We start from the raw sequence: 288358 nt of genomic DNA on the forward strand, positions 1-288358 counted from the left end.
ATGCAATTCTTACAGGATGTACAAAAGAACATTTTAATGTTAATTTCGATATATATTTATTAATATGGATTGAATTGGGAATACCCGAAATGAGTACCAACGGCGTTTTGTCATTTTTATTGTGTTATTGGTAGGATTTTGATAGCGTGTTACGTCTGTGTATCTTGTGCTACATTTTCGTCTTGTTTACTCGTTTCGGTACGCTGTGGATATAAAAAATCTTTTATGCCGGATTCTGTCCTTTGTTAAGTCTATGTAACTTCGTACCAGGGTACGAGTTAAATTAATGTACACTCTGCATTTTCAAAACTGCAGAATCATATTTCCAGTGTTGAGATGGCTTTGTGCGCACGCAACGAAAGCCACTAAATTTAAAAAATGAAAAATAATAATATTTTACTTGTTCCTTCAGATTAGTTCTCTCTCGATGAATATAGTAATTTTCCCTCAGAGGGGGAACTAACTCCCACCGTTATTTAGTTTGTGTGCTTTCATGTATTTTATCCCCATAGGTAGCTTACTTGTGCCAATAGTGGTCCAGAATTGTGGTTCCATGGCCTTTCCCACACTGTGAAGTCTTCACAACGTGGGAAAAGCTATGAAATAGTGAAACCATCCTAAATCACTACCGCGAAAGTACTCTTGACTTTCTTTCGGGCTTTATGTTTGTGAGTTCTCCCTCGACGTAGTGGACGCCAGCCACTTGACGTCGAGGCATCCCATATTGCGCCTCTAATCTACAGCGGATGTTACTGGACCCACTTCCACAAGCATAAAATTTTTTAATGCTGTATTGTGAGTTTCCATTCGAGATATCTTCCATAAACTGGACGAACACGGTCCAACTACAATGGTGACGTGACGATTGCATACGGCGCGAGGATTAATGACGTAAGTGAACTGCCATCACGATTTTAATTAACCTAAAAAATAGTTTCTTCACAAATTCGTAGTGTTTAGCGTTTGGGTGCAAGTTGCTATGAGTGTATTTAGGAATTGTCACTTTTTATTTGAAGTTCTTGTGGCTGTGTACTGAATTTTATATATTTGAAGGTTATTGGTGTTATTGAAGTGGTAGTGTCAAGGAGAAAATGTCTAATAAGTTATTCGGTCCATCCATCTAATTTTCAACATTCTTCTGGAGCACCACATTTCAAAAACTTCTATTCTCTTCTTGTCTGAACTGATTATCGTCCACCTTTCGCTTCTGTACAATGCTACATTCCAGACACACGCCTGCAAAAAGGCTTCTTATCACCTGAATTTATATTTCTTGCTTACAAATTTCGCTTTTTCATAAATGTCTATTAATTGTCTGAATTTTATATCCTCTCTAATTCTCCCATCACCAGTTATTTTACTCTCCTAAAAGTAAATGTCAACTACAGTTTCTCTTTTTTTTCTGGTCCTTAGTCTCCTGACCTGTTTTTGCAGTCCGCCACGAGGATCTCACAGTATCACTTAAACCAAACACCCTCAATTATTTATTGGATGTATTCCAATCTCTGTCCTCCACTACAGTTTTTACCCTCTACAGCTCCCTCAGATTTCATGAACGATATTCTTTGATGTATTAACACATTTTCTAGCATCCTGTCTTTTCTTTTGTCAATGTTTTCCACATGTTCCTCACCTTGTCGATTCTGCGGAGAACCTCGTCATTTCTTATCTTATCAGTTTACCTGTTTTCATCATTCTTCTATAACACCACATCTCAAAAGCTTCGACTCCCATTTTTTTGGTTCACCCATAGTCTATGATTCACTTCTGTGCAATACTGTGCTTCTGACATACATTCTATGACGTTTCTTCCTCAGATTAAGGCCGATGTTCGGTATCCGTAGACTTCTTTTGGTCAGAAATGCCCTCTTGGCTTTTTGTATCCCCCTTCATTTGCTCGGATTGTATTATTTTGCTTCCAAGGTAGAAAAATCCCTTAATTTGGCATTCTTCGTTGTGCACAATTTTGAGATTCATTTAATCTCATTTCTGTTCTCCTTTTTACTTTCGTCTTTCTTCTTTTTACTCTTAATCCGTAGTGCACGGTCATTAGACAGTTAATTCCATTCAACAGGTCTTGCAATCCTTGCACGCTTCCACTGAGGATGGCAATGTCGTCAGCGAATCTTATCACTGATACCCTTTGACACGGAATTGTAGTCCTATTCCCGAACCTATCTTTTATTACTACCATAATTTCTTCGATGTACTGGCTGAACTTCAGTACCGAAAGATCACATCCCTGTTCGGTACCATTTCTAATCCGAGTACTTCGTTCTTGGTTTTACATACTTATTTTCCCCCTTCGTTCTTGTACATGCTGTACATAATCCCTCTTTGCCTATAGATTCCATTTATTTTTCTGAGAATTTCGAACACCTTGAACCATTTTACATTGTCGAACGCGTTTCTGGTTATTATATGAATGCGTCTTAATTTTTCTTAAGTCTTACTTCCTGGACCAAGCTATAACCTGCACTTTGCGTGTTCCAGGCCTGTGAGGCCCAGGAGAAATTTATTACATTACTTCGTCAGGGATCACCAATTTAGTACTGGAGGGCAGCGTGGAGGGTAAAAATCGTAGAGGGAGACCAAGAGATGAATACACTAAGCAGATTCAGAAGTATGTAGGTTGCAGTAGGTACTGGGAGATGAGGCTTGCACAGGATAGAGTAGCATGAAGAGCTGCATCAAACCAGTCTCAGGACTGAAGACCACAACAACAACTTCGTCAGCACTAGTGACGAAATTAACAAATGAAAAAGATAAGGTGCGATCGCACAAGTAACTACTCTAAACTAATGTGGATATATAGTGGAGGATTCCTGGCGTACTTGCAACTCTGTCACTCCTTCCTACAGTTTTTCAGATAAATTCGGGCTTGCCCGAAAGATCTGCATGTCCTCTTCAGCGTTCGTCATGGGAGATCGTAACATTATGTTCTAACAGAGGCGTGTTTTAATTTTTAGAGACAGTGGGAAGACTACAAACGAGTAGCAGAGGTGTTGCAGCTGAATCCAAAATTCGTTTATTGATCTCAAACACGTGGGAAAAGGCGAGGCGCAAGGTGCGATGCCTCGCGATCAGTTGATAGCAGGTGGCTGGCTTCCGCTAGATCGAATGCAAACTCTAGAACAGAAAGAGTTCTGGACCGAACAAAAGTTATGAGCTCTTTCGCAGGAGTAATTTTGGATGGTTTCATTATTACCGGCGGGTCAAAAAGTGAAAATAATTTTCTTTTTCCTTCCACTGGCTTGATATTTTTAATAAAAGTACTATACTGCAGTTAAAAAATATTGGCAGGAGCAGTTTAGAATTCTCGAGGTTGTGTTTACACCGTGCGACGTTTACCTGTAAACTTAATATATTACTACTCTCTAACGCGATACAGGGTGATTCAGATAAGCTGTTCAGTTCAAATACTTCCGGAAACGTTTGAGATACCGTTGATTTATTTTTGTCAGATGAACTGTATGAGAATCCTCATTAAGTGTCTTTTTTCATACCTATATTAATTATAGAGATATCAGTATCAACTTCGCTTTTCGGAATCGAACGACAGTAATTGGTGCTGATAGTACAGCGCATTCGAACAGCGCAGTACATACAGAGAGGTTATAATTAAACTTCCGCTACCTGACTGGGGTCCCATGAAGAATTCGTGTTCATAGGACAATAAAACTTTGTGGAAACACTTGTAAGGACACGCGGAAAAGTCATAGCGAATAAAAATTTAAGGAACCACATTTTAATTTCCACATGAGAGGGCAACCTGTATTTTTACCATGTTCACGTTCCAGGTTACAAACGCTGCTCCAATTATTTGTATTTACAACAGCCAGAAACCGCAATAGAGACGGCACTACTGTTGCCCGCAACATCTAAGTTGGGATCTTGGCTACCTCTACCGCTATGCTCATCTTCAGCTTCCAATGTGTGTTTGTGTCCCGTTGATAGAACGTGTTCTTCAGGTAACCCACAGCCAGAAATCACACGGGTTCAAATCTGGTGATCTTGTAGGCTACGCAATCTGGAACGATCGGCCAATGATTCGGTTTTCGCCAAATGTGTTACGAAGTAACCGAATGATCTCACGAGCAGTGTGTCGATACTCGCGAAGAGTAGCATCATTATTGCAGTTGTCTCGATAAAACAGCTTTACGAAAAAAGCCCTGCTCACCTTGTCTAGGCCCATTTTGACTGTTTGCAACTGTGACGCACACTCGCCTTTCAACGTTCCGTCGCCCTATCAGGGCCGACTCCTTACGGCAAGTCATGATACTAACACCACTGGTAACGTAAATCCTGCAGCGCACAGTCTGAGCGTCATTCCGATGAAGTTGGGTACGTATACGGTAAACAGTTTTCCGTCTGCACTGGCTCAAGTAGCGGATGTTGTGCTGTCAGTAGCGAAGCAGTAACCGATCTCAGAGACTAAGACATAGTCATTGGATTTCACCTGACATCAAATCCATCAGGGGCATTACAACGCTTCTAAAGCTGCAAAAGTTGACTCTAGTGGTGTGCTTGTGAAGTGGAAATAGAAGGAACCACAGCTAAACCGAGACGAACAGGGATCGCCAAGTATTCCAAAGGGTGCTTGTGAAATCTCGCACCAGATCAACGGAATATATCACTCGTGAGTTCCAAAATGCTACGAGGAGTCCAGCTAATACAATGACTGTGCGGAGGGAGTTAGGCCACACATTTCGGTAGTCAGTGCTACCCTACACATGAGGTCGTGTAAAGAATGACGTCACTAGACAGTAGATGAACGGAAAGGAACGAGGCAATCCGATGAAAGAGTTTGTTTTTGGTGAATGTCTGGAAAATGTTACCTGGCCTCATGTCAATGCCAACAGTGAAGTGCAGAGGACGTTGTGTCACGGTGTGGTTGTGTTTCGTGTTTAGGGAGTGGTCCTCTCATTGCGCGTAAGAAAAGGCTAAAGGCAATGGTTTCTGGACAATAACATTCCTGAAATGAACTGACCTCAAATGAATCTGAATCCAATGGAACTTCTTTCGCATGAATTATAAAACTGACTTCTGTCCAAACCCCAACGTCCAAAATCACTATCGTTTCTGTTTCCGGCTCTTGAGGAAGAATATTCTGCCGTTTTTCCACAGAGTTTCAGATGCCTCACTGAATGTGTCTCCAGACGAGTCCAAGCTGTCACAATGGTGAAATGTGGTCACATCCCGTATTAATATCCCCTTCCAGCTATCTTGATACTTTTGATTAGATAATGTAGTTGTTGGCGTAACAGAGACATAGTTAACCGGTAATCAGTGGATGTGGAAGAACCAACGACGAAGGCAGATATCGTTCTTAGAGCAGTACTGGCAGTATTGGTACACTCTAAAATACGAGGAAACCGTGATGTCGTACTGGCTCTTTTTTAGTAACATTAAAACAGAAGTAAACAAAAAAGATTGTCGTAAGTAGAAACAAAAACCGAAAATACGCTAACGATGTTGTGTATTCTAAGAAGTCAGTAAAGGTGTTGGAAATGGGAACCTTGTTGTCGGGACCTGCTGAAACTGCAGAATAGACATTCAAAATCTGGAAAAAATTATTGATTTCAAAATGTCAGGGATACAAGAATTCAGTAGCGGCAGCCGCCGGGCCGAAGGGACGCGCTACAGAGCAGCGGCAGCACATCTCTGATAAACTGTTAATCAATTTAGTCTTTGTTTTTTGTTCACGCGATTCTGCAAAGAATTGAAATGTACGTGTGTATTTTACTGTGTAGCCTGATGGTTAGAAAATTAATCGTTGTATTTGTTATTGCGTAAGTCTTGTGAATATCCTTGTGTAAGGCGGCTTCCTAGTGTAAATTTTCCCGTCGCCAGAAACTCCGTCTCGCCACGAAGTTTTAATTTTGTGCTAGTAGACAGCACACAGTTTAGATCGGTGCATTCTAGTTTGAATATTTATTTCGTGCAGTAGCTTTTCGGCAAACAGGATTTCTAATAACGGGTATCTGTAAATACATCAACTTCAGTAGAGACATTTATTTCTGTTCAATAGCTTGCGGTCTGAGAGTGCAGTGAGAAATCTACACAGCAACTATTAGTATTACTTTATTCTCCCTTGGTATATTTTCAAACTCAGTAGCGCCATTTTAGACCTTATATATTTTTTATACACAGTTAAAATGGCTAGGGACTCTGCTTGCCGTGAGCGGATACAAGGAGAGTTGGCTGCTGTCCGTAAAGAGCTGGAAGCTGCGTTGGCTACCGTCGACAAGCATCTACCTAATGCTCAAAGTTGTGGTGGCGTCAGGGTGCCAATGACGAGACCTGTGCCACCTTTGGTGCCACTGCCATCTCTTGGTGAGCAGCACGTCGCTGCGACTCCTGATACGCAACATGTGACCGGCCCGTCCTCACTTCAGAGTGGGTGGCAGACAGTGGTGGTTCGCGGGTCACTGGGCGGAAGACGGACGGCCGTGGTGGCCGAGCGGCTCTAGGCACTTCACTTCGGAACCGCGCGACTGCTACGGTCTCAGCTTCGAATCCTGCCTCGGGCATGGATGTGTGTGATGTCCTTAGGTTAGTTAGGTTTAAGTAGCTCTAAGTTCTAGGGGACTGATTACCTCAGATGTTAAGTCCCATAGTGCTCAGAGCCATTTGAAGCATTTGACGGAAGACGAAAGAAGAAGCAGATCGAGCGGCAGGCTCCCTACGTCTTAGCAACAGGTACGAGGTGCTACCCAGTGTTGATGATAACTCTGAGCCAGCACGGGATGCCTCTCCTGTTGGGCCAGCGGTCTTTTTTTCCTGCCCAGTCCGGGCAGGTACAGAGGGTGGGTATGTTACTCTTCGAGAGTTCCAATGTTAGGCGAGTGACGGAGTCCCTCAGGGAGAAAGCTGGAACGGCGGGAAAGAATTCCCGTGTGCATTCGGTATGTTTCCCGGGAGGTCTCACCCGTGATGTGGAGGAGGCCCTGCCGGCGGCTATCGACCGCACTGGGTGCAACTGGGTGCATGTAGTCGCACATGTCGGCACGAATGACGCCTGCCGCTTGGGTTCTGAGGCCATCCTCGGCTCCTTCCGGCGGCTGACTGATTTGGTGAAGGCAACTAGCAACGCATGCGGGGATGCAGGCTAAGCTGTCTATTTGCAGCATCGTACCCAGGGTTGATCGCTGTCCTCTGGTTTGGAGCAGAGTGGAAGGTCTAACCCAGAGGCCCAGACGGCTCTGCGACGGTATCGGATGCGAATTTCTCGACCTCCGCTATCGGGTGCAGAATTGTAGGGTTCCCCTTAATAGGTCAGGCGTACCCTACACGCAGGAAGCGGCTTCTACGGTAGCGGTGTACGTGCGGCGTGTACGTGGGACGTTTTTAGGTTAGAGAATCCCTCCCTTGGGATCAAAGACTATTTGCCTGTTAAATCAGCCACAGCGATCTCAAAGAATCTTGGTTCTCGCAGATTAGAGATAGAAAAAATTAATATGATTTTAGTAAACTGCAGGAGCATCCAAGAAAAGGTCCTAGAATTAGTATCGCTTACTGAAGGTTACAATGCACAGTTAGTATTGGGAACAGAAAGCTGGTTGAAACCAGCCGCCAACGACAACGAAATCCTAAGTTCAGATTGTAATGTGTATTGTAAGGATAGATTACTCGCCAATAGTGGCGGAGTGTTTATTGCAGTAAAAAAATCAGTAATATCTAGCAAGGTTATCACGTATTCCGTATGTGAATTAATCTGAGTGAAACTGAGTACCAAAGGACGGTGAAAAAAGGTGATCAGATGCTTTTATAGACCATCTGGGTCAGGATCTGTAGTTGCAGAGTGCTTCAGACAGAACTTGCAGAATATCATTAGTAATTTTCCTGATCATGCCGTTGTAATAGGGTGTGACTTCAACTTGCCAGGTATAGATTGGGAAGTTTCCGCGATCAAAACTGGTGCCAGAGACAGGGAATCGTGTGGTATTGTTTTGGATGTCTTGTTCCAAAATTACCTTGAGCAGACAGCTAGAGAACCAATTCGCCAGATTCTTGAGTATTGTTCATCTATCTGGGATCTCTATCAGGTAGGACTGATAGAGGAGGTAGAGAAGATCCAACGAAGAGCGGCGCGTTTCGTCACGGGATCGTTTAGGTGGCGAGAGAGCGTTATGGAGATGCTAAACAAACCCCACTGGCAAATGTTACAAGAGAGGCCTTCTGCATCACGGAGAGAAAATTACTATTGAAATTTCACGACAGCACTTTTCAGGAGCGGTCGGACAACATGTTACTTCCCCCCACATATTCCTCGCGCATTGACCACGAGGAGAAAAATCGAGAAATTAGAGCCAATACAGAAGCTTACCGACAATCATTCTTCTCACGCACTATACGCGAGTGAACAAGGTTGGAGAGAATAGGTAGTGGTATCGAAAGTACCCTCCGCCACACACAATTAGGTGGCTTGCGGAGTATGATGTAGATGAAGATGTAGATGTAGACGTAGTATGGATTTTTTAAAGGAACGAGCATGTGAGAGTGTAAATAGAGAACAGAGTGAATGTGTAGATATTCTTGATCAATTTGCAACTGCAGATAGTGAGCAGTCAGTGTAAGCACATGAAGTGAATGAATAGTTGGAGAATGTGCGACACATAAGAAGGAAGATGAAAGGGGAATTTGACACATGGGAGAAACCTAAAATACAGAAGGGATCGCCAGAATTGTGGAAGAGTGAAGACTCAGACATATCACGTCTGGTAGTGTTAGAAGGTTAACAACCATAAATGAACAACATATTAAAGCCATTAATGAAGTGAATACTTGCTGTGCGTATTAGTATGGACCGCAATAAGTCAGAAATGAACTCAGAGAAGTCTAACAACGTGTCTGAGAAATCGGTAACAAGGTCTAACGATGATTCTCTGACAAGAGATATCTGAATTTTCAGTTCAAAACTGGATGCTCAGAAGAAGCCCTTAAAGGATATAATAGAAGCAATAAAGAAGGGAATGAAAGACAGAATGAACATTTTGGGTAAGTGGAAAAAAAGCTGTAAATCGTACCCAGACCAAGGGGCTCAGTTTGTTGATATCTGGACTAACTGAGAGGATAGACAAACTAGAAGAAAAAAATCTAAGTTTAAACCAAACAGGTTAAGAAGGAGCTTGAACTTTATCATGAGAAGAGTGAATCTGTACTCAGATGACAGGAAATACTAAGAAAGAAGTTGAGAAAGGTTTTGAAGAATCGAGGACAAGATTAACAAATCGATCTACTGTCTTGAATTCAGAGAAAGAAGAAAATCAATGGTTATAAAAAGGATAGAAGAGAAAATTGATCAAATGGAAGGGATTCTATGTAGAAAGAATGTGCCAGTCAGTTCTTATGGTATCATGCAATGGTATGGTAGACATGGACAACAAGTTGAAACCAAGGGGAAGTGTATACCCAGTCGTGTTTACAGACAAATGCAGTAGATAGATGCTCACAGATTGCTTGGAGAATCAGAAGGTAAGAAGAGTAGAACAAAGGTTAGTAGGAGACGCAAGAAGATAGGCTGTCAAAGTGTTAGAATGATGTCAAACGGTTGAAGAATTCCTGATGCTTTTAGGAGTAAATACTGGTCTCAGGAAAAGCAAAGTGAATAGATAAGAGACTTTAGGGAACTCTCTCAGTATAGAAGAAATACTAGACAACTTATCAGAGAATACTGTAAGACAGTGTGTAAACTGATGGAACATGTAGATCAGCCAATAGAAGACTATACGACCTGCACAGAAAACTTTAGTGGGAACTTAGGAAACATGTGAGTGTAGCAGACTGTGATGTGAATCAGTTTTTGAGCAATATAAGTGAGGAAGGAAGGTACTATGTGATGAAGTAGAGGAGTAGGAATGAACAGAAATACCGAAGATCGCAATGAGTATGCCACAAGCTCAACAAATACGGGCGATTCAGGTGAAACAGAGGGAATGAATGATAGAAGGAAAAGGGCTATGGTGGTAAAGGACTCATCTGAAGTGGGCATAAGGAACTGGCTCAAAACATTTCAACAAAACAGAATCCCCTTCATTAAACGGTAATCAGAGAAAGTGATGGAAGTAGGGGAGCAAGCGGAAAAGGAAACGTCCCTATCAACAAGAATAGATGAGGGAACAGTCAGAAGAGGTAAGCAACGGGAAAATGAAGAGGAATTAGCAAAAGAGTTTAAAGGATTAACAGAATTTTTTTAATGAGTGTATCCTTATTGGAACGAAAAGGGAGAAATGGAAGAAGAGGAACGTGAAAGGGGAGAGTTAAATGAAGTTATAGAGTAGCAATAGAGGAGTAGCAGAAAAGTAGTAGAAGAGTAGCAGAAGATGGAAGCAGTTTAGAAGGCGAGGTTGAGGAGGAAAATGGCCAAGTAGAAGAAGAAGAGGAATTATTTCCTTAAGGAGAACAGAATACAAATGACAAAAATAAATGTGACCTAGTACTTCATAACTAAGGCTGAGGATAAGGATGTTAGAATTACAAAAGTTTCAGACGGGACGTCTTTTGATAGAGTGAACATCAAACACAATTTATTAAATGAGAAAGATGTTAAGCTCAGAGAGTGATATTAAGCAGCCATTAAGTTATGATTTTTCAGAAGAAGTTTGTTCGAATGGATTGTGAGGAACGGCAGGATCAGAGACATGCCTGTGTCAGTTGTGAACGATGGGAGAAAGAAGAATTCTGTAACCATATCGGGAAGCCGATTTTCTTTCACTTTCAAGTAGGAGAGTTATAAATGGAACATAAATTTCCCGTATTACATCGTCTCACTGTGAATATGATATTCTGTATGGATTGAATGATAAGGAATAAAGTTGAATTTAACTATGAAAAGAACGTTTTAAATGTGAATGGCAATGACGAAATTTATAAAATATAATTTTAGATGATTGTGACAAATGAATTGCTTTTGGGAAAAACTAAACTCAAGTCTATGCCAATGGGTTATAAAGTTGAGGAAGAAAGGGATGGTTCGAGAGATGTGAACGAAAGCTTGCCTTTCGACGATATGAACAACATGAACAACGTAGTTAGGGACTGGATGAGATGATGTAATCGACGTCAGAGGGTGAGGGTAAGTAATAGAAGGAGTTCAAAATTTACACCCGAGGTTTGTATTAGATTAAGTTGTAGTGGATTTATTCATGCTTTTACCCAAATCAAGAAGTGGGTTTTGCCACATTGTTAGTAGTTCTGAATGTTTTTTAGAAACTCATAAAATTGTATTCTCTAAAGAAAGTAAAAGGTACAATAATTATCAGAAAGATGAAGCAGAAGTACTTTCCAAACCTGGGAAGCCAAACGAATAATGACAGCCAATGGATCTCAATTTATATCAAAGTTATGGAAGGAAGGCATGACATGCAGTGATCTAGACATTGCATGTTTCATTTTTCCATCCAACAAGTAATCTTGATGTGCGAGGGAGATAGGTAGACTGTACGTGGGAGAACTTCGTGTTGCACATAGAAGTGGTGCATGACAGTACAAATTTTATATCTAGGTTAACAGTGATGGGACAAAAGGGTCCAGACCTGATACAAGAAAATTTAGATTATGAACAATATGAACCAATGAGCTGCGAAGACAGAAAGAAGCGAGTGGTAACTAATACAGCGGAAAAAATGAAATTACAGTACGGCATTGATAACCAGTGGTCGCCACCTGGGGAAGTTCGACCACAGAGCTGCAAGTCTTTTTAGTTGACGCTACATTTGACGATTTGCGAGTCGATGATGATGAAATGATAATAAGGACAACACAACGGCTAGTCCCCTAGAAGAGAAAACATCCGACCCTCCCGGGAATGGAACCGAGGCTGGCTGCATGGCAGTCAGACGCAGTGACCACTCAGGTAAGTAGGCGGATTAACATGGTGGAGACGGTGTAAAAGAGAAAATATAGATGCAATCAAAGAAGACGTCAGACTCAAGACTGGAGGTTTTGTTCTGGTCACAACACATAAAAAGTCTAAGGAAATTGATGCGAAGGCGTTAAAATTCTCTGACATTTACCAAGTACAGAATGAAATAGATGGTATTCCCCATCTTAAGGCGTATCATCTGGCTCATCCCAAATAAAGGAAAAGTTTTGCAATAAGGAACATCGTACAACTTGGTTCAAATGGCTCTGAGCACTATGGGACTTAACTTCTGAGGTCATCAGTCGCCTAGAACTTAGAACTAATTAAACCTAAGTAACCTAAGGACATCACACATATCCATGCCCGAGGCAGGATTCGAACCTGCGACCGTAGCGGTCACGCGGTTCCAGACTGAAGCGCCTAGAACTGCACGGCCACACCGGCCTGCACATCGTAAAACTGAAAAAGAATATCGTACAATTGAAAAAGTACGCTCCTAGAAGGGACAATGGGAAGGGAAGTGTGGGTGTTCTACTGGGTGTGAGGCAACGTCGAGTATTGGACTGTGGGAAGGCTAAAGAAGCCAAATCTCTATGAAGGAGAAAGGGTAATTAACAAAGGCTATTTGTGCGAATTAAATATCAAAATACAGGTGGCAGGCAGCTTCCCAGAAGGGCTCAGAAGCAGATGATGGAAGAAGTGAGTTCCCGAGAATGTGAGGCAAAGGATCATGGTATATCTTTACAAAAACTTGTCGTAGACGTGAATTACTACAAGAGTTAGTTTTACATTTGAAGCAGAGCTCTGTAGAACTGTTACATAAATGTGTGTAGGGAATAATTAGATCTAGTTACTGAAGTTTAGTAATTGGAAATATGGGTAGAAGTACACAGGAGATTAGTACTTAGGTAAAAGGACTACTCTGGGCAGGTGCATTGACTAATGTTTAAAAAAAATAGGAGAAACCGTAGTGTGGCTTTGTGAGAATTACAGACAGCTTTAACAGTTAATGACATTGTAAGGTGTATTATTAGAATCACTGTTTAGATACTAAATAACAATATTATGGTGATCTTTATGTTAAAAGGTATAATTATTCAAAGGGTAAAAATAATTACAGTAGAATATTATCAATATAAATGATGAAAAAACATAAAATGAACATTTTTGTAGAATTTCGAAGTAGTGCAATGCTGTGTTTGACACTTCTAAAATTACAAGACTAGGTTCACTTCTCTTTTAAGGAGATAAGAGCCATGATGATATATAAGCACTGCAACAATTTACTAAAAATAATGCGAGTAGAATTAAGTATATAAACAGAGTATTTCTTTACTGTATAAATATCGGTTATAATATGTTATTGTTGATACGGAAAGGTGTTAGAAGTCAAATCAAGAAACATTGCAGGTGTCGAAGTAAATCGCTGGAAAGAAAAGAGATTCCCGAGAGAAAATTCGGGGGATTTGTAATGTATCTATGGAAAGTGAATTATAATCCAATGCAAGAGAAATCTCGTCCAATTCTGTGTCACCAGTCACCCGAGACTTTAACGACATTTTCATTCCCATATATGGTCATGGAAATGCCTTCTACAGGCTAGAGAATGTGGAGTAGCTTGATTCGCTGATGCGTCCCCCACCTGAACACTAGTTTCAAATATAGTGTGATCATAAAATAATTTTATTCTATATGTCTTAAATGTAAATGAAAACGAAGTAGTATTATTTTCTACAAGCACTTCACGTAATTATATGACTGTAAGATCATTTTCGTAAAGAGAATATCATTCTAAAACTTAATAACGAAGGTGTAGCTTCGGAAGAGACACGTAACACTATAAAATGCAGCGTTGGTTTTCGACCATAATTGTGTCCTTACGCCGTAACAAGTTTCATCAATGTCGATAAAATCCGTGGGAGTAGACAAGTAATCTATTACAGGCGTGTCACTGCGTTCTACGGGAAAATGTTTTGTACCAGCTCTCTCTCACACAAAAAAGACTGCTGCAGTAAATTTTGTATATATCAAATTAGTGAGGAGCTACACACGATACTTTCGTTTTGTCCACCGTCAAAAACACCGCTTTCCGCGAGACAGCGCACACGCTCCACCGTTTTTGTAAACCGAACGAAAATAATTTGTCTTTGCTGTTCTGTTCAGGCATGTGTCAAAAGAAAAGTGTTTGTCACTCTCACCGGTTAACTTGTAATACTCGTAAAAATTCTCTCTTCACAGTCTACATCTCTGTTAAGTATAAGAGTTCTAAACATAACTGACCATGTACTCGTTAATAGTGTTTAAAGATGCAAGAATTGGAGATCGCAAATGCCGCACGGGTTGCGCAGTGACAGGCTCTATGACACACTAATGAACTAGTTTTATTTGGACCCCTACAGCGAATAAACCTCTGTAAGGCTGCATTCGAATCGCAGAAAGTGCCACCGGCCTATCTGGCATTACGATTTCGCTTAGGATTTAATGACTATTCACAAAGAATTGAGTGTTTGGTACTAAGCACCAACGTAGCGAAAACGAGGAAATAAACTTATCGGCTATGGTCAAAGCAACTCAAGTAGGTAATGGTGACCTTGCAGTATACCAGTGATCCTCCTGACCGATAGACCAGCTACAAGGAGGCTCTGTACTGTTCACGACATACACAAACCACTTGGTAAGTAAGGTTTGTGGCTCTTCTGCTGCTTACAGACGGCGCATTTCATTTGAGGAGATGAAGGACCCTTGCTAAGCTGGAGTAGTAAAACAAATAGACAATATTGAAAACAGAGTTATTCGATTTGTCGCTTATTTGTTTAATAGACGCGAGAATCGCACGGAAATACCAAATAAGCTGAACCAGGAGACTCTCAAAGTTTCGAAACCCCATTCCAGTACGAATCAAGGAACATGTAACTTCCTCAGACTTACATTTCGTAAAATGCACGAATGATAAATTAAAGATATCTAGGGTCATACAGAGAGGTGTACTATCAGTAACTGGATAGGAAGTAGGAAAATGCTCTCCGTCACACGATTAAAAAAACAAATGTATGAGATAAAAAGCCGGCGACAACGGCTGGTAATTTGAAACGAGAAAATTTTTTCTAATCTCACCAAAAACTGCATGTGGAAATCTGATTGGTCAGAGAGATTAAAATAGATAAAAATCATCATCGGGCCACTCCAGTTTTCCAGGTGCTGATCACAAGCCTTTTCCAACTTCTTCTATCCTCGTACAGCACTTCCTTGTCGATCCTTCCCCAAACGAGACCACTTTTGGCGACATTCTTATTAAATACGTCGATCCACCTTCTCCTTGGTCGTCCAACACGTCTTTCCCCATTTATAGTCATTTCAATGGTTTTCTTACCTATCATAGTTTCTTCCACCGGTTTCACGTGTCCATACTATCTTAACCTAGACAGACGGAGTTTGCAGTACACTGCGTTTTACATCTGTATCCATTCTGTTCTTTTCATTCCTTATCTTATCCTTTTATCTTCGCTTCAGCATAGATCTAACAAACTTCGTCGCAGGAGCTTAGATCTCTCTGTCAGGGCACGTGTCTCCAGTGAACACATCAAAATTGGTATATAGTAGGTACTAAAGATTGTTAGGTTTGCCTTGTGTGGTATACACTTGTCCCAAAGGAGGCATCTCAATTGATTGTAAAACTGGGTAGCTGGTTTAGAACTTCATTTCCAGTTAAGTTTTTGCAATCTACCCAGCTGCCCAAACATGGGATATGTTGCTCATTCACAAGGGGTGTTCCATTCACCTGCTACTCGGGCTTTCTCCTTGTCTGCTTACCTTCATGGTTACAATCTTTGATTGATTGACTATCAGAACAAATCTCAAAGTGATTGCTCCATAATCCTGTTTTTCCTGGACTTCATTTGCTTCTCTTCATGTTGCATCATCAGCGACACCATTACTTTAAATTGAGGTCCATACTTCTCCTTTATCCTTGTCATGATGTCGTCCTTCACAGAAATGAAGAGCAGTGGACGCAAGGCACTACCCTGCCGGACTCCACATTTCCCAAACTCTGTATTTCCTATTCGAATACTGTGTCCACTACAGCATCTTCACTCTCTTGCCATGGGTATATGTCTACTCTCTAGACATTACCAGGTTTTGGACTTCGTACACTGTCATAGTTTTCTTTCATGTCTAGAAATACTAGTGTGATGCTTTTATTCTTTCCCAGATTCCTTCGAGTAGCGTTCTTGTTGCAAAGATGGGACCAATTGTACCCCTGTTTCTCCTAAACCCATACTGTTCTATTTCTAGGAGAGATTCATATATCCTTTGACGCTTCTTTTCTATTATTTTCTCAAAAAATTTTAATGCATACTGAAGCAATCTTATATCTCTACAAAATTCGAAGTAGTTCTCTATTAGCCTTTGTTGAATAATTACACTTTTGGTCCAGTCGCTAGGGATCTTGTTCTCTCTCCAGACTGCATTTAACACAGCGCAGAGCCAATGAATTCCATATGTCCCTGCCACATTGATCATATCTGCATTTAATTCATCAGCTCCACTACATTTTCCTTCGCTCATGCTTTTCACAGCTTCCTCTACTTCCAGTCAGCTTAGTGATGGTTCTTCTAAGCCACTTCTGTTATTCACATAATACTCAGTCTGCATTTCACTTTCATTCATGTAGTTGTCCATGTCTCAATTTAAGAGTTTGTTGACGTAATCCCACATTGATGACTTAATATCTATTTTTGAAGTAATAAAGAACAGGAGGAAAGCCCAAGACACCATAAAAGTAATTGAAGGTAAAGATGGTAGGCTAGTCAGGAACATAACAGACATTCTGTGGACATCCACAGACAGAATTGATACTGAAAACTCGCCAATCTTTCTGGAAGCTGTCATTTCAAACGCCCTCTAGGCTAGGATTTCGGCATGTGCAAGACTATGGCTGTTACAGTCTCACATTTTACAGTACCACACAAGGGAATACGGAATTAACGAAGAGTATGTAGATATAGAAACTGAAGTTTGTGAGCTTTCATGTGGTTACATAAAAATGTCTACCTCAAGCAAACGTTGTCAACTAAACCACAGCAGTTGGAGAGTGTCTCCGCAATGCTCTCGCTCTTACTGCATTAAACCGTGACCAAACGCGTAGCCCTTCTTTGAAACTTATCCATCTCTACAATTAATCCAGTTTGGGAAGGATCCTAAACTGAAGACAAATGTCCATCAGTCAGGCAAACGAGTCTTTATTAAGTTACCTTCTCCGGTTATCGATTTCATTTCCTCAGGATTCTCCAGTTAATCGGGGATCTGATTCAGCTACAATCAATTTTTGTGGTTGTTCCATTGTATGTCATTCTGTTCGCATGCTGCTTCATGTTTTACTGCTATAACGCTCCTTGAGGTTGAATGTCAATCGTGTAACCGAACAATAGTGCGCCTTTCGGTACATTTGCACGCAGCATTTTACTTTTGTGACGTTGAGGCTCAACTGGCAGCTACAGTTTCATGAATTAACCCTTTGCGGTTCTGCCTTCATTGTTCCACAACACTTCCGGTTTATGTTCCAGGGATTTCGCATTTTGGTTGTTATGTTAATTGAAAGACAGGATGCTATGCTACCTGAAACAAAAATATATTGGATACTTGCCTCCGATTCATAGGTTTACGGGTGGAAAAAACAAGTGGAATCTAGTAATTTCTTGACAGAACAAATTCTAACAATATAGGCATCACAGAAGAATAAGACTAGAAATACTAATATATTCCTAAGCTAGAATCAACGCAGCAAAACAATTGCTTACCTACTCTGTGAAGCTCATGGAAAACAATTAGGAAGTAGTGTAACAGGACCTTTATCCGGTAATGAATCACGAAAGATCTTATATAAAAGGAAAGAAGTTCATAAATACGTTAAGCATAATGACTCACAAATAATGTCACAATACGTGTACTACCTATGGCGAGACATGGAGTCACCTGTACTTCAGGTTTTTGATGATATTCGGATCTTTGGCTCTTGACACAAATGTATAGTCCACCAACGAACACAGGTGAGCCGGCCGCGGTTGTCTCGCGGTTCTAGGCGCGCAGTCCGGAACCGTGCGACTGCTACGGTCGCAGGTTCGAATCCTGCCTCGGGCATGGATGTGTGTGATGTCCTTAGGTTAGTTACGTTCAAGTAGTTCTAAGTTCTAGTGGACTGATGACCACAGCAGTTGAGTCCCATAGTGCTCAGAGCCATTTTTGAACACAGGTGATGATATGAATATCACAAGTAACCCACGAGTGCATTACGGTGTTGTCTAAGATATCAGTGTACCAAATTTACACAGTTATGTCAGAAATTTTCATTTATATAATTACATTGTTATCCATTTATGAATGTATTATTGTGTCTGAGGAAGACTGAAATAAATTTTTTCTGTTGTGGGTGCTTTTAAAGTGTTCCTGTACTCTTTAAACAGAAATTTAAAACTTCGCAAATACCCATCTTGTCATAAAACGTATGGACGAATATTATATGATGAAGAGATGTAATATTTAAAAGGTTCACTTCGGAGACGACGTTAGTAATTTTGTTTACATGAAAAAGAACATATTTTGATTTTACCTGTATTTGGTTGAAGCCCTGAAGCAAGTACTCAAAACGATAAAGTCTGTGACAAGTGCAGTCGTTGTGTGCTTCATGCTGCTATCTGTAGCTACCAATATTACGTCACCAGAGTATCGAAACTGTGGATTTAGTTAGGGTACTGAGACACATACGGTTTGAAGAGGAGAGACGGCAGCACTTACCTGTTCACAAAATAGATCGTAACATCAGCAAATGTGGCGACCAAGCGTTTCTGTATATGATTTTTTTTTCTTTATTGCCTGTTACTTATACGGAAACTAAGCTACTAATAACTGGGATTTGGTTGATAGCTCCGACCGTCCACCACGAAGTAGTAACGTCTATGTTGAACCATTCCCCACCAGTTTCATAGATGTTACGCAGCTGAACAAATCGGAGCAGACTGTACGCTACGGAAGGATGTAGACTCAATGTTGAACAATCCCTTTACCCATGAAACCTATTTCCCTCTCACTGAACTTCTAACTGGTGTGAGGTAAAGTTTCTACAAATTTTCTGTTACTGGTACCTGCGTTAATAGCTAGACGACGGTGATTTTATTCTCAGATATCAGCACAGATAAAAAATTGTATTCCAGCATTGAGTCTTACTGTTCTGAGACACCTCGGAATTGCATGTGCCGTATGAGTAAGATATCTCGGGGTATCTGTTAACTAGAGGCCCTCGACACGAGTGATTTGCGAGCTTGGTCGTAATACGCCCAGTAATGGGTTTACATGGAATGGAGATCGAAAGTCTCACGCCTTTGCAGTTTAATAAATTCTCTACGACGTTTCAAAAGCTCCGCGAAACGAGAGCTGCACGTTTCAGACATTTTTGACGCAACCGAATGCGGAAGATGCAAATGAAGATACCTCGACTCCCTTAGACATGCGCGAAAAATTCTACGACATCTGCTATTCCAGTGGTATGAGAAAACTTGCATAATCGTAAATACGTCCCACGAGCGAATCACCAACTTCGCGAGCGTTAAAATGAACAGCAAAACCGCACGAGCAGCTATCGAAAACAAGACGCTTAGGTAGGTAGCCGCTTTCACCTCTTAACGGATAGCGCAGGAACAGGTTTGGCTTGCAGCATATGTGTTATGCATTACTGGATCTGGCTTCCCTCCGCCAACGACGCTAATCACTCTGCTTGCAACACCAGCACGCCTTCTTCCTATCTTCGCTCGTGACTGGCTTATGAAATCCACAGAAAAGATTCAGTTTATCAGATTTGACGCAAATCAGTTGAAAGGTACCGCAGCATTAAGGACTGTGAACCCATTCACCTCATTGTCTACAGTTCATACAGCGACAGTTTTTCTCTCGAAACTTATCAACCAACCAACGAACCACATAACAGCTAATCTGACCAGTGCGAAAAGCAGTTATCTTTGCTTTCCTTTTGTCCCCACAGAAAATTCTTTCTAGACTCGCTTCCGGTCACTGAGGGTCGAATACAAATACGACCGTGCTGAGTTTTAAATCTCAGCAGCTGATTGAAGTCATTATGTACGGATTTCAAATCATTTCTCTCGCTGTTTTGTACGAAAGTTAATTCTGTGCTGATTTCTAATAGTTAAGCATTGATTTTTACACTAATATTTTCAGGTCCACACAGTGATCACAGAAGACATTTTCAGTAATCTCTCCCGCATTTTAAAATTTTATTTTTTCCTACTTTAGTACTTACTTTTTAGGATTACCTGCTTGTATGCCTTTGATTATTGCCATTAAACCTTCTTTCTAAAAGAATTTCTTAATAGATATCAAACAATGGAAAATCCAGGATGGAATAATGACAGTGCATGGTGTCATTTCCATGACAACACTAATTGGATTTTCCTGTCGCTTCATATACTGTTACCGTAGTATATGTGTCTCTAAAGTCACTATCAATTCCCATGAAAACGAGATTTATTTTTCCTTTTCTCTGCAGATACTGGTACCTTCGTGCAAGATGTTTTGCACAGAAGAATGGGTTACCATCTTTCGTGCACGGAGACGCGGATTGTCATATGACGACGTCAGAGTGGAATTTACCGGTAAATTCCACAGACCAACCCCATCAAGGGCACACATTCGTCTGCTTGTGAACAAATTGAAACTTACCGCCATTTTGCGTGATGAGGCACGTCATGGACGACAACACGTGTCGGCGGAAACAATGCAGCAGGTTCAAATTTCCAGTGATAGGAGTCCGAAGATATCAACGCGATGCCTCTGTAGGAAGCTGAATATCCTTCGCAACACAGTGTGGAAAATCCTACGTTCCACTCTACGAGAACGTCCTTATCATATTCTGATTCTGCACCATCTTGAGGACGTGGATTGCGCCTGTCGTCGGGCAATGTGTTATGACGTCCTGGAATCTTTAGAGAACGAGAATTTAATGGACAATATTTTATACTCCGATGAAGCCACATTCCACCTTTGTGGGAAAGTGCAAAGATACAACAGCCGAATAGGGGCTTATGAAGAGCCACATGAGGTATCGGAGTGGGAACGTGATACACCGAATGTCAATTTTTTGGTTCAATGTGACAAGAGCAAAACTGTATGGTCCATTTTTCTTTGCCGAAAGGTTGACTGTTGGTACAGGTAACGGTTACCTCAACTTCTTAGAACCGCAGCTTTAGGATGATGTCATATGGGATACGGTTATCTTTCAGCAAGATGGTGCAACTCTACATTTTGCACACACCGTCCGTGATTACCTGAACAGAACCTTTCCAGGGAGGTGTATCGGCAGAGGATCACCTCGGCTGTGGGCTTCCTGTTCACCAGACCTTACTCCTTTAGACTATTTTGCATAGTGGTACATCAAGTCTAAAGTGTACACTTGCAAAGTGAATCATCTGCTTGATCTACGGAATCGTATCAGGGAAGCAGCAGTCCACATTACAGTTGAAATGTTAAGGTCCATATTTCGTTCCACTAGTGAAAGATGGAGTATGTGTTTTGACTTAGACGGTAGTCGTGTAGAAGGGCAGTAGAATATGTGTAAAACTGCACAATAAAATTGGCTTTTCAATCACTGTCTTTCTTCACTGAAATGGATAGTGACTTAAGAGACACCCTGTATTATGAACAGAATAGTTGCTACTCACCATGCAGAGGAGATGCTGAGCCGCAGATAGGCACAACAAAAAGACTGTCAGCAAGTAAGCTTTCGGCCGAAAACGCCTTCATCAGAAGTAGACAACATACACAAACACACTCACGCAAACGCAACTCACACACACATGAACAGATTCTCTGGCCTCAGCATCCAGAGACGGTGTTCATGTATGTGTGAGTTGCGTTTGAATGAGTGGGTGTGTGTGTCTGTGTGTTCATGTTTTCTACTTCTGATGAAGGCCTTTTCGGCCGAAAGCTTAGTAGCTTCAAATGGTTCAAATGGCTCTGAGCACTATGGGACTTAACATCTATGGTCATCAGTCCCATAGAACTTAGAACTACTTAAACCTAACTAACCTAAGGACATCACAAACAACACCCAGTCATCACGAGGCAGAGAAAATCCCTGACCCCGCCGGGAATCGAACCCGGGAACCCGGGCGTGGGAAGCGAGAACGCTACCGCACGACCACGAGCTGCGGACAGCTTAGTAGCTGACACCATTTTTGTTATGCCTATCTGAGACTCAGCATCTCCGCTAAATGGTGAGCAGCAACTATCTTTTTCGTAATATTGCCTTAATGGACATCCATTTGTTACTTACTTCTCCACTTCTTACGCTATTCATACGGTTTGTAAGTATGGGGTGGGCGAAATAAAACAGACTAGGAAAATATTTCATGCACCTTACAATAAGCAACCAGACTTACATCATCTGCCGTAGGTAAGCATCATGTAAGTAGGGTTGTTTATCTTAAGATGCTTGAAATACTTTCCGGGCCAGTTTTGTCTGGCTATGCTGTACTATGACGATCTTTTCGAGAAGAATTTAAGAGTAGAATCACAAAACCTGTTGTCGAATTTTTGACTTTTATGCTGTTGAAGACAGTAATTGCAAAAGCGTTACCAGTGTTTGCTTATGGCAGCGAGACATTGATTTTTCGTATGAAAATCACAAAATAATACTAAGAAATGGAGAACACGTAGAGGTGAAACGATTGTATATAATTGGACAGGTCTGGTGGATGCGTTTATTCCACATTGTAAAGTACTTTGCAAGTCTTGCTAGCAACTTACCTTGAGAATGGCTGAAAGGTTCTCAGCCAAAATATCGGTGCAAGAGTTAACAAAATCCCAGATTCATTCCTGAAAAATAATCGAATAAACCTGGAGGAGCTTTCATCCAGCAGTGGATATTCAGTGGCTGATGACAATGACGAAGAGCCGTGACCTATAGTAGTATGTTCTAAACTTCAGTAGTATCTATTTTTTAGGCTTCCTTATCATACAAGTTTCTCTTCGATACGCCTTATGCGCTCAGTATCTACAATTTCAAACTTATTTTTAATTTCGAAAACTTCCTGACAGATTAAAACCGTCTGCTGGAGAGGGAGCTGAACTCAAACCTTGCCTTTTTATTGTCTACTCGAGATTTGGGTGGAGAGAACTATCTGTATTCGAGAAGGATTAAAACACGCCATAAACTGCAAAAAATAAAAACGAGTGCGAAAGAGAATGATTGTAGACACATCAAAGGCAACTCGTGTTGTGTAATAAACCGGTGCTGACGCATTCACACTGGTGCTCTCGCTCGTAGAACACTGCCGTACTTACCTTGAAATAGGACGAACTGTAATTTCCGACGACCTCTCTCCGTTTTTCGCCAGACGTTTCAAGAAAACAATGCTCCAAACTAAAACGAGAACGCTTCAGAATCAACCTTTCATTCAGTTGCCACAGTTTTTGCACGTCATTCTTAGACCGCAAATGTTTGTAGTTCTCAGTTTGCAATTACTGTAAATGACATTATCACCAATAGACTCCCGCTGACTCTCCGAAACAGACTAAATCCCAACAGTAACCATTATTTCTGTAGCCCACATAACTCATCTTTCCACAAATATTGTTGCACTTATGATGAGATTAGCACTTATTAATCTGTGTATATGCTGATATCGAACCCAAAAATGTGAAAATTACAATATTTGAGTACTTTTTTCGTCTACTTATATTCGCTTTAATAACTGAGAAACAACTTTCTTATTTGGCAGAAACCAACTTCTCAGATGGTTACATCATGTTTCAAAGTTGATGACAGTTTTTATTGCCTGTCAAGAAAAACTGAAACTGCTCCCATTATTACGGAATTGTTTTATGTGACTTATACTTGTGCTACTGTTTTTTGACTTTGAACTGTTTCCTTCTGCTGTGGCAAGTTTCATTAAAATCGATTTATTCAGCAATAGTGGACAAATAGTTTACGGTCTAAGGTGAAAATGATTGAGCTCCTGCGTGACCTCACAGGAAACGAAATGTAAAAGTGTCTCCTAATTTTAATATGACTACCGCTAATTAAACATATTTCGTAAGAACACAAATTTGCCGCATCAGTCTCTTGTATTTTGTGTCAACCACCCCAAGAAGAGCTTTTCAGGAGGAGAGCATAAACACGTCTGTTGCAGACTGGTCGTCCACAGCCACTAAGCTGTTCGTATATTGTGAAATTATTCATAGTTCAACATCAAAAAAAGTCGTGCACTGATACACCACGACAAATAATTCCTTAGTAATGTGGACAGTCTCCCTTTTTTGTTTTTTTATTTAATTTCGTACCTAGAATATTGTTTTTAAATAATATGCGATTCTGTAAAAGTTTCTAGTAATGTAAAGCTGTCTCTTTTCAAAACAATGTCCCGCTACACAAAGTTTTGGAGAATCAGAACGAGCGCTGAATGTTACGAGACTATTGTGAGAAGCACAAGGGAATTACGGTACTATGCTACTACTCGTCACATTCACATTCTTAATAAAATGGAAAGAGAAATTTATATTTTTTCTTATCGTATAAAGAGAATATCCTCCGTTAGATTAGACACAATAGTCACGCGTTACATAGTATCATGGAAGTCTTGCATCATTACTGCATACAAAGCGAATCCTCCTGCATCTCCTGAGAATCGACTGATTATTACCTAGTATCGCGAACGTTAAAATGGTTCTGAGCACTATGGGACTTAACATCTGTGGTCATCATCCCCTAGAACTTAGAACTACTTAAATCTAACTAACCTAAGGACATCACACACATCCATGCCCGAGGCAGGATTCGAACCTGCGACCGTAGCAGTCGCGCGGTTCCGGACTGCGCGCCTAGAACCGCTAGACCACCGCGGCCGGCCGCAAACGTTAGATCGAGAGCCTTTGGAGTGAATGCACATGTTTCAGGGAAATTAAATTTCGATGAATACTACTATATTTACCATTACAACAATATCTGCTGTAAGTGGTAGTCCAACACGAAAATTAGTCACTAACTTCACTTACTGCTTATCAACTAAGTTCAGGCCCTGTGCAGGAGGCTGGGAATTCTGACACTGGCCTCTCACAATATATTTTCTTTAGTGTCGTTTATTGTTAACAAATTCACCTTATTCCCAAGAATTACCAGCACTCACTCAGTTAACACTAGGCTGACATCCAGTCTGCATTGGGATTACACCTGCTTGACTCTTAGGCAGAAAGGGGTACAATATTCTGCTGCATAAATTTTTGATAATCTTGCCACAATAATTTAAAAAAATGCAGTAATCCTCTCATTTTCAAATGTATATTGAAGAATTTCCTCATAGTTCATTCCTTCTATGCTGTAGGGGACGTCTCGGGAAAAATTTAAGCAAATTACTGTGTTAGTGTTGATTACGCTAATATGTAGTCAGAAGCTTGTCCTCCACATAGAGTTCGTGTAACTTTTATTTTGTTTATTGTTAAGTTTTCTGACGAAATTTCATGTACTCACTCGTTCCATAACGACGGAGACTGACTCCTCAGTTTTGTCTCACGGAACTAAACGTGTAAATAAAATCAAATTAAAATAAAAACTTAAACCAAATGGGAACATAGCGAGAAATACCGATTGTCATGTGAAATCACCTCGGTTCTTCATTCATTCGAAGTGTCACGGGATAAGTCCTGTACGAAGCACACTCTGAAGAGCTGCTTGATTCAAAACCCCAAGAAAATCTTTTGACTATCGACATCACATTACAACTCAATGAGAAATTGTCTTGGGAGCCACACCAGCAATTGCTAACTACGTTTCCGGTATCAAATATGGACGCTTTCATGTCTTAATTTTGCTTACTCAGAAACAAAAGAGAGTGGAGTCATTCAAAAGACACTAGCAGCGGAAATTCTCTTCGAATGGAAAAGTGAAGGTGACGATCGTCGTACGTGCAAGAGTGTTGGAGAATGCGATGTTGCAGCTTCTCAGGTTGCGCGCCAGCTACGGCGGGCGACTGCACACGCCGGCGGCTCCGGGCGACCTTGGATCAGTATATTACTGTGCAAGAATATATTCGCTCGCCACAAAGCACGTGCAACCACAGCCTGCTTAGGAATTTCCTCTCCCTGCCATAATTTACCGCGCATTCAAATTTTATAACGTTCCAGACCAGCATGAGGTGTACGCTGGATACCCGCTCAGAAATTTGTATGAGCCTTCGTAACGGATTTGCATGTAACTGGATGACGGCGTATGAATCCGCATGGTTGTATTACGCTGTGATACGTCGAAGGGAGATGGCGTAACGGTTAAGACAATGGACTTGCATTCAGGAAGACCGCGGTTCAATCCCTGGACATTCATGCAGATTTATGTTCTGTGTGTTTTCCTTAACTCGTTGAAAATGATATCGTCCCAGGGAAGAAGTTCTTCTCTAATCTGAAATCCTTCTTTCGTCATGCGTTTTAAGTTTCTCGTTACTGTGTGTGCCAGTTATAGCAGCAAAATCAAATGAAAGAAATCTGTACGTAACTTATCTGGAGACGTACAAATGAGAACTAAGGAACATTAATGAAAATAGGGTCCCAGGAGCCCACGCGACGCGAGTTCTTCATTTGGACGGGCCTGTGGTCAACATACTACTGTTCCCTCCACTATAGTCCAGCTGTCCAAATCAAAGCCGTTCCAACAGCTACTTACTTGTCCTCAAAAGACTAAGTGTTTCCCAGACCACAAGAAAATTCCAGAATGAGATTTTCACTCTGTAGCGGAGTGTGCGCTGATATGAAACTTCCTGGCAGATTAAAACTGTGTGCCGGACCGAGACTAGAACTGGAAACCTTTGCCTTTCGCGGGCAAGTGCTCTACCAACTGAGCTACCCAAGCACGACTCACGCCCCGTCCTCACAGCTTTACTTCTGTCACTACCTCGTCTCCTACCTTCCAAACTTTACAGAAGCTCTCCTGCGAAAGGTCCCGAGTTCGAGTCTCGGTCCGGCACACAGTTTTAATCTGCCAGGAAGTTTCACAAGAAAATTGTTTGCAGTAAAGAGTAGCAAACACACCTGCCGCAAATAGCACCCAATCACAATTATCACTAAGATACACTGACTGGCTTGTGACAACAGACATCATTGTGATGCAAAGACGGTTGAAACTTCAAATACAGATCATGCAACAACGTGCCCGAACTGTATGGTCAGGGAGTCAACTTCTATTTCATATTCCATTCACTTAATAGTTCTACGGTCGTGTATGGCCGACATATAGTCCTCTGGGAATGTGATTTAGAACTCGTAATTGCAGTTCTGTTCTAACATGATACGGCCAATGCGTTCATAATCTAGAAGATTATATCAAGTAGTTCTCATCTGAAATTCCATTTCAATGGCTGCTAAGCGTTTTCTGCCTTCATTTCGAATGAGCCATACTTCACTACGATAACACAAGATTGGTTGTGGTAGAGTCTTGTAAGTTGTTAATCTTAACTGCTTTGCTGGTTGTATTCTTTTGAAAATCTGATTGATTTGTCTGAGTAGCCTATTTTAGTTTCATATTCCGTACGATCATCTTCATAAAAAAATTATATAGTCTAAATCCTTAGAGGAACTGATATGCTCTGTTAATGACCTGTCTAAAGAAATTTTGCTTGTGATGTACATTTTGCCTTGAAGGCCGTGTCTACTTTCCGTTGTTGAGATTACCATAGTACCAACTTTTGCTATACAATTTAGACGGTGAATGAGAAATTGGCAGTTTATGTCAACATTAAAAAAGAGAAACGATCGTCTACATATATCTGAGGTGTTATTTCATTGAAGATAAATATTTCCATGAATTTCTAATCTCCACTGTCTTCCAGTTCCATTGGCTTTCACGTTTGATAGAAGTAGTGATAAAGAGCAACATCGTCCTACTACACAGTTTATTGACTTTCGTTCAGAATGGTCTGTTCCTAATTGTATTTCCTCTGTATTATCTTTTGTGTCTATGGTACCAAAATTTTTAAGATGGCGCGAGAATCAAGTTTACGCAGTGAGAACAAGTGCGAAGATCCCAACAAATATTTAGTCCAATTCAAATCGGGATTCTAAGAAAACCAGTCATAAAACATCAAGTTCTCGTGGTGAAATTACTCCCCATCATACTACGTAATGCGCAAGAGTGTTATTACGTTTTGTAATACGTAGTAATCACACCTACTGCGCCGGCCAGAGGAGCCGTGCGGTTCTAGGCGCAACAGTCTGGAGCCGAGCGACCGCTACAGTCGCAGGTTCGAATCCTGCCTCAGGCATGGATGTTTGTGATGTCCTTAGGTTATGGTTCAAATGGCTCTGAGCACTATGGGACTCAACTGCTGAGGTCATTAGTCCCCTAGAACTTAGAACTAGATAAACCTAACTAACCTAAGGACATTACAAACATCCATGCCCGAGGCAGGATTCGAACCTGCGACCGTAGCGGTCTTGCGGTTCCAGACTGTAGCGCCTTTAACCGCACGGCCACTTCGGCCGGCGTCCTTAGGTTAGTTAGGTTTAATTAGTTCTAAGCTGTAGGCGACTGATGACCTCAGAAGTTAAGTTGCATAGTGCTCAGAGCCATTTGAACCACACCTACAGCTCTTATAGAAACTGTACACATCCATAAAAACAGCACAATGTAAAACATATTTCATGTGTTCAACAGCCCTCTGGTATCGTGCGTTGGGAGAAAAATCGAAATTATATTATTTGGTTTGTGATTAGCTTTTTGTTTATGAAAACCAAGTTCATATAGTAGCACCGCACAGTCACGGCGCTAGGTACAAAAACTGTCAGTCTGTGGAGCTGTTTAGTGTGGATAGGGGGACAATTATTTCTGATTCGTTTCTAATGATATCCTAGTCGCCTGGACGGGGAAACCAAGACTCCCAGCCCTCTCACTACGAAACAGAACAGATGATCTGATTTACTGGTCCAGTTACCTCAACGCGGAGCTGACCATCCTGATGCTGGCATTGGTCTCTTGGGACAGATAATTACGCCGTTCTTGTAGATGACTTCTCTGTTTGATTTGTAGCACAAAGTGTACCAGTATAACAACGCTCTGTGGTCTGTGAATTGCCCATATGACAGACATTCAACAATAAATCGGATGGAGTAAGTCACCTATTAATACTAACAATCGGAGTTATTTAGATGAATACAGGAATAATATTAAGATGTACTTTTCATGCGTATATATTAAATTTATTCCTATTTTTAGTTCCCATTGGTACACACACATATTTGAGAAAGAGAAAGTAATCTTAATTTCTCAAATATCGACAAGACATCTTTGTACTTAAGACTTACTCAAAGTGTGCAAAAATTCAGCTGTTTCTTAAAAGGGTATATTGTTAGATAAGGTATTGCTTAAAAATTCAGATAATTTGTCCCTGAAGGCTTCACATACAATCTTTTGAACGATTCGTTACTTAGCCAGTTAAACTTTTTCTAGAAGACACAAAGTTTGATTAAGAATAAAAACAAGTTACAATGGAAAATGTCTGTCATTTTCAAGTTCACATACTTGTTGTTCAAAGTACTGTACACATATTCTTTTTCCTCAGACATGTCTTTCATAAGATTAAGGCAGAGTTTACTTCAGTTGAGATTGTTAATATGTGCTGTGGTGATCATTGTTAATTCGAAATATTTGAATAGTGAGAGTCTAACAGTCATCTTTCCAATCTAATGAAACAATTTAATAATAGATGCTGCGCGTCCTCTCAGGACAAATCGAAGTTCATTCCGTCGGAGATTTCAGCAAATGCTGCACAAATACTGAACATCAGATTCACATACAGTAAAACATTAGAGAAAACACAGTTTTTCTTAATAGTGTACACACATTCACACAGCCCACAATAAATCTCGCATTACGCGATACTTCAGAACAGTGTCTTTCAACTTACATCACGTCGTCACTCGCTTACTCTCTATACGAATGGCACACAGAAAACAAATATGGCTTCGTCGGCATATGTTTGACCATTAAAGCTACTATAAGACGTATTTAAATGAGTATTTTAAAGATCGTATTCTTTATAGCACATTTAGGTGTTCGTAGTGTCATTTTCTGTGTACTAAATCACGAGTGCAGTATGGTAACCTTTAAAATATTTACATTCCTACAGTGACTACTATCCACTCGGGTATCTGAAAGTTTACGCAAAAGGTAACGGCGACAGTGGGGCGGCGGCGCGCTGCCATTTAGCCCAGTTCGCACAAACGGGTAACGTCCACAGGCGCTGGTAACTGCTCGGATGGGTGCGGAAGGACCCCTCAGACGCTGACGTGCCTCTTCATGTGCAGCGACAGGTGGTCGGAGCGCGAGAAGGCGCGCTCGCACAGCCGGCACTGGAAGGGCCGGTCGCCCGTGTGCTTGCGGTAGTGGCGCGTCAGCTCGTCGGAGCGCGCGAACTTCCAGCCGCAGCCCTTCCAGCCGCACTGGTACGGCTTCTCGCCCGTGTGCGTGCGCAGGTGCGCCTTCAGGTGCGACGACTTGGTGTACGTCTTGCCGCAGCCCGGGTGCGAGCACGTGTGCGTCGTCAGCTTCTTGCGGCCGCAGCTGCGCCGACAGCGCTTCGGCTTGTGGCCGCCGTCGACGGCGGGTTGGAAGGGCTGCGCCGGCTGCTGCTGCTGCGGCGGCGGCGGTGGCGGCGGCGGGGGCGGTGCCTGCGGCTGCGGCTGCGGCTGCGACAGCAGGTCGGCGAGGTTGGGCGACGACGGCGGCGTCATGATCTTGGCGAGCGCCGTGGCGGCCGGCTGCGCCACCAGCGCGCCGGCGGCCAGCGCCTTGCCCAGGTCCTGGTTCTCCGGGCTGGCCGGAGGGGAGATCTGACCGTGGCTGTACGCCACCTGCGCCTGCTGCTGCGCCGGCACGATCGTCATGAGGCCGTTGTAGGAGGTGGCCGGCTGGAACCCCCTGGCCACGTCGCCCAGCCTCAGCACGTCCTGCTCGTCGCTGCCGGCGCTCGCGTCCCCGAAGCACACTGCGCCGTCGTCGGGCTGCTGCTGCTGCGGTTGTGCCGGCGCCGGCGCCGGCGCGGCGTCCTTGCAGTCGCCGCCCTGCGGGTAGAAGTTGTGCTGCTCGGCGGCGTAGTTGATCAGCATGTCCAAGTCGACGAACTCCTCGCCCTGGTAGGCGAGCGGCTCGTCCTCGTCCACGTCCGGGTAGGAGGGGGTGCCGATGGCGGTGGGCGCCGCCTGCGGGGGCGGCGGGGGTGGGGGCGGCGACGGCGGGCCCAGCACCGTCCACGATGCGCACAGGCTCACCGGTGACGCCTGCGGCGCCGCCGGCTGGTTCAGCAGGATGCTCTCGATGTCTTGCCACATCTGCAACACCAATCGACAAGCTCAGCTAACTGCTCATCTCACAGTACTTCACTTCTACGAAGTTTGGAACTTTAATAGTGGCCAATATATACTTAAATAAGAAATAAAAACTTTGATGTTCGCCGATGACATTGTAATTCTGTCAGAGACAGCAAAGGACTTGGAAGAGCAGTTGAACGGAATGGACAGTGACTTGAAAGGAGGGTATAAGATGAACATCAACAAAAGCAAAACGAGGATAATGGAATGTAGTCGAATCAAGTCGGGTGATGCTGAGGGAATTTGATTAGGAAATGAGACACTTAAAGTTGTAAAGGAGTTTTGCTATTTGGGGAGCAAAATAATTGATGATGGTCGAAGTAGAGAGGATATAAAATGTAGACTGGCAATGGCAAGGAAAGCGTTTCTGAAGAAGAGAAATTTGTTAACATCGAGTATCGATTTAAGTATCACGAATTCGTTTCTGAAAGTATTTGTATGGAGTGTAGCCACGTATGGAAGTGAAACGTGGACGATAAATAGTTTAGACAAGATGGTTCAAATGGCTCTGAGCACTATGGGACTCAACTGCTGAGGTCATTAGTCCCCTAGAACTTAGAACTAGTTAAACCTAACTAACCTAAGGACATCACAAACATCCATGCCCGAGGCAGGATTCGAACCTGCGACCGTAGCGGTCTTGCGGTTCCAGACTGCAGCGCCTTTAACCGCACGGCCACTTCGGCCGGCGCAGTTTAGACAAGAAGAGAATAGAAGCTTTCGAAATGTGGTGCTACAGAAGAATGCTGAAGATTAGATGGATCGATCACAGAACTAATGAGGTCTTGAATAGAATTGGGGAGAAGAGGAGTTTGTGGCACAACTTGACTAGAAGAAGGGATCGGTTGGTAGGACATGTTCTGAGGCATCGAGGGATCACAAATTTAGTATTGGAGGGCAGCGTGGAGGGTAAAAATCGTAGAGGGAGACCAAGAGATGTATACACTAAGCAGATTCAGAAGGATATAGGCTGCAGTAGGTACTGGGAGATGAAGAAGCTTGCACAGGATCGAGTAGCATGGAGAGCTGCATCAAACCAGTCTCAGGACTGAAGACCACAACAACAACAACATATATTTACTATTTATACAAAATAAATATCTGTTCCAAAGGTTTACTCTCCTTCAAAGCAGTCACCAGCAATCTTCGTTCGATCAGAAACAGTTAACGTTGTATGCTCATTCGACTACTGTTGAGGAATATGAATATTTGGCTACTGACATGTACTTTGCTGCGAACTGTACCATTCACCTACTTCTAAGGCCATGGGTTGAAAATGGATTTGATGATCCGAAACTATTTACCACAAAGAAATGACTATTATCGCAACTTTGACGACTATTGTAGGTAAATAAAGATTTAATTGCCCCAGTACCTGGTGCTATTCACCATCAGTATGTTGGAACTTTATGAAGTATTTATTTTGTGTAAGTTGTAAATAAATAATGGCCACTATTAAAGTGCAACTCTTTTATTATAATCTGAACATACATTTACGATATTTTATTTCATTTCATCTCTTTCTTCGCATTAAATGGAATTATCTTTACTTTAATATATTGCGTATTTAAAACATTTTTTTCTTTATAGAAGTGTTTCTGAACTTCTTTGCTGTATATATACGGTGTGTTTGGAAATTCCCGTTTCAAACCTCTATACTTGTAGAGGCGAATGAATACATAATGTATTGAATAGGAACACATGTCCGGAAACATACCTTTTCCGTGCTATAGCCGTTTGGCTGGTTCAAATGGCTCTGAGCACTATGGGACTTAACTTCTGAGGTCATCAGTCCCCTAGAACTTAGAACTACTTAAACCTAACTAACCTAAGGACATCACACACAACCATGCCCGAAGCAGGATTCGAACCTGCGACCGTAGCGGTTGCGCGGTTCCAGACTGTAGCGCCTATAACCGCTCGGCCACCCCGGCCGGCTATAGACGTTTGAAAACATGATTGTTGGGTAGGTATGCGACAGGACAGTCACGGTATGGGGTGGTTACGGCGGACCGGCTGATGTCATTTGACGTCTGCCTTCCTCTCTGTCCTGGTTCGAGTCTCATTGACGGGTTTGTGAGTGTTAGAGCAACATAGCTGAGTATACGTTTGCAGAATACACCGACTTCATCCTTCTGAATGGCAAAGCTCACAGTACTGGAAGAGCTGCTCGTGGCCTTTATCAAGATCGTTCTCCACAACTCCGACTACATCGCATACCCTTCTCTCCATAATTACGCAACAGTTCGAGAAAGGGTACCTTCACCGTCAGCAGGCGTGACTGTGGTGATCCACGGAGATTTCGCACACCCGAACTGGAAGAGGCCGTACTGCATCACGTTGAAGAGATACCGTCAACGAGTACACGAGCAATTTCTTTGGCTATTAATGACTGGAACTGTAAAACAAGTGATGTACTGGGTCATGCTTTATCAGTTACTTGTAAAAGTGGTAGCGTTTCCGGACATGTTTTCCAGTTCAGAATATTATCTACTCACTTCCCTGTACAAGTTCTAGAAGTCTGTAACGTGAACTTCCGAACATTCTGTATAATGTTCGTACAAATCGTTGTATAAAATCTCAGACGAAACAGGGCCAACAGCAGTCACGTGAACTAACGAGCTAGCTATAATGTGAGAGGAATGTCTCGCACTTAGTGCGTCAGGAATAGTCAGAATTTAGGTACAGGATAGATCACAGTTACCACTTACCACACAATTCTCTTTACTGCAGTACTGAAGCATATATCTACTGTTCGTTGGGACTACTTTTGGTAGGTAACATATCACCTTCGACTTCGAAAGTATTCCACACGCGCTGATATCTGCACCAATGCCAGTAACACACTTCTGGCTATTAAAACTGTAATATCGTGGAAGCGAAATGCAATCCACGTCAGACTGGCTCGAAGTGTACTACCTGCTAAGATATGGAAATGATTAGTAATTCCGCTCAATTACACAAAGTACGTACTAGTGACGCCACGTACATTCTGCATATAATGAAAGATTACATAGCGGGTTTCTCATTCACAAGTCACATTTCAAGGTGTTTACCTTTTACGTCTTCATTTTTTAATATAATTTCGCAGTATTTCTTTTTATCCTTCTTATAATCACTTTTTGTTCTTGTGTTTTGTATTGAGCCGAAAAATCAGGAAAATTGCTAACGTAATTCTCAGCTTACCAACTTCCGAAAACAGAAATATGTAATGCACAATCTACTGTAAGCAGTAAAAGAGCAGGTTTTGAAATTGTATAACTTCAATAATTGCAAGAGAAAAGACTTGTCATTTGCAAAATACTTCCCAGGTCTCACTATCTCTTCCTCCTAGAAGATAATCGTCATTCCATTATCAACTGCGTTCCCGTTAACAGAAAAACAAATGACGAGTAAACAACAGTTGTGCTCATAGTGCGAAAGAAAAAATAAGGAGCACTTGGTTACGTGGGTGACAATGTCATTTGTCAGTGGAAAGCAGGGTGGGGTTTTATTCCAGGGTAGTGGCATTTTCTTTGTAATATTAAGTGTGACAAATATCGGTCTTTTAGATACTTATAGCCGGAAATTGTTGTGACAGTCAGTTGCCCAGACTCGTGCGTGATCAGCCCGCTTCGGGTAACATGAAGGCCTGCTCCCGCCTTTTAGCAGATAAAACGGACAGACAGCGCTAAAATTGCTTCTTTTGTGTGGTCGAATTACTCTGAGGCCACACTTAGCGTGTGGAATACTTGTTTTGGTTACACACTGTACCCATTACAAATGTTGCGATTATGACTCGTTTAGTCTATCAACGGTTCAAGACTGATGCTTTTGATCCCTGCATAGACTTGTGGACGTATATAGACTCCATTTTTCTTAGTCAAGGAATTGTATTCTCTGAATGACACATTCACATGAAATATTTTCTGTATCAAGAGCGTGGCAGGTTTCTTAGGATTTCATTATTAGTGCGACAATAAAGAATAGGATATTTTCGTACATATCTCTTCAGTTTATTAAATATACTGTGAAACAACTCTCTTGTACTGCAAGCTCTTTGCTTTTCGTATTTTGAGAAGTGATAGTACGGACTAAAATAAGGAAAACGTGTCCAGTAAACGTAGGCTCCAAAGAGCAAACCTTAAGAGTGATGTATGCACTTTAGAGCCCATGCTTACCAGATCTTCTTTCTTGTTTTAGTGCATTCTACCTCCTCCCAAAATACGGGAAGCGAATTGCTTGTATTATAAGATATTCGTTTCAGAGTATAGAAGACATATTGGGAGGTGATAATATAGACAAAATCAAGAAAAATTCACTAATGCTGTAATTAGTCGACGGATATTAATTGACACTGTCTGCGCAAAACGAAGAATAATTCCATCAAACTGCAGCGTTCGGCTTTGTCATCTCTTTTCTTTTAAGGTTGATACGGCTATTTTTCTGATTTAATGCGTTCACAAACGTAATATTTCTAATTTCCCAAGGAATGACATCAGTTAATGTAGCAGACTACTGGAACTTGGAGGATACAATATTTCCCCACAGATATCAATGCTATTAGTTTGACTTGACGCCATGAGCATAAATGACCACAATTTTACTTTGTATTTTTAAGGACATGTACATATTTGGTACGATTTTATAGAACAAGTTTTATTTTTTTAAAGTAAAGAGACTAACAAATTCAAATCTTTGTTAATAAAATGACTGAAACCTGAAACGAATCGAAAGCGAAATTTCACCAGAGCAGTCAGTTCGATCCTCTATGAAAATGTCGGAAAGCCAACCCAATGAGAGACACCTAACGCGGCACACGGTTCTCTAAAAACACAATTCCGTCGTCCTGCAATAGCTAGAGTCGTCAACGTGTTTATCATACCTCCACAAATTAAATATAAATAACATTTTTCGCTGATGTTTAACCCCCAAAAAACACTAAAATTATTGATACTGGGCAAACTGTGGTCTTCGAATTTTTTCTAAAGCTTAGTTATCGGTCTTTTGAAGAAATTCGGTTGAAAAAAACTATTTTCCTTACTTGTTTCATAAAGCATGATGGTCAGCTTATTGAGGTATTTCATTGCTACAGTTGAAACTGACTGGCAGCGTTATTTAGACATGAAGTCTTCTCAGTGAGTCAAATGTCAGCTTAGGGAAAGGCACAGTTGTTAATTTAAGTACCAGCTTAGCGCAAGCAGAGGCTTAGTCTTCTTACCGTTGCATTCTCTGCATTCTCTGTTCTGAATTGAATTACACATGCTAGTAGGAGCAGTCCTTATTTTATAGCCAATCTAAGAAACAGCTGCTAGAGTTGCCGAGTTCGCCAGCTCAAGTTAATGTGGTGAAGCTCCTTCCTCAGGCACCCCATCTCAAATAACTTCCAACGCCACTATTTGGCGACGAGGTGACGTAAAGTCCTTGATCAGACTGCTTTGCTTTTATATACTGGGTGCAATTTCACTACAGTATGTATGCGGCGTAGCGAAAACTTAAATCGCTGTTGATAGAGATCAGTCTGTTGGATGGGGACGCTCAGCATAGAGGCCACTTTAGTACTAGCCTGTTTCATTCTCTCCTTTTTATTCCACACCCATTCGCATCAACACAAACACAACGCAACATTTTACAAGCACTCATCGCAGAGATGCAGATACACATGACAATCCATAATATGTCGTCGACGTAAGAAGGCAATGGCAAATCATGATTATCTGACATCGTCAGTGGAAGCAGGAGGAGATCTACATTTGAGAGTCTAGTATCATTTCGGAACACTTTATTGCCTGTATAGCAAGATTTGGTATTTATACCAGTTTCAGCCAGTTCAACAGTCATTTTCAGCTCTGTAAAGTTTTACAACGAAATACGGATCAATACATCTTATCCAAATCAAAAATGTTGTAATACAGCGTTCTCGCTTCCCACGCCCGGGTTCCCGGGTTCGATTCCCGGCGGGGTCAGGGATTTTCTCTGCCTCGTGATGGCTGGGTGCTGTGTGCTGTCCTTAGGTTAGTTAGGTTTAAGTAGTTCTAAGTTCTAGGGGACTTATGACCACAGCAGTTGAGTCCCATAGTGCTCAGAGCCATTTGAACCATTTTTTTTGTAATACAGCTAAGTAGATTACATAACCTATGCGTTATTATCAACGCTGTTGCGTAACATGTTTGTGTACGACAAGTAAAAAAATAGTAATTAAGGGAACTTATCCAAAGTCTTCATTATCATTACAAACAATGTACTGTGTGTACACACCTAACCATAAACTTGCAACACATTAGACATTACATAGAGTACTGAGCACTCTCATATAGTGCAATAAAACGGCGCAGAATCGCATGCGTAAGATCATCATACACATGGGATTCTGTGAGAGTGGTCCGTATTCTATATAAAGCCTAATAAGTTGCACGTTCTGGGAGTATGGGCAGGTAATGTACATCTAGCACAATGGTGGTAATGTTAATGGTGACTTCGGATCAGTTCCGTAAATTATTGTGTTTTTTACGTGTTGTACACAAACATGCGATCAGTTAATTAACAGCATTGATATTACCATACAGGTTATATATTCTACTTAACTGCATCACAAAATTTTTGGTTTTATATTGAGCCGAAAAATCAGGAAAATTGCTAACGTTATTCTCAGCTTACCAACTTCCGAAAACAGAAATATGTAATGCACAATCTACTGTAAGCAGTAAAAAAGCAGGTTTTGAAACTGCATAGCTTCAATAATCGCAAGAGAAAAGACTTGTCATTTGGAAATGACCTTTATTTCGTTGTAAACGTTTACAGATCTGCAGATGACCATTGAACTGGCTAAAACTAGTATTTTTGTAACAGAATTTGCGAACTAGGCAATAAAGTGTCCTAAAAGGGTGCTAGATTCTCAAATGGCAAATCATTTCCATTGAAACTTTGTCCATTATCGCAATGCAGCATTTTCGCATTGCAGCCATCGCTAATTGTTTGAATATGGATCTGACTCTGAGTTTGACAGTAGACCAGCTGAAATAAAGTGCTAGAGGCCCTCTGCTGTTCTTTATCTTCATAAATGATTTAGGTGACAATCTGACCGGCCTTTGTTGTTGTTGCTGATTTGGGGGGACGGAACCAAACAGCGAGGTTATCAATCGCTTCGGATTAGGGAAGGATGGGAAAGAAGGTGGGACGTGCCTTTCAAAAGAACCAGCCCGCTATTTGCCTGTGGCGGTTTAGAGAAATAACGGAATACATTTATCAGAATGGCCGGACGCGGGTTTAAACTGTCGTTCTCCCGAATGTGAGTCCAGTGTGCCATTGCACCACCTTGCTCGCTCAGCGGTCGTGCTATATTGTTTGCAGATGATTCTGCCATTTATCTTCTGGTAAAGTCATCACATGATCAAAACTATTTGGACGATTTATACAGGTCATCTGTGTGGCTCGAAAAGTGCAAATTGACCCTAAACTATAAAAATTGCGAGATCCTTTACATTAATACCAATAGAATCCGTTAAATTTCGGTTACACGATGTATCACTAAATTTTAAAGATTCTCGATTTAACTAAATACCTAGGGATCACAATTACGAACAACTTAAATTGGAATCATCAGTCAGAAAATCTTGTGGTGAAGGCGAACCAAAGACTGCCTTTTATTGTCAGAAAATTTAAAGACACAATAGATCCACTAAAGATTTGGCCTACATTACGCTTGTCCTTCCTCATATGGAGTACTGCAGCGTAGTTTGGGATCTTTATCGGATAGGATTGACTAAAGATATTGAAAGAGTTAAAAGAAGTATCATTCGATCTGTATTATCACGAAAAAGAAGAAAGAGTATCATGGATATGATACGCGAGTTGGAGTGGCAACGTTTACAACAAAGGCGTTTTTCGTTGCATTGAGACCTTCTGACGAAATTTTAATCACAAACTTTCTCCTCCGAGTGCGAAAATTTTTTTGCCTCCTACTTATATTGGGAGAGATAACCAGTGCGATGAAACAAGAGAAATCAAAGCTCCTACGAAAAAATTCAGGTGTTCGTTTTTCCCAAGTGCTATTAGAGAGTGGAACAGTCGAGAAATAATATGAAAGTGCTTCTATGAACAGTCTGACAACCACTTAAGTGTAAACTGCGGACGTGTCGTGTAGTTATAGGAACTAGGACAAATTGCTTATTCTCTTACAGTTTCCTAACTGTGACTAGAGGTCCAAGAATTTCCTACACAAGGCAGATAGCATTTCCATACACTGCAACACGCTTCAGATATTTTTAGACGACAGTACCCGTTTACGCTGACGAGCTCTCGGAATTTCATGCTAATATTGGTTCAGCGAGCCAGTAACGGAGTGAGTTTCGTGAAACTCGACCTTACGGAGATCCCAAGAACAAGAAGAAAGCCTGTCCTTTTCGGGAGATCATGTTTGGAGCACTAGAATAGCATGACATCAGTCAGGGGCAGATGACGGAAACCGTATCACTTGCCGAAAGAATCGCTCACCTGACCACATCCTGGATGCCACGGCGAGAGCACTTTGCGTATTACTGCTGAAGGCAGACATGTTATGGTCATAACGATTGAATTTGATGCTAATCGTATGTAAATGAACTACCCGTTATCCTTACACGCGAAACAGAAAATAACAAGATGGACAACACTCCGTGACAAATATGGCCAGCAGTGTCTGGCATGCGACACCAACACGCTATTGTCGAGTTCTCGTGAGAGTGTTTTAAATATTTGGATACAGATGTATGCCCATCCTGTGTCGGACATTTTCTGACCATTAACATTTAAAAATACACGAATTCTACTTGTAGCCTAAATGAGATTCATTCGGAAGAATGTCTAGTGTTTCAGTGAATGCAGGCAAACTGTATGGAGTTAATCAATATATTTTACAGTAACGGCTACCTGTTACAATGTTTTGATTTTGCTTGTATACATGTTTCGAGGATAAGAACGTCATCAACGAAGAATTACGATAAAATAAAGACGTGCTGAGGAAAGCCAGGGAAGAAAGACGAGCATTACATGTCCAGCAAATTGGGAAAAGTAACAATTACTGAAAAAAAATTTATTAAATATAACAAAATGTAACGATCGAAAAACATCTAATTCGTATCTTGATTAAAACAATACGGATGTTTCTAGATTCTTTACTAACAGCGTATAAACTGCTTTTCTGAACTTAATGAGAAAAATAAAACGTTTGCATTTAGTCTAGGTACTAGTAGCTAAGCTTCTCGAGAACAGACGAGTTCATTCGCGCGTCGCATAATTCACATGGAGTGATAGTACAAAAATGACCAGAAAAGTTAAAATTGAAATTTCCCTTGTGGTTTTGGAACAGAGTTAAAAGAAGTGGTAAAGGAATGTGTAAGCATCAGAACGAGAGGGAATACATTACATGTCCGGCTGTACTGATCTACGTTTTCCTAAATTATTTTGGCCAAATATCGGTATAGGTTACTACAACAAGACTGTAGCCGATTTATTGACATTTACTGTGTTTTAAGGTTGTGATAATGTGTCAGCGTAACGTCTTTGCTACTTCGCTTACGTGGTCCTTAGTAAACAACAATTGGATATCGAAATCCGTTCCTTTGAGATTATCGTAGGTTACATCGGCAAAATAAAGCTAAAGTGCGTGCATCGATCTCTCTTTTCGAAAACGACCCAACGCTGTAGTGTATAAAAGTTTCTACGTGTCCAAACTATATCACATTTGAGTACAAACTGAAAATTTCAAAGACGTGTACCACCTACATCTTCAGCAGAAAACGGAATGCCGGGATCGTTGTGTGTGCCTTGTATAGCGCCATTTTGGCTTATACAGCTAGCATGATGTCACTTTGTGCACGTGATTCGCATGTGCAAATGCTGTAAATCGGCAATTAAGGAAGTACAGCCCCTAACGGAATTATGGAGCGTAAGTAGAATGCAGGTGTAGAGGCTCCACTCTCTCAATTGTTGATTTCCTACGTTTGTGCATGTGTGAATTCGAAGTACAGAACAAATCATCGAAGGCTAGACTTTCTACTAAAATGTCACCCCGATTTTGTACCAGATTGTCACCGCGAGGAACTATACCGTGTGGCAGAAATGGCATGCGTGTCTGTTTTGTTTCTCTCGTTCCGAAAAGCGTAGAAAGAATTGTGGGGTAGTGCACGCGCAGCTGTCGGTACCGCGGCGCACTTGGAGCGCCCAGCACGAAGGCTGCTCCTCGCAGCCTCGTGCGGCATGTGACCTCATCAAAACGAGGCCAAAACGTGGCCTCGCTCTGCCCATACGATACGCATTCTCTGATTTCTATAGCCTGCCGCCAGCGCAAAAACATCCGAGTAATTTGCTCATACACTCCGTCATTTCCCAATAAAGTATTCACTCAACGATAAAGCGTGTGTTGCAGCAGCAACGCGCAAAAACGGTTAATGTCAGTCTCAGTCATGCATGGAATTTTTCGAACAGCTGCAAAATTGAATCTGTTGCTCGTGGCTATTTACATTTACCGGGACCACAGTCACGGCGTATTTCTTACTCTTGCTAATATGTGTGCTAATGAATCAGAGGCAAAGACCAGATCAGGCAAAGTGCTGACTCAACTGTAAATGGAGAAGGCATGAGGAAGTCTCATCAAAATTATTTTCTTAACTACAAAACCGCGATCCTGGCCGTCGTTTTCGGGATATTACAGAAAATTGATCACCTCATCTGGTTACCAATGAAAACCACGCACGCCAGAACGGTCATCCACAAGCACGAACAGCCTCTCATTGCTTAGCGTCGGGACAGTAGTTAAAGTAGGAAAGCAGAAGTAATCAATTCCCGTACCCCCACTCTACGTACATCGGCCAAGCCAAAGCTACTCTGCTTTTATTTTCGCTCATAATATTCAACTTAATTACTACTGTTCTAATATACTGACAGCAAAGAAGAAGAACTCAGAAGCGAGCATTTTTGATTCACTGATTTTTGGCTTCATTGTCCAGCATACTCACGTACCCGTGTTAGGACGTTAGCTACGTGATGAAAAATGAACGAAGTAAGATCGAGGCTAAACATCACGTCGACGACTACGCCATTACGAACGGAGCACATTATCGAATTAAAGGGAGGACGAATCTGGACGTGTTCTTTCCAAAGGAACAATCTCGAGATCTGTTTTACAAACTTCAGAAAACATAGATCTTGATGACCAGATGTAGAGCTACCACTGCGTCACCCGGCTATGTCGCCCGATGGTATAATAAAGGAAGAGAACATTCAAGAGTTCTTGGGCGAAAATAAGAAGAGAAAGGAAAGAAAAATTTCTGCAACGTTGATGAAGACTCCGAAAAAACTGGGAACATTTTTTCATGTATAATTGCGAATAATATCAAGAACCAGAGCTTATAATGGCATTTAAACGACGTAATGACTTCATAAGTTACTGCAACTCGGTCCTATACCAGGCATCGTCCAACTAGGAATGGTATACTCCTGGCTTTCTACGATCTGTGAAACTGCTCGGGCTGTTAGTTGTAGTGTGAGCTACAATTAAACGTACGACACCAACCACTGCAACACCTGGCGTTTTCACCTAAAAAATGCATTACCAGAGGGGAAAGGCATGCTGAATTAAAGTACACACATCAATAAATATTTTGCATCACCTCATTATTTCAAAATTCATGGCACAGAAAATTAAAATTGGCTACGAGGCATGTGTGTATATTCATCTGCGATGTTTCCAGATAACCAACTGTACCCATTTTCGTGGAAAGGGAACATTTATTACCATCACGATTATGTTCTCCTTTTTAAGAGATATTCGATTATAATAAATGTGTTGATGTTAAGTACAAATGTTCTCCATCGTAGAACAGCGGTGTGGGGGACAGTCCAGCATGAGGGTGGGTGGTTGGGCTAGGAAGATGTGTTGTGACAAGAGCGCAGCCTGTGGGGTGCGGCTGTGTCGCTATATTTTAGACGAACAAGTTGACGTTGGGTCAACCCACCATTTATCCCCTATTGTTTAGTTGACTATACATGCTTTAGTTGGCCTCAAGACGGCAAGCATCGGCATTGGTATGGAGAAAGGCCAGGTGCGGCCAGCAACCGTGAAGGGACAGCTGCTGGGCATTTGATAAAGCGATTTGGAGTGTTCTCCAGAAGTTCGTTGTTCTTCTAGAGGGGTGCAGCCTTTCTGAGAAATATGTTTAACAGGTTGCAAGAAGCGTTATCTTCTTACCTTTTGTCTATCTGTGACTGATTTCCGCAGCCTGGAGACAGTATATCAATGCCGAGAGAAGGATCTCTTTGTGGACCACCACCCGCAAGACAAAACAGGCCTCTATCCATACCTATGGTGAGGAGAGGGAGAGAGGGAGGAATGAGTGTTGGAAGGGGGGGGGGGGGGGGTAAGAGTGCCTCCAAGGTGGTTAGTTCGTGAGCTCTCATCGGGGAGGCCACACATTCAACTAACGCCCCCTCTTCAGTCTTTTGGGACAACGATTCTCCCCAGCACACGTGTTGCATTATGACCCATTCATTATGCGTGATGGTTTTTTACGATAATTTCGAAGTGTAATTAGTACAGTGATGCATTTTTCCATCAGCTGTGTTAGCTCTGACTACCTGAGCTTCAGGGTGATTGTCGAGCAGGTGTCTGTAGCGAATTCCGGAGTCAAACTGCGACAGATACAGTCCTCAGCTGTATGATTACAGGTCATATACTTATTAAACTCGTCTCCTTCTGACACCAGCATCTCATCAGTTTACTATATTTTCCACAAAAAAATAAAATTGTGCCTTACACCCTAGCCTTTTTCCCACCAGTTTCGAATGGTATTGTAAAATTTTGCCCTAGCACGATAATGCATGTTGTATGGCGTCGTAAATTTTTGAGCTATATTGCGATTTTAGATAGTCCTTGTGTAGCGCTATGCATATAGTTGTGTAATTAGGACCAGTCTGTATGATTAATTAGTAATTAGGACCGATCTTTATTTCAGTTTCCCAACCAAAAGAAATAAAGTACACTAACCTAATCCACCAGCATCTGGGCAGTTCCAAGTGTTGGAGGCTACACTTGGGTTTTCCAACCAGCAGGACCAGGGTTCGAATCCTGGAAGAGGCACAGCCGTTTTTATTTTCCACCAGTTCCAAGCGCCTCTGGTGGTATAATTGTGTTGAAGGGGTGCACTTTGGCTTTCTGTTCAGGAGGACCAGGGTTCAAGTCCCAGGAAGGGAGGCGCCATTTTCAGTTTCCCACCAGTTCCTGGGTGGGGGGTAGTGTGGGACGTCAGCACAGCCCTGGGACAAAGTCATTTCCGCCAAAATCCGAAACTCCCGCCAATTTTCGAAATTCCTGCCAGTAGTGTAGGTGGACGAGGGAGAGGGGGAAGGGGTGGGGGGAGGGGGCTGGGAACCACGTGTCGGTTAACGAAAACACATGACGTCCTCTGGGGGTGGGCGTGGGCGTCGCTGGGGCGTAATTAATTCATCAATTTAATTACTTTGCATATCAATTTGATATCAGTTTGATACCAAAAGTGAGATCATGCCCCCAGTACCCTACTACTGTGGCTTACGACGTGGTGCTCACCATGGTCGTCAGGTATTACGATTCACAACATGCAATCGTCTCCTGATAGTTCGATGCTATACATGACGTTCTGTAGCCTTCGAAACTCCGAATTTATATCTGAAGCACTCAGCCCAAGGTTCAAATGGCTCTGAGCACTATGGGACTCAACTGCTGAGGTCATTAGTCCCCTAGAACTTAGAACTAGTTAAACCTAACTAACCTAAGGACATCACAAACATCCATGCCCGAGGCAGGATTCGAACCTGCGACCGTAGCGGTCTTGCGGTTCCAGACTGCAGCGCCTTTAACCGCACGGCCACTTCGGCCGGCAGCCCAAGGTTCCTCGGACTCAACAGGCGTAGATATCGTGCTGTATACCTGACGAACGTGGATGGATTGTGCTCTGTAAGTCCTCAATCTAAGTCTCAATTGGAATAGATTTTATGTCCGCAGTGCATCACTATAACTTCGGTGTACACGTCAACTTTCCTGGTTCATAAGCCTTCTTCACGTAATCGATAATGTGGACGCGGTTACTGGCCGCGATTGTCCTTCGTGACGTGATGGATGTGCACTCTACCGTTACACAGATGTTTCTAACGCGTTCCTACTGGTGCTTTACTACTAACTGAAATGCTACAATCCATTTGAGTGCGTCGCTCTATCCGCAGGTAGCGCTCATGGTAGGTGTGTGTATGTTTACAAACAACATCAGGGATTACCTTCCGATCGTTACACCAACAGTCACAATAGCAACAAACCTGCACGACGTATCAGGGTGATGCAAAACTTTTGTTGATGCGTGCAGAAATCGGCCTGTCACTGGGATGCTCAGAAAATGGATGCAGCAATACAAATAACATCTGTCCCAAACAGCTCACTGAAAAAATAAAACGGAGTTACCAATACACAAATGACACTTTTTGGATGAATATGACTTGTAAACAACTGAACATAAATTAAAGATAGACGAATGTTTGTCTGGTTCTAAAATTATTCCTCGTCCATTCTCTTCTCGAAAGGTGTATGGTATGAAATATGTACTGGGTGTACCAAAAATAATCTTCTGATTTTTAAGAAAATTATTACTATTATGTTATTTGAGATATGTGCTTGAACAACGTACTGTTGGAAAGAGCAAACTCTCGAGTTTTACATGGTTCCCGCTAGGTAGTAGCAGTGTTCGCCCATTTCACTTCTAGTAAAAGTGGTGTCGTGACAACAGAAAAAACGTTTTGTGTTCTATGTTTTGCGAAATGTGGGTGAGTAATAAGTGACTTTCGTACTAGGTATGGTGTGGATTCTCCGACAGCACTGAGCACTAGACGATGGTATGAACAATTCCGAGAAACAGGTTGTTTGTGTAAAGGCCAATCGCGGGCCGTCCCCGAGTGTCTGACACAGAAGTCGAACGCATCCACCATAGTTTGACAAGGAGTCAGCAGAAATCCGTTCGCCGAATAGCTTGACAGCTCAATATGCCCCCGATGTTCGTCTGGCGTATGTTGCTTCGACGTTTACACACGAAACCATACAAAGTTCAGCTACTGTAAGCTCTTCACGAAAGTGACAAACAACAACGTGTGGAATTCTGTAATTTTGTTCTTGGCCAGATAGAGGATGACAGTTTTCTTCCACGCTTAGTGTTTAGTGACGAGGCAACATTCCATTTAAATGGAAGGGTGGACCGTCGTAATGTGACAATATGAAGTAGTACAACATAGGAGGGACTCTCCAAAATGTAACGTGTTTCGTGCAGTTTCACGGGAAAAGGTGTATAGGACATTTTTCTTTGGCGAGAACAGTGTTACAGGAAGCACATATCTAGATATGCTTGAGAACTTTCTTTTGCCGCCTTTGGAGAACGATTCGAACGACTTCATTTGCCAACAGGATGGGGCACCACCACAATGGCATGTGGAAGTGCAGTAAGTTTTAAATCAAGGAATTACGGAACGATGGATCGGTCACCCTAACCAAATGATTCGGCCTTATATTACTGGCCTCCAAGGTCACCGGACCTGACAGTGTGATATTATTTCTTGTGGGGGTTTATAAAAAGCTTTGTTTATGTGCCTCCGTTATCAACAACAATGAATGGACTGAGACATCGCGTAACAGCAACTGTGGAAGCTGTAACTCAAGACATGCTCGCTGCAGTGTGGGAACAATTTGAATACCGCATTGACATACGTCGTGCATCTCAAGGGGACAAGCTGAACAACGTTTTGAGTATTCCATTCATCAAAATAACAAAATGCCTTGTATATGTTTATTAATTTCAGAAAGTGCCAAATCGGATGACTCTTTTGGATACACCCTGTATATTGATGGCAAACCTCTGAATCTTCAATAAAACTAAAATACAACAAAACTGTTGGCCACAAGATATCACATAATTTGTTATGTGCTCATGCTGGGAGGTAGCCACAGCGGAGGTCTAGCTGAATGGGTCCTCACCTGAATAACGCGAGGTATCTCGAGAGAGGTAAGAGATTTTCCAACTGGCGGTGATCCCAGGCTGTGTCGTATTGGGGAGGAAAGGGTATCAACTCGTCGTGCGGCTATCTTGATTTACATTTTCCGTATTTGAACGAAATTACGACACCTATAAACCAGAACGATTTCTTCAACAAAGTACGGCCACTTCCTTCCTCCATAAATGTACTTGTACAACAACTGTTTATGTTCGATTTCTTAGCACCAAAAAGTCGATGGGCGCTAGATTCCGAACTTAGTCCGTGTGGATAGGTAGATCAGTAACAAGTGTGGACAGTGTTACAGATGCCAAATTCCTCCCGCCATAGCTGTCTGGGTGCATTTGTTCTCGTCGTTCGTCGTTCTGCAACACGAACATGCTAAGTAAAGCATTACTGAGTTTAACGCTTTGAGTGCCAGTGGTTTCTGCCTGAAACCATCTTTCTTTCCTTAAGTATCACTGCCTTTCCCATGAAACCACCGACTTTATTCCAAAACAGAGATAGCTAGGGCGACACGGAGGTATTTCTACGAATGTAGTGTATTGTAGCAGTAATTTGCAGTGTTCAAAGCAACAGTCGGTTCCGAGATTGGGCTACGTGATTGTAGGAGATTGTGACACGTGGTTCTTTTTATAGTGATCTTATTGAGGAGGTCATTGGATTGAAAGTAAGTATATCTTAAGTTCTTCTAACGTAAATTTGAGTTTGTACTACTGCTTTTATGAGTGGTTTCGGAAGGAAATCACTGGGGTAGAATGTAATTTTGATATTAGTTTATTAAATTTTAGACTCATTCTTGCTTACTATTTAGGACTGTAATTTGTTGTAGGCATTATGAGTTCATGAAAGCTTCGAGATGTGGGAGTATGTCTAGGAAAACTGCAAAATTGCTGTCAAATATATCTCAAGAAATGATGGATGGTCGAAAACTGTATGTCCCAGTGGTTATAAAGTGTAACCACAACCTTAAAACAATTTATTGTTTACTTTTCACCAATTTTTTCTTGTATTCGTTGCTCACAATGATTATAAATGTCAATTTTGTCAAAAATTTTAAAATTATTTTTTACATCATTGGGACCGCGAGGGTTGAACTAAAGCTTCACTCGACGACTGACTGACTTTGTTAAATCAGGAATAGGGAACTCATTACAGCGAATGTTAAAGTAAACATGTGGAAGCAAAAAAAGCAAAGCTCCGCGTTTTGGCCCAGACGAATCAACAAGGACCGACCTCCTGCCGAGCTATCCCCCGCCAATGGCTTCACTCCGATACGGGATGGAGGGGCATCACCACTCTTCCGGTCGTTATCGGCTTTCTCGGCCTTGGTGCCGCTGTCTCTCACTCAAGTCGCTCCTCAACTAGCATAACGAGGCAGAGAGTAGCCCGTCCCAGTCCTCCCGCCTAGGAAGAGTCAGGCACTGCCGGGAATCGAAGCCGAGTCTCTTACATAGTAGTCAGACACGCTGATCACAAAGCTGGTTAGGCGGACATGTAAAAGTAATGTATAACAGATTCCGTGTATCACATTTAGACCTACGCTGTAATGTGCTAGCACAAGTATCGTAATCTCAATGCAGTAAGCTATCCGGAACAAGATTATTTACTCTCTTCCAATTCCGTGGAAGAATTATGACAGCCTGTCCGCTTCTGCACGCCTGTTATTACAAATATTATCTTTCCCTAGACCACTTACGGCAAATTCCAAGACGTTTCCTTTGTGTAGAACACGTCTCATTTCCTCCCTTATCCTGTCCCAATCTGAGGCGTGCTCCGTTCCTAGTAAACTCATCCTCGATGGGGCTTCACATCCTAATCTTCCTTCATTGTGAACATTGCACGATATGTACGCAGGCGGATCAACATATCCTGAAAGACCATCGTGAAAACGTGTTGTTTGAATTCTAAAATAGTTCTTCTCGTTATTAACAGCAGCTTGAAGATAGCGCTTTCCTTTGCATTTTGTTAAGCACCTTTCCACACTCCTGCGTCGAGAGACCAAAACTTCGACGACTTGCGCAGCACTTCATCGAACTGATACTGATTTATTGTCTTCTGTGATTTCGACTAGGTAATGGGGCTTTGCAGAATACTCATGCCTTATAACGTCTCATCCGGGTAAATCACTTTTTCGTAAACCGGCAGAATTCTCACTATGAGTCGTAGTTCCTGCCTTCTACGCGAATGCACACACAAGCACTCACACACTTCGGGCTGTCGTGAATGCATCATAAATTACAATGTACAGAAGCTGAGGCAACTGGCTTTGTACAAAAATGCACAGAGAAGAATTACAACCGAATTATTGTTCCATTATGTGGCTTTTTATGAGGACTTCAACTCGGTTCGTAATTTAAAGTAGACACCACACGAATTACCCCATGATCCTATTTGAGGTAATGTTTCCCCGATGACCAGTTCTTAACTTCATGCCTAGTATGCCTGTACGTAATAGACAAACTGGCGGGAAAAATCGCAACACCAAGAAGGAGTTGTGCGACATAAACGAAAGCTAGCAGGCGCGTTTCTACAGCTGGAAGGTGATATCTATTCAAATTTTGCCCTAGTCGCTAGTAGCGTCACTACGAGGATGCAAATCAGGTTTGCTTTATATACACGTTGCAACGGTCGTGAGTGTTAATTACCTTTGAAATTCGATGAGGTGAGCTGATGTCAGTCAAGAACGCTCTTAAGGTGAAGATTCCATTATATACATCTCACTGAGTTTGAACGCGGTCGTGTAATAGACTTGGTAGGAATTTTGGCACTGTACATGACTGCTGGCACCGATGATCACGAGAATGTAGAGTCGCCAGAAGACCTGGCTCCGGACGGCCACGTGGCACTACCGAGGGTGAAGACCGTCATGTGCTGCGTGTGGCTCCGATGCATCCTGCTGCATCTGCAACTGCAGAGGCAATCTGAGCAGCAGTTGGCACCACAGTCACGCAGTTAACTGTTACAAATCGGTTACTTCAAGGATAACTCCGATACGGACTACGACAATCTGGTGATTCGACATGTTATACTGTATTTCCATTCACGAACAGCATTCAGGGGGGTATTTTCTAACGGGAAAACGCTCGAAGTAGGCTTACAGATGAAATTAAAACACTATTGTGTGTCTGCCAGTTAGCTATGAGAAAGGAAAGAGTGAAACGCGGTGCTGCCGTCCAGCCGAGCCAGCCAATGGCAAGTAACCACCGACAATGAATTCACCGACCGCACACGGGTAGCTATCAACAGTGCCTTATGTCGTCACTTTATAAGATACTTTGGAGCGGTTTTTAGGATACTGGTGTATTATTTGGTGATCCTCTCCTGTCCGTTGAAATTCCGGCAAAGAAAGTTGATTCCGAGATCGCGAAATATCTTGTATCATTGTATAAAACTTATTGGGTCTTTAGAACTCCCGCAACAAACAAAAGTACTACAATACTGCTCACAGTGTAGCAGTAATGAGTTGGCGACTGTACCAGCTGAAAAGGAATTGATGTCGTTGGGTGCTTTGTTTGTTAATAATTTGACAGAAAATAAACTTAATCCAGCTTAGGAATAAGAAAATGAATGTATTTGCGTTTTAATTTTTACCCTATCAGCTGTGAATTGCAGACTTTCGAAGTAAAATCAGATACAAACTGCTCGCTAAAATATCAGAAACTTCCACGGAAGTAACCGTCACGTTGTTATATAAATGAAAAAGCGTTTACATCCGCGTAAGTCAACTGTGACCACTGAAGATTTACGTCCAAGTTCTCGTTCTATGTACTTCACGTTCTGTGGAACAGGTGTTACGCAAGAATTTAAGGTACGTGAATTATTTACAGTCTCGCAATCGAACAGGCAAAGCGATATGAATGCACGAAAGCCATGCAGTTGAGTGCATGCAAGTTGGGGACTGAAGCTGGAGCGCTTTCTCTAAGTAGGCCGGCGACGGCAAAAATCGTGACTTGGCTCCACTCCAGGAGAGCGCTTTCACTTCAATTTTTCTCTTTTATTTTCACCTCTAGTTCTACTACGTCGTTTGACATTTGCATTTTGGCAATAATTCATTAGGAAAGGAAACACGTGACGATAAGAGCCAAACAGTGGTCACTTTCCATTAAGACAGATTAAGCTAACAATAACTACTGTGGAGAGATAAAATCTGACGTCAGAGCTTGCTATGAGATTTCTCGAGTCCAAATCGCAGTTCGTATGTTCATCGCTGAACAAGGTAGACACAGTAGGGCAGCTTGTTCACAACTTAGGGCAGCGAGAAAAATACGCCAGTCACAAAGTCAGTGCTCAGCCTATTCCAGCTGCGGGTGTGACCAGCATCAAGCAATCCTAGTGTGCGGAAGCACTTTCGTACACTTTATTAACGAAAGGAATTATGTACAAACAAGATTAATGTATATATTTTCCTGGTCTAAAACAGGCATTAACGGATTTCTCTGATGCCAATATCACCACAACTGACAATGACACGCTAAAATACCTTTAAGTCTAGATAATTTAACTTCGTCGTAAAGTCGTAATTGGTGATATAACTGAACGCACAGTCATTGTAGGCGAACATATTATGGCCACGTATTTATACCGTCAGTAAAAACTTCTTTCTACCATATTTTGTGTCAGCTATCTAAAACACAGACAAGGAACCTTATACTGAATTGACATACTTATATACGCTATCAGTGTCCCTCTATGTGTACTTATGAGCGATGCATTTTCCTAAAAATGGATTACTTTTATACTGTAGTGCATCTGTTTTGTCGAGTAGCAGCAAGTACGTGTGGTAAGTTAGTATTGGAAATTTGTGCTAAGTTACTATGGGACCAAATTTCTGAGGTCATCGGTCCCTAGTCTTACACACTACTTAATCTAAATTAAATTAACTTGCGCAAAGGACAACACACACACCCATGCTTGAGGGAGGACTCGAACCACCTAATGAGGGGGCGGAGGAGCGCAAATCTTGGTAAGGCGCCTCAGATCGCGCGGTTACCCGCGCGTCGAAGTACGTGTATTATTATCAGTACTATAATATTGATTTCTGAATATCAAACAGTGGGAAGTCTAGCATACAGTTTCAACAATATGGAAACGATAGGTTGCCACTCATCACATAAAGGAGGCGTTGAGTCGCCTTCACTCCCTGTGGCAATGACTACGCCTGTGTAAGACGTGTGAATATTCTCTTCTGCAGAAGAGCTCTGTCAGAAAGCTGAAAATATTTCTAGTGTTCCTCTTTCGTTGCAACTGTCTATGATTCAGCGCCTTCTTTTCGTGGTGAGAAGCGATCTATTCTTTCCATATTGTTGGAATTCATAAATATTTGTGACTTAGAAATAATAATGCTGCTGTTTTCACCGAGTTTCATTTGAAATTTCCTAGCATAATTTGTGTCAATAATCTAAAAAGAAACACATAGAAAATAATACTGTGTCCTCTTATGTTAGCATGTGTTTCAGTGCCTTCTTCGTACGAAGGTGATTTAAAAGGAGAGTTCATTGTAGGAAGCACAAGTAGCGCTAAATACTTTCTTACACGATACATACTTTGATAGCCTAGTTTGTTTATTCATTATATCCACTGTGAATGTCGAACTGCAGCTGTGATTTATATTCACAACCCTGCTGTATAATTTGCAACCAGTCGCGTTTTTAAATTCTGATTCGAGGTATTTTCTGCGTCATTAACTGGTTTTATAGCCACTGCAGGCTCATCAAGAGATGGAAGTGTTACAGAAACATCACTTACTCAGATAATGTTTCTTTAACACCTCCATCTGCTGATGAATCTGCAGTGGCTTGAGCCGGCCGCGGTGGTCTCGTGGTTCTAGGCGCGCAGTCCGGAACCGCGCGACTGCTACGGTCGCAGGTTCGAATCCTGCCTCGGGCATGGGTGTGTGTGATGTCCTTAGGTTAGTTAGGTTTAAGTAGTTCTAAGTTCTAGGGGACTTATGACCTAAGATGTTGAGTCCCATAGTGCTCAGAGCCATTTGAACCATTTTTTTGCAGTGTCTTGAAAACTAGTTAATGGTACAGGCAATAAATCGTATCAAAATCTAAAACAGCGACAGGTTGCATAATGTAGTCACATAAATCTCAAATTCGTTAATTTATAAATGATGTTACTTGCGTAACTCTAAATTTTCCTATTGCTAGTTCACACTCTCTGCAATAGGCTAAGATCTGATTTTGTCTTTGTTATTTTTTTAATTATGTGTTCCAGCGTCTGCCATACAAGTGAACACTTGTGAACAAGAATTTTCTACTTGTTTTGAAGTCCCGCTCAGCTTACCTGTTCAAAAAGAAAGAATATGGAGATGGTAAAATACTACTACTTTAGTTTCCTAGTGTTTTACTGTGTCTCTTTTCCTGCACTCACTTCTTTGGCCTCACAGAATTTCGGTTAAGAAACCAGACCCTCTTTCTGGAGGATAAAGTTTCAGACCTAGGTCTTGCGTCCAGATTTCCTATGGCTTATCGAAACAGGTTGAGTTGAATACCAGGAGGGCCATTTTGAAAATAGCATGGCCGATTGCCTTCCACATTCCTGTCATATTTCAGCTCCGACACTAATGACCTTGTCGTTGTCTTGATGTTAAAACCTTGTCTTCTTTCTACATAATACGTCTCAAAATTCCGCTACAGACTGAGGTGAGTGATTTCGGACCAGAGTCCTGTGGATCGATTTCGCTATATTCTATGTAGATGGATTTTATTTAAGGTCTCTTTCAATCGCTAAAATCAACTCTGTGCTGAACGTGTCAGCGACAAATGGTGTGCAGCGGCGACTGGCGACCACGAATGCCCGCCAGCATGAGGCGATACTTGACACTGCAGCATGTTCCGCAGGCATTTTCTCAAACCGATAGACATAATGGAGAGCTCGACTTGCTGATACTCCAACAAGAGATCCAGAAATAAAAGCAAAGAACTTGTCACTCTGACATAAACAAGAAACTTAGAGCGGGTGCCCCCAATTAAGATTCCCGAAACTATGCCCGTGGCCAGTGTGACAGCAAATGCGAAACCGAAGAGAAGCTAAACTGATTAGAGCAACATGAAAAGGAACGTCTGAGCGGCGGAAGAGCTCGTTACGTGCGGGGCCGGATCTGGCGGTTTGCAGAGTCACCTCAGATATAGAGCGGAGGCGTAAAAAACGACTGCTGCCTCGGCTGGCCTCAGCACGCCGTTACGTAAGCTCCTCCGGCCGGGGACTCCGTCGCCAATCTCCGGGAGCGAAGGTCGTCATAATCGACAACAATTATCCAGGACGCCGCAGAACAAGATCGATCACGACCCGAGCGCGTCGCCACTACATCGTTCCAGCAACCTCCTGGACAACGCGGACCAAAAAACGATAAACAGTCTCGAGTTCTCCTGCACTGTTGGCTGCACGTAGAACGAGGCTGTGGAGAAGAATTCAGGAGAGTCCCGTTCGCCACACATCTCTCTCTCTCTCTCTCTCTCTCTCTCTCACTCACTCACTCATTTTTCCTGCTCTCTGCTTTTTAGTACCATGCTTTTTCTTTCCTTTTTTCCGACTTTAACGTTTCGTCAGCATCACACTAGCGACCGCGGACAATTTTGTGGAAGGAAATTAAGGTTGGGCAAATAATACTCTCGTCTGAACGAACTCGAGATTTCCCGATACGTCGAAAAGCTCGATACAGCATCAAGTCCTGTTCGAAAAGTCACGTGAAATTTGACACAGGCGGGGCAAGATAAAGCGTTCGCGACAAGCTAAAAAATTGTCACAAGAATAAGCTATAGCTCTGCTTGAGATGTAAGAGTTTCGTAAAACATGAGTGGAAATGGTACTAAATCCTACCAGGTACAAACTTCTGTTGTATTTGAACTGATTTACAATAGCACTTCTCGCAAAAAAAATTATGGCTGCCGTATACAAACATTTACGATGATTTTTACATGAAGCTGACAGTCAAAGGCTTAAGTATCGACCACTAAAAATATTACTCAAGTCTGAACAGAATGCAATGTTTTATTTGTTTATTCGATACTAATAATTTACCAAGTCAATTAGCAAATTGGCATTTCGACCCTTTTCACATAGTGCCACGTGTAAAAGAGTTACCAATATTTTAATCAGTTTTAAAACAGGATGGTAACATTCACATGAAACAAAGAACAAAATTAATTGGGAATTTAATGTTTAATAAACGAAATAAATCATATTAGCAATGGCGATCGCGAGAATAAATAACAGTGACAAGACTCGTTGTGGAGATAGCACCAACAGACGCGACTAGATGGCTGGACGAGCACGAAAATTAGATAGAATCGTTATTGTTATCATTTATTTATTTATTGAAGGCTGAGTTGACATGTGACCTGTAGTCTGTAAGATGTTGCAGTATGTGTTTCACGATTATGTTTATGATTAAGACCTATAATATGTTAATGAAGCCCGAGATTTCTCGATCTGTTACGTCAACTACTCGAGCAGTTTGAGTCGTGCTCAGGTACAACAGTAAAGGGAATGCGGCGTGTCCTTCATGAAATAATTACCACAACATTCGTCCCTAATGGTTTAGGGGGAAAAAAGAACGAGTTTAATTTCCGGGGTTCGCGTTATGGCAGTCGTCTGAAGTGTCGGGACGCACACTTGATGTGTTTCGCTACCATGATCGGCTCCTTCTGGACCTCGGCAACGACACTGGGGAGACATCGTTTACCTCTCACGTTGTTTGGTAACGCATGTGGCTGACGACTGTACTCGAACGGCAGACATGTGAGGCAGATGTAACACGCAAGTGACCTTGGAAGTGACAGAAATCTTGCAAACACAAGTACAACGGAGTTTTAAGTAGATGTTACCGCATTCGTTTGAGGAATTGGCATTTCCTAGTGTCCGAGGACCTGTTGCAATAGAGACGAAACCCCTGAGTAAACCACACGCAGCGTTCACACCAAAAGTTGTATGCGGACTACACGTGAGACTAATGTGTAACTTATACATTGTCAGTAAACAGGTGCGTTGGAGGTAACATTCTCGGCGGTGATTCGTCTAAGGCGGAAAACGAATCTCGCCAGTAGGAATACTGTAATCCGGATACCAGTGGATTCCATGGGAGCTGTCTGAAATCCTGGGGTAACTCGCGCTGGAAATTTGTTAGATCTGGTCAATATGGACCGTATGTCCACACTCGATGTAGGGATGCTTCGGAGAATCACGTCCGCGTACTTCCCGTGGGCACTGGACAAAGGATTTATTACTTATGGCTTGGCCAAGGTGGTCCTCTTCAAAGGTCAGTCCCTCTAACAGGGGCATACCTGCAGGCTAGTTGCAGAGGATGTGTGTGGAGATAACAGTAGGTATATGTAGATTGGACTACGGAGCAAATTATATGATCACCGGCTAACGAAATACTCTCTCTCACACCCTCCCCCCCCCCCCCTCCCCATATATATATATATATATATATATATATATATATATATATATACAGGGTGTTTCAAAAATGACCGGTATATTCGAAACGGCAATAAAAACTAAACCAGCAGCGATAGAAATACACCGTTTGTTGCAATATGCTTGGGACAACAGTACATTTTCAGGCAGACAAACTTTCGAAATTACAGTAGTTACAATTTTCAACAACAGATGGCGCTGCGGTTTGGGAAACTCTATAGTACGATATTTTCCACATATCCACCATGCGTAGCAATAATATGGCGTAGTCTCTGAATGAAATTACCCGAAACCTTTGACAACGTGTCTGGCGGAATGGCTTCACATGCAGATGAGATGTACTGCTTCAGCTGTTCAATTGTTTCTGGATTCTGGCGGTACACCTGGTCTTTCAAGTGTCCCCACAGAAAGAAGTCACAGGGGTTCATGTCTGGCGAATAGGGAGGCCAATCCACGCTGCCTCCTGTATGTTTCGGATAGCCCAAAGCAATCACACGATCATCGAAATATTCATTCAGGAAATTAAAGACGTCGGCCGTGTGATGTGGCCGGGCACCATCTTGCATAAACCACGAGGTGTTCGCAGTGTCGTCTAAGGCAGTTTGTACCGCCACAAATTCACGAAGAATGTCCAGATAGCGTGATGCAGTAATCGTTTCGGATCTGAAAAATGGGCCAATGATTCCTTTGGAAGAAATGGCGGACCAGACCAGTACTTTTTGAGGATGCAGGGACGATGGGACTGCAACATGGGGCTTTTCGGTTCCCCATATGCGCCAGTTCTGTTTATTGACGAAGCCGTCCAGGTAAAAATAAGCTTCGTCAGTAAACCAAATGCTGCCCACATGCATATCGCTGTCATCAATCCTGTGCACTATATTGTTAGCGAATGTGTCTCGTGCAGCAATGGTAGCGGCGCTGAGGGGTTGCCGCGTTTGAATTTTGTATGGATAGAGGTGTAAACTCTGGCGCATGAGACGATACGTGGATGTTGGCGTCATTTGGACCGCAGCTGCAACACGGCGAACGGAAACCCGAGGCCGCTGTTGGATCACCTGCTGCACTAGCTGCGCGTTGCCCTCTGTGGTTGCCGTACGCGGTCGCCCTACCTTTCCAGCACGTTCATCCGTCACGTTCCCAGTCCGTTGAAATTTTTCAAACAGATCCTTTATTGTGTCGCTTTTCGGTCCTTTGGTTACATTAAACCTCCGTTGAAAACTTCGTCTTGTTGCAACAACACTGTGTTCTAGGCGGTGGAATTCCAACACCAGAAAAATCCTCTGTTCTAAGGAATAAACCACGTTGTCTACAGCACACTTGCACGTTGTGAACAGCACACGCTTACAGCAGAAAGACGACGTACAGAATGGCGCACCCACAGACTGCGTTGTCTTCTATATCTTTCACATCACTTGCAGCGCCATCTGTTGTTGAAAATTGTAACTACTGTAATTTCGAAAGTTTGTCCGCCTGAAAATGTACTGTTGTCCCAAGCATATTGCAACAAACGGTGTATTTCTATCGCTGCTCGTTTAGTTTTTATTGCCGTTTCAAATATACCGGTCATTTTTGAAACACCCTGTATATAGGGTGTTACAAAAAGGAACGGCCAAACTTTCAGGAAACATTCCTCACACACGAACAAAGAAAAGATGTTACGTGGACATGTGTCCGGAAACGCTTAATTTCCATGTTAGAGTTCATTTTAGTTTCGTCATTATGTACTGTACTTCCTCGATTCACCGCCATCATTTCATACGGGATACTCTACCTGTGCTGCCAGAACATGTGCCTTTACAAGTATGACACAACATGTGGTTCATGCACGATGGAGCTCCTGCACATTTCAGTCGAAGTGTTCGTACGCTTCTCAACAACAGATTCGGTGACAGATGGATTGGTACAGGCGGACCAATTCCATGGCCTCCACACTCTCCTGGCCTCAACCCTCTTGACTTTCATTTATGGGGGCATTTGAAAGCTTTTGTCTACGCAACCCCGGTACCAAATGTAGAGACTCTTCGTGCTCGTCTTGTGGACGGCTGTGATACAATACGCCACTCTCCAGGGCTGCATCGGCGCATCAGGGATTCCATGCGACGGAGGGTGGATGCATGTATCCTCGCTAACGGAGGACATTTTGAACATTTCCTGTAACAAAGTGTTTGAAGTGATGCTGGTACGTTCTGTTGCTGTGTGTTTCCATTCCATGATTAATGTGATTTGAAGAGAAGTAATAAAATGAGCTGTAACATGGAAAGTAAGCGTTTCCGGACACATGTCCACATAACATACTTTCTTTCTTTGTGTGTCAGGAATGTTTCCTGAAAGTTTGTCCGTACCTTTTTGTAACACCCTATATATATATATATATATATATATATATATATATACTCCTGGAAATTGAAATAAGAACACCGTGAATTCATTGTCCCAGGAAGGGGAAACTTTATTGACACATTCCTGGGGTCAGATACATCACATGATCACACTGACAGAACCACAGGCACATAGACACAGGCAACAGAGCATGCACAATGTCGGCACTAGTACAGTGTATATCCACCTTTCGCAGCAATGCAGGCTGCTATTTTCCCATGGAGACGATCGTAGAGATGCTGGATGTAGTCCTGTGGAACGGCTTGCCATGCCATTTCCACCTGGCGCCTCAGTTGGACCAGCGTTCGTGCTGGACGTGCAGACCGCGTGAGACGACGCTTCATCCAGTCCCAAACATGCTCAATGGGGGACAGATCCGGAGATCTTGCTGGCCAGGGTAGTTGACTTACACCTTCTAGAGCACGTTGGGTGGCACGGGATACATGCGGACGTGCATTGTCCTGTTGGAACAGCAAGTTCCCTTGCCGGTCTAGGAATGGTAGAACGATGGGTTCGATGACGGTTTGGATGTACCGTGCACTATTCAGTGTCCCCTCGACGATCACGAGTGGTGTACGGCCAGTGTAGGAGATCGCTCCCCACACCATGATGCCGGGTGTTGGCCCTGTGTGCCTCGGTCGTATGCAGTCCTGATTGTGGCGCTCACCTGCACGGCGCCAAACACGCATACGACCATCATTGGCACCAAGGCAGAAGCGACTCTCATCGCTGAAGACGACACGTCTCCATTCGTCCCTCCATTCACGCCTGTCGCGACACCACTGGAGGCGGGCTGCACGATGTTGGGGCGTGAGCGGAAGACGGCCTAACGGTGTGCGGGACCGTAGCCCAGCTTCATGGAGACGGTTGCGAATGGTCCTCGCCGATACCCCAGGAGCAACAGTGTCCCTAATTTGCTGGGAAGTGGCGGTGCGGTCCCCTACGGCACTGCGTAGGATCCTACGGTCTTGGCGTGCATCCGTGCGTCGCTGCGGTCCGGTCCCAGGTCGACGGGCACGTGCACCTTCCGCCGACCACTGGCGACAACATCGATGTACTGTGGAGACCTCACGCCCCACGTGTTGAGCAATTCGGCGGTACGTCCACCCGGCCTCCCGCATGCCCACTATACGCCCTCGCTCAAAGTCCGTCAACTGCACATACGGTTCACGTCCACGCTGTCGCGGCATGCTACCAGTGTTAAAGACTGCGATGGAGCTCCGTATGCCACGGCAAACTGGCTGACACTGACGGCGGCGGTGCACAAATGCTGCGCAGCTAGCGCCATTCGACGGCCAACACCGCGGTTCCTGGTGTGTCCGCTGTGCCGTGCGTGTGATCATTGCTTGTACAGCCCTCTCGCAGTGTCCGGAGCAAGTATGGTGGGTCTGACACACCGGTGTCAATGTGTTCTTTTTTCCATTTCCAGGAGTGTATATATATATGACGTGTTGTTTAACGTCCCGTTACGGCTTGTAACGAAGTAGGGCTCTTTGACAATGATAAAATAAAAACTATCGTTCCAAAGATTAGTCAAATTACAACGTACTCTTAGATCTATGAGGTTTTGCCATCTTCTCGCAGAAATTTGTTCTAAGGTTACTATCTCCATACTCCTTGTAAAACCGTCTGACAATTGGAAACAGACGCATAACGTTTTCCTGCCTAAGCTACAATACTGTCCTTTTACAAAAAATGTTTCTTTTTACGATGCAAAAGCGCTATGAAAAGCAGCATAGATGCTGAATTTATCGCCGAACCACGGCTATGAACTCTTGTTTTGGTGATGATGATGATGTTTGGTTTGTAGGGCGATCAACTGCGCGGACATCAGCATCCGTACAAATTCCCAATCTTTACTCAGTCGAGGCTCGTCACTTTCACGAATAATAATGAAATGATGAGGACAACACAGACACCCAGTCCCCGAGCGGAGAAAATCTCCAACCCGGGCGAGATTCGCACCCGGGTGTTTTGGTGACGTTATATCGAATATTAGTTTCAGTGTCCTATGTAGCCAGCAGTTTAGTTCATTATTCCTATTCACTGCTGTCGTCAGAATGATGTTTCTTTTGCAAAAGAATCAGCATCCATAGCTGAGACCACGCTTTCTGTGTGATAACGCACAACTTGGATGTAACCAGTCTAAATGCTCGTGGTGGAAGAAATTTCCTCATCGATATTTATCTGGCCAGAGGAGGGGAGATCACCGTGTGAGCTTGTAGCTCATCAGAACTTATGCTGATGTGATCGACTGAAATATTTCGACATAATGAGGACATGCGACATTGCTGATCGGTTTGTCGGGTGAGTTCGACGTTCCTTCTTCTTTCTCTCCCTCTTCCATTCCTTTCCATCAAGCCCATTACTGCTAGTGCTCGTTATAAAAACCCATCTTCCGGTAACTTCTGTTTATTGTTGTAATTATTATCTACGAATATAAACTGTGTACTTTTTATTTTATTTGAACTACGGTAATTTTTATTTTCTAAATGTAGAATAATATACTTATCGCAATATACTTAATGTAAAATATGTAGAAGGCCTGGTTTGATGTAGGAGAGAGCCTGAAGGTACTAATCTTGCTAAGTTGAATAAAATAAGCAATTTTCTTTTATGTACTCATCATATCAAGAACACAAAACACATTAGACCATTCAAACGCAATTGGTGATACTAAAATGAGTCAAGGAATGAAACCTATTTTAATACGTACTGGACATACCATTCCATACCTCAAAGCCAACAATGCTATAAGACATTACATCGTTGAAGCTGATTTTTTTAAAGTGTTGATATTTCTTTGGTCACAGAAGACTGTTCACTCATGTTTGCGCATAACAATGGGAAACCTCTCTAGCTGCTTCACAGACCACCGAGATTCGAACACATTGTTCATCATTACTAACCTAACTTGTTTACAGCAGTAATATGCAGTAGTGTCCTCAAGCGTCAAATTTAACAATATATAATTGCTTCACCTGGATTTTTGAGCGATGCAAAATACCGTTAGACTACAAGAAGGATGTTGTAGCTCCATTACAAAAGACGGATGGTGATGGCAGTTGCTAGTATCACTTCCACAATGCGTAGTTGTAAAATCTGACGCGAATTATGTACAGAAGTATGTAGTGACTAGTAGAGAGCGAACTGATGGAACATCAAATTGCGTTCCGGACATAAACAGGAACACGTGAGGCAAACTGGCTCTACAACTTATCTTATAAGATTGGTTGAAGAAAGGCAAAATCACATTTATGTAGAAAAGACTTCAACGACGTTGACTTGAATACGCACTTTCAAAATACGACGTTATCAGGGATAAAATGCAGAGAGCAGAAAGTTACCTACAACTACAAAACCCCGACATAAGTTATACGAGTAGAAGAAAATAAAAGGTAGCTGTAACTGAAAATGAGTTGTAAAGGAAACTAAGAAGAAGTTTGGAAAACGAGTTAGAGGTTTGCCAATGACATTGCAATTGTTTCAAGACTTTGAAGGACTTGAAAAATATTTGAACGGAGTAAATAGCGTAGTAAAAAGAGTCTATCAATGAATATAAATAAGACTAAAACGATAATAACAGAATGTAGTCGAATTAAGATGGGTACTGAATCAGCTCAGGAAATGAGACACTGAAAGTAGCAATCGAATTTCGCTGTTTTCGCAAAGAAGTTGTCGACGACTTCAAAAATAAAGGGGATACAAAATGTAGACTGCCAACAGAATGAAAATGTTCCCTGGAAAAGAGAAATATGTTAACATATAACATAGGGTTTTGGTCTAGGAAGCCTTGTCAAAACATGTTTTTTCGGAGTGTAGCCTTAAACGGAACTGAGACGTGGACATTAAGAGTACTGAAGGTAAGAAAATACAATCTTCTCAAGTATGGACCTGCAGAAAATAGTTGAAGATTAGATGGGTAGATCGAATAACTAACGAAGAGGTGTTGAATTTAACTGGGGAGAACAGAGCTTTATGGCGCAACTTGACTAGAATAAGCGAGAGCTTGATACAATATACCCCGAGGCATCAAAGAATAGTTAATTTTGTAATGTACGAAAATGGAAGGGCGGGATTAAAAATGAGGAGGGAAAGGAAGCCTTGAATACGGTTAACAGGTCCAAGTGGGTGTAAATTCCAGTAGTTACGCAGATATGAAAAGATTTACACAACATAGACTAGCGTGGGGAGCTGCATCAAACCGGTCTTCTGAATGATATTCACAACAACAACAATGATTTTGATTTCTTGATATAGTTCTGCCTTCTGCATAACACTGTTTTTTTATCCTTGTTTGTTAGGCAGGACTATTTCAGCGCCTATTTGCGATTCAGTGTCTCTTACATAAATTTTTTAAAAATACAGTAGAGTTTAAATGGTTTTTAAGAATAAATTAGTCTATCACATGTGTATCTAGCTTCGTTGTAGTTGTTCACCTGAATGCGTGTCGGTCATGTTTTAAATTTAGCAAGGTAGCGTTTTTGGTATTTAATTCTATGGCGCCATCTGGCTAGTATAAATATTATTTGATAGACTCTACGAATTTGTAGCATGTCGTCTGCGAAGTAGCGACGAAAAAGTAAAATTTATTGCTGAAAAAAATATTTTTGCAGAACATTCACCAGAGGTAACAAAGTGACTTGTTTTCGTGTGTAAATACTCATTTTCACGCCTTTAACCACTGCACTGTTACTTTTGTTTCGTTAGTAAACATAAAAAAACGAATGAATGAAACATGAGGCAACACACTGCGGGATAACTGTTTCCTCGCTATCCATGTGGCGTGATGTTTTAATATCAGTCGCAGGTAAACAAAAAAATTAAGAAATCGACTATTTCGTTACTTTTTATATCGTGTGCTATTAGTCCACGGAGTCTACGGAAGAATTCCATAGCGTAAAATCTAAAATAAGTTTGACACATGTTGTGGTGGGTAACTGTAGTAAAAACACAGATAAAACGATTTAATAGTGTACTATGTATTATGGGAAATAAGGTGAGATCTACGGATGATTGCATGCAAGTGATACACCATGACTGGATGATAAAACAAAGAAAAACACTGTATACTGCGCAGAGGTCAAAGTTGTAAGAATCAAAATTAGCGTGTCAATTGAAGCTGTCATGGTAGTGACCCCTCAGAAAACCAGTAATCTAATTCTAGGAGCAACGTTAGTCTTTCAAGTACACAGGTTAAACCTCTAGGTCCACGGAGAATTGCTCAACTCCCGCGTTGACAAGAACCGTGTTCTTAGACCTTTTCTGCTGCGGCAGATTCCGGTTGCGCGCAACGAGTGTGAACACGCACTGCCGCTAGGTTTTTCTTAGTTCCAGCCGCCAGCTACCACCCGGGACAATCGCCATCGGCGTTCCGCGCATTCTGACAACCGATCGCATCGCCCTCTGTTTCGGGTCGGCGCAGTTATTTACGACGAACCGCCTGCCACGAAGCCCTCATTAGATTCGGCAGCTGATTTCGTAAATGTACCAGGCCGACTTCCTCTGATACTGAGTTCTCTCGATATCGTCATAGATAGAAACTAATTACAGTTAGAGGTAAACATCAAGAAATAACTAATTTAGTATTGATAGAAATTGTATGTATGTGTGTGTGTTGGAGCTAAAAACTGTAGGAGACCAAGAAATGAATGAAATAAGCAGGTTTAAATGGATGTGGTTTGCAATGGTTGTTCGGAAATCAAGAGGCTTCCAAAGAACAGAGTAGCGTGGAGAGCTGCATCTAACCAGTCTTCGGTCTACGTACCACAACGACAACAACGTGAGTTTTGTAATAGGCTTTTGTTTTCAGCTTCTTTATATTGTTATTTTGTTTCTTTTTTCGATGACGGAGTTTCATACCGCAACATTCCCCCGACGAATCAGAAAAAAATATGTAAAACTATATCCGGCGAAGTTAGTTGTATTACCGAGCGAGACAAGGCAGTGGTTAACATACTGCATTTGCATTCAGGAGGACCACATTCAAATACACACCCGGCCAACCTGATTGATGTTTTCCGTGATCTCCCTGAATCACTTAAGGCAAATGCCAGGATGTTTCCTTTGAAAGGGCACGGCCTATTTCATTCCCTGTCCTTCCTTAATACGAGCTCGTGCTCCGCCTCTAATGACCTCGTTGTTGATGGGTCGGTAAACACTAATCTTCCTTCCTTCTTTCCTTAGTTGTTTAATCGACTGCATGTACAGTATAATACGTATCTTCTTCTCCGTCCTATGTATTCTGTATATGTCCTTAAATATTGTGTCATCTCAACCAAGTTACTCTTCATGTTGTTCTGAATAGAGCGTTGCTATTGCTTCAAATATTGGATCAGTTTACTGATTGCTGTTGTAATATTTCTTGTATGAGCTCACCACTCTTAATTCTTGTGAGGCCATACGATGGTATTATTTTCTTTTTATTCTCTCTCTTAGTGGCTTAATAATATTTGTCATTTCGTATACTACTCCTTTGTTCCCGTGGAAAGGTTTAATCTTTCAGTAGCGCGTGGATATCTTCCGTCTGTGGCTGGCATTGTCTCTATTTTGCCTAATTTATTGATTTCACGTTACATTCACATAACTTTATTTCCAAGTTTTCAGGTCTTTGTTTACCAAAATGTGTAATTTTTTAAGAAAATGAACTGTCGTGTAAATCGTTATTAGAAATCTGCAGGTTTTCACAGACTTGTACTAATTACATTACGGACTTCAGTCAAATTACAAACATTTTTCCCTCAAAATGCAAGTATAAAGATACCAAAATTCACCACATGTGCACCACACACACACACACACACACACACACACACACACACACACAAAAGAACGGGAATCAAGGCTGTGTAATACATTGCCGGAAAGAAAGAGCAACTGCCTTAAGTATAAGGTCATTATATTGACAAGTGCGGTGACAGGTAGTTCATCATTATATAGGAGTATATGATAACAAATTCAGACCAGATGAAACATGCAATAAAGGGTGCCCAAACAGTCGCATCAATATATAGTGTACTCCCTACTCGCACCAACGCAGAAGTGTATTCTCGCATGTAAACGATCACAGTACAGCAATTAATTTCTGAGTTGCAACGAGCTTCTGCCAAGAAGTATCTCATTTCTGTTTACTGCGGGCGTTTCAGTTTAATCTCTTAAATTTCCCTCGTGTTCGTGTATCTAGCAGCCACAGTCCCGCGTTTTAATTACTGTCTGGTCCTTGTGTATATTTCCACCGTGTTTAGCACGGACTGGGACTGTGATTTCTGCGTCCAGATGCGAGCTGGGTTGTTTGTTCACTCTTCACCCACATCACCAGGCGCTGTTAGGTTCGGTCACGTACTTTGGAGCTGTTGCCAGTGGACATCATTGTGGGGGATGTCCAGCACATCCCACGTATCCCCCGATCGGTCCATTACTGTGACGCTCCGGATACTGCCAGTGGTGACCCATCAACTATGATCAACTATGGTCGAGTGGGAGATCGCTTCAGAGTGTGGCAGGCAGCGAAAGACCTTCCGAGGGGCCTATCGAAAGACGTCCCTAGTTGGTCTGACAAAAACAATTGAGGCGCTGTCTACGGCTGATAGAGATCCTGAGCCAGATGCAGTCGCTTTCTCTGTCTCAGAGGAAGTCTTCAGGCCCGAAAGATCTGAGCATTCGCAGAGGGTGGGGTTACTGGTAGTTGGAAGCTCCAATGTTAGGCGTGTAATGTGGTCCCTTAGGGACATAGCTGCCAAGGAGGGGAAGAATTCCAATGTGCAATCTGTGTGCACAAGGCGCGGAGTCATTCCATATGTGTAATGCGTGCTTCTGGATGCCACGAAAATCACAGGGTATAGCCAACAGCAAATGGTGGCTCATGTAGTAAGTAATGATGTTTGTCGCTGTAGATCGAAAGAGATTCTCTCTGGCTTCGGGCGGCTATCTGAATTCGTAACGACTGCTAGTTTTGCTTGTGAGATAAACCTGGAGCTCACGTCTTTGGTATCGTCGGAAAAATGGATTGCAGACCTTTTGTACAGAACCGAGTGGAGGGTCTGAATCAGAAGCTCATACGGTTCTGCGACCGTGTAGGCTGCAGATTCCTCGACTTGGGCCATAAGGTGGTGGCGGTTCTAGTTTTGCTTAGCAGGTCAGGGATTCACTACACATAGAAGGCGGCTACACGGGTAGTGACGGCTGTGCGGAATGGCCTGGACGGCTTTTTATGTTAGAGTGTCCAGAGAAAGTACACAAATGGTTACAGTGTCAATGCGGTTAGGGCACCCACAGATCGAGGGTAGTCGCCACTGTAGCTGTAAATTGTCGTAGCTGTGATGAGAAAGGACCAGAGCTCAAAGCTCTAAGAGAAAGCACTGAAATTCGGATTGTTACAGGTGCGGAAAACCTGACTAAAGCCAGAGATAAATTCAGCTGGTACTTCTGTAAATAACCTAAAAGTGTTCAGGAAGAACAGGTTAAATAGCGGTGATGTGGGAGTGTTTGTTGCTGTTATAAGTAGTGAGTTAGTGTGGGTACACCTTATACTTGACAACAGGAATAAATTAATAATTGGTTCCTGTTACTGACCACCGACTCATATGATTCAGTTACTGAATAGTTCAAATAAAAGTTCATTTCAAATAAGTACCTCATTCGTACAATTACAGTTGGTGGTGACTTCATTCTACCCTCAATATTTTGGCTTAAATACATGTTCAAACTCGGCGGTAGTCATAAAATATCGTCCGAAATCATACTAAATGCTCTCTCAAAAAATTATCTTAAACAATTGGCTCAGGAGTCCCCTCGAAGTGTGAATGGTAGCGAAAACATACTTGATCTCCTGGCAACAAATAATCATGAGTAAATAGGCAGCATCATGACGGATACACGGGTTAGTGACCACAAGGTCGTTGTGGTGGGACTGAACACCGTAACATCTACATCCACTGAAAATAAACGCAAATTATATCTGTTGAAGAAAGCAGATAAAAATTCATTTGACGCCTTCCTATGAGAGAATCTCCACTGCTTCCAAACTAACTATATAAATGTAGAGCAGATGTGGCTTGGATTTACAGAAAAAGTATTGGAGACAGTTGAGAGATTTATACCAAATAAATTAATAAAATATGGTGCTGATCCCCCATGTATCCAAAACAGGTCAGAACATTGTTGCAGAAGCAACGTAAAACGCATGCTGAATTCGAAAGATGACAATATCTCCATGGTTGGCGATGTTTTACTAGAGCTCGAAACTTAGCATGGAGTTAAATCCAACAATCTTTTAATAGCTTCCACAACGAAACTCTGTCTTGAATTCTGGTAGAAAATCCAAAGATAGTCTGGCACGTGTAATCTACACCAGCGACAAGACAAAATCAATACGTCTGTTGCGCGATACCAACAGTAATAGTAACGATGACTGCGCCAATAAAGCAAAGATGTTTAACACAGTTTTCCGAAATTCCTTCACCAAAGAAGACAGAGTAAATATTCCAGAATTCGAATAAAGAATAGCTGCCAACGTGAGTAACTTAGAAGTACTGGTAGATACCGTCGGTGTAGCAAAGCAGCTTCAGTCACTAAATATAGACAAGTATTCCAGACCAGATTGTAAACCAATTACGTTTCTTTCAGAGTCTTGTGACACAATAGCTCCATACTTAGCAATCATATACAATAGTTCGCTGGGCGAAAGATCCGCACCTGGAGAAAGGGAACAGGAGTAACCCGATGAATTACGGGTCCACATCAATGAAGTCGATGTACTGTAGAATTTTGGAACACATATTACATTCGAACATTAAGAATTACCCAGAAAAAACGGTCTATTGACACATAATCAGCACGGATTCAGAAAATATTGTTCTCGTGAAACACAACTATTACATATTTTTAAATTTCCAGAAGGCGTTTGGCAACGTTCCTCACAAGAGACTTCTGCTTAAATTGCGTGTCTGTGGAGTATCGTCTCTGTTGAACAACTGGATTCGTGATTTTATGTCAGAAGTATTTTATGTTGTAGTAATCGACGGAGAGCCATCGACTAAAACAGAAGTGAAATCTGGAGTTCCCCAATGAAATGTTATAGACCCTGTGCAGTTCCTAATATATATAAAAGATTTAGGAGTTAATCTGTGCTGCCCTCTTAAGATGTGTGCAGATGATGCTATCATTTGCCGTCTAGTAAACTCATCAGAAGATAAAAACCAATTGCAAAATGACTTAGAAACGATATCTGTAAGGTGCGATAAGTGGTAGTTGACTGCAAATAAGGAAAAGTATCAGGTCACACAAACAATTTCTGTTACACGATAAATCACACAAATCTAAATAACTAGGAATTAACATTACAAACAACTTAAGATGAAACGATCACATAGATAACGTTGTGGGTACGGCAAACCAAAGACTGCATTTTACTGGCAGAACACTTGGAAGAGACGTCAGGTCTATTAAAGAGACTGCCTGCACAATGCTTGTTCGTCCTCTGGTAGAGCACTGCTGTGCAGTTGGGAATCCTCAGCAGATAGGAGCGAAGGAGGACATCGAAGTAATTAAAAGAAGGGCAACTTGTTTTGTATTGTCCCGAAATAGGGAGAGAGTGTCACAGTTAATAAACGAGTTGGGGTGGCAATAAAAGCGTTTTTCGCTGCCGCGAGATCTTTTCACGAAATTTCAGTCACCAACTTTCTCCTCTGAAAGCGAAAATATTTTATTAACGCCAGCCTATAAAGCAAAAATGATCATCAGAATAAAATAAGAGGAATCACAGCTCGTACCGAAAGATTTAAGTGTTCATTTTTCCGACACGCTGTTCGAGAGTGGAACGGTAGAGAAATAGTCTGAAGGTGATTTGATGAATCATCCCTAGGCACTTAAGCGTGAATTCCAAAGTAGTCATGTAGATGTAGATAAAGGTGGCGAATAGCATCCTGCGATAGACCGTCACAGGCCACTGGCGAGTATTGTTCTTGCAAGCCCTGCGAAACGGGTTAGTTCCCACTTCATCATGTCTCATACGTGTTCAGTCGACTAGAGATATGGTGATCTTGCTGGCCAGGGCGGTTGTTGTGCGCCACGAAGAGCACGTAACATCGCAGCAGTTGTATGTGGACGTGCATTGTCCTTCTGAAAAAGCACATCACCTTCATGACGAATAAATGATAGTGACATTGATATATCAAATAGCCTCTGCAATGTAGCAGGCACTGGTTATTTTACCCTCCAAATATACCAGATATGACGGGGAGTTGTAACTGATTGCCCGCAACACCATGAAGCTTGGGATGTCACCTGTGTGTCGTGGGCGAATAAACTCTGGGATGAACAGCTCACCAGATCCACATCATACACATGTACGTCCGTCTCTCGCATATACACTGAACCTACTCTGATCACGGAAGAGAACAGATCACCATTCCACTCTCCAATCAACTCTTTCTCGACCCCAGCGTAGCCTAGGTTGGCACTGTCGTGGTGTCAGGGGTAGGCTGGCCAGAGGCATTCACAATCTTAATCCTGCTACAGGCATCCGGTTTCCTGTGGTCCCTGATGACACATCAAGTGCAACGTGATCCGGGATTTCGTCCCTGGATGATGTCTGGTCGGCACCACTGCTCGTACATTGGGTCGATCTTGACGTGCGTCTGTACTACGAGGACTACCAGAATCTGGTCTATCGGTGTGCGGGTGTTCTACAGACCACTACTGAAAGCTTCGCCACACCACCGATACATTGCGCCCAAGATGTGCAACACTCACCCGATACGTCCATCCAGGCCCACAACGTGACCCCGTTCTAATGGCTGAAGCTGTTCAGCAGGAGTACGTACTCGTTGGTGCGGCACGATTGTACCCTAGAATGAATGCTGCAAACGCTGTTCACCTCTAAACTTAGCACAATAATTGCCTATAGAAACAAAACATAGGACACAAAACAGGCCTCTTGAGCTCCATCTGATCACTCATAATCATAAAAAATGATTCGCTAACTCTATAGCCCCTCAGTATACATACATTATACTCTGGTGCCACGGTACACACTTCTTGAGGGTGTTACCTTTTCTCCGGCATTGTAATTACCGTGGGTGCTTTAGATGGTAGTGATTTGGGTACTACTGACGCTACTCAACGACCAAACACTGAGAACTGGAGGCGAGCTACACGTCCGCTTACAAGCTTCAGCTTGTGGTTTCTCAATATTGCAAAAGGTTTCCTTGATAGTTACTCTGCTCCTGCAGTACTCCGAATCTTTGTCGGAACAGACAACCGACGTCTGGTGAGCAGCTAAGGATTATTATAGTCCTCCGTATTCAGACGAAAAGTGGAATTTTTATTTAGCTCCTAGGCTGGATCGCTTTGCCTAGTGAAATAGTTATTTTTCGTTCGTCTAAGTAGTATGTTAGCAGTACGTACAATGATCGCCAAGTTTAGGAACTGTCATTTCTGCAGTTTTTCTCTCAGAAACTCTGAACGAAAACTCATTTACTGTGTACCAAACGTTGCTTTAATTACTGATGACGTTAGAATTACAGTTGCAGTTTTTCGGCTTCTCTGTAATTCACTACAGTTTATACAATACACAGGACCCAGGAATCAGCTACCACATAATTCGTTTCAGTTTGCTGAAATGTGATATACCAATTGAAGGGTGACTCTCCCGGTATAAAGGTATCGAAAGAAGATTTTCGCAAATAACAATGGGCAATCAAGAGTGTATTTTGCTTAGCGGTTAAGAGTTGCAACTTCTTTTATATAGGGATACCGAAACAACTACGGGTTAGTTAGATGGAACGCTGTGGAGTTTAAGTACTGTTTCATTTTGCGACATCAGCTGTGCATTTAGTAGTGCGGTAACCGAAAATACGGGCTTCGAAGTTCGCTCTCCTATCCGACGTCGGGTTTTAAATTTCATTAATGTTCACAGCAACGTATACCCGACTGACTAAAGGTTAAAAACACACGAGAACATGCTGAAAAATAATGCCTCCGAGTTTTTTTATGTGAAATCCCTTAAATCTTTTTTGAATGAACCAAACGTTATTAATATTCTACAGCTTTTTTTTTCAAAAAAAATGGTTCAAATGGCTCTGAGCACTATGGGACTTAACATCTATGGTCATCAGTCCCCTAGAACTTAGAACAACTTAAACCTAACTAACCTAAGGACATCACACAACACCCAGTCATCACGAGGCAGAGCTTTTTTTCATGCCTACATACTTATCTCTCAAAATAGTCTTCCTGGCGACGAACACATTTCTCCCAACGAGAGAGCAGTTTGTTAATATCGTCACTGACAATGCGTAACTTTGTTGACGGATCCACAACTTTACCTCTGCTGGCACCGCTTCATCAATATCAAACTGAATTCTTCGAAGGCGCTCATAAATTTCGGAAACAGATGCAAATCGGACAGGGCAAAGTCGGGTATGTATGAAGGATAATGGATGACTGACCCGAGGCACCATATTGTTACAGATTTAGCAGCGCTCGTGTCTCGCCTGGCATTGTCATGCTGAAGGACGAGGTGCTCCATGTGTTTACGAACTCTTCGAATTCGAAACTCGATTACAGCATGCCGTTTCTCACGCACCGACATAGTAACGTTACACACCGCCATGTTACACGCTACAATTCGAAGCCCTCTAGGGGCAGAGGCCTATAAACATACGGGCATGAAGAATGAAGATGTAGAGTGTTCGTAGCGTTTGTTTCATTTAAAAAGCTTTAAGAATTTTTACAGTAAAAATTCGGAGGCATTACTTTTCAGCATGCTCTCGTATCATGCCAGACATCTATAAGTAAAAGTGACCGTACGATAGAGTAACACCCTGATGGAAACAGTGTAAAGGTATTGAAAAGGTCACCAATTCGTTGTTCAAGTGTTATCCATGCTCAAGACGTCAGTTACGCAATGACTGTTCTATGAAGTCGTCACCTACCACCATACAAAATAATCAAGTAAATGTGTTTTCGACAGTTAGTTTCGAAAGCGGATTGGCAAGCCGGAGTATAGACGTGAATCAAAACTATTCTTCCTATATTACTTTTCGGGCTGTTATTATTATCGTTCTGACGAACGATGAAACGTATTAATATTAAAGTTAACAGTAAAAGAAAAGGACAATTAGAGTCGTCGTTAATTTCATCTGCATATACAGCCCGCCTAAACCACACATACACACACACACACACACACACACACACACACACACACACTACACGCACACACACATCCTCTTCATAAATAGCTGCACAATTGTATCTCGTTTGACGCAACTGAAACTCCCCTCCCCGTTCCACGACCTAACCGTCGTTATGAAGGGTAGCGGCCGTCCTTGCCTATTTTACAGGAGAACGAAATCGATTGCGATAATCGGAACACCATGTTTATTAGCATGGAATGCAAAAAGCACACAGGCATAGCAAGCGGAAACCAAAACATCCTTGCTTATTAGGCTCGGGAGAAGGACGCTAACACGAGAAAGGAGAGACTGAAGAAACGATCTCCCATCTGCGTCCTTAATTAATGGTGCAGAAACCGACAATCTCAGATATTCGTCATTGACGGCCACCTACTAAGGGCAACTATATTCAATAAACTTTGCAAGCTAAACAGTGCAACGGTTAAACGTCAGCCAGTTTCCCAGAAAACCTTGTGTCAGATGTGTCTCGCTTAAATCTGATAACAGCGGACGTATTTCGAAAGTGATCGTCCCTGACTCGGCTCGCAGAGCTGGCTGCGCGTGAGATCTCCAGAGAAAGACCATTTGTCTCTGTCACGGACGGCTGTCAGTACCGGAAAATTACAGCACACGCTTGCATGTCTGCGCTAATACAATGGCTGGTTAAAGCACATCTTCGTTTAAGCTTCACTCAGAACATCACCATGGAGATTGGCTCACCTCAACGTTGCAGGTGCATCGTCAAGGAGTGTAGACACGGCCATCACACCTAACTCGACGGGTAGTCACGCCAACTAGCACAGTCCACAGACAACAGCTTTCATTTTGTAAGTGTGCCATGGTGTACAAGAACAACCACTGAACGAAACACAAACAATCGCAAGTCATGTTCGACTTAATTTCTTTCCTAAGTTAAAATATGCTTATGTCGTCCCTGTGAAACTTCAAACGACTATACGGTTCTAGACGCTTCAGTCAGGAACCGCGCGACTGCTACGGTAGCAGGTTCGAATCCTGCCTCGGGCAGTGATGTCCTTAGGCTAGTTAGGTTTCAGTAGTTCTAAGTTCTAGGGGACTGATGACCTCAGATGTTAAGTCCCTTAGTGCTCAGAGCCATATGAACCATTTTCAAACGACTATAGAGACAAAATATTGATGACACAGACAACGTATATTTTATATTCTATGCATTTGCTAGGTATCTGCCAGTAATTCCGGCATTTAAAATATTCTTCAAACACAATTCTGCGAATATTTTTCATACCTTTTGGTTTATACAACGACACTAGTTTCGCTAGCTGATAATCATCTTTTCTTTCCATTTATTTTTCCATTTTTGCTGGTATTGCTGTATTTCATTAGTTAAAGTGTATACGCCTAACGATGGTAGAGCACTTGCCCGCGAAAGCAAAGGTCCCGAGTTCGGTCCGGCACAAACTTTTAATCTGCCAGGAAATTTCATATCAGCGCACACTCCACTGCAGAGTGAAAATCTCATTCTGTGTATGTCCAGAGCTTGCAGAGGAAGATTTGCGTTTCACAGTATCGAAAATGAGTGCGCATTGTTCTTAAGGTATGAATCTTAGAGTCTATGTTCACTCGACATTTTTTCTTGGTTTGGTGTTAGGAATCTGTCTTGACACTCTGTAGAGGGAATTTAGCTACACCCTGTATATCGAAATTTGTGTATTTCTTTTTTGTGTTTATTTCATAAATAAATACTGAAACGTAAGCATCCGAGAAAGCGTCATTGTTTAGCTGAGAATGTTCTCAGTTAATTACAAGTACTTCGTAAAAATAAAATCAGGTGTAACAAAATTCAGCACAGCTATTCAAAGTAAGATAGTCATGTCCACCGGTTTCAGTTCCTTTATTGCATAATAATTCTAGATCAATCTCTGATAAACTCAGAAAACTATCTTTGCCTAGTGACAACAGAAAATTTAGCTGTACTAATATTCGGATTTTTTTCTATCATTTTGTTCTTCAGTAAAACGTACTCTTTAAGTGCAATCTACATTCGACCAATAGATTATTTTAAGGTTTGTAGAAAAAACCACAAGCAACATTTTGTCGTGATTCCCAACACAAATAGGGAGAAATGGCTCTGAGCACTATAGGACTTAACATCTATGGTCATCAGTCCCCTAGAACTTAGAACTACTTAAACCTAACTAACCTAAGGACATCACACAACACCCAGTCATCACGAGGCAGAGAAAATCCCTGATCCCCCCGGGAATCGAACCCGGGAACCCGGGCGCGGGAAGCGAGAACGCTACCGCACGACCACGAGCTGCGGACAAATAGGGAGAATTTATCGTCATGGATATATTTTTATTGTTCAAAGTGCAATATGCCAAATAATGTTTTTCTTACACGAGGTATAACGCGATCTTCTCATAAATAATCAACATTCTAATGCTATTTCTGAATGAGAAACTCGCTGCATAATCTTTCCTTGTATACGGAATATAGCTGACGTTGCTTTCTGTGGTTGCGCTGAAATGCTAATCATTTGCATCTCCAAGCATGTGATACACTTCACGCTAATTTGCCGTTTATTTTATGCCGCCTTCACGGCGTTGCAATTTTAAAAGACAGCGGTGGACACTTCCATATTTCGTAAAAGCTGATCGCCGTTCATACTCCCCACAAGAGTTGCTGTCTTTGTCTGTGAGCGGAATGTCACTTTCAGTTGTGCTTCTGCAGTATACTGTCAATTTTTAAAGAAGCGCTTCCTGCCGATAGAAGAAAATTCAAAGATTTAACAACGTATTTTTTCTCTTCCTGTAGTTGCTCTGACGTTTTCACTTTCTGAGCTTTTTTATTCTGATATTTTTTCCCGAATAAAACCTCTTGATGTATCGACTCGTCCCTGGGTCTGACGCTACAGGAGACTTATGGACCAAAACACTAACGATGCTAATCGTGGGCAAAGATGGAAGTAGGCGAACGGCTACAAGTATAAATCTAGATGGGTGGGCTTGCTGTACACGGAATGCGCTAAATACCCACTGTCCTTCCATCAACAAGTTCGGCGAAGCGAGGATCGGCCTCTGGAGCGTTCCGTATACCGTAATACCTCCCATACAGGTTTATACAGTACATTTTCATAAGAGGTATCGGAAGAACAAGTAATGATATTCCCCTATAAAACCCGAAAAACGCAGGAATACTCCACCTTCTATAACCACACAAAAATCGACACAGGCATATTTCATTTCACGAATTTGAGACCTATAGTTTCATAGATAAGGAAAACGTTTCATTATCAATGACTAAAACGAAATCTAAAGCATTAAAGTAGAATGGTTTAAATGGATGGAATGTACCATTGGTGCATCAAGCGGAAGCTTTACATGAATTCTCGTACACGAATTTCACAAAGTGATAATACTGCAGTGTGTATTGCATTGCGTGTGAAGGGATTCCATTGAGTATGACACTAATAAAAGTTTGAGTTCTGTGACACGTTTGCAGAAGTTCGGAGGCTTCCTTCGTGATATGAAATTACGCAAATGGTGTATTATTGCAGTTTCTATGTCTGAGCTGAGCTTATAGTTGAGTAGTGGTTGTCATCGACGGCTGCGCATATTAAGGAGGCGTTTTATAACGGCTTCTTGAGCTCGCAACGGCGATATTCATATTCAGGCGATCAGTATAAAGAGCGCGCTCGGATTTAAAGGTCAACTAGAAGTGACCTTTGGGACGCGGCCAGCAATCACAGCAGCGCTAGCGCGTGGAATGAGGAAGTTTAGCGAGCTGACACCACACGGAAGACAACACGCACCATTATATTTCCATTAATAACTTACGCATATTCGGTGACAGAATGTTTCCAGGCGACTCCACTTGTGTGTCTTTCGAAGTGAGAACTTCTGTGTCGTAGAAACTACGACGTAGTGCCCTAAGAGGCAAAATACAGAAAAGAGGATGAAAGCTACAAAGAAACTGCACAGCGTAAGTTGGAGTTCTGTTTTTACGAATCATCAGCTACAGACTGCAGACAGGTATAAGATAGAAACTTGTCTCATGGATGTAATCCCTGTTCAGATGTCAATAAATAATTAAATAAGGAAGTTTCACTAAAATTTTAGAACTTACTTGGACTGATACACAGTGTATTACCTTACGGGGCTCCGACAGTTTGATCGCGTTATAGAAAAAAATGGTTCAAATGGCTCTGAGCACTATGGGACTTAACTGCTGAGGTCATCAGTCCCCTAGAACTTAGAACTACTTAAACCTAACTAACCTAAGGACATCACACACATCCATGCCCGAGGCAGGATTCGAACCTGCGACCGTAACGGTCGCGCGGTTCCAGACTGTAGCGCCTAGAACCGCTCGGCCACTCTGGCTGGCCGCGTTATAGAGACTCAACATAACGTTCCATCTACAGCAATACCGAACATAAGAAAACTTGGAGACGTGTGTACACAAATCGTGTGCACTACCAAGTGCTTTGGAGTTTACGTAGATCCGGAAAGAAAAGAAGGGAAAGAAGCCTCTACAGTGAAACACAGGGAGGACGGAACTGTGTAGCGTAATTTTAATCTCAGGTGAAGGAAGAAATTAAAGCAGCAGCACTAAAAACAAATGCTTTGAAACAATCATCGATATTAAGTAGTCAAGAAAGCGCATAATTTCAAATTTTTGAAGCTAAGAATGACAGGAAGGAAACTGAAATTGTACTAATTCTACAAAAAGCGACTGTGAGGAGCATTTTATCTAGCATTTGAAGCAGCAGTGATAAAAGAAAGAGAGAAAACATCGAAGTTAGACACCGAGTAAGGTGGAGCAGACAGTGGGAGGAGCGTAGCTAAGATTCTCATCCGGCCATTTTTCTATAGGTTGCCTAAATCACTTCAAGAGAATGCCGAGATGGTTCCTTCAGAAAGGCCACGGTCGATTTTCTCCCCAACCTTGTCTAGCTGAGCTAATGCTCCGTCTCTAAAGACCACGATGTCAACGAGACCATCAACTCTGCCGGCCGGTGTGGCCGAGCGGTTCTAGGCTAAGGGCAACACACACATCCATGCCCGAGGCAGGATTCGAGCCTGCGACCGTAGCGGTCGCGCGGTCCAGACTGTAGCGCCTAGAACCGCTCGGTCACTCCGGCCGGCCTTGTGTGATGTCCTTAGGTTAGTTAGGTTTAAGTAGCTCTAAGTTCTAGGGGACTGATGACCTCAGAAGTTAAGTTCCATAGTGCTCAGAGCCATTTGAACCATTTGAACCATCAACTCCAAGTCGCCTTCCACCGTGAAGATGACAAACAATAAAAGTAAAAGAAGAAACTGTGACGCCTGAGGAAAGAGAAAACCGGTAATTCCACCTTACCTCCATGAAATGCCTGCAAATCATGCCGATAAATACTACAAATTACCACTCGATACTGAGTAAATAATATGCATTTCTGAGCCAAAATCGTTGTGGATTGTCGTCTTGAATACAGTTGAAGGCAATCTACAGCGGTAACTTTCCAAAAAACCATAGAGGAATTAACTATTAGTTTGTAAACATGCCTGCTATGATTTTGGATACTACATAGTAGTTTCAATAAAGCCAGTGATATTTTATGCTTAATTATCTGTTATAAGGGCCTAATTACGTGGACTTCAGAAGGAATACAGTGCTCATATATTCTAAACATTAGAGTCGCAGTTCTGTTTCATTTATCTTTGTACTATGAACTACACCAATTATGTTGTGAGTTGCAATGTGAATTGTATTCTACAGCCGTCTTATTTTTTATATCCTAAAGTAGCGAATAGTGAAGGTAGGGCTGCTATTCTCTCTTTATAATTCACACCCTCGTTGGCAGAAAATCCTGCAGACGGCTAAGAAGATCCTCACTAGCATATCAGAAGGTAGCAGCTAACAAGATACGTTTCTCTCTCTCTCTCTCTCTCTCTCTCTCTCTCTATCTATCTCTATCTATCTATCTATCTACCCTTCTGTCTGTCCGTCTACTTATCTGTATCTATCTATCTACCTACTTATCAATCAATCTATCTATCTATTTATCTATCTTGTCCACATAGACGAGTACAAAATATGTTGATATACATAGGCAGCTTAGTGTGTGTCAGGGAGAGGTAGTCGGGATCTCTGGCAACACCCGAAATTTAAATCTTTCAGCCACATGTGGACAGAAATCACTCATTCGTGTACCTGAGAAAAATACGAGTACTACTGACAGCCATGGGAATAAAAATCACTGTCATATTAGACATTACTGCGTTTCGTTTCTGATATGACTGTTTCTTTGTTAAAACAAGGTGTCTTTGGCTAAGGATGTACTCCAGTAACGCAGTAGGCCATTATATTTTCGTGGAAAAGCTTTTGAAATTACACTAATTATATTACATTTAAATGGGAAATGTTCCATATCCTTTTTTGACTGAGAGTGAAAGGGGGGCTTGAAAAGAAGACAGCACATAGTTACTGTGTTATTAAAACAGAAGATTTTTTTCTAGTAGACACCACCTTTTCAAATCGCTTTCTTCTCATTTTGTATGTACTTTGTGCTCTCGAGAAAATTAATTGTAAAATAAGTGACACAGCTTCAGAGCTGTCTGAATAAAATAAAACTCCATTGGTATAACGAACGAAAAGAGAATTTTTTCTGAATACACAGTTCCATCATTGCAATTTTGCTACTTACGTAGCAGGAAGGCTTCCTACTTTCGCCTGGTCCCGGCGGAGGTTCGAGTCCTCCCTCGGGCATAGGTGTGTGTGTTTGTCCTTAGGATAATTTAGGTTAAGTAGTGTGTAAGCTTAGGGACTGATGACCTCAGCAGTTAAGTCCCGTAAGATTTCACACACATTTGAACATTTGCTTCCTACTTTCCTGTGGATGCTTACAACGAAGCCGTACAGTTGAAAAACGACATGAATGTCTGGTCTGAACGTAACTTAAGAGTACGACTGTCATCTAACGTCATTTGTTCATCTTTTCCTATTTTTTATCAGTTCCAGTTGAGGAACGAAGGGGCAATATTCGGTCTTTTCGCATCATTTGAAAGATTGCTAGATGTAGGATTCGACGATATGATATATATATTTTTTAAAGTGTCTTTGAACCATCTGAGTTGTGGCTTAATATCGCCCACCAAAATGAGCCCAATACTGCCGCTACGCGTCATTAGGAATATTCATATAGTATGAGTCTATCAGATGCCCAATTACCTTGCAGTTTTTCACCTGTTTTATCTCAGTTTCGTTAGTTTAATATATTGTCGTATTTTTTTCAGTACATAAGGTTCTAAGATTACTACGAATGATAGCAGAAAAAGGCAGACATAGTTCACATCAAATCTGCATGCTGCATACTATACGGTTCGTAATGGAGAATGGGGCACGATGAATGATGAGAAAAGTGTATAGTAGCAAGCTCATCTGTTCAAGACTACATTACAAAAAGTAAAGAATGGGAAAATAAAGTAACTGAAATAGAAAGATAGAAGTTTGGGAAAAAACAGTGTTGACGATATATTTAGATTTAGAAACAGAGCTTATTGATTACTACAGTGATATGGGAAAGAATGTTTTTGAGGTTACGCTGATTAACATAACGCAGTTGGCTGTTCAAATACCTGAAAGGAGCAATACGTAAGTTCGAAAGCAAGCGACATGATGGTCGTAAGTATTTGACTTTATTTTCTAAGAGGAATCCAACATTATGAGTCACAGCTCCTCATAGTCATTCCATGGCTTGTATCTTAGGGTTTCCGGAAGAAAATGTGTTTTTTCTCTGATTTTCCGGAAGGACAAATTAGTTGTTCATAAGATTCCATCCCGACAGCGCGGAAAAATCAAATCGTCACATGAACGTCGGTTGCTGGTCAGTATGTCCCTGCCCTCAATTATACACACATCAAAAAAAGTTTTGCGTCACCCCGGTTCGCAGAACTCCTGAAGATAGACGTTGGTTGAGGATATTTTATCACAGACACAGTCCCTTTCAGATGTAAACAAACCATGCAAGATGTAAACAAACCATGCAAGAGCAGCGCCTATTAGATGGAGGAGGTTCGACAGCCGATCACTGCCAGTCACTCCACCAGGAAGGAGGTACACGGTTCGTGTTGTCTGCAGTTCAACCATGCCTAGATGGTCAATACCGCAGTTCGATCGCGTCCGCATTGTTACTTTGTGCCAGGAAGGGCTCTCGACAAGGGAAGTGTCCAGGCGTCTCCGAGTCAAAAAAAGCTATGTTGTTAGGACATGGAGCAGATACAGAGACACAGGAACTGTCGATGACATGCCTCGCTCAGGCCGCCCAAGGGCTATTACTGCAGTGGACGACAGCTACCTGCAGGTTATGGCTCGGAGGAACCCTGACAGCAACGCCACTATGTTGAATAATGCTTTTCGTGCAGCCACAGGCTGTCGTGTTATGACTCAAACTGTGCGCAAAAGGCTGCATGATGCGCAACTTCACTCCCGACGTCCATGGCGAGGTCCATCTTTGCTACCACGACACCATGCAGCGTGGTAGAGATAGGCATAACAACATGCCGAATGGACCGCTCAGGATTGGCACCACGTTCTCTTCACCGATGAGTGTCGCATATGCCTTCAACCAGACACTCGTTGGAGACGTGTTTGGAGGCAACCCGGTCAGGCTGGACGCCTTAGACGCACTGTCTACATCTACATCTACATCTATACTCCGCGAGCCACCTTACGGTGTGTGGCGGAGGGTACTTATTGTACCACTATCTGATCCCCCCTTCCCTGTTCCATTCACGAATTGTGCGTGGGAAGAACGACTGCTTGTAAGTCTCCGTATTTGCTCTAATTTCTCGGATCTTTTCGTTGTGATCATTACGCGAGATATATGTGGGCGGTAGTAATATGTTGCCCATCTCTTCCCGGAATGTGCTCTCTCGTAATTTCGATAATAAACCTCTCCGTATTGCGTAACGCCTTTCTTGAAGTGTCCGCCACTGGAGCTTGTTCAGCATCTCCGTAACGCTCTCGCGCTGACTAAATGTCCCCATGACGAATCGCGCTGCTTTTCGCTGGATCATGTCTATCTCTTCTATTAATCCAACCTGGTAAGGGTCCCATACTGATGAGCAATACTCAAGAATCGGACGAACAAGCGTTTTGTAAGCTACTTCTTTCGTCGATGAGTCACATTTTCTTAGAATTCTTCCTATGAATCTCAACCTGGCGCCTGCTTTTCCCACTATTTGTTTTATGTGATCATTCCACTTCAGATCGCTCCGGATAGTAACTCCTAAGTATTTTACGGTCGTTACCGCTTCCAATGATTTACCACCTATGGCATAATCGTACTGGAATGGATTTCTGCCCCTATGTATGCGCATTATATTACATTTATCTACGTTTAGGGAAAGCTGCCAGCTGTCGCACCATTCATTAATCCTCTGCAGGTCTTCCTGGAGTACGTACGAGTCTTCTGATGTTGCTACTTTCTTGTAGACAACCGTGTCATCTGCAAATAGCCTCACGGAGCTACCGATGTTGTCAACTAAGTCATTTATGTATATTGTAAACAATAAAGGTCCTATCACGCTTCCTTGCGGTACTCCCGAAATTACCTCTACATCTGCAGATTTTGAACCGTTAAGAATGACATGTTGTGTTCTTTCTTCTAGGAAATCCTGAATCCAATCACAAACCTGGTCCGATATTCCGTAAGCACGTATTTTTTTCACTAAACGTAAGTGCGGAACCGTATCAAATGCCTTCCTGAAGTCCAGGAATACGGCATCAATCTGCTCGCCAGTGTCTACGGCACTGTGAATTTCTTGGGCAAATAGGGCGAGCTGGGTTTCACATGATCTCTGTTTGCGGAATCCATGTTGGTTATGATGAAGGAGATTTGTATTATCTAAGAACGTCATAATACGAGAACACAAAACATGTTCCATTATTCTACAACAGATTGACGTAAGTGAAATAGGCCTATAATTATTCGCATCTGATTTATGACCCTTCTTGAAAATGGGAACGACCTGTGCTTTCTTCCAGTCGCTAGGTACTTTACGTTCTTCCAGAGATCTACGATAAATTGCTGATAGAAAGGGGGCAAGTTCTTTAGCATAATCACTGTAGAATCTTAAGGGTATCTCGTCTGGTCCGGATGCTTTTCCGCTACTAAGTGATAGCAGTTGTTTTTCAATTCCGATATCGTTTATTTCAATATTTTCCATTTTGGCGTCCGTGCGACGGCTGAAGTCAGGGACCGTGTTACGATTTTCCGCAGTGAAACAGTTTCGGAACACTGAATTCAGTATTTCTGCCTTTCTTCGGTCGTCCTCTGTTTCGGTGCCATCGTGGTCAACGAGTGACTGAATAGGGGATTTAGATCCGCTTACCGATTTTACATATGACCAAAACTTTTTAGGGTTCTTGTTTAGATTGTTTGCCAATGTTTTATGTTCGAATTCGTTGAATGCTTCTCTCATTGCTCTCTTTACGCTCTTTTTCGCTTCGTTCAGCTTTTCCTTATCAGCTATGATTCGACTACTCTTAAACCTATGGTGAAGCTTTCTTTGTTTCCGTAGTACCTTTCGTACATGATTGTTATACCACGGTGGATCTTTCCCCTCGCTTTGGACCTTAGTCGGTACGAACTTATCTAAGGCGTACTGGACGATGTTTCTGAATTTTTTCCATTTTTGTTCCACATCCTCTTCCTCAGAAATGAACGTTTGATGGTGGTCACTCAGATATTCTGCGATTTGTGCCCTATCACTCTTGTTAAGCAAATAGATTTTCCTTCCTTTCTTGGCATTTCTTATTACACTTGTAGTCATTGATGCAACCACTGACTTATGATCACTGATACCCTCTTCTACATTCACGGAGTCGAAAAGTTCCGGTCTATTTGTTGCTATGAGGTCTAAAACGTTAGCTTCACGAGTTGGTTCTCTAACTATCTGCTCGAAGTAATTCTCGGACAAGGCAGTCAGGATAATGTCACAAGAGTCTCTGTCCCTGGCTCCAGTTCTGATTGTGTGACTATCCCATTCTATACCTGGTAGATTGAAGTCTCCCCCTATTACAATAGTATGATCACGAAACTTCTTCACGACGTTCTGCAGGTTCTCTCTGAGGCGCTCAACTACTACGGTTGCTGATGCAGGTGGCCTATAGAAGCATCCGACTATCATATCTGACCCACCTTTGATACTTAACTTAACCCAGATTATTTCACATTCGCATTCGCTAATAACTTCACTGGATATTATTGAATTCTTTACTGCTATAAATACTCCTCCACCATTGGCGTTTATCCTATCCTTGCGGTATATATTCCATTCTGTGTCTAGGATTTCGTTACTGTTCACTTCCGGTTTTAACCAACTTTCCGTTCCTAATACTATATGCGCACTATTTCCTTCAATAAGAGATACTAATTCAGGAACCTTGCCCTGGATACTCCTGCAGTTTACCAATATTACGTTAACTTTTCCTGTTTTTGGTCTCTGAGGACGGACGTTCTTTATCAACGATGATAATGTTCTCTCTGGTAAGCCGTCAGGTATTTTATCGTTTCGCCCAAGGGGGGGTCCCTCTAACCTAAAAAACCCCCGTGTGCACGCCACACGTACTCTGCTACCCTAGTAGCTGCTTCCGGTGTGTAGTGCACGCCTGACCTGTCTAGGGGGGCCCTACAGTTCTCCACCCAATAACGGAGGTCGATGAATTTGCAACCATTATAGTCGCAGAGTCGTCTGAGCCTCTGGTTTAGACCCTCCACACGGCTCCAAACCAGAGGACCGCGATCGACTCTGGGCACTATGCTGCAGATATTAAGCTCAGCTTGCACTCCGCGTGCGATGCTGCTGTCGAGCGAGTGCAGCCAAGTGGAGGTTCCCTGCTGTTTTGGGGTGGCATTATGTGGGGCCGACGTACGCCTCTGGTGGTCATGGAAGGCGCCGTAACGGCTGTACGATACGTGAATGCCATCCTCCGATCAATAGCGCAACCATATCGTCAGCATATTGACGAGGCATTCGTCTTCATGGACGACAATTTGCGCCCCCATGGTGCATATCTTGTGAATGACCTCCTTCAGGCTAACGACATCGCTCGACTAGAGTGACCAACATGTTCTCCAGACATGAATCATATCAAACAAGTCTGGGGTAGATTGAAAAGGGCTGTTTATGGACGACGTGACCCACCAGTCACTCTTGAGGGACCTACACCGAATCGCCGTTGAAGAGTGGGACAATCTCGACGAACAGTGTCTTGACTAACTTTTGGATAGTATGCCACGACGAATACAGGCATGCATCAATGCAAGAGGACGTGCTACTGGATATTAGAGGTAGCGGTGTGTACAGCAACCTGGACCACCACCTCTGAAGGCCCAGCTGTATGGTGGTACAACATGCAATGTGTGGTTTGCATGAGCAATAAAAAGGGCGGAAATGATGTTTATGTTGCTCTCTATTCCAATTTTCTGTACAGGATCCGATACTCTCGGAACCCAGGTGATGTAAAACTTTTTTTGATGTGTGTATTTTTTCGCAGAAATAAAAAGATAAGAATCCAGTGGAAGGGGATCCATCGCAAGGTTCCACCAACCAGGATCAATCGGACGTGATTTATTCTGTCAGTGGATAAAACACTTAGCCTCTTTCGTAATACTACAACCAAAGTTTCAGGTATTTTGATTTTAGATGAAACGTGGATATGATAAAATACTAGAAACCTGGAAATGATAAAGTTTGCCTGGTACAGGGTTATTCAGATTTCTTGCTACGGGCTTCTAAGGGTTGTAGAGAGAACTTAGTATTTAGTAGATCAAGTTTTGATATGGAAGAGTGGAGAAAGCTGTGGTCAGTCCCTATTGTAATTATGTCGTGAAATAACACCTTACTCAGACTACAACAACGGCTGCAAAAAATTGGTACGTTCAAAACTAGGAAGGTTGGCTGTGGTGCACCACGGACGCGCTGCACTCTCAACTTTGAAGAAGAGGCCCTTCGTTAGGTACCAGAGAACACGCGGAAAAGTGCTCGAAACACTGCCAGTGTCACGTTCTCCGTGCTCCTACAGCACACAGGTCAGAGCTCACTGTGTCCGCTGTGTGCGCAAGATTTAAAAATGTTCTGATCCCCAAACTGATTCTACATCCACACGGTACATTTCTGAACATGGGTTCCCTATTAAAACTTTGTCTACTAAGTCCCTTCGTAATGCTGGTGTGCTTGCCACAGCGCAGTACCCATAAGCTGCAGCCCTTGATTGTTAATTTTGCCTGATGGCAACATTCAGAACAAAGGTAGACGGATTATGGACTCTGTAAGAAACTACGGAGTTTCGGATTTAATTCAGAATAATGGTTAGCGGTTTTACACTATCACATTTCCTCCCTGGGCCGCAGAACTCATTTCTTCTGCCACGAGGAACCGTACTTCTGCGTTGAGCACCACCACATAAGTTGTTTTCAAAAAATGGTTCAAATGGCTCTGAGCACTATGGGACTTAACATCTGTGGTCATCAGTCCCCTAGAACTTAGAACTACTTAAACCTAACTAACCTAAGGACATCACACGCATCCATGCCCGAGGCAGGATTCGAACCTGCGACCGTAGCAGTAGCGCGGCATAAGTTGTTTTGAGCGATCTGTGTTACAGAGGCGACATTAAAGCTAATTATAGCCAACTTATCCTTGTTTATTTCCACTAAAGTCGATTTCCTCCAACAATGTATTTCAACTATCGGTGATCATAAGTTGTAAAGCACTAGTTAACATGTAACGTAGGTAAGACCTGTATGAATGTGGTTAGCCAAATGAACATCTAAATTTGGACAGGGCATTAGTATTGGTATCGGTTCGTTCTTCAAAACGCATACCCAAGAAAGGGGCCTACGAGCTTAGCACGCCATATCGTCCACGGGGGCAGTGATTAGTGAGGTATAGTGTAGCTAACAACAATCAAGATAGCTTCATCATCGTCAGTGTTCTGTCCAAATGCAGGTTCTTACATGGTATCTTTCCATACTCTACTGTTTTCTGCCATCCTCTTCAGGTCCCCGAAATTTCCGCTTCCCTTTATGTCGTCTATAATCTTGTATCTCCTCCTTCCTCTCAATCTCCTCTCACAAACCGAACCTTCCAAGGAGTCCGATAGTGAGAACTCCCATCTCAACGAATGTCCCATCCACTTTTTCTTCCATTCTCTTACAACCTGCAACAGTCTTCTCCTCTCACCAGCATTCTTTCGTTACTCATTCTTTTCCTCCAGCTTATCCTCTCCATCTGCCTCCACATCCATATCTCAAATGATTCTAGCGTTTTTTTATCCTCTCGTCTCAGTGTCATGTTTCTGCCTCACAGAGTGCCAAACTCTAGGCAAACTACTTGCCAAATCTTTTCCTCCGATCTTTATCCAGTTTGTGACACAATAATGAGAACTTTCTATTGAATGCTTCCTCTAGAGTTTAAAAAGCAATTTCCAGTTTGCACTATCATCAATACTGTCGTATGTCATTCGACGTCGAGCACTGAACGAATTCAGCCGATAATTTATTTCTTCTTTAATTTCCTAATGAGATTCGAATAGGCTGCTAACTGATGTATTCACATTTTACATGTAGAAATAAAGACTTCACATCGCAAAACATTAAATTAAGTCGCTGACTGTGAATTCCTTCCCATCAGCTGTATTGAGTACAGATCTGCTACCAGATAATGACACGAAAATTTGTACCGCACCGGGACTCGAACCCGGATTTCCCTCTTATCACTAGTGGTCGCCTTAATTATTTAGGCTAACCGAGCACGCTCCTCCGATAGACTCAAACATCCACATTTCGCAGAGTCTACATCCTTATATCATGTCAACTAAATCCATTATCTGATGCTCGCAGTGGGTCGGTCGGGGGAGCATGAACGGATAGCCGAAGTGGTTAAGGCGAATGCTCGCAGTAAGTGGGAAATCCGGATTATAGAGCTAATGTCGAGAAATTCGAAGTTGGCGAATTAATTTCTACGTATACCGTACAGCTACGGATCATCAGCAGAATATGTTCTTTCAGAAATGTATTTAAGTAAAGTAACATCTAATTAGCAAAATACGGAATTTTTAAAAGAGTGAGTCTTTAGTTACAGGTCTAGAACATATTTAATCCACTGCGCTAGGTCGTGGAGGTGTGGTTTGGCGGCCATTTCAAGACCACATTTAAAACGATTGTATGATTAAATGCCCTCGTGAGCAACTGATTTATAGATAGCTGGTGTGTTGGCGAAAGAGTACAAGTGTCTCTAGGGCGAACGGAATGGATCTGCATTCTGCATGCCATGAGAGTGCGATGTCGTCACATCTTTTGCTAGATGTCGGTGTAACAATCGAGACCAGAATGGGACAGACGAATTACATCAGAGGAGCTTGATTATGGTAGATCGTGGATATCCGAAGCATGGGACACTCCATGTACGAGGTGGTGCCTGAGCATCTTTATCTAGCGCCAGAGTCAGCTACCGTGAACAATAAATTTATTGTCATAATCGAGTTCCACTGTTTGTTAGCGACCCTCAGTACAACATATCAGTTAGCAATTAATTGTTGGACAACTAGTACTGATGCGCAGCCACACCATCCATTATGAGGTATACAGCCACCACTCACGTTCACACCGCACAGATGATGTATGAGCGCAGGGACACGAGCACTGAACGTTAAAAGCATGGGAAAAAGTTGCCTGGAATGATGGGTCACGCTACACGTTGAAACACACCGATGATAGGATAGGAGCAATGCAATAACCACATGTGTGCGCAGTCCATTTGGGAAAAAAACATCACTCATACATGTAGGGGAATGTTCTCAAGTGGAGGATGTTTAGGCGGGTTAAATTGATATGTCTGTCACCTACAGTCTGATCACATGCGTCCATTACGTTGCACAAGACCTGTATATTTAGTACGACAATGCGCCACACTGAATGGTTTGAGAAACACTTCACGGAAATGTAGGTGCCTATATGGAATAAGCTCGGTGCTACAGAGACAGAGTACATCTAGGATACTCTTCCGACCAAAGTCTGTGAGCTGTGGATGCCAACTCAGCTGTCACAGGCTAAGATGACTTTCGGTATCTCTTGGTATCTAATTTAGTTTCTAGAGTATATAACACAAAACGTTTGCAATAAAAAATACGGCAACCGTCGCCAATGACCTCGATGTGCAAGAGACTTTACAGTCAACTAAAAGCAAAAAACAAACATTCTAGGCATTTAATAGTATACACGCAAAAGTAATCAGTTAAGTAAAACGATTTTACTACATTCACTGTCTGAAGACAATATACTTAACTCGTCCCTCATAATGTTTTTCCTATTAAATGAGTGAGGAGAGTATAATGGCTGCTAGCTGCCGCTCGATCACATTCATTGCAATTGAAGATTAATGATACTTAGCCGTCGAGTACTAATTTCGGTATTCAGTAGGTTGCTTCGGGTTGCTCTTTCTTTCTTCCGCAAACTATTGACATTTTATCGAAGTACAACGCTCTCGAGGCGTCCCACTCAATAACAAACGCGAACGCATTAGCGGCTGAGGCCACGTAGGCACGTCCTTGCGCTCTGATGGCTTCCGGCACGGATCGACTGCCGCGTACCCACTCGCAGCTCACCATTACTTCCTACTCTCTGTAATACCATGACGAAAAATGTTCTACCAACATTAGTGGAGCAGCTTGGTCACAGGCTTGGATAACTTCTCTTAGTGGGAATCGATAAATCGCGTAGCGACTTCCTTCTGCCTTCAGAAAGGTGTCCGACCCGGGCGATCGTGTGTCAGCGAGATACGCGCCGCTTTCACCGCCCCCCCCCCCCCTTCGCTCTCTTTACCCCCACCCCAGCAACTCCCAAGGGCACTGAGCGTTCGGAACACACACTACGCTTCCCGCTTAAGTCCTTGACGGAAGACTGACCTCCCATAAAAACAGCGTTACAGCGTCTAATTACAGAGCGAGACACATTCAACTTGCACCAACTAAACATGCGTATCATTTGTGCCGCAAATCATTTCAAGCGATATAAAATTAGACACTAGCTTTTCATTTTCACCGTTTCGGTTCCGACTACGTCGAACAGAGCGGAGATAGTTGTACGATATGTCAAACACAGTAAGATTTACCACAAACATGGCGTTTAATAACTACACACGCAGATTCGAGGTGATTTGTTTTTCGCGTTAACTACCTCGCAAAGTCGGAGATGAATCGCATTTGCACACTTGAATTTCATTATGCGTTATGCTTCTCAGTTAGAAGAGAGGTTCCTGCGCTAATAATAATATTCACTAAATTTTTTTGTTTATATACATACAAGTCATCACATTCAGTGCCTAGAGGTAAAGGAACGTAGTGAGCGAGCGCTTGCACAAATCTCGTAATTACGCAGTGCTATTATGCGAGAATGAAAGTTTCAGTGTTTACTGTTCGACTTTACTCAATTATTCTGACTTTTTCTTCACAAAGATGGGATTTTTTTTCACTTTTATGGTTTAGAAATTTTTGTGAATATGCTATTCTACCCAAAAACCGTCGCGACATCCTTTCAAATCTGTATTTTCTTTAACTCCTGATTTTTAGTTTCGAAATACATTGACTTTGCATTGTCTCTCCTCATGGCAATCAGACAAGCTAACCACTCACGGTGGTGGACTTCATTATTATTTAAGTACTGGAATATTTGTAAGGGCGATAAATCTAAAATGGTGATTTCTATTGCGTATGAAGTTGTGAAGTTAAGAAGTGAAGCAATTGTGTAGATATATGACAATCAACAAAAGAACTTTCAAATGTCTCCCAGGTTGTCACTATGTCTGAAGCTTTTCTTTATCTTCACGTAGTTACCGACCACGAGAACGAAGTTTCTGAAACAAGAAAAAAGGATTGAAATCCTTAGGATTTAAACCCACAATGAAACGAATCAGATACATCAGATACAAAAACACAATGCTAAGTTTAAATTACGACAAAACAGGATCACGTAAGAACGTGAGCGGCACCTTAAAGGAAAAGAAAAGAAAAAAAGTATTGCGAATTTTTTTAGGATGTTGGAAATCCTTGGTTTGGTCTGTCACTGAGAAAGCTGCTTAATTTGACTACTGAGGCGCTCATTGACTTTGCTGGATTGTACTGGAAATAAAAAACACACAATTTGGTTTTGTATGTACGGATTTGTCGACTTAATGGGGGTAGCCATCCTGATTTACGTTCCACTTAGCTTTCCTACAATTAAAAAGGCGAATGCTATGATGGTTCCCTTCAAGACACCACTGTCTGTTTCCTGTGCCATTCTTACCCTGTCCTAGCTTGCGTTAAACTTGTAGTGCCTTTGTCGATGACAGAACGTCGATAGTAAATCTTTATTCTGTCCTTTCTACTTCAAGATGATGATTTTTCGGTATTTCAAATATTTAGCCGTGTAATTGACCCTCAAGTAAGTCAAAGCTGCGAAGATTAATTAAAAGTAGGCTGGCTTGTGCTACAGACATTTTATGTTAATCTTATCCTTTACGACTGAAACAACCATGACTATGGTAACTGAAATGACTATATTTATAAATATTGCCTTCAGTCGTAAAAGTAATTTTATTTCTTTTTACATCCGAAGACATTTCGGACCCTGCAGCTTCATCTTAAGTCGGTTGACCTACTAGTAGCGCATCCAGGTCACGAAAACGGACGACAACCGGGAAAGTAGCCATGCCACTTCACACCGCATCCAATGACGTCAATGGCGGAGGATGACACGGCGGTCGATCGATACCGATGGGCCCGGCACGGCCTGTGGACAGTGTTCAGAATTCCAGAGATCTCCATCTTGAGGTGATTTGGTACTTTTATATTCTTCACTTCAGAGGAGAAATTGCCACGCCATTCACAGGTTTTATCAGTTCTATCGTACAATAGCGTGTGATGTGGAGGTTTCAGTTGCATTTGTATTGGTGAAGTTACACGAATCCCGATAAACAGTGCAGTCGCATTGTAGCTAGTTAATCAGTGCAGTGTTGGGACGCAAGACATGTAACAGAGATAATCACGGTACTCCAGCTGTCTGTGTTGCTTGATCGCGATCAACACAATTGTTTCTCTTCCATGCCGAGAGTGTTCGAGTGAGTTGTCAAACATCTCCCTAAAACAGCTTCCGTTCTGTGCATTGCATGGCCTTTTCTTACCATCTGTAAGAAACAAAACTTTAATCTTGTGAGTTACTCCATTGCACTCTGGTATTAGCTTCCACACACTGTGTACAGCCGATTGCAGGTAGACATGTTTTTAAAGGCGTTGTCACTGAGATATCAGTTCTTTCTCGGAACTTTATAGACAAACCTTGTATGTCAGTACTCCGTAGGCAATGAATTCGCTTTAAGATATTTACAACACATCATACTTATGTTGCGTGAAAAAATTTTAAGCCAGCTTTCCTTGATTTTCTTCACGCCAATAATTTTACTTCCACTTGTTCACATATTACTGATATCAATTTGCAGTGGGATTTTGGAACATTTACTGTATCCGAACATCATGAAATATGTCGAAGAAAACTAACTATTGACTCACAGCCAGCACGGATTCAGGAAATGTCGTTCTTGTGAAACAAAACTGGCTCTTTATTGACACGAAGTAACGACTGCTATCGACAAATGATCTGAAGTTGATTCCACATTTGACGATTTCCAGAAGGCTATTGACACCGTTCCTAATTAGCGGCTCTCTTTTCTTGCCTAAGGGGTATTATCTCAGTTGTGCAGCTGGACTCACGATTTTACGTCAAAATGGTCACTGTCCGTAGCAACTTACGAGAAGTCATCGAGCTAAACAGCCGTGATATCTGGAGTTCCCCGAGGAAGTGATACAGGCCCTCTGCTATTCTTAATTACATAAACGGTTTACGAAACGATCTAAGCAGCCGTCTTAGACTGTTTGCAAATGATGCTGTCGTTTACGGCCTAGTAAATTCGTTAGAAAATGGGTACGAATTATAAAATTATTTAGGAAAGCTATCTGCATGGTGGGATGAGTGATAATTGACAATAAAATGTTTGAGGTCCTCCATATGAGTAAAAAAAAAAAAGAGAAAGAAAACTGTTAAATTTCGGTTAGTGGTACCTCATACAAATTTAATGGTTGTCGAGTCAGCTAAATACCTAAGAATTACAATTATGAACAACTTAAATTGGAACCATCACATAGAAAATGGTGCGGAGAAGGCGAACCAAAGACTGCGCTCTATTCCGAAACACACTCAGAAGACGCAATGTATCTAGTAAATTGATTGCCTACACTACGCTTGTCCGTTCTCTTTTCGAGTATTGCTGCCCGGTATGGGTTACTTACCAGATATTATTGAGGGAAGACACAAAGTTCAAAGAGCCGCAGCTCGTTTTTTATTTTCGCAAAATAGGGGATAAAGTGTCACGTATATGATAAGTGAGTTTGGGAAGCAATTATTAAAACAAAGATGTTTTTCTTTGTGGAGAGACCTTTTCACGAAATTTTAGTCACCAACTTTCTCCTCCGAATGCGAAAATACCGGGTGATCAAAAAGTTAGTATAAATTCGAAAACTTAATAAACCACGGAATAATGTAGATAGAGAGGTAAAAATTGATACACATGCTTGGAATGACATGGGGTTTTATTAGCACCAAAAAAAAAGTGTTGCTAGACGCGTGAAAGATGTCTTGCGCGCGTCGTTTGGTGATGATCGTGTGCTCAACCGCTACCTGCGTCATGCTTGGCCTCCCAGGTCCCCAGACCTCAGTCCGTGCCATTATTGCTTTGGGGTTACCTGAAGTCGCAAGTGTATCGTGATCGACCGACATCTCTAGGGATGCGAAAGACAACATGCGACGTCAATGCCTCACCATAACTCCGGACATGCTTTACAGTGCTGTTCACAATATTATTCCTCGACTACAGCAATAGTTGAGGAATGATGGTGGACATATGGAGCATTTCCGGTAAAGAACATCATCTTTGCTTTGTCTTACATTGTTATGCTAATTATTTCTATTCTGATCAGATGAAGCGCCATCTGTCGGACATTTTTTTAACTTTTGTATTTTTTTGGTTGTAATAAAAGCCCATGTCATTCTAAGCGTGTGTGTCAATTTGTACCTCTCTATCTACATTATTCCGTGATTTATTCAGTTTTCAAATTTATACTGACTTTTTGATCACCCCGTACTTTGTTGAGTTCTGCCTACATATGGAGGCGTGGCCAGAGTGATGAAGTAAGAGAAATCGGAGCTGGTACGGAAGATTTTCCGTATTCATTTTTCCCAACTACTGTTCGAGACTGAAATGATCGAGAAATATTCTGAATGAGGTTCTGTGAACCCTCTGCCAAGCACGTAAGTGTGGACTGCAGAGTACTCATGTAGATGTAGATGTAGACCTTATTGGAAACAACGGAGAAGTGCAGCCGAACGGATGCTTGTTCCCGTAACTGATCAATTGTTTCTAGAGTAATTGCGTGCACTTCCTCTGTCCGAGTTGATAAAGGAAAATTCAGATGTGAGTAGTTACCAATTACAACGGTAACCGTTCGCTTGACGAAAGATCCGTACCCAAAGACTGGAAAGGTGCACAGGTCACACCAATATTCAAGAAAAGTAGTAGGAGTAATCCACTAAATTACAGGCCCATATCGTTAATGTCGATATTCAGCAGGATTTTAGAATATATATTGTGTTCGAACATAATGAATTACCTCGAAGAAAACGGTCTATTGACACACAGTCTACATGCGTTTAGAAAACATCGTTCCTGTAAACACAACTAACTTTTTATTCACATGAAGTGTTGAGTGCTATTAACAAGGGATTTCAGATCGATTCCGTATTTCTGGATTTGCGGAATTCTTTTGACACTGTACCACACAAGCGGCTTGTAGTGAAGTTGCGTGCTTATGGAATATTGTCTCAGTTATGTGACTCGATTTGTGATTTCCTGTCAGAGAGGTCACAGTTCGTAGTAATTGACGGAAAGTCATCGAGTAAAACAGAAGTGATTTCTGGCGTCTCCCAAGGTAGTGTTATAGGCCCTTTGCTGTTCCTTATCTATATAAACGATTTGGGAGACAATCTGAGCAGTCGTCTTCGGTTGTTTACAGATGACGCTGTCGTTTATCGACTAATAAAGTCATCAGAAGATCAAAACAAACTGCAAAACGATTTAGAAGAAATATCGGAATGGTGCGAAAAGTGGCAGTAGACCCTAAATAACGAGAAGTGTGAGGTCATCCACATGACTGTTAAAAGGAACTCGTTAAACTTCGGTTAAACGATAAATCAGTCTAATCTAAAAGCCGTAAATTCAAGTAAATACCGAGGTATTACAATTACGAACAACTTAAATTGGAAGGAACACATAGAAAATGTTGTGGGGAAGGCTAACCAAAGATTGCGTTTTATTCGCAGGACACTTAGAAAATGTAACAGACCTACTAAGGAGACTGCCTACACTACGCTTGTCCGTCCTCTTTTAGAATACTGCTCCGCGGTGTGGGATCCTTACCAGTTAGGACTGACGGAGTACATCGAAAATATTCAAAGAAAGGCAGCACGTTTTGTATTATCACGAACTATGGGAGAGAGTGTCACAGAAATGATACAGGATTTGGGCTGGAAATCATTAAAAGAAAGGCGTTCTCGTTGCGACGGAATCTTCTCACTAAATTCCGATCACCAACTTCCTCCTCCGAAAGCGAAAATATTTTGTTGACGCCGACCTACATAGGGAGGAACGATCACCAAGATAAAATAAGGGAAATCAGAGCTCGTACGAGAAGATATAGGTGTTAATTCTTTCCGCGAGCTATACGAGATTGGAATAATAGAGAATTGTGAAGGTGGTTCGATGAACCCTCTGCCAGGCACTTAAATGTGGTTTGCAGAATATCCATGTAGATGTAGACGTAGAGTTCCTTGTGACAATCATTTTGAGAATTCTGGAATGTCAATCACTATTCTTCTCCTCTAATGATGTCTTGCCGTGACCCGTGCACTTCACCATCACTTTGGACTGAAGCGTTCTTCGATAAATTTATTCCATCTAACCGCGGTACAACAGCCTACTTTCGTTGAAAGTCAGAGGGACACCCTGATTTTAGGTCACCTAAAACTGGACGTTCGCCGAGACCAGTATCTTATACGTGCTACGGATTAACTCTATTTATTGGCAAAAGCAAACGGCAGTCGGCAGTATCGAATAATCATTGTCATACAACACAAAACCTGTCTGCCACAACATATAGGTTTTCATTATTTCGATAATTATCTGTTCATTCTCTCTTTCTCTCTCTCTCTCTCTCTCTCTCTCTCACACACACACACACACACGTTAAGTTGTTTGAAGAACGGTGGGTCGTGGGGGAGGGGAGGGGAGGGGGGCGTGAGGAAATGAGAGTGGGCGGGAAGGAGGGAAAGAGTATTAACAACCTTCACGATTCAATGTGCCTGGACAAAAAATCGTCACCAGCATAACCTTGAAAGACTGAAAGGCGCACGTGGACGCTCTTCGTTGCGAGCGGTTCACAGCGTGAAATTTGATATCAGGTCTGGGTCGAATTTCCTATACAGGTTTCATCAGCCACAATTCTACATAAGAGAACATTGATGGCTTTGTTTTTGATACACTGAAAAGCTGACGAATCATCTAATTTCAGTCTTCTGTGCTTGCGCTTCTTCACCGTTGCCCGAAAATATGTTTGATGAGGTTAACTGATATATTTATGCTGCGCGAGACATTCTCTTATAAATCTCTCACACTTATTTTGTTGTGTATTGTGGAACTGTCCGCCGTTGTTATCTAAAGAATATCATACGAATTTCTTTCCCGTTGAAATTGTAACAACATGATCCAGAAATCAATACATTTTTCTTTAAAATGCAGTTAATATCGAGATTCACACGATCCGAAAATCTCACACACGATAGCTAGACACAGATGTGAGACAAGTTTCTCTCAAATAAGAGTCCAATCTATGCATAGACAACACATCTTCCGTCGCAACTAAGTTTTCATGTTAATAGTCAATATCTACAAAATTAATAATGCTCTGAAGACGGATTTCACAATAAATAATTCATTAAAATTGCAATGACTAGCTAAGAAAATACTTATTCATGTAATCTTTGGTGTGTATTTTATTAGCTTACCTCTTCGTCGCCAGCAAACCTGATGTAACATCGAATTTTTTTCTGGCACATTTGAGATGACGCTACCAAGGTAAATGGCTGATGATTGGTTAAAGAGAAAACAGCTGCGGTTGTGCTTTTATATGAACGTATCGAATTCCTCTATACAGTGTAATATATCTCATTGTTTCCTATCTTCAGGTAGAAACGCCAGAAAATCAAACAGACTCGATGGCTGCCTAAGCACAAATGGTATATCTTTCGGAGACATCGCGCGAAACCGGTTTCAGCCTGTGCGTGTAAGGAAGACATGTATCAGACTATGGAGTAAGAATTAATGCATTTAATAATATGCGAGAAATTTTACCAATTTGCAGATCTGAATGTCTAGCTGAATTAACTCTATAACGTCAAACGAATAATAAGTTGGACTGGAAAGGGAAAACGTTTCTCAGTTACCACTCAGTACCACGCCGAGCTACTTTGGTTGGAGTCATAAAACGTGTAGTACATTAAAATATAGACAAGTGGTCTAGGACGAGAATTATTTTAGGTGAGAGAGAAATAAGGGAATTTTAATGAAATTTATGTATACAGGATGTAGCAGCAATCTGGCGACGCCATCAAGGAATGAAGATATACAGGTGTACAAAACTTAAGGACTCAAATGACTTTAGCATGATAGGTCACTGCCAAGTAGAACAGTACGATGAAACTTGGAAAATACTTAGAAGAACTGTTTCAGTATGGTACAGTGTTCCTCGGTGTTTTAAGTGTTCCCACATCTCACCATATGAGGGTATATCCAGCAATGATCGTTTTGGTGGTCCACATGTTATCGTGTCGGGATCCACAATTTTGCATCTGTGAATACCGGTCAACTTTACTGTGACACTGTATGCCTTCTCCATGTGCCTCTTTCCAGGGATTTTATTCGACCCCGCCTTCATCTTTATGGATGACTATGCGCGACCACATCGAACTGCGTAGGTGGAAGAGCTCTTGGAACGAGAGGATACTCGGCCAATGAATTGGCCTGTCCGTTCCCCCGACTTAAATCCCATCGAGAACATGTGAGATGTGTGGGGGAAGACATACTGAATCACGTCCATACGCACCAACGACCATCAAGTAATTGTCACCCGCGCTGGTGGAAAAGGCGCGCCCTGCAGCAATAAACCCTTACCAGTCTTGTGACTGCGCGAGAACACGTTGCACAACATGAATTGTCAACCGTGGTGATCACACAGCGTACTGAAACCATGTCCCGCCCTCTGTAATGTACAGGGAACATAACCAATAGCGGTGACATCAGTTCAGTTATTGTCTTTGAACAAATGTCATTTCTGCTCGTCTCATTGAGCATTTCCTCCAGTTACCTTCTGTGCCATTCCATAGCAGTTATTTCTATGTTTGGTACAAGTTTCATCGAGTTACTCTGCGGTGACACATCATGCGAAAATTACTTTTGTCCTTCAGTTATGCACACCAATGTAATTTGCTCATATGTGTCATTTCGAGATCTATAAACATCCTACCTCATTCTTCAGTTTTTAAAAAGTGCTCTTTCGCAGCTCTCATCTCTGTGTATCAACTATTTGAAGCACTGAAGCCGTAACTACTTTTTAATTTCGTACCTGTAAGAATTACGAAGGTATGTAGGTTTCCCTTTCTACCTTTCAAGCATCACATTGTTTAATGATTCTGAAATTCATATTTTAAATCATATTAGTATTGATCATATTCATTTGTGTGTACTTCATTTATGGCCAGATATTCGGCGACTAGAAATTCCGTTCGTCAGCTTTCTTTCCGCAATACAAAAGACAGAAAGTTAACTAGAACGTCTTCATAGGCGGACGAGGACTTGAGCTGAGTCACTGTAAGATCAACAGATGTCAGAAGTACGCATAAATGCTATAGTGTCACGGTTGATGATGGTGTGCTTTACGCCCTTACGGTTCTCAGCGCCTCATACGTAACTATTGGTGACTCCCGCTTCGAATGGGTCTAAGCTCCGCTGTCACTTCGGTGCTGTTGACGAATCGTATAAAATCGGCTGGCAAAGTTTCTCACTCTTTCCCTTCCCCATCGACAACGTTTACACGCAGAACTTGACTACACATGCACTTGCTGCTGTCATGTAGACTAAACCAAAAAACTGAAAATACAACATTCACAAATCGTCAATGAAAGGAAAGTTTATTACAGTTAACAATATGATCTTTTTGCGTGATGATACGTACATGACTGTGCTTTACTTTGTTGGCGAGACGTAAGCACTTTCCTGTAAGTACTAGATTAGACATTTTATGGAGTTAATTTTCTGGTAATTCGTATGTGGAACTGAAATGTAAACTATAAACAGCCAGATAAGAAGTTTATAGAAGCTTTTCAAACGTAGTGTTGCAGATGAATGCTGAAAATTATATGAGTAAATCACATAACTAATAAAGATTTATGTAGTTCATCCACCCGAACAGCCTTGCGTGTTAAAGCGCCGTTTCCGAGACAGGAAGGTGCGCTGGCTCCGCATCGAATCTGCCCGGAGGATTAACGATGAAGGTCGTTGTGCCGATTATTCGGAATGTGCTTTTTAAGTGGTTTCCTACGACCTACTAGGTGAATGCCTGGTTGATACCCAAGTCCCGCCTCAGTTACAAGATTCGCAAGCATTTGGAAAACTTTCGCTCACAGGGGGACCATAACACCCGTCAACTGCGTATTTTCATGAGTCTCAGATAACTTCGTAGAAGGTCCTGTCTTGAATACGTGGCTAGCGGCTTTTTATGCAACGGTCTCTAGTTTCCGAGAAAATCGAAGTTGAAGTTGTAAGCGTACCGTCTATAAACGTAATGTTTGCTCTGTTTCGACTAAGCGAGTGTAGTGCAGTGGCTACGGTTCAGGACTACCGCGCTGGTGGTACGGATTTTCGCAAATTCTATGATGATTACTTTTAGAGGCACGTTAAAATTTTCATGAAAAAATCAGAATGCTGCCTACCTTCTAAAGACTAATAGAGAATCGTTTCGATGGAAAACTCCACAAAAAATGTTTTATTTAAATCTACATCAAATTAGTGCAACTGCTTGCATTGGGATGGCCAACTAAGCGTGGTTCGTACTGAAGGTTTTCGAAGGGCGAACAATCTTATTGAATTTGAACGAACTGCGTTTTCGGGTAACGTTTCTAAAAATAAATCCGTGTGCCTGCAAGGCGTAGCTTTCATTAAATGTGCGTGGTGTTTACGAATTTGTGCTTCGGTTGTTTCTGTGACAAATATCATCCGGAATTCTGTTCTAGCTCTGCACGCGATAGTGACTAAGACGAGTCTATAATCTATTCTGTAACAAACGGAATACACATTTCAAGAAAGTTTGTTGTAATGACTGATTTGTTAGTGAAATTACTAATGCGAATATGATTGTTTTTAAACAGTTTTGCATGTCATATATTAATTCATAATATTCTGAACGATGAAATTGAAAAAGAAATTACACAAGCACAATAAGAAACTCTACCGCCAGCGTGGTAGCAGTGTACCTTAGCGGCTGCGCTATACTCGTTTTGTCGAAACACAATGCATATTAAGGGTACAGTAGGTGGGCATAAAATTTCATCATCGATTTTCTCGTAAACTTGGGTCGTCGCAAGAAAAGCCGCTAACCAGATATTCAGGACAGGTCCCTCTACAACATACCAAAAACCTATCATAATCCGTTATTAACGGGTCTGATAGTACCCTTTTCTGTTACAAACTAATAACACTGCACGCACATACTCCGTCCCGGGTGGGGGGGGGGGGGGGGGGGAGGGGTAACATGCGGCGACAGGAAAAGTATCCGCCACCACCCCCTAAATCAACCATGCCAAATTCGTCAATACCACGTCGACGTTGCATCGATACAGGACGAAGGTACAAGAAACAGAAGAAGAGTAAAGACGTATGTGACATAACTGAAGAGAAAAGAGCTGTGGCACAATAAAGAAACAACATGAATGGAACAGCCTTCAGCTGCGAGTTATCATTATATCTAAAAGAATTTCCCATTTCGCTTATTTTACATACAAATGAAGATTCTTACAATTCGCTCGCTCTTTAGCATTGTGGTAGGGAAAGCAGACAGACATATCGCTGAGGACCAGCGCTAGGCGACGTATTATTATTGCGAAGAAGCACCTTCAACACTTCAAATAAACCAGGTGAATGCATCATACTTTTATTTTTTAATTACCTACACTATGAATCACTAACTAGATGAAATTCTGTAGCCCTGAAGTTTTAACATCACCCGAGAGCTGAGCACGACAGGATGTTTGCTGCTAAAAAGAGACCGACGACGAGACAGAAGGTAAGAGTTTAATTAATTTTCGCCATACCTCACGAGAATAGGAATACTGAGAGGCCAACAACAAGGTAAATGAGAAGCTTCGCGATTCAACTTGACTAAACGGAAGTAACACTTTGATAGGAAACATCTTAAGTCATGTAGAAACGTTAATATGGAAATGGAGAGAATATGGGGAGTAAACATTTTAGAGGGAGACCAAGGCTTGAACACAGTAAGTAGGTTCAGATGGATGCAGGTATCAGTTGTTATCCAGTGATGAAGAGGTTTGAACTACGGGTAGAGAGCTACATCAACTCGGTCTTCAGACCTAAGATTTAGAAAATCTGCGATAAACGCCTGTATCCGTCTAGCGTGCTGCTGAATGAACAAGTACAACAACTGGTTATCGTGACACCATTAATTTAATTCGAACTGTAAGGTAAATACTTTTTCTACGTGATATGTGGCATTATCTGCACACATCCTTTAAATCAAAGACTGTAGAACGTCGAAAATCGCAAAGGATTTCATCAGTAAACCTGCCTGTGCTACCCATTTTAATGGTCTCCTACACATCTTCAAAAAAATGTGCACAACCCACAAAAGTAGATTGGATAAATAAAGCTTTCTACATTATTCTGTAAATGCTAAAAATTTAGATGTTCTACATTTTTTTTATAAATATGAGCCGGCTAGTGTGGCCGAGCGGTTCTAGGCGCTTCAGTCTGGCGCCGCGCGACCGCTACGGTCGGAGGTTCGAATCCTGCCCTAGAACTTGTAACTACTTAAACCTAACTAACCTAAGGACATCACACACATCCATGCCCGAGTCAGGATTCGAACCTGCGACCGTAGCCGTCGCGCGGTTGCAGACTGAAGCGCCTAGAACCGCTCGGCCACACCGGCCGACTTGGATACAACAAACTATCAAAATGCATGACCATAAAGGAGCGTTTCATTTTCTTTATTGACAGCTGGTAGACTACCTATGTTAACTGGAATACCCGCTATGAAATTGTAAAGGCACAAAGGATAAAATACAAGGAGCTGAAGCACGAAGCATGGGCGCCGCCATAAATTTTTCCTATGGGAGGACAGAGCACAAGAATCTAAAATTGACATTTTTTTAAATAAATGAGTTGGTTAGTTTCGAGGCGTATCATGCAACAAGAACTAAATTTTATGGGTGACGCAGAAAACTTATTATATCCCAGGGAATTGACATGTATCATAATTCTGTAATGAACAGAAACTCTGAACTCCAAATTCCAGGAGGCATGGGGACTGGCCCCTCTTATTTCCCCACCCTCTCCATACACCTATGACTGAAAGGTATATTCACGTCTTGTGCAGAAACCAGACTGCAGTTATAAGAATCGAAGAGCATGACAACAGGTTTAGCCTATTCATGACGTTACACAATCTATGCATTGAGTAAGTTCTGATGGAAACCAAGAAGAAATTTGGAAAGGGAACTAAAGTTCAGGGAGAACAAATAGATACTTGCTGGTTTGACGATGACACTGGAAGAGAAGTTGGAGGGAACATATAGCGTCATGAAGAGAGGCTATAGCGTAATATGAACATCAAGAAAAGTAAAATGAGTGTAATGAAGTGTTGTCGAATTAAAACGCGATGCTGAGCTAATTAGACTAGGAAATACGACACTGAAAGTAGTAGGTAAGTTTTGATATTTGGGCAGCAAAATAACTGATGATAGCCGGAGTAGAAGAGATATAAAACTCAGAATGTCTATAGCACGAAAAGCAATTCTGAAAAAGGGGACTCTGTTAACATCTAGCCGGCCGGTGTGGCCGTGCGGTTCTAGGCGCTACAGTCTGGAACCGCGTGACCGCTACGGTCGCAGGTTCCAATCCTGCCTCGGGCATGGATGTGTGTGATGTCCTTAGGATAGTTAGGTTTAAGCAGTTCTAAGTTCTATGGGACTGATGACCTTAGAAGGTAAGTCCCATAGTGCTCAGAGCCATTTGAACCATTTCTGTTAACATCTAACGCAAATTTTGAGTGTTAGAAAGTCTTTTATGAAGGTAAGTACCTGTGGGAGTGTATCGTTGAACGGAAGTGAAACGTGGGTGATAAGCCGTTCGGACAAGAAGTGAACAGAGGCTTTTGAAATGTGGTGCTGCAAAAAATACTTGCGATTAAATGCGTCGACCGAACAACTAAAGAGGAGATACTGAACCTAGTAAGGGAATAGAGGCATTTGTGGAACAGCTTCACTAGAAGAAGGGATCGGTTGACAGGACACACCCTGAGACAAAAGGGAACAGTCTTTTCACTAATAGAGGCAAGTGTGGGGTTAAAAATTATAGAAGAGGACCAAGGCATGGGTATGGTTATCAGTTTCAAATGGATCTCGGTTGCAGTACTCCGAGCTGAAGAGGATTCTAAAGTATAGAGTGTGTGGAGAGCTGCATCAAACTAATCTTCGGACTGAAGACACCAACAACAGGAAAAAATCGTACAAAAAATTACCCCTTCTCGTTTCCTTCACAGTGTACCAATCTGGTACCTGTATAACACTGCCATTGCAACACTACTGCACTCATTTTTTTTTATACTTTGTCAGTGTATCCATTGCGCGTCTTTTTCCACAGTTTCATTTATATAGCTGTGGTAAGTTTGCCGTTGCCTCTATTTTGCGCCGAAGTAGGAGCAAGACGAAACTTAACGGGTACTGAGGGATAGTGTTCACTATCAATGCTGATGGTTTACTCTAATGCCATTCCACGTAGGATTTAAGAAGTTCCAGTTGGACCGCTGCTTGGGTCCGGTCTAAAAGCGCATAACAATACCGAACTGTTAGAGGTTCTGTATATCTCCTCATGCGAATTGCTACATGCTGGTGCGTTGTAAAGCCCTGTGGTGAGGGAGCAGCTGTTACAGGAAGGGTGAGCTCCTAATGCTTGTATACCTGTTGCGGGGTCAAACAGCGGCACGCGCCTCCCCTCGCTCATTCAATTACGTGGCGCGTGTCAGCTACCGGGCTTTTTCAGCTCCACTGCGCACCCTCGACCCTCACGTCAGCAGCTCACTGTTTCCGCTTGCATTCTGGCTACCGACACCCTCGTTCCTGTTGTCGTGGGCTCAATCCGAAGACTGGTTTAATTCAGCTCTCCACATTACCCTAGCCTGTGCTGCACTCCTCATCTTTGCATCCACTGCAACCTACATCCGTGCAAACCTGCTTACTGCATTCATGGTCTCCCTCTGCAATCCTTACCCTCCACACTTACCTCTGTTACTAAACTGACCATTCCTGATTGCCTCAGCAAGTGTCCTGTCAGCCGATCCCTTCTTTTAGTCAAGTTGTGCCATAAATTACGTTTTTTCACAATTCAACTCAGTACTTTTTCATTAGTTCAATTTTCTTCCCATGTAACCTGCAACATTCTTCTGTAACACAACATTTAAAAAGCCTCTGTTCTCTGCTTGTCCAAACTGCTTATCAGCCACGTTTCACTTCCGTACAAACCTACACTCCAGTCACAAAAGACCTCCTAATACTTAAATTTGTATTACATGTTAACGAATTCCTCATTTTCAGAAGTGCTTTTTTTTCAATAGCCAGTCTACATTCTGTATCTTCTCTACTTCGGCCAACATTAGCTATTTTGCTGCCCAAATAGCAAAATATATGTACTACTTTTAGTACCACATTTCCTAGTGTAATAACCTAAGAATTGCCTATTTCAATTTGACTACTCACCATAACGCTTGTTTTACTTTTTTTATGTTCATCTTACACTATAACACTCTTTTAAGACACTATCCCTTCCCTTCAACTGTTCTTCCAATTCCTTTGCCATTCCTGACACAATACCTTCGTCAAACCTGTCAATGTTTATTTGTGCTCCGTGATCTTTAATTCCCTCTCCAAACTTGTCATTGGCTTCCTTGATAGCCTGATGAATGTATAGATTGAATAACAGCGCGGATAGACTACAACCCTACCTCATAACCTTCTCAACTAGTATTTCCATTTCACGCCCTTTGGCACTAGTAATTGGAGTGTGGCTTCTGTACAAGTTGTAACTAACCTTTCGCTTCCTGTAGTTTATCCCTGCTGCCTTCAGAATTCTAATAGTGTATTCTAGTCAACATTTATAAAACCTTTATTTTAATCTACAAAGGCTGTAAATGTAGAAATGAAATGACACAATTTCAGAGTCTTTACTGGCTTCAAACAGATGTGATTTTATGTATATAGCTATGGAATAGCACCTCAGCATCGAACTTAAATGGGGATCCAGCCTGAAATCCAGGTGCAGTAACTTATACAAATGAAATGACACAATTTCAGAGACTATACTGGACTCGTACACATATGCTTTTATGATATACATAAAATCATATCTGTATGAGACCAGTGAAGTCTCTGAAATTGTGTTAGTTCATTTGTATTATTACCTGCACCTGGGTTTCAGGCTGGATCCCCATTTACATTCGATGCCCAGATGCCGTTCAAGAACATGGCGAGCCTCGACATTTGTGTTCGTGTGTAAGGGGGAATTTAAAGTAGACTGAGGCCTCATTGAGAATCTGCCTTGTAAACAGAAGACTTGGGTTCGATTCCAGGCCTTGGTACAAATTTTCACTCGCTTCTTCAGTCTGTATACATAAAATCATATCTATAAACGTAGGTTTGTCCGTCTTTAACCTAACCCCCATATAAGTCGTAGGGGCAGTATTGCCCCGCGTGATCCTAAATTTCTCCAGAACTGATCCATCCTGAGGTCGGCTTCTACCATACTCCTATTTCCACATTTTAAGTAACGGAGCAATTTGCTGTCCGAACGTAAAATTAATAATATTCTAAACGACCTCAGCGGCATCAACTGCTATTTCCTTTACAGTCATACTAGGTAGTGAGTGCACTAGCTACCTGTCAGGACCCAAAGATGTGTTTTTTTTTTAATACTTGACGTTAGATGTGATTAATACCGCAACAGACATCCGATAACGTTATTTCCTTAAATTCCTTCTAGCGAATAAGGAGGTGTTTTCGCCATTCCCTATTCTATGACCCACTGAAATAATGACTTCGATATCGACGAGACATTAGACTGTGAGGCAATTCTGTTCCAACACGTTACGTGGCAGCTTAAGTAGGCTCTCTTGGGCCACACCGCTATGTAGTCTGCTGACTTAACAGCGGCAAATGACGCTTGCTTACAGATTCGACGCACTCTTCGATAATTTTCCTTTTACAGATGGCTCGTCACACAACAAACCAATAGAATGCTATCGCAGCCCATCCAGGTTTCTAATTTCCCAGAATTACAAGCACCTAAAACAAACAAATGTCTGCTAAACACGCGCGGAAACAGTGTGGTGCGGGATCGTATCAGTAAACAGCAGAATTAACCATGCATTCAAAAACAACTATGTTTAGCCGAGTCTGTGGAGTGTGAATCTTGTCCCTACATTTATGTCTGAATCTCATCCCCACGTCTGATTCCCGTATGTAAATGCAACCAAAGAGTTATTAATAAACATCTTCTATTACGCTATGAAAATAGTTCTTGTTGTTTATATGTATCTGACGTAACTTTTGCCAGGCATTAAAGCGTGCTTAAATAATTATGTACGTTATAGCGTGTGATAAGAAAAACGGAATGACAGCTATAAGATGATGCACGACTGTCCGTCCAACATTTTTAATTTGTCTGTTTTTTAGAAAACGTACGAAATCCGTCCCACTGTGGAGAACGTCAAGTATGGCAAGCGCCGTTCAGTGGGAAAGGAATTCAAAATAGCCAACGTAGAAATTACATTAAGTAGCCACAACTGTTTCTTTAGAAGCTTGGTGATTCAGGTCTGCGAGGATGGTTGAAATGGCCAGCGATCATCGCATAAAACACGTAACTGCAGCGAGCGCTCTCTGCGACGGAACTAGTCCTGCACATCACACAGCTGTGACTTAATGCGACAGCTACGAGAATGCGCGTGCAGCATTCACTAGGCGCCCAGAATTACGAGCTAGCTTGGAAGACAGCGTCCTGCGCATGACTCGCGCTTCAGGAAACAATAAAGAAGCGAGTGACATCGAGAGACGCGGCAGTCTAATTAAAAGTTATCTCAGGTCTTCGGCACGCCTCATTTTTTTTTAGATACATCTACTTTGTAAGCTCTAAAATAATGTATTTTAATTTAAAAACAGAATACACATTCCTTTCTGTCTACGCCCCTATGTTTGCTTTCCGATACTCATGAAGCAACCTCACGATTACCGTACATCGATGACACGGTATACCTTATTCTGCAATCATGCCTTTGAACTCTCAACGATCCCCCCAAACTTATTAAATACGCCTCCAGTTCTTTTTATCTTCGTTACCAAAACTTCGACCTCGTAGAACTTCAGGCAGTTATCATACCATAACCCCTCATTTCCGTCCCACGATTTATTCCTAAAAATTTACGCCCACTGCACTGAGCTTACTAAGTCCCAAAATATCTATGTCACTATTCTCTCAGCTTACAAACCATCCTGCAGACAAAATCAAATAATAACTCTTCCGTGGGGGTATATCGTTCAGATTTGTGAAATCGTATTTCGCTCTGTTCTAACTTTCATCATTGTCTCAGGGCTATCCGCTAATTTACAACTTTCAGCTCGGATCCTGTCCCTTGTCTTCACTCCCAACATATCCAATGTAAGGGTAACTTTCACTAAGTCACTCTCCTGGTCCTGCAATCCCGGCGACATCTTTCTCTCTCTTCCACAAGCTGCAGTCCTTTCTTTCCATTCTCTCAGTTATAAATACATAAAGCCACCATTACCTCATTATCCAACACTTCCCTCTCATGTCAACCATCTAACCATCGTAATATCCATTTTAAAGATCTTCTCATCAATCCTACAGTATCCAGCGTCATCTTCGAAACATTGCGACCTCTATACACTCCTGCGATAAAATTTCATACAGACAAAATTAGTGATAATTTTTCATCAACGGTCACAAACACCCCCAGTACCCTTTACGTCTCCAACTACGACCAATAACAACCAAGAAATCGAGATAGTTACCAGATGAGCTAACACTCTTCATATCAACACAGCCATACCACAAATCAGTCTCCTGTCGATACTAACAATCATATATGTTCTGGTTTTTCATTCCCCTATTTTTCACAAATTTTACTGTTTTAAAAAAAACACACACACACACATATATATATATATATATATATATATATATATATATATATATATATATATATATATATATATATATATAGTCCAAGCTTAACAATTTAGTTGCTGCCAGCCGACATCACAAATAGCGAAACAGTAATACAAATAGACACATACGTCCGTGTGGGGTCACCTTCGAAGGGAAATTATGCGCACCACGAGGAAGTGCATCAACCACCCTAGGAACTACCCAACTTTTGTTAAATCTGTTTTTATGCATCTCTCCCACTTCATCATCCTCACTCCATACATAAACTAGTAGCGACAGAATTTCACATACTTATAGTTCAATCATTAACCAAAAAATTTCTTTACCAAGGAACAACGGAAAAATATACATCGACATTCCAACGCAACGCATTAGTTCAACACGCTTGGAAGAAAATTAGTGCAGTAATGTAGCACCCATTTATTAATGGTGACGGCGAGCTGTGCTTCCTATTGACTATAATGTAACTACGTAAAACAGAATGACCACAAACTGAACTGATCCTAAGGAACACATTAAGCATGACTTCACGGGTATATTCACGCCCGTATCCACTGAACTCCATACTCAGTTTGCTTGTGTTTACCATTTCTGAAAAGGAAGGCAAATAAAGTTTACGATTTTCGGTATAGCGGAAATGTCTTATCGTATATAGCCATTACTTTCGGTGAAAACTCAGGTCGCGAGTAAGTGTATTTGCCGTAATTTCTGGGTTTCGTCACAGCATTTACGGAATTGAAGGTAATAACATTCACCGCATTTCCAATCGGATGGAAACAGAGAGAGTGCTTTTTCTTCCCCTTTTTCTTTTGGAAAGCAGCGAGGCGCAGCACGACCGCCGGCCGCTCGTCACGACCTATACAGAATTGGTTCGTTGCGCCACCAGAGATGGCGGCTAACATTTTGCTCAAGGACGGCGGGATCATCGGCCAAGCCATGTAGGTCCACTCTAATTCCCTCTGCACTTCTCTGCCTATTGTATCCCACCTGAAATTCAGCTGAAAGGACAGGCTACGACATATTAACACCCGCAGAGTCACTACTCATGGAAACGAAACGTTAAGTGCCGTGGAAAGTGCCTGATAGGTTTTAACAAGCACGTACGTACAGTTACCAGTAGATGCTCCTACGTCGGATAATCTAGTGGCTTCTGGAACATATCAAGAGTTGTGGCGATTAAGCTGGAAGTTATTTCATGAAGTTCTCAGGTACGTGCACGCTCTCGAATTTCCTCTCTCCTATCATGCGTCCTTACTTCAAACAACAGATTCGCTTTTGTCAGTTTCAATCGAATCGTTAAATAAGTTTTTGGCAATGGATGTGAGATGTACGGTATCGTGTGAGTGGTTCTTAAATGAACCCGGTCAGTCGGCCGGGGTGGCCGAGCGGTTCTAGGCGCTACAGTCTGGAACCGCGCGACCGCTATGGTCGCAGGTTCGAATCCTGCGTCGGGCATGGACGTATGTGATGTCCTTAGGTTAGTTAGGTTTAAGCAGTTGTAAGTTCTAGGGGACTGATGACCTCAGCAGTTAAGTCCCATAGTGCTCAGAGCCATTTGAACCATTTTTTTGAACCCGATCACAATAAACTTATGCTTACATAATACTCCATCCTGTACGTATCATGTAGCAGCAGGTAATATTTTAAAACCCGATACGATTTGCGAACGAGATGATGCAGTTATTCAGACTCAGTACTGCTATTCAAGACGAGCTGAATTCCAATTCAGGGGAGTCTATCCAGATTTAGATTACCGCGGTTTCCCAAAATAGTTTCTGGCGAATACTGGGTATTCCTGATAAAGGTTGCATCTGATTTCGTGGCACACCACTGTGCAGCTGGACTTGTAGTGAACCCCATGTCGCCGGAATGTCAAATCGTAAGGCGTTGTTCGCCCTTTGAGGTATCACCATTGCAATAACAGTTGCCTATGTCACACACAGCTCTGTCGAATTCTTACATAAAATCAAATGTAGGTAAGTTATTTTACCATAAGCATGGCATAAATGGCTCAGCAAACTTAACTGCAACTCATCTAAATAAGAAAAAAAATGATTTGTAAAGCACTTTGTATTATTGAGAAGAGTCGCAAAAATGCTTACTATTAGATGCCATTGATATTTTCTCCCTTTAAGACGTATCAGAAAATGGATTCGCTACAGAGCAATTCCACCGTAGTGAAGTTATTGGTCTACGGTCGATAGAAAATAAATACACGTGAAGTACGTTAGTCGTCATCGTTCGCAGAAAATTACTCGTACTGCACAAGGTCAAGTTACACTTTTTAATGGCGAAAAAATCCAGTAAGCATATTCTCTGACCGTGATGTGATATCTCTAGTTCATCGAACCCTGTCTTTGCTACAGCTATCTGAAAAGTTTGCATCTTCAACTCCAGTAGTAAAAGTAGTTTGTCTTCCAGGAAACTTAAATTGTCAATTCAAGACTTTCCGTTGGTTGGCAACATGTCAGTAGCTCCGAATAATAAGAACATCGGTTGCCACCTGTCATCGTTACATTACATGTAAAATTATTCCATAGCTATACATAGAATGCACCTTTAGTGGCGACTAGATATGAGGATAATGGGGTTCACATTCCGCCAGATAACGGTAATTTATAAGAAAACCAGGAATGTATATAAACGAATATGAAAAGGAAAATCCTCAGATTCTTTACATGCACACTGTAAAACCGCGGCGCTCCTGCACTATCTAAAAAAATGATTCACATGCTAATTATGTGCTATACATAAAATGAAACTAAAATGAAAAGCGCCAACAGCAAGATCAGAAAATTTTCGGGTAACCAACGGTTTTCACCTAAATTACTCAGCAATGACGAAAGATATATTTGGAAAGCCTTTGGAAAACATCGAACTAAAACAAATACGTAACAAAGAAGAAAACGATAAGATGCCTGCTGTTGTCGTTATCTGTCGTAAAAGAGAAAATGAATCTTCATTTCCAAATCACCAAACAAAAATTTCTTCTTCCTTTAAAAATAAAACGTAAAAGACAAAAGCCGAAAAAATATTCATAAGCATGTAGTCTCATGTTTTGGTACTAAGGATCCATCAAGATAACCAAACGCAACAATGAGTATAGATGTGTAGATCTCACGTAAAAATATATAGCAGAGAATGGATTTATAAAAATGGTGGAAAACTATGTCTAGGTAAGCAAAATTAGTGAAAAAATATATAGGAACGTATTTATCTGTCACAATTTCATAGAAGTTGTGAAGCGGAAATTAACATGCCCACGACATGTTACTGATAAGTCGTTTTACGTTGCTTTGAAAACATCATGCGTTTTGTCGTGTTAAACGGGTTCTACGCACTTTGACATTCGGCTTCACAGTTACCTTTTACCCAGCATCAATAAAATGGAATTTTGAATTTCACGGAATCGTAAGAGCAATGAGTTCGAAATAGAGATAACTTAAATCACGACAGGTAATCTATCTTCAGCGTGGCTCTTCTTTGTTATAATTTCTTATATTTGCTTTCATTATCTCCCTTCCTGCTGACTGACAGTCCTCAGTTACAAAATAAGGTACATGGTAAGTGCCCGGCTTGCGAAGCAGCAAAACGCAAAATTATTTGTAAAACACCCGTTCTTTTCAGTTACCTATTCCTTTTTAGCAGTATTCAACACAAAATTAATTGCAGGGCAAGTCTAATAATACAACATAGTTTCAGAGATTTGTAAGCTTATCAGGGGAGCTTTGGCAGCTTCCTTACCGTAGAGTCAAGTTAATCGGAAGGTGCTGGTTTCCATCCCCCGTCGATTTTCGGTTTCGTTCTGTAAACTAACGTAATTTCCTTATCTGGAAACACTTTCTACACCAAGTCGTATTTGTCAGTCTGCTTACGCGTTAAGTCTCAGTTGCAACCGCATGAACTTAGACGCTTCTATTTCAAAGGCGGAGACACGCAAGGGCATTCCAACTCCAAAAGAACCATTCCAGCCACAGTACTGTCGCCTTCAAACCAATCGTCGGATAAATAACTGTTTTAGTCTATAGATGTTACCAGAAATGTGAAAATATTAACCAAAAGAGTGGTGGACAACGTATGAGCGTATAGGGCATACAGAATGTTGTATAACGTTTTACCATTTAGAAATTTTGGTCTGATGATTACTTAACTGTTTTTCTACTAGCAGTGTTTTTCTGTTGAGCGATTCGAACAGGTCTCTCATTAATTTGACAACTGCTCGGCTGATAACGCTTCATGATGTTGAATGTTACGAACGAGTTGTTGTGTACCATTTAAGTCATTACGTGAAAGCAGACTGACAACTGGAGGCCGTTTGTATAATGAGCAAAGAAAACGATATATCAGAAGCATAAATTACAGGGCTCTTGTTCCGTCTCAACTCAAATTCTGAGAACATGTATGCAAATTTCATTGAACATAGTATTTTTTTTCTTTTATTGGTTTTAGTTGCAAGGGGGCAATCTCGTGCAGAAACATCTCGGCCTACTTGTGACCTTCCCCTCGATCGTAGGTATTTGCTGTTTGCGTAGCCTGCACCACTTTTCCTACCTCGCTCAAACGTAGTTAACATGCTGAATACTAAGGCTGAGAACCACCTCAGTTTTTCGTTGTGGCGCTGTAAATGTTAGACTCTGTTCACTAACAAATTAAAAATAGATTTCTGTCACTTTTATAAAAAATTCGAAAATATGAGGATAAAGGTAAGTGTTAGAGTTAGTTTACTCGCTGAGTAACACAGTACAAAAGGAAATGAAGAAGTTGGGTAAATCACAGAACTTGATAAGTTCGCTCTTCCTAGATCCCATTACTTCGTCCGGAGCCGCGCGACTGCTACGGTCGCAGGTTCGAATCCTGCCTCGGGCATGGATGTGTGTGATGTCCTTAGGTTAGTTAGGTTTAAGTAGTTCTAAGTTCTAGGGGACTGATGACCACAGATGTTAAGTCCCATAGCGCTCAGAGCCATTTGAACCATTTGAACCCATTACTTCATGTTTCCCACGATGTGTATTACAAGCCCGCCCTGAGTGGCCGAGCGGTTCTAGGCGCTACAGTCTGGAACCGAGCGACCGCTACGGTCGCAGGTTCGAATCCTGCCTCGGACATGGATGTGTGTAATTTCCTTAGGTTAGTTAGGTTTAAGTAGTTCTAACTTCTAGGGGACTGATGACCTCAGAAGTTAAGTCCCCTAGTGCTCAGAGCCATTTGAACCGAGTGTCAGTTTACAGAGTTCAAAAATTACTATTCAAAAATATGGGTTCCTGCTTGCAGCCGTGATACAGAAAAAAAGCCTTTTTTTTCCTTTAGAAGACGCATTTTCGATCGTATAGACGTCTGAATAAGATATATGAAAATGATACGTTTTTCTTCACTGACAGACGTAAGATGGCATCATTAGTTTCTGCTATGTTCTGTAATTGATCTTGCAATCTATAAGTATGAATATAATGTAAACAACCATATACTTTCATGTTTACAAGTTGTAGTAAGGAAGTGACATGAAAGCAGCTATTTTTAACAAATTTCTGTCCTGATGCTTCAGTCCAAACTTCTAGAATCTGAGATCAGCGCCAACACGTGCCGCTTTGGAGAGCTTCAGATCTTCTTCTGGTATGACACCAACAGTTCTTAGAATGGGGTGGGGTTTCGTACATAGAAATTAACTTCACGCGTTAAGCTCATCTTGATAACCAATAAATAGTAAGGGCCGGGCGATGCTATTAAATGCCCACCCGAGGGTATTAATAACGATTATACGTTTTTCACACTTTATTTACCACACGAGTAATACTGAAATTTATTTTTCAATATACGCATTAGATGTGCGGATGAAAGAATTCTGAAATAAGATGAAACTTCCGACACATAATACTGTATAATTTCGTTTAAAAATGACTGCTCAGTTTCATTCAGTGAAAAATGAGTGTGCTAAACAGTACTGTTCACTCATGCCAAGAAAATAGAGTCGATGAGCGAATAATAAAAGGCGTAAGTTAATGCGGTTCACAGTAGTTCTGTTTATATAAATCACTGCATGTAGCGTAACGAGAACCATCCAAATCAAATGAATGTCCATTGCTTCCATTAACGGTGAATCAACAAATATACGAAATATTCTGAATATAGGGCATACAGTAAGAATATTCTTGATTCAAATAAATACTCCTTGCACAGGAAGTACAGAACACTACTGTTGTCATGAAAATTTGCTGACATATGAACGAGAAATGCCTCCACAACTCATATCTGCTGAGGAATACTCACCTGATACGAAAGGCAATAACTGAAACTGTGTGATGAACGTTTGGCAAATTTTTAAAAGTCTTACGGGAATTACCGAAATCCCTACCTGTCTCATAACCCTGGCTTGGCAAGCACCAGTTTCAAGTTATGTAGTAAGTAGCATCAGCAAAAAACTGAAGCGAGTAAATGAGTTCAACCTTGAGACATTTTATGGGAAATTTCCGTGTAGTTCATGGAGTGAAATTTCTTGTTAGTTGTTTTCGTTTCTAGACGTGTTTATTTCTGTATGTCAAGGTCTCGCTACGGTATAAACAGCCTCCAAACGCCGTTTTCCATTGCTTTGCGCAACACATAATCATTACATAACGTTACCCATTGTACCGGTTGCAGATTTTCACTGACTGTGTTAATGAATGCAATTTACGCTCATGTAGAAAACACAGTTTCGTACTGTTCTGCCCGAGGATAATTTCTGCTGTTGAAACAGTACTTATTTTCGCCCATTCTTTCAAACCTGTGGTGCGCGGAGTAACCACGCGGTCCGAGGTGACTTGTCACGGTCCGAGCGGCTCCTCCCGTCGGAGGTTCGAGTCCTCCCTCGGGCCTGGGTGTGTGTGGTGTCCATAAGTTTAAGTTAGATTAAGTAGTGTGTAGGCTTAGGGACCGATGACCGCAGCAGTTTGGTCCCATAAGACCCTACCACAAATTTCCAAAAAAATTCAAACCTGTAGGTAATAACTGAATGATACAGACTAAAATTTAGTAAATCAACCGAGGAAAATATTTTTCTGTTCGACATTTGTTAGCAAGAAGTGAATAATGTTGTCAAGTGACATGTATACACTGATCAGCAAGACCATTGTCACCACCGACCTACTATCGATATAAACCCGTCCAGGCGATAGCAGCGTCACCTGGCGAGGAATGACTGCTAGTCAGACACACGCACTGTTCATGTAGTATCAGTGAGCGTGCTGTCCGTGTGTAGAATGGAAAAGGCTCGCGATCTATCTGAGTTTGACCGAGGGCAGATTGTGGTAGCCTGGAGGCTCTGCGCGAGCGTTTCGGAAACCGCTGGACTTGTCGGATGCTCGAGGAGTGCTGTGGTGAGTGTCTTCAACACGTGACGAAACCAAGGTGAAACCGTGTAAAGACGTCGTAGGGCGGGCGGCCACCCCTCACTATAGACGTCGGACGTCGTAGGCTGGGCAGATTGATAAAACAGGACAGGAGGCGAACTGTAGTGGAATTAACATTCAGCTTTAATTTTGGGCGGAACTCAAGTGTGTCTGAACAGACAGTGCACCGAACACTTCTAACGATGGGACTGCGCAGGCGACGACCTATGCATGTGCCATTGTTAACACCACTATATCGACAACTACGACTGAAACGTTCACGTGACCATCGGCACTGGACGTTGGGCGCAAATCCATTGCCTTCCAGGGGAACAGCTCCAGCGCGACTGCTACGGTCGCAGGTTCGAATCCTGCCTCGGGCATGGATGTGTGTGACGTCCTTAGGTTAGTTAGGTTTAAGTAGTTCTAAGTTCTAGGGGACTGATGACCACAGATGTTAAGTCCCATAGTGCTCAGAGCCATTTGAACCATTTGGAACAGCTCCTTGGCATCTGTACTGCGAAACGGAGAAAAGCTGGCGGCGACTCCATTATGCTCTGGGGTACATTCACATGGGCGTCCGTGGGTCCAGTGGAGCTCGAGCAAGGCACCATGACGGCCAAGGAGTGTCGTACACAGGTTGCATACCACGTACACATCGTCATGACGATCGTGTTTTCCGGCGGTAGTGCCATTTTTAAACAAGATAATATGCCATGTCACAAGGCCAGGAGTGTGATGGAGTAGTTCGAGGAACACAGTGGCGAGTTCCAATTGATGGGCTGCCCTTACATTCCCCCTCCCGCCCTCCCCCACCTTCCCCCAAAACTCGCCAAATCTGAACCCGATCGAATACATCTGAGATGTGATTGAACGTGGTGTCAGAGCTCGTTGGCCCCCCTCCCCGGAATTTGCTGGAATAAGGTGACTTGTGTGTGCAGATGTGATGCTAACTCCTCCAGAGACCTACCAAGGCCTCACTGCTTCCATGCCACGGCGCGTCGCCGCTCCGCTGTCATCCGTACCACAGATGGAATACCGGCTATTAGGTTGGTGGTCATAATGTTGTGGCTAGTCGGTGTATATTATACAAGAAGCATTTTCGCAGCATATGTATCTGTGAGATCTCAGATATTTTGGGCAATATCCCAGAACGGATTTCACCAAAGCTTCGCATATTTTCGTCGTCGTTTTATTGAATTAAAATCAGCTTTCACGAGATATTCTGGTATCCAACTTGTTTTCCTACACCCAATTTTCTACCAGCGTTCCGCATGAATTCGCGGTGTGTAATTACCTACTAGTATTTAATCGCCGTTACGGACCATTAAGACATTCGCTCAAGCAGTAATCGAAATCAAGAACTTTCCCGTCCACATGTGGATGGTGCCGTATTTTATTATATCGTGTCTGTTTCTTCAGTCTTTGCGACGCTGACAACATTCCGAACTTCATAAAATTTTACAGCATTTTCCTCGATATCCAAAGTCTTCCAAGGGGAATTTTCTGAAGAAAATAGGATATGCTGCTTTCGTATAGTTAATTTAGCAAAATTAATCAAAAACAGAAACCCAATTAAGTCTTACCGAGTCCACAGGTTTAAATAACTGCCCACCATCAAAGCAATGGAGTCGTTTCCATGTGCCGATGCACTATCTCATAGTAATTAATAATACATTCATTTTATAAAACATAATTCTGATGCATTGAATCTCTAACGAATATCTGTTGCATTTGGCTGTACGCCATAAATTAGAATGTATCTGGGATGGTGCAAAGCTGAACTGCTTGGAAATCTGCCAAATAATAATGAGCAGGTAAGTCATAAACGTAGAAAAAAATATTGTACTTTCGACATGATATACTTACAATTTCACAGAATATTATGTCTATCTTCGTTTTATGTAAATGTATTAAGATATTTTATCTCTTGCTCCTTACCGTAGCTAATGTAATAAAATACATCAGTTGCAATCCGTAGATGGTCAACGTTAACTTAGGCAAGTTGAACGATTATGGTGGAAAAAACATCATAGTTGAAATTTGATTGAGATGGTGTGTATGACAGCAATAAACAAGTTCAAATCATTACACTGTAATTCAGTTTATTGGCTTCAATCCCGTACTTCACTGTGATCTGCAAATAAAGGTGTAAGATACTGTCGAATAGTTTAGTCCAATTTGGCTGCCTTTTCTGTGTTTTTAGTAAGAATGAAGCTCCGTGGTGAGTAACAGTTTCTCCCTCGGCCTATATTTCTTTACATAGCCATGCACAAGAACAAACATAACATCGGTCAAGGCGATTCAATGATTAAGACACTGGAATCATATTTGAATGAAGAGGAGCTCAAATTTTTATGTGCGCTGTAAGTTACTTCTGACGAATTATGGACTAGTTCCTTCAGTAAGGCTACGACCTTCCTTCCTGCCTTTATTCACATTAGCACCGTCGACAATTACGTCAACATCGACACTACGTTAAACTCAAACTTTCTTGTTCGCAAACTGCGTATTCCCGACATGTGAAAGTGTGAAGTATCACGACATACACAGTACAAAGCGATGGGTAGAAGGCGACCCCCGTCGACCTTCACATCAACATCTCATACGATTACAACGCGAGACTCCCGCAATATTTCTAACAGTCACAGACTGCCTATTAAAACAAGCTTTTCATTAAATCGGTTACTAGACACGATGTTGATAGGAGGTTGAAGACAACGTCGAATATAATCTGTATATGAATGCATTCACGATCCCAGAGCAGTGTTTCGGGTAACTAGATATTACACTTTCTTTAGTGTACAAATCCAGTTTAATTTTCAACTGTCACGACAAACTAGTAACCACCACAATGGAACAGAGATGAGAATTTCTTTCTTTTATTGGTAACATCGTCCGCCTCCGTAACTCAAAGTGACTGCATGCTACGCGAAGTACCCTGTTTCAATTCCCGATACTACCATGGATCTTTCCTTGGCAGGTTGTCTGGAGAGAGGTTCACTCAGTCTCGTGCGGGCAATTGGGAAATTACCTGAAGGAGGATTAACGGTTTCAGTTCTGGAAAACTGCCACGATGTAACCACGTACGCTGTTAAGGCAAAGAGTGACGGCGTTCAGTCATCAATGACATGCACCCTGAGCGTCATCGCAGATTTCGAGTTTTTCACCGTTCATCTCAGACCAGATTTTTAGGGCCTCCTGGTGGTAAATAAGTAGTTCTTCATCAGCCGTAAAATGTTTGGGTGTAACAGAATTCATTTAGAAACCATCCAGATGGCGAGGAAGAAGATAATCAAAATTTAAATAGGTGTGTGAATATCTAGCCCAATTTCATTGATGCAATACTCTAACAGTTATTAGATACGTAAAAGTAGCGTCTTAAAGCAATGTTTTAACATGCTTGCTGCTCATCGTCTTCAGCCAAAGTACAGGGTACATGCAGGATCATCATAGATTCTATACCGCATTTTTAATTTCCCAAAGGATCACCGAGGCGACCAGTCGCATTTCCTCTAGCGTGTTCTGCCGTTTATTCTCGTTCCTGCTGACATGGAAAGCGCCATGTTCCTAACTCCACTTGTCGTAAGCCTCCTTTACTTTTACTACAGAATGTCCATTGTTTCCGCGGACATTGTTAAATTTTCAAATATTTCATAGCTTCCTCTGAGTGGTAGGAGTGGTAGAATCGGCCACGGGTAAGTCTGATTTTCTTTTCTGGGTTTACGCTTTGGGAAGGTTTTCTTTCACCACTCTGCGTTTTCCCGTCTATCCAGTAGAAGAAATTAAGGAAGGAAATCAGGAAGTCTCGCTCTGCTCGCGAATTCTCTAATAGCACCAAGGTCGGACAGAAATGAGACCGACCGAGAGGAAAGTTCAAAGAAGTCAGTGGAAAAAGAGCCTAACTAAGGCACCATTCAGGAGGCATTCTTCTTGCAATATATCTTAATTAAATGACGGTATGGAATTATTGGCGGGAAACCTCACATCGGGTTGTTCGGCTGCCTCGTGGAAGTCCTTCTATTGGACGCCACTTCGGCAACTTGCACCTCAGTGAATGTGAGATGAAACGATTAGAACACCTGTTTCCGAGAGAAGAAAATCCCTGACTCCGCCGGGAAACGAATCCAGGACCACGCTATCTAGAGGCAACGACCACTAGCACTAGTGCTAAGCCACGAGCAGCGGGCTAGTAAATCAGATGGCATCTGTAGTCTGTCAGAAGGGATAAGAAGGAATGAACGCTTATGAAAGTTAACTCCTGAGAATTTTATAACTTCTCCGTGAAAAATGAAAAGAAAAAACCTCATATTTACACATTACAAATTTTCTGTAGTTTTTGTACTCTCGCAATTTTGAAAATATATACGCGTGATCATTTCTACTACTTCTCATTCTAGTATGTTATTTTACTAGATATACAATAGCTTTTAACCTTGAGATAGAACATAAAACAATAATTGAAAAAAACTGCTGTCGCATGAGTAGAGGCAACTTTTTGCATAAAAATTTCTTTTTGCCGTCTTGCGACATATTCATATCTTCCGAGAAGCTGCACTCGGTTTCTTTGGTGACGAAAGCTTGTTTGCACAACTTAATCACTCTATCAAGATCATCTCACGGTTCTATTGTTTAATATTCTATAGACATAAAAGAAGAGCCGAGAAATCTCCGCTTTAGTTAAAAACCGTTACCCTTTTTATAGCGGCAGTCGGAATGTTTGACGTACGATAGACATCTAAGTAAAGACAGAGGATAAGGTAACATGCCCACGAGCCAAAATATTAGTCACCCCCTTAATACAGCACACTGGTCCCTTTAGAGCGCTATAGATGTTGCAGAACGCCTACGAGGAGTCATGTCAGCGAAGAGAGTGTGTATGCCAAATGGTTATTATGGGATCAATGCGGATGATGCTGTTGTATACAAAGAAGCCATTATGCTAGAAAATTGCAGCGAAATGCAGGAACATCTGCAATGGGCCGACACTTGGTTCAGAGATTGGCAGTTGACGACCCTCAACGGCCGATCGGAGTGGCCGAGCGGTTCTAGGCGCTACAGTCTGGAACCGTGCGACCGCTACGGTCGCAGGTTCGAATCCTGCCTCGGGCATGGATGTGTGTGATGTACTTAGGTTAGTTAGGTTTAAGTAGTTCTAAGTTCTATGGGACTGATGACCTCAGAAGTTAAGTCCCATAGTGCTCAGAGGCATTTTTGACCCTCAACATAAATAAATGTAACGTACTGCGCGTAAATAGGCAAAAATACTAATTATTTTATGATTACGCGATTGCATAACAATCGCTGGAAGCAATCACTTCCATTAAATATCTGTGAGAACGCGTACGGAGCGATTTAAAGTGGAACGACCATATACAACTAACAGCAGGTAATGCAGGTGACAGACTGATTCACTGGAAGAACCCTCAGGAAGATCAGTCCCTAACAAAGGTTGTAGCTCCAAAAGCCTCTTTCGATCAATACCTGAATGTCGCTCATCAGTATGTCATACGTACCAGATACTATTGATAGAGGAAACAAAAAAGTCACATACAAAAATGGTTCAAATGGCTCTGAGCACTATGGGACTTAACTTCTGAGGTCATCGGTCCCCTAGAATTTAGAACTACCTAAACCTAACAAACCTAAGGACATCACACACATCCATGCCCGAGGCAGGATTCGAACCTGCGGCCGTAGTGGTCGCGCGGTTCCTGACTGTAGCGCCTAGAACCGCTCGGCCACTCCGGCCGGCGTCACATACAAGAGCAGCGCTTTCACAGATACACTGGGTAACCGCGAAAAGTGCATGCAACTCCAGTGGCACATGTTATTAGAGAGACATGATTCATCACCGCTTGGTGTCCTGTTAAAATTAAGAGAGCGTTCTTCCCTAGAAAAATCAACCAATGTATTGTTTCCCTCTGTATGTATCTCGCGAAAAGACAGTCAAGATAACATTAGAGTGATTCGAGCTTACACGAAGTCTTACCAACAATAGTTCTCCCTGTGGACCATTCGAGACTAGAAAAAAAGGGGGAATTGATTGTGGTGCACAAACTACCCTCCGTCAGAAACCATAAGATGGTTTGAGAAATATACAATCTGTCACAAAGACACATGGACAACCTTTATGGACAGATTCCTTACACCAAATCAAGAAAAAAAGGGAAGTAAACAAGGGCTCTAAATCGCATACCTTGTTCATCTTCGACGCTATAAAACATACCTCTTCTACTACAAGCTCTTTGATTTCCATATTTTGGGAGGAGGCAGTGTGGACCAAAACAAACAAACACGGTGCAAACAGGCCTTGAAGTCCGAAAGGTACCGACCAGCCGTCGTCTCATCCACAGACCTTAGGCGTCACCGGGTGCGGATACGGAGGGGCATGTGATCAGCACACCGCTGTCCCGGCTGGTGTCAGTTGTCGTGACTCTTGCCGCTACTTCTCAGTCAAGCAGCTTCTCAAATGCCCTCACAAGGGCTGAGTGCACCCCGCTTGCCAACAGCATTAGGCAGACACGGACAGTGACCCATTCTAGTGCTACTAGCCAAGCCCGACAGCACTTAACTTCGGTAATCTGACGGGAACCGCTGTTACCACTGCGGCAAGGCCGTTGGCATTATGGATCAGCACAGAAATGCATTTTTTCTTGTTTTTGTCAATTCTTCCTCCTCCTAAAATATGGAAAGCAACTACCTTGCAGTAGAATAGATCTGAATCATAGAAAGGAAGATAAACAAGTGGTCGTACCTCTTAAGGTATGCATTTTAGAGCCCATATTTACTAGAGAGTTTTTACTTATTTCTATATAAGGAATCTGTTTTTCGGTATTTTTTTATGGGGCATTCTGTATATGTACCGGTTACGAGAACTGTCCGGCATTCCAGGAAGTCACCATTTAATTTATTTTACTTTATGTCCTGTATATGTTTGTGTCATGCCTTGTAATCCACAAATGTATTAAAACTCGACCGGAATTGCTGCTTTCAGTGAATGCGGGTCTATCTCAACCAGTTTATGAGCTAAAACTGTGAAGGGAACTCTATGCAGTGGGCTTTTAGAGTCCCGTGCCATGGAAAAGGCACATTGGTAAACAAAGCTGCACGTCTTCAGTGGGCCAAACAACACGAAAACTGGACAGTGTTAGACCGGAGGCATGTAGCGCGGTCACATGAGTCGCTGTTTCTCGTTCTTTCAGATTTTACAACACGTAGAATACAGCGACAGCATACCCGCCCGGCTAGCCGCGCCGTCTAACTCCCTGCTTTCCAAGCGGGAAGGCGTGCCTGTCCCCGGCCAGAATACGCCTGGCGGATTAGTGTCGAGGTCCGGTGTACCGGCCATCTTGTGAATGGTTTTTAAGGCGGTTTTCCATCTGCCTTGGCGAATTCGGGCTGGTTCCCCTTATTCCGCCTATGTCAGCGATTGATTTCCAAACACTGTCTCCACGTACGAGTACACCATAATTGCTCTACCACCCAAGCATTTGCGTTACACTCGTTGAGACGTTCCAGGGGAAGGGGAGGGGGGCACTGGGTGCGGACCGCAAAACAACTCTGGGTTGATGTAGAGCGGCGGTGGGATGGGTGGACTGCTGTGGCCTGTTGTGGGGGTTGTGAACCACTGAGGGCTACGGCATATCTCGGTCCATAGGCCCCTGGTTCAAGACACAATACACACACACACACACACACAAAGCGACAGCCCATTGAATTACGTAACCCGCACTGTGTGTATGAGGCATCGGTTCTTTCAGTTTCCGGTGCACCAGGAGTTTTGCGAAATGAATTCACATTTTTCGAATCCGGATTGACGTTAGCTGTTTGTGACAAATGAAAATTTGTTACGGACCAGGACGTGAACCCGGATTTCCCGCTTGTCACGTCCCCTATAAAGTCGAGAGTGCACCGCACCGATGGAGCAATAGAGCCAACCCTCTAATTTTGGAACATACCAGTTTCTCGCAGCCGTTGTTGTAGTCGGACGAAGGTGTTATGTGATGGCATAGTTACTAAGAGACTGGCCACGTCGCCCTCTTCTCAGCTTGCCTGTTTACTGTGACGTGAAAGATTTGAAAGTGATCTGATCTTCAAACTTATTATGTATCCAAGTGGTACATTTTTGGACGTGGGTTCAAAAAATGGTTCAAATGGCTCTGAGCACTATGGGACTTAACATCTGAGGTCATCAGTCCCCTATAACTTAGAAGTACTTAAACCTAACTAACCTAAAGACATCATATACATCCATGCCCGAGGCAGGATTCGGAACCTCGGCCGTAGCCGTCGCGTGGTTCCAAACTGAAGCGCCTAGAACCACACGGCCACACCGGCCGGCGGACGTGGGTTCTTTAAGAGAACTTTGTCTAATAAGTCCCCTGTACTACCCCCAGAAGCCTGTAACAGAAATTGTGGATCACCCTGTACATGTGGTTTTATTATGATTGGTTTTGTTTTCGCCACAATTTACCTTATTTTACGGATTATAAGACGCACTTTCTTCTTCGAAAAATTGCCTCCAAAATTCATGTGCGCCCTATACTCGAAATTAATATAAAAATGTCCAATGTTTGATTTAAAATTCCCACCAGTCTTAAAAATGGCCATATTCGATGTCGTGGGAAACATATCTCCATTTAGCGAGACTGGATTCAACTGGCAGCAGCAGTGCAGCGATGCGACGAATCTGAGTTCTGGGGATTAATAAGCTTGCTGACTCTGTCATTCTCCCGCCCCCTCCCCCCCCCCCCCCATCACAAACCCAAAACACTGTCTAGCCTGTTGTGATGCGTCAACGCAGTCCACAGTGCCAGTGAACTTAAATAGAAAGTGTTATCAGTAACAGTACAATATCTTTGTTGGTAACTAGTTTTGTAATGGAAAAAGTAAAAGATATTCATATGACGCGGGCTATAAATTGAAAGTAATAGCATACTCAGAAGAACATGGAAACAGAGCAGTTGAGCGGCATTTCGGCCCTCAGCCAACAAATAAAACCATTCTTGATTGGCGGGCTAGTAAAGAAGAACTGAAAAAAATGAGAAATACTAAACGTGCAAATAGAGGAATGAATATAAAACTCAAGTACACGGTCAAAACGGCACTGGAATTAATACAAACATGATTCAAACACGCGCTCGTAAGCTAGCACCCCAGACTTCAAGGGCGGAGTTGGTCGGTGCTACAGGTTTATGAAGCGTCATGGACTTAGCACGCGAACCACAGAGAATGCCACAAGAATATGAAGAGAAAGTATTATCCTTCCATCGCTTTATTATTCAACTTCGAAATAAAACCAGTATGAAAATAAGCCAAATAGCGAAATGGCCGAAACTATTCTGACATGTGATGTACGGAGTAACAGAACAGTTGCCATAAACGATGCTAAAGCTGTAACTATAAAAACAAGTGGAAATGAAAAAATGCACTATACTGATGTCCTTTCATGTTGTGCTGATTGTAATAAACTTACTCCAATGATTATTTTCAAGCCCAAAACAATTCCAAAACCTTCTGAAATACCTCCAGGTGTTGTTGTTCACGTACATGACACGGTTTGGATGGACTTGGCTGGTATGAAATTACGGATTAACGTAGTGTTGAAAAGAAGACAAGGTGCTTTATTGAAAAAAATGGTTCAAATGGCTCTGAGCACTATGGGACTAAACTTCTGAGGTCATTAGTCCCCTAGAACTTAGAACTACTTAAACCTAACTAACCTAAAGACATCACACACATCCATGCCCGAGGCAGGATTCGAACCTGCGACCGTAGCGGTCTCGCGGTTCCAGACTGCAGCGTCTAGAACCGCACGGCCACTTCGGCCGGCTGCTTTATTGAAGAAGAGTTCTCTTCTTGTACTAGATCAGTTTAGTAGTCATTTGAAAAATTATGTGAAAGGATGACTGAGAAAGGGAAATACAGAACTTGCTGTTATTCTGGGAGGACCTACTTCACAACTGCAACCTCGTGATGTCTCGATAAATATAACATTTACAGTATATATGGCAGAGGAATGGAACAAATGGAAGATGGTTGAAACCCAACAAGAATTCACGTCGAAGGGAGCTTTAAAACGACCTACAATCAAACAAGTGTGCGAGTGGATAAAACAGTCGTAGTCTAGAGTGAGAGAAGAAATTATTGTTAAATCTTTCAAGCAGTGCGGCATAAGTAACGCTGTCGATGGCACTGAAGTTCATCGTGTATATGAAGCCGACAACGATGACGCTGAAGAGGAAGAAGAAGAAAGTTCAGATGACGATTTTCAGGGATTTTAAAGGTCAGTTCGGTTTTATAAACTATTTTTTTAATCTGGCTTTGTAATCTAATAATAAAAATGACAAAAATGTTATATTTTAAAAAAAACTGCTTAAAAATTAAGGTGCATCTTCTAGTCCGTGGCGTCTTATAATCCGTAAAATACGGTAGATGCACCTTTGAAAATGACTAGTGTGACACATCCCTTGATAACTCTTCCATTGGATCCACAACATGAAAAAACCAGAACAGTGACTTACATATCGTAGGCATAGTCTTTCATCAATTAAGGCTGTAAATGGAGGAGTTTTCTTAAATTTTTGTACAGTTCAGGGGTCAATCAGAAATACAGATAGTTAGTGTAGTTAATAATCAAATAATGGCATTCAGAAAATAAAGAAAGATGACGTATATACAACCATTCGAGATGTAAAGTAAGAAAAGGCACTAGAAGATGATGGTTATCCAGCAGAAGTGATTGAAACTAGAGGAAAACTAATGGTACAGTAAGTTGCAAAATTATTTATAGAATACCTGTGGAGGAAGAAAATTCGAAAAAACTGCAATGTTTGCAAAAAAATGGAGGTCAGCAAGAAAAAAAATAATCCTAACGTCATAGAAAATTTTCATTTTAATCACGGAAAGAATCAAACTGGCTTTAGAAGGGTATAACGCACAATTTACCTTTTTGAAGTCTTGCACGGAACTATAAAACGGGGAAATGTGCCCAAATTGCTACTTTTACATTGGTTCATTGATTTAAAGAGCTTTTGCCTCCATTCCAACAAAATCTGTCTTAACACCGTTATGCCACATCAAGGACTCTCTGGAAGGAAGTTTCGTCGTTGACGTCACGGTGACTGATTCACCTGCCTTCACCGCACTTACTCATGATAGAGTTGGTGATTTTGACTTTCTGTTGCTTCTTAATATTTATTTTACTGTTTATTTTACTTTTGACACGCAGCACAAATGCTGTATGAGCACTTAAAATATTTCCCACAACCAGTTTCCGACGAAATAGATGTAATATTTGAAACTGAAATATTAATTAAGTTTTACAATACAGCGAAAATGATAAAGCACACAAGGTGCGAAAATAAAAATATAAATTAACGTCCACAAAATTTTTATGAAAATAATTTAAGAACAGTATGTGCCACTGGTTAACAAAACATTTCTTTTCATTAGGAAAAAAAAAGAAACAAGGTTAACACAAAACAGCGACGTAAGCATGTCTTCTGAATGTTATTAGTTGTACATGTTTTCTCGAGCAAGCAAATTCTATTTTCACGTATGTTTGTAGGGTCAATAAGATCCATTACTACCAGAACTAGTAGCTCAGTGCTAAGACTTTTTGTAACACCGGTGAGCACTTGTAACTACTCTTCCACTGGAAAGTGTTGGACATCGCGGCTCGCTGTTCCGATCAGTGCGAATCCACGTAAAACTGCATTTTCAAATACTGCTGCTTGAATTGCGTTAAATGCTGTCGTCAGTGACCAGACGCATCACAGCTCGTGGATGAATCAATCGCTATCATCGATGTGCATGAAATGCTGCCTCATTCAGGTCGGAATAGGACCACATCTTATACTGTTTGATCACTTCATTGTATGAAAAGCCGGCCGATGTGGCCGAGAGGTTCTAGGCGCTTCAGTCTTGAACCGCGCGACCGCTACGGTCGCAGGTTCGAATCCTGCCTCGGGCATGGATGTGTGTGATGTCCTTAGGTTACTTAGGTTTAAGTAGTTCTAAGTTCTAGGGGACTGATGACCTCAGATATTAAGTCGCATAGTGCTCAGAGCCATTTGAACCATTTTGCATGAAAAAGTAAACAATGCAGCCTTCTTGTTTTGGGCAAACCACGTAGGTCTCCGAGCTTTCCGTGAAGTACGTTCGGGGGGAAATGGAAGAAAGGGCGACGTGGAAGAGACAGGTTCTTGTAGCAGTCTGAAGCGTGAATGTATCGACGTGAGCCGACAGCTACTAGGCACAGCTGCAGACAGAGCAGTAATTAGGATCGTGGCATTGACTGCAGTGTCGCAAGCGGCAGTTGGAACAGATGTCCTCAACAATGGCAGACCACACCCGCCGACTGCTGACCTCGCCAGCACATCCGCCGTGTGATTTATTGTCGCTCATAAAGCGAAAGGCCGACAATCCGAGCAAAATAATCCAGTAGCGCTGCCGATGTGGATTTCAATTAGCGGCGACGATATCCGAGGCGGTGCCTTGCGTGCTCTCACTGGACGCTCTCTCTCCTGCATAAAGATGACATGCGCTCGCTTCCTTTCCCTGTCGGAGGCGCTTTCCGCGCTCCCGTCCAACTACCGATAACAATCTTTTGTAAAGCGCCATCCTTTAGATGCCTAACTAAAATCATCGAAATAACTGGTTAAATCCAAAAAATATCTAGCAAAGAAGTGTCTTATTTTTGACGCAAAATAGTCTATTCGCTCGTCGGTCGAAATTTCGATCGTCAGATTTAAACAGATTTAAATCGCTAGTAACTACGAGACTGATAACGTATATTCAATAGTTGAGCCCACAAAAGAGAGATCATGTCTGTACGTGTTTGACCCCTAGTATTTGCGATGTCCGTGAAGTCATCGTATCAGTGGAGGCTCATGCGTGTAATTGTGACGAATTCGCTTTGAGTAAGGATATAAATTGGTGCAGCGTGGAAAAGTGTTTATCTGGGACATTGAATCGGGTGACGCTGCGGAGAGATTGCGGGGTACTACTAGGACCCAAAGTAAAAGAACAAAAAGATTTACCGGAATATAAGAGAAAATCGACGTTAGATCAATAATTAAAAAATAATGAAAGATTTCGTCTCATATGACTCGTAAATATGTTCGGAATTACAAACAACGCAAGTCGGTGGAAAGTTCGCGTCTAAAGGATTCCAAAAAGCCTAAAAAGTCCAGTGCTGAGCGAATGCGAGAGCTACGGTAACGTCGGAGAAGAAATGAAAAACAGTTACCAATCAGTTTTCTGCAAAGCTATAAACTGCTATAGAGTGGAAATGCGTTTAGCTAGAACGTTGATTCTTGTGTCATCGTGAAGAGCTTGCCGAGCAGTAGAAGGGCCCAAAGTGAGACAATAAAAGTACTCGCCAAAATAAAAGTGAAAAGCGTTAGTAAATTTAAAATTTCAAAATGTTGAAATAAGTCGTCTCATATGCCGCGTAAATATGTTGTGAAGTATAGAAAAGGCCAGTCAGACGAAAGTTCGCGTCGAAGACGAGCCTAAAAATTCAAGTGCTGGGCTAATGCGAATGCTACGGTGGCGTCAAGAAGGAAATGTGAAAACGGCGCAGAGCGATTACATAGCTGGCCCATGGGGCATATCACCACGCAGTAATATACAGAGCCCTCAGAGTAATGTATGCCTGTCGTCTGCTTGTGGCTGTCGTCTTTTTTTTATGAAAGACGCTACCGCTACTGACCTCATCGTCAACTACGAACATCGTTAAACATCCCTCGATACACTTTTTCGATTGCACGAGCCTATAGACCCTTACTACCTGAGACAAACTTGAGATTTGTCTATTCTGTAACCACTATACTACTCTTTGTAACCAATTTAATAAAGGGATTCATAATTAAATTACACATTAATACGAAACACTTGTTATGATTGTCTCCAGACGTTTACACAAAAAAATCTGCGGTGCAGGCCCGAACTGCGTTACAGTAATTTTTTTACCTAGTGGTAAGTCAATTAATCTAATCTACAAGGCCACCCAGAAACACAAATCAAATGTACATTAATTGTTGACGCTAATAACACACTGGTTCTACACTGTTTATCTATGCTATTTGCTCGAAAGTTTGTGCCCTGAATATCCTTGCTGCCATGCAACAGCACATCTACATCTGCAGTTGTGTAACCACACAGCTCAATTCACTGACAGCGGGCAGGTTAGGGTTTAAATTCACGTCGTCGTCGAGACCATTAGAGACGTATCACAAGCTCGGATTGTGGAAGGATGACGAAGGAAATCGGCTATACCCTATCAGAGGAGCCATTCCGGCTTTCGTCTCAAACAATGTAGGGATTTCCGGTAAATCTAAACACACATGCCCGGACGGGGATTTGTATGAGTCCAGTGTATTACCACTGTGCCACATTGCTGTTGACCGTTGTTTGTTATGACTATAAACACCAATCGTGATGTGCTTCCGTTAACACTATATGCTGATGAACCCACATTTAAATGTTGTAGATTCAATAGGACACAACTGTCGATGGCCACAGAACATCCGACGTGGAACAATGGAAACAAATTTCATAGTTCGTATCTCTACGACTGTGCGGCGTGGCATAATCGGTAATGTGTTTATAGATTCTGTTGTTTTTTTGGATGAACGAATGACAGGACACGCCCGCATCTCGTGGTCGTGCGGTAGCGTTCTCGCTTCCCACGCCCGGGTTCCCGGGTTCGATTCCCGGCGGGGTCAGGAATTTTCTCTGCCTCGTGATGGCTGGGTGTTGTGTGCTGTCCTTAGGTTAGTTAGGTTTAAGTAGTTCTAAGTTCTAGGGGACTTATGACCACAGCAGTTGAGTCCCATAGTGCTCAGAGCCATTTGAACCATTTTTGAATGACAGGACAGTTACTTGCAACTTCATGAAAATAAAGGAGTTTCACATATAATGCTCCGTATGCCATACAGAACCTAATGTATTCCCAGAATGATAAAATCTCTCCACATGCGCAAGACTGTATATCTGTGGCACCACATGATACAATCAAGCACAAAATTTGACGATAAATTTCGTAGTGATTACTTATTTCTTCTTGCCTCTGTTGATGGTAGTCTGCCAATGCGCGTAATTTACAGCTGATGTGTATAAATGAAATACGATCTAGACAGTTGTTGCATTGTACAACCTCTTTCAAAATTTACTTTGATTAAAACTAAAAATAATTATGACCGTGCAAATTCGGCATGTATCATTATTCGTGTTTCATTACTTTGCTTCTTGGCTGACATTGTTTTCTTCCTCAATTTGAATTTATTATTGTAAACATAATTTCATGTATTAGATGTCTCAAAACAGTTTTCACATCCACATAAAAACTGCGAAACATTTAGTCCGCCTTTTCATGATGAAATAGCAAAAGCCTGTTCGTAGTTTGATGAATACTGTAAAGATTCCTAAATGTGTACGTCATTCCTAAGTAAAAAGTAAAGTCGTGTCACGTTGTTGACTGGGAGACCCCAAGTGGTAGGTGTAGACCCCTATACAGTCGGAAAGGGTTTCCGCCGCCGCGCACAACTGTCATTTTCGATTAACATGATTCCAAAGCACCATAGTGCCTTCCATTAAAAGTGTATTTTTCATCTTTACTTCTCTTTCTTTTTATTCTGCAATTAAGTATCCAGTCACATGTGATGTCATTAGAAATCATGGTTTTTGATTAGAAATCATGGTTTTCCTCATTTCGAGAATGGTAATACAAGGAGTCGTGTGTTTAAAAAAAGAAGGGTGAGTTTCAGCTGAATAGCAACCACGGATAATGTAAACGATACAACTTCGAACCTTGGCTAGCATCCTATTAAGGCGAAGTCTCACTTTACTCGAAGGTTTTTTCTCTCAGCAACTGCGGCTGACAAAATTGTTTACAGAACGATATATCATAGTCGCCATTTCTGGACTAACCTGAAGAGTAATGAAAAGAAATGCTTCAGCTGATTAATAGCAAACAGTTACCTTACTCAAAAAGACTGATGTTTTCTGACGCCACTCCAAACATCAATGAAGATTTTTAACAGCAAAATATCTGAGCAGACGCGTTCAGTGAATTTATCTGAACTCCCAGAATCTTACATCTACATGTAAAAGTAGTTCTGACTGACTCACATATGATCTTCTCTTCTTCATGTGACGCCATCTAAGCTGGTCAGTGAAGAAGCGCTATAGCCACACGCCTCTAGCCACGTCCGCAGTATTATGTGTAATGACTGTCGCTCCAACTTCGCAAACAAAGGAAAACCAGTTTATTACATGGAAATGTTTAAGATTGATAACACACCAATATCTGTGGCACACTGTACCACACGAGCTTGCCATTCATCCAAGATATACTCAGAATCGTAGTAGTTATCCCACGCCGAGCGGTTAAAGGCGCTACAGTCTGGAACCACAGGGCCGCTACGGTCGCAGGTTCGAATCCTGCCTCGGGCATGAATGTGTGTGATGTCCTTAGGTTAGTTAGGTTTAAGTATTTCTAAGTTCTAGGGGACTTATGACCACAGCAGTTGAGTCCCATAGTGCTCAGAGCCATTTGAAGCCAAGTTATCCCACGCGATTGAATCGATGATTTGAAACCAATATCAACATCGGATACCATAGTATAGTGCAAGGTGGAAGGTATACCAGCCACTTTCAGCCATTCATGTATAGATACAGAGAAGCCTCCGTAGGCGCCTAAATCTCTCTACCTTGTTTTTATGCTCTCCACATGAGATCTGCTATTCAGGTAGTAGTGTTGCTGCATATGCTATATCTAATGTTATTTCTTTGAAATTATCCAGCGTGGTTTTGTAAGAACAACAGCGTCTATCTTCCAGCAACGCTCTTATAAATGTATTTGTAATTTATGATCCTCTGTTGTGTGGACTGCACAGACCTGTTAAATGCCGTAATTCCCCCAACGTCTTCAACTAGGAAGTCTTAATAGACCCGCAACACAAGAGTAACATTGTAGAACAGGTCGCTTTGTAACATCTATGTAGTTCTCCCATAGGAATGCACTGCACCAACACACAGCTATCGAAAAGAAGTCTAATTTTTCTTCGTCTTCCTAAAATTGATTTCAAATGTCCGTTCCATTTCACATCGACCCGTATTTAAAAAAATTGAGCAAATAACGCCTGGTGCAATCCTTTCAATAGATACGGTTTCGGCAGCTTGCGTGTCACTTTCGCAGTTCACTTACAGTTCTCCATGTCGCAAACTTTTTTCGTTAAATTCTGGGAAACGAACGAATTCCAGTCAGCCGACGTTCGAAATATCCGCGCGTTGGTTGCAGCATGGCAGGAAACGCTACTTCCTCGATCTGCTCGCCTGATGGGCACATCGCCAATTGGACGGGCACGGCTTGTGTCTACACAACTGGGCCGTAAGGCTACTTTCACACTGGCGACTAAAGTCCCAGGGTTTCAGGAACTTCGTCGTTCAGTAGCTGAACTTAGCCACTGTTATATCACGCTCTCAATCGTTTGGTCACATGACTGAGACACGCGGATAAGTTTCTGTGACAAGCACTGTGTGCATACGCGAGCCACTTGCGAAATCCATTCTGACGAGAAAGTGTTGCATTTTACTTTGTTACTGAAGAGAATGCGCCAATGAAAATACTGAGTTCATTCAATGTTAACATCTCGAGAAAAATACTGTTATGCGCGTATAAGAAACTGATATTCCACAAGTTTACTGACACGTTCCTCGATTGCTTTTTGTTAACACGGAAGAAGTTGTTCCTTGGTGAACGAGGTGAAGCTGAAATTGGTTCTATTAACTTATAAACAATATAATACATACCATTCTAGTTTTTTCGATACAGTTTATTTTCAAAGTCACGAACAAATTTTTTAAGTGTTCTTTTTCCAGTCATTGCGCTTTCCGATCTTATTGCTATAATTCTACTTCCCGGATGCCGAGTTACGAGACGACGTTCTACTTCAGTAATGACAATTCCGGAAGCTACCGCGTCATTTTTGCCGCACGAAAGTCTTAAAGCAACACACGAACTGCACGTGAGTCAGCAGGAGCACATGCAACGAACAGAGCGCAAGTTGGCCACGAGGCAGCCGGCCGGCGGCCTGCCCCCCACCCTCTGGTCCAGCCGTGCTGAGTGGAAGGTCAAAGCGGCTGACTTGCTGCCCGGTGCGCGTAGCTAAATCGCCGGTGGGTAAGGCCTTACGAGAGCTTTGAAGAACGCGAACCCGCCGCCCGGGAAAGTCGTGCAACCAAATCGCCCGCCTGAAAACAGTTTTAATGTCTCACAACTGTCTCCAACACATTTCGAACGTCTTTTGGTACCACGTGACCTGTAGAAATGCTCTTTTGAATACAGTGCTGGCTTCAAAATACTGGTTTTGTGGCAGCAGTTTCTGTGTTGAATCTTTAAAGATTTACAGATGTTATCAGTATAAGAAAAGGTAGAGGGGGTCGAGGTGTCTTACTCATGGCCCAAGAGATGTTTGCGGCGTTGTGGCCCGTCCGTCGGAGTCTGAGATGTGGCATTACAGCTTTTAGCCAAACTAGACGAGTAAGAACGCCGTCTGCCGTTGAGCCATTTAGCAGTCCTGGCTGACGTGTCAATTCCATCTGTTCACAGACCTGTTCACAGACTCAAATAAACTTTCATAGACGTATCGGTGGCGTATGCTCTTTCATTGTCCTGCATGCAAAAACCCTAGGTATTTTCATGAGTTGCAGTATAATGTTTAGATAACACCTATAAAATTATGTATATTACACCATGAACACCTTGATTGGACGCTCACAAAAATGGTTCAAATGGCTCTGAGCACTATGGGACTTAACTTCTGAGGTCATCAGTCCCCTAGAACTTAGAACTACTTAAACCTAACTAACCTAAGGACATCACACACATCCATGCCCGAGGCAGGATTCGAACCTGCGACCGTAGCGGTCGCGCGGTTCCAGACTGTAGCGCCTAGAACCGCTCGGCCACTCCGGCCGGCGGACGCTAACACGTTGATACTCCACTATTTCGATTCCTACTGGATACGTTGATTAAAATTTCACCCTTACGCGAAATTATTTCCAGTACAGAAAACGGCTAGTCCTGCATATAGAGAATGGTGTGAGTATATTATCTACATCACTACTCACGCAATTCACACCCAAGAGCTTGGCAGAGGGTTCACATAACTACTTTCAGTTTTTATCTCGACCGTTCCAGTCTCGAGCAGCACATTGGGAAAATGAAGACCAAAAACCTTTCCTAGCGACCTGTCGATTGTCTTATTTTATTCCGATTGTAATTTTTCTCTATGTAGCTGGGAGTCAATAAAATATTTTCGCATTCGGAGGAGAAAGTTGGTCATTGCAATATGGTGAAAAGCTCTGACATCAACGAAAACCGCCTTTATTTTGATGATTGTAACAACAGCTTGCAAATCATATCCGTGACACTCTCTCCAATATGTTCCGATAACACAAAACTAGCTGCCCTCCTTTCAACTTTTCGATGCCCTCCGTCATTCTTGTCTGGTAAGAATCCAATACCGCGCAGCAATACTCTAACAGAGGACGGACAAGCGTAGCGTAGGAAACCTCTTTACTAGATTCGTTGCATCTTCTAAGTGTTCTGCCATTAAAACGCAGTCTTTCATTTTTCTTCTCCACAACAATTACTTTGTGATGCTACCAGTTTCAGTTTTTCGTAATTTTAATCCCTAGGTATTTAGTTGAATCGATATCAATTGTTTGTGTCTAAAGTTACTGAACATTTCTAGTCTAGATGGAAACACACTACGCCCGGAGCACAGTTATGCGATGGGAGCATCACACCGGCGGATTGCACAGACATTCAGTGTTAGGTTAATGATTGGAGAAGAGGTGGTGACGAAATTGACTCAGTACAACTTGTGTCAAGGAGAATAGGCACGAATCACCCCAGAAGAAGAAGATCGTAGACTTGTTTTGCCGGCTATGAACAATACACAGATTAAAATGTTCAGTAACTTCAGACACAACCAACTGATTTCGATTCAACTAAATACCTAGCGATTAAAATTACGAACAAGCAGGGGCGACAGGCGGAATATAATCACAAATTGTCGGGACTAGATTATTGGAAACTCGAATGAGATTTCGAGGGGTCACGAGAAGACAGCCATCTGGCACAACTAACATCGACAAATTCAGATTAACGTGCTGACTTCTTGTAGATATGCGATAAGGCAGGAAAAAGAAGAAGAGGAGGACTATTATTTAATTTCAGGTGTTCTTTAGACTGTTTTGCCTTTTCTTAGCATAGCGCCACTTTTACTGACATAACGACAGTTATTGCTGGTGAAAAGATTATTATTCTGGTACTCTGTTTCAGATTTAAGAAACTCTCCGTTACAGAGTTTTACACTCATTAGCTGTTGCATTAGTGAGAGATATACAGTGCCGTGCAGCACCCCCTTTCGAACCGATGACTGTGAGTACGGGCGTTTGGGAGCCATCCTTTCCCGTAACACGCCACAGCTGAAGAAGACTAACTGCAGCGGGATCCAAACGGTAGCGTCCTAGACGTTCTCAAAAGTTCGACTGGCGATGCCACAAACACCGGGAAGAGTTTCTCAGACTATTCTGGCATTATTTGGCACTGAGAGGACTGCATTGTCTGGCCAGCGGTACAGATCGCCTGCGGGCTGGTGTAGGAAACATCTGATCGAACAGGCTTTCACATATTACAGACGACTGGACCCAACTAATCCGATGTCTAAACACGGGAATATCCTCACCCCTGTATCCTACTGGCAAGTGGAATAACTTGCCTCGTGTTGCATCCGACGTATGTGTTTCACCGTGTGCCGAGACCAGTCAGTAGATGCGAAATATTTCCATGCATCGGACGTCAAGTAACGACAGTCCTGCGTAATCTGTGTGCCTTGAGACTTGAGGCAGTTGTTCAGTGATTTACTGCATTGTGATTCGTCTAGCGTTGTTAAAACTCTCAATACTCGAGAGCAACATTCTACTTCCGTCACTGACTCCGGCCTACACACGATACAGCGCGCATGTCTTACCCATCGTAGTCTCGATTGTCACGCCGATGACGAGATATAGCTAACAGTGTCATTCACCGTGCTGATAGAAGGGCTCTCTCTCTTCAACGCAGCAGTTGCCTCAAATTCAGTTTCTCATGAGTATATACCCACCGATTTGTACAGTCATCTCTCTAAATAGGAATCCAACGGGGTACTGTGTGCTACAGTCAACATGAGACGTTCTCATATTTATATTCATAATTCTCTTTCACACAATGTGAATGCATCCAGGATCCTCAGTATCGCATTTTAGAGCATACTTCTACTTACCTCATGACTACCGTTGTTGGCATACTGAAATTCGGGATACATTGCCTAACGTCCTGCACAGTAACACCTCCGCTTAGGCAATTCCATTTGCACTCCCAGCTATCATTTCCATTTGGTATATTTTCAATTTTCTTTGGCATCCGAGCCGATTGCGGCAGGGCCTGCTAGTGAGAATCAATCGACTGTCTACGATACAACTTCGTTTTTTACTTTTTATATTACCAGATACCGTACTTTCATCATAGAACTCAATTACCGTACAAGCGGAAAATCATGTGTGCCATCTGTCTATGAACTGACCCGCCAGGGTAACAGCGCACGTTAGCACGCCACTTCCGGGATTCAGGGAGGTGGTCTGGCACTGTATCGAATCCACCCGGTGGACTAACGACGATGGACGACGAATAACACGAGACGCAGACAGTTAAGGTACACAAATTCCGCCACAGTGAGTAGGAGGGGGGGGGGGCGAGGGGAGGGCTGGTGACAGCATCTGGTCACCCTCTAACAAGAAGAATTGCTAAATTCCATAATTAACATACCGATTCCGTGAATGTACGGGGCAAAGATCAGGAAAAAGAAGACCTCCCTGTGGATTGTGTCAACTTTGTCCTGCATTTATCCATATTTTTACTATTTGCGTTTTGCGTTTATGAAACGGGGATTGGGATCAGCTTAGCATTTGTGTACCCCGGCATGCGTAGAAAACCGCCTTAGAACAATACCATGCTGCTAAACCCAAACGGTTCTTAAGTGGATAAACAGATTCGATGTTAGTCTTCTTCATCTCTTTGTCTCACATTCCAGTGAGCTGAGTGTTAACCTCCTCTCACGTACTACGGCACCTGTAAGTAGTTTTCACATTATTGTCACACAGGCCATTGTTTTGCAATTACCAACAATTTTCTTACTTTCGCTCTTGTGAAAAAGGCAAGCAACGTAACGGGTCAGTCATCGTTCCAAATTTTTATTTTGTTTCAAATACGGTTTTCGGACATTGTCAGATAAAGTCCTGGAATCCAATGTATTAGTCCCTATTTTTCCGGGTTATAACAGCCCTGCAATTTGCTCAAATACTTTTTTAATGTATCTTTTTTTTAGAATTCTTTCTTTCTTACTTGAGTGAAGTTCCCTAAATTTAAAAATTACGATTTGATGTCAATAGCGATAAATAAAACGGTGTCCAAGAGGTAAGCGTAATCGGAGAAAGAGAAAAATGTAATGAGAAAAGACAACAAATCATTGAAAATGGCCGTCACGATTTCTCCACAAAACGGAACTGCAACATCTGTATAGGAAATATATACTACCTGCTCTCAACAGTCACATGATTGTAAAAATAACGAGAAGAAGTGCCTCAGAACCATAATAACCTACTTTCGTTGTATGTATAGTATTATTTTGTGGTGATATTAACAACGAAATCGCCACCAAGACTTCATTTCCACGGTTTGAAGAGACACGGAAACTGTTCGTCGTTGGCTAATACAAGGTCGATCATGAGTAATCACTCTGCAACGGGACTAAAGTCTGACCTTAACGTTTTGTTGAAATCCAATGATGTCGGCAAGACAGGTAGCTGAGAGCCAGTAGGTACCTGACAAGTTGCACTTTTCCCGACAAAATGTGTATCAGAGGCTCAGTGACACTGGTCTATATGCCACACGTTGATTAGTGTGAGTGTCTCGCTCTACGGAGTACAGAAGCGAGTCCATCTACTGCCGAGTGAGCAATGTCGAGACTGGACCATCAATGTATGCACGATCGTGCTACTAGCAGACGTATACAGCTTCCAATTGTACAATGATTCTCGGAGTACGTTGCCCAGAGGAAAAGTGGTAGCTAGCACAACCGTGAAAAGCGGGCGGTTGGGTAACGCTGGCGTCCCGACGTAGAAGGCACCTCCTTGGATGTATTCCACATATTCGTTAGTGGTCCCAGGAATACCATTTCGCCCAGAGGTACAGAGATGAAGTACTGTTATCACATGTGAGACTTTTCAAATGTGCAGTTTGTCCAAACTTCCTCTTCATTGGCGATAATCCAACTCATGGACCGGCCAGAGTGTACTTCACTTCTGAATCCTACGTAACAAGTCTGGGATGCATTAAGGAGAGGAAATGTAGCTCGTCAGCCGCCTCCAGATCTCCAGGCAGCTTTTTCTCAGGTTTCTTAAACCACATCATAGAGAGGGTATAACGACACCAGATGGACTGTGGTGGATCCTTACTCCATTGTGTAACGTTCCTGATACCATGTTTAGGCAAGGAGGGTGGGACATTAGCGTTCAACGTTTCATCGACGACGAGGTCATTAGAGACGAAGAGGAACACAAGCTCGGTTTGGGGAAGGACGGAGAAAGAAACTGACCATGTCAAACGACCATCCTGGTAGTTGTTTGACGAGGTATAGGGAATAAAAGAAAAACCTAAACATGGATGACCAGACGGGGATTTGGAATCGCTTTCTCCAGTTTGCGAATCCAGTGCCTTAGTCACTGAGTTAATTCATTCGGCAAAACGATCGTAAGCGTCAGCTCCACTGCAATCATATTTTAAAGGCAGCATGCTGTCTCACCGGTTCAGGAAGCCTATTCCCGCTTTTCTGCTTAGCTACAGTATAATGTATATCTTGAATCAGAACTAAACCTACGTTTTTCCATTTTCGAACCCGTCAACTTACTCTCTATTGTGCGTATTTCTCAAAATGTAGTGGAGTTTTGGGCTTGAATCGGTCTAACATCTATAAAGGAAGCGGACTGGTAGGATCATAGCAGCAGAAGATATTGCAACTTTAAGCAAAGGCTGTAACACTGCTGGCCTCTTGTGTGCCACAAACAGAGGAACACCCCCAACTTGACCTCATATTTTAAGGAGAAAAAGAGTACGCTTGCAAGATATCGCACCCAGCAATCGAATTCGTCGGAAAATTCGGGCCGGAACTCTGATAGTTCGCAATTATGACCTTCTGAATGTACAGATTTTAAACTTCGCTTCCAACTGTTGTTCGTGACTGGCTCAGCCCCATTGTAGTCGCCTAATATCCGAGTGCGATGTACTGCACAGCAGACTCACAACCAGAGCCCTCCAGTTCGCAGGATGTTGGAGGCGACGCAAGAGGAGGGGTAAGATGGACACATCTGCCCAACGTGTTTTGAAACATTGTCCGAGAACACATGTTATTCCATGAGAAAAATAGGTAAGCAATATGAGTACGTCAACCTCATGCACATACACGTTCAATATTATTTTAAGAATATTCTAGTACTGACATTCTCCAGCTATATATTCACCTAAAAATCAAAATAAATAATCCTAAGCAACTAACGAATTATTATGGAATGAAGTTAATGTTTTTCTATTTTGTCTAAAACTGACATGGTGAGACCGTGGGTGTGTACAATTAATGTAGGTTGAGTCTTACAAAGAAGAAGACAGCAACCAGCCACTATTGCTGGTTGCTGTCTTCTTCTTTGTAAGAATCAACCTACATTAATGTTTTTTTTTTTCATTTTACAATTGAATCATGCCTATTACATTGATAAATGTCGCAAATGTACTACTCTTAACCGTGTCGTCATTAAAATCCTAAGAAAATAAAGCACAGCCGTGATATTAATAGTAAAATTGTGCTAACCTATTTCTTTAATGACACGCTCATTCGCTTCCTTCATTTACACCGTATTTGTGAATCGCAACAGAAAGATGTTCAAAGCTAAGAGATCTCTGGCATAAGCTACAGGTTAGAAACTGCGCACGTTGACAGAATGAACAAAGCATGTTACTAATCTCAAAACAGTATTTCTCGGATCCCTTTCCCCCGCTCCAGCTCGGGCGTTAAGAGTCTGGAAAGGGGAGGGGGGTGGGGGACGCCGTGAGTAACAAACGGTGTACGGTTATGCTCAACAGCTCCACTTTCAGAAGGTTATAACGGCGTACTATCAGAATTATGGCACAAATTTTCGAGCGGGATGGATTGCTAGGGCTGATATCTCACAAGCATGTTATTTTTTTCTTTTTTTTATCCTTAAAACATGAGAAGTTGGTGACGTTTCCTGGTAAGAAGTGACAGGACATAATTGAATTACGACCAATGTCCCTGGCAACGGAACCATATTAAAACACGTTTCGACGTCTCAATAACTGACGCGTGAAGGAGATACACAAAACAGCCCGCTCAACTGCAGTCCCATTATCACTAGAAATGTTAATTGTCCCTAGCGGCAAGCGGAACGCCACAAATTGACAAGAGCTGACTGACAGCACTCGCTCACAGGCATGCCACCCGTACCTCGCCGTCTCCGCAAAAAGAGTCCGATCCGCGACGCTAGCAAAGTGATTGAGAAACCACGACACAAGCTACGTGTCTGGCATGACACAGTTCCTCCAGTAATGGCTTCGAGGATTTAACAGAACCACGGAAAGCCTAAAACGGCGATACGGTGTCGGAGAGTGAACTTCAGCTCCCTAGAATGACCTCGAATATCGGTACAAAGCGAGCCGTGTGATCTGTCACCTCACGAGTAAGAACAGTTCCAATTTCAGTCATGAAAGATTTGTTTCCCAGAAAGCTTTCTGTGCACATCCGCATCATATCGCCTGCTAAACGTTAATTCCGGTAGGAACAACACTTCGGATTCCCTTTCAGACAGTATGTGTTATGTGTACAAAGTGAATGTACACGGGTACTTCGGAAGGTAAGTTACACATGTCGTCTGACACTATGATAAATGCGCAGCAAGAGTGGGACATTGTCAGGAGAGAGTATACGGTCCGAGCTTTCTGCAGACAGCTCTGCGGCGGTATGTATAACCGGTGCTTATGAGCCAAACGTAGTGTCGCGTCCAGCCGTGGCGAAGTGGTGCCAACAATTTCGCCGAGGTATCAGAGACGTGTATGATGCTGATTCAGAAGTTCACACCTTTTACCATTTAATTTCCATATTTTTGGCAAACTGGAAGAGCATAATTGCTCCTCGGCGAAGGAGGAGGAGAGGCGGAACTGAACGATTGGTAGGTAGAACGTCCCGAACGTTATTTATAGATACTTGGAAACTATGTTGAAAAACTGTATGATGGGTCATGTCACTTTGAAATGTAGTGCAGTATTCAGTAAAATTTACTTGGCTTCCAATAATAATGTGTGACTTACTTTTTGAAGTCCCTCGTAAATTTTAAGAGGGAGTCATATCGGAAGACTTACAAGTAAACTAAAAGTTCCAAGAACACAAGAAGAAAATGCATAAGCAGATGAACGTATCAGATTTCGTGTCGTAGTAGGTTTTCGTCTCCGATGACCTCATTGTCTAAGCAAGATTCATGCAAAACAAAAGAAAATAATCTTCAGTAGTTGAGCAATGATAAGTTCCCCAGAGCTTCAACGAAAATTGAAATGCAAACGTAGAGGACTGTAACCTCCACAGGTTTCAAAATGTTCAAGTCCATATGACACGCTTCAGTCCAAGCATATAATGTCACACCAGCATTACGTTAACTCGGCCTATGTGCTGCGCAGCTTGTACTGCACGTCAGATAAAAGCAACTAAACCGGCCACAGGCTATAACAACCACCGTGTTAATTAATAGTCCTACAACCGATGAAAATTGTTTGATTCTTATGTTTCTGAGCATCAGTTAAATTCATTCCATAAAACTTGTGACCTGTGCATAGTATCAATGGAAAAATTGACTGGTATTTTCTGTTTTGAAAACATCACCGTTCATGAACTTTGACCACAGAATAAGGTAATTAAATCAGAAGAGGACTTCATTTTGCTTCCAAAAAAAATAAATCACTTACGTGAAAATGTGGCAGGAGTACACGTATGTGGAACGCGGAAATGTAAGCACAAGAAGACGTACGAGATATTCAGATTACTTAGCTGTTCATATATTCGACATGTCTCGGTCTATAGTCTCAAATTTGTAATACGTATGAAAAGATTGTCTCCATTACATAAAGGCTCGCTTTGGACGGCATGGTGGTTTGCCACGTCTGTTTCAGAAGCGTAATTCCAGAAATTTACGCAAATTCGACCCCGCTAAGAGACAAGTACAACGTAACTATATGAGAGACTGAGTTTATATGCCAGTAGAAGTTCATAGTGCCCTTGATAACGGCATACCAAACGAGCGAGCGCTCCTCTTGGCCGAGATAATCTATTAATGATGTAACATGGACCTATTAATCAAGAACTGAGTCAGTACGAGGTGGCTATAGGGCTATAATGCGGTAACCACTGACTCTATCAACTCTGAGACATTGCACAATATAGAAATGTCACCTTATTGCTCAATTTGAGAAGATGGCTTGCGTCTTCAGATAAAAATTTATCACTAACGAGTTCCAAATCGTTATGTTAAGGTACTAAATTCCCCTGTGGATTTCATGCGCCTTGTAAACGACGACATTTTCCAGGAAGACACCGTGCAATCTCAGGAAGTGAATATCGTTCGTTAGACGGGAAAAGAAGGTTCAGGACTCTTTCCGTGTGTTGCTATGTAGCGCTTAAGCGAAACGTCAATGCAGGGATGCTGCCAGACTGGCTCGCCGCAAGGGAAGTGGCTACTTTTCGTATAACAATGCTGCTGTTACACAGGTATTAAAAAAAATCCAGCTGCATAGGGTATTATTGCTGAATTTTATGCTTTAAAGGCCGCAGATTCAAAAAGGATTCCATAACATCTAATCACAGATATGTTTTTTGAAAAATGTAAAAAAAAATTATAGAAACATTTGTTTATTGTAACAAAGATAGAAAGTCAGTCGTCAGTTCACAAAATCCTTTATTTCGTTCAATTTACCAGTTTAAACAGTTTAAACTGTCATCTTCAGAAGTGAAATAGGTTCCAAACATTGGTAAGCCAACTTCAAAATAAGAACTTCACGATTTTGTCCTCCGTTACAGAATCGGTAACTAGCGTCACATCATAAAAAATAACAGCCATTTTTTTGTAATGTGACTCTATTTATTGAGTCTGTAACGAAGGACATAACCATCCGATCCTTATTTTAACGTTGGCTCACCAATGATCTGAGCCTATTTCACTTCTGAAGGTGACAGTTTAAAATGTTGAAAGCGGTAAAGGTAACGATGTAAATGTTTCTTGTGTAGCAGACGACTGACTTTTTTCATTTCTTGAAATTCTCTGCAGCTGCTGAACTGCAGCCATGAATAAAATCAGTTATTTATTACAATGATCTAAACATGTTATGTTTTCTTGCTACTAATCAAAAAACTGTTTCTAACTTATACAAAATTTTAGGTCTACTCTTTTTTTCTTGTGAAACATTTTCTTCTTCTCCTTGATGCTTCTCCGGACTCGTATCCGAATTCCTTTTCTGATTTCTCGATTGAGTAATCAATTGTAGTCAGCTAACTTATTGATATTCCATCTTCCTTGGTAATGTCTCTCGATATCACTGGCATGCTGGTGAAATCATTCACCCTGTTCTTCAAGTTCTGAAAATAGTCAGTTTGGGAGTGTATGAAATGAACTTTTAGGGCCATCTTGCATCCTTGTGCTTAATACGTTGCCAGAATGAGCTTTACAGTGGTTTTGTTGTCAGAGTGCTTAGGATTTCCCAAAAACTTGTGCGCTAAAGAGTTCCACACTTACTTCTCCTTTTATCCCACTTTTTTCCAAAAAGAAGGAATCAGATAAAAGACTTCTTATGCCTGGGACAGTGAAAACTCACTTGGAACACAGATACCTGAAACAATCCCATCGATTGACATTGGTCTGACAAAGCCCCAATTTAATTTGAAGAGGTGGTAATAAAACTTTCTGTTTGAATCAAGGTCGTATTGACGATGTTTATCTCTCAAGGGGTTTAAAATGTCTCGCGGTGATCAGTCAGTTTTTGTCCAATGCAGCTATCTGGCTCTACTATATCATAAACAGAGAAAGCAAGGATATTTCGTATATAATCTCCATGCTGACCCAATAACGTGGTTAGTATTTTGAATTTTGAAATTTCCACAAATCATTCATTGATGCTCTTGATATTTGACTCGTAGCCAAGTCACTATATATATATATATATTATTGGTGTTTTGCCCTTAAAAAGCGCATTTGGACTGAACTACATGGCCAGTTCCTTTTGCTGCCTTCCTTGCTGCCCAAACTTCCCTCATTCGCTCGCTGTGTTTCTGTTTCCGGTCCTCTGTCCATGCTTCTTGTCGGCTTTGTGTCTTCGGCTTCATCTTGATTGCCTTTTTGGTTGTCCATATTTCTTTCATCTTATGGTTATGATCTTGCTTGCGTTCTTCGGTCCATTTTATGCCTGTTCGTTTGTCACATTGTATCTCATGTAGTTTACTTTTCTTAATGATGTTTCTGAATTTTATTCTGTCGTTTATTGTGTCTGCTGTTATGTTGAGTTGGTTCTGGTCGTTTTCTACCTCTGCCACCCATTTGTTGTTTCTAGTGGTTACCCACTCAAAGATCTGTTTGGTCAGCCGGTGTGATGGCATTCTGTATAGGCGTCCATAGAATTGTAGTCTGCGTTTTCTAATCTTTTCTGTGATTGTCTCCGTATGTTTGTACAGTTCATCTATAGGTTTCTTGATCCATATTCCATTGTTGTTAGTTGCGCCAAATATTTTCCTAAGTATTTTCCGTTCTACTTTTTATAATTGTCTGATACGTGTATGCCCTAGGATTAGTGTGGTCTCTGCTGCATATAGTGACTCGGGGAGCACCACCGTGTCGTAATGGCGTAATTTAGCTTTTTCTGAGATAGACTTCTTGTTGTAATGATTCCACACTACTTTGTATGCCTTGTCCAGTTTAGTCTTTCTTTCTTCGTTTGAGTCTCTGTTATGTCCACTCATTTGTAGTGTTTCACCGAGGTATTTGAAGTTTGTCGTTTTGTAAATCGTGCCATACTTTGTGTTCAGAGATGAGAGTTTCTTTGTGCTCATAAACTGTGTCTTTTCGTAAGAGATCTGTAGTCCAGTTTTGGAAGCGATTTCGTGCAGTTTTTCAATAGCGTCTTTTGTTTCCTTTATACCTTTCGTGACAATCGCCAAATCGTCTGCAAAAGCCAGGCATTTAATCTGTAGGTTTCCTAAGGTTATCCCCTGTTGTGATGTTTCCCATTCTTTTATGATCTTGTCTAACACCAGATTGAAAAGGAGAGGTGAGAGGCCATCGCCTTGTCGGACACCTGTGCGAATTTCAAAGGACTCTGATAGTTCCCCACAGAACTTTACTTTGGAGGTCGTGTTGGTTAAGGTTTGCTCTATGATAGCCCGTGTTTTGTTGTCTACTTTGTATTCTGCTAGAATTTTGAAGAGAGTTTTCCGGTCGGTAGAGTCGTACGCCTTTTTGAAGTCAACAAAGGTAATGATCAGGTTCTGTTTGTGTTGTAAAATCATTTTCAGGTTCCAAATTTGTTCCGCACAAGACCGCCCTTTACGGAAGCCTGCTTGGTATTCCCCAATCAAGTGGTCGGTCTGGCATTCTAGTCTGTTTAGTAAAGCTTTAGAGAGGATCTTGTATGTGACCGGTAGTAGGGATATTCCTCTGTAGTTGTTCGGGTCAGTCTTGTCACCTTTTTTGTGTAGTGGGTGTATCAGGGCAGTTTTCCAGTCGTCAGGAATTTTCATGGTCTTCCAGATGTCCTCCAAGATCCTGTGGATGTCTTTGGTGAGTTCTGGGTCTTGTAACTTCCAGATTTACGCGATGATGCCATCTTCTCCTGGTGCTCTACGATTCTTGAGTGACTTGATTATTTCTTTAACTTCTTCTAGAGTTGGAGGTTCACTATCTGGATTGTATGTGCTCGTTTCTGTCATCATTTCTTCCATAGGGGGGCCGTGTTGAGCAGTTTTTCAAAGTACTTTGCCAGAATGTCACAATTGTTTTTGGTATTGGTTTCTAGGGTTCAATCCGGTCTCCTGAAGCACAAGTTGGGTGGCTGATATCCAGTCATATTTCCTCTGAACCTTCTGTAGAAGTTTCTTGTATTGTTCTTCATGAAGTCCTATTCGATCTCTGTCAGTCGCCGTTTGTCATACTGTCGTTTTTCACAGCGAATGATTTTGCTTGATTCCTTCTGTGTTTTCAAGAAGTTCATCCAATTCTCTTGGGATTTATGGCTACTAAATTTTTCCCATGCACTGATTCGTTGGTCAATAGCTTGGTCACATGTGTGGTTCCACCAACGGTGTTTCCGTGTGCGTGGTGCTTGTACTAGTTTCATGGCCTCTCGGATTCTTCGTGAAAGTTGTGTCCAGTATGTCGTTTTCTCCATTTTCATTTTGTGTAATATTTGTGTCTGGTTTAAAGTACCGTATTCTGGATCTGGTCTAACAATTTTGTTCTTCTGGAGCTTTTTCTTGGGCAAAAGACGAATCCTGATCTGTAGTAGGTGGTGGTCTGAGTCGAAGTAGCCTTTACGGGTATCTATGTTCAAAATTTCTTTTTGTGAGTCTTTCTGGACTATTACGTGGTCGATTTGTAGTTCTTGCTTTCCGCTGGGGAATTTCCATGTGGTAAGTTTTCGTGTTGGTTTCTTGAATTTTGTTGACATAATGGCGAGGTCGTGGCTTTTGCAAAAATCTATCAGATGTTTTCCGTTTTTGTTGGTGTCCTTGTGTGGAGTATGTTTTCCTGTGATATGTCTGTATATCTTTTCTTTTCCGAGTTTAGCGTTGAAGTCTCCCAGTATTATTTTGACTCTATGTGCAGGAATTTTTCTGATAGTTTCTTCCATTGTCGTCCAGAAGTCATCAATTTCGTCCGGGTTTTTCCTGTTGTAGTCATTAGTCGGTGCATGTGCGTTGATTATTGTGTAGGATTTATTGGCTGATTTCACTGTGATGGTGCCGATTCTTTCGTTTGGTGACGAAAAGTCGATTATGCTGTCCGTGATGGACCTGTGTACTGCAAATCCTGTGCCAAAAAGCCTTAGGTTTTTTAGTTGTCTCGATGGTTTTCCTTTGTATATTCTGAAATTCTCCGTGTTGAAATGGTCTTCGTCTGTGAATCGTGTTTCTTGCAGTGCACATATTTTAATTTGAAATTTTTCGAGAGTGTCTGTCAGTTGTTTCATCTTTCCTGTCTTCATCAGTGTGTTCACGTTGAGTGTGCCGATGTAGTGTTTGCGTTTGGTCTTGAGGGAGTTTGAGAAGCTCCGATTCTTCTCATGATGTCCGTGAGCCCCCGGAATCCGATGCTCACGACGATCCCAGTCTATTGACTGGGGCCCGGGGTACTGAGATTTTTCTCGTTGTACCCTCATGATGTTTAGTAGTTGGATGTATGGCATGCTGCCGACTACAACCTGACTTTCCAGATCAGGAGGTTGGTTGAGGCCGCCACTGATATGTGGAGCAGACGCCTTTTGTAGCCGCCCACTGTGGGAACAGACGCTACTAGTAGTTTTGGTCCGCCCCGAGTATTTCATTTCCTCGGTACCGCCTATATCTAGGAGGCATTCCCCTATCCGCCACCTGGGGAGGCGCTCGGTTGCAGGTCTACTAACCGCCCCGGTACTAACCACTCCTCCGCTGTTCAATCGTGTGTATCGGATAGCATCGAATTACGTAGGGGTCCAAAGGGAACGGTGATGGACCTTAGGTACAGAAGAGACTGGAACAGCACATTACGTCCACATGCTAACACCTTTTTATTGGTATTTTTCACTGACGCACATGTACATTACCATGAGGGGTGAGGTACACGTACACACGTGGTTTCCGTTTTCAATTACGGAGTGGAATAGAGTGTGTCCCGACATGTCAGGCCAATAGATGTTCAATGTGGTGGCCATCATTTGCTGCACACAATTGCAATCTCTGGCGTAATGAATGTCGTACACGCCGCAGTACATCTGGTGTAATGTCGCCGCAGGCTGCCACAATACGTTGTTTCACACCCTCTGGGGTTGTAGGCACATCACGGTACACATTCTCCTTTAACGTACCCCACAGAAAGAAGTCCAGAGGTATCATATCAGGAGAACGGGCTGGCCAATTTATGCGTCCTCCACGTCCTATGAAACGCCCGTCGAACATGTACCTCACCCCTCATGGTAATGTACATGTGCGTCAGTGAAAAAGACCAATAAAAAGGTGTTAGCACGTGAACGTAATGTGCTGTTCCAGTCTCTTCTGTACCTAAGGTCCATTACCGTTCCCTTTGGATCCCTACGTAATTCGGTGCTCTCCGATACACACGATCGAACAGCGGAGGAGTGGTACTCAAGCGTCAACTTTAGGTTACAATATCTCCGGATGTAATTAACATTTTACAATGCAACAAACGGCACTGATTACGTATTTGTTTATATGTTCAGATGTGATAACAAAACTAACGTGGTTCCATTTAAAAAAACGTAGGTTTGTGTTAAAAAACATACTTCCGTGCGTTTTTGTATGGTTTGTATTAAACAATTACACTAGCCCCTCTCCTCACGTTCGGTCTGTGGAATCGGTTCGTCAGTATTTGATGTGGTTTACGAAATATATCCAGCGGTAACGTTAGGTGACTCACCCTATATATATATATATATATATATATATATATATATATATATATATATATATATATATATATAGTGACTTGGCTACGAATCAGATACCCATTACAATGGAAATAGAGGTCAACATAAACATCATTTCCGCCCCTTTTATTGCTCATGAAAACAACACATTGCATGTTGTACCACCATACAGCGAGACCTTCAGAGGTGGTGGTCCAGATTGCTGTACAGACCGGTACCTCTAATACCCAGTAGCACGTCTTCTTGCATTGATGCATGCCTGTATTCGTCGTGGCATACTATCCACAAGTTCATCAAGGCACTGTTGGTCCAGGTTATTCCACTCCTCGAAGGCAATTCGGGGTAGATCCCTCAGAGTGGTTGGTGGGTCACGTCGTCCACAAACAGCCCTTTTCAGTCCATCCCAGGCATATTCGAAAGTGTTCATGTTTGGAGAACATGCTGGCCACTCTACTCGAGCAATGTCGTTATCCTGAAAGTAGTCATTCACAAGATGTGCACGATGGGGGCGCGAATTGCCGTCCATAAAGGCGAATGCCTCGCCAATATGCTGCCGATATGACTGCACTACCTGTCGGAGGATGGCATTCATGTATCGTACAGCAGTCACGGCGCCTTCCATGACCACCAGAGGCGTACGTCGGCCCCACATAATGCCACCCCAAAACAGCAGGGAACCTCCACTTGGCTGCACTCGCTCGACAGTGCGTCTAAGGCGTCCAGCCTGACCGGGTTGCCTCCAAACACGTCTCCAACGAGTGTCTGGTTGAAGGCATATGCGACACTCATCGGTGAAGAGAACGTGGTGCCAATCCTGAGCGGTCCATTCGGCATGTTGTTATGCCTATCTCTACCACGCTGCATGGTGTCGTGGTAGCAAAGATGGACCTCGCCATGGGCGTCGGGAGTGAAGTTGCGCATCCTGTATCCTATTGCGCACAGTTTGAATCGTACGATGACGTCCTGCGGCTGCATGAAAAGCATTATTCAAAATAGTGGCGTTGCTGTCAGGGTTCCTCTGAGCCATAATCCGTAGGTAGCGGTCGTCCACTGGAGTAGTAGCCCTTGGGCGGCCTGAGGGACGCGTCTCATCGACAGTTTCTGTCTCTCTGTATCTCCTCCGTGTCCGAACAACTTCGCTTTGTTTCACTCCGAGACGCCTGGACACTTCCCTTGTTGGGAGCCCTCCCTTGGCACAAAGTAACAATGCGGACGCGATCGAACCACGGTATCGATCGTCTAGGCATGGTTGAACTACAGACAACACGATCTGTGTACCTCCTTCCTGGTGAAATGACTGAAACTGATCGGCTGTCTGATCCCCTCCGTCTAATAAGCGCTGCTCATGCATGGTTGTTTACTTCTTTGGGCGGGTTTAATGACATCTCTAAACAGTCAACGGAACTGTGTCTGTGATACAGTATCCACAATGAACGTCTTCCTTCAGGAGTTCTGGGAAACAGGGTGATGCAAAACTTTTTGAGGCTATTTTTCGAAGAATCAATGAATATGCACCATTCTGATGAATCATATTCTACTTCAAAACACGTCATGAGGCCATCAACATCATTACAATAAACCAGATTTCTCCCTTTGGAGAAAAACTGAGTAAATTCTCTCTCTAGATGCCTGTACCACGAAAATAAGATCTCAGACCATAGCAGGTCTTGGTTTCTTAACCTTGATCCTAGCACTCAGCGGCGTGTTTTGAAAGACCTGTCTCTTTCTAGGTCTTTAGCTCACTCTGATATCTGAGGTCCATCGTCGACAGGAAAATCTCAGCTAAATCCGCGTAGGGAAGCTAATGTGTCTGTATTCTCTGACTCACACAGAATGTCACCTTAATTACAAGGTGGATGTGGAATTGGTATCTCAGAGCGATGGGACACTGGTCGAATAGCTGATCAGGGTTTTGGTAAGATATTTTCTTTTAATTTTTTGTATTAAATCCATTCGTATCTACCGAACGTAAGTAACAGCTGCTTGTGTGATTTTTCTGTTCACGTCCTATCATAGAAAAACGAAAATAATTCTTTTTACCCTTAAACAAGAAACAAAGATCTTCCTCGTATATTCTACACACCGTGTGCGGAGTCCATGCTTGCCTTTATCTCCGAGTTTCAGTTTGAAAAGCGCAATATATGGTTCCTTCTGGAAAGGACACGTCCAATTTCATTCTTGAAACTTCCTGGCAGATTAAAACTGTCTGCCAGACCGAGACTCGAACTCGGGACCTTTGCCTTTCGCGGGCAAGTGTTCTACCAACTGAGCTACCCAAACACGACTCACGCGCCGTCTTCACAGCTTTACTTCTGCCAGTACCTCGTCTCCTACCTTCCAAACTCATTCTGGAATTTCATTCTTACCAATCCGATCCCAGGTTGTGCTCCATCTCTGATGACCTCGTTGTCAACGAGACGTTAAATCAAAATCTTCCTTACTTCATGTTTTGTTAGTGGACTTGGTCGACGACCTAGAGAGGCAGCAGACAGTATAAAGTGAGTTTCCCATCAGCAGCATCCAGTAATTGGCTAAGGCAGTGTGCAGCGTGACGGCGCTGAAGGCCGCGGCCGGACCTTGGCTCCACAAAGAGCGCCGGCGACAAGAAACGAAGCGCGCGCTGCGCCGCGCTGCGGTCAAAGCTGGCACTAACACTCCCAAACCTTCCGTCCGGCCGCGCCACCCCCGTATGCTGCGACCCTGGCACGGCAAGTCTAACGAATGCAAGGCACTAGAACTTTACCGCCACAAGCGAAGCGATTCTTCATTTGACAAACCGCTAATGGAAAAAAATTAAAAAAATTGCGGCGGGTGTTGCCGGATCTTATGTATTTCAAAAAGCCTAGCGAGGTACCGATTGGTCCGAAACAACTGGGCACAGGACAGTGAAAATGGAGAGAGAAAGAAAAAGTGACAGCTAACTTTTGTAGTGTATAAGCAGATTCGCAGGTTTATCTGGCTAACGGAAGCAGTGTTCCATTGTTGAACAGAACTTTACTCTGTGTGTGAACAGAAGTCATACTCCCATAATGAAATTAATCTTTCATTCCAGAGCGAAATGTACGACAGTATAAAATTTACTGGAAGATTAAGATCTTTGCATGATCGGCAGTATAAACCAGCTTCTTTCCTCAAGCGACAAATGTTACCAACTGAGCTATCCAGGCACTTCTCACACCCAGAGTCAAAGATTCACTTTTCCGGTTTCCTCTTTCCTAGCTGAGCTCGTGAAAGTGGTGCCGTGGGAGCCGAAGATAAGAGTTACAGCTCTGTTTCGGCACACCATTTTAATCTATCTGCCAATTACATAACAGCTTACTCTACACTTCAAAGTGAAATACTTTTTCTGGAAACAACCCACCAGCTGCGGCAGAGGCATTTTGTCCCAGAAGTGCTTCTCTGGGAAGACACTCAGGTCAAGTTAGGAAAGTAGGAGAATCAGTGCAGGTAGAGTCACGGCGTATAGCGTCCTAGATAGCTCAACTAGTAAAAGAGGCAACTGTTACAGCACAAGTCCCACTTCGGCACACAGGCGGAATATGTTGAGGAGTTTCATTTGCATTTCAACAACGTTCTTTTGTTCTTTTCATGGATTTCCTCCAGTGATATAATATCGGAGTAAATTTTATTACTCCAGTCTGTCAGTCATCTGTAACGGAGCAATAATGCCTTATTACTATTTACTACAAGCTCGTATGAAGAATGATGTGAAACCGGACTTCTGGAAGGCGCTACGAGGTCTTCCACCGATTAAAACAGTTTCTGTGGACGTCATTGTCAGTCTTGTGTCTAGCCATATGTGATCCCCTACTGCTGAACGTACTATGTAGTGAACCTTCTGTCTAGTGGATCTGATCTCTCATGTTTTTGGAATTTTTTTGCTTCATGGTTGTATACCAGGATTTTCCACAGCCTATCCGAGTGATGAAAAACCAAGAACTTAAAAAAAAGTTTCTCAGAAGGTGAAGCAAATTCTGCTTCTGGTGCAGCTTTCAAGTATCCAGTGCTTTTGCTAGTTATATATGATTCGTTCCTGAATTACGTTGTTTCCCAGACGTGGGGTCTGGTATAGTAAAAACGTTATTCTGAAATAATTATTTGTGGTGGATAGTTACGTTCGCGCTTGTGCTGTGATGTAATTTCTCCAATTCTTCCATACTTATGAGAACAGTACAATGTCCCAAAAAGTTTCATGCAAGTCATAGTCCAAATCTGAGTTTTTATTCTTCTTCATTGACAGAACACCAGCGACGACCCGACATTACGGGTCGTGATTATTTACCATTTTATCTTGATTTTACTCTATGTGACGATGACATTTATAACTACACATTTTTTATGTGCTTACTCTGTTAACTTCATGAAGACTGTTCAATCTAAAGATGATCACAATGATTGAAACCGGTAATTGAATACACAAATATATGCGCTCAGAGACTGTTGTGGAATTTACAAAGTTTTATAATATTAGATCGCTGTCACCTTCATAGTGGCTGTGTCACTCCTCATCTTTTTCATACCTCAAGAAATGTTTCAAAAAATTGTTCCAAATCTCTACTACATTCTTCCCTATATAGTGTCACTCTATTCTATTCATCTTGTTTTAAATCTTTTATCCTAATATCTCAGGTTTTATTTGTACGGTGGCTCTGACGCACTACTTTCTCGGTATGTAAGTAATTTACGTAAAACAATGTACTGGTAGCTGCGTGGTCGATGTATGTGGCGCCCGCATGGAGCTCCCGGCTTCAGTCCACTGGACTGCCTTGTGTTCACTCAGCCTCGTGCACAAAAGCGGCGGTTCTGGTTTCGACACACGGCATTAACGGTCTAAACATGTCTCTCTTCGTCTGCCGTCCTATTACTTGCTTACTGTCGCTTCCCCTTCATGAATCTATACAGTCATTTCACCAATTTTCTAGTGTCAGTCATTTTGACACGTAACTGTTAGATGCAATTCCGTCATCATAATAATTTACAATGAAATATCTCTCTCTTTCTTTCTCTGACAAGGAAGTACACGCACATGTGACCATAGAAATGCGTTTTAGGCAGAGTGAAACAGCTGCCGTTTATTCCCCCGTGTCTGACCGTGATGCTTCTTGTTATAATTCAGCCAGAGGATTTATTCCGATACCGCAAACCCTTCCCCGTACAGTTCTCGTTTAAAAGAATAATTTTCTCGTGCACGAGTGATTTTACTTGTTGTTTGGAGAACGTCTTCAAATTTTTAATGTCAATGCTGTGCTGCAGTTATTTACGTTACGACCTGACGTTAGGCTTGCAAGTGCTGTTGTGTGTTACTGGGTTTTTAAACTGAAAGCCTGCTTGTAACTAGAGCAGAGCATTCTTCGTTTAATGCCTTGGTTCATGTATATTAAATTGTTTTACTGAAGAGGGAAGAAGATTTTATTCAGATTATTCAGATTGACTAGAAACAACTGTGTTGTAGGAAAACTGCGGTCAGCTAATTTCGCAGCCCAACAGCGTCTCACTTCTTGAGTAAGGAATAATACATCCAACGAAACCTACTCGCGTTTTGCATCTGTATATCGGTAATAGTGGCTAGGCCTAAGACGCGAAGAGCATTACGTTAAGACATATGAAATATTTTTAGATTGTCATTAATCAATCACGAAAACAAATGGGTGCTAGTATGGAACAATAAACACAATGTTAGCTGTGGCTACAAAAATCTATAAGTAGTTGTACAACACAGGCGATCTTAAGTTTCAAGAACCACGTTAAGGAGACTATTAAGAGAATGAAATCTGTTTAAAAGAATTTAATGTTGGTATATGTTAAATTGACTTTGGAGTCATCTGTCTCTGCACTTCAGTATTAGTATTTTCAGACATGTTTAGATATTCTTATAAATTCAATGTACCTGCTTGTCATCAGGCTCACTCGAAATTATAAGTCAACGTAGAATAGGAATATAGTTATTATGAATAAATAGCGCACATACATCAGCGACACATTTAAAACCCACACGAATTCGCCTGGTGAGATTTGAAACCGTGTCATCCACAATAAAAGGAAGTAATACTATGCTCGAGATCCAGCGTAGAGGAAGGAGACTAGGCAGTTCGATACAAACGTACGCCGTTCATAATTACAACTATTGCGCCACTGATACGGTTTCACGTGGAATCCATAGAAATGCAGCCGGATGTAAGTCGAGCTACTCCGTCTGGAGTTTTCCTAAGGAGCTACAACCGGAATCTCTCTCTCTCCCTCTCTCTCCATCCCTCCCTCTCTCGCGCTCGCACACACACACACACACACACACACACACACACACACATACACACACTAGCACGCGTGCGCCTGTCAACACGTGTTTCAATTATTTAATTGAAAATAACGGAAGAGTCTTTCATTCCTCAATTTAAAACTACCTGAAATTAATGAAGAAAAACTTACTCAGATTTTCACGCACTATTTCAGTGGAGAGCTTTGCAGCATTGATCACAATGAAATTAGACGCCTTACAATATGTAGCCCTCTCTCACAATCTGTGACGAAACGTGGCAGAACGATTACTTAAAAAGATTCAACTTTTCTATTAGACGTTAAGTGTGCGCAGAGAGTTCATTAGGAACATGATGGCACAATAACACAAGTTAGCAAACAAAACTGCTCTACAGAAACGTTCCTACACTGACGTCGCTCCGTTGCTCATAAAGGAAGAATGCACGAGTACAATAATTTGGCAAACTGCGAGAGCTTGCGTGTGTTCGTTAACTTGTGGTTAGCCGCGACTTTACGAAATACTGAGTGCTTGCTAATAATTTAGGAGTACGGAATCTGGATCGCAATATATTACAAACATGGTGCTGCATAAAGTTCTATTGGATTCTCAGTTCTCTTTGGTAGGTGTCTGTATGCGTGGCTTACAGTAAGGTAATGTCGGTTTAGCTCCCAGTATCATTTTGTAATGCCGAATCTATTAGCAGTTGTTCCACCCTCTCTACATCATCATTAACGTCAGAGGTACACAAGCGGTAACAATTCAAATGAATGGGATTTGTGGCGGGATTTACTCACTAAGCTGCATAATTCAGGCCAATCACTACCAAATAAAAGTCTACAAGCGTGCCCGCTAAATTTAGTAACTGCTCCTTAAAATGTCGTAAGCTAGTCAGTACCGGCGGTTCTGTTACCTGAAACGATATTTCTAACACCCATGAGCCTCATAAGCAAGATGTATTGAACTTCAGTAAATTCACAGTGTGTTTGCTCTCTACAGACACATATGCATCTAGAAGTAGCAGACTAAATCTAAGATTTTCATTTGAAGGAATGACCGTGATCTTTACCCTTGTAAAACTCCAGCTTCTTAACGAGAGCCAGCCTTGACTTTTCCTTTAGCATTCTCCCGCGACCTAGTGGGTTTATATTCTTGCATTAATGCGTGTGTAGATCTGGAAAAAACTACCGTTAGAGCTGTAATATAAACTAACAACTTACCGAGACATGGGTAGTGAAGACTACTTTATCTGGGTGTGGGCAGTAGTGTCGTAACCCTTCTCCAATGCACAGCTCACGGGAGGGCTGAACTCTAGCAGACTCGTTTTCTCACCAAGCTCCAAATACGGAATTACATCTCTCCTCTTCATCTTATAATCTTACTGACGCGTCCACGAAGTGTTTTGTTCATCTAACTACATGTCGAACCTTATAGACTTCCAACGATTGATCAACAAAACACCTCGACGGTCATACCTCAGATTACTTCCAGAACTATTACAGTAAAAGGCTAGAAACAAAAGACTGCTTCAGGTTTGTCGTAACGAGACTGAATGCCGTAACACCCCTAATCTAGGAACAATATAATTATTCAAAATGACAGGTAAAAATTCAGTTGACGCCTTCCTGAGAGGCAATCTCCACTCCCACCAAATTAACAATGTAAGTGTAAATTCGCTGTGGCTTGAATTCAAATAAACGGTATTGATGGCAATTGAGAGGTTTATACGAAATAAATTAACAAGCGACGGAGCTGATACAACATTGGTCAGAGAACAAATCGGAACACTATTGCAGAAACAACGAAAAAAGATGTAAATTTAAAAGAAAGCAAAATCCCCAATGTTGGCAATCTTTTACAGAAGCTCGAAATTTAGCGCAGCCGTCAATGCGAGATGCTTATAATAGTTTCCACAATGAAATCTTGTCTCGAAACCTGGTAGAAAATCCGAAGAGGTTCTGGTTGTATGTAAAGTACGCTAGCGGCAGCAGTGGAAATACTAGTGCTGTTAAAGCAGCCATCGAAAGTTATCAAGAACAGCTGCCAACATGAATAATTTAGAAGCGAATATCCTCGGACTGGCGAAGCAACTTAAATCACTTAATAAAAGCAAGTTTTGCGGTCCAGACTGCGTACTAACTAAGTTACTTTCAGAGTATCATGAAGCAATAGGTACTTAACAATCATATACAACCGGTCCCTCGACGAAAGATCCGAACCCAGAGACTGGAAAGTTACCCAGATTACATCGAAATTCAAGAATGGCAATAGAAGTAATCCACTAAATTACAGCTGTTAGCAGCTTTTGTAACTATTATTTCAAACTGCTGTATAAACTTCTTACAGCTTTCACAATAAACATACCGTTTACTGCATTCCTCTATCGATCTTTGTTTTCGAGATATTTAATTTTGAAATCAAGGAGTCCTTTTTGGACACCCTGTAACAATAGATGTATGACGAGAATGGCTCTAGGTACTTTCAGTGCGTATGCTACGAGCAGTGACAGGTTGAGAATTTGGGATGGACGAGAAGCGTCTCCGCACGGCAGAGGCAGTTAAGGCAATCGTTGTATAGAAGCGGAGCATCCGGGTCTAGCACAAATTTTCAACCTTCACCAATGATTTATTTCAATGCCTGTATGCGGCTGAAGTCCTAATTTCTTGTAATATGTCGCGGTGTTGTCTAATGTTAAGCATGTACCAATATAACCTTCAGAAACGATTGTAATTTCGAAAGAGCTTACGTTTTCGATACTACCCGACCTGGCCCTACAAAGCGCATAGTTTCTCGAATTTCCATAAATAGATGAGGGTTGTGATTTGTGGGTCGACATATAATTTTTGGCCGAGGCAGTGGGGACGCGGCGCGTGCTAACATTGCACGGGAGGGATTACTCAGCGGAGCGCTGTAGCGTGACTAATTTGTGATAAGGCGGCTGCGCAGTCGCAGCACGGCGGCGGCGCCGGCGCCAGCAGGGGGTGTGGCCGCGCACGCGCGCCGTGCCTCGCGCTGGCTCCTCCCCGCGGCCCGGAAGCCATGCCCACCCACACCACCCTGCCGACGCCTCACATGTCTCTGCTCTTTACGTTCCAAGTCAGACATTACTGTCCCGACCAGAGGCTGATATAAATTCTCAGTTCGTGCCACAAAATAAGGGAGATTTCATTCTGCCGCACAGAGACAGGGAGAGACACGCATTTAGACCGGGAAAGAGGAACGATGAATCGGGCCGATACTTACTCCGTAATTTGGAAAATGTCGCGGAAGAGTCCACTAATGCTCCTACGCGTTTTTTGCAACTTGCTTTTCAGGCGGAAGATACGTACATACATACGTATACTGACGAGCCAAAACATTATGACCACTCCTCACCAAGATTTTCAATGCCCACTAACGCCGCTGCGGGAACGTGACGCGGTAAGAAAAGTATGTAGGCCGAGCAGTGATGAATGGGAATAATTGTAGTTAAGATACGGGCAGCAAATGGGGAAATATACTCACATAAGCGGTTTTAGTACAGGGTGAATCACCAAATACATGCACCGCAAACATTGCGGAAAGGGAATGCTATTAATTTGCGGTTTTCACAGAATGAATAATACTTAGAAAGGTTATTTTTGTGTAAAAATACATATTTTTAAATGGAACACTGCCTATTGACATTAACAGACTAGAAGTAGGTTAAATTAGAATGTCAGCTGTGTCTGTTGCAGGAGTCTAGTGCAAGTCGTTTACGAGATATCGTATTTTGAAAAATTCCCACACCGACACTTGTTTGTGCCATTCCACCTGCATAGTTCCTAGGTAAGCTGTTATGATTGCTTACAGTGTGGCTGTGCGTTCCTGGAGTGCAGTGCGATTTGCTAGTCAGTTAGTGTGTGACAGTCCATGCAGCAGGTGGCGAGTGGACGATGAGATTTGCCAATGCACAAAACGCCGATATGCTCATGGTATATGGAGAGTGTAGGAAGAATGATGTTCGTTCTTGTACGGTGTATGCGGTAAGACATCCCAACAGAAGTCAACAATCTCGGCAATTATTTATCAGTCTTTTCGACCAGTTACATGAAAGTGGTAATGTAACATCTCGACAGTGTAAAAAAAGTGTGAAATCTTATGGGACTTAACTGCTAAGGTCATCAGTCCCTAAGCTTACACACCACTTAACCTAAATTATCCTAAGGACAAACACATACACCCATGCCCGAGGGAGGACTCGAACTTCCGCCGGGACAGTGTAACATAAGAAAACAAGTGAATATAGAAGAGGGGGAAATTGATGTACTTGCTGCTGTTGCAATTGGTTCAAATGGTTCAAATGGCTCTGAGCACTATGGGACTCAACTGCTGAGGTCATTAGTCCCCTAGAACTTAGAACTAGTTAAACCTAACTAACCTATGGACATCACAAACATCCATGCCCGAGGCGGGATTCGAACCTGTGACCGTAGCGGTCTTGCGGTTCCAGACTGCAGCGCCTTTAACCGCACGGCCACTTCGGCCGGCGCTGTTGCAATTCATCAGCACACTACCTCCAGCTCAATCGCATGAGGAAGTGGCATGCGTCATGCAAGTATCACACGCATTCTCCATCGACACAGGTTCCATCCATATTACATCGCTCTCCATCAAGAGCTGAATGGAAACGATTGTGAGACTCGTGTTAACTTCTGTACGTGGCCATTAAGACAGGACACTCCAGGTGTATCTTGTACCTTGTTTAATGATGAAGCCACATCTACCAACCATGGCAAGGTAAACCGCCGAAACATGCACTACTGACCTGTTGACAATGCCAGTTGGCTTCGTCAGGTGGAACGTCAGCACCCATGTACTGGAAACGTGTAGGGTGGGATAATGAACTATTAGCTCATAGGCCCGTTTTTCATAGACGGAACACTGAACGCGCACAAGTATCGTAGCCTCGTAACAGACCATCCTCCACTGACGTTCCTCTGCAGACTCGGAGAAACCTGTGGTACCAACGTGATGGCTGTCTAGGCCATAGTGCACGAAGTACTACAGCATGTCTTGATGAATTGTTCCCAATTCGTTGGATTGGACGCTGATGACGTGGACCTTGGCCGGTCCGCTCCCCTGATTTGACACCTGTAGGTATATGGAGAGTGTAGGGTAAGCTGAAGGAAGCTGTCTGCAAGGACATACCAACTACATCCGATATGGAACAATGTATTAGAACAACCTGCTCGGAAATCTCAGCTGAAATGCTGGAACGTGTGCAGCAGTCGTTTCGTACCAGACTGGAAGTGTGTATGGTTAATTTTCTCGTTAGTGATATGGATCCACATAACTAGTGTATACAGTTGTGTTGTTCTTTAGTGTGTACTAACACAGGTTTTGCAAAATACGATATCTCGTAAAAGACACGCACTAGAATCCTGCAACAAACACTGACATTCTAATTTACCTTACTTTCAGTCTGTTAATGTCAAGAGATATTGTTCTATTTAAAAAAGCATATGTTTGCACAAAAAATTCGCTTTCTAAGTATTATTACGATCTGTTGATTGACAGTCAATACGAGCCATTGACTACCAATCCATTCTGTGAAAACCACACATCAACAGCACTTTCCATTTCCGATATATTTGCGGTGCACGTTTCAGATGATTTACCTTGTATAGGTCAAACTGTTATTGCCCGGCGGCTGGGAACGAGCATCTCCAAAACGGTGAAGCTGTTCGCGTGCTACTATCGCGAGCTTCTGTGGAAAGTGGTTGAAGGACGACGAGACCACGAACACCCGACAAGGTGTTGGACATCCGGGCCTCATCATAGTATGTACAGCGGAATAGACGGCAATCTGTATCAGATCTGACGACAGAGTACGATGCTGGTGCAGGCACGATTGTTTCGAAGCACACAGTTGAACACACATAGTTGAACAAGAGGCACCGCAACAGACGACCCCTACGTCTTTCGCCGGCCGTTGTGGCCGAGCTCTTGTAGGCGCTTCAGTCCGGATTCGCGCTGCTGCTACGGTCACAGGTTCGAATCCTGCCTCGGTCATGGATGTGTGTGATGTCCTTAGGTTAGTAAGGTTTAAGTAGTTCTAAGTCTAGGAGACTGATTACCTCAGATGTTTAACTCCCATAGTACTCAGAGCCATTTGACCCAACCTACGTGTTTCCATGACGACCCAACGACATCGTCAGTTACGATTGCAGTTGACGTGGGATCATCGGGACTGGACCGTGTATCAATGGAAACGCGTCCCCTGGTTGGATGAGTCACATTTGTTGCTACACCAGGTCAATGGTGGTGTGCAGATGCGCTACCATCCAGACGAACGGCTGCTCGTAACAGATATTGTGCCACGGATGTAGATCCGGAGGCAGTATTATTCTATGGGGGACGTTCACCCCACCTTCCATGGGATCTGTGTTACTAGTCTCATGACCATGACAGCTGTGGACAAAGTGAACATTATTGCGGAGCGCCTGCATCGCTTCATGCCTCATGTCTTCCCCGACGGCAATGGCATCTTCCAGGAAGATAACTGTCGGTGTCACAAGGCCAGAATCGTTGTACAGTGGTATACCGATCATGATAGCGAATTCACGTTGATGTATTGCCTATCAAACTCACATAATCTGAATCCGATGCAACACGTTTGGGACGCTATCGGGCACCAACTCGTCGCTCACAAACCCTAGGTCCGTAATTTGCTGGTGTTCGTGTCCTGTGCGCAGACATCTGGTGCCGCGTACCACCGGAAGACTACCAACAACTTTTCGAATGCATGTCAAGCAGAACAGCTGCTCTGTTGCGTTCCAAACGTGAACCAACACGCTGTTCAACAGGTGGTCATAATGTTTTGGCTTACCACAGTATACCGGGGCAAATAAATCCTTTGGCTTTGGAGAACGAGAAAAGGTTCAATTGGCTCTGAGCACTATGGGACTCAACATCTCGGGTCATCAGTTCCCTAGAACTTAGAACTACTTAAACCTAAGTAGCCTAAGGACATCACATACATCCATGCCCGAGGCAGGATTCGAACCTGCGACCGTAGCGGTCGCGCGGTTCGAGACTGAAGCGCCTAGAACCGCTCGGCCACCAGCGGCCGGCGTTGGAGAACGACAAATGTATGCGAGACGTTTCAATCCAGTTTTATCATTTAGCTTGAATCCTCTCACCCAAATATTTACTTTTTAAATTTCATCGTTAGCTAAAATATATCTTCTGAAGAAAAGTACTTGCAACAGAAGCTCGTTACTATACACTTCACTTTCTTGAAAAACTTATTCGTCATCCTTATATCGGTTGCAGTATTTAACATAATAGTTAACCTATTTTAAATATTGTTAGTAAAATATAACAGCTTAACATAGCTACACTCGTGCACACTGGTTTATTGACGTGTTGCGAGCAGTGGCCAAGAGAAAATCACAGATCTGCTGCCAGCAGAGTTCGGGCTCTGGCGGTAAAGGCTGTTTTGGAAAGCTACGGGGTTCGGTTGCTGATCAGGTAAAAGTTGTAGAATTCCTGAGTGACGGAAGTATCATGCGAGATTGTACTAATAGTATTTACCGAAGAATAACAATGAATAACGGGTGAGACATCCCACCTGCAAGAGAAACGTATTAGAGCTGCTCACACAAACAGGACAAGCTTCACAATTCATAAATCTTAGAGATAGGAATCAGTGACCAAAAGACTAAAAAATCCAAAAGGCATCATTGGTAGGTGGTGTGGAACAAAATGTTAAGAAATATGGAAAGAAGTTTGTGTTTGACAAGTCCGACACGATACGATTAGAAAGTACCCGAGCGGCCGGCATCAAGATTTCTATCTAGGGAACAGCGCATGGAAGATCTCTGACAAGTCATTTGTATGGTACGGTACTTAACACTAGACCAACTTGTACAGTCAGTCGGTAGTTCAGCAGAGGCGAGTACTTGTTAAGTGCTCGCGGAAACTGTGTCAATGCGCACTTTGGAGCACTGATATGCGAGGGTGACAAAACGCCACAATACCGCATATCGTTTTTAATTTCGTTCTGCACGTATCTAGAAGGTGGCAGCGCTTGAAGCGTGGAAGGTAGCCGATACACAGAATTCCTCAAGCAATGGTTAATGATCTGCAGTCAGTTAAAGATGGCAGGTGTACTATGGGTACATACCCGACTAAAACAACGCTATTTTTCTGAGCCGCCAGACTATCCGCAAAGCACGTCCATAGCTCCCATATGGTTAGAATTGTATTTCATAGATATTTGTGTTAAATTGCATAGAAAAATTTGGCGAAGGACAAGAAAAAGTCACAAACAAGGAGCATCCTGGCCGCCTTGATTATACATTGATGTCACATTGTTTCACCGTCAAGAGGTATTTCGCTACCCGCAGAACTTACCGGTCTTGTGGGCTGCAGCAATATAGGCAACCAAATAAACTTATTACATCCATAGTGGTCACTTATTAAATGAAAACATGGTCACAAGAATTCTATGTTACAAGTTTTTAACGCCTCGCCGAACGATGAAATAAATTTTTAAGTTTACAAGGGAGAATGTTGAAACGGGAAATAAATTCCAGGCTGGTACACGTGATTCTGATGTCTCTATACCAGTTTGCTTGTAGAAGGTGACAAGAGCTAGTATTGCTACTATACTGCTCTCCATTGAAATGGTACCACAATGAAGATGGCATGAAACAAAGACCAGATTCGCAAGATGTGTTCTGTATGCTTGGATGTGTAAATGTTTAGCGTTTCAGCGCAAGTGCACAAAGTGAGTAAGAGTGATTCCGCCTACATCTTCTGTATAAGGAAAGATAACACAGACGGTTTTTCGTTCAGAAGTGTCCTTTGAATGGTAGTTGTTTATGATAAGATAGTTTTTGCCTTGTGTAGTACGAACGAGGAACGTCTCCCACCACGTGTCAGACTTCGACATCGGAAGAATCGTGGCCCACCGAGACAGCAGTTCATCGTTCCACGATATTTCTGATCGAGTCGGTCGATATCCTACGACTTTCATATGGAATCGCTGGATTAGAGGAGACCATATTCGACCCCATACAGGATCTCAGCAGCCCCAATACCGCGCGAGAGGACAGACATATTGTTCGCTCTGCCGTGCAGACTCGTGCGTGTCACGAAATGGGCTTGTCAGCAGTAAGACAAATGTCCACACCGAAAGTGCGACGACGTATGGAGAACCAAGGACTGTCACCACGGGGACCATTGTTGTGGCTTTTCCTGACGCACCAACATTGGTTCGCCCAACGACCAAACTTGACACAGTAGCGCCGCTACGTGGCTTTTCTGATGAGTTCCGTTTCAGCGTACAGTATCACGGTGGACGTATCGGCGTGTGGAGGCTCCGAGGAGTCAACAGCTGCTACATTGCATTCGTCATCGTCATTCGGGCTCAGCATCAGACGCGATTGTATGGTGTGACCTTGATTTCACAACACGATCACCTGTTTCACACAGTCGATAATCTAGACGGCAGGCATCGCAGTTCTGGTGTGTTAACGTCGATGAATGTGTCCTATCTTCGATATTTCCTTAGCATTATCTTTCAACAAGATAACGGAAGACCGTATGTTGCCGGTGCAGTCCTGACCTACACTCATATTCAGAAGAACAGAACACCTGGAACGACTAGAGATAGGACGTTCATATTCACAAGATATGTACAGTAGTATGTCCTGCAGAACTGATTAGCATTTGAACCACGTCGGCCCGCGCGTTCAAGGTCAACATCAATATCACGGCGCAACATCACCTACCGGTTAACTGTATCTGTGGCTCTCGTTGTCGCTGTAAAGCGAAGGAAATGGATCAGTGTGACTTGAGCAGACACGCAGAATGCCTCGCAGACGTATGCGCGAACCGTACCGTCAAATCAGTGAGTTTGTGAGTTTGAAACAGGGCGCATTATTGGTATGAGAGAATGTGATGCATCCATCCGGAAAATTGCTGTTTGCGTGAGACGAAGTGTTTCGGCAGTGCAACGGGTGTGTGCAGAATGATTTATGGAAGACCATAGAAGATGACGAGATGGGTCAGGTCGCACCATTCGGACCACCCCCGAGAAGATCGACACCTCATCCGAATAGCAGTGCAGGACAGATTTGCATCCTCCTCATCTCTGGCGCAACAGTGGTACAGTGTAACACATCATACACTATAAGGGTGACAGTACGTAGCCGTTTATTATGGCATGAGTTATGTGCGCATCGCCCACTTCTCCACCTACATTTCACGAATGTGCAGAAACATTCTAGACTGCAGTGGTGTACGGAACGACGTTACTGGGAACGGGAATAGAATCAGATAGTGTTTCCGGACGAATTCAGGTCCTGTTTGTTTGAAAATGACAGTCGCTGTTTGGGTCGCCGTAGTGTGACTGCATTCACACAAGGCATACAGCGCCAACTCAAGACCTTACGGTGTGGGGTGCTATTGGGTACAACCATTAACCAGAGTTGGTGCGTGTCCGGGGCACTGTGACCTGTGTGACCTACGTGAATGCGACATGTAGCGTTTCTGAGCAACTCGCCAGATGGCATTTTCAGCAAGACAATGCACGACCACATGTTGCTGCACGAGCACATGCCTTCTTGGTGTCACTGGATGTCAGCCTTTTTCCCTGGCCCACCACATCACCACACTAGTCGCCAGTCGGAAATGTGTGGGATAATATGGCGAAACGACGGACACAGTGCTTTATCCCAGTGCCAATCACCGCCGTTGAACTTTTGAACCAGGTGAATGCAGCATGGATGGTTGTACCACAGGACGCCATTCGACTATTGGTCTAGCAGACACTTTCGTCAGTTCTCTCATCCACTGAAAACATCTGACCATGGGTTGAAAAGAGACTCTCACGTCTCCATTCGCCAGTCCCTACAACTGGTGAATTGCGGCATACGAGTTGAAGTAGCAAGAAATGACGTACCCATATCTGGCATTCAAGCTGAGTTCACGTAGATGCTCACCCGATTTAGAGCCTTTGTTGCTGTTGGAGGTGGCACTTCTGTGTTCTCTGCGATATGTTGTTCCAGTTCCTTAAGAAAAACGTAATTTTGACAGTTACAAAGCTGTGTATATATATTATATACTTGGATATGATTAATGCCATTGTAAGAGAGGGTTTTTTACTATCCAACGTAATGACTCTAATTTCCACAACCATCTAATTTTGTGTATCGTATCCTCTGGCAGCCTCCTCATGATACCCTAGTTCTTGAACACCAGTTCAAAAGTGAATGTTTTCTACGCAGCTTAAGGTGTTTTCCTGTTAAAAAAGATATCATCTATGAGTTAGTAAGGTAGAGTAAGAAGAGCCCGTCGTGGTTCAATAAATACATTATAAAGTTACTGCGAAAACAGTGACAGGTGAATAGTAAGTGTGAACGGAACAGAAGTAGGAAAAGGAAGATTAATGTTTAACGTCCCGTCGACAGCGAGGTCATTAGAGACGAAGCACAAGCTCGGATCGTTTAAAGTATGGAGAACGAAATCGGAATCGGCCATTCAAAGAAACCGACGCAGAATCCCTCCTGTCAAATGAGAAAAAAATGGTTCAAATGGCTCTGAGCACTATGGGACTTAACATCTATGGTCATCAGTCCCCTCGAACTTAGAACTACTTAAACCTACCTAACCTAAGGACATCACGCAACACCCAGTCATCGCGAGGCAGAGAAAATCCCTGGCCCCGCCGGGAATCGAACCCGGGAACCCAGGGTCAAACGAGAGGAGAACGAAGTCATAGTAAGCTTAACAACATATATGAGACAAATTGTCATGGAATTCTAAAGCAAAATCATTCTTGGTGAGTTCTCAAAATAAGGTCTTCAAAAGCTTTAGTCTTAAGCAAAATCAGCGAATGGGACAATGTTATTTGTTCATATGTTCACTGATTATCATGGCAACTAACAGTATTCGATACAATGAAAAGTGAAATACTCAACTCTGTCTTGCTAAGTTGCTCACCGAAGAAGATCACTGTACAGTTTCTACTTTCGACCGTGGCATAAACACAAAAACGATGGATACAAGAATCAAAGAACGAGAAACTGAAAATCACCTCCCCGATTTCGGTCTAGGAAAGGCTAAAGGACATTTAGCCAGTACCAGTAAATCACCGAATCTTTTAATAATCTAAGTCCTGTGTATAAAATAGATTCAAACTAAATGAGTTAATGCGTTAAATATTTAATGTTAATAAGTATATGAGATATAAAAGTTTAGAAAAGATTTGAAATTATATTTAAAGTTTGTTGGAAATTGCTAAGTTCTCTAATCATCAAACGTTGGATGAGTACAGTCTGGCTAATTTACGCTGTGTTTTAAGCCGAAGCCAGTTTTTCACGCATCTCAATGGTTATGACATCATATCTCCTGAAATTTGTGTCGTACAATTCTATAATTTTGCAGGCAGGTTCTGTTGTATATGTAGATACTGCCCGCAAAATGTGTTGCGAATAGAGTTAGTAGTAAAGAAGCAATAAATTAAATCGTCAAGTATGATGCGGTAGTTTTACTGGATGAACAGCAAAAATATAGTAAGCGACAAACTTTTTCACTTTCATCATTTTGTGGGGGATGCCAGAGAAAAACAGTTTCATAAAGGTTTGAAATTGTTTGCAAAGTGTTTTGCGGTTCACTAAATGCCATTATTCTCAAATACTGAAAGAATAAAATCTGGGTATTTGTGTGTGGCGAGTTCGACTGCTTGAATATACTGCATATACACAGTTTATAGCCGTAATACTTGCTTTTGAGTCAAACCTTTAACACAGAATTACACCTCTTACTTGGCAGATTATAACAACACTTTAAATTTTAAATTCGCCAAATAATTGTGCGAAATATTGAAAATCAATTTTTTTTGCTCCTGGAAGCCATTATGTAGTCAATTTGCAATAACAGTTTAGTGATACAGAAGGGAATGTCATAGAAACTCTCAACAAATACAGTAGGAGACTCCACAAGGAAAGAGTACACTGGTATAACTCGTTACTCGTACACGCAGTCCATAATGAGCGCCAGTGCCCTGTCACGTCTCTACAGTGTCTTCCTAAACTGTGATATTAAACACGCTTGACGGCGATTCATGAGTGAAACCGAGCCCTTAATTCTTAAAATCTCCTATATTATTTGCGTAACAAGATATTACGTGAAGATACAACAGTTCACCATCTCATATTTAGTGTAAAAATTATGTGTTAGCCAAACATTTCAAGCGCTTAGAGTATATACGAAATGTATCCTCAGAAATAAAAATTGTTTGTCTCTTTCTAAATCGACCACGTTGTTCAAGGAAACGACGATGCAACCATGTGATTAATTCTAGTTTTAAAATTACAGCCGGCCGAAGTGGCCGTGCGGTTAAAGGCGCTGCAGTCTGGAACCGCAAGACCGCTACGGTCGCAGGTTCGAATCCTGCCTCGGGCATGGATGTTTGTGATGTCCTTAGGTTAGTTAGGTTTAACTAGTTCTGAGTTCTAGGGGACTAATGACCTCAGCAGTTGAGTCCCATAGTGCTCAGAGCCATTTGAACCAAAATTACAGTAGAAAGAGTGGTGATATCATTATGTAGTGACTATTCCACACAGCGGTATAAACTGATACAGTGAGGGTTGGATGAGAACGTAAGAGAGCTAGATTTCGTTAAGCGTAAAACTGAACTGTTAATATCTAGATTGTCTTCTCCGGCCGTTAAAAGTGATTATGGTTCCTGACGGTCCCTCCTCCGTTGCCTCATTATTTTAAAATATTATTTTTAATATGGAGGGGAGTCATGTCACCTATGAAAACTGGGGGTACAATGAAAATCGGGAAAGGATCTACTACTTAACTGGCCTCTTGGGACTGAATTCCCTCAAAGCCACGTTTACTGAAAAATCTACCTCGTCTCGCTTGTTTTCTGCTCCCTCACTTTCACTAATTATCTTTTGCCCTGAACGTCTTATATTTTCATACTATTGCTGTCCCTCCACCGAGCAGGTGGAAAGGCACTGGGATCGCATTCGGAAATACCAGGGTTTAAATCCATCCTCGTGTGAGCGTTCTACTCACACCAGCGGCAGTATTCGAAACATCAACTCGTTGTTAACCATAAACGAGAGTCACCGTAGGAGACTACCCACACCATCGTAAAAAATATGAACATTTTGTATATTGTTTAGTACATCTGCCCCGACCCCGTAAGCACACCACCGTGACACTCACTCAGTGCAAACAAAAATGAGTTTGACATTATGAAACTTTGGGATTTTTTATATATATTTGTTGTTGCAGAGCCTGTTGCACTGATGAACTGATAGCGGTCTTTTAACAGAGAGTGAGAGGACTCGGAGTGGTAATTAACAATAATATAACAAACTTCAGTGTACTGACTCTCTTTAAATAAATGTTTTTATACCAACATGTTCGTCTTAACATATCTATTATTCTCTGGCAAAAAAGAAGTAAGAAATACACATAGGGCGCTTGAGTAAACCGCAAAGTCGTGCAGTTGATGGAATCGGCGGATCATGTGAACTCTAAATACTAAACGAGGAATAGTATCTCCTAAAAAATGTATTAAATACCCTGCGCGCGTCATATATGCAAAGTTATGCAAGTCTGGTGCTTCAGTGCACATCTGCAGCAACAAAACCGCTGCGTTTCAGAGAGTAATTATAACTAAGGTAACGACACGCAAGGCGCGTGCTTAAGCACAGAATATAACATGTTCATCATTACTTAGAGTATCCTTTGGGGTTCTTAGGGCCCTCAGACCATCAGCATTAACTTTTTACTACGTCAATAAAAGCGAGCGTTTCGGCAGACTCTAATTTGCCCGCGGAGCAGTACGCAGAAGGTCACCGTGTTTTGTGTTGGGTGACGGTCGCAGCTAGGTGAGTTTTTTTGGGGAGTTCTCCGCGTTTATTCAAGGCTAGCACAGTTTGTCTCGTGCTGCCGGCAGTAAACATAATTCAAGCACATAAAATTTAAGCACGAAGCTTTAGAGACAGTTTAATGGTTCTAGCTAACCGGTGAACTTCGGATGATAGCAACGCGAGGATCGGCGAATAATTGGCCCGGATTAATACGAGAGATAACCTCGACCTTCAGTCACAGATAGCAGTAGTTACGTGGTGTTGACACCAATTTATGGCTGGATTAAAGCGCAAGTCTGCACAGGTTTCGAAGCTTGGGAAGCCATGATGGTCAGTGCATTCAAGTGTTAAGTAACGAACTGACGGAAAGGAATCGCCTAGCTATGCCTAGTTAAGGCTTTTTATGTATTTCAGATTCGCAGTCAGCGTCTTCCCTTCTTATATTCAGTACAAGTAATGCAATCCGTTTTATGTTTTTCAGAAAACATTTCTGGACGTCTTCACTAAACTCCTTCCTCAGCTGAAGTAGCAAAGTTGAGAAAAAAAATTAATTTCTTGCAACACAACCATATCATCCATCGAAGTCTGCGTGTATGATCAACGATCACTAAACTCCTTCCTCAGCTGAAGTAGCAAAGTTGAGAAAAAGAATTAATTTCTTGCAACACAACCATATCATCCATCGAAGTCTGCGTGTATGGTTCAAATGGCTCTGAGCACTATGGGACTCAACTGCTGTGGTCATTAGTCCCCTAGAACTTAGAACTACTTAAACCTAACTAACCTAAGGACATCACACACATCCATGCCCGAGGCAGGATTCGAACCTGCGACCGTAGCAGTCACACGGTTCCGGACTGCGCGCCTAGAACCGCGAGACCACCGCGGCCGGCTCTGCGTGTATGACCAACGACTTATTAGTTATTCTGTCATTATTGGTGAGGCCGAAACATAACCAGCCACAACCGACTGGTTTCAACAACCATTTGGCCAGTCCATTTTTTTTTTCGTTCAGTGTTTTTTTTTTTCAGTCAAATGAAAAAGCCCAATGAGACTAGTCTCTGTGGCCACGTCAGCTACATGAATTATTTTCTCTCAGTCTTCGGGTTTCTGTGACTGATTTGATTTACATACTTTATCAGCATTTCCGGTTATAACGCTGCCAAAAAATTTAGAGATAAATAACGTATCTTGTTTCAAGGAGAGTGAATATAAAGTATCTTCGAAATTTATATATTTATTTACTAAAATACGAATTTCTCAAACGACTGGCATTATACTGGATTTTTGTTGTTTTAAAAGGTTAACAATTGGTGATACATTATAAATTTATGTTTAAATGAATGAAAAATTACTTTTTTATTTAAATTTATTGAATTTCCGTTTCTCTCTTCCCGCTGGTTTGCAACAGTTACCGATAATTCTAATTCGGTAAATCCTCGGGTAACATGAACAGAAAACGTACAACATAAAATTCATTTACTTGTTTGGCGACTTAATCACTTACATTTTAAGCATGTACTGTCATCAACTTTTTTTTTAGTTTCTTTAATCAATAGGCTTTAGATTCGCAGAAGTAATCGTTCTTGCAGTTACTATATATCGCACTGAATTTATCTTGAGAGCTCTTTTTGACGAGACATATGATTTCTTAGATTCCTCCGCCACTGAGCGTTTTGGCATTGTGATCCAGATACTGAGTTTACTTTTAAGAAAACGCATATTCGTAAATATGCGCGAAAAACTAATAATAGTTATTTATTTGCACTCAATAAAAATCTACACCGGAACGGCAATAACAGGGACGACAAGCGACAACATATTACAATCAATAATTATGATTTAACAATGGCAAAATGACAGAATGTTTCCGCTCCGAACTGCGTCGACAGTTTCCATTCGGTTGGTTTCACTGACTGATTTCACTCAAAAGAATGAATAATACCATAGATACATAAAACTACAATCTAATGAGCTGATTGTTTTCCAACAACGAGGTAAATCTTTTTCATCCTGTTTTTCCCATTACTAGTCCCAGGTGATCAGATGCACGGATCTGTCGCATGCTCTCTATATGATTTGCAGAGAGCTCTCATAAGCGGTAAGCGTGTGCAATTTCTTATATCGATCAGTTTGATTTTTTTGTTCTTAAGTAATGAATAACAGTGACTCCAAGCAGACAGGACTTTCTCTCGTTCTTACGTAATGAATATGGCAAGGGTTAGTACGTACGTATATAGAGAATAGAAGCTAACGGCTTTGCTTTGTACGTGAGGATTATAATCCTGTGTATCAGAATTATGCAGATAAATTTTGCATCTTGACGTGAAACTGGTCAAATGTAGAGAATACAGAAAGGTGGAAAAAGAATGCAAAAGTCAATAACAGCAGAAAATTTTCAATTTAATGATGTGAGTAATACGTTACCTTGCTGGTTTTAACACGATGCCATGAGCCTGTACAGAAGAGTATCAATATCTAATACATCCGATGTGCTTCTGAGGAAAATACTCATCACTGTCACTAAAATCTTGTTAGATATTTGTAAGCTAAGATTATCTCTCAGGTTGATCCCAAACATTTTCAATAGGCAACAAGCTGTAGCTTGTTTACACCTGTAAGGCAGAAGAGAAAGAGACGTAGACGTGCTGTCTGTAGTAAAGGAGTTGTGTGGGGCTGGAAATAGGAAAGGAAAGATAAATACTTGGCAGAGCTGGATAAATACTTGGAAGAGCTTGTTGGATATACAGCTGAGTAGTCAAAGTTAGCTGCGACAAGTTTCACCAGAATCAAATGGCTCTGAGAACTGTGGAACTTAACATCTGTGGTCATCAGTCCCCTAGAACTTAGAACTACTTAAACCTAACCAACCTAAGGACATTACACACATCCATGCCCGAGGCAGGATTCGAACCTGCGACCGTAGCAGTCGCGTGGTTCCGGACTGAGCGCCTAGAACCGCTAGATCACCGCTGCCGGCTTCACCAGAATCTATCAACTTAGTCACAATGTAGTAGCAGTTTACTATAGACATTCTGCACCCCAATCGAAACCAAAAGACAGAATTTCTGCGTACGCAAACGCAAAACGACATGCAGAAATGTTTACAGTGCTGGAAGGAACAGATGATGACGTGTGTAAACGTAGATGGGTTCAATGCTAAAGGCGACCACCGCTGTTTGAACGTAGTGGTGGGCTCACAAACTTTCTACCTGTGTCTCGTTTCTTTTCTTTTCGACACTGTGCACATCTTTCCGCGTAATACAAGATCACGTATGTCGTAAACTGCTCGTTCACTACCACTAAGTTGCTCGTTTTGCGAAAATTGTCACAGCGGAAGGACATAATAAATGGTGAAGAAAAGTCGCGCTTTAGTACGCCGAGAGTTTTTTCTTATCTCTCTTCCTTTTAGTCTTCGTATGCACACGCGTCTTTCTTTTTACGATTGACTTTTTTATTTATTATTTGTAATCTGTATCTACAATGCAGTAAACTCGAAGTAACGGACTTTTAAACCCCACATCCATGCCTGAGAGGGGACTCACACGCTACCTCAACTCTTTAAGGCAGCAACGTCACCTTGGCCCATGAAGACTGGGTACACATTCCAAACTTTTCTTTCTCTTACTAGCTCGTTCCCTATGTAAAAGCTGATAGTTCATTTCTTTTTTTATCGTCGCAAGTACTTCTGAAAATATGAGAGAAACATCAATACAACAGCTATGTATTTCAAAACTGATATAATATTGACAGAAATCTCTAAAATTAATGCGGATCTCATGTCTGAAAGCTATTTTGTCTTCAGCATCGAGAAAGAAACATAAAGAAAGACAACGTTTGGAAAACGTTCACGAGGGGTTCCCAGAATCCGATCATTATATTTCGAAATCCAGTCTGCTCTTCGCATTGTTCCCTCAAATGATTCTAGAAGCTTATCTCCCTTGGCGCTTTTGGTTATCGCCACTTTATATTAGAAATGACGCATAATTTATCTGCAGGAATAGTATTCTGTTCGGTATCGACGTGATAGCTGGCTAATATCCACATTAACTGACGCGAAAAAGTGGTATCTTTTGCACGAAGCCAAAGACTGATATGCAAAGAAACAAAACACCCGCTAATGAAGAGCGAATAAGTGTGTATAAATGTTATATTTAATTTTCCTTTGCCGATAACAAGCTCGACTTGTGAGTATAAATATTTCAACATATCCATCGATATGAGGAAACCGAACCTATATACTTCCAAATACTGGGGAAATGTATTAGGTCTGCCACATAAGCGCAGCATGTGATGAAATACAGTGTTCCACCTTCCAGTTTTAGTGTGCAAAAGATTTAAACGAGCTGAACGTCGCTCTCTTTTGCTGGACATAGATGAGAGGGTTTGCACTTAGTCAAAGCAGCGATCACAGCGAAGCTGTCACAGAGCAGCAGGAACATAATGCACGTGAAACAAAAATCAGATAGTGGCTGCAGCGGAATGTTTTAAAGTTTAATGGCTTTGCGAAAGTAATAACAGGAGACGACCTTGCAGTAGAACAGGTAACAGACCACTACGGATGGAATTACCGCAACGAGTAATGACAGGGGAGTTGATTCATACAGGAAATCGAAGCCATTACTCATTACGTGACGGCAACCATGCGTGATGATAATCTGCAGCTAGATTCGCATTTCGAAAGACAATGTGTAAAGCGTGGGAGAGTAAGGCACTTGGAGGAACGTGGCGCTCTTTCCGTCATATATCGGTCACTGGTTTTACGGGACTCAAATACATTCCCTTGTCATCCTCTTCACTAGAGGCAGCCTGTCTCCTTTGGACCGAACGAGGTGGCGAAGTGCTTAAAACCTCGCATTCCCTTTCGAAAGGACAGGGGTTCAGTTTCCCGTCCCACCACCTAGATGTAGGTTTTATACGGTTTCTCTAAACGATTTACGTAAATACCGGGATGGTTTCTTTGAGAAAGACACGTGCCCTGTGTCTAATGACCTCGTCGTCGACGCAACATTGTACGCTACTCTTCCTTTCTTCCTTCGCGCCATACAGGTCTGACCTTGTCCACCTTCGCTTTCAAACACGCCATGTCTTTGTGAAGTGCATACAAACTCTTCGTGCCCTGTAAGTAATATTATATGATCTTACAATCTAAGAGAAGCTAAAACAGAGAGAATATTTGATGTCCGCAGCTCGTGGTTGTGCGGTAGCGTTCTCGCTTCCCACGCCCGGGTTCCCGAGTTCGATTCCCGGCGGGGTCAGGGATTTTCTCTGCCTCCTGATGACTGGGTGTTGTGTGTTGTCCTTAGGTTAGTTAGGTTTAAGTAGTTCTAAGTTCTAGGGGACTGATGACCATAGATGTTAAGTCCCATAGTGCTCAGAGCCATTTGAACCATTTTTGAATATTTGATTTACATAAGACGTATAGAATCACGTGGAAGAAACGCAATCATACACCCATATCACGGAATGCAAAACTGATTCCTTAAAACATGGATATTAAGCTTGAAGTGTTATATGGACTGTTACATCTCATGTAGAAAAGAGAGAGAGAGAAATTCTCAGGCAAAATGAAGTCCCAATTTTCCCCACTCATTGCCAATTTCGTACAACTAGTTATTTGAAACAGAAAGACAGCTTCGGGAAATAGGCGTCACACAAACATTATAAACTAAAGAACTAAATTCAGAACTTTAATTGAATATCATCGGTTTATTGAAACGTCAAGCACTAGATCTTAACTCTTAGGACAGAAGAAGATGGAGAGATTTCGAGAGAGAAAGAAAGAAATCACGTCAGTTAATTATCTACCTCCCGGGCAGAACGATGATATGTTGGCTCCTTATAACTTTGTAAATGGCATGCTGTCAGCGATGATATAATTAAAGACGTAGTGTTAATTCAGCTCCTATAGTATAACACCGAGTACAGAAATTTGGAGTAACGTTGTTTAGGGAAAGGACGCGGTATCGGCGGGAGTGGCCTATGGAAATTAGAAGCGATTATGAACGTCGATGAGGAGAGATTCATCTCTGATTACGTGGGTTGGTAGTTCAGTGTTAGTTTATCAGACAGACAGTTAGTTCTGGCAAGGAGGGGGAACTTGAAACTTTTATCTCGATGTAGTATTTCGTGTGTGGAAGATACGCCGTTTCCACATGTTAAGAATTCCACGCTAAAAAGTAGTTTTTCTACAATCTGCTGCATAAGTTGCAACACGAATCAGAGCGATACGATGGCGCAAAGCACTGTGATGTTCAGAACAAAACTCGACATGAACACTGCTTTTTTTAAATGTAGACTAATCACCTTCATTAGCTTGGAATCATATGAAAAAATCTGCAACATGTTCTTAAGATCAAAATCAACCAAATACGATGGTTTAACACTACTCACTATACAATTATTTTCTGGTGCTTCCATCATGAAAGAAATTTAAAGGAGGCCTACTGAAGATGTCTGGACAGGGTCAGAGCGCCTTTCTGTTGGTCGCAAAACGTCTTCTCTGAGAACCATACATTTGACATCGCTCGCCATTTATGTGAGTTTCTCGCCTGGACTGGGCAAACCGGTCACGAGGTGGCCTCGTGGTTCATTCCGGTTCGGCCAGCCTGACATTTTTTTCCGTTTTTCTTTGTAGCGTAACGTCGACGTAGAGATCATTCGAGAAGATGTTATCCAACATCACCTGTCAGCAGACAGAGCGTCATCAATTGTTAATGAACAGTATGGGTAGCTCATACGAGTATTCAGTATTAACTGCTTATAAGATGTATCTGAGACGTTATTATGTGATGCAAATACTTCTGTTTGGAGCCAGGGATAAGTAAGCTTAATAGTGCTCTAGAAGAGCGTGGGAAAGTCACCTAAGATACTACTTGTCTTCGCTATTCTTTCAGAAAGTGTCTGTTTCGCAGTGTAGCCACGTCTACTGAATTCCAGTGATGAGTGACCCTGAATTAAATGTCAGTAGCTCCAGTAAATTTCTAATAACGAACGTCGTCAATGTTATTTATTTAATCGATTTTGTTGTCGCGTCTTCATAAACCATCGAGCAATGTGGCACAAGCCAGATATCCTGTGCTCGTATCTACGAGTGGTGGAATCCAAATCGCCATCTGTGTTATACGGTAATAATTTCAGGCGATTGAAGAAAGTTTCAACAATAATGAGGTAATCGATACTCTTCTCATTTATTCTTCATCTGAGGTAGAACTGCGTCTCCAATAATCTCTACGACTACGGTATGTCAATTTCTAACATTCATTTTAAATATAATAGTCAACGTCTTCAGTTTCAAATATTCGTGCTTTATTGTGCTGCACTGAACATCGTGCTTTAAATTCAAGTTAGATATTTTATTTTATATGAATCGTTAATATGGGATACTAGCACATATTTTCTCTTTGTTATATAATTTACAATTAGTTCCTTATTATTGTTGTCTCCACACATTTCTGTGGGCAAGCTGTCATTACATTTAGTATGTACTTATTATTTATAGGTATTTTTTGATTGTGTTTAATTCTACATATACATACATACTGTGCAAAAAGACATCGAATTTCACGCCAGAGGGTATTTATGATGTGACCACATTATAGGGTCCCTTACCGTTCCAATCACTTATGGAGCGCGCCAAGAATCGCTACTAAATGCCTCACTGCGTGTTTTAAGTTGGCTAGGCTTGTTTTCGCGATCCCTACGGGAGCGATACGAAAGCGGCCGAAGAATATCTCTAGGTTTCATCATTTAATACTAGTTATTGAATCTTAGTAAGTAGACTCCCGCGGGATAATAGGCGTATATCTGCAAGATTGCATTCCTGACATATAAGCGACGTCAGCGCAGTAAATACGGTGACAGCTTGAGCTAACACTTTAAACAACATAATCTGTGCATTCCACCAGCAGGCAGCGTTAAGTAGGGGACGTGAGGGTCTAGTGTGTCAACGTCTGTCACAAATAGCAATGAGGCAGTGTCTAAAATCAAGTGTTCAAGACATTCTCCAGAATGTTTTAAAGAAGAGAAAAGTGTGCGCAAAATTTGTCTTGCACATCTTGACTCCCGAACAAAAACAACAATGCGTTGCCGCCTGCTGCGATTTGATTGAAATGTCCAATGCAGACAGCTGTTTTTTTTTTAAAAAAGTCATTACGGGTAACGATACCCGGTGTTATCAATACAAACCTACCACCAAATGACAAAATGTAGAAATTCACATAAAGGTTCAACGCTTTGACGATATAACCAATATTCAAGCCAAATTGTTACGCAAATTGAACGATGTCCCAAAGAAGGACGTTTCTGATGATTTAAAAGGTTGTATGAACGTTCTGTGCGTTTTACGCACTGGTGTTGGTGCTAGGATGGGATTGGACTGGTAGGGGCGACTATGTAGAACACCTCAAGCATTAAAACCACCAGCTTAACATTTCCCTATTTTTTATTAATCCAGTCGCGAAACTTTTTGGACTGATGGGATACATCCATTTGAACCTGCTTAATATTCACGCCTAGGTCTCCCTCCACAACTTTAACCCCCCCCCCCCCACTTCTCTCCATTACCAAACTGACTTTCACCCGGTGCCTCAGCAAGTGTCCTATCAGACAGATCTCTTCGTTCAGACAAATTGTGGCACGAATTTCTTCGTCTCACCCCTCCCCGACCCCCACTCACAATTAGATTCAGTACCTCCTCATCAGTTATTCGATATACCCGCCTAATCTTCAGAATTCTTATACAGCACTACATTTCGAAATACTTGAAAACACATCAGTTCAACACAGTGGCTGAATTCGTAAGACCGTTTACGTTGTGATGAAAAAATTTCGAAAACTGACATACAACAAACATGTCAATGAGCGGAAATTGCATTAATCACATAGGTACCAGCACTGCAATGAGGGGAAAGGACTTTCTGAAAAGATATTGTTTCTAAAGTTTACAAACTAAATGTCTGTTGCTCACAATTTACTACGAAAAACGTTACTCGCAATACTCATAAGCAACCAAAAACTCTCAAAAGTATATCTTTTATCATGTAAACACAATAAAACTAAGAAATGATTGTTTTTAAACTGGTATATTGTTGCCAGTAATTTCTAAGAAGCACAAATTTAATTTACAGTTGACGATTAGGGCGAATTTTACGCAGCCCTTGCAAATGGTTTACAATACATAATATATCATGATACGCACAAACAGTGTCACAAGCAGAGAAAATTTATGGAAAAAGACATCAACAATAAAATATTAGAATGAAGAATTTCAAATCGACCCTGTAAACCACACACTATCTCACACAAAAGAAAATCCAGAAGTCGGCTAATATACGTAAATATATGTACGAAATACACGTATCTTTTACTTGATTAATTTTGTGATACCTACTGCACTAGAGCGCCAAAGACGAACACTGCACTGTAACTCTATTACAATACAGAAAGAGAAAATCGTGGAACACCAAAACAACCCGTCTTCCGCTTGGAGCAGCTACCAGTGCCTTGACCAGGACAGATTTGTGCAAAATTTAGTGAATATGCCCTGTGCGGCATTGCCCTAAATATATGCTTGTGTGCGGGGGGAAGAACACAGAAGGTGTTTACGGTTATCTTATTGTATGTGTTTCCTGTGACGTTACACTTGTATTTTGCTAACTTTTGGTATAACACAATTACAAACTGTTTCGATCTACGGTTAACTACGTGCGCCTCTAGTGAAGTGATTCGATGTTATGAAGTTCATTTCTCAAATGCTTCAAATGGCTCTGAGCACTGTGGGACTTAACATCTGTGGTCATCAGTCCCCTAGAACTTAGAACTACTTAAACCTAACTAACCTAAGGACATCACACACATCCATGCCCGAGGCAGGATTCGAACCAGCGACAGTAGCGGCCGCGCGGTTCCGGACTGAGCGCCTAGAATCGAGTTCATTTCTCAACGCTAAATACTAATATAACATCGATGAATATTCCATCCATCATCTCTGATACTTTTATCACGCTTGATCATTTTCCTTAGCATTTCTTACGTCTTCTCTGATACGCGATTTTTCACAAATTCTACATATAAGAATCTTATAAAAGGAACGAACTTCTCTACGTTCTCATCTCATTCGACAGCAAAAGAAATGATAGATCTGCTGGGCCTGCAGGGGCCGAAATGCTTAGCAAAGCACAATAAAGCTCTAATATTTACGACTGAGTGGACCACGTAAATTTTTTGTTGAATCTGAAGATGTTTGTTTTGTTTGACAGATATGCTGAATACTTTCAGTTCGTAATGCTTACACAGAATTTTCGCTTATGTGAATGTGCGGCCGTGAGATGCAGCGGCGGCCGCACCCAGGAGCTTTCTCCTCGGATCGGTCGCCTTTCGGATCCCGGCGAGAAACTTGCGCCCGCCTGCCCACCGCTCCGCTCTTACGTAAGCGCTCTCGCTGTAATTACAAGTCTTAGCAGCGATTTGGCCAGCACTGCGACAGATATGACCGTCTAAGCCGTCCCGTCTTCGCTTGCACTGCTCGGAGCGCTAAGCGAGTCGGTTTTCTGAATTTGCTCATGAACTTAATTTTAAGCTGCTTGTCACTCTAAAGGAAAGAATTTTAGGATGTTCCCCAGGCTCCGGTTCTATCAGAACCCCCACTAATATCGAGAGCTATGACACCGAGATACTGCAAGTGGGATCCCATCATCTACAGTTATAGTTACAAAGGCTTTATTTACATTTGCAGCTATCGTTACCGAAGTCACCTTGTCTACATGTGCATCTGTACTTTATCATACAGTCTGCTGAAATGTTCCTTCCATTGCCACTAACCTTTCCCTCTACAGATTCATTCCACACACAGGTGAACATCCCCGACCTCTTTTTCCCGTGTCGCTGATTAGCCTGAGAAGTTACGGAGAGCAGACGGCCAATAAAAAAGTAGTTTCTCCGTAATGGTTTCTACAAAGAAAAATAGCTCTCACACACAAAACTACATTTTAAAAATTAGCTTTACCCTTATGGAAAACAGAAATAGTGCACAGCGCACAAATAGGAGGAAATATCTATTGCTATTCGGTTATTGTATTGTTATAGGAAAGGCACCTACCAACCGGAGATTGATTGGAAGAATTTCTTTTTTGTGCTTGTTATCAGTCTTCTGACTGCATCGATCGAGTCCGCCACAGTTTCGTCCTTTGTGCCAGTCCTATCTCACAATAGTGCTTATACCCGACGCGCTTCAATTATTTGTTGCATATATTTCAAGCTCTGTCTTCTCCAACAATAGTTGCCTTCTAGGACTCACTTTAGTTCCATGCAAGCTACTCCTTTTGCCCTATCATCTTCACCTACGAATGACACAGTTTTTGTCCGTGACCCTTATCAAGTAAGATTAATAAGGGAGATCCAAAAGAAGAGCTGCCCGTTTCGTCGCCATTCCCTTCAGTACTCACGAAAATGTCATGGAGATGCACATCCACCTCAAGTGCAAGACGCTACAAAGGGAGGCGTTATGCATCACGAAGATATTTACCGTTAAAACTCTGAAAACGCAAGTTCCAAAGAGAGTCAAGATACATATTACCTCCTCACTCACATACATCTCGCGAAGCAAAGTTGACTATAAAATCAGAGAAATTCCATCACTAATGAAAGCTTATAGACACCCCTTCCTTCTTAGCACCATTGGTAATGGAACAGTTAAAATGAGAATAGGTAGTGATACACGAAGTGCCATCCACTCGTGGCTTGTGAAGTGGAGACGTTGATTGGTTCTTACCTTCTCGTAGCTAGAGTTCATAGTCACGTAGAATTTTTTAATGCCATTTTGGATACCTTTAAAAGTATTTATTTATAAATCCCACTGATGCAATTTCGACTGTGTGGTCATTATAAAGTGCAATACAATGATCTATGTGAAAGATGATAACATGAAGTACCCAAAATACGGATGTGACAACGACACATGCAGGTGAGATATTTCTTACGTTTTGACTTGGGCTGATGCACAGTCGTGGAGTATTCATTTGATAGTACCCACATAGCAGAAATTGCGATTATAAGTAAGTAATTTTATAGTCATAGGCGACCATGATGTTTAAAAAATTGATTAGATGCGACCTTCCATTTTTATGGGTTCTTCTCTGCGACTTAAGAAAGAGGCTTTTAGGTGTTCCCCATATGCGGTTTGCCTCTTTGTTTTTCGGCAGTGCCCTGAATGATATGTAATATGTGATCTTATTTTAATTTCAGCCGATAAATAATTTTTGGTGCATGTTGTAGTCCAATTTTTAAATGTTACTAGTTCTACTTACGAATTTTTGCAGTATTTTCTTACAGCTATGCGTGCTGTGAATGGTTACTTACTTACTGCAGTCCAGTAAATCGATTACTTAAACAAATTTATGCAGGCCTATAAGTAATAATGACACTGTAAAATTCGTGTGCTAAAATCTTTTCGCCGTACATACGTTTGTTTAGTGATCGGTTTGTTTTTCGAAACAAGTTAAAAATCTGTCATTAAACCTATTTCGACCGAGCGAGGTGGCGCAGTGGTTAGCACACTGGACTCGCATTCGGGAGGACGACGGTTCAATCCCGTCTCCGGCCATCCTGATTTAGGTTTTCCGTGATTTCCCTAAATCGCTTCAGGCAAATGCCGGGATGGATCCTTTGAAAGGGCACGGCCGATTTCCTTCCCCGTCCTTCCCTAACCCTAGCTTGCGCTCCGTCTCTAATGACCTCGTTGTCGACGGGACGATAAACACTAAACCTATTTCGACAAAGTGCAGGGCAAAACTCGTTCAGACTACATGACAATAAAACTTTATCACATGACAAAGAACAACGTGCAGTGTTTATCGTATATGGACCGAATATTGTACAGGGATAAGGGCTTTCACCGATGTCGCAGAATGTCACGATAAGTAACGTCCCATTCGCAGAATGTCTTCTAAGAGACAAGTTCCGTCCACGAGACGGATATCCGCGACGAGTCGCTTCTGTCTGCCATAGCTCAATAGATTAGGGCTTGGACACACTCAAAAAACTGACTAGTAAGTAAATACTGTAGATCTCGGACTCACTCTCAAAATAACCAGGAAGTACGTGAACACAGATTGTGTTTTCAGCAGCAGCTACCACGTTTCTTTCTAATCGTCGCATTTCCTATTGAAGTGAAATGGCCGGCCGCTGTGTCTGAGCGGTTCTAGGCGCTACAGTCATGAACCGCGCGACCACTGCGGTCGCAGGTTGGAATCCTGCCTCGGGCATGGACGTGTGTGATGTCCTTAGGTTAGTTAGGTTTAAGTAGTTCTATGTTCTAGGGGACTGATGACCTCAGAAGTTAAGTCCCATAGTGCTAACAGAAATTTGAACGATTTTTTGAAGTAAATGTATAAACAAGTAAATGTGGCACGTATTGCAGGTTACACAGTAAGTTTTAGAACTGATGGATCTAGAGGATAAGTTTAATATAATAACCATAAAGGGACAATACTAATCCCCAGGAAACGTGTATTCTCAGACGCGACCTGTTTTCCGCCCGCTTTTCGCTATCCTCGTCACTATCTTCATATCGAGAACTCTTAACCCATCAAAATATGTTGCTGCCCTCGTCCTCTGTGTTTTCTCAGCATTCTTTCCCATCATCATTCAAGTGTGAGTTTGCTTAGAAAAATATGAATCCATGGCATGGTGTTTTGAAAATAAACAACGAACCTCATTTTGCCATTAATAAACAAACAGGAAGACCCGTCTTTACCTATGTTTACTTCGGCTTGTTACTAACACATAGGAATAATGTTACACTCAAGAAAGACATTTTTAATCGTACACGCTAAATACATATATTTTCGAATACCGATTGTGTCTACGTAGGATTTGGCCCACGCAAGTCGACCAACAAAAAAAATGGTAGCCTTGATTAAAATATGAAAATGTCTTTCTCGCAATGTTTAAGAGCCGCAAGACAAGTCACACACAAAACATTTATGCTAGCTTAAACAATTTTCCTCTAAAAACCATGAATACTGACTCTTATTGTACGTTCCGGTAAGTCTTTTAATTAAATGAAATTATAACATTAGTTTGAGATCTAGCATCTTTATCTTATTGAAACACATTGACAGATTGACGTTAAATTGCGTTCCATGTAAGTGGAAGGAACGCTGTTAAGTCTCTCGGATAGTATTCCTGAGACGCGGATTTGCAACTATTACAATTACAATTTTCGGACGAAAATACCGGATTGGTTCCACAAAAAGGTCACTGCTGATTCCTTTCTCAACCTTGTCCAGCCCGAATTGGAGCTCCACCTCCGCTGCTCTCGATGTAGGTGAAACCTTAAACTCTAACGTATTATAAGAGGGATAAATTTTACTGATGCATTTCGCCATCGACTCAGTAACACGTCTTCTCTACAACTATCGATTACAATTAAAAAAAATGTCTGTGTAAGAGATTAGCCAAGTTAAGCGTCAGTTTCAGTTGCAGACGATCCATAGTCGTCCTAGAACAGAATTTGCCGCGAACAACTGTGGTAACGTATATGAGACTCGGACGTGTCGCTAACACCCCTGTGACTCAGAACCAGCCAAGCGGCTCCTTTCGTTAAAGGCTACACGTTTTCACAGTTAAGATTCTGCCTGAGCAAAAGGAAGGTGCTTCGCGAAGGGGAAAAACAAGCAAGGTGGGATGCGAGCGGAAAAAGCGTGGCAGGCCGATTGCAGTGGGCCGGGTGAAGGATGGCGGCCGCTCACTATATCAACGGACGAAAGCGCCAACCACTGTCTTCTTTGCGCCAGCAATCGGACACGGCCAATTAGAAATATTTCCGTGCGAGCTAAGAGGGCGAAGCCAACAAAAGGATCCGGCGTGGTTTGCCGGTGGGTGTGGAACGCGACCTTGGCTCGCCGCACTCCAGTTCTCTGCACGCCTTCTGCTGCCGGCTTCGAAAAGCAGAGTAACGGTTCCTTGAGAGCCGCTTTATTTTGTAAATTTTATTTTATCTGTTGGCATTTAGCTTGCGTCATAGAGTTAGTTTATGCGTACAGCCATATACTTGAAGTTTTACATACCTTAGTGCTTTGCAAGGCATGGTCCCCATTTGGTAGGTATGCCTTAGCTTATCCCGAGCATCTTGCCTCTTAGCGAGTAATGGAAACTATTACAGTTCAACATGAATTAAGGACAGCGGCCCAGCTCAATATTTTTCAGACACACATGGATACATTCACGTACGCACCCACCCACCCACCCACCCACACACACACACCCACACACATATATATATATATATATATATATATATATATATATATATATATATATATATATATATATATATATTTCATCAAGCACCTAGTTGTCGGAAACTAATCTCTGAGAATGCGCGGCCGTAGGGAATGAGTTAAACTAATAGTAATTTATTGAAACATCGCTACGCCAAAGTTGTAATGTGGATCCAACATGGTGGCGCCCCGGCACACTTTGCAGAATCAGTACCCGCAGCATTAACCCGTAATTTCGACAAGCGGTGGATCAGCCAGGGAGGACCTGTACCTTGGTCTGTGAGATCACCGGACATCATTCTATTAGATTTCATTTTCTGGGGCTACATGAAAACCGAGGTTTGTGTGTTCTACGCCTGTGGAGGTGGTAGTTACAAGAATTCGTGCAGCGTCCATACACGTACAGAATACGTCCCATATTTTCCTACATGCACGGAATGTGCTACTACGTCCATACTGGCACTTCTCAGAAACTGATGGCACTCGTTTCGAACATTTGTCGTAATACTGATAAGAAGAAGGACTGAAAAAATTTAAAATTGTTTTATTCTTAGTTAGATCCACTGACCTCTTGGGCACTCTGTACTAACTCTACTATGTATTTATGACACCTAGTTCCTTAACAAAGTATATTTGTTATTGTTTCCATCTTTAAATTTGTCAGTTTTGGCACTAAAGTTTTGAACAGACTGTATACTTACGCATATACAAACGTGAAATCTGTTTAATTTTAAATCCTTTAGTATTTCTCTGCATACATAGTATGGCCAAAATAGAGAATAATATTTAAGGTTCTCAGTCATCATGTTAAAAAAGATAAGTTTTTAAAAACATTTAGTATCCGTGTAACGAGACAGTCTCGCATATCACATCAAGGAAAGAAACTTTCATTTCACTTATTATGTGCTGCATTTTACGAATGGCTCATACCATCTTACAAAAAAAATATTCGAAATCCCCCATCTTATGCCTCTCACGGAGCCGTACATGCTCAAATACATTTCGCGCGAAAAGAGATGATGCGCTCACAAAATGAAACAGAAACACACAACTGAGATAGGTGTCAAAATTCAGCGTCTCTCAACTATGAAACTAAGCATCTGCACATGCACAGTGATATGGAATTTTCTGATTTCTAAGTGAGAAACTCGATTCATAACTATAGCTCATTACTTTATGCATATCCTGTATATAATACACGAATATTTCACGAATATAAAGTAAATGCACGTCAGCATTTAAACTGCATGCCATCACGGTGTCTGACGATAATTCAGAGCGTTGTCGAAGTGTATACACCTCTACCATGTTAATTCGACCGTCGGCACGGGAACTCTTCGTTAACACACTTAGCTGCAAGCCGAAAAAGTGATACTAATGCATGGCCTAACACTTAACCACGGAGTCACCGATGTGCAGGTTCTAACAGTGTCATCACAGAAGTGTACACTACTCGTCATCAGCTGAACTGGCTAGACAATCATGATTCAAAGTATTATGGAAATATAAAATACACATGTGACCTACAACATTTATGCTGACGAAATCTGGTTCCGAATTATGTTATACTATCAAAGAGTATATTGGGTAATCTTCATTCCATTATTTTAATTAAACTCAGCTTATTAAGTGCATGTCCTCAGGTCGATACACTAGCCCTTCCATAATGCGTCTACACCTTATTTCTAATAACACCTCATGAGATAGGATGTTTTTAACGAAACGGAAAATGTACTGAGTGTAGCGGTTACATGGCTGCATGATTAGTATAAAAGTAAAAATTTCGAAATTGTGATTCCTAGAGTACGACGCAATACAACACTGCCCTTCTAGAAGATGGACGAGTGCTATTGAGAAACCCTGCCGGATTGTTTGTCAGCTTGCAAAGACTAATTATTTCTTTCTCTTTGTCTTTCTAGTTGCCCTGACACTCTCTTGTGTCACTTGAAAATTTTAAATCCAAACAAAATTGATCCAAATGGTTACCACATTTACTTATTTCCTTTCTTTACGTTTCCTTCGGTAGACCAGAAGTCCATCTACAGATTTGTCTAATTATTGATCACTAAAACATCTTCGCGTTAATTTCTGTGAGTTATTCCCTTGTCTTCGGATAGTCTTATTTTTATAATCATTTAATACTATTACTGAAACCATGTTTTAGTTTATTTCATACTGTTATGGTTCGGTTTGCTGCAGCTCTCAATGCTACTCTTTTTCGTGCAACTCTTTTCGTCTATGCTGAACTACTGCACCCTTAATCCATCTGAACCAATTTACAGTAGGGAAGCCTTGGCCTCCTCCCTCAATTTTACCCTCCACGCTTTCGTCCAGTATCTGTTTAACTATTTCTTGACGCCTCCCATTAATTGATCCCTTCTTTTAGTCGGGTTGTGCCATAAATTAATTTTCCCTTCAACTCGTTTCAGTATCTCTTCATTAGCAATCGTCTACTCATCTAATATTCAGAATCCATCGTTATTCCGACATTTACTATTTATCTTCCGCGTCTCAGCTGCATAAAAGGCTACGCTACGCAAATTACAATGAAATCAGTAGACAAAGAAATTTTTAAAAAATGTTGGCCTGACAGTGAAATGGGAGCGAAAAGTGCGTTTATAAAAAGTAAAATCAGATAGTGGGATTTTCAACGAATTTGTCTTTATCAATTAAATGGATAAATCAGTGAAAAAATGCAGAATTGTTGTCGTCAAACAAAATAACCACAACGCAGGAGAACCACACAAACGACTGTAATGATGAATGCTACGAAACAAGTTAGTTAGTGATGTTGCCAATCGCTTTTTCATACATCAGCTTACCGAAATGATTTGGTTTTTGTGTGAAGCACCTTACATGGCAGTAGTTACAATTACCTTTGTTGATTAAAATAAAGGAACAAGTTATTCAGTTTAACAGTAAACTTACTTGCGGGTGATTTTCAAGACCAGATTAGAATTTGGGATGGGACCACCGATCCTCACAACGAAAATCGGTGAACGAAGAAAGAAGCATTCTACTTGTAACCGTTTCAAAGTGTCTTTTTAGGATTAACCTGCTGCGATCAGAGTCATGCGATTTACCATAACGAAGACCGTTAAAAAGTGTTGTAATCATACAACTCTAGCAATCTAAAAATACACGTTAGTCTATTTACTTACACCCTTTCATTTTCATATCAACCAAATTTTTAATAGGTATTGTGGGACGTGTCGTGCAGGGAAAGATAATCTTACAGCCGGTTTTACAATGGTAATGAATCAGGTTTTCCTACAAAAAAGTAAGAATTTTCGGTGTTTCTGTACAACAAAATATTTGTTACAGTCTATAATAACAGTTACGTACACAAAGCAAAGATCAAGTCTAGAACGATGGTCAGAATATCAGATAGTACGAATTTTGTGCCCTGCTCCGTTACTCCATTTTTGTAGCTTTAAATGTACGAAGCTATTACGCGGGTTGCACCTTAACGATATCCGAAATCACTTGTACTGATGCATCTGATGCACGGAGATAATATCCTCCTTTAATAATGTATGATTTTTACAAAGATTAGTTTGCTTAAGATCATAATTCTAAATTACATAACAGGCGGTTCATATTCTTTCCGACTTCGATCACATTATATCAGCCATTTTGTGTTATGTTACGACAGAATACCTTGTTACTTTATCCAGATGATTTATGATGACTGAATTCGTTGTGGAAATGTCGTAGAGAACAAACCACATGAACGAGCCTGATATTCAAAATGACTGTATGATTATCCTTAATTGTTTACATTTATCAGATGCCAAGTTTGCCAACGAACAAGACAAGCGGAACAAGTATTCAATAGAGTTTTCAATACGAATTTCGAAGCAGACATGCGAAGTGTAAGAAGAGTTAGCCATCAGCAGTCGCCCAAATGGTATACACACAGGTCGGCGAGGTAGTGCCTACTTTAGTGTATAATAAGTAATTTCCCTTTCTGTAAAACTTACAAGGCGCTTCATGGAAATCTATTTACTACCAGCCGGACATAAACGACAGTTTTTCCCTCTTTTGAGGCGTTTTCAGACAGTTGCAGTTTGTCGCAATTTAAATAATTCATACTGACTGCTGCATGGGACTACATGTATAAAAATTATCAGGTCACGGCAGAAAATTTCAGATACTAAAAAGAAATCTGGCCCACTAAAATAAAATTGTTCGAATGTGACCACACGTCCTCTATGTTTCCGCGAAGTTTGTCTTGTATTAATGAAACCTGCTAGCCCTTGTATGCTGGAGAGACAAAATTCGCGTAAGGGTTGGGTTCCTTTTTTTAATTTTTCAATTTTCTTTTCATTGTACATATGGACTTAACACCCTTGTCTATTATAGTTGTGCAGGATCCTAACAAGGAACACCATCATAGGTTGCCCCCTCCACACGGATATATGGAATATATCATACTATAAGCATTACAAATTTCACTCTGATGTAGCTTGACAAGGTCGAAGGGGGTAAAATTAGCTAACCCCTAAAGTACGACATAAAGTACTTACTTAAAAATAAAACCGCCTACGTAGGAAAATAACTTCCCTCAAAGAGTGCCACTGAACCTTCGTGAATCGCTATCATATCTAACAAATCCCACCGTCCGCTTCCATCCCCTTCACTCCTCCTGGCACCACATGTGTTGCTTTTACCTCCTTTAATTTTTATTGTTCTGTAAGGCAGTTGCAGTATTCATATAGAGAGTTACCTACCAGGAGCAGCAATCGGTTTCCTCATCTAGTAGTTCGATATCCTACATCCTTAACATCAAGCTTAACGTTATATATCTTAACAACTGATGCTTTATTTACTGAATTTTCTATTTTCCTTTCTTCTTTTTCATTCCTTTCGCCTAGATTGCTACGTTAGGTCGGTAAGTTTAGGACAGGGAAGAGGGAAAAATACATCATACAACTCTTTGAACAACAGAAATCAACAAAAAGCTATCGATGAATGCTTGTGTTGAGGATTCAGGCTCGAGGAAGCACGCAGAGAGGCCAATTGCGTCGTGTTGCCTATACTATTTTTATGCCTTAAGAATAGATCACGGCAGTTTACTACCAGTTTACTTAGCGCCGCCCCTTCCAAAGTTTGCCAATGATTTAATGAGCGATGTAGAAGAGAAGTACACAGACAACTGTCAGTATCGGCAACAAATTCTCCATACCCGAAATGTGATACTTACTCTACTCTGTATTCTCAAGTCACATCGCATGTGACATAAACATTGTACTTCCACAGCGGAAAGCCGACCGGTATCCGAAACATCACGTTTGATTTCGTGTTCTCTATTTTACATATTTTTCGTAAACCACTCCAGGAAAATTCTCAAGTGATTGCTTAATGAGTCAACAATGTAGTAATCATCATGTAATTCAAATAGACATTGTCCCCATTCTTATTATATTATTCACATTATCGAATTTTTGATCGTATGTGCCTGCCTGCTTCTTTCGAAGTGGCATTGCTTGTTCGTGAAACAGTGAAACACCGTCTTTTCCAACTCTGCCCATTATTAACCTCATTGTAAGTGGTTTCTAATCCATTTAGCTGTAATTTTGAGCCTGTGAACGGAAATCATTAGATTATTTACCGATACATGACCTCGTTGTTTAATTTTGTCATTTTTTTTTTTTTTAATCTCTGCGGGCCAATACTGGAATAGCCCCTTGGACTAGGCCAAGAACTGTACCATCACTCGCCTTCAGGCGGTACTAGTAGTCAATCTTTAATCGCCTCCCTACCAAAATAGAGTTAAACGTCTAAGGCTGTAGAATACGTCTTTGTAATAGTTTTCTTTTAAACGATGATTTAGGTTTGGATAGCAAAAGAAGACTGAAAATTTCCACTGACAGCTCAAGCAAAGATTAGCTTACGAACCATTTAAAATGTTGAAAGTGTTTTTGTCGAATATTTTCGCAAGCAGGCTCCTTTTGCCACCATGGTAATCAATAATAACGGATAAATACGTTTTGTTTCAGTTTCTGTCAACCATAATAGTTTATTACCTGTATGTGTCGTCAAAAATTAATTCTACTGCTTGATAAATTTTATGGAAGATATTCAGCTACTTTATTTCTATTACATCTTATTCAGTTCTTCTTCTCCCTTCAAGTGTTAGACACTATAACTTGTCGCGGCCACAGCTGTTGCTCTCATCTCTTAGTTGGTCGTTCGACGCTCTTTTTCCTTAGTCGTCACTTATGCTGAATGTCAAAAACAATAATTTACGCCCCCAACTAATGGCGCAATGTACATAGAACAGTAAAATTAAGAATAACGGCAGAAAGCTACCATGGGGAAACACTTCTGTCAAATTACGTTCTACGGAATAAGTTTAATTCGTAAAAAAGGATGGTAGATGAAAACCACATTAATTAAGTCGTTATTAATGAGGAGTAAATGCTAAAGCTTTATTAATGAGGAGTAAATGCTAGCGTCGCGAGCAGGGAAATGGCTGGAGCGTGACTGGAGAATTTACAACTGTCATAAAAGTTTCAGAACGTTTTGTAAGCGGAAGTAATTTAGTTGCGAATATTTTCAAGCGAAATATAGACGGCTTCCTAAAACAGCGCACTGTTATTGACTCAGCTGGAGTAGGATAACGTCATTTCTATGTACAACTGAAGGTGATTTAAGAAGTGCCCATTTCATCCATTACGTTCTGAAATAAGATTGTAAAACATAAGATCACGATTGTAAGTAATTTCTTAAAACACGTCCATGACGGAACTGTGTAGAACCAGTTGCTGTAGAGACCTTATTGACACAAACAGCTCTTGCTGTAATCTTGGAAAATATTAATGTTGTTATATTCATTTCGATTTCAATAGTTATTATTAACTATTTCTACTTAACGTTATTATTAACGTAGATAAGAAGTAAAGCTTTCACTAATATGAAAATTGGTCTCTTCACCTTCTAATAGCAAGCATCCTCTTTCATTAAAAAGAATTTCTTTGATTAATTTCGACTTGAAAATCAGCTTGCACCAGCAGTAATGAGATATATGTAGTTTATTGTTCAGTTCTAGCTACAATGCAACTACATATTTATATTTTTTAGAGAATGCATCTTTACTCTGCAGCGGAGTGCGTGCTGTTTTGAAACTTTATGGCTGATAAAAATTGCCTTTCGCGGACAGTGCTTTTACCGGTAACAGCATTTCCCGGGTACAAAAATTAAATTTGTATTTTTTTATTTATACTAATCATTGTATTTAGTGAAAGTCTTGTTGAATCTACATAAATAACCCTTGAACTTATAAGAATTAAGCTCTGCATTGTAAGATTACTATCCAGACTTTTCAGCACACTACCAGCGTCCAATAGGACAGGTAATACTAACTCTAAACCAGTCTCTCAGAATTAGCGAGAATGTTCTACATCTATTTGGAGCTAAAAAAGACAGTTGATATTCTTAAAATTTGTTCAGTTACTACGATAACCCCTTGCATGGCATCGGAGTAATCTCAAGTCAGACGTTCCTAGACAGTGCTCAGTATATGAATAATTACCAATGGCTGAAATAAACTTTAAATAATTACTGAAACTACAGTTTACTGGGTAGAAACTAGCTGGTACAAGAAACGCAGCCAAGCGTTACATATCACTAGTGTCTCCAATATTCGATGACATGTCACTAACAACAGCGGTATGGTTGTTAAAGTTGTACATTTCGTCAAAATTTGTTTGCAAACTGCACCAGGAAAAACCTCACTAGTAGTTCATATATCCCCACCATACACAGAATGCAAGTACTTGTATGGCTTAACCATATTTCCGACTTGGCTTTTAGTAAAACACACCAAAATGATTCCGGTCGCATGACGGTTGTCGTCAGATTACGACCGAATTAGCTTCAAGCGAAAAAATGCTGAAGGAAGCATCACGTCTCTTCAGCGACAGTGTCATTTTCACTTTCTTTGTTTTCGCTTTACCCAGTGGCAAGAATATCTTTACTCTGCACAACGCTTCTAACGACCATACTGTTTAGCGACCGAAAACCACGTTACACAAGGGACTACATGCAATTTGAAACTAAAGGAGACCTATAGTTTCGATAACACTGTCAGTCTAAAGACCATGATAGAGAATACAATCATGTGTAAAGGAAAACCACAAACATTTTATCAGTTTAGTTGAATTTCGGATAAACAATTTATCAGTAGCCTCATTTGGATTTTTTCGTGTGCGCGTAGATCATTGCTAATTGAGTTAGAGCTTAAAATATTGCCGAGTATAGAAAGAATTTTTCTCTTCCGTACTACTAGGTACATGAGATTATATTCGTTTAAGGAGGTTGTGAAGTTTATACACGACACTGACGCTTTTGACAATATTTGTTAATGGTTGAGCGAGAAGTGAACTCATAGTAAAAATTTTGAACACCAAGTATAATTTTGCAGTTATATTTTCTTTGTTGTTTTAATATCAAAAACTGTTTTGCACGTTAGAAACTCTAGCTTAGGTTCGCAGTGTCTGTGGATCTACTACGGGCGCTTGCTACCATTTATACATAGGAAGATATGATTGTGGGAAATTTACTAAAATGTTATTGTGTTAAGGCAAACGTATACTTTAAGCGACCATATGCGATTTTCGCTTCACCGTTGCCCAAAAACAAATAAAACGTTGTTGATCTCATTAAAGCCTGAAGTATAGTTAACGAGTTCAGTAAATGGCATATTTAACGAACGATAACTGAAAAGTATTTACTGTCCAATAGTTTGCACGAAAATACATGTTTCTTAATTTTTTCCTTGAAATCCTTTTCCCTGTACCGATTTGCTAGTCGACCATTTGATATTTCTGTATAATTCAGTGACTATTGTGCTGAGCACAAAGAGAGCGACCACAACAAATATTCGATACACAGAAACAGAAGGATGTTAAAAAACGGATTGTCCACTGTCGCCATCGAAATCAATGCTCTTAAAAATTCAGTTATACTACTTTTAAACGACGAGGCAAATATGTAGCTGTATCATATATTAAAAACAATGAAAATAACCATAGTAACGTTCAGAAGAGCAATCGCAGAACAGCATGCCTAGGCAATACAGGATACTGACAACTAATTGTTTCGTGATGTGAAAAATAATTCTTTACCAGTAACGAAACGATAGTGTTGGCCCACTAGAGATATTTTTGTGCTCATGTAAGAGCGGTATCGGTTTTCCCTAAGCTGGTCCATAATTTTAATCGGGTGATTGACTTTTCCCTTGCAATATTATTAATGGGCAAACTTGGCGGGCGGTGCGCGAGTATTGGGTTTCACGGGGTCGCCCGTACGGTTACCGCTGTCGCTCGCTCCAAATATTCCGGGATCTAGACAAGCGCCGTGCAAGCCCACCGGTTTGACAGTCCCGTAGAACAGAGTACACCGCAGATATGTTGGCAGAGTTTGTCTCTAGAGTTAAAATGATTTCTATATTTGTTCTTTCCTCTTTCTCTGGAGGAATAAAAGTTTCTTCCTCGATGGTGGCAAAATACGATCGCTCTTTCTAGTGGAAACAAACTCGTTACTGCAGAATCGTTTAGGAAGTAGTTCGTTGTACGACATCACAAAAATAGATGCTTATAAGGCGAGATACCGGTCTGATGCGCAAATACATACCCATGTTTTTGTGCTCTGTACGTTGTCCCATCACCTGCGATACTAAAGACTGACGCTAAAAATGGCATCTGGGGATTCAAAGTCTAAATTAAAAATCCTTAAGATTAACAGTGGATTGCTTTTTGTATTAAAGTCTTTGGAACTGGGAATGTTTGTTGCCGACAGTAACTAACAGAGAACGATCAGCGCAGAAGAGTTTTGAGTAACGGTTCAATCGGCTACAGTGTGGCGTGAATGAAGACAAAAGTTGTACTGTGCAGCTTCCGTCTGCAATGAGAGAAAGGTTAAGAAAGTAATTAGCACATCTGCTGCAAGTGTGCATGCTCTCTTTGACGTCACTGTGTCTTGCTGAGGCACGTCTGGTATATGGATTAAACGAGATTACTTATACGCCTTCGTCTATCTTTTGTCAGGCTAAGATTATCACCAGTGTCAGCAGTCAGAAAGTAAAAATGATAACAAAGTCAGTCAGCATTGTTACATCGAAAGCAGAAGGCCAAACTTAACGTTTGTGTCTGGAATCCTCATACGTCCTAAGCCCTCGAAGTTCGTTCTCCACCCGGCAGAGGCAATAAAGAAAAATGATACTGGTAGATTCAAAGTATTAACCGTAAGGAATCAGGGCTCGAAACATTGCCTGTTTCCTTATCGCAAAAGGCGGTGAGACGCACTGATAGCTACGTACGAGTAAGTTTTGCACGAAGTGAGCGCCGCTGCCGGCCATGTGCGGGATCTCATGCCGTGGGTCGCTTACAGCGTGATACGATGGATGACCAAATTATTCTTTCACCATCGTCAGCTGGTAAGCAGTCATATCCCAGGGCTTGAAATCACAAGTGTCTATCACCCGACCAGTTCGGTACACTGTGTTGCACTGACGTAACAGTCGCAGAACAGATACAGACAAAACGGCCGCCTACCGTGGAATCCAACAGGATGGCAACAGTTACCTCCTGCACATTTCACACCCCGCTCACTGCTCTGTTCTCCGTGACAAGCATCCTCGTTTTCAGTGTATACAGCTGTTATTGAACTCTTTTCGATGGGCAATGTATCACTGTAATGTCATACAGAGAATTTCTCGGGGCTCCTACGCTTTAAGCATCTGACGAAATTGTTGTGTCAATGTTGCACTGCGAACTTCCTCTTCTGTCGCATTCTAATCGTACATAACATGCATGTTAATGTCGGAATGGAAGCAGAAAGATTTTTGACACTAGTTGCGGCTGTGTTGTCCTCTTTGAAGCGTCACAACAATGGGCCTAGCGCAGTCTACAGTTTCGGAGGCAACCCACAACACAGACGCAAAACGTAATGTCGAGTTACTCGCACGTCACAGTCGGCATGAGCACCGTCGGCGCACCGAGACTTGCTCCCGCCCACGAGAGCATCCCAAAGCAGCTGACAGCAAGTAAAAGGCGAGTACTCACGTCGTGGAAGATCTCGGGCGACGCGGAAGACATGTTGGCGCGCTCCGCAAGCACGGAGCCAGCGGCCAGCGGCATCAAAACGCGGCCACGCACGCGCACACAGCCGCCTGCTTCACACACCGACAACTGTTCTCATTGGACTACTTTTCCGAATACCTGTAACACAGATCTCCCCTCCCCGACTCCCTCCCCCCACGGCGCCGCTGGCCACTCTCCCCCCACCAGCGCGCCGGTCGGCCACGGCCTCAGCTTGCGTGCAACATAATTATTCTCCGTTACAAAGAGCTCCTTTTTTGTTATTTGCTATGTGTTGTTTCATTGTATTCTTTTCTAACCTTATCCGCGGCCCTTTTTTCGTGCACGGCGTCTTCGCCGCTGTGCCCTCCGCTGCGCCACCTCTCTTCCACTACCCCCTCCCCCTCTGCTATTCTCCTTCTCTCCTTCTCTCCTCCTCTCCCCGTCTTCGCCCCTCGCGACTGCTTTCTCATCGCGTGCATGCGGGGGCGCACGGCGCCACACTAGTAGTACGGTAGTAACATTTGCCCAATCGGTGAAGAGTAGCGCTGGGAACCCGGCCAATGAGCTGTTTTATCGGAGGTAATGCGTCCCTGGGAGCTTAGAACTGTCTTAGAGCGACAGTACGGCATGCAGCTGAACCGGTTCGTGCGAATGCTGCGCACCAGTTTCGAACCCGCGCCCGTCGGCGACATTGCAGTTCTATCCGTCTCGTGCGTGTGCCTGTCTGTACTCCGCTGTCAGGTAGCGTAGTGTACCGTTAGAGGCCAACAGGGTCGACGCGGGGGAGGGGGGGGGGGGAGAGGGGGCAGATATTAACACGGGATACTATAGAAAAGAATAAACAGATTTGACTGAGCTACCGAAATCAAATTATAAGATCTGACTGTTGAGTTGTACGTAATTTTTGTTGATGCAAACGTAAGTCGTCAAATTTCCTGGAGCGTCGCTCACACTTCTTGATGTTACACTGCTGTCACGGTGTTCCCTGTAAATTTACCAAATCCGTTATCACTTTTGTGCGAGACTTCAGTTGACACCACGCTGTTTAACGCATAAAATGCCCGCGGCCCGTGGTTTTGCGGTATCGTTCTCTCTTCACGCGCACTTGGTCCCGGGTTCGATTCCCGGCGGCGTCAGGGATTTTCTCCGCCTCGAGATGACTGGGTGTTGTGTGTCCTTAATCATCATTTCATCCTCATTCACTCGCAATTCGCCGTAATGGCGTTAAAGAACTTGTGAGAGCGGCAGCCGAACCGCCCCACGAGGGGTCTTCCGGCCACCAATGCCATACACTCATTATTATTAACGCATAAAATGTGATTGAAATCAGATGAGATACATGTTATTCATTTGGTGTCACTGAAGTTAAAATTCGCCACTATCGCTTTGGAATTGTAGGCGTATTTATCCAGCGATCAGTGGCGTTGTGGCCAGGGTCTTCAGCTCTTAATAATTATTTTAAAAATTTGGTCGTATATGGGCGTTTCTCGAAATGATTCCATTAGAATTATATACAAAAACCATGTCAAAGTATGAGAAACATCTCAACTGACCACGCGATGTACTAATGGGACGATTGTTGGGATATAACGCTATTGCTATATTATTAGTGCTGCAATCAATGTATGACAAGTATTTTTCTTTTCTGTGCAAGGATTATGCGCTCTATGAAGAATCACGGTAAATGTCATTGCGACCACATACTTACGTCAAAAGTTACCCAGACTCAGTTTCGAAAAAGAAAAAGCACATGTTTGTCGACTAGCAGATCAGACAACTTTTTAATGACACTCAGTTCGAGTTAGTGCAAAAAGGGAGAGGAGAATACAGTATGGCGATCCTTTGAGAATGTTTCGAATGGTTTTTCGGGAAACTTCAAAATTAAAGGAACTTAAAAAAACTTGTAGATGTTCTGCTGAGCCTGTGTGTTTACATAAACATACATATAAAAGATAACAAATTTCCATACTAATAAAGATGCGGAAATGTTTACAAATATCCTGCACCTAGACTCCATTTCATTCAACAATTAGACTAAATCAGGGCACTGATTACGCTGCAGCTTAGAAACATTCACAAAAATTCAACAACACTGAGGCATATAAAATATCACGCTTCAGTGTCGTGCCGACTATGCTGGGAAAACAGACACTAGTTTGAAAAACCATTTCCAAGAACACCTGAATGCCTTTAGACTTAACTCCTTCGAAAAATGAGTTATTGCACAGCATATGCTCGAAGCTTAACACATTATCAACAAGACAGAAATCAATTTGGTAGTCTTACGCAATGCACCCAAGAGTAAGGCCCTAGATCTGTTAGAGCAAATAGAGCAAAAATAAGCCGAATTAATTTACAACTCTGACATGCGATACTGCATAATAACTTTCATCGTTGCTTGTTTCATATTACACTGTATTTGTGAAGGGTTTCAAAGTGTACAAACAAATGTGCACATTGTTTTATGTGATATGCAGTTGCAAAATGGACAAATAAAAGTCTGCTGAAATTGCAGCGTTGAAAATGTTCTTCCTGGACCATGGTAATTTTTTTACTGTTTTTCCTTCTGTCTAATGAATACAGTCACGTCCACAATTGCAATAACTGACAAAACAAAATATACTGGGTGGTTGTAATCAAAGTGCAGACTCACAGAGGTCCAGTGTGTGTATAGCAGCGAAACTTGGTAGATACTCTAATGCGTTAACGCGGAACCAATTTACGCTGGAAAACATAGTTCCAGTTTTGGCCACCAGGTGCAAATCTGGCGCTGTGAATGCAAAAAAGGCGTATAGAAATGTTTCCATGGATTATAAACGGGACATGGGCAGAAAAATTCAAACAAGTGATAAAGGCATTATGCTGAGTTTATTATTAACCGCCTCTAAGACAGTTTGTTCAATATGAGCAATGCAGACGTCGACGCTCCAGATTTGAACCTGGTGGCCACAATTGAAGCGATTTTTCTTTCCAGTGTTAATCGATTCTGTATTAATGCACTGATATATCTATCAAGCTGCGCTGCCATGCGATAATTACAACCCACGCTGGACCTCCGTGAGTGGCTGCAATTATAACCACCGAGTACATGAATATATTTATGACTGATCTGGGGCTATACAGGCTGCGAGATCTAGAGTACAGAGGTGCCAGCTCTGAGAGCAAGAATGGCTCTAACCTGGCTGACCATCCAGCCGAACTGAGCTCGCTTGACAGATGCGGATACTTTATTCCATGTTGCTTAACTCTATGACAAAGTTCATCAGTCGCAGTACCTAGCGAGTGGTGGTGTGCCGGTCCCCCATGCCGCGTGTATCGAAGGGTACGAAAACTGGAGAATTTGCTGGCCAGGACAGGTCGTGAGAGCCTGGGAAACATGCGATCTGTCGTTATACTGTTGAAGCATAACGGCACAGACTTCGAAGATATGACACTACTGTCAGCCTTAACACATCAGAAATACACGGTACAGTCACATTATTGCGACCACCGCCTACGTTCGACGTCGACGTGCAATAACCACTCACAGACTTTCATCTTTGCTTGTTTCATATTATACTGTATTTGTGAAGGGTTTCAAAGTGTACAAACAAATGTGCACATTGTTTTATGTGATATGCAGTTGCAAAATGGACAAATAAAAGTCTGCTGAAATTTCAGCGTTGAAAATGTTCTTCCTGGACCATGGTAATTTTTTTACTGTTTTTCCTTCTGTCTAATGAATACAGTCACGTCCACAATTGCAAAAACTGACAAAACAAAATATACTGGGTGGTTATAATCAAAGTGCAGACTCACAAAGCGAACTGAGCGAACTGTCTGACTTCCAGGGGATGATAGTTGGCTTTCAGGCTAAGGAGAAAGCATTTCCGAAACTGCTAAGTTTTTAAAACTGTTTGCGTGCCGCCAAGGTTAAATTACATCGTGCATGGCAAAATGGCGTTATCCAAAACCGGCACCGAACGAGGCGGTGCAGTGGCTAGCACACTGGACTCGCATTCGGGAGGACGACGGTTCAATCCCCCGTCCGGCCATCCTGATTTAGGTTTTCCATGATTTCCCTAAATCGCTCCAGGCAAATGCCGGGATGGTTCCTTGCAAAGGGCACGGTCGACTTCCTTCCCTGTTCTTCACTAATCCGATGACACCGATGATCTCGCTGTCTGGTCTCCTCCCCCAAACAACCTAACCCAAAACCGGCGCCAAGGCAACTGTGGTTCACCACGGGCCATAGACCACAGGGATGAACGACGGCGGCGGAGATGTGTATGGTGAATAGAAGTGCAACTGTTGAACAACTGACCACCCAGATGAGACCATAGGCTACCAATAATGCCACCTCAACGACAGTTTATCGAACGTTGCTGCGTATGGGCCTCCACAGCAAGCGACTGGTTCATGCACTCTTGCTGACTGTTGTTCATCTGCGTCGAGGACGCACGCGAGTACCGTAACTGGACCTCCACTGAATGGCGAGAGGTGGCCTTTTCAAATGAATCACGCTGTATGCTCCATCGGAGAGATGGCCGTTAGCATATACGGCATGAAACGTCTGAAAGCGAACACTGCACCGTGTATAACGCCTGCTGCCTACATTACCAGGTATGGATACCAGACGTGATGATGTTGTGTAACCAGTGGTACCCCATGCCATGAAGCCAGGAGCTGACCTCATACGACTGTGACGAATGCAATCTACGTTCGTGGTCTTCGGAGTCTACACACTCGGATATGTACGTCGTGATGCTGTACACCCGGGACTCGTCTGAAAATACGACACAGTGCCACTCCTATATCCAGTTAAGCGCACCACTGACGACGAAACTCTCTCTGCTGACCCGTGAAGGTACAGGGTGTTTCAAAAATGACCGGTATATTTGAAACGGCAATAAAAACTAAACGAGCAGCGATAGAAATACACCGTTTGTTGCAATATGCTTGGGACAACAGTATATTTTCAGGCGGACAAACTTTCGAAATTACAGTAGTTACAATTTTCAACAACAGATGGCGCTGCAAGTGATGTGAAAGATATAGAAGACAACGCAGTCTGTGGGTGCGCCATTCTGTACGTCGTCTTTCTGCTGTAAGCGTGTGCTGTTCACAACGTGCAAGTGTGCTGTAGACAACATGGTTTATTCCTTAGAACAGACGATTTTTCTGGTGTTGGAATTCCACCGCCTAGAACACAGCGTTGTTGCAACAAGACGAAGTTTTCAACGGAGGTTTAATCTAACCAAAGGACCGAAAAGCGATACAATAAAGGATCTGTTTGAAAAATTTCAACGGACTGGGAACGTGACGGATGAATGTGCTGGAAAGGTAGGGCGACCGCGTACGGCAACCACAGAGGGCAACGCGCAGCTAGTGCAGCAGGTGATCCAACAGCGGCCTCGGGTTTCCGTTCGCCGTGTTGCAGCTGCGGTCCAAATGACGCCAACGTCCACGTATCGTCTCATGCGCCAGAGTTTACACCTCTATCCATACAAAATTCAAACGCGGCAACCCCTCAGCGCCGCTACCATTGCTGCACGAGAGACATTCGCTAACGATATAGTGCACAGGATTGATGACGGCGATATGCATGTGGGCAGCATTTGGTTTACTGACGAAGCTAATTTTTACCTGGACGGCTTCGTCAATAAACAGAACTGGCGCATATGGGGAACCGAAAAGCCCCATGTTGCAGTCCCATCGTCCCTGCATCCTCAAAAAGTACTGGTTTGGGCCGCCATGTCTTCCAAAGGAATCATTGGCCCATTTTTCAGATCCGAAACGATTACTGCATCACGCTATCTGGACATTCTTCGTGAATTTGTGGCGGTACAAACTGCCTTAGACGACACTGCGAACACCTCGTGGTTTATGCAAGATGGTGCCCGGCCACATCGCACGGCCGACATCTTTAATTTCCTGAATGAATATTTCGATGATCGTGTTATTGCTTTGGGCTATCCGAAACATACAGGAGGCGGCGTGTATTGGCCTCCCTATTCGCCAGACATGAACCCCTGTGACTTCTTTCTATGGGGACACTTGAAAGACCAGGTGTACCGCCAGAATCCAGAAACAATTGAACAGCTGAAGCAGTACATCTCATCTGCATGTGAAGCCATTCCGCCAGACATGTTGTCAAAGGTTTCGGGTAATTTAATTCAGAGACTACGCCATATTATTGCTACGCATGGTGGATATGTGGAAAATATCGTACTATAGAGTTTCCCAGACCGCAGCGCCATCTGTTGTTGAAAATTGTAACTACTGTAATTTCGGAAGTTTGTCTGCCTGAAAATGTACTGTTGTCCCAAGCATATTGCAACAAACGGTGTATTTCTATCGCTGCTCGTTTAGTTTTTATTGCCGTTTCAAATATACCGGTCGTTTTTGAAACACCCTGTAAGTAGCATTAGTAGTCATCGTGAGGACAACTCGTGTCGTTCCGACGTCATCACCCTGTCGCCGTGGATGCTTATCTTGCTGCAAATAAGCGCATTCCCTGTACGATCCTGACGCCTGAGTGAACTATGTGTCTGTTCTTTCATGCGCTAGTCGCGTAGGACCGTTGAGATACTGGATAGCGCTGAGCTCGGCCCTCCTCAAACCTTTGATTCCATAACCGCATGAAAACCGTGGTATACGGACCAACGCAAGCAGCAAGCAGCTGCAGTGTCGATCAGCTGTCAAGATCTGACACTTGATAGTATACGTTTCTCCTCCTTGGTGGAGGTGTAACACGATCTTCTCATAAATAACAATATTTCTGAATAGAATGTTTCCTTGAACAGTGACGAGCCAAAACATCATGACCACCTGCTTAATAGCTCGCTGGTCTATGTTATGCAAATTTTGACGTTTATAGCTGTCAAATTATGGCATCGAATTTTCTTATGAAACTGTATACATTTCTGTGCCATTGAAAAGAGCTTTCAAAGATGACTTCGAGACATAACATGCGTGGAACGAAATGAAATAATAAGATCACCGGACCGCAAACTGGCACACTGCTGTCAGGAGAAGGGGTCCCATATCGCCTGCTCTACTGAACCAAATGAAAGCAAACACGTAATTCAGGTACGGTTCATGTGTTTTCCTGTGCGCTTGCTGCTCACTTGTTTCTGCTCTGTTGTTGAAGCGATCATACAATTTATTCATGAAGTATTTAAACTTTAACAACGTATACGACGTTCTAAAATTGTGTATGGTTTTTATTTATGGCGAATGTTCCCAAACTGTTTGAGCAGCGATACAGTTACACGGTGAAAGGTATCCTGATCATGCCAAGTCCTGTTTTTGTGAATATTATTTTAAAAAATCAAGAAATTATAAATCTGAAGAATAATGCGACAATGAGAAGCAACAGAAACTGGTGAAAGAATTGCAACTAACATTTTAGCAGCGGTAAAATACAGATCATTGAGGTTTGCTAAGGACAATGTAATTCTGTCAGAGACAGCGAAGGACTTGGAAGGGCAGATAAACCTAATGGACAGTGGTTTGAAAGGAGGATGTACGGTGAGCGTCAACAAAAGCAAAACGAGGGTAATGGAATGTAGTCGAATTAAATCAGGTGATTCTGGGCGAGTTGGATTGGGAAATAAGACTCTAAAATAAGTAGATGAGTTTTGGTATTTTGGCAGTAAAATAACCGATTACGGACGAAGAAGAGAGGATATAAAATGTACACTGGCAATGGCCAGAAAAGCGTTGCCGAACAAGAGAAATTTAGTAATGTTGAATATAGATTTAAATGTTAGGAAGTCTTTTCTGAAGGATTTGTCTGGAAGGTAGCCTTTTATGGACGTGAAACGTGAATGATTAACAGTTTAGACATGAAAATAATAGTAGGTTTTGAGATGTGGTGTTACAGAAGAATGCTGAAGATTAGGTGGATACATCATATAACCAATGAGGAGATACTGAAAAGAACTGGGGAGAAAAGAAATTTATGGCATAACTTGAGTAAAAGAGGGGATCACCAGTTTAGTATTGGAGGGAAGCGGAAGGGAACGGGGGGAGGGGGGGGGGGAATTATCGTTGTACAGAGAGACCAAACCAAGAGATAAATATAGTACGCGGGTTCAAAAGGGTGCAGGTTGCAGAGTAGTTATTGGGAGAGGAAGAGGATTGCACAGGGTACAATAGCGCGGAGAGACACATCAAACCATATTTCCGACGGAAGACTACAACAACAACAACACAAATTCCACAAGCCACTACGAGGCAGCTTGAATATGCGACTGGGATCAGCCAAAGTAGCGTTCTGCGAATACTGCATACCAGACGTAGCACTTCTGAACTTGAATCTGAGGGTGAAATTGAAACATGACTACTACCAAAAACCCCGAAGACTCCTGAAGACATGTAATACCTAATAAAATCTATCTATTCTTTCAATTTATCGGCTTTCGGGCCAGTGTCAGATATGACAACGATGCGAAAGTAAGGGCAACACAACACCCAGTCGCCGGACGGAGAAATCTCCGACCCTGCCGGAGGAGTGATTTAAAATGGAATGATCATATAAAGTTGATCTTCGGTAAAGCAGATGCCAGACTGAGATTCATTGGAAGAATCCTAAGGAAATGCAATTCGAAAACAAAGGAAGTAGGTTACAGTACGCTTGTTCGCCCACTGCTTGAATAATGCTCAACAGTGTAGGATCCGCACCAGATAGGGTTGATAGAAGAGATGGTAATCACGAAAGCGTTACGGAGATGATAGATAAACTCAAGTGGAAGACTCTGCAGGAGAGACGCTCAGTAGTTCGGTACGGGCTTTTGTTGAAGTTTCGAGAACATACCTTCACCAAGGAGTCAAGCAGTATATTGCTCCCTCCTACTTATATCTCGCGATGATACCATGAGGATAAAATCAGAGAGATTAGAGCCCACACAGAGGCATACCGACAATCCTTCTTTCCACGAACAATACGAGACTGGAATAGAAGGGAGAACCGATATAGGTACTCAAGGTACCCTACGCCACACACCGTCAGGTGGCTTGCGGAGTATGGATGTAGATGTAGATGTAGAAATCGACCTCGCAGGATAGCATGTATCAATGCTCAAGGTCAACATTTTGAACATTTTATATGAGTCATAACAATAAACATACGAACCGTATCTGATGTACGTTTTTGCTTACATTTGGTACAGTAGGCCAGGCCTCCTCCACTGACAGCATGACAGTGGTTTGCGGCATTGTCAGCTTCTTACAGTTTCATAAAGTTGCACACATGCTATGTCTTTGAAATTCTGTTCGAAGGCTCATTCCAGTGTCATATAAGAAGTATATAGTTCGTTTAAAAAACAGTCGTTGTCGTAATTCGGCATACATAAACGCTAAAATTACTTGTGTACGTCAGAAAATTCTGTACATAGTTCATTTAACTTAGGGAAACGGCATCTCGATTCGTTGACTCTTTTTTGGATATAACTGGAATGGCCTGTTTCAACCGTCTCGGATGTGTGTCCTAAGAGGCGTCAGGCGGATTCTCTCTGGTTTTCGGCAGTTATTTGCAATTTCGTTTTTGTAGTGTCTTTCATGTGACAGGCAGGGTTAACGGTAATTTTGGTTTGATTCCCGCTGGAAACAAAGCGATTTTTTAAGTGAAATTTTAAGTGCCAGTTGGGTAGCGCGCGCCGGCCGAAGTGGCCGCGCGGTTCTGGCGCTGCAGTCTGGAGCCGCGAGACCGCTACGGTCGCAGGTTCGAATTTTGCCTCGGGCATGGATGTGTGTGATGTCCTTAGGTTAGTTAGGTTTAACTAGTTCTAAGTTCTAGGGGACTAATGACCTCAGCAGTTGAGTCCCATAGTGCTCAGAGCCATTTGCCATTTTTTTTTTTTTTTTTTTTTGGGTAGCGCGGTCCCAGATTAGTGTAGTGCGATATACATTTTTTTTCGATATTTATTAACAGGTGCAGCGAACATGAATAATAAGCAGTACTCCAGCAGAGACAGCACCTGTCTGCTGCCGCCACGAGGCAGTCGCTGCAGGAGTACTGTTTACTCGTCGTGTTTTTCTGTCTGTGTGATATCGATAAAACAAAAATATCGCACTAGACCAGTTTGGGACGGCGTTATTGAATGGGCACATAAGCTTCCTCTTTTAAAAACCATTTTATTTGTACTGGAAACAAACTGACTGTTTTCGTTGACATTTGTCGTTACATTCAAGACATATTGAGCATTATTTGTGTGGGCTGCCTCCAGCTACGCATTACAGAAGCGATATAGCAAATATCTGCCCAAACACGAGAGAAAATGCGCCTGATCACTCTTAGGAGAGACACCCTGTATACATCCGCCTCCCCAGACAAGGTCGCTAACAAACACCTTTGCGATGGTGCACGACTAGGCGGTAAGGTGGGCGAATCTTGGTGGTGGAACATCTCCACTTCCATTATTTGACCGGCAAGGAGAGGAGAGGCTGTGGAATAAAGTTCCTGATCACCAACCTTCGCGCCAGTGTTCTGGATTAAATTCCAAAGCTCTCTGCAGTATTTCCTGAAGCGAGATCACGTGACATTGTTTATTGTAATACGTCCGTCAGACGGGCACCTTAAGCTCGGCAGCCCCCTTGATGATATTCGAGAAGAGTAGGCTATGTGCCGGTACCAGGTTTCACCCTCTGTCTACCTTTCTTCTTTACCAACACAAACCCTACTCTATGCTGTACGCCGGCCGAAGTGGCCGTGCGGTTAAAGGCGCTGCAGTCTGGAACCGCAAGACCGCTACGGTCGCAGGTTCGAGTCCTGCCTCGGGCATGGACGTTTGTGATGTCCTTAGGTTAGTTAGGTTTAACTAGTTCTAAGTTCTAGGGGACTAATGTCCTCAGCAGTTGAGTCCCATAGTGCTCAGAGCCATTTGAACCATCTATGCTGTACATGCACCCATCATAGTCATTCACATATGAACACTTGACACTTCATAACAGGTCAGAGAAAGACAACAGCAAACCACTTCTTCTAGGACCCTGCCAAGAGTGGCTATACCGAGCTCCTCTATGTGTACTAGCCTTTTCTCCATGGGTTTGTCTGCATGTATGTTAGATACATATATTGCACACATCTCCTACTGCCCCAACTCTTTGTCCATCTCCTCCTCCGTCTGCTCTGTCCATTTCCTTCTCATTTCTCTCTGAACATCTCCTCCTTCATCCATTCCTTCCCCTCTTCCCTGCTCTGTACTCTGTCCATCTTCTCTGCAGCCCTATCTTTGATTCATCTCCTCCTTGGCCCGTCCCCTCTCTGTCAATCTCCCTATCTACCCCTATCTACCTCCTCCTCTTCTCTCCCTTCCCACTCCTACCTACTCTCTCTCACTCTCCCATCCCTTTCAACTTTCTGTCCACCCATTACTGTCTCCCCTCTCTCTGTTCCCCCTTTCTCCTTATCCATGCCCTCCTGTCTTCCTCTATCAATTCCATCCTCCATCCATCTCAAACTTCCCCCAGCTATGCCATCTTCAAGCAAAGCCCCTGCAAAACAGGTCAATAAAGCATTCTGATACTACTGCCACAACACACATGTTGTGGCAGGCAGCCTACATGTCAGGACTTGAAAACAGTGTTTTTGCCACTAAGATGGTGGCTGCCCTGCAAAGGCAGTCAAGAAGGTGTGTCAATACTATTGCCACAGAACACACCTGCGCGCAGCGAAGCCAGCAGTGAAAAACCATTTTTGCCCGTATTATAAACCCCACATTGCTGACATTCATGAATTTTTCTGTTTGTTTGCCAAGTTTGGTTGAAATTGATTACGGAGTTGAGAGGAAATTACAGATATACAAACGTCTGTACAGTCTGCTTCATATATACAGTGTGTGTTTCCTCTTTTTTAAATTCAAACAACTGAATAACTCGAAAATGATGCAGCAAATAAAAAAAGTGTTCTAGATGAAAAGTTAATGTTAGTAAAATGGACATCTGTCTGTGCTACAACTGACCACCTCCTAATCATCCTGCACATGGGTAAGTCAACTTTGTATTTTCAGATAATTTTAAAACTGGTGCAACCACAGGTAAAATAGTTATGCACGATTGCTTCACAATACACACAATTAACAATTTTTTTTAAATATAGGTGTTAAAATCATTGAGATAAAACTGAATGAGATGTCCAAACACAGCTACAGCAGACCATTGTACATTTCACTCAGTTTCATTTTAATAGTTTTAACACCTGTATTAAAAATAACTGTTCCCTGCACGAACTGTCAAGCAATGCAATCATGTATTTGCATTTTCAAATGGGATCCCCCATTTATATGTATATTGATATTCTACGCCAAAAAATACATACAGTCTACTGAACGACTGTTTCTCATTCATGAGTGACGGTGCTGTAATCGACAAATATCAAATGTGCCTGCTTTTGCAAAAACTAACCAACGCATTTGATCCTACATTTCATTTTCGATGTAAATGTAAACCTTTGTGTTCTAACGGATGCTACTGGTGTTCACATGTTACTTGAGTGTTGCAAACAGTGCAGTACAATACAGTACAGATAATATGGTTACACATTTAAATTTTCGTCAAATAAGCTATCTGTATGGTAACGTAATTTTTTGTCCCCTGGGGGGTTAATTGTGGTGAGTCCCAAAACAATCAGAATGCTTGATTTCGGTGCCCATCCTCGAACCCCGTCATCAGGGCGACTGATTTTGGTCGTGTCCTGTAATGCATCTACTAACAGAATACAAACCACAACCATTGTAATAGATACATATACACCATGTAAACACTCACTTGCTCAACGACATCAAGCACTCAAGTGTTGAGCGGTTAGGGGACTCACCAATATTTAGCGACCCCAATTGTGACAGACAAGGAGATTCACTGACATCAAGCACCCCAGTGGGACTGGAAAACTATTACATCTACGTCGTTATTCCTGGATCGCGCTAAAGCAGCTTGTAAGCAGGCACTGAAACTGCTAATCATATTCCACTGTACATTCAAATTTGCAACACAAAAGTAAATTTCGAACATAAAAATCGATCGTCAGAACTAAAAAGTTTTCATTTACATTGTAAATGAAATGTAAAATCAGATGCTTCAGTTATAATTTGGAAAAATAGAAAAACAGGCGCACATGATATTAGTCGATTGCAGCGCCATCTACCATGTATGGAAAACAATTGCCTGAATAAACTTTACATATTTTTGGTGTAAAATCTACATATGCAATACAAATCGGGTTTGGTTAGAAAATACAACGTAGGCCTTATCCACGCAGTAGGGGTGTTTAGAAGAACTTTTCACCTAGAATATTCTTTCTTATAATGCATCGTTTTCGAAATATTTAGTTGTCTCAAGTTAAAACAAGCACCCTCCTCCTCGCCCTCTCTGTGTTCACCTCTTTCTCTCACTGTCAGTTCACCTCATCCTCCCCCCTCTATCTGTCAGTCTCCTCTTCCATCTCTCTCTGTCTCTTGATCTCCTTGACACCCCCTCTCTGTCCATTTCCTCCATGCCCTCTCTCTGACCAAATATCCTCCCCACCCCCTCTGATCATAACCTTCTCCGACTTTGACTTTCCATCTCCCCCTGCCCCTCTTCCTTTTCCATCTGTCCACCACCCCTCTACATCTTCTGCCCACCTTATACATCTCCCCCTCCTCCTCTCTCTCTCTGACCATTTTCTCCTCCCCCCACCCTCTCTGTCCATCCCATCCTCTATCCATCTCAACCTGATCCCAGCCATGCTCACTGGAACATGAAGCCCTTGCAATACAGTTCAATAAAGAAGGCTGATACTACTCTGAAAACATGCCTGTCCTGCAGGGCAGGCTACACATCAGGGGCTTGAAACTGATTTATTTGCCCCTGGCATACATTACATGCCATCATGCAAAACAGGTCGATAAAGCAGGCTGATAGTACTCTAACACAACACACCTGTCTTGCAGGGTAGCCACACCTCAGGGAATTTGTTGAAGCTAGGAGGCTATTAACCCAACAGTGCTGATGCTCATGAGGCCCACTGTTTCTGTGCCACATTTGGTTGAATTCGATCCAAGTGTGTGTGTGTGTGTGTGAGAGAGAGAGAGAGAGAGAGAGAGAGAGAGAGAGAGAGAGAGAGATAGACAGCATAACGGTTAATCGAATAAAAGGCCAGGGAATGATGTAGCCATGAATATTCACATTAATTATACTTCCAATAATACTCTTAAATATCTCTAAAGTACATTTCAGATTGATTTGGAAGTGCAGTCATTTAAGAACAGTTCTACACAGATGTAGAAATAAGCAAAATTGATGTAAAAGTTTTTTGTGACAGAAGTGCCTGGAGTTTAATCCATAGGTCTCAAAGTGCAATTATTATTAATAAAAAAAGGCACTTCCTGACGAAGACTACTTTCATTCAGCACTTAATGTCCAGATACACTCCTGGAAATTGAAATAAGAACACCGTGAATTCATTGTCCCAGGAAGGGGAAACTTTATTGACACATTCCTGGGGTCAGATACATCACATGATCACACTGACAGAACCACAGGCACATAGACACAGGCAACAGAGCATGCACAATGTCGGCACTAGTACAGTGTATATCCACCTTTCGCAGCAATGCAGGCTGCTATTCTCCCATGGAGACGATCGTAGAGATGCTGGATGTAGTCCTGTGGAACGGCTTGCCATGCCATTTCCACCTGGCGCCTCAGTTGGACCAGCGTTCGTGCTGGACGTGCAGACCGCGTGAGACGACGCTTCATCCAGTCCCAAACATGCTCAATGGGGGACAGATCCGGAGATCTTGCTGGCCAGGGTAGTTGACTTACACCTTCTAGAGCACGTTGGGTGGCACGGGATACATGCGGACGTGCATTGTCCTGTTGGAACAGCAAGTTCCCTTGCCGGTCTAGGAATGGTAGAACGATGGGTTCGATGACGGTTTGGATGTACCGTGCACTATTCAGTGTCCCCTCGACGATCACCAGTGGTGTACGGCCAGTGTAGGAGATCGCTCCCCACACCATGATGCCGGGTGTGGGCCCTGTGTGCCTCGGTCGTATGCAGTCCTGATTGTGGCGCTCACCTGCACGGCGCCAAACACGCATACGACCATCATTGGCACCAAGGCAGAAGCGATTCTCATCGCTGAAGACGACACGTCTCCATTCGTCCCTCCATTCACGCCTGTCGCGACACCACTGGAGGCGGGCTGCACGATGTTGGGGCGTGAGCGGAAGACGGCCTAACGGTGTGCGGGACCGTAGCCCAGCTTCATGGAGACGGTTGCGAATGGTCCTCGCCGATACCCCAGGAGCAACAGTGTCCCTAATTTGCTGGGAAGTGGCGGTGCGGTCCCCTACGGCACTGCGTAGGATCCTACGGTCTTGGCGTGCATCCGTGCGTCGCTGCGGTCCGGTCCCAGGTCGACGGGCACGTGCACCTTCCGCCGACCACTGGCGACAACATCGATGTACTGTGGAGACCTCACGCCCCACGTGTTGAGCAATTCGGCGGTACGTCCACCCGGCCTCCCGCATGCCCACTATACGCCCTCGCTCAAAGTCCGTCAACTGCACATACGGTTCACGTCCACGCTGTCGCGGCATGCTACCAGTGTTAAAGACTGCGATGGAGCTCCGTATGCCACGGCAAACTGGCTGACACTGACGGCGGCGGTGCACAAATGCTGCGCAGCTAGCGCCATTCGACGGCCAACACCGCGGTTCCTGGTGTGTCCGCTGTGCCGTGCGTGTGATCATTGCTTGTACAGCCCTCTCGCAGTGTCCGGAGCAAGTATGGTGGGTCTGACACACCGGTGTCAATGTGTTCTTTTTTCCATTTCCAGGAGTGTATAATAGTTTTCTTAACGGTTTGAGTAGCTGGTAAGTACTTACACGTCTTGTTGCAATATCTTAATTGCAATAAAGGAACAGGTGGCTCGAGAAGTACGTAGAGGTGAAGCAGAACTCCAGTGACAACATTTGGAAAGTTGTTCAGGGATATTTCCCGAATATTTTAATTTAAGGGCACCGTGATCTCTGGCGTCTCGTTACAGAGTAATAATGTAATTACACTTCATTCAGTTTGATGTGACCTTAGACCAACTCTCCATTCGTAAACCTATCCATACTGCTCTAGATCACTATTTACGCACAACTAACGCTTCTGAATCAATGAGTTCGACACAGAACCAAGCAGCACTGAATGCAAGCTTGAGAACAAAGAGAACGTTGGGATTACTGTTGTCTACAGTAAGTACTATGACTGAATGCGACAAGTTTGTTTCCAAACCAGATATACAGCGTATGTCGCTATTAGTTGCACTGTTGTGTAGACAGTTTCAGACAACAGAGATACAAAAATAAATGGGAGTATGAAACCAAACAAAATGCATTTCCTCAGTAGCAAGTCACCGAAGACCACCTGTTCAATTTACTAAAATATTCAGAAATTTTGTCGGTGTGTTGGGGTACATCAACTATACCACACACTGGCAGATACTGTTAGAGCTGCGAAATGTCTCGGTATTTGTTCATTTTCGTGCAGACAGCTGCCTTTCAATCCAACAAACAACCTAGCGAATAACGATGATTTGTGAGAATATTTAATTATACTAGGCTTACAAAATAGCCTTCACTATAACAATGATGTCGTTACATATGGGAAACAAAAGAACACCACTATGACAGATCTACGCAAAGAATGATAAAAATTTGATGTAAAAAGTCAGTGCAATGGACTGTTGTTACCACAATAATCCGTAAAATGTACAAAAAACAGCCGACTTTAATTTGTCACTTATCCACGATATTTCGATAGCTTCAATAGCTACCTTCTTCAGGTGTATCGAGTACATATACATGCACTCTCATCAAACTGTGAACTGAACAAGTCGTGAGCCTCCTTTTATAACGGCTATGGTTTCGCGACGATAACAATGTTGTTCCGTTGTAAGTTTGCTCCAGGGGCACTGATACATGACTTACGACGAATTCTCTGCCAAATAGGGATGCCAAGATTTACTTAAACTTAAAGCCTCCGCTTCTATGGATTATGTGACGCCAAAAGGCGATCATCTCGATTATTACCCTGGCCATGAAGACTGGCTCTACACACGATGCTGGTATTGTTGTATATCATTTTATACACTGTTCTGATCTACATTAGTGTATTCGCTCTAGCATAACTGCATGAATAAGTCAGATAATATTTACTGTGGAGCATACAGTGTGTGGATTCCTGAAATAAGGGAATTTAGGAATTCAAAGAGACGAAACGAATATCTTATATCTAATGCAAAGTAAATGTATAGCTTACTACAACCCACAATGTTTGCAGCAGCTTTCTATTAATATCGAAAAAGTCTACCGAGTGAGCCGGCCAAGTTTAGACAGTGGGCCTAGGAGGAGCGATGTTCAGATCGTCATCAGCAGCAGCTATTCGACATCCATTGCTGGAAAAATGCTTCCTCCAGGCTGCTCTATAGATTACAATCTCCAGTAAAACATATACACCTTTCTCCATCACGTTTCCCGACGTCATCTACCAGTCTTCTATCACGTCATCTTCTGTATTTCTTGGTCTCTGTGGTTTATCTATCATCCATTCGCCCAGCCAGATGTCCTGACCAATCCCATTTCATACGTAACTACGTCTTCCACTTCAGCGTGTTCCTTGGCCCTTTTTTTCCTGTATTTCCTAGTAATCCCTGTCTCAATTGCTCACAGAACGACCATTGATTTTTTAACAGTTTTCTAAATGAAAGTCAAGGTTTCAACATCGAAAGTCAAAGATAATAATATAAAATTATGGTAATCTGTCGTTATTGTTTTTCGCAGCTTAGGAATATGAAATACACTAGTGTACATAACACTTCAATAAGAAAGTAACTTTCGCAATTTTTGTCACTGTCAAGCAACATAGCTCGCTGAAACTGGTACCGTAGATAGAAAAACTGCTACAGAATGGCACACAAGGTATCTGAAATAAATACACATTGAGACGAAACTAAATAATCATGCTGACGTCACAATGATTCTTGATGTTCCCGTGTACATTAAAAAAGGCGGGATATGTTTGTTAGTAAAGTGAGTGATCACCACGGAAGAAAATGCATTCTCTGCAACTTGCCCCGTGCTGGCCACAACGATTGTAAGGAGTTCTTGTGGGAAGGCGTTCCATTCTTCAATGTTAGTACACGTGGACGTGCTGCAATACGTCTTGCCAACGCATCCCACATGTGCTCGAGGGGATTAAGTCTGGGTACGGAAGGTCCAATACATTCGCCGAATATCCCCTAGTTCTAAGAGCTCATCCACCTGCGCTGTTCGGTGTGGTCGCGTATTGTCACAAAAATAGAAAAAGAAAATGGAAACGGGCAAGCACGAGTAGGGCAAGCACTCTGAGGCTTCCGTACAAACTTAATTATATATGTAGACAGTTCATGCACAGATTTTGATGAAAAAATGTGCGAGTATCAACATATGTGACATAAATGACCGTATATTTTGATTACATTGACTTACAATCTTACATTTTTTACACCGCCTAGGGGCCATAGACCTTAGTAGTTTACTTAAATTCAAACTTCATGCCTCTACCCGTTCCTCAGAGGGTCAGCAAATAGCAAAAAATATATTTTATGTGATATAATTACAAATTAACAATAATCCGATTTTATCCTTTACTTGTACTGTAAACCTTGTTTCTTGCCAAACTTCATGATTGTATGAAAACGGGAAATACGCTATAGGTTTTGATGAGTGAGTCTGCAAGTATCAAAATACGTAACATAAATAGCTGTATCTTTTGACTGCAATGACGTAAAAACTTACATTTTTTTGTACCGCCAAGGAACCGTTGATCTTAGTATTTGACATAAACTTCAACTTGATACCTCTACCCGTTCCTGAGCAAATCGGGTCTTCACTGACGGACACATAGACAGACGGACACCAAAGTGATGCTGTAACGGTTCCCTTTTTATCGATTAAGGTACGGAACCCTGAAAATGAAGTCCGAGCTGAGTGCGCCACAGAAAAGACGCACATGGGAAAGGAGTGCGTTGATCGGTGAGAGAACCGTGTTCAAACCTTTGGAAGTCAGTATGACCGTACAACATTATGCCTCCCCACATTATAATACCTGGACCACCAAAACGATCACCTTTGAATGTGTTCCTAGGTGCACTGCGTGTTCCCACCTCTCGTCGTATGAAAGAATCTTCAGCATCGCCAAACATGACCGCTTTAATGGTCCAGATGTTATGGTGTAGGAAGGCATAATGTTGCATGGCCATACTGACTTCCAGATCTTCGAACACAGAATGCCCAACAGTCAACGTTATTGTAAAAACTTTCCTTCCCATGACCGTCTTTTTAGGGATGCATTCGACCCCCACCTTTTTTTCTAATTTTCTTTTTTTTTTTGGGGGGGGGGGGGGGGACAATGCGTGACCGCATCGAACAAGCGAACAGCACTTGTGGAGAAGCTCTTGGAACGAGAGGATATTCGGCGGATGGACTGGCCTGCCTGTTCCCTCGCCATAATAAACCGCATTAAGCACGTGTGGGATGCGTTGGGGAGACGTATTGCAAAAAAATGGTTCAAATGGCTCTGAGCACTATGGGACTTAACACCTGAGGTCATCAGTCCCCCAGACTTAGAACTGCTTAAATCTAACTAACCTCAGGACATCACACGCATCCATGCCGGAGGCAGAATTCGAACCTGCGACCGTAGTAGCAGGGTGGTTCCGGACTGAAGCGTCTAGAACCGCTGGGTCATAGCGGCCGGCGACGTATGCGGGACGTCCACATAAACCGACGACCATCCAACAGTGATCAACCTTACTGATGGAGGAATGGAAAGCATTACCTCAAGAGCTCCTTACCAACCTTGTGATCAGTATGTGCCACCACAACGACCGCCGGTGACTTCAGTGTAATTGAAGCGTGTGCACGAATAATGCTGTATGGTACACGTTGCAGGTTTAGTAAATCGACAAAAATAGTTAATTCTAGAGAATTATTGCAAAATGATAATATAATAGCAGATATTCATTGCCTGTGCATACAGACTGTTGAAAATACTTGGTTGCGCTTTTTAAAAATTTGCTGAGCATTTTTTTCAATAAGTAAGTTTAAAAATAAAAAACGCTGTATAGCAACGGATATACAGCATTATTCCAGATCACTCTGTACTCTACTGTAATGATAAGGTTGCCTAGAATCCAAAAGTTGTAAGTAAGAAAATTATAACAACATGGAAATTAATATTTATTGTAAATTGATTACTTTGGTCTTAAAAAGGTAAGAGAACATGAATTTGCTATCAAGTTGAAGCATCTGTTGTCACTCTGCAGGTTTTCGTAAAAATGCCTGTATTTTGGCTCCATGTATTTCGTCATGTCCAATAGATCGTTTTTCTTCTACTTACGAAGCTTCAGTGCCCCATTGTAGAGCTACCGAAAACTAGGAAGCAACAGAAATTTTTTTACTTCATGTTCACAACTATGTTTCACAATAGTATGTTTTTCCCATGGACGAAGCACGTTTTGATTACCAAACGTGCTTATGCCTCGAACATCGTCACTGCTTAACTTCAACTAGACCACACGAGTGATTTTCAAAGCAGTTGGTGTTTTGAAAACCAGCTCATTGGATCTTATGTCCTTGTAGTCTTCCATCATTATCTCTTGAAAGATCAGTTTTGAAGAATCGATTAAGACCTAAGCAATGACATGCTACAGTTCTGAAGGCGCCATAACTTTCGACACTTTCTTTCTTTTCTGGATCTGTGCGAAGTTCCTGTCACAAGGTAGGAAACTATGACGCGAACATAAAAACTTTTGATGTATTTCCATAAAATACTTGCAGACAGAAATAAAGTGCTAAAACTCTCCAGTTACTGTTCTGTCCGTCACAGCGGTCAGACCATACAATCATTTTGCGTTCCATACCTTCTTCAAGCATCACAAACTTAAGCTGACACAAACTATTTTGCTTGAATCTCTCCAACAAATTTACTGTGTTGTTTCCAGTACCTACGTCATGAACCGTGAAATTATACGATGACGGCTGTCTCTGGCAAAATATCGTGGAATGAGTCAATGTAGTGCTAAGTAAAACCTGTTGTAGGTCAACACATATATCATGTATATTATTGTTCCTTTTGGCCATTTGCTTATCTTTTTTAGCACTTGGTATGCTTTGTCTGCTTTTGCATGGCGCAACTGACTCTCAAGTTCGATGCTGTGCATTTCTATTTCGTCTGAACCTGCGATCATAAACAATCGATACATTCTGCAGAGGTTGAGATCAGGGTACACACATTCCTTTGAGAATTTATTTATTCCTGCTGTAATGGCTCATCTGCTTCGGGAAACTCGAAATTTGTTCCCAAGTCAGAGACCTGTCGTCATTAGATATGGCTTGTGGCTTACTGGCGTGTTTTTCTCGACCATCTTTAGAAGTGGTCAAACCACCTTTTATTTAACGTTGAAGAGTCTGAATTCATTCCTAGATGATGCAGACTATGTCAAGCAATGTTTTCTGACACACTTTTTTTTACTAGACTTTGTATTTGAAAGTAGCTTGTTTCTGTGAGGTATCGTCTGTCTTACCTTCCTTTTGTCTAGCTGGCACGCCTATTTCCATGGATTTTATCAGTTAAATGGACTGCTCGTCTTACGTCAAGGAATTATATTCTTCGTACAGCTTCAACTTAATTTCCACGTTTATGTCTTTGGATCCTTCTTTTGAACACACCTCTGCATTTCATATCTGATCCTGAATCATGCAGTCAATATTACTATCTAATATTCAACTAAATTATCATATTTCACATTCTCTTTTAATAATATTTCAATGCTCAGGATCTGTATTATATTTATTCATCGGTGATAACAACAGAACAGTAGTTAATTTTATTCACGTAACATATAATTACTGTAATGTTTTCAGAAGATGCACATAATATACATCGTTAGATCCATGTACTCTATGGGGCACATACGCCACTGTACAGGACACATATGCTACTCTACAGACATAAACCTTTTTATAAAACCGATACTGCGTTACTCCACTCACCTGCGCTGGCGGCTGTTTCGCAGAAACTACCTTTCCATTTGTTGATTTATGTTTCAATCCAGCATTACGAAGTCTTTTCCTCCTAATATCCTGCCAAATACAGAAGTTAATTTTCCTTTTTCAGGCATTATTTTCACGACGCAAACCACTTGCGATAAACGTCATCTAGCTTCAACGCCACTCGTGTAACGTACAGCATTACAATGAAATGAACACCCTTAGCTGCTTACAGGCGTTGACATACGTCAACGGGGACAGATGAAAATGTGTGCCTCGAGCGGGACTCGAACCCGGGATCTCCTGCTTACATGGCATGCTAAGATGGTCCGAAAGAACAGATACCATCTTAGAATATATATATAGTTCAGGCTCACCGGCCACTTGACCATCTTCTTCTTCTGTGCGAATGCACAAACATTGCCCGAACTCTTACGGGAATCGGCAACGCGCCGCGAGTAATTAGTATAATGGGCGGGGGCACTACGAATGTAGTGCGGGACAATACGTTGAGAATGTGGGTTTGGCGGGAGGCGTGCCAGAAATAAATCCCTGCAGTCGCGCTATTCTCTGTGTCCTCGGTGGCTCAGATGGATAGAGCGTCTGCCATGTAAGCAGGAGATCCCGGGTTCGAGTCCCGATGGGGGCACACATTTTCATCTGTCCCCGTTGACGTATGTTAACGCCTGTAAGCCACTAAGGGTATTCATTTCATTGTAATTTCATTCTAACGATCTGCATGGTCACCGATGGTATCTGTTCTTTCGGACATGTCCGAAAGAACAGATACCATCTTAGAATATATACGTACAGCATTGTTCGCGCTGAGGCGCGAAAACTACGTCTCTCCTCTTGCTGTCTAGTGCTGCCATCGGACGGTCGACAGGTCAACTATTACAGCAGGAGATGCAGACTGCCGTAGACAACATTGTTCTGCAAAATGTGCCGTACAGCGTTATTCGTACGCACGCTTCAATTTCTGTCTTTAAATAAAAGCGTAAGTTCCGTTCGTCTCAATGTCTATTAGTTTGTGTTAAATTCTGTCCTACACTGTGGTAGTTCTGTCTATGTATGGTCGAAGTTCTATCGAACTACGTTATTTGCCATTGAAATATCATGCGACACTTATGTGCGACCTTAGGTTTTGCACACCAGTGTAGTTTTAAAAATATGGATGCATGATGCTTCTCTCAAAATGCGATAAATCACATTCATTCCTGATTCTATAACTTGACTTACAAACCGTCCATTGTACTTTGCACAGGTCTAAAGCCTGCTAGTTCCTTAGCTTGAGTAAAATCTAGTGTTTCTGTTTTCCTTGAAACGTACCGGGGAGGTATATAGTAACGGATTAACGAAGTGAAATTAATTGTGAGCTCAACTAATTTATTACCTTCCAGGCACCACAAGGGGAGTACATAATCAAATGGCTCTGAGCACTATGGGACTTAACTACTGAGGTCATCAGTCCCCTAGAACTTAGAACTACTTAAACCTACCTAACCTAAGGACATCACACACATCCATGCCCGAGGCAGGATTCGAACCTGCGACCGTAGCGGTCACGCGGTTCCAGACTGTAGCGCCTAGAAACGCACGGCCACACCGGCCGGCAGCGAGTACATAATCATAAACTAATTTAATGTCGTGACTACTAGTCTACGAGACTGGTTGTGCACTCTTGCATTATGCCCTAATGAAATATTTTGAATCATTAATGCCCAGTCTAAGGAACATCAGTTAATTAACTGCGAGCACAAATATACGTAAACTATTAAACAAGATGATACAGGAATAGTGCGTTAGGACAAAAAAGTACCCCGACAGTGGTGTAAATATTCAATTTCAATTTTAATTGGTCCAGGCAAAAAATTCATATTTAATGGTAGTCCTTCACAGTTTAATATTATACACAGTGACATAAATATGATTTGAAGTAGCAGTTCAATCAAAGTAAGCAGAGTGTGTACAAGTAACGTTGTATGCCGACTGTATTGTGCAAAGCAGCAGAACGTTAACGTTAAACTTCACTACATGTACCAGTTCACTGAAATCCACGATTAGTGTGCCGAAAAGTAACGCGCCAGAAGTTTTACGTGTAAACTCTTGCAGCTTTATAAATAAAACACTGGATGCCGCCAGGTACCGTTGCGGGAAGGTGACATGGTAAGAAAAGTATGTAAGCCAAGTAGACACCAACGGGGGATCACTTTATCGAAGATATGGGCTGCAAAAGGGGAAATCCATTTAGATAAGCGACTTTGACAAAGGGCAGATTGTTATTACGCAGATCCTGTGAACGAGTATCTCAAGAACGGCAAAGCTGGTTGAATGTTCACGTGCTACTGTCGTGATCATCTACGGAAAGAGGTAGAATGAAACTACCACTAGGCGCTAAATGGTTGGACGTCCACGACTCTCCACAGAACGTGGGGCCCGAAGGCCTCTCTGCTCTGTAAAGTAGGATGTGTGGTGATCTGTGGTATTTCTGCCGAATAACCACAATGGTGGTGCACGTACAAGTGTTTCGGGACACACCGTACATCGTACATCATTGAACATGGAGCTCTGCAGCAGATCACACCTACTTGTTCACATGTTGACCCAATGACGTGCATTGCACTGGGCATGGGACTATCTGGATTCGACCGTCGATCAATGGAAAAGTGTCGGCTCTTCCGCTGAATCACATTTTTGCTACACTAGGTCGCTGGTCATCTCCACAAACGCCGCCATGGAGTCGAGCGGCGGCTCGAAACGTGCAGCGCCCGACAGATGCAGGCTGGTGGGAACTGCAACATGCTGTGGCAGACATTTTCCTGCGCTTACATAGGACCTGTAATATTAACCGAAGACTCGCTGACACCTACGAACCATCTCTTCATGGTTGATGTCCCCGACGTCGATCAAATCTTTCAGCAGTATAATTGTCCGTGTCTCGGAGCCAGAACCGCGCTAAAGTAGTCTGAGAAGTATTCTAGTGAATTCACGGTGATATCTCAGCGACCAAATTCGCCAGATTTAAATCCTATGGTACCCGTCTCGGTCGTCATCCGGCGCCATCATCGCAGCCGCAAATCAGCGGCCTGTTATTTAAGCGAATTACATGATCTGCGCGTAGAAATCTAATGACACACCTATAGAAACCTACCAACGAACCGTCGCACGCCTGATGCGCTGAATCAGTGATGTATTTCGTTCGAAAGACGTAGAAACAAGCTATTAAGCAGATGGTCATAATTTTTTGGCTCATCAGTGTAGGCCTATTAGTTCACAATGAGGACACAGCTTCAAGTAACAAACTGTTGTATTGAAATGACTGCGACCAACCTAGCTGTACCTCTCGCTAACACTTTAACACACACGCAGCTCATAAGTCGCCGAACAACCTTACACCACCAAGAACAGCGACTAAAAGACGCCCATCTGTGCTCTGCGTGCTCTCTGCTCAACTCCCTTTCGTTATCAACTACCTGAGTCAGAAGAGTATCTTCATGACTGACCAACATGTCATGAATACAATTCTGTACACGTTTTAAATATTGTAAATATTTACAACATACATGTCTGAACAATTGCAAGTGAGTATCATTTATTTTTAATTACATATTGCCAAATTACTAATATTCAGCTACGTTTTGTACTCTGCACAAACCAGAATGGCGATTGCTAGTCAACTGTGCATCTTTATTCTTCTCTGCCGGTTCCTCACTACGTGATTCAAACAGATGATTGATACATGAATTTCCTATCAAACAAACTTAAACAGTTAGACAAAGTAGTGTAAATCTTTTGTACAGGACTAATCATTTCGTAGAGCTGTGGAGAATTCTGTTTTGCACTCACTAATAATAATATAATATTTTATTTATGACATATTATTCGTCTGTTTTTAGTATGTTTTAATGTGCTCATTCCGTAGCTGATGTCATTCTCTTTCGGACTGATGCATCGCATATATCTGTAGTTTCTCTGTAATGTTTGTTATCTTTTATAAACAATTCTATACATAATTCTTAATAACGTTGCTAACATTGATTGTGCAGGGGTCATGATACATTTATTGGAATCTTCTCTTCACTACTAATTGAAAACAGTACTCAGGCCACCGCTACACAGTCGCACCTCACAGCTTGCAGAAGCACTTCAAGTATATGGTGTAGCCACCTCACTGCAATTTACCAGCGACATGACACTCAACTCAACCTTCCTTTTTATGATCAATTTACATGTGTGACCTATAGCATGTCATGTCACTTCCTCTACACCAAACGCGGCAGAAGTCTCATCGCGATTACGTAATTCATAAAGACATGATCACAAGAGATAGAATGACATGCAATAATTACTTAACTTGCTCTTGACTAGGTGGATGACTTTAAATTATTTGAATCAGTACATTACACGAAACAGCGCACAATTAAAGCACACACGCCATGACTGACAAAAATTACCAATCCTGCGGCCACGTGTTTGTGACAGCATACGGATGCCTGCGACTGACGCCAATGAAAACCCACATTATAACGTCTTAGAATCCTCCTGGGGCAGAAATCATCTGGCATCACATCATGTAACCCGCGGCAAGCAAACGAACTTACATGTCAAGGAAATACGAATAAATAGAAACATATTTACAGTAACATCAAGCTTTAGAAAAAAATTTCGTGTAATATATAGTACAGGTACAAAAAATGATTACACAACATACACCTGCAATAGATAGTCAACAAAGGGAGACACTGCATACAAGAAATTTATATGTCAGATCGTAAAATTCTAGTATAAGTTTCAGGTACACCTACTTCTCCATCTACACTCCGCAAGCCACATTACGGCTCATGGCGGAGGGTATATTGTGTACCACTGTCACTTCCCCATTTTCCTGTTCAAGTTGCGAATAGTTCACTGGAAGAACAGTTGTTGGTAAGCCTTCGCGTGAGCTAAATCTCTCTGATTTTACCTTCATGGTCTTTTCGTGAGATATACATCTGGAGAAGAAATATATTGGTTGACACTTCTAGAAACAGATCCTCATTGAGTTGTATCAGTAAAGCACATCGTGATACAGATGCCTCTCTTGCATAGTTTGCCACTGGAGTTTTCTGAGCATCTCTGTGATGCTTTCGGACGTACTAAATGAACCTATAATCTTCACCGAGAAAAAGCAGAATAAGATTTGGATTAGAATAAAAAATGTAAAAATATAGGCATTTCAATCTTGTTATAATATAAAGAAAATGGACACAAAAAATACCCTCTTCAAAAGGCTGGAAGCCTTGCACCAAATACCGAATAAACACGCGTAACAGATCAGACTACACGTTTCTTTTGGAGTGATGTTCATTGGTACTGTAGTGTTGGCAGAAGAGCTAACATCGTGTTGCTAGAGGAGGCCGAAATGCACGCGTTTAATTACACGCAGACTGGCGTGAGGTCTGGAACAATTAAAGGAGTTGAGTCTAATAAGAAAAGAACGTAGTTCTTGGAATACTTAACTTTAATCCATAATTGGTGTACATCGCTCTTGACGGTACATGTTTTATAATTTCAATATTAACTGGTAATGGCGCCTTGCTAGGTCGTAGCAAATGACGTAGCTGAAGGCTATGCTAACTATCGTCTCGGCAAATGAGAGCGTAATTGTCTGAACCATTCCTAGCAACGTCGGCTGTACAACTGGGGCGAGTGCAAGGACGTCTCTCTAGACCTGCCATGTGGCGGCGCTCGGTCTGCGATCACTGACAGTGGCGACACGCGGGTCCGACGTATACCAATGGACCGCGGCCGATTTAAAGGCTACCACCTAGCAAGTGTGGTGTCTGGCGGTGACACCACAGGTACCAACACACACACACACACACACACACACACACACACATAAACACACACACACACACAAAGCGAAGTGAACTTGAGAATTGTGATGATGAGCGACTGGCGAACCGTAGTCACTACCGATGGTTTAAATAAGGGTATTCTTAATTCATTCGGTAGATGAATTCAGTCCACAATGGCCCAAAGACGAGATGGTTCATGACTCTGCGCTGACCTCAAAAATGCTAACATCTGTCCTCCGCAAGGACCTTAACAATCGTGGTTCTGTCAGTGACAGTGTTCGCGTGCCACTCGTGGACGTGAATCCAACGTGTGTAGCTGCCACATCAATGGAAGCCTCCTGCCATTTCGGCGGGATTCCGCAGTCGCAACAGTTCTGTTAGCATCATCTCGAATACAAGGCCATACAGCTGTCTGATTATCAAAGAGTGACGTCATGTGCAGAAGGGAAGGGGACGTGCAGGTGTGGAGTGCTGTCTGTGGTTAAACAAGGGCGTTTGTTGATGCTTTAAGTCGTTGTGTTCTTTAATAGTTCCTAGTAGCCTCTGAGGCTTATACTATCTTCAACAAATGAATGTTAATATTTAGAGTAATTAACAAGTTTTGGATTCCTGATTGTGTCAGTAGTTACGACGGAAACAAAACCGTTCACATTTTTAATTTCCTAGCAAATGAAGGTAGGCGTACAAACTGGATATCCGTAATCACGAGGAATAATTTCTGTTTTTAGCAAGTGTTCTGTGGTTATTGGATTCATTTCCAACAAAAGTTAATGCTTAAGTTTGATTTACCACTTTTCTTAATGTCGTAGATTAGCTACTCTCATTTTTTCAAAAGAAAAAATACTGAGGGAAGTACATGCAGTAGGTTTAGAAAACTAACTACGCTAATAAACAAGCCACTGCTTCACAAAACTGCTGTAACTCTCCAAAGCAACGTCAATTATCAGACGTTAAACAGTAAGTGCATTGATTATTGAGAGCAGTATGAGAAATAACAACTATTGATACAACCCTATAACACTCGCCCGTCGAATTCTGGAATCCATAGCGCGGACAAGTGTCAACACTTCAATATTTTACTTAAGAATTACTGATAAATGGAAAATCGCTGAGTGCTGAGATTATCAAACAAGATAAGACTGATTTAAAGAGCCATATTTTAATTACAAGAATTACTTGGAGTTGTGCATTATTTAAGTTACTAGTTTCGTTAATTCCTGTAAGAAGTTAATTCTTTTATTTGGTCACATTTATGCTCACTTAGCTCAAGAGGGGAGAATGGAGAACGCGTGTGTTTTGTGCGTGTACTCACATAACAAAATGGCCTGAAAGATATACAAGATGAATCAGAACTCTACCGAAAAACTGCCAAGGTGGTATTATGGACCAAAACAAGAAAAAGGATTAGTACGTCTATATCTGCATCTATATAGATACTCCGCAAGCCACCGTACGGTGCGTGTACCACTGCTTGTCATTTATCCTCCTGTTCCATTTGCAAACAGAGCGAGGGAAAAACGATTGTCTGTACGTCTCCGAATGAGCCCATATTTCTTGTATCTTATCTTAGTAGTACTTACGCGCAATGTATGTTGGCGCAGTAGAATCGTTTGACAGTCAGCTTCAAATGCCGGTTCTCTAAATTTTCTCAATAGTGTTTATCGAAAATAACCTCGCTTTCCCTCCAGGGATTCCCATCAAAGTTCCCGAAGCATCTCCGTAACCCTGACGTGTTGTTCGAACCTACCGGTAGCAAATCTAGCAGTCCGCCTCTGAATTGCTTCGATGTCTTCCTTCAATCTGATCTGGTATGGGTCCCAAACACTCGAGCAGTACTCAAGAATAGGGCGTATCAGCTTCCTATATGAGGTCTCCTTTACGGGTGAACCACTCTTTTCTAGAATTCTCCCAATAAACAAAAGTCGACCATTTGCATGGGCTGTAAAATGTATACCTAAAGAGTGATGAGCACTTGTCCATCATCGCTGCTGTGTAACACGTTTTCTGTTGAAAAAATTGCTTACAGCGCTTAAGGTAAGAATTTTAGAGTCATTGTCTACTGGGTATTATTTTCTTGTTATGATTCGTACTACCTCCTCCTAAAATATGGAAAGCAAGAGCCTGCTGTAGAAGAGATGCTTTTCACAGTATCGAAGATGAACAATTACTCATAGTTCTTAAGATATGCATTTTAGAGACCATGTTTACTAGATTTTGTTTTTTTACCACCGCGGAACGTTTGTCGTTGGTGGTCTGGTTGACCTGGTATTGTGTGTTTGAAAAACGTTTGATTTTGTGCTGTTACTGTCATGTGTGGTAGCTTGCTGTTCTCAGCTCCTATTAGTCCTACGTAAGCTCCCTGCTGGTGAGCAAAGCGTTTCCTGTGTCAACCCATGTCCTGGGGTTTCGTCGCATATAATGTCAACAGTTATTCTGTTCATTGCATCTTTTCCTATTCTGATAGCTTAGCTGGTAGTTACATGATGCCAGTTTTGAAGTTTGCTTGTGTACCATATTGCTAATTTTGTAAGCTATGTAAATCGGCATATTCTCACTAGGTATCCTATTTGTTCTCATATGTTGTAATGTATCTTGTTTGTGGTTTCATTACTACTGTTTTAGTCTCTGCTTGTGGCATACTGTCAGTGTGTACGCAGAGTTGTTTTGGTTGTTAGCTTTTCGAGGTGACCCGTTAATACTGCAACTTCTCTTTTTTCCTCTTAATACTAGGGAACATGTAGGCTGGCTTCCTCCTTGTATCGGCTACGGCGTTTATGTAGAATTCTAAACAGTTGTTCCCGTATCTTCTTCAGTATTGGCACTATCTGGTGTTAGTACAACCATTTTAGTTGTCTGTGTATTCCTAAGCTGTCTCTCAAAACTTGTACATCCCCATGCAGATATATGATATTTACTCCCAACAGCAAGCGTTAGTAATGTTGTTAGCTGTGAGATGATTTTTTTTTCATCTGAATTGAGAGCTGAATAGCTTTATTGCTATTTTTTTCATTATTTTGCCTTAAGCGCGAATGGTTGACTAGATGGTATGTGCTAGCTGTTGGTCTAATAATAACGTCCTCTACATTGTTTTCGACATGTCATGGTTTACGATTCTCTTGTATTATTCTCTCTTTTTTGTATTTGTCTAAACATTATAATGTGCCCTTGAATTATACACTATCTGATAAAAAGTATCCTGGCACACTTACGTAATGCAGAATTGACAACTAAATGTCACGAGAGGCATACTCGCCGGTATGAAAGGAGGCGGGGAGTATTATGTTGTCAGCAGAGAAACAATAACAGTAAAATCGGTCGGTCAGGACAGCTCATTGACTCCGACGGAAGACTAGTCACTGGATGTCACGTAAGGAACAATCAGTCAGAGACATTTCAACCCTTCTAAAGCTGCCGAAGTCGACTGATAGTGGTGTGACTGAGAAGTGGAAAGCAGAGGAACAACCGTAGCTAAACCAAGACCAGACAGACCTAATGCAATGACGTGTAGGACTGTCCAGTAATGTAGTCATAGGTTGTAAAAATCGTATGAAATCAGCGGGAACAATCACTAGTGAGTTCCAAAGTGCTACCAGCATCGGAAATTAAAACGAATGGTATGCAATGGCCGAGCAGCTATTCATATCCCATACATTCCTGTACCCAATACTATGTCATGCATGAGGTCGTGTAAAGAGCGACGCCAGAGGACAGAACAAGACTGGAAACAAGTGATTTGGAGTGATGACTCACGCCATACTCTGTATAAATCAGATGGTTCAAATGGCTCTGAGCACTATGGGACTTAACATCTATGGTCATCAGTCCCCTAGGACTTAGAACCACTTAAACCTAACTAACCTAAGGACAGCACACAACACCCAGTCATCACGAGGCAGAGAAAATCCCTGACCCCGCCGGGAATCGAACCCGGGAACCCGGGCGTGGGAAGCGAGAACGCTACCGCACGACCACGAGCTGCGGACTAAATCAGATGGGAGGGTATGGGTTTTGCGAATGCCTGGAGAACGTTATCTACCTTCACGTGCAGTGCCAACAGTGAAGTACGGAGGAGATATTGTTACAGTGGGGATGTTTTAGTGCATAAGGTGCGGTCCCCTAGTTGCGCTTAGGAAAATTATACATGCAGAGGGATATTAAAACATTTCACAAAATTGTGTGCTGCGTACAGCAGGGGAACACTTGAGAGACGACGAGTGTTTGTATTAGCATGACAGTGCACCCTGTCATACGGCATCATCTCAGAAGCAGTGCTTTGCAGACAATAACTTTCCTGAAACCGACTGGCTTGCGCCGAGTCCATACATCAACCAAATGGAACATCTTTCGGATGAACTACAATGTCAACTTCGCTCCACAACTCAGAGTCCAACACCACCACCATTCGCAGTTCCGAATATGGACAACGATCAGCTGTTTAATGGAATGACGGCAATGAAAATTTGTGCCAGACGGAGACTGGAACCCGGATTTCCCGCTTATCCCGAGCGATCGCCTTACCGTTTGGCTCTCCGAGCAAGACTCACTGCCAGACCCAAACTTCCACATGTCGTCAATCATGTGTCTACAGCCTGCACTCGTACATCCATTATGTATATTCCCGTACAGGGGAGGTATTTTACTTGAAAGTCGCTTGCCCGGTGTCGGCGGATAAATGCGACACTGTAGTTCGTGTGGTATTCCGAATTACGATGCAAAGTTCCATCGGACATGCATGCATGTTGTTTTAAATAGAGAAATATTCATGCGACCTTGACTTTAGAATGTTTTCAGCAAGTAAAGCAGATCGTTCCTTTTGTCCTCTCAAAATGAGAAAATTGAATCAACATCATCTTCCTTTTGCGAGGACCGCAAAAGAACGGTTTTAACAACGTTCTGCAAGTACCGAGTGCTGGTTAGCGTCCCCTCCAGAAACAGCAAACGTGAGCGAGAGTTGTAGGTCTGGGGTGGGAGGAGTTTATCTTGGAAGAGTGCACTCTACGAGACAGGCAAACGACCATCACTTGGGTGCGGGCAGAATCTGCTTTTAACCCTGAAGATCACGGCGCAACATCCCATCTTCCAACTCATCCTATGATGGCATCATTCGAGCTGCGCACGTTGATGCTGTGGCGTGAGTGGAAGACGGGGTAAAGGTGCCCGTGCCTGTAGTCCCACTGCTAATAACAGGTTCACAACAGTTCGTGTTGACACATCTGGGCTCACAAGCCCTCTTATCTTTGCTGCGGTTGTCTTCATTGCTGCGTGGACGTCTAGAACCTCGTCTATGTGTGTGAGAATGTTAAGGTGACCACTGATATCTGAATCGTGGAGCAACTGAAGCACCACGTCCTCCTTATGTGGCAATTCTCCGAAAAGACAATCCTTCTACTCGGAATGTCACAACTGGACCCCTCTGAACCTCGCTCAGTTGGCTGTAGGTAGCACAAGTGCATCTCCGTGGCATGGTTGCCTGCTTGCTTCACACGTTTGCACCACACTGAGCCTTCTGCCTGCGATGGCACTCTGGTAGCTATGCCATTACGCTATTTGACGGCGGATGATGTTGAAACCATTAGCAGTACATCCAGTATCCGTCAGGTGGCATACGCCGTCATCGGATCAAAATCAACGTCGTCTTTCCAGGTGTACTTTTTTTGTGCCAGTGTATGTTGGTACGTGAGAGACTCTCAGAAAACTGAAAGCACGAATTCGAGGAGTTCGTTCATACATGGAGCACCCTCTCCTGCAGCGTGACAATGCCAGACCACACAAGAGGCCTGCGACATCTTCATGAATCCGAAACTGGGGTTCACTGTCATCGATCATTCTGCACACAGTTACGACTTGGCCCCAACTGATTTTCATCTTTTTTCCAAAACTTAGAGGATACCTTCAAAAAAAATGGTTCAAATGGCTCTGAGCACTATGGGACTCAACTTCTGAGGTCATCAGTCCCCTAGAACTTAGAACTACTTAAACCTAACTAACCTAAGGACATCAGACACATCCATGCCCGAGGCAGGATTCGAACCTGCGACCGTAGCGGTCGCGCGGCTCCAGACTGTAGCGCCTACAACCGCTCGGCCACTCCGGCCGGCAGAGGATACCTTCAAGGACTTCACTTTGATAATGATGAAGTGGTGCAAGTAGCGGTGAGGTTATGGCTCTGTCAACATTCTACAGTGGCGGTATCAATAAACTGGTCTCTCTTTGAGAGAAATGTGTTCGTTGCCAGGGTGACTACGTTGAGACATAAATATGTTCACAAAAAGAATAAAGATTTATAATGTTAATAAGATTTGTTCTTTTTAAGAAGCTTTAAGAGTTTTCACACAAAAAATTCGAAGGCAGTACTTTTCAGCACGCCCGCATAATTATTCATAAGATGATAGAAGTAATCGAACGGATCGTCTGTTCACACTACATCAGACTTTAGGAATGAATATACAGGGTGAATCACCAAAAACTTGCACCGCAAATATTGCGGTAATGGAAAGTGCTGCTGATGTTTCATTTTCGTAGAATAGATTGGTAGTCAGGGATTCGTGTTGTTAGGCAATCAACAGATTCTAATAATGCTCAGAAAGTGTATATTTTGTGCAAACATACACTTTTTAAATGTAACTAAACCTATTGACACTAGCAGTCTGTAAGTAGGGTGTATTAGAATGTCAGTGGTGTTTGTTGCAGGATTCTACTGTGAGTCATTTACAAGATATCGTATTTTGACAAGTTTCCACACCGACACTTGTACAATACCTGTGGTAGTACGTACAAAGAACAACACAAGCACATACAATAATTATACAGATTCTGACCAGTAACGAAACAATTGACCATTATATGTTGATTTCAAAATGACCATCGGCAGCACCAATACACGCTTCCAGTCTGGTGTGGAACGACTGATGCACACGTGCTACCATTTCAGCGGTGATTTTCGCGTAGGCTGCAGTAATAAGTCTTTGTATATCATCGGGTATAGTTGGTATGTCCTTGTAGACAGCGTCTTTCAGCTTTCCCGAAAGAAGAAATGTCTATGGGCGGCGAATGCGGGGAACGGGCCGGCCAAGATACAGGTCCCCTGCATCCAATCCAACGATTTTGAAACAATTCGTATAGACATGCTGTGGTAGTTTGTTCACTATGGGCTGGACAGCCATCATGTTGGCACCACAGGTTCCTCCTAGCCTGCAGAGGGACGTCTTCTAGAATCCGCGGAAGATGGTCTTTTAGGAGGCTGCGATACTTGTGCACGTTCTGTGTTCTGTCTATGATAAACGGGTCTATGAGCTGATGGTTCACTGTCCCACACCACACTTTTACACTCCATGGAAGCTGACGTTTCACCTGACGAAGCCAACTAGTATTATCAACAGACCAATACTGAATGTTTCGGTGGTTTACCTGGCCGTGATTGGTAAATGTGGCTTCATCACTAAACAAGATACATCATACGTCCGAAGTATCCTGCCTTAATGCCCACGTACAGACGTTAACACGATTCTTATAATCGTTTAAATGCAGCTTTTGATGGAGAGAGATGTGACAGGCATGGAGCCTATGTCGATGGAGAATGAATAGCAGGACACTTGCCTGACGCATGCCACTTCCTCGTGCCATTGTGCGGGAGCTAACGTGAGGATCAACTGCAACAGCAGCAAGACCATTAATTTCTCTCTCTTCTATCGTCACTTGTTTCCTTCGGTTACTTTGTCTAGGTGCTACACTATCACTTTCTCGTAACTGGTTGAATAGGTTGATAAATAATTGTTGAGGTGGGTGACGTATATTGGGATATCTCGCCGCATACACGTACAAGAAGGAACAGCATTCTTCCTACACTTTCCGTATACCATAACCGTGTCGGCTTATGCATTGGCAAACCCCATCGCCCACTAACGACCTACCCAATATGAGTAATATTAAAACGTGCTCAGAGTCACCATCCATCTCTGATATCAGCGCTATTAGGTCCACGATGAGCTGCATAACAATAAATATATACAAGGTGTTCGGAAATTCCCGTTACAAGCTTCTAGGACTTGTAGAGGGGAAGGATTACATAATATTTTGAATAGGAATCCATGTCTGGAAACGTACTGTTTCCATTCTACTACGGTTACAATTCAGATGTGTAGCGAGTCCACACCTGCTGAAGGAAAGATAAAAGTCTCATAGTTGATTGTCCTGGAATGCAATAGGACACACAGAGTGACGTGTACTAAGTAAGACGGTTACCTGATGTCACTTAACGTCTGCGTTGCTGTGAGACTCCTGTAGAGACAGTGGAAGGTCTGCTGGCACGAGTTCTGGCCGCTGCTCTGTAGATTGAAGAAACATGCTTCATAGGTTCAATGCGTGTAACAACGAGGGAGATCGTCACATCGAGCAGCTGTTATAATGCATCAGTACTGTTCTGCACGTAGAGTATGCTGCATTTTTTGTTTTGGAATAATGTAAACACATAATGTCAAAATACCAATATTTGTGAACAGGTATCAACATGAGATTCGTGAACTTACACCACTTATTCCCCGAACCGCCCGTTTCTGAGCCAAAAATATCGCTTTAGAATGGGAAGAGTTTCCCATATGAGCATATGACATAAGAGAATGAAATTAACCAAAGTAGACTAATTGTGGTGTCGAACAATCGCTCACATCACATATAGTTCGAGTAGTAAAAATGTCAGTATTAAGTCTTTGAACAAGATCCTGAACACGGGCTTTCCACGACAGCTGACTATCTATCTGAACACCTAGAAATCTGAACTGTTCAGTTTCACTAATCATAAGCCCATTCAGTGAAATTAAAATGTCAGGTTTTGTCGGATTGTGTGTTAGAAACAGTAAACACTGAGTCTTACTGTGATTTAGCATTAGTTTTTTTTTCTACAAGCCATGAACTTAGGTCATGACCTGCACTATTTGAAACCTAGCCAACGTTGCATACAATATCCTTTACTACCAAGCTAGTGTCATCAGCAGACAGAAATATTTTAGAATTACCTATAATACTAGAGGGCATACCATTTATATAAATAAGGAATAGACTGGCCCAACACTGATCCCTGGGGCACCCCCCACTTGACCGTACCCCACTCAGGCCCCACATCACAGCCATTCTCAACATGACCTTTTTCAATCTGTTGCTACAGTAAGAGGTAAACCAATTGTAAGCTACTCCCCGTATTCCATAATGGTCCAACTTCTGGAGCAATATTTTGTGATCAACACTATCAAATGCCTTAGTTAAAACAAAAAATATGCCAGGCGTTCGAAACCTTTAGTTTAACCCATCCGGTACCTCACAGGGAAAAGAGAAAATAGCATTTTCAGTTGTTAAACGACTTCCAAAGCCGAACTGTACATTTGATAGCAAATTGTGTGACATAAAATGGTTAATAATCCTTACATACACAACCTTTTCAATAACTTTATCAAACACTGATGGCATATAAATAGATCTGAAGTTGTCTACATTATGCCTTTCTCCCTTTTTATAAAGCAGCTTTACTACTGAGTGCTTTAATGATGCAGGAAACTGACCATTCCTAAAGGAAAAATTACAAATATGGCTATATACAGAGCTAACATGTGCATCACAGTACTTGAATATTCTGCTAGGCACTCCATAATAACCATGAGAGTCCGTAGTCCTCAGTGATTAAGTTATTGACCCAATCCTCCCCCCCCCCCCCCCCGCCACTCGTCTGTATCACAGAAGATTATTTCAGACATCAATATCGGAAAAGCAGTTTGCCAAGAAAGTTACATGATTTCCTGTAATAACTAAATTTTTAATTAATTCACCAGCAATGCTCAGAAAATGACTGTTTCATATTGTACATAAATCTGATTTATCAGTAACAGAAATATTTTTACTACAAACTGACTTCATATCGTCGACCTTGTGCTGCTGACAAGACACTTCCTTCACAACTGACCATACGGTTTTAATTTTATCCTGTGAATTAGCTATTCTATTTGCATACCACACTCTATTTGCCTTCCTAATAACTTTTTGAAACACCTTACAACACTGTTTGTAATGGACTACTGTAGCCTGATAGTGACTACTTTTACATTTTTTATATAATTCTCGCTTTGTTCTACATGATATCCTTATCCCACTAGTCAGCCACCCAGACTGAATATTACTGCTAGTATCCCATTCAGAACGTTCTAATGGAAAGCAACTCTCAAAGTGCATAAGAAATGTGTTAAGGAAAGCATTAGATTTATCATCTATGTTATTGGCACTATAAACAACCTGCTACTCTTGTTCCTTGACAAGGTTTACAAAGCTCTCTATTGCTGTTGGATTAACTTTCCTACATGGTTTGTAATTATATGTGACGTTTGTTTGGGTACAAAAGCCTTTTAGTGTTAAAATTTTTGCATCGTGATTTGAAACGCCATTCATCCTTTTACTAACAAGATGCCCATCTAGTAATGAAGAATGAATAAAAATATTGTCTATAGCTGTGCTACTGTTCCCCTGCACCCTAGTTGGAAAAAACACAGTCTGCATCAGATCACATGAATTTAGGAGATCTACCAGCATCCTTTTTCTTGCACCATCATGTACAAAATCTATACTGAAGTCACCACATGTCACTAATTTCTGGTACTTCCTGCAAAGTGAATCAAAAACCCTCTGTAGCTTGAGCAGAAATGCTCTGAAGTCAAAGTTAGGCGACCTATAAACAACAACATTTAGAAGTTTAGTTTCACTAAATTCAACTGACCCTGCACAACATTCAAATATCTGTTCAGTGCAGTGCCATGATACGTCTATGGACTCAAATGGAAAACTGTTTTTTACTTACATAGCCACTCCCCCACCCTGCAAGGAACTCCTTGAAAAATAGCCAACTAATCTTTATCCTGGTAAAGGAAGCCTTTGAATTGTCAAATTATTTAAGTGGTGCTCTGGCATACCAATAATTTCAGAGTCATCATCTATAAGCAGTTCACAAACCTTATCTCAAATACCTTTTATATTTTGATAAAATATGCTAATTCCTTCTCTACTTGGAAACATGACGTCCTCTGAAGGTAATCCCTTACTTAGAGGGACTTCCTTTAAGCAGCTATACCTATCAGCTGACTTCAATCCAAAAAAGGTGCAGCTCTAACACCAAACTGTTAACTGCTGTTTAAAACAATCCTCGTATGCTACACAGTGGGATACAGAATATACCACTTGCCACCAAAATGATCTTCCAGGATCAACGAACACGGTGGATTTCAGTAAATAATGACAGTGTACACTTTCCCTAGCATGACTGGAGGCAACATGCTCACCTCTCGTCTTGTGAAGATGTCTGCTAGCCATCATCTTGATCGGTATCTTCTCCACTGGCCGCAGGCTCTAACGTGCATGCAGTAAACAGTGCATAACGAAGCGGCCAGTTCAAAAGAGTTCAGTGCTATTAAAAATTAAATAACGGAATATATGGGCACCACTTGACTTTATTTCTATTTATTTAATCATAAAATCAAGAAAATGATTCTGAGACGCACTCTAGTTCCAGTACTCATTGCAAAGTTTACGGATATTGGTTATATCTATAGCACTATATAAGTCACATCGAAATGCCCACCCAGCTAGCCGCGCGGTCTAACACGCTGCTTTCCGAGCAGGAAGGCGTATCGGTCCCCGGCACGAATCTGCCTGGCGGATCGGTGTCGAGGTGTGGTGTGTCGACCAGCCTGTAGATGGTTTTTAAGGCGGTTTTCCGTCTACCTCGGCGAATGCGGGCTGGTTCCCCTTATTCCGCCTCAGTTACACTATATCGACGATTGCTGCGCAAACACTATCTCAACGTATGCATACACCAACAATAACCCTGGGTTCGGTGTGGGGCGGCGGTGAGGTAGGTGGAGAGCTGTGACCTGTTGTGGGGTTGTGAACCACTGAGGGCTATGGCGGGACCAAGCCTCTCCGTCGTTTCTAGGTCCCCAGTTTAATACACAATACACATTCAACAAAATATTACATCTGATTCTAGAATTAATACGGAATTAACCCGAGCTTGCACCAGTTGTAATTCGAGGCAGTTTTAATAAATTATTCTGTCATCACGCAACGTCACATTTTACACATGTATTCACGTACTACCTCCTCCGAAACGTATCACAGCCTCCGAGTGAGCTGTCTTAACAGCTGGGCGCCTGCCCGCTCAGAGCGCTCTTGTGACTGGTCTGCAATTTTCACCAATGACTGTCAACATTAACTCAATCTTGTATTATTTTTTGTGTAGGCATTGAAAGTCACTGAGATTATTATTATCAAGCTTTCAGTACAAGTAATGTCAGAAGCCCCCCCCATGAACCATGGACCTTGCCGTTGGTGGGGAGGCTTGCGTGCCTCATCGATACAGATAGCCGTACCGTAGGTACAACCACAACGGAGGGGTATCTGTTGAAAGGCCAGACAAACGTGTGGTTCCTGAAGAGGGGCAGCAGCCTTTTCAGTAGCTGCAAGGGCAACAGTCTGGATGATTGACTGATCTGGCCTTGTAACAATAACCAAAACGGCCTTGCTGTGCTGGTACTGCGAACGGCTGAAAGCAAGGGGAAACTACGGCCGTAATTTTTCCCGAGGGCATGCAGCTTTACTGTATGATTAAATGATGATGGCGTCCTCTTGGGTAAAATATTCCGGAGGTAAAATAGTCCCCCATTCGGATCTCCGGGCGGGGACTACTCAAGAGGATGTCGTTATCAGGAGAAAGAAAACTGGCGTTCTACGGATCGGAGCGTGGAATGTCAGGTCCCTTAATCGGGTAGGTAGGTTAGAAAATTTGAAAAGGGAAATGGATAGGTTAAACTTAGATATAGTGGGAATTAGTGAAGTTCGGTGGCAGGAGGAACAAGACTTCTGGTCAGGTGACTACAGGGTTATAAACACAAAGTCAAATAGGGGTAATGCAGGAGTAGGTTTAATAATGAATAGGAAAATAGGAACGCGGGTAAGCTACTACAAACAGCTTAGTGAACGCATTATTGTGGCCAAGATAGATACGAAGCCCACACCTACTACAGTAGTACAAGTTTATATGCCAACTAGCTCTGCAGATGACGAAGAAATTGAAGAAATGTATGATGAAATAAAAGAAATTATTCAGATTGTGAAGGGAGACGAAAATTTAATAGTTATGGGTGACTGGAATTCCAGTGTAGGAAAAGGGAGAGAAGGAAACGTAGTAGGTGAATATGGATTGGGGCTAAGAAATGAAAGAGGAAGCCGCCTGGTAGAATTTTGCACAGAGCACAATTTAATCATAGCTAACACTTGGTTTAAGAATCATGATAGAAGGTTGTATACATGGAAGAACCCTGGAGATACTAAAAGGTATCAGATAGATTATATAATGGTAAGACAGAGATTTAGGAACCAGGTTTTAAATTGTAAGACATTTCCAGGGGCAGATGTGGACTCTGACCACAATCTATTGGTTATGACCTGTAGATTAAAACTGAAGAAACTGCAAAAAGGTGGGAATTTAAGGAGATGGGACCTGGATAAACTGAAAGAACCAGAGGTTGTACAGTGTTTCAGGGAGAGCATAAGGGAACAATTGACAGGAATGGGGGAAAGAAATACAGTAGAAGAAGAATGGGTAGCTTTGAGGGATGAAGTAGTGAAGGCAGCAGAGGATCAAGTAGGTAAAAAGACGAGGGCTAGTAGAAATCCTTGGGTAACAGAAGAAATATTGAATTTAATTGATGAAAGGAGAAAATATAAAAGTGCAGTAAATGAAGCAGGCAAAAAGGAATACAAACGTCTCAAAAATGAGATCGACAGGAAGTGCAAAATGGCTAAGCAGGGATGGCTAGAGGACAAATGTAAGGATGTAGAGGCTTATCTTACTAGGGGTAAGATAGATACTGCCTACAGGAAAATTAAAGAGACCTTTGGAGATAAGAGAACCACTTGTATGAACATCAAGAGCTCAGATGGAAACCCAGTTCTAAGCAAAGAAGGGAAAGCAGAAAGGTGGAAGGAGTATATAGAGGGTCTATACAAGGGCGATGTACTTGAGGACAATATTATGGAAATGGAAGAGGATGTAGATGAAGATGAAATGGGAGATACGATACTGCGTGAAGAGTTTGACAGAGCACTGAAAGACCTGAGTCGAAACAAGGCCCCCGGAGTAGACAACATTCCATTGGAACTACTGACGGCCTTGGGAGAGCCAGTCCTGACAAAACTCTACCATCTGGTGAGCAAGATGTATGAAACAGGCGAAATACCCTCAGACTTCAAGAAGAATATAATAATTCCAATCCCAAAGAAACCAGGTGTTCACAGATGTGAAAATTACCGAAGTATCAGTTTAATAAGTGATGGCTGCAAAATACTAACACGAATTCTTTACAGACGAATGGAAAAACTAGTAGAAGCCGACCTCGGGGAAGATCAGTTTGGATTCCGTAGAAATACTGGGACACGTGAGGCAATACTGACCTTACGACTTATCTTAGAAGAAAGATTAAGGAAAGGCAAACCTACGTTTCTAGCATTTGTAGACTTAGAGAAAGCTTTTGACAATGTTGACTGGAATACTCTCTTTCAAATTCTAAAGGTGGCAGGGGTAAAATACAGGGAGCGAAAGGCTATTTACAAATTGTACAGAAACCAGATGGCAGTTATAAGAGTCGAGGGACATGAAAGGGAAGCAGTGGTTGGGAAGGGAGTAAGACAGGGTTGTAGCCTCTCCCCGATGTTATTCAATCTGTATATTGAGCAAGCAGTAAAGGAAACAAAAGAAAAATTCGGAGTAGGTATTAAAATCCATGGAGAAGAAATAAAAACTTTGAGGTTCGCCGATGACATTGTAATTCTGTCAGAGACAGCAAAGGACTTGGAAGAGCAGTTGAATGGAATGGATGGTGTCTTGAAGGGAGGATATAAGATGAACATCAACAAAAGCAAAACGAGGATAATGGAATGTAGTCGAATTAAGTCGGGTGATGTTGAGGGTATTAGATTAGGAAATGAGACACTTAAAGTAGTAAAGGAGTTTTGCTATTTGGGGAGCAAAATAACTGATGATGGTCGAAGTAGAGAGGATATAAAATGTAGACTGGCAATGGGAAGGAAAGCGTTTCTGAACAAGAGAAATTTGTTAACATCGAGTATAGATTTAAGTGTCAGGAAGTCTTTTCTGAAAGTATTTGTATGGAGTGTAGCCATGTATGGAAGTGAAACATGGACGATAAATAGTTTGGACAAGAAGAGAATAGAAGCTTTCGAAATGTGGTGCTACAGAAGAATGCTGAAGATTAGATGGGTAGATCACATAACTAATGAGGAGATACTGAACAGGATTGGGGAGAAGAGGAGTTTGTGGCACAACTTGACCAGAAGAAGGGATCGGTTGGTAGGACATGTTCTGAGGCATCAAGGGATCACCAATTTAGTATTGGAGGGCAGCGTGGAGGGTAAAAATCGTAGGGGGAGACCAAGAGATGCATACACTAAGCAGATTCAGAAGGATGTAGGTTGCAGTAGGTACTGGGAGATGAAGAAGCTTGCACAGGATAGAGTAGCATGGAGAGCTGCATCAAACCAGTCTCAGGACTGAAGACCACAACAACAACAACAATGTCAGAAGCACATTTAGAGACATATATTAACATCAGTAAATATAATGATGAAAATTATATTCCTTCCCTCCAAGCCTCGCAGGTAAATCCCTGCTGTCTGTATAGGTTCCAGCATGATTCGGCTCTTACTCAACCCACCGTTCTAGCAATCTGAGACCACACGTATTCACGTACTGCCTCCTCCGAAACGCATCACAGCCTCCGAGTGAGCTGTTTTAACAACTGGGCACCTGCCCGCTCAGAGCGCTCTTGTGAGTGGTCTGCAATTTTCACCAATGACTGTCAAAATTAACTTAAATTTGTATTTTTTTCTGTGTGGGCATTGAAAATCACGTGGTGTGACTTGTACGCGTCTCACTACCTTACAGGGACGTGAATCTTCCTACATTGAATGTTACAACGCAACCATAAAATGTACTGAAATGTAGGCATAGCTGCGGCATAAACGACGCAATAGGAAGGATTTTAAAAATATATAATACGGGAAGTTTGTTTCGTCCGCCAGCCAGGATCAGAGCTTTCCTTGACTCAGTTAAAAATGACCTAGGACTGAGAAGTCCAGCATTCAGGAATTTGTGATGCTGGAGCACTGTATAACAGAGGGACACAAAATGATGTACGATGGCACCCAGATAGTTTCGAATGAAATTAAACTGTTAGATGATATAATAAATAGAGACAATTGCTATTATTTACGAAAAATCTCGAATCCCATTTTGTATTAAATGAAAAACAAAAACAAAAGCGGTCTTTGCTTTTCCCACCAGAGGCAAATACTCTGTAACGTTTCATCATATTTATCAGCTTACACCACTGGGCCATTTATTTATTTATTTATTGCTTCCTTTAGACCTACTCTCACTATCTACATGATAGGTCATCTTTGTAATATTTTTTAAGTTGCTACATATTGTAATTGATTGGAAAGTTGTATATCTGCATACTAATAATAATAACAATAATAATAACTCCAATAATATCAGTCATCATTATTATCATCATTATCATTATCATAATAATAATAATAATAATAATAATAATAATAATAATAATGATTAAGTAACAGTGAAAAATATATTACATATCAATAATTTTTGTTAAAAGAATGTAATCTGCATATTAATAATAATAATAATAATAATAATAATAATCAATATTGTTATATGATTATCATGATCATCACAGTACTAATAAAAATAGTTTAAGTAATGGTAAAAAATATATTATGTATCAATAATAATTTTACTTAAAAGCATATATGTATATGTATTGGCTAAAAATAAAACATAAATGTAAACACCACTCACAGATTAGGTCTTACTGCCCTAGCACATTGAGTTATCATAGCAGCTCTGCTGATTGTGATAGAAATGTGTTATTTCACACATCTTACAGTGATTTAAGAAATTACAGTGCTAAATTTTTTAGTTTCATGTGAATGCCAGTATGTCCATTTCACAAGTTATTTGAAATACCCTGAAATGAACTGAATAAAAAGGACTCTGTTTTAAAGGAATCTATCTTGCCACAACAATAGATTTTCGTGAACTATCTGATCAGTAGCTCATTATTTGCTGTTTGCAGTGATATTTACAGTTTTAGTTGTAACTGCAAGGTATACATGTAACTGATTTTTATTTTTTTACTTGAAGCGTACTTTATTATAAACTGAAATTCAGTTTACATATATCTTACAAAAAACGTAAGAAACTTGCCTTATTTGTTTACCTATATTATTTCTTAAACTAATAGTAACACATCTCGTGTACAGTATCAGACCAATTAGCATGGCTTGCTGCAACAGGGGAGGTAGCTATACTTCTTCGGTCTGGAAGTAGGTTTTGAAGTAAACTTCCACATTACATATGACTGAGCAGCAGGTGGTGTGTAGCAGCTCTCCAGGAGTCCTAGTGTGGAACTGTCCATAAGACACTTTTTGTCTAACTGGCAGCGCTGCCAGGTCGGCAGACCTGCTGGCAGAATCTCGTGCTGGCAGAGCTGACACACTGAGGTCGATGCCAGGTGCCAGAAACTCCATTCCGTCCCATGCATTGTGTCTCGCGTCTCTGACAGCAGAGCTGCTGTGACATCCCAGTATCGTTGGGTCCTTAGGAACTGTGAAGACTGTCCAGACATAGAGTAATAGTGTAACTTGTGTAACATAACACTACGTATACTGTGTTCATCATAAGAATAAACCTGATGTAAACATTGTAACGCGTATTCTTCTGAGTTGGCAGGAATCTCATTGTATTTCGTTTCACATGAAGCAGAAGCCAACCTGTCTCAAGTTCGCTTAAGTACGACAACAGGGTTACATTTTATGCTGTGCTTTACGCTCACATCGACTGAGCGATAATACGGGACACAGCTTTATCAGTGCATATAACTTGGACAGCACATGCCAAACAGCTGGCCAACTAAGCTGCAGTGATACAAGCACTTGCAGTTACATCGAAAAAAGAGACGAGCAGATAAAACAAAATAGCTTCGAATATCATTTAATTTTTAACAGAATTCGGCAAAGCTCCAGCAGTTCCACACGCTTCTTAGGGACCCAGACGGAAAGCATAATACGCTCTCCTACTTAGCTAACATAATATCGTAATTAAAAACGAGAGTGACGAAAATTCCTGACTTAAAAACAGGGTGACTTTTCTGCCTACACTATGTATAACTTAAAAGCGTATCGCGGGGATTTCATCACACAGTTAAATATCGAAGCCACTGAAGGTACTGCTTACAGGCATTAGTCTGATACTCTCTGAACTCCTCCCGTATCCGAATACGAGAAATACATTTCCGTACTGGAAGTGTCGTCTGCTACGTTGAATGCAAATCGATTCACAACAGACTCAATCAGTCATCCAGTGCCACATTTTCTCGTCTTTCTTTATGACGTGCCGTTCTGTATCCCACCAGCGTTGAGTAGTGACAAGTGCCAAAGCTTTGAGAATTGGTTCCAATACGTCTGACAGCTTAAATGTCTTGTTTTTTTCTCGTGGCAAATCCCTTAACTTGGCTCAACATTTGCTTGTATTAAGTGGGATGGTGGCAATTGTAGAGATGCAGGGCGTCATGAAAATTATTGTTTTCTGTGTTTCTAAAACGCTTATCACTCTGGCTAGAGTACGACCACATCTGTGTTATAAACAATGGGCACAGCACAAATGAAGAGTATTTGTTTTTATTTTTGTCATAAAAAATTAATTTGTTATGTTTTTGTAATTTAAACAAGCTTTATTAACAGTCTTTTATAAAATATCCGTAAACAAGAATTCATATTTCTATTGAAAAGTGGACTATTGTGTGGAATATACACCACTGGCCATTAAAATTGCTACACCACGAAAATGACGTCCTACAGACGCGAAATTTAACCGACAGGAAGAAGATGCAGTGATATACAAATGATTAGCTTTTCACAGAATTCACACAAGGCTGGCGCCGGTGGCGACACCTACAACTTGCTGACGTGAGGAAAGTTTCCAACCGATTTCTCATACACAAACAGCAGTTGACCGGAGTTTCCTGGTGAAACGTTGTTGTGATGCCTCGTGTAGGGAGGAGAAATGCGTACTATCACGTTTCCGACTTTGATAAAGGTCGGATTGTAGCCTATCGCGATTGCGGTTTATCGTATCGCGACATTGCTGCTCGCTTTGGTCGAGATCCAATGACTGTTAGCAGAATACGGGATCGGTGGGTTCAGGAGGGTAATACGGAACGCCGTGCTGGATCCCAACGGCCTCGTATCACTAGAGGTCGAGATGACAGGCATCTTATCCGCATAGCTGTAACGGATCGTGCAGCCACGTCTCGATCCCTGAGTCAACAGATGAGGACGTTTGCAAGACAACAACCATCTGCACGAACAGTTCGACGACGTTTGCAGCAGCATGGACTATCAGCTCGGAGACCATGGCTGCGGTTACCCTCGACGCTGCATCACAGACAGGAGCGTCTGCGATGGTGTACTCAACGACGAACCTGGGTGCACGAATGGCAAAACGTCGTTTTTTCATATGAATCCAGGTTCTGTTTACAGCATCATGATGGTCACATCCGTGTTTAGCGACATCGCGCTGAACGCACATTGGAAGCGTGTATTCGTCATCGCCATACTGGCGTATCACCCGGCGAGATGGTATTGGGTGCCATTGGTTACACGTCTCGGTCACCTCTTGTTCACATTGACGGCACTTTGAACAGTGGATGTTACATTTCAGATGTGTTACGACCCGTGGCTCTACCCTTCATTCGATCCCTGCGAAACCCTACATTTCAGCAGGATAATGCACGACCGCATGTTGCAGGTCCTGTACGTGCCTTTCTGGATACGGAAAATGTTCGACTGCTGCCCTGGCCAGCACATTCTCCAGATCTCTCACCAATTGAAAACGTCTGGTCATAGTCTGCTTCATAGTTAAAGATTATGATGTTAACTTCTTCACCGTATATGTTTGTGTGTGTGTGTGTGTGTGTGTGTGTGTAACTTATTTTGAATATTTGCTTCACTAACTATTTGATTGCATTCGGGAGGGCGACGGTTCAATCCCGCGTCCGGCCATCCTGATTTAGGATTTCCGTGATTTCCCTAAATCGCTCTAGGCAAATGCCGAGATGGTTCCTTTGAAAGGGCACGGCCGACTTCCTTCCCCGCCCTTCCCTAATCCGAAGAGACCGATGACCTCGCTGTCTGGTCTTCTCCCCGAAACAACCCAACCCCAACCCAACTATTTGATTACCATTGCTGCTTCACAGTTCGATTAAAGAAGCTATCTTTTAACTTGTTCTTAGGACAGATTTAAATATTAAAAACCTTAAATTGCACAGTGCAAAAAATGGCTCTGAGCACTATGGGACTTAACATCTTAGGTCATCAGTCCCCCTAGAACTTAGAACTACTTAAACCTAACTAACCTAAGGACATCACACACATCCATGCCCGAGACAGGATTCGAACCTGCGACCATAGCAGTCCCGCAGTTCCGGACTGCAGCGCCTAGAACCGCATGGCCACTGCGCCTGGCTGCACAATGCATTAATAAGCTTTCTTAATCATAACATGGAAGCTTTCACGGCCGGCGTCTTCATTAATTAAAACTTCTGGGTTGAATTGCCGTGGTCCATATATAAAACTGCTTCTCCTTCCTGACGTTTCGTTGCCTACTGCGGGCAACATCTTCTGAGGTGAGTCGGTGACTGGCTGCTAGGCGTTTCTTTTTTTTTCTTTATTGTGATTTCATTCCCCTGCCCCATATGGGCAGGGGAGGGCTTTCAGCGGCACAATCCGCCGCTCTTCAGCCAAGAGACACGACAACTAAAACAAGAATAAAATGATACATACATAAGGAGATTAAAAAGGGGAACATAAAACAGAGTAAGGGGAGAAAATGGAGGTAAAAAGACATGGACATGTAGACGTTCATGGGGGACAGTCAACAGAAAGTTAAAAAACACAGTTGGCGATTCTTGAAACACAGAGAAGACACTGAATGCAAATGCACAGGTTAAAAGTTGGCCACAGTATTAAAAACACTCCGAAACAACACACTTAAAACCCACTTGGAGCACACACGATGAAGAGTAAAACTACCAGGTGGGACCTGCCGAGGGAAAGGTCAGACAGGATGGAAAAGGAGGGGAGAGCATGGGGCAGCCGAGGAAGCGGCGGGATGAAGAGAGGAGGGGCAACCGTGGGTTCACGAAGAGGCAGGAGACACGTGGGGCGGGAGAGGAAAAGGGAAGACAGGGGAGGAGGGAGCACAGAGACACTGAAAGGAGGCACAAGAGATGGATGGGGAGTAGGAGGGGAAAGCCGCTCAGGAGAAGGGAGGGGGAGGAGAGGGAGCCCTGAGGAGGAGGCAGGAAGAGGTGGTTAGAGTTGGTAGGAAGGGTAGATGTCAGGGCGAAGCTCATCATCCGGGAGGGGTAGATGGTGGAAGTTGTGTTGGGAAAGGAGATGGAGGGTGTGGAGATGGAGAGAGGGAGGGACACAACGGTAAAGGCGCAGCAACTGGTTGGGAGTGGAGAGGAAGGGAGACACCAGGGGGTGAGGGGGATCAAGGGGGCGGACAATATATAGTGTGTGGATGTGTTCAAGGAAAAGGAGAAGGTGGGGGAAGGGGATGAGGTCGTAGAGGATGCACGTGGGGGACGGAAGGCGGATCCGGAAGGCGAGGCGGAGTGCATGGCGTTCGAGGATTTGGAGGGCTTTATAGAACCGGGGAGGGGCGGAAATCCAAGCGATGCTGGCATAACAAAGGATGGGGTGGATCATGGATTTGTAGGTGTGAAGGATGGTGGAAGGATGCAGACCCCACGTCCGGCCGGACAGGAGTTTCAGGAGGCGGAGGCGGTTGTGAGCTTTGTTTTGGATGGTAAGGAGATGGGGAGTCCAGGTGAGGTGGCGGTCGAGTGTGAGGCCAAGGTATTTGAGGGTAGGAGTGAGGTGGATATGACGGCCATAAATGGTGAGGTAGAAATCATGGAGGCGGAAGGAGCGGGTGGTGTGGCCTATGATGATCGCCTGGGTCTTGGAGGGATTAATATGGAGGAACCACTGGTTGCACCAAGCGGTGAATCGGTCAAGGTGGATTTGGAGAGTACGTTGGGACCGTTGAAGGGTAGGATAAAGGGCTAGGAAGGCAGTGTCATCAGAGAACTGGAGAAGATGAACAGGAGGGGGAGGTTTGAGCATATCAGCAGTGTACAGGAGATAGAGGAGAGGGGAAAGGACAGAACCTTGGGGCACGCCGGCAGACGGGTAGAAAGTACGGGAGTTGGAATTGTGGATAGTCACATAGGAGGGACGATGGGAGAGGAAGGAAGCAATGAGACGGACGAAGTTGATGGGGAGAGCATAGGTCTGGAGTTTGAAGAGGAGCCTGGGTTGCCAGACACGGTCATAGGCGTTCTGGAGATCAAGGGAAACAAAGATAGCAGAGTGACGGGAGTTAAGTTGGAGGGAAAGAAGATTGGTAAGGTTAAGGAGCTGGTCGTCGGCAGAGAAGGAAGGCCGGAAGCCACATTGGGTAATAGGAAGGAGGTGGTGCAGGTTAAGGTGGCGGTGAATACGGCGAGAGAGGATGGCCTCAAAGACCTTACTGAACACGGAGGTGAGGCAGATGGGACGATAGGAAGAGGTAGCAGAGGGGGTTTGTTAGGCTTAGGGAACAGCAGGACACGGGAAGTCCTCCACAGGTCAGGGTAAAATCCAGTGGAGAGGAGGACATTGTACAGGGTAGCAAGGAGAGACAGGAAGGATGGAGGGGGTTCCTTGAGGTGACGGTAGGTGACGCCATCATGACCAGGGGCGGTGTTGCGTTTGGAGCGGAGGACGAGTGTGATGTCTTGCGTGGTGATGGGAGTGTTGATGTCTGAGGGGGGTAACCGATCCAAGTACTGGAAGCTAGGAGCGAGCGGGGGGACAGAGGTGTCAGTGTGGTCAAGGACGGTGGGGAAGAGAGAGTAATCAAAATGGGGATCGTCAGGAATGTAGAAGACCTCGGATAGGTGGGAAGCAAAATAGTTAGCCTTACTGAGGTTGTCAGGAAAGGGTCGATCGTCATGGAGGATGGGGTAATGCGGGGTGGGAAGGCTACCAGTAAGGCGGTGGAAGGCTGACCAGTACTTGGAGGAGTTGACAGGGAGGGTGGAGTTGAGGCGTGTGCATGTCTGACGCCAGTCCCGGCGTTTCTTTGCTGTAAGCAGGTTTCAGATATGTCGCTGTAATTGCCGGTGGCGGGTGAGAGTATCCCGTCACGAGTGTGGAGGAAGGAGCGGTAGAGCCTGCAGGATTCACGCAGAAGAGGAACGGCCTGTGGAGGAAGTGTAGGGAGGTGAGGGTGGACGAGTGTTGTAGGGACATGAGCCTCCACAGCGTCAGTGATGGTCTTCTGAAGGAAGGAAGAGGCATGGGTGGTGTCATCAGGGTGGTGGAAAGTGAGGGGGTGGCTTTCGACCTGTAAGGCAATGGATTCCCGGTAGGCATCCCAATTGGCACGGTGGTAGTCATGGACAGACTTTGGAGGGGCAGCTGGGTGGGTGGCTGCAGTGGCGGTACGGGTAGAGGAGATGGTAAGAAGGACAGGGAGATGGTCACTACCGATGAGATCGAGGACATCAATGGCAATGCGACCAAGGAGGTTGGGGGAAGCAAGGATAACATCGGGGGTGGAGTTACTTCCAGGACGGGTGTGCTGTGGGAGAGGAACAAGGTCACCATGGAGGGTGGCAAGGAACTGATGCCACTGCCGAAGGGTGGCAGGGTCACGGCTGTGGATGTTGAGGTCAGCGGCGATCACATAGGTGGAGAAGGTACGGTCAACATGGGAAATGAAGTCAAAGGGGAGAGGAGCTGCGGGGCGGATTTAGATAGTGGCACAGGTGACGGTGAGGGAGGGAAAAAATAGGCTGAGGAGAAGGTGTTCGGTCGGGTCATTGAGGAGGGGTTGTGGCCGGACAGGGAGATGCCTGAGGTGGCCTATAGTGACCCCGCCTTGAGCTAGGGGAAGGGGATTGTCAGTGTGGCGAAGGAGATAAGGGGAGATGCGGACTACATGGTTGGGTTGGAGGAAGGTTTCATTAAGGATGAAGGAGTCAACCTGGTGCTGGGAGAGGGTATGCATGAAGAGGTATTTGTTTGCAGGGAAGGAGCGAATGCTGAGGTAGAGGAGACGATACTGTTGATGCGCCATGAGGTTGGGGGTGGGAAGGGTGCGGGAAGAGGAGAGATGGGCTTAAACGAGGGTGTCTAGGAGGGTGAAGGTAAAGTGGGCCTGGTTGTGGGAGTATGTGGCGTAGGTGTTTAAGTGGAAAACTGAGCGGGCGGCAAGGGAAATCTGCTGGAGTGTGTGGGGGCGCTGGAAGGGGTGGATGTTCTGCACGACGATGGTGAGGATCCGGATGATGTCTTCTGCTGTAGGGGGAGGGCGGAGGGAATTGTTAGGGTGGATGGGTGGGTCAATGGGGCGAACGGGGACAGTGAGTTCAGGGTTGGTGGGAGGGGGCTTGGCTTTGCATTTGGAGGGATAGGTGGGGTGAGGTTCATTGCAGGTGTTGCAGGATGGGGAGGAGGCGAGTTTGGGACACTGTTTGAGGAAGTGGGAGGCTTTACAATGGGGGCAGGTGGGTGGGTTCTTGCAGTTTTGGGTAAGGTGGTCATTGTACAGAAGACAACGCTGGCAGCGGTAGGATCGAGGAGGGGAACGGGACGGGTCAACAGGGTGGCGGCGGTTGAAAATCAGGGCTCCCTGCGTGAGGAGGTGGTCGATGGAGGAGGCGGTCTCTGTAAATATACGCATGAGGAAAGTAGGGCCAGAGGAGTTGTCAATACGGCGGGCAGAGCGGACTTCCAGGGAGGGGTGGGTATTCAGTTCCGCCAACACCTCAGCCTCCGTGACCACAGGGCTGAGTTTTGTGATGATGGCAGTGAGGGTCGGCGGACGACGAGGCGGTTGGAGCAGACGAGGAGAGGAGGAGGTAAGGAATGGGGTGAGGATGCGTGGGGCCCAAAGGTGATACGGGGAAGGCGCCGGAGGAGATCACTATGGAAGGACAGAGAGGGAGACTTGATGAGAACAGAGTCTCTGCGAGGGATAAGTTGGGTGATGGGTGCACTAGGGATGTACTTCCGGATTTCAAGGGTGAGGGCGCGGGCATCCAGGAATTTCGGATCAGGGTTGGCTAGGACAAAGGTATACAGGGAGGGGGCTGGAGAGGAGGGAGGTGGGGTGGTATCCATAGGGGGGTCAGTGGGAGGTGGGGCGGGCAGTGGCTTTTTGGATGAGGGAGTAGAGGAGAGGTTGCCACTGGGTCGTTTGGAAGATTTTTTGGCGGGTGTTGCCTGGGAGGAGGGATGAGGGACTGGATGGATGGGGAGGTGGTGGGAGGCAGGGCCCTCCTGCGAGGCAGTAGCACCGGATGAGAGGGTAGGGCGCTCTGTGGCGGCGACTGTGGCGCGGCGGGCGGAGACTCTGGCAGGGGAAGCAGTGGTAGTCGCAGGGGGGAGAGGGGGAAAGTCGTCTCGGCGGGTGACAGGAGCGGGAGGCGGGTTGGGAGCAGGGGCAGAGGCAGGAGCGGGAGCAGCAGCAGGGGCAGTAGCAGGGGTAGGAGCAGGAGTGACGTACAGGTGGGGATACAGCGATGGAGAGGAGATAGATGGGGAGGAGACTGTGAGTAGGGGAGGTGCATGAGACGGGTGAATCCCAGAGGAAGCACTCCATGACGTTACACTGGGCGCAGGTGAAGGGGAGGTGTAGATGACGGTGGTAGTTGGGGCGTCCATGATTTCAGGCGGCAGCGAACACCGAGAGACGGCGGAAGCGGCGGCGGCAGAAGCGGCGAGCACCGAGAGACGGCGGCAGAAGAAGCGACGAGCACCAAGAGACGGCGACAGCGGCGGCGGCGGCGGCGGCGGCAGAAGAAGCGGCGACCAGGCGGCGGCGGCGGCAGAAGAAGCGGCGAGCACCGAGAGACGGCGAAGAGGCGGCGGCTGCGGCGGCGGCAAGCACCGGGCGGCGGCGAACAGACGACGGCGGCGGCGGCGGCGGAGGCAGGCAGCAGTGACGGCGTGCAAACGAGCAACAACGCGACAGGCACGGTTGGGGCTCTTCCACGTCGAAGATACACCCTGAGAGTAGCCCAGGCAGTGCGAGTCCTCGATGAGGAAGTGAGGGAATCCAACCCTCGAATGCTGCTAGGCGCTGGAGGTCCCGCTTATATAGAGCGCTTAGATGGCGCCACCACTCACCACGTGCTTTCAGATATTACCTCTCTCCACGGACAACGCAGTGGCCGACGGCCTTCCCTTAAAGACGGAGAGCAGCTGCGTTTGCGTAGAGTTGTCAGTGCTAACAGACAATCAACGCTGTGTGAGATAGCCGCAGGAATCAGCGTGGGACGTAGGACGAATGTATCCTCAAGAACAGCGAGGCGAAATTTGGCGTTAATAGGTTATGGCAGCAGATGACAGATGCGAGTGCCTTTGTTAACAGCACGATATCGCCTGCAGCGCCTCTCCTGGGCTAGAGAGCAAATCGTTTGGACCCTAGACCACTGGAGGAGATGAGCCTAGTAGCCAGTCGCCGACTCACCTCAGAATATGTTGCCCGCAGTAGGCAACGAAACGTCAGGAAGGAGAAGCAGTCTTATATATGGGCCACGGCAATTCGGCCCGGAAGTTTTAATTAATGAAGCTTTCTTAACATAGCCGAAGTGAGAAGATTCTGTGTCAACATGATTATGACCTTTGTTGATAGCAAGTGTAGTAACTTTTACTTAATTAAAATTCTGTTAAATGGTGCTGTGATTAGGAGCACTCATTTATAATGTTAACATTAAACGTAGTAGATTGCTTTCATTTAAAACAATGCAGCTACACAATTAAGAGCTGCACACATCTTTAGATTAACTAATAATAGAACTGTTGCTGACTTGTGGTCTGAAAGTCCATACAAAAGTGCAACACTAATGTGAACACAGTTTTATAGTTAGAAACAAATGAAGAAATGTTTTCTTTTAGTTTTGTTTCTCAATTAATGTAAACATACATTTTGAATCTTATGTAACTGCTGTCATCTCCAATAACAGAATGTATTTAGCTTTTCTCACTAAATTCACTTACTTTAACTTATTTTTGCAGTCATATACTTTCAGCTTTGCAAGCAAGTGTAATAAGAGCTATTTTTACCAAGTTCATGCAGGAAGGCACATTCAAAGCTTACGTATTATTTGATTTGCCACTGAAAGCAATAATCCCGCTTTATCAAATATAATGCATAAAATCAGCACTCAAGTACTGCCAGGGTGGTTTGTGTAATGGTAAGTAGTAGCATCTGTCTTAGCTGTGCATACTGCACTGCCACAATCTGTGCTGATGTCGGAGAACAATAAGCAGATAGAAAGTAATGTCGGTTAGCAACTGCAATAGTTCCGGTTGTCTTCGAATACTGTTTTCTTTCAATGTGAACTGTTTGGGAACATTGGAACTATCAGAGTGAGTAGCAGATTACATATTATGTTGAGACTGAAGTAGATGACAATCTGAAAGTTGTCTGTTATAGTTTGCCAACTTCCTTGTATCGCGTTTTATTAGTCTGTTACTAGCGAGTAATCTTTACTGTAATATCTGTTCCCATTGGTCGATTATCAGTGTAGCCCCTCCTGCTTCTGCTACACTGGACTGCCTTAACAAAGATTTTTGACACAGTGGAAATGTAAAGCGACTGTACTGAGTGCATGGCTTGTAAGTGAGAAGGACACAAAGCGAGAAGGAAGGAGTATTATGGATAAATGTGGCATTGGGTTTGTATATGTGATGTTAGGCTGAGAACTGTATAGGCCATTTCTCCATGTGTCTACACTGGAAACGCTGGACTAGCGTTCTGGAGGACGAATGTTAAAACCCGCGGCGGCCATCCATATTTAGGTTTTCCGTGACTTGGATAAATCGCTCTAGGCGAATGCCTGAATGGTCCCAACGAAAGGCACTGCCGATTTACTTCTCCATCCTTGATACCATCCGAGCTTGCACTCCGTCTCTAATGACCTCGATTAACGTTAAGCCCAATCTTCCTTCTTTCTTTTCTACTCTGAAAGACAAGATAATATTTTTCTGTAATTGTGAACTTCGCGTGCCATATTGGATGCGGAGGTTCCTTCTGTATGGAAGCAGCATGTATTGAGAAGGGGGACTAGGGGTTACCATTAATGTGAGACAGTTATCGTTCTCTTTACATGGTGTAATTCAATTGAGCAAAGAGATTTTTCCACTCACCAAAGGTTTCTTGCATTATGTTAATTTGACGAATACTGTGTAGATCAAGTCTTTCGTCTTTTCATGCCCATGGATGCCACGTGGCTTTTGTGACATTAAATATGATGATGCCTCTAAAATTATTTGTACGTTGTGTGTTTAAATAATAATTGCATATTACAAAAGATCTTGCATTTATTTACACATCGTGCCATCATCAAATTGAGTGCAAAAGTACATTTTTTATAAACTTAGTTTTTGAAATACATGAAGCTAGGTGTACTCATATCGTGCAACAAGGGTAATTAATTACGATCCTGTGCCTTCACCATCACCGCTATTTCCATAGTAATTATTGAACAACTTACAGATTTTTCAAGAGCGAAATATTACCTGGAGAGTTCTAGTAGTAGTATATTATAGGTTCCAGAAGGTAAAGTTCATGTCAAGAACTTAGGATCAACTGTGGTGGTGCCATGTTCCATGCAATGCTTTGTAAATCGTATCATCTCAGCTTAGCATAGAAAAGTGTTCTGAATTGTAAGCAAGAGCCCAGCATGCTCCTTACACTAGCTTTGCCTTTAAGTGTAACATAGGAAATGTTAGTTCCTGTGATAGGAAATTTATATATTACAAAGCAATAAATAATGCTTTTTTTTGGGGGGGGGGGGGGAGAGAGTTCATTATTCGCTGCAAAGTGGGCATCATTTATCAGGGCAATCTTATGTTGAACCCTTATGTCCACAAGTTTAAACTTTTTTACAAACAGGGGCCATACGAAGTATCTATATCTTAACTAAATGGATTCATAATAACAAGTTCATCAGGCAACTGTTTAACTAATTAAGCGAAAGTAATTAATCAGTTCAATTAGTTTCACCGAACTAATCGCATAGATTGTCCCGAGTAGCTATTGTCGTCGGAAAGTGCAATTACTTCAAGAACAATTAAAGACCTGTCCAGGGACAGTACTAGGTCATACAATTTCGAGAGAGAGAAGGTGAGGCCATTAGACTTGCAGTGGCAATAAAAATGTCATAGTGTCATTTTATGTTGTTCTCATTAGTACTGACATTTCACAAAAGAATAAATAGTTTCAATAGATAAGAAATCCAGTTGAAAGATATAACTGATACGGAATTACTGCTAATCAGAGATTTCTAATACGATCAACGTTTCCAGAGCTAAAGCTAACAAAAGACATATATCGCTACCACTCTTGGAAATAAATTAATTCTCTCACTAAGACTTATGTGACACTCAGCAAGATGTCAACAAATAGATCAGTGAATGCTATACTCATTTGTATTATTCGCGTATTTGTTTACCAGTGGTAGGCCATCACTAATTACTGTATTTGATTAATCACTTTTGCAACGCTACAAAATTAATGCAATATTACGCACAGCTGCTATAAGAATAAATATTAAATGTCTATGCTTTCATGTAAATTAAGCTCAAAATTAGATGACGTTAAATTTGTATTATTAATACTGAGAATTATACGGGAAAAAGAAGTGCTACATGAAGTAGGAGTCCATAATTGGGAAGAGGGAGATCGCCCCGTAGGAAAGACGCCTTATTTGTATCACCATAAAATTAACACTGAGGTGAGTTATGCTGCATTCATCGTGGTACAGTGGTTAGCGTCGGTGGCTGGAGTGTTGCTACCAGTGCAAACCCAATCACTAGCAATTATTTGTTATTAAGTATCTATCATTTCTGGAAGGTTCTCGAAATTTCTTGTTTGTAATTTTAGTATATTCTGGAATAATCGATGTTTCTACAAACAGCTGCACTTTCTTCAGGAGTTCAGTTCTTTTCTACCTGTACGTTGGTGTTCGTAATACACGTGCTTTCTGTACTATTTTTGTTGCACTTCATTGACGACCCTGTTTTCAGATTTGGATCTCATTGTCGTTATTACGTGACAATACATTTTTCAGTTGTTCAAAACTTATTACTTTATGCAAATGATACAAAACACTTTAACTCACAGAATATTTTAGCTAGACATAGAGCGTTTAGAGTCAGTTTGTTCAGAAATTAAAGTTGTATATCATTGTACAAGTATTTTGTAAACATTAGGTACGGACTTTTCCAGTCTGGCGAATCAAGACAATGGTGCTTGGAGAATCCTAGTGGTGAGGAAAGAGTATAATTACATTACGTGAGTTGGGCGGGGGGGGGGGGGGGGGGGGAAGTGGGGCACCACTATTCGAGCTGCGTTTGGCGTTTGTGTGAGGTTTCTGAATCACTTTAGGGGCACATTTAGACGCATTTGTTAAGTACTTGATGTGAGAATGTGTCACTGGGAGCGATGCTTTACTCCACACTCTGAAAGTTTTGGAACTCAGAGTAATTACCCAGTGTTTTAGTTTCTTCGATGGGACTTGGTAAAATGTAGCTTTAGTGAGACAGGTTACAAATCTTTGAATATTTTTAGCAGTTCTGCAGGATTGCTTTTCTTACCCTCAAAACTGTTCATAGTTGAGTATGCTTCTCTTGACTTTAACTTATTTGTTCCATGCTTTTCCACCTATGCATTTACAATCAGTTACACCGGATAGGTCCTACGATTTACCACACTCGTCACGAATTACTTGGGATACTAAAAAATTAACCGAACTTCAGTTCTCATGAGTTTCGACTAGCATAATTTGAAATCAGCCCTACACAAATATTTCGGAGTATTTTAAAGACTTTTCGACGAAGAATATTTTCAAGAACCGAATGGAATGATGCACTGAGATACAAACATTAAACAGTTGTCCATACATTTCGTACTCCTACCGCAACACCGTCGTCGACGATAATCAACATTATTTTATATTGAAAATCCAGGAAGGAGCAGTAGCGTCGCATATTACGAATTACATGAAGCGAAATGGTTGGATAACGTAGTATTTAATTCATCACCTTCTCCTGCACCTCACGGTGTTGTTTTGCACGACAGTATCTATGATTAAAGCGTACCGCAACTGAAATAAACGAGACTACCTTTTCCGATCAGCCTGTCAATGTTCGTACCACTCTACAGATTTGAAATTATACAGCAGAACTGTCTCCATTTTTACACTAGTTTTTAACAGTTGTTTCTTTTTACCACATATTAATCAGCAACATATGGACTCAGAATAAGAAAGTGTTTTCTTTTGTGTTCTAGTCACTCATGGCAGTCGACTACTTGAACGTGTTGTAGTTGGGGAGGAAGCGAAGTACGAAGATCTTTGGCCTGTACGCAATTCTGCATCCATAGTTACAGGTCAAGAGATCGCTGCATTAGACACATCATCCGCCTTTAGTTTTTATCCGACATCAAAGTCTACACCATCACAACATGCGGGTGAAAAATTTTTACTGTGTAGCTTTGTATGACCATTTGCTCTAATGCTTTTTTTTTCAAGGACAGAGTAGCTACATTCATTCATACTTCAAGGGTTGAAAACTCTTACAAGTGTTGTCGATTAATTTAAAATAAAGCTACATATTCCTGATTTTCAGAAAAAAAAGAACAGAGTCATTAATGTGTATTTCATTTTCGCACGTACTTTTCAGATTGATATACTAGGTGTACCAAATTCGAGCACTCTGACGCCAAAGGGCTATTCCTTGCATACTAACAAACAAAACTGTCTATAACCAATCAACATTATTTTATTTTTAAAACCAAGGAAGGAGCAGTAGCATCGAATTTTACGAATTACGTGAAGCGAAATGGTTGGATAACGTAGTATTTTCTTTAGGAAATTGACGTCAGAGAAATACACATCGGCTGCACTGTAGTCACACGTCCGACCAGTATCTTCATTAACATTCGAAGACAAAAAAACGAAGCATCACGAAGGAGTTATGCAAATTGGTCACAAATTGATATTCATACAGGTATCGCCAGAAAATGAAAAATTGTAAACTTTGTCGGTCGATGTATGAATGTGTGACGCTGCAGCGCAGTTTCACAGCGCAGCTGGCAAGAATAGTAAATAGAGGGCATATCGATATCAGGGCATAAAATCTTTGCGAGTTTCACTCATTGTATTCAGTTGGACAGTAACTATGCCACACAAACAGGCGCTTGGACAGTATATTCAGATGTCAGTAATTGAGATAGGACGTTTAGTTGAGCTCAAAGATGCCGGTTGGAGTAATCGCTCTACATTTGAGTGGGAGCGGCGCCACTATTCGGCGATGTTGGTAGGAAAGGGTGAACCATAGCCGAACACAGCGTCAAGAAGGGAGAGGTCGATCTAGATACAAGACAGAACGAGAGGATCGAACAGTCGTCAGGGAAGCACTCGTCATTATCATCAATTCGACGTGCACCACAAGGACCATCAACAGACGACTCACAGGGATGGGGTTGAGATTACGCCGCCCCTTGTGCCAACTAACTCTGATTTCTTAGCACCAACAACTTTTCAGTGATGACTGCCACATTCGGCCTGGAATCTTATTGACTGGAGTAGAATTCTCTTCAGTGATGAGTCCGACTTCGAAGTGAGCCCCGATGACCAGCGATGACGTGTTCGGACAGCGGTAGGATACTCCGCCATATGGTCCGACAATTACGAGTGATTGTCTGGGGTGCCATTTCTTTTCATAACAGGGCTCCTTGGTTATCATCCGTGGCACTCCTACAGCACTCTTACACCCCGTTTCGTTGACCTTCATGACAAGCCATCCTGGACTTACATTTCAGCAACATAATGGCTGCCTGCACACGACGAGACTTTCTACTGCTTGTTCTCGTGCTTGTCAAACAGCAAGGTCACTGGCTGTCTTCCAGTTGAAAACATAATGGACAGAGCCTTATAACCAGCTCATGAGTTTGACGAGCTAACGAGCCACCTGGGCAGAATTTGGAAACGACATCCCTCAGGACGACATCTAATAACTCTGGCAATCAGTGCTAAGGGAAATAACTGCTTGCATAAGGGCCAGAAGTGGACCAACGCGTTATTGAGTCGCTCAGTTTGAGAGGCTCTTTCTCTTAAATAAATCATCCAGTTTTTCTAAAATTGTGATCAGTTTTTGTTTGCACGTGTACACCACTTCTGTTGATTCCCACCCCATTCGGATAATTCCTTTGTGATATGCCTTTTTTTTGTAATATTGTATAGTTGGGCTGACTAGACAGTGCAATGGATAGAGTTCTGTGTTAGAATACTCGAATTCGGGAGTTCGACACTGGATCTAGGTGAAATTTTTTAACTTATTTTACAGTTTTGCTCTCTCCAGTAATGCTGTAGCATGTACTATTTCTTAAACAGTGCATATCTTACAACTACTGCTAAGTGTTGCACTGGCTGGGTGCAGTGGGAATACAGCCCAGGTACACAATCTTTAACAGTTTTGTTGAAAAGCGCATAAACCAAAATACTCCTCCTTTAGAGAAAAGTTAATCGCTTCAAGTTTGTGATAGTTTGTGACTAGCACGGAATTTATTAAAGTCCAACTTAGGCTGAAGCCTGTAATGATGAAACAGTCAAAGTTAGTATTCACCCATAAGTAAGTCAAACTAAGGTTGATGGCCAATACCATGTCCCTGGACGTCTGGAATACAGCGACCAGGACCAGTCGATATAGCAGGCAGGGGCTGGCGGCTTCGTCAGTTGGCGGTGACCTACGCAGTATGCTGTCGTACGCAGCGAAGGCTCTGATCGAGGCTCTGGTTGAGGAACTGTGGGTGCAGTTGGCATCTCGCCCGGAGCTCGACCTAGATGCCTCGGAGCGACTTTGCTCCACGCTAAATACCCAGACCACGTACGGATACTAGAACTGTTTGCAGTCACGTGACTAACAGGACCAAGCAAGTTCAGTGACCAGTGACGGCGTTCGAATTGCCACCTGCTGGGCTAGGCAGCAAGCGTGGTTGCTTTCTGTCCTCTGCTAATGTAACCCCTCTGACTTTAGGCTACCTGGTATACAATTGCTGTAAGAAGGGTTGCCGGTCCCCCTCGAAAGACGAGAGCGAGTAGCATATCTCGATATCTGAGGAAGCTGGTGCGTCTTCGTTGGCCAATGGTGGAACTGGAGACCCCCCACAAGCTGAGGTCAATGTCCATCTGAGTTGATATCTGCACTGAGACAGACTGTCGTCATTAGTGGCGTCCTGAGTTCTGGGAGAGAGAACGTCGGTTCCTGGAAAAAAAGATCATGCTGATCCACTGCTACAAGGCGTCACTATTTTTCTAGGGCATACCTGGTTTACGTACTTGCAACAAATGGAGATTCCTTGTAGCCGTACTTCCACAATAGGCTGTCCTAATAAACGAGTAACACTGCCAGGGCTCGTCTAGCCCAGACGTCATATTTGATAGAATAACAGTGGCGTCGAGATCGTGGATGGGAGGATGGGGCTCTTGTAGGATGAGGATGGAGAATTTGGACCAGTGCCAAATGAAATCCAGGAAAGAAATCAGGCACATGTTACACCTGCTGTGTCACCAAATAGAAAGGTGGCGTGATAAGACGCTAAAAAATAGGGTGAGGGCTTCATTTAAATCATGATGGCGGTGAAACTTTCTTAATTGTGATCTGAACATTCGAAAAACGCCTTCGGCTAATACATTGGAAGCGCGATTGAAGGGCGCTGTGTACACTGGGGCGATGTTATTGGCAGAACAAAAAGAGGTAAATTCGGAAGACGTGAGCTGAGGCGCGTTGTCGATAGCCACACTTTCTGAGAGTTCTTCTATAGAGAAGATTCGTGCCAGAGTCTGGCTAATCTGTCTCGAGGACGTTGAAGACATCTGAGAAACCTAGGGGAATCTGGTTCCCACGTCGACCACGATAAACCGTCAACAGCCATCGAAGGAGTCTGAAAAGTCTAAATGGAGTCACGACCAGGGCGCTGAAGCATCTGGCTGCTGGAAATATTTGTAAACAGTTTCTGCCTGTTTGCTTTGTCAGGTTTCATATGCCACTACCATGCTGGCAATATCTGCATTGACTGTTCGTCAATACACATGTCGACTGGCCAGCCTCTTCGTGAGTACAACTCTTCAGTGGCCCTAATATGGAGACACAGGTTGCGGTGCCACAAGACGGATGGGACCATGAGGAGGGTGTGACCATTTTCATTTCTCAGCAAAAGGACCCCATTGAGAGTGGAGAACTCGTAGTGCCTGTGCCAGAATGCCTGGATCAGCCAACTGTTTCTAATTTGTCAGCCACTCTCAGCACACCAAATGGAGTAGATCCTGGATAATTAGGTCTTTTGTGGAGTGATGGGCGATGACCTTTGCATCCAAGGGAAGAGTGGCTACAGCTTCTTCCGCATTTGTGTCCATGTGGCAGCAGACCTTTGGTTCCACATCGAATTCCCTGTCCTATCCCAATGGTGACCTGAAGAGAACGTTGGCGTTGGCATGTTGAGCTGCTGAGTGATATCTGACGTCATATATGTGAGCAGCTAGACAAAAGCAGTTATTGTCTCTGAAGGCGATGAGCCAAATTGGTCGGATATTCGAGTCTGCCTTAAATAATGTTAACACAGGTTCATGGCAAGTCAGTAATATGAAACGCTGGCCATACACATAATTGTGTGATTCATTGAGTGCGAACACAATAAAGTATATTTTTCTATTTGGCTGTACACACGTTGCACGTGTGTGAGAGTTTTGGATATGAACGCAGTAGGGCACATCAGTTTTGGTGAAAATCTTGCCTCCTCTGAGTCTTGCCATAATGCCGTCCACTTTTGGGATCGGGTAGGAGTCAATGACTGATTGTGCATGTATCGTGAGCTTGAAGTCACCACAGATTCGAAGTGACTCATTCGGCTTTTGCACTATGGGGGTAGCCCACTAACTACTAGTGACTGCAGTGAGAATGCCTTCCTCTTGCAGATACTGGAGTTTAGACTGTAGCTTATCTCTGAGAGCAAATGGAAGTAAATGGATAGAGCTTTGAAGAAGTGGGACATGGGTAATGGAAGGAGGGTAACATGAAGCTCAAAACCTGTGACGCCAGTGATAGGGTGAGGTAAAAATTGACTCTTACTTGGCGTGTAGGTCGCTTAGTGCAGGAATTAGCTTCTGGTGGCTGAACACTGTTGGCAGAGTCATGTACTTTTAACTCCAGAGCAGTAAACAGGTGCAAACCAAGGACATTTGTGGCTCCTTCAGTGTTTACTACCAAGATTCGTGCCATGAAGACAGTAGAACGATAGTGAATGAGACCAATGAACTGTCCTTTCACCTTGATAGTATTGGTGCTGCAGGTACATAGGTGACTGGAGAAATCCTGTAACGGAAGCGTGTAGGCACTGGGAACCTATTCAGTTCCCAGGGAAGGGGGTTCCATGTGGGCATTAACCACATTCATCTTGAGGAAAGGCTGGCAAACGTCCACATTGCATCCAGTATTACTGCGGGAAGAACATTTAAAAATGGTTCAAATGGCTCTGAGCACTATGAGACTTAACATTGGTGGTCATCAGTCCCCTAGAACTTAGAACTACTTAAACCTAACTAACCTAAGGACATCACACACATCCATGCCCGGGGCAGGATTCGAACCTGCGACCGTAGCAGTCGCGCGGTTCCGGACTGAGCGCCTAGAACCACGAGACTACCGCAGCCGGGGAAGAACATTTAGCTTGGCGGCAATGACACTGTTATCGTGGGTAATAAAACAGTTGCTGTTCAAACAAATTTCGGGCTTGCAGCCGGTCGTCGTTCAATACTTCGCACGATATTTCAACTGGGCACTTGCCAGTCATCTTCAGGTGAGCCGTCGCAGACGGGCGAAAACGTTTTTTTTTTTTTTTTCCTTTCTTGTATTTCAATTCCCCATCGGGGCGGGCTGGCAGCAGCATATGTGCCTCTCTTCAGCCGAAAGACATACAACAAACAATAGAAGACATTTAAAAATAACAGAGGAGAGAATATGGTGAACATAGATATAAAAAAAAGGGGGGAACATCATGGAAGGCAATATACAAAAAACAGGGTAACTGTAAAATGGAGATAAAAAACTGTTTAAAAGTAGCACACACAAAAAGCCACACACGGCGACAATTAAAAGAACACAAGGCACAGTATGACTGGCGCATAAAAGGTATCGACGGATGGCGTAGCACATAAAAAACACTGACGGCGAACCTCAAGGCAGTACACAATTAAAACCACACCTCTTGATGCACAGGAGGAATAGCACTACACACAACACTGACGTGGCACACTGATGATGATCAAAACGGAGGATCTGCCAGGCGCAAGGAGATGAGGGAGACCGGAAGAAGGGAGGGAGGGGAAGAGAGGGGGGAGATGAGCGGGGGGCGCGCTGAAGAGGGCCAGGTAGGGAGGGATACGCGAAAACCTCCTCCGTTCCGCAATATATAGCGTACTGTAAGTATTCTGCGCATGCGTTGAAAACTTGATAGTTGAACCACACTGCCCGCCGGCAGCGCCCTCGCGGTGGAATAGCGGAACTCAGTCGCCCTCTGCGTTGCTGTTTGCCACGGCCGTCGACGCACTCTGTCGTCTTCGATTTGAGCAAATCGTGGAGATGATGGGATTCCACGCACAGTCCAGCTGGTAGCCGCTGTCACGGTTTAACAGATTTTCCGCCAGTCGTATTTCTACGGATTCTTTAATAATGGAGTCCCAGAAAGACGTTGCTGTGGATAAAATCATTGTTTTCTCATACTCCATTGAATGTCCAGTAGAAATACAATGTTCAGCAATAGCGGACTTGCTTGGCTGCGAAAGGCGGGTGTAACGTTGATGTTCAGTGCAGCGTTCTTTCACGGTGCGTGTGGTTTGACCTATGTAAGCCATACCACGGTATCTTGTAAATTCCGGCCTTTCGTAGTAACAGCTTGTCCTTAACTGATCCCACAAGGTCCGCAATCTTCGATGGTGGGCGGAAAACCACTTTTACCTGAAATTTTCGTAGGATTCTTGCTATTTTAAACGAAGTGTTGCCAACGAAAGGAAGAAAAGCCAAAGATTGTTCCGGCATGTTCTCCTCTTTATTCACTTCCTGCTTCTTAGTTTTAAGTGTTAGTGCCCTGTTAATCTGCCGGATGGACTACCCATTTTCGCTGAATACTGTCTTTAGATAGGCGAGTTCTTGAGGTAAGCTATCTAGATCTGAAACAGTATGAGCTCTATGAACAAGTGTTTTAAGCAAACTTATGGTTTGCGATTGGTGATGGCAACTCGATGCTTGCAGGTACAAATCAGTATGAGTGGGTTTCCGGTAAACTGAATGCTCTAGAGAACCATCATTCTTTCTTCGAACCAGGACATCCCAGAAAGGCAAACAACCATCTTTCTCTATTTCCATGGCGAACAGGATGTTGCTATGAATGGAGTTGAGGTGATGTAGAAACTCCATTAATTTATCTTCTCCATGAGGCCACACTATGAAAGTGTCATCCACATATCGCCAAAAAACTGAAATATCGTGCGAAGTATTGAACGACGACCGGCTGCAAGCCCGAAATTTGTTTGAACAGTCAATTCGCCGGGAAAATTTTAAAATTCACATCAGACGCCTTTACGGGGAGGAGATGGCCTCACATATCAGAAGTTTCGAGAAGCTACGTGGTAAAAGAGCAACGCTTTTAAGTTCATTAATCTTTTTATTGAAATGTCGGGACCATAGCATTATACCAAAATTTGCTAGAGTGACTCATTTCATTAAGACCGCTACTGCACGGAAGATTACTGAGAAGGCTAGTCATGCTATTGTCAAGGAGAGGATTTGCTATACAAGACGAAGGTTAGATGCTATTTCAGCAGAACTTTACCAGTTACATCTGAAGGTTGCAAGGTATCTTTCTCCTGTATCATGGGACTGGGTTGATGGAGTGACTTCGGCCAAGTTCGAGTGGATCCACAATGATGCTAATTGTCGGCAGATATCAAAATTTGATCGACTGTTGCCACAGAAGCCGTCGCCAGAAGGCATAATGGTACGACGTTCCGTTGTCAATCTCACGGAGAAGAATTTGGACGACGCTATGCTGTCTATATTAAGCATGGGACTCAATTTTGCACCTACACCTACAGCACCGCCATTCATAAGTATTTTGAGTGGTGTTGAAGAAGCTGTACGACTTCTTCCTTTGGACGCTGCAGACGAAATAAGAAGGGAAACTTGCCGTGCTCTGTTGAAGGTTCCTACGCAACGCAGTAATTTAACGTCTGCAGAAAGGGCTGCATTACGAAATCTGAGAGAGGACCCTGACGTAGTGGTACTGAAGGCTGACAAAGGTAATGCAACTGTTTTGTTACCTCGTGGTGTGTATAAAGATAAGATGTATGGTCTACTAATTGACTCTACCTTTAGGAGGATTGATTACTATCCTACAGGACGTGTGCAACGAGAAACTTCAGCACTATTAAATTCCTCCTCCTTACCGCAAGAGACCATCAAGAGGTTAAGACCACATGGTTGTGTACCTCCAAGACTGTATGGCCTTCCAAAGATTCATAAAGAGGGTCTTCCTCTGCGTCCAATCGTGAGCAACATTGGAGCTCCTACATATGATTTAGCTAAACATCTCGCTTCCTTACTGAGACCTTTCGTAGGCAAGTGCTCACATCACATACGAAACTCAGCTGATTTTATCAATAGACTGGGGGCTCTTCGTCTTAGCAGGGTAGACCTTCTAGTACGTTTTGATGTGGTCTCACTTTTTACAAAAGTTCCTCTTGAAGATTCTTTGACACTGATTGGTAACATGTTTCCTGTTGATATCACTGCTTTGTTCAGGCACGCTCTTTCCTCAACTTATTTTATGTTTAATCAAGAATATTTTGAACAGACTTTTTATGGAGGATTTTGAAGAGAGAGCGCTTGAATCAGCTGCCCTGAAGCCAACAGGTTTTTGGCGGTATGTGGATGACACTTTCATAGTGTGGCCTCATGGAGAAGATAAATTAATGGAGTTTCTACATCACCTCAACTCCATTCATAGCAACATCCTGTTCACCATGGAAATAGAGAAAGATGGTTGTTTGCCTTTCTTGGATGTCCTGGTTCGAAGGAAGAATGATGGTTCTCTAGGGCATTCAGTTTACCGGAAACCCACTCATGCTGATTTGTACCTGCAAGCATCGAGTTGCCATCACCCATCGCAAACCATGAGTTTGCTTAAAACACTTGTTCATAGAGCTCATACTGTTTCAGATCTAGATAGCTTACCTCAAGAACTCGCCTATCTAAAGACAGTATTCAGCGAAAATGGGTAGTCCATCCGGCAGATTAACAGGGCACTAACAATTAAAACTAAGAAGCAGGAAGTGAATAAAGAGGAGAACATGCCGGAACAATCTTTGGCTTTTCTTCCTTTCGTTGGCAACACTTCGTTTAAAATAGCAAGAATCCTACGAAAATTTCAGGTAAAAGTGGTTTTCCGCCCACCATCGAAGATTGCGGACCTTGTGGGATCAGTTAAGGACAAGCTGTTACTACGAAAGGCCGGAATTTACAAGATACCGTGGTATGGCTTACATAGGTCAAACCACACGCACCGTGAAAGAACGCTGCACTGAACATCAACGTTACACCCGCCTTTCGCAGCCAAGCAAGTCCGCTATTGCTGAACATTGTATTTCTACTGGACATTCAATGGAGTATGAGAAAACAATGATTTTATCCACAGCAACGTCTTCCTGGGACTCCATTACTAAAGAATCCGTAGAAATACGACTGGCGGAAAATCTGTTAAACCGTGACAGCGGCTACCAGCTGGACAGTGCATGGAATCCCATCATCTCCACGATTTGCTCAAATCGAAGACGACAGAGTGCGTCGACGGCCGTGGCAAACAGCAACGCAGAGGGCGACTGAGTTCCGCTATTCCACCGCGAGGGCGCTGCCGGCGGGCAGTGTGGTTCAACTATCAAGTTTTCGACGCATGCGCAGAATACTTACAGTACGCTATATATTGCGGAACGGAGGAGGTTTTCGCGTATCCCTCCCTACCTGGCCCTCTTCAGCGCGCCCCCCGCTCATCTCCCCCCTCTCTTCCCCTCCCTCCCTTCTTCCGGTCTCCCTCATCTCCTTGCGCCTGGCAGATCCTCCGTTTTGATCATCATCAGTGTGCCACGTCAGTGTTGTGTGTAGTGCTATTTCTCCTGTGCGTCAAGAGGTGTGGTTTTAATTGTGTACTGCCTTGAGGTTCGCCGTCAGTGTTTGTTATGTGCTACGCCATCCGTCGATACCTTTTATGCTCCAGTCATACTGTGCCTTGTGTTCTTTTAATTGTCGCCATGTTTTCGACACATGCGCAGGATACTTACAGTACGCTATATATTGCGGAACGGAGGACGTTTTCGCTAGTCTGCGACGGCTCACCTGAAGATGACTGGCAGGTGCCCAGTTGAAATATGGTGCGAAGTATTGAACGACTACCGGCTGCAAACCCGAAATTTGTTTGAACAGTCAATTCGCCGGGAAAATTTTAAAATTCACAACAAAACAGTTGCTGCTTGAGGGTAACCACTGCAGGCGACACACATTAATCATGAGCTGATCAGTCGCAGGCAATTCAGAATTCTGCGCTGGCCGTGGCTGGAATTGGGGCCAATGTGTTGGGTGGGCGTCAAATTCCTGCGACAGGTCATTTAATATAGCCAATGACTATAGAGACTATACAAACGCCCGAATTACGGATATACAAGTTTCTAACGTGAGCTCCTTGAGTTTCAGGCGGTCAGTATGATGGCCTTCATGTGGTGAATGTACAAGAATGTACAAGGATCATTCACTGGCAAGGGAAGTTGCATAGGAATGTTTACAGTGAAAGTTGGTACCTCGCAATTTGGCAATGTGACTGTAGGATGATATGAGACGACTTAGACAAAATTTGTAGTTGGTTTGATCGATGGCAGCTAGCTCTGAGTCTAGAAAAATGAAATTTAATGCGGATGAATAGGAAAAACGAGCCCGTGATCTTCATATGCCGCATTAGTAGTGTCCTGCTTGACACAGCCATGTCGGATTAAAGGAAGGCATCGAAGCAATTCAGAGGCAGGCTGTTGGATTTGTTACCAGTAGGTTCGAACAAAACGCAAGTATTACGGAGATTCTTCGGGAACTCAAATGGGAATTCCTGGAGAAAAGGGGACGTTCGTTTCGAGGAACACTATTGAGAAAATTTCGAGAACTGGCATTTGAAGGTGACTGCAGAACGATTCTGCTGTCACTGACATAATTTCGCACAAGGATCACGAAGATAAGATACGTGAAATTTGGGCTCATACGGAGTTATACAGTCAGTCATTTTTCGTTCGTTCAATTTGCGAGTGGAACAGGAAAGGAAATGACTACTAGTAGTACAAGGTACCCTCTGCCGCACTCCGTACGGTGGCTTGTGAAGGATGTATGTAGATGTAGATCCAGTCTCCGTAAGACTGTCCACTAAGCTCATGACCCCAAAACACTTATGGTGCTCCGCCGAGCCGGCCGCGGTGGTCTAGCGGTTGTAGGCGCTCAGTCCGGAACCGCGCGACTGCTACGGTCGCAGGTTCGAATCCGGCCTCGGGCATGGATGTGTGTGATGTCCTTAGGTTAGTTAGGTTTAAGTAGTTCTAAGTTCTAGGGGACTGATGACCACAGATGTTAAGTCCCATAGTGCTCAGAGCCATTTGAACCATTTTTTTGCTCCGCCGAAGCATGCATAGTTGCTCTCTGTCGTCTGCTGATGTAACCCCTTTAAGGTTACGCCACGTGATATTACTGTGAGAAGGGTTGCCGGCCTGTAGGGCGCACAACCTCTACACATCAACTACAGTTTAAAAAAATTAATAATTGTTGGTAAGATATGTTAGGTATATTCGTGAAGGGTACTAGTCAACTGAAAATAAATTACCTTCATGTAACAGAAACAATTACAAAACTTACGTAGAGGTCTCCTAGCCAGTCTGGGAGGTACTGCAAATTTTTATTCCTTATGCTACATTTCCTTCCTCTTGAATTTTCGTCTGTAATATTCAGGCAGTCACTGTTGTGGCCTACATGCCGAGTAGGATCTTTACTTCAACAGAAGCTGTTTGTCCTCATAAAACACGCTGACTGAAACAATGAGGAGCATCGAAGATGAATCACATTTAGCTACAGGTTGTGGCCAGAGTATCAGATAGAGTAAGGACTGTCTCTCTATTTCTCTCTGTCTCTCTCCCTCTCTCTCTTTCCTATTTACTCTCGTACACTGCTCTTCTGCAAAACGACATCGTCCTATGAACACCTGAAGTGGACCGCCTTTCTATCCTGGGCGCGGCCAGTTGTATACTGAAATGGAAGAACATGTGTAATAATGATTTTAAAACTCCCCTTTTATATCGTACATTCCTTTGGATGCCCACACCCCTGGCCATTGTGACATGAACTCCCATCACTCGGTATACTTATCAATGTGGAGATGTTAAATTCAGCAAGAGCGACCAGTTGTAATATCTTGAATACAATATCAGTGACACAAAGGTTAGATTAGATTAGTACTTGTTCCATAGATCATGAATACGACACTTAGTAATGATGTAGAACGTGTCAGGTTAATAAAAGGTGTCTATACTAGATATTACATTACACAAAATATTACATGACACTTAATATTTTTAATTTTTTTTTTTTGGGGGGGGGGGGGAATGGGGAAATTACCCACTTACTGTATCCAAATGTTCATCTAATGAGTAGAATGAGTTGTCATTCTGAAATTCTTTGAATTTCCTTTTAAATGTTATATGGCTACCTGTCAGGCTTTTGATGCTATTAGGCAAGTGACCAAAGACTTTTGTGGCAGCATAATTTACCCCCTTCTGAGCCAAAGTTAGATTTGACCTTGAGTAGTGAAGGTCATCCTTTCTCCTAGTGCTGTAGCCATGTACACTGCTATTACTTTTGAATTCGTTCGGATTGTTAATAACAAATTTCTTAAGTGAATATATATATTGTGAGGCTACAATGAAGATCCCTAGCTCTTTAAGTAAGTGTCTGCAGGATGATCTTGGATGAGCTCCAGCAATTATTCTGATTACACGCTTTTGTGCAATGAACACTCTTCTACTCAGTGATGACTTACCCCAGAATAAGTCTGCCACATAACATACATAGTCCTCAGAGCAGATGCTTAAAGCGACCTTACTGCATCTGCACATATTAACTGACTCGGTGCATCAAGCTCACAGCATAAATGCATCTACAGTCACAAGAGAAGCACTGAAGACAGCGTACAGTAATGTGACAGAGTTTCATAATTACCTGTGAGGCGGGTTGTTAGACTTACTTGTGACGTAATGGACGTGAAAGTGGTGTTAATTAATAGCACCAACAGCAGGAGAGTATACCTGAAACTTGGTTAGAGTGCAGTTGATGTAATAATGTGAAACAGTACAATTAGACGATGTGCCTATGTCGTTCTGTACTATTCATTTAATATAAATATTACAATAAAATTAATTCCAAACACGCTTGCTGCCTGAGACTGCTAGTTGAGTGGAACTGGTCCAGTATTTATACCTACTAACCCTTCACAGTCAGTTCTATTCGCTCCGTCTTAGCTCCGTTCGCACTACAAAACTACTGGACATGTTCCGTTTTTTGTTCGATGTGCCTGGCCACGAGCTGGAGTTCTGTTTTTGGACCGGGGCGCCTCCATAGTTGGTTCTAGAAGCTGCGTCTGCGGCCCATTCCCACTAGAATCGTCCTGAGACGTTCCGTCTTCGGTCCAGTGCGCCTGGCTACAACCCGGCGTTACGCTTACGGTCCGGTGTGTTACGGTCCGGTGTGGCGTCCTGTTCATGATACGCTGCACTTGGTTCTCTGTCTGATGTCCATTCCCCATGTCCACGTTCTCAGTTCTTCTTTCGGTCAAGTTTTGCTTCTGAAACCGTTGCGTTTTTAGCAGCTCCACTGCAGGCTCACAGGCTTTGCTGAGTTGGTACCCAGTATCATGACTCATGAAATTTTCCGTCACCTTTGTCTCTTTTGACTTTCTTATAACACTTTCCCAGTATGCGTGGGTCTGTGCCAGACCCTCGTTTCTTCAAATATCACGGTATGACGGAGTTCCAGACAGCGCTCGGCAATGACTGATCTATTTGCCTATCTCAGGCAAGTGTGCCCCTGCTGTTCTTGGCATCTGATGTCCACTGTCTTAGTTGTTAGGCCGATTTTCGACATACCAAATGGGCGAGGTAATTTTATAAATTCCAGTTTTCAATAAACTGAGGTCATCTTTCAAATTTCCCCGTAGTCCCCTTATTTTGGTAGTTACGTTATGCTTCTTGAGAATCCTGCTGATCTTGCCAGAAATGACTCCTACATAGGACTGGTAAGCCACAGTATTTGCTTCACCTTGCTCGTCTTCTCTGTCATGTTGTAGAGTGGCTGGTAGAAAGGCTTCTTTAATCTGTTTGAACATGTATCCATTTTTGCAGAAGACTGAGCGTAGATCCTCTACTTCTGATGTCAAAATATCTTGCTCTGACGGGATGTGTGCCTTGTGGATCAATTTCCTTAAACTCTATTCTTCTCCTCTGGGTGATAAGAGCTACTAGCTTGCAGGTGTAAATCGCTGCATGTTCGTTTGTGTCACAACCTGTGGCCAAACGACCCATCTCCTCTTCTTCTAACCAGTACATTCGGATATGGTAGCTGACTGTCCTTCTCCTGCCCCATGGTGAACTTTATTCGTATATTTGGGTGTAGTGAGTTAAGATGTTTTAAAAACTCTAATCACAAATGGATCATTAGCATACCCGAAGAAGTACGTGAGCTTGTATCTCTAATGCTTCCTCCTCAAATTCCTCCATGAACAGATTGGCAACCAGTAGAGACATGGGGTTGCCCATGTGCACCCCTTCTGCCTGCTCATAATATTGTACAACATACAAAAAAATGTTGAAGTCATTGCACTCCTGAACAGTTCCATCAGAGCATTATCAATTTTCTCTGAAATCAGGTCCTGTGGCACCTTGGTAAATAGGGAAACCACATCAAAACTGTTCATTATATCAGATTCTGTATTATTCAGTTGCTGAGTTGTGAATGCGGTGAATACATCTCCCCACATATGAGCACAGCAGTTTCTTCAAGTATTTAGCTGCTGGATATGTTGATGAGCCAATGGTGCTGACCGTTGGGCGTTGTGGCATCCCCGCTTTGTGTGCGTTCGGCAGTCCATACAGTCCAGGTGGATCTGGTGCTGTAGATCGTACTAGTTTGATGATGTTGTCAGGCATGCCTGTTGCCTCCAAGAGAGCACTGCTCTTCTTGTCCACTCTGTATGTTGAGTCCTCCAGAAGTTGATGAACTTCCTCCTCATAATCAGTCTGCTGCATAATGGCTGTGGAGTTCCCTTTGCGTGCTAGCAAAACCACGGTACTGCTGGCTTCCTGGAGTTTCTTCAGTGATAGCCTCTCATCACTGGAAATCTCCTGTTTTCGAGGTTTCGTCTTGGTGATCGCCCTGCGGATTTCTTCTGCCACATTTGGTGAAAGTGTGTTGGCTACTTGCACCACAGCACTGGTGAAACTTCAAATAGGCGCTTCCTTAGGAGTAGGTGCGAAGTTGAGGCCATTGTTGAATAACTTCAAGATGCTGTCATCAGACTGCTTGCCATTTAAATTAACCACACTGAGAGTACCCTTCATCTCCTCTGTTTTCTTACACATACGGTTAAACTTCACAAACTAGCACACTGAGGCATTCTTTCAATCACACTCTGCTAGCGACCAAGAGGCACTGTCTATATAATTCCAATCTTTACCTGCGAGGGGGGCTGCGATGTACAGGTGAAATGGGTGCTTTGAGTGACTTGTTAACCTAAGTTTAATACACTTATCAAGAATATTGAGCTCATGAAACTTAATATATATAAGCTTGAGTTATTGCAATTGCTAATTCTAGGAGTGAGGAAAAACGTTTCACCAATAATTTATATTGAGATTAAATTTATTGCTACTGAGTGTCTCGTGTTTCCTAATAGTGTTCATAATAAGTGTTCTGAAATTATATTTGCAGCTAATCAAACTGCTAATGTTCCTCGTTGAATAATATTTCAAATTGTTTCAATCAGAGCTATAAATGATATTAATACAGAAGGTGTATACTCAGCAGCAAAAGAACTGGACCATTGTATACTAAACGGCAGAAAAATTGGACCATTTGGCAATAACAGCAGAAAAACTGGACCAGGGCGTGACGTCAGACAGAAGGAGTGAATCATTGATTCAGGAAATGCGAGACATTCGACGCTCGCTCTATATTCACCTATGTTCCGTGAGCTTACTTTGCAACACAGATGATGGACCTGACTGAATATTCGAATCGCAGCGACAGCATCTAGATACCAACTAGTATGAGAAACAGAGTCTATAAAACTTTAAAGAATGGGCTTATAACGGCTCACAGTCGTCCAATCAGCCTTGATATATGCAGGGAAAATGGAATAATGATGGTCTCAGTACCTCCACATTGCCTTGATGAAGAATGAAAGACCAATTTTACCAACAAGATTTTTTTTTACTAAAATCGCATATCTTCGTCTTTTGCAACTTGGAAAGATAGTTTCGCACGTTTAGGGATGAAGTCTAAAGCCAAAAAAGTACCTTCCACGAGTGTATGGACACATGTTACAAGGAGACTGATACACTGATGAGCGAAAACATTGTGACTATCTGCTTGATAGCTTATTTGTCTGTCTTTGAAACGAAACACATCACTGATTCAGCGTATAAAGGATCCTGCAGCTTTTTTGGTAGGTTTGAGGAGGTATGTGGCCTTAGATGACTACGCACAGGTCATGTAATTCTCGTAAATAACGGGCTACAGATCTGCGTACGTGGTCACGGTGCCTAGTAGCGACCCAGATGGGTTCATAGGACTTCAGACGAATTAGGTAGCTGAGACATCAACGTGAGTTCACTATACTGCTTCTCAGAACAGTAGCATGGTTCTGGCCTCAAGTCATGGACAATTATACTGCTGAAAGATGACATCGCCGTCGGAGAAGACATCATGTTGTTCGCAGCTGCCAGCGTGCCTTCAATTACTACCACAGGTCCAATGCAACCGGAGGAGAATATCTCCCACAGCATAATAATGCTCCCACCAGCCTGCAACCGTGGCGCGCTGCATGTTTTGAGCCGCCGTTCATCTCCATAATGCCGCTTGTGGAGACGATCATCGACTCATTATAGCAAAAATATGATTAACCCGAAGATCCAACACATTTCCACTGATCGACGATCGAATCCCGATGATCCCGTGCCCACTGTAATTGTAATTGACGATGTCCTTCGGTCAACATGTGATCACGTAGGGGTAGTCTGCTGTGGAACTCCATTCTCAACAATATACGATGAACAATGGGCTCCGAAACACTTGAGCGTGCACCAGCATTGTGGTAATTCGGCAGAGATGCCACAGATCACCATTTATACTACTTTTCAGAGCAGACAAGCCTCCGAACCCCACGTTCTGTGAAGAGTCGTGGACGTCCAACCATTTAGCGCCTAGTGGTAGTTTCTCTGTCCTACCTCTTTCTGTAGATGCTGACGACAGTAGCACGTGAACATTCGACCAGCTTCGCCGTTCTCGAGATACTCGTTCACAGGCTCTGTGTAATAATAATCTGTCCTTTGTCAAAGACGCTTATCTCAATGGATTTCCCCATTTGCAGCCCATATCTTTGCTGGGGTGATCACCGCCCGTGTCTACTCCGCTCACATACTTTTGTTACAACGTCACGTACCGGCTACAACACCAGGCAGTATCCAACTTCAGGGTGGACAGTGGTTGCAGTGTTTTGGCTGATCAGTGTATTACGGATATTTCTCTTAGCGTAATGGGTAGGAGAATGGAGTGGTTATATGAAGGTACAGGTTTCCATTTCTTAATCGTTCATACTAATTAAGTAAAAAGAAAAATACTGTGAAATTTCTAACAGTGTTTACCGAAATTATGTAATCTAGTGTAAGAGTAATGACATAGCTGGCGTAACTGCATATCGGCTTCTTGTAATTCAAATCTTTTTCTTCAAGTAGCAAAGCTGCGAAAGATGTGGTGTCTTATGACACAGAAAATATCCAGCCACAAAACCAATTTTTGGAGAGCGATTCTTAAAAGACAGAACTGAACATGAAATCATTACCAGTTCAGCATACGAAGCGCTTCAAACTAATGCAATTGCACCTAATAGTTACTATCCCAAAATGTTTACAAGCAGTGATTACATTTTCTCAGGAAACTAATGACAGAATACTTCAACCAACAATCAACGAGTAAGGATGTAAAGAGTAGGAGAGATGGGGGGAAATGGTGGTCGCTTAAGGAGAATATCAAAAACTTGAGTGATTATTTCTTACACCAATCATTGAAATACATAAATTTTCCCTATTTGCATCATTTAACTCTCATGTACAAAGTGAACAAATGATAATACTGTTTGACCGGCAGTACCCAGACATAGGGAAATCATTATGGAATTAAATTTAAGGAATTAGTCATATATGGCCACAAAGATGAAAAAACACAAATATAACATTATAATGAAAGAAACAAACTCTCAAATTAAGAAGAATGCATGCAGAGTCACACTTAAACTCCTTATTATGGGATGTAAGAAATATTAAGTTCACAAAAATTATAGCTTGGTGAAATTTGATTAAGTGAATGTTTCCTGCTTGGTTCAAAGTTCTGTTTACACAAAAATCACACTTATTATAGTCTGGTCCATGCCACCCCGAACAATCTGAATGTGCCCACAAATCACCGATTGTATATCTGTACCATATTTCGCCGTTCTTTACATAGTCTGCACAAACTAGACTTTTTCCCAACCAGTTTGAATATCATCTTCCGAATTATCATCGTACAGGTTGTAAATGTCACTCTCCAATGTAGTATCATCAAATGCAGCAATTAGATTGCTCCTGGCACCTACAGTTTTCTACTGAAGGAGTGCTTTTTCTCTTCTGCAAAGCCTTCCATCCCTCTTTGTTTACCGTTCCCGCCTCGTTTGCCCTCTTCTTCAAGAAGTGTCTTCATGGGGGACGCAGTTAGGATTAGTGTACGCTACTGTTTCTTTATCTATTCTTTCGGGCCTTACTAGGATCTGAAGTTGGAGATATTTGTGCAAATGACTTTCTTTTGCTGGAAGATATTGCATCCTTAGGGTCATCTGAGTTACTGAATCTTCGAGTCAGAGGATCTTCTGCGCGTGCGGGTTCTGCAGGTTTGGGAACTTTGGAGATTGATCTTCTCGAGCCACAAGAGCTGCTGCCGAAAATCTTTCCTCAGTGAGTTCTCTATTGTGAGGACAAATTCCAATAGATCTGAATTCTGAAGTCACTTATGTAACGGTAGCCACATTTGAATATGCCTGGTTCATAAGAGTTGCAAAGTCTAATTATCTTCAGGTGACATGTTTTCATGTAGGTGTCACAAACCCTACTGTAGGCTTGCTTTATTGGGCTGAAAAAAGTGACGCCTAACGGTTGGAGCCTATGAAAGCAATGTGGAGGTACTGAGACCATCATTATTCCATTTTCCCTGCATATATCAAGGCTTCAATCGTTGAATGGTAATAGTGGTTGTCGAAGATTAAACGAACTAGCTTGTTTTTGCTCAGTTTCAAGTTCTCCACAAAATACTTTAGCCAGCTCGTGAAAAGCTGTTCGTTCCTCTGACTGTTCTTGATACCTATTGGTTCATCCACTGCCTGAGGTAGATTATCATAGGAGAAACAAACGTTACGGCAGACTCGTTAAGAAAATTACAGTAATGTTTTTGCGTCGTTCGCAGCTTGTTACAGAATCAACACGTTTCTGTCTTTTAGGAGTCAAAATGGTACCAGATTTTTCCACAGTGCCCATTCCCGTTTCATCCATGTTGAAGATACAAGTTGAAGGAAACTGGTGTTTTTGGTAAAATTTTGCTAATTATCTTACAATGCGAACACTTCCTCCTTATTGAAGCATCGAATCTAACTCACTCTAAGTCAGACTTCCTTACAGAAACGGCGGGATTCCTCTTCACAGAACTCTCTAACCAATCTCTACCAGCAACACATGTAAAAGAGTTGATATTGTTAACTATTTTCTTCATTTCGGCAAACTCATATGCAGCTTTTCTAAGGGACAGAAGGCCGATTACATAAAACATGTCTGCTAACTTCTTAACAAGTTCTGCAATTTCTTCCTCCTGCTGAACAGTGAACACCATTTGGCAACCCCCTCTAGAGACTTCCTCCATTCCCTACTTTATTCTCTCTTGGAGGATGCTGAAAGGAATAATTAATTTTTCTTTTGCCACTGACCTTATGGATTTCCCATCTTTACAAGCTTTAATGCAATCTTGCAGCTTCTCTTGTGTCTATGTGGTTCTTGTTCGAAATTCTTTCACGATTTCTTGCGATCTAAATAAGAGTATAATCAATACTGTTATTACGTATTGCCGGTCGTCAGGCAGTGACAATCATGTTGACCGCCGCAACCTTCACCCACAAGTCAGTATACACTTATCAGACAGAATATTATAATCACCTACCTAATAGCTTGTATGTCCACCTTTGGCACGGATAACAGCGGTGACGCGTCGTGGCAAGGAAGTAGTGTGGCCTTGGTAGATCGCTGGAGAGAGCTGGCAGAACATTGGCACACCCAAGTCACCTAATTCACATACATTACAGGGAGGAAGGCGATGAGCTCTGAAGCCACGTCCAATCACATCCCAGTTGTGTTCGGTTGGGTTCAGATCTGGAGAGCAGGGGGTGGGGTGCGGGGGGGGGGGGGGGGGGGGGAGAACACAACATCAACTAGAACTCCCCATTCTGTTCCTCGAACCAAGTCATGATACTCCTGGCCTTTTGACATGGCGCATTATCTTGCTGAAAAGTGTCACTGCCATCGGGAAACATGATCGTTGTGGAGGGGTGCATGTGTTTTTTGCAACCAGTGTACGATACTCCTTAGCCGTCATGGTGCTCGCACGAGCTCCACTGGTCCAATTGATGCCCATGAGGATGTTCCCTAGAGTATAATACAGCCGCCGCCAGCTTATGTCCGTCAGTACAGGTGTCAAGGAGCCGTTCCCCTGGAAGTCGACTGATTCGCGCCTTCCATCGGCATGATGAACAAGGTACCGGGAAACACCAGACCATACAACGGTCTGCCGCTGCGCCATCGTATGGTTCTGATAGTCACATACCCATTTCAGTCATAGTTAGCGATGTCGTGATGTTAACGTTGACACATGCAAGGGTCGTCGGCTGCGGAGGTCCATCGTTAGAAGTGTTCGGTTCACTGTGTATTCAGACATATTTGTACTTTGCCCAGTATGAACGTATGATGTCAGTTCCGCAACAGTGCGCCGTCTGTCCTGTTGTACCAGTCTGCCCAGCCTTCGACGTCTGACATCTGTAATAAGGGGTCGCCGCCCAAGTCCACGGCGTCTAAACGAGGTTTCACCTCGGTTTCGCCAATAGTTGAAGACGCTCACCACAGCACTACTCGAACACCGGAAAAGTCGTGCATTTTCCGAAATGCTCGTGCCGAGCCTCCAGGCCATCACAATTTGCCCTCGGTCAAACTCATATAGATCACGCGCCTTCCCCATTCTACACACGAACAGCACACTCACCAATACTACAGACACTATATGTGTGTCTGACTAGCAGCCATTCCTCTTCACGTGACACTGCTTTCGCCTGGATGTGTTTACCCCGATAGTAGGTCGGTGCTCATAATGTTGTGGCTGATAAATGTATATTTTGCAAATTAGCTGAAACACTGCAATTTAGATTACTCATCAAACTGTCACTTTGATTTCCTATATTCAGCTAAGATATAAATCATAAGTATTCTACAAACCTAATAATAACATATTCACCTCGGTTGTATCACACAGCTATAATTATAAGAAAACTGATGAAGCCTTTAAGAATTAACAGAATCTTCCGTCGGTTCTTGGTACAACAACATTATAATAAATGAAAAGCACAAGTTTGCTTTTGTTCTACAATATTACTTTTATTGTTAACCGGTTTTCGGCTTACAAGGCCATCTTCAGACATTTACTGAAGATGGCCTTGTAAAGCCGAAAACCGGTTAACAATAAAAGTAATATTGTAGAACAAAAGCAAACCTTTAAGAATTGTCTTACTTCCAAGCGACACAACAAATATTTGCTACGATATCAAGCCACCGGCATTATCTGCGCCATCGGAGTTCCCCTTGTATTGTATTGAACTGGGGACCTAGAAACTACGGAGAGGCTTCGTCCTCGCCGTAGCCCTCAGTATTACACAACCCCACAACAGGCTACAGCAGTCCACTCCACTCACCCCACCGCCGTCCCCCACCGAACCCAGGGTTATTGTGCGGTTCGGCCCCAGTGGATCTCTCCCGAGCCCCCCCCCCCCCCCCCCCCTCTCCACAGGAACGTCTCACACCAGACGAGTGTAACCCCAAATTTTGCGTGGTAGAGTAATTATGGTGTACGCGTATGTGATGTGGAGACACTGCACAGCAATCGTCGACATAGTGTAACTGAGGCGGAATAAGGGGAACCAGGCCTATTCGCTGGGGAATATGGAAAACCGCCTTAAAAACCATCCACAGACTGGCCGGCACACCGGATCTCGACATTTATACGCCGGGCAGATCCGTGCCGGGGCCTGGCACGGCTTCTCGCCCGGAAAGCAGAGCGTTAGATCGCACGACTAACCGGGTGGGCTCCCATTCGCCTTGCTTGTGCCCCTGCAAATAGTCATTAAAAGTCTCATCTATTGGCAGTGTTTCAAAATTAGCAACACAAGGCTACTGGATCACCTACCAGTCAGAAATTATTTGCTGTCGTATAATGACAATATTACGAAAAAGATAGACTGGTACTCGCCGTATAGCGGAGTTGTTGAGATGCAGATGGGCACAACAAAAAGACTGTTAAACAAGTAAGCTTTCGGCTAAAAGACCTTCATCCGAATTAGACAGCACACACACACACACACACACACACACACACACACACACACACAGACAGAGAGAGAGAGAGAGAGAGAGACTCACTCAACCACAAGCCAGACCCGCGGTCGGGATTCGAATCCACGACCTCCGAAAAAGCGTCTTAATGTCTTGGACCACTCGGCCTCCACAAGCCAGAGCTACACATGCTCATTGACAGACTTAAAACGGCAAGAAGTTTTTAATGGCTCTTCCTTCAGAATGTCTCCACTGCAGCTCCTTTTGATGGAAATAGATTTGCTTCTTTCTCAGGTACCAGTTTAAGAACGGCAAGCGGAAATCACATCTCGAGAAGTCAGTTGCAATGGCTCACTGGGAGCTTTCCGTTCGAGACCAAACTGTGACTCTGACTGAGGAAGACAGTTTTTCAATTAAAGATGCTGGCTAGAGGTACGGCGTGCCACTTACTACTACAAAGAGAAGGTGGAGAACTATGTTGATTGACGCACTACCAACAGAGTTGCTGGATCACATAGGAAGATTCTGAGTGCACACCACGAGTACAAAGAGCTTGTGAGTAAGACCCGACAGCTTCCATTCCCAAAACGCACGAGGATTCGCTTGGAAGCAGGATCTCAGCGAGGAAAACGTTTCATACAGGCTGATATTCACGGAGCTCCATCTGAACGCGACGTGGAAAAAAATAAGTTTCACTGGTAAGAAGGTGCTTACCTCAAGCAATGACGTTCCAAGAGTGGATTACAGACCGCGAGAGAAAAAAAGCATCATGAAAAATAGGAAGCTGTTGGTTTCCTGGTAGAGATGGATTTCTGTGAGAGAAGCAGAAGTATTTCTCTGAACTGTGGGAACTTTTGATACCAGGCAGTATGTTATACAGTTATGTGATGTTGCCTTCAATGCGAATACTATACTGTGAAGGAGAATTCACGTTACAGAAAGATCATTCTCTTGCGCCTAAGGCCACCTTCGTTCACAGCAACTGTCCAACATGGGCATTAAAGTCATGGACTGACCACCGGAGGCTACTGATATGAATCTAGTGGAGGTAGCAGAATCAGTGCCTGGCAATGATACCAACCGATTACAGCTGACACTTATTGGAAATGCGTTCTTGAAGGCCTGGGACGAAGTCGGCTCCTCTGGTGATTACGTCTGATGCCTCGCAGATTCCATGGCTAGTTAGAAATAATGGCGGATTCTGGACAAGATGTAAGAGCATTGAAAACATTCTATTTTATGTACTTGTTCTGTTGCTCAATTTTGTGTCAGTGGGCGCTAGTGGAAAATCACGTGGCTACAGAAAAGTATTGAACCCGAGATAATAGAGTTTAGTCTTCCTTTAAGTTACATTTTCAGCTGACATACGTATCTTTCAAATTCATTTTTAAATATTACATTGCTCTTTTAATTGCTCTCTGCCCGCATACACGAAAAGCAATAAATCAAGAGAGGCCTTTTAAGGCTACTTTTCGTCATTTTAAATTCAGCTCTCTCTCTCTTCCCCTCTATTGCTACCCCTTGCACCCTCCCACAAATACGTGACAGATTTCTTATGATATTTGTTCTCCTTTAATTTCCTCTCCCGCCTCTCTTTCTAGATCGCTCTTTCCCTCACACTCGTCTCACTTGCCTGTCAGTTTATCCTCTCAAAATTAACAAACAAATCAAGTAGTTGTCGTTGAAATTACACTTCCTCTTGTAACGACTCTCTCTACTTCACCCACTTTTTTTTTTTTTTACTCTGTCATTTCTGCCAAAACCTGTGAAACAGTTTTCTTTTAAATCCTCTGTTTCATTACCCATTCTTCTTTCTGGGAACATCTTGCCTTATTACTTTTCTCTCTCCCCTAAGATAAAAGAAACCGTGAAGTACATTTTTGTAAGGTCTTTTTTCTTGCTGTTCAATCTTTTATTTTGCATTTCTACTCTTCTCCCTGTTCTATTCTCCTTCTATCCCTCCTTCCATTCTGTCTCTCTCTCTCTCTCTCTCTTTCTCTGTCTGCCTAAGATTAGAGAAGCGACATTTCGAGTATAGAGGGACTGGAAGAACTGTAAGTTATGTCCATGTGCCTGGGCGTGGATGTTCATCGGCAGTTTCCGACTTCCGAACCCGTGTTATGATTAAGTGCGGAGATGCGAGACATTATGACGGTAGCTGCCAATAGTGATGGTTGGTCGACAGTTTTGTACTTCTAATTGCAGACGTACAAATTGGGTACGTAGAAACTGGTGTTGTTAATCTAAGGCAGCACTTCGTGAAAATAAATATCCGTCCGAGGTTCTTTGAAAGGAGTATGATATCTGTGATTCTTCGCTCTTTCTTGCTTTGAACATTTGACCTGAGAATTTTTTTTCACATTATTTACAATGTTGGAGTGTTCTAGCTGGGAGTTAAGTGGAGGCAGTTAAGTGGCTACCGGTACCGATGTATGTTTCCAGTTCAGTGGTAGGAATTTAGAGTTTAAACTAATACAATCAGGTTGCTACAGAGCTGATAGCAGTGTGTAGGTGGCAAAGTTTTTATTTTCGTCTTGGGGATTAAGGCGAGGCTGGTAAACCTTGTCTAAACTAGCTAGGTAATACTCAAGTGTTGGAAGTTCATTCGGATCTGCTGATAAATTTTTCTCGTAGTAGCATAATGGCTGCCAAACAAAATCATAGAAAATGCATTTATCTTTAAAATATTTTAGGGGTCGCTAGGAACTCTTGGAATCGACGAGTCAGTTGTTTTATTTCGTCAGGAACAGAAGAGAGTCCTAGAGACCAAATGGACACAGATTTAGTTCATCAGTACATCAATTCATCAAAACGGACTCTTGGGATCCACGGGGATTGGCCGAATTCATTTCGGATATGAAAAGACTACGAGAATCAATTCTGGTGCCATGTATTCTGGTTGAGTTCCATCATCAGTATTCGATATCTGAAGTCAAGAGATGTTCCTTAGCGCACAAGCGCTTGGCTTGACGGAGGGAGCTTCCGGTATTGCTAGGCAATCGGCAGTTTTGCTCTTCAAAGTATCAGAAAAAGTCTGTGGAACTAACCGATGGCAGCCTTATAGAGCAAATAACTAGCGATGGGAGTTAATGGTCGTTATGAAGCTCGTCAAATTGGGAATAAACCGTGTAATTTTGTTTGACTTGCTTTTTTGTTTTGTCGAAATTTCCGATAACATTGTAGGATAGCAGCTGGGGGTTAAACGCTGCATGTTTCTGTTTCATTTTTCGAGCACATAATGCATTTTCATGTTTGTCCATGGTGACTTCATCTGGGAGATCGCTAGTTTTCATGTATACTGGTTGTTCTGGTTTTGCAATAGCTACATACCCAATTTTTCAATTAAAAAGAGTTAGTGAGCAATAATATCTGCAGACAAGTGAATATACTCAAGAGCTACCTAGAAGGCGTTGTTAAACCTATACAGTAGTGTACAGGCTTTATGCTAAGACCAAACAATGAGCGCTATTTATGTTGTGAACTCCCGTATAACGTAGCATTCGGTTCTAGCAATTGCTCGTCGTTGTTTCTCATATAAATATTGTGACTGAAAAAGTCGGTAATATGAAACTATAAAGCAATAAATTAAGAAAAAACTGCACTGGCTGTCAGGCACTGATTTGCAGAGATGTCCCCTGCTCCACTAGGTCAACCCCATATTGTTGTTTCCATCTGTCTCTTTCATAGGAGTCCTGCAGACTATCCTTGGCGCATTTCAGTTGAATGATTTGAGGCTTTATATTAAGTGCTGCTTACGGAATTTCTCTGTGGATGTTCACGTTTTGCTCTAATTCTCCGTTGTTGCCTTCTCATTGCGGTCCTCTGCTTTTGGGATAGTGCCAATGACTGTATTCTCAATAAATAGATTTCTTAAGTCTTTTAAGACCAAAAGATGTGTGAAGTATGCATAATGTTGGCACTATAACTATCGTAGACGCTCCAAAAAATGCATCACAAGCTTTTCTGTTTGTAGTATGCTTAATGAAGAAAAATAATAATAATTGTGATAGTTATAGATGTATGATATTCAGTTTGCTTTGGATGCATCTGAACGTCATTAGTACCTTCGGTGTAAACCTTGCTTAGTTACAGGAATAAGAGTAAAAGTCATTGGCCTATATTTTTGATCTTTTAGTCCTGGGTCAACTGGGTGATGCATCTTTGCTGGCCGGTGTGGCCGAGCGGTTCTAGACGCTTCAGTCTGGAACCGCGCTACCGCTACGGTCGCAGGTTCGAATCCCGTCTCGGGCATGGATGTTTGTGATGTCCTTAGGTTAGTTAGGTTTAAGTAGTTCTAAGTTCTAGGGGACTGATGACCTCAGATGTTAGGTCCCATAGTGCTCAGAGCCATTTTTTTTTATGCATCTTTGAGACGCAGCAGGGAAAGCATCGGCTGTGCGAACGTGTTATTCCTGTGGCTAGTACAACTGGCAACATCGCTTAACATGTTTGGCAACTCCGTTCAAAAAAAATAAAAAAAAAAGACGTTTGGCTGCAACTGAATAACTCTGCCTCGCGGAGAGTAACGCGCAGTTTTTTAATAGTTGGAAGTTCTTCTCTCGTAATATGTGTATATGTGACGACGAACAGCGTCTTGTTGAAAAGAGTCCAAGTTTGTTACATGTGGTTCTGTCCTTATCTTTCTGCATGCCTCCAGTGTGGATGAACCAGGCTCTTCCCCTTGTGCACAATATTTCTCCTTACAAATTTTGACAACAGCATTTTTGTGTATCTTCAAGGCGTCTGCAGTTCTTTCGACTACCTTCGTTAGAGGCAATAGAGTTGCACCACTGTATCTCTCTTTCTCGAAATATTCTCGCATCGAACACAGAAACTCACGTGTCTGACCAAGCAGAACACGAGTAGATCGCTGAACTTTCCAGTTAGCAACCACACTTTTTGTAACACTTCCACGACAAGCTTCAGACATTCTGTAGCGCAAAATGAATTCACCGCACAGAGAAACAAAGCACACAAAGAAACTGACCACAACTGTTTACATCACCGGCCACGAGAGTCGTCTACAGCTGGCTACAGTGGCCGCTACCTGCTGTAGCAGAGTGATTTGACAACGGGTAACGGAACAGGAGGCGCGGCCAAGCGCGTTCTCTGATTGGCTGTTGCTGTGGTAGCAGCCCTGTGAACAGCTAGAGGTCAATTGTGTTGTTATTCTGTTCCAGTTTCTATTCACTGCGTCCTGCAACTCTCTTGATACTAACGCCTCAGTGGTGTGGCGACAGGGGGGGGGGGGGGGGAAGGGGGGTAGTAGTGTAGGAGGGTGTCACTGAGTGTCACTGAGAAAGCGTGTGTGTTGATTGCTATGTGAGTATGAGAGTGAGAGAAACAGAGACAGACAGAGAAAGAGAGAGAGACAAAGAGAGAAAGGAATTAGGGAGGGGGTAGGAAGCAGCATGGAACAGGGAGGAGGGTAGAAGTGCAAAACAAAAGATTGAAAAGTAAGAAAAGTATATTTCATAGAAAAATATGTCACAGATACTTTTATTGTGGGGTATAGAGAAAAGGAATAAGGCAAGATGATTTCAGAAAGAAGAATGACCAATGAAACAAAGATTCAAAAGAAAATTATTTCATAGGTTTTGGGAGGAACGATAGAGGAGGAAAGTAAGAAAAGAGGTGAGACAGAGAGACACATTGCAAGAGAAAGTATAATTTCAACGACAGCTGCTTGATTTCTTTATTAATTTTGAAAAGATTGGGTGACAGTCAAATGAGACAAGAGTGTAAGAGAAACAGAGAGATCGAAAGAGAGGTGGGAGGGGAAATTAGTGGTGAATAAGTACTGGAAGATGTCTTTCATATATTTTTGGTAGGGTGCAAGGGGTAGCAATAGAGGGGAAGACAGAGATGAATTTGAAATATCAGCAGCCTTAGAAAGAGAGAAGAGAGGCAGCATGGAACAGGGAGGAGGGTAGAAGTGCAAAATAAAAGATTGAAAAGTAAGAAAATTATATTTTATAGAAAAATATGTTACAGTTCCTCTTCATTCATTATTTCTGAACTATGTTGGCAGAGATCAACAAAGAGAAATGAAATATCTAAGAAATATATTTAAAGAAAAAGAAAAACTTACTTATATTCTGTTATCTCGGTTTCGATTCTTTACTGTAGCCAACTGCTCGTCCACTGTCTCTCACGGAATAAAAATTAAGCAAAAGAACAAGTAAATAAAACAGAATGTTTTCAGTCCTCTAATTTCTTGTCCAGAATCTTCCATTATTTCTATCTTGCTGTGGAACCTAAGAGGCGTCAGATGTAATTTCCAGAAGAAGCAGCTTAGTCCCAGGTTTCAAGGATGCAGTTACGAAGGGCGTTAGCTGTAACCAGTTGGTCTCATGGTCAAAAATCTGACAGCATTTGTGTTACCGCAGCCCACATACACTCCTGGAAATTGAAATAAGAACACCGTGAATTCATTGTCCCAGGAAGGGGAAACTTAATTGACACATTCCTGGGGTCAGATACATCACATGATCACACTGACAGAACCACAGGCACATAGACACAGGCAACAGAGCATGCACAATGTCGGCACTAGTACAGTGTATATCCACCTTTCACAGCAATGCAGGCTGCTATTCTCCCATGGAGACGATCGTAGAGACGCTGGATGTACTCCTGTGGAACGGCTTGCCATGCCATTTCCACCTGGCGCCTCAGTTGGACCAGCGTTCGTGCTGGACGTGCAGACCGCGTGAGACGACGCTTCATACAGTCCCAAACATGCTCAATGGCGGACAGATCCGGAGATCTTGCTGGCCAGGGTAGTTGACTTACACCTTCTAGAGCACGTTGGGTGGCACGGGATACATGCGGACGTGCATTGTCCTGTTGGAACAGCAAGTTCCCTTGCCGGTCTAGGAATGGTAGAACGATGGGTTCGATGACGGTTTGGATGTACCGTGCACTATTCAGTGTCCCCTCGACGATCACCAGCGGTGTACGGCCAGTGTAGGAGATCGCTCCCCACACCATGATGCCGGGTGTTGGCCCTGTGTGCCTCGGTCGTATGCAGTCCTGATTGTGGCGCTCACCTGCACGGCGCCAAACACGCATACGACCATCATTTGCACCAAGGCAGAAGCGACTCTCATCGCTGAAGACGACACGTCTCCATTCGTCCCTCGATTCACGCCTGTCGCGACACCACTGGAGGCGGGCTGCACGATGTTGGGGCGTGAGCGGAAGGAGGCCTAACGGTGTGCGGGACCGTAGCCCAGCTTCATGGAGACGGTTGCGAATGGTCCTCGCCGATACCCCAGGAGCAACAGTGTCCCTAATTTGCTGGGAAGTGGCGGTGCGGTCCCCTACGGCACTGCGTAGGATCCTACGGTCTTGGCGTGCATCCGTGCGTCGCTGCGGTCCGGTCCCAGGTCGACGGGCACGTGCACCTTCCGCCGACCACTGGCGACAACATCGATGTACTGGGGAGACCTCACGCCCCACGTGTTGAGCAATTCGGCGGTACGTCCACCCGGCCTCCCGCATGCCCACTATACGCCCTCGCTCAAAGTCCGTCAACTGCACATACGGTTCACGTCCACACTGTCGCGGCATGCTACCAGTGTTAAAGACTGCGATGGAGCTCCGTATGCCACGGCAAACTGGCTGACACTGACGGCAGCGGTGCACAAATGCTGCGCAGCTAGCGCCATTCGACGGCCAACACCGCGGTTCCTGGTGTGTCCGCTGTGCCGTGCGTGTGATTATTGCTTGTACAGACCTCTCGCAGTGTCCGGAGCAAGTATGGTGGGTCTGACACACCGGTGTTAATGTGTTCTTTTTTCCATTTCCAGGAGTGTAGATTAATATCAGCAGCCCATGGTGGCTAGACGATGACATTGACAGCATCAGCTTCACTATGTGGACATCCTGCCTGCTATTAATTCTGTGAAGTACTCCTGTTCCTCTCACAGACATAACCCCAGCAGGAAACTGACAGCTGTCCACTTCTTCTCCACCTACAAAGGGGCCACCCAGCGAAAGTATGCAGTTACCTCCTCCTCTGCATGAGAACTCACAGTTTTGTCAGAAACACACCAATTTATCTGGCTAGCGAACTACCAGCTCCTAAGAATCAGACCACCCAATAGAAGTCGACAGGTCTCTGCTAATCAAAGAGGATGGGAACAGTTGCACCTCAGCAGGTTCCTCCCTATAAGTCTAAGACTTACAATGTGCGCTGGTCACTGCTCCTTCATTCCTATTGGCTAATACTGAATCAGTGAAGCTATAAGCACATAAAGCCATCACCCTCCGCCTTTGTCCTCATTCTGCTGTCGTCTGTGGCTGCATCAGGTTGTCTGTGTGCTTATCTGTGATCCCATTCTTTATTTGTTTGCTACTCGTTTGACCTTAGTTTACCACAGCTATTTTAAGACGGTTATAAGACATAACATTAGTTTTTGGGGTAACACAAGCAAAATGGTTAGA

General features: G+C 42.6%; 1 protein-coding gene across 1 annotated transcript; it reads right to left on the reverse strand.

The window, feature by feature from the left end:
• Window positions 1–29102: 29102 nt before the first annotated feature.
• On the reverse strand, window positions 29103–197802 carry LOC126249601 (Krueppel-like factor 2). Its single transcript, XM_049951263.1, has 2 exons — window positions 197671–197802; window positions 29103–31240 (listed from the first exon to the last, which is right to left on the reverse strand). The coding sequence occupies exons 1-2, from the start codon at window positions 197743–197745 to the stop codon at window positions 30188–30190; spliced, it is 1128 nt and encodes a 375-aa protein (XP_049807220.1). The 5' UTR covers window positions 197746–197802; the 3' UTR covers window positions 29103–30187.
• Between the last annotated feature and the right edge of the window lie 90556 nt (window positions 197803–288358).

This window comes from Schistocerca nitens, chromosome 3, assembly GCF_023898315.1.
Source record: "Schistocerca nitens isolate TAMUIC-IGC-003100 chromosome 3, iqSchNite1.1, whole genome shotgun sequence".
NCBI classification, from domain to species: Eukaryota; Metazoa; Arthropoda; class Insecta; order Orthoptera; family Acrididae; genus Schistocerca; species Schistocerca nitens.

Coding starts and splice junctions, on each gene's coding strand:
- LOC126249601 (XM_049951263.1), bottom strand. CDS start 197,745: ATGCCGCTGGCCGCTGGCTCCGTGCTTGCGGAGCGCGCCAACATGTCT. Junction 31,241..197,670: donor CGCCCGAGATCTTCCACGAC/GTGAGTACTCGC, acceptor TTGGTGTTGCAG/ATGTGGCAAGACATCGAGAG.